The sequence below is a fragment of the Brassica napus genome, chromosome C3, assembly GCF_020379485.1.
Source record: "Brassica napus cultivar Da-Ae chromosome C3, Da-Ae, whole genome shotgun sequence".
NCBI lineage: Eukaryota > Viridiplantae > Streptophyta > Magnoliopsida > Brassicales > Brassicaceae > Brassica > Brassica napus.
In genome coordinates, this window is record NC_063446.1 from 67,830,600 (window position 1) to 68,086,164 (window position 255,565).

Here is a 255,565-nt window from a genome sequence, read left to right on the forward strand (position 1 = left end):
CTATCAGGTTCGTGACGTGTCCTTTCGGACCTACGCACTTCAGGTTCCACAGGTGTAGATTCTACGACTCTTCATAAATCTAATTGATCATCTTCCTGAGATGATGAAACCATCTCTTGTGTCTCTCTCTCGAACTTCTTCGAGTTGTACTTTACTCCCACTGTTCTTCTTAGAAAGAAATTCTCTCTCAAGAAAAACACCACTATGAGCAACAAACACTTTTTTCTCGGTGGGGTAGTAAAAGTAATAACCTTTGGTTTCGTTAGGACAACCAATGAAGTAGCATTCATCAGATTTAGGTCCAAGCTTAACAGTAAACATACGTTTGACATAAGCATTAGAACCTCAAGTTTTCAGAAAAGACAGATTTGGAACCTTTCCAGTCCACATCTCATATGGTGTATTCTCAACTGATTTTGATGGACATCTATTTAGCGTAAACGCAGACGTTTCTAGAGCGTATCTCCAAAAGGATGGTGGAAGATCTGCATGACTCATCATAGATCGAACTATATCTAATAAAGTTTGATTTCTCCTTTCGAACACACCATTCCATTGTGGTGTTCCTGGAGGAGTGAGTTGTGAAACAATTCCACATTCTCTCAGATGATCATTAAACGCTTGACTCAAATATTCTCCACCTCGATCAGATCGAAGACCTTTTATTTTTCTTGTCAAGCTGATTTTGTACTTCATTCTGAAATTCTTTGAACTTTTCAAAAGATTCAGACTTACGTTTCATTATATAAACATAACCATATCTACTGAAGTCGTTAGTAAATGTAATGAAGTACTGATAGTTTCCTCTAGCATGTATACTCATTGGTCCACATACATCACTATGTATAAGTTCCAACAAGTCTTTGGCTCTTTCACCGTGTCCAGTAAAAGGAGCCTTAGCCATTTTACCCAGAAAACAAGATTCACATTTTGCATATGATTCATAATCAATTGAGCTCAAAAGTCCATCACTATGAAGCTTTTGAATGTGTTTCTCATTTATGTGGCTCAAACGACAATGCCAAACAAAAGTCTGATTCATGTCGTTAGACTTGAATCTTTTGGTACTGATATTATAGACATGCACGCTTTGGTCTAGAATATAAAGTATATTCTCTAATGGACCGCTACCATAGAATATATCATTACGATCAAAGGAACAACACTTGTTTTTGATCGAAAAATGAAATCCTTCCAAATCCAAACAAGGAATGGAAATAATATTCCTACTTATAGCAGGTACATAGTAGCAATTCTTAAATTCTAAAACCAAGCCTAAAGGTAGTAAGGACAAGCAACTCTTGCTCCATTTCCCACACGTAGGTCTATTTGTCCTTTCTCCAAAATTCTATTGTTGCTTAGGCCATTCATATTCGTACTAATATGAGCACCACCGCCGGTATCCAGTACCCAAGAAGTAGAGACAGAAGTAGTAACATTTACTTCTATAACATAAATACCCCTAGACGATGTTTCAAAAGTCTTTTTCTATTTCAGATCTTCCAAGTAAAGTTTAAACTTAGGAGAAGGATCATGCTGGCTAGGATTCGCAATCCAGCTTGGCTTATCCTTTCCTTTAAAGTTGTACACTCTTGTTTGAGAACAATTCTGGGGTTTCGATACCATTGGAGGAAATTTTATCCATTCAATATGTCCTTCTCAAGGGCATATCGCAATAAAAGAGGATTGTGAGGAGTTAACTTTTCAGGAGTGGAAGAATATCAAATATTAATATGATGTTCATGAATTAGAGGAATCTCAACAACTAAGAGAACTCATATTATATTTAAAACATTTTCCTCAAATGAATATAATAATCCAAGATCCATATTTCGCTAAAATCCGAGTTAGCTTTTGCTCATCGCCCGAATGTCTAGCTATTTAGGTAAGCAACACTTTGCTAATCATATCCAATATAATTCTTGGTTGTCATATGACATCTTATGTCTTATCCAACCTATGTCTCTAAGCCCAAAACCGTTTTAATAGCTTAGTCAAGTGAACCAATCTTATATTCATATGGTAACCGTTACCATCTACCTCACTCATGTAATTACAGACACCTTGCTTTGGCAAGCCCATCTTACAATGAAACGAACCTTGATAGTTGACAAGATTGGGTAGACATCAAAAATACTTGAAATTAATTGAGGAACAAATTTTAAATCAATTTTATTATATATTTAAAATTTTATATCGTATATAAAATATAAATATAACTAATACATATCTAATATGTATTTAATTGAATTATAAATAATTAAATTAACTTTAATGTACTTAAAATTATTAATTATCATTTAAATAATCTTAACGTTATTATTAGAATCTAATCAAATTAGATTTCTAATTCAATAAAAGATTGAACCAAACCAATCTCATAAACCAACTAAACAATTCGTTGGTTCAATTGATCTTTACATATCTCATATGTATTTAGTTAATTTAAAACAAGGCATTGAAGCATTACAATAATACGGGTGCCTCTGGTTATATATTAGTCATGCATGTACTAGATTGGATATTCTATACATATGCATAAGGTATGAAAATGTGTGGTTTAGATGATATATATTAATTGCATATCTAGCGGATGATCATATCAGCCGTATAATATCTATATTAACATATATTTTCGACTTCCAAAAGTCAGTGATCCTTAACATATAACTCATGCCTTTGTTTTATCTAATATATAAATCAACGTATTTGTACACTAATCAAATTAGGGTTTTTATTAACATGCGAGTATATCAATTTCAAATAATCAATACCACTAGAATCATGTATCTCTATACCAGGTTATAGATTTAACGAGATCTAATTTCAGTATTCAACAAGTAGGCTCTGATACCACTGTTGGAATTCATACCGGTTTATAACAATTTATAAATCAATCTATGGATTCAGCTGCCTAGAATCTCATGAAAATACTGAAATAAATCTAGATTTAAGGTTTCGAATATACCTGGTTATTCGCAGCGGTAAGATGAATGAAACAAACCGAGGTTATTTAGCACTCCAAACGTCGTGCCTCTACCGGTATCCACACGCACACAAACTGGACCAAGACGGGATGCTAGTACCGTTGAGATCAAATCTCAAAACTTGACGAACACTTCGCCTTTATGATTAGGTTTCGGCTAGAAGTAAAAAACCCGCCACATATCATAACATACTTTCGTATATATACATATGTGAAGCACGTACCTAATGCAATTAGGTTTGCTTATGGGCTTAGCCCATTATTAACTTTGTCCAATAATAATGACCATCATTATATAATTCAAAGTAATGTTAACCTCTTTTATAAACTCACATCACGTATGTGAATATATATATACATATATTATACCATATATAATAATTAGTATAAAACCTAATACATAAATGATTCAGTTTGCTTAGGTGTGTGACCCTGTAGGATCATATAATATTAGTAATGAATTCTCAATTCATAGATTATAATCGGTTTCTAGCAAACCATTATAACCACCTAATATTATACTTTTGTCGAACCTCGACGTTACAACTTTATTAAGAGTAAGTACAAATGATTTTAGGACATTCCCAACACACACTCATTTGCAAAACTTGAGTCCTAAACAGTGGATGGAAAGGAAATTTAGCTCAGTTTTAGGTTCATAACATGGTCCATTTCTCAATAACCACATCAAAGCAGTCTAGCATGTCAGCTTGCGCCACTTTTATTTTCTGAAAATATCATCAAATGTAAAGACCCAATGGACTTTTGCTTTAACCAGCGAATAGAAAGCAGCAGAAAATATTAATGAAGTTATCAGTTAATAATATAAACTATGATATTAGCGTTCAGTGTTTGTTTTCTAGAATCAGAAGAAAGAAACGAAAGCATAGTCTAACTTTGGTTACATCCATGCCTACGGAAATACTCAAAAACGAAATTTATAAGCAAATCAATACTAAGTGGACAAGGACAACATAAATGATGTTTTATTGAAGAGAATCTCGAAATGATGTTTTATTAATTAAAAAAAATGGTAATAATTTCGTTATCCATGAAAGTGTGTAACTAAGAAGATGACAAATTGTGAAACAATCTAGAATCCAAAATTACATTCACACATTTGTAAGAGTGTTTAATTACAAATTTGCGACTTCACTTTCATAAGTGATTTTGTGGCGTAGGTAATCTTATCCGGAACAGACATCAAAAGAGTGTTAGGCTCGCTTTCCAAAATGAAATCAAAATCCCCAAATATCAGACTTCTTATTTAAAAAAAAAAATAGACTTGAAAATACAAGTCCACGTGGCTGCTTTTAGAATGTGATTGGTTAATTTTGGAGCAACCCAGAGTAATTAAATTGGAGTAAATAGGTGGAAAGTTGCTTGAGTAACAAATATAAAATAAAATAAAAATCAACAATTTGTTTTCTAGTTCAAAAACAGGGAAGGAAAAAAGTGACATATATAACTCTTGCTAAACAGTGACAAGAGTAAATGAGATAAAAGTCACTTCCAAACTGATCGGTAGAATATAGGTTAAACAGAGAGGAAAAAAAAATTATTGCCACCACATGTTATTTCATTTAGAATTTATTAATTTATATATTTTTATATGTAGAGAGGGTAGAGATAAATCGTGGACCATCCATTAACAAGTTACAGTCAGCTTCATCGTTGCCTCTCTCTCTCTCTCTCTCTCTCTCTCTCCCCAATGGCTGTCGCGGTTCAGTTCTGCCGATTATGCATCCGCCCGGATACTTTCGCCCCCGGATCCGGATCCCTACGCCGCCGGAAACCTTCATCACTCCGTTGCTCGTCTGGAAACGACGACGCTCCTTCGCCATCGGTGGTGATGGACTCCGACTTCGACGCCAAGGCGTTCCGCAAGAACTTGACGAGAAGCGATAACTACAATCGCAAAGGGTTTGGGCACAAGGAGGAGACTCTCAAGCTCATGAATCGCGAGTACACCAGTAAGTTCCCGCTCAATTTGCTTGGGTTTTGTTGGATGCTCTGTTTTTTGAAAGTTCCACTCTTTGCTCTGTTTTTGGGTAACCTTTGCTTTACCGAAATCGAAAGTTTTGTTTTTTTCAATTGAAAAAAGGATTGTTCTTTCGTTCCTCTCGTGATGAAGACCATAGATAATGTTGGGTTTGAGTCAAGAATTGAATTTGGTAGACCTAACAAAGTATAAGAAGTTGCATCTTGTTATTGTATATGACACTCTCAGGTGATGTGTTGGAGACGCTGAAAGCAAATGGGTATACGTATTCTTGGGGAGATGTTACCGTGAAGCTAGCTAAAGCTTATGGCTTTTGCTGGGGTGTTGAGCGTGCTGTTCAGATTGCTTATGAAGCAAGAAGGCAGTTTCCTGAGGAGAAGCTTTGGATTACTAACGAGATCATTCATAACCCTACCGTCAATAAGGTGATACTGCTTTGTGTGTGTCAGTTCAAGTTGCAATATAACATTAGTTACTTGCGTATCTACTCTTGATGGGTCTTCTTAAAGTGTGAACCTTTTGATGGTTTTTCTTATGGGCAGAGGTTAGAAGAAATGGATGTTCAGATTATTCCCGTTGAGGATTCGAAGAAGCAGTTTGATGTAGTGGATAAAGATGATGTGGTTATCCTTCCTGCTTTTGGAGCTGGTGTTGATGAGATGTATGTTCTCAATGATAAGAAGGTTCAAATCGTCGACACCACTTGTCCCTGGGTGACAAAGGTACATTTCTTCTTGTCGGCAACATATTAATCTCAAACTTCATGTTTCATTTTGACATCTGTGGCTCTGAAGGTGTGGAACATGGTTGAGAAGCACAAGAAGGGGGAATACACATCGATCATTCACGGTAAGTATAATCATGAGGAGACCATTGCAACTGCCTCTTTTGCAGGGAAGTACATCATTGTAAAGAACATGAAAGAGGTACAAACTTTTATACTGTTAAAAAAATTCTGTATATGCGTAGACTTTTGCTGATATGTACCTTATTATTACTGAGCACAGGCGAATTACGTTTGCGATTACATTCTTGGTGGTGAACTCGATGGATCTAGCTCCACAAAAGAGGAATTCATGGAGGTAACAGAGAGCATCCTTCCACTTTTTTTCTGCTTCTTGATTGATGTACTTTTGTACTGATGTTTAACCTTTGGTGGCGTTTGTAGAAATTCAAGTATGCTGTTTCAAAGGGTTTTGACCCTGACAATGACCTTATCAAAGTGGGTATTGCAAACCAAACTACGATGCTCAAGGGAGAAACAGAGGAGATTGGTTAGTCTACTACACTGCTTTATATCCTTGCAGACTTATATCTCATGCCTAATAAAAAACACGCAGGAAAATTAATTGAGAGGACAATGATGCGCAAGTATGGAGTGGAAAACGTAAATGGACATTTCATCAGCTTCAACACCATATGCGACGCTACTCAAGTACATCTCCCAACAATCTTTAGAGTTAGTTCCTCAAGGAAGTGTTTATTCATCAATACATTCCTCTTTTCAGGAGAGGCAAGATGCAATCTATGAGCTAGTGGAAGAGAAGATTGACCTCATGCTAGTGGTAGGTGGGTGGAACTCAAGCAACACTTCTCACCTTCAGGAGATCTCAGAGGTCCGTGGAATCCCATCTTACTGGATCGACAGTGAACAACGGATAGGACCTGGGAACAAAATAGCCTATAAGCTCCATGTAAGTCAAGTGCCATAAAAGTCCACTCATTCTTTCTTGAATAGCTTTCAAAGATCTTTCTTTGTTTACATTGACAGTACGGAGAGCTGGTGGAGAAGGAGAACTTTCTTCCAAAAGGGCCAATAACCATCGGTGTGACATCAGGTGCATCAACTCCAGATAAGGTAAAAATATGTATATATTCATTTTCAGTTGGTTTTGTTCCTTTTGTTTCAGCACGACATGCGTGAAATGTTGTTGTGAATTTTGTAGGTCGTGGAAGATGTTTTGGTGAAGGTGTTTGATATTAAACGTGAAGAGTTGTTGCAGCTGGCTTGATCTGCTTGTTGTATTGCAAACAGTTACTTCATGTCAAGACTCAAAAGTGTGTGTGCTAAAGTAAAATGTAGTTTATATGATGATGTCAAAACATTTAAATTTTAAAATAAATTGGAAGAAAGAGAGAAAAATATATAATTTTTATTACGGATGAAAACAGACTAATATGGAACTCAATCAGCTGTAAAATAAGTGATTCACTACTGTCTCTGTAGCCTAGTTCATAACCGTCAAGAAAACTCCGGAAGAAGAGAATGTATAAAAACCATTTTCTTTTGGTATCTCTACCAGAAGATCTTTCCTGTTATCATCAAACCCAAGCAAGTAAAATTTCTCAAGTTGACATGTGTTTGTCTTGTTCACGATGTAACTTTCCATTTGTTTTCCTGGATCTACCATAATAAGAAAACAGTGTGGCTGTTTCTCTTGAGACAGGTTGGTTATGTGTTCTCTTTAAGTCTGCTGAAATTCTTTTGTAACTCAACTAGAGGTAATGCCGTAAAGTGTAGTTTTGCCAGTTTTAAGCAACAGATCTTGTGTGGGTTTGTTGGGCTGGTCTATGATATTGGTTTGGGAATTGTCGAGAGTTAAGACCTATCTCCTTAATCAAATCTATCATATCGTGTAGTTCTCTGGTGAATTGAAATCATATCACAGTTCCTTAAACTAACTCTCCTAAGGCCTTAGTAATCAGATTCCACAACTTTCTTTCTTATTGTACATACAAACTCTATTGTGAAACATGTTCTTCTCATAACAAGAAATGGGTTACCTAACCTCCATGTATACATCTAAGATTTTATATGGTTTTTATCAACTTAGAAAGATCTCCGGAATACACTTCTATTAGAATGGAGCACAACAACACGATCATTAATAGCTTCAATCTTAATTAACAAAGGACTACACATGGGGTTTCTAAAAGATAACTTACAACTATTGATGCAAGTATCCATCAGCCTCTAGACCTAATTGATTGCTCTTAACTTTGAGCATTAATGTTTTACCATTCCATTATTATTACGACATATGAGTCTTGTGACATCCATATAACATGTACACTACAACCATGGATAGACTCATGAAGCTTAACAAAAACTTAGTTGTTGATGTCCTTATAATCTGGCTAATTATATGGAAAATTACATGGCTATGACTTAAGACGTAGTTTGAGGGAGATATATGCGAGCTTAAAATGGGTTTGTTTATCTTCTCATGTAGTAATACTTTCACGTCTCTAGCTCTAGATTCTATTGGTTTGAAGTGAAATGTTATTATTTAAGTATTTTATATACAAAATTTTGATCTCGACTACTACTTGATCTAATTATATGGATGTCGACCAAAAAAAAAAAAAATATATATATATATACAAAACCTAGTCGTAGTATAGCTAATTTCTGTATAGATTTGAACGTTTTCAAGATTTGAAGAAAAGATCAGAACATATGTGTAACTAATTTGAGCTTCTTCTGAACATATGAATACAAATCATGAAGACTGAGTTCGCATTTTTCATTTCGAAAAATTGAGGTGTTATTGGTTTATATATTTGATTGATTTAGAAATCCATATAGTATTTATAAATTCAAGTAAAATATGCAAATCCGGAGGTTTTCCCTCGGATTTGAGTCTTTGTATTTTTAACTAAAAAATCCAAACAAATTCATTCAAATCCATTATTAATCAAATATATTAGTAAATCCGTACGATTGAATAACAGTTGATTTGATATAGAATTTATGAATCATTAATCTAATAACACATGATTTTAATACAGATTTGAAAATCATAGAACCAATAACACTAGATTTAGTTTGGATTTTCTAATCTATTAAAATACAACAACCAATAACTCCTACTTAGTACAAACCGATGATAAATTGTTAATAATATTTTCTATAATTAACAATTTATAGGACGTATCCACCACCGGATAAGCTTCGGAGAAGCAGCAAACTCCACCTCCCCACCTCCATAGCATCATCAATGAATTTCATTTCTCTCTAGTTTTAGTTCTTTCAAAAGAGAAAAATGAGCGAGAATGAGAGTTTGTTAAGGGAGGGAGAGTTTATTTAGTAGCAGCTTCCAAATCCCAAAGTTACATCCAGAAGTTAAAATGAATCAAACTGATCGAAGAGTTGTGGAGTTCTGGAGCACTACAAGAAAACAGGGGGATTCTGCCGAAATCGTCAGAAATTCGTCGGAATAGACCGATTCCGACGAATTTCTGACGAACCTGTCCGTCGGTATCGTTTTGTCGGAAAAAAAAAATTCGTCGGAATTTCGTCAGAACTTCCGACGACTTTCTGACGAATACCGAGAAACGTCATTCGGACGAACTTCCGACGATATTACGATGCGGACACACGAGACCAGAGTTCATCGGAAAAAACTATTTACCGACGGAGAACGTTCCTCGGACAATTCCGACGTAGTGGATTCCTCGGTGTATTCCGACGGACATTGGTCGTCGGAATTTACCGACGGACATTAGTCGTCGGAATATACCGACGGATATTTGTTCGTCGGTATATTCCGACGGAAATTGGCTCGTCGGTAAATTCCGACGGATATTGGTCCGTCGGTATATTCCGACGACCAATGTCCGTCGGAATATACCAATTTTAAAAACGAATTAATTTTGTATTTTTATATATGTTTTTATATTAAAAATTAATTAATAAATTAAAAAAATCAGAAATTTAAAACTAATAATATTATATAATTTAAATTCATACAAACCAAAATAGAAAAAAAACATTCAGAAAGTTTAAATTCATACAAACAGAAATAGAATAAAAAACATTCAGAAAGTTTTAAGAACCCGAAAAAAACTAAGATGAACTCGAAGACATCAAACGATCTAGCTTCTGCATTATCTCGGTGTTGAACTGCTTCTGGGATGCCAACTCAGCAAGGATAGTGGCATTCTCCGAACGGATAGTGGCATTCCCAGAAAGGATAGTGATGTTCTGCTCCTCCAATGCCCCAATCCGTTCATCTTTGTCATGTAGCTCCTCGAGAATCATGGGATCGGCATACGGAGCTTGCGAAGAAGATGTCGGATACGAAGAAGCACGGCGGGCCAACCCAACTAAACGGCCTCTTTTCCTTTTAGGAACCGCCTACAAAAATATTTAAAGTTAGTAAATAGGGACAAGTTAGTAATCGACATTATAAAAAAAATATATTAATAAAAAAAATTACCTTTTCAACCATCTCATTTATTTGCAATAGAGACAAGTTGGTTGAAGCTCCCGTAGAATCGCCGTCATCAGAGAGAGGCTGAGATTGAGATACTATTTCAGCTTCCACCAAATCAACGACACCTTTGATCATGGGGTCCTGAATTTAACCCATCGTCTTGTTTGTGTGAGCCACCTTAATGAATTGGAGACGATCAACGGGATTACCGTCATTTGCTTCGATCTAAAAAAACCGCCATTATTAGCCAAGGAATATATAAAATATTTATTTAAAAAATATAAAGATAAATAATAATAAAAAACTTACAAGTTCATCCTCCTTAGTAGACATAGAGCAAGCGCCGAGGTTGTGCACATACATACCTTTCCCGCCACGATCGCTCTTCCGGTTCTTGGAGTTCCTAGAAGACGTCTCTGCAGTTTCTTCTTTCTCCCAATGAGCTATCAACTGCTCCCACACCGTCCCGTTGATGAACCGTGACCTCTTGTTCTTCTGCCAAACTGTCTTCCACGCGTTTATCTGCTTCGTATAAGAGTCCATGGCCTTTTCGTTGAATTTCTTACGGACTGTTTCTATAAGATCGGAGTGCCAGTTGAACTCTTGCTACAAAACAAACAAAATTTAATAAGTAAATATATTTAAAAAATGTAAAAACTTTTAAAAAATGAAGAGTTACTATACCGCAAACTGACGAAACCACAACTCTCGTTCGTCGGAAGGGATCACACTCCACTTTGGATATCCAAAACGGAGCATGGAGTACATCATCTGGTTGATGCTCCGGCTAATGCCATTTTTCGACTTGGTGAACCTTTAAAAAAAATACAAGCTAACAAGTTAATTAAAGGAAAAAAACATAATGGTACAAATAAAAAAAATACTAACCAAGTGCTATGGCCTCGTCGTGGGTTGGGTTGGAGAACCGTGAGATGCTCTCGACCTGGTTGTTGAACCAATAGATGAACTGGCATGACCCCCGGATCCTGTTGAGCAGCAGCGCGAGGGGCAGCGGGAGCTTGAGCGGGAATATATGCGGGAACCGAGTCATGAGACGATCCCGATGCACGGGAACTGCTCACCGAACTACGTCGAAGACGGGCTGCGGGGCGGGGTTCATCCTCGGCCCTAAAAAAAAAATTAATACATCAAAAATATTTTCATCTCATTTCTATTTTTAATGTTTTCATTTATATATTTACAAAAGGTTTTATAAACGTTTTAAAAAAAACTATTAAACCTTTTATTATATATGTATACACAATTATAAAATGTTTTATAAATGAAGAAAAATGTTGTTAAATATTTATAAATTTTTTTAAAGAACGTTTTATTATACATAGTTTAGTGGAAACTTATAAAAAATTATAAAAAATTTTAAAATTTTTATTATACATGATTTATATATATATATATATGTATACAAAATTATAAAAAATTTATAAATATAGAAAAATGTTGTTAAATATTTATAAAAAATTTTAAAAACGTTTTATTATATATATTTCATTACTGGAAACTTGAAAAACGTTTTTAAAAATCAAAAAAACGTTTTAAAAAATCAAAAAACGTTTTTAAAAATCAAAAAACGTTTTTGAAAATCAAAAAATGTTCCAAAAAAAAACTAAAACAACAATCCTAACTTATATATCCTAAACTATCAATCAAACAACCTAAAATCCGAGATCTAACTTCCAAAACCCTAAACAATTGAGATTAAAGAAGGTTTGAGATGATTCTTACATGATTTAGGGTTTGGGGAAGAGATATGAGGGTGAGAAGAGGATTCGCCGGTGAAGAGAGGTGGATAATGGCCGGAATCGCCGGTGTAGAGGGAGGAATCGCCGTGAGAGAGAGGATTTTAGAGAGAGAGAGGCGGAAATAACGAAGAAGGAAGAAGAAGGGTTATTATATCTGAAGATTCCGACGGACACGGGTTCGTCGGTATTCCGTCGGTATAATTAAAATATACCAAATGCCGATTCGCGAAAATTTTCAAGCGGTTTGGTTCTCCCGGGCAAATTGAATTTCCTACGGAATGTGTCCGTCAGTATATTCCGACGAAATTCCGACGACTTAGTGTTTAGGGTGTTCATTTCAAGTTTCTAAATGCAAAATCCAAATCTTTGATAATATATATAGTATTTGCATAAAGATTTAACAATAAAAATGTTTTATAACACGATTTTACACACCAACATTTTTTGTAGTGTAAGCTTATATGAATATGATTGTATAAGTATATGAATGTTAAGATGAGATATTGTGAAAACAATGATATGCATACATAAATATTTTAATGAGTTGTTATATTTGAATGGTTGTGATCTAATACTATACTAAACACTTATTATGTGTTATTTTCATAGTTTTGGCATCTAAATTTATAGATTTTTATGATTGAAATTTTTTAGAAACACATGTCGTCGGTAATTCGTCGGTATATTCCGACGAATTACCGACGACCTTTCCAAATTTCAATGAAACCCAATGTCGTCGCTATGTCGTCGGTATATTGCGAGGGATTTCCGACGGACCAATAAAAAAAAAAAAAAAACTAATCAGAATCTTCATCAAACTCCCCAACCTCGGCTTCTGACTCCGAATGTACAACAGCATCATGTCCAACCGCACTGACTCGAATGTTTTCATGTCCACCTACATCTGGCGTCTTTTCTGCATCAAAATACCTAAACTGCTTCAACAAATCTTTCCCACTAACTTCCTCAGGTGGACCATCAAACACCTGCTTGTTCTTCGTAAACGAAGTCTTACTCCTGCAGTATGGATGATCAGGTGGTAGAAATCGTCTGTGACAGTCAAACCAACACGTTTTCCTTCCGTTCTTTAGTTGGAAAGCATCTGTGTCATCTTGACAATATGGACATGATAGCCTCCCATGTGTTGTCCATCCAGATAACATACTATATGCTGGAAAGTCACTTATTGTCCACATAAGTACTGCCCGCATCTGAAAGTTTTCTTTGCACGAAACATCGTATGTCTCAAAACCATGCGCCCATAGTTGTTGCAACTCATATATCAGTGGTTGAAGAAACACATCTAGTGATCTTTTAGGATGATCTGGTCCGGGGACGAGAATTGAGAGAAACAAAAACTCTCGTCGCATGTACAAGCTCGGCCGTAAGTTGTACGGTGTCACAATAACTGGCCATAGAGAATACTGTCTTCCATGCTTTCCAAATGGGCTGAAACCATCAGTAGATACTCCAAGATAAACATTTCTTCTCTCTTCCACAAATTCTGGATATGTTGACTGGAAATGTTTCCAAGCCTTCGCATCTGAAGGATGTCTAATCTCACCATTTATGGAATGCTCTGCATGCCATCTCATTGCTTTTGCTGTGCGCTCACACTGATACAACCTCTTCAATCTTTCCGTCAAAGGCAAATACCACATTCTTTTGAATGGGATCGGAACTCTTCCCCTCGTCTCCTGATAACGAGGTTTCCCACAAAATTTGCATACATTCCGTGTCTCATCCGCTCTCCAGTAGATCATGCAGTTGTCAATACATACATCTATCACTTCATACGGTAGTTGAAGACCGGCAACAAGTTTCTGAACCTCGTAGTATGAACCCGGTGCAAGGTTATCCTCAGGTAGAATACCTTTGACAAAATCAGTAATCGCATCCATACATTCTTTACCCAAATTATAGTCTGTCTTAATACCCATTAATCTAGTTGCAGATGATAAGACTGAATGACCATCTCTACAATTTTGATACAAAGGTTTTTTTCCTGCATCCAACATGTCAAAAAATCTCCTAGATTCGGGATTTGGTTCTTCCCCTCTATAATGATCATGTACCATCTGCTCAGTACCTACACCATAATCTATATCCGTTCTAGATTTTTCTAACCTAATATCAGGCTGAAGTTCACTAACAGGTTGAGGTTCGCTAGTACTACCATATTCATAACCAGTTTCCCCATGAAGGTACCAAACTTTATAATTACGTGAAAACCCTTTCATATACAAATGAGTCCAAACATCAAATTCTTTTATAACCTTATTATTATTGCAAGTAGAGCAAGGACATCTTAACATACCACTTTTTGCATCCGGTTGCTGTTGAACAAGCCTCATGAATTCTCCAATCCCTTGAACGTATTCTTCCGTAAGCAAATTGGTGTTCGGATCCAAATGAGGTTTATCCATCCACAAACGATAATAAACTTCTGAAGACATGATTTTCACGGAATTGTTATGACTAAAGAGAATGAAGAGAGAATGAAGTGTGAATGAGTTGAATGAGGAGGGGTTGTATTTATAGGAAATTGCTTACGGCCCTCCGACGACTTTCCGACGAAATTCCGACGGATGTAAAGCAGTCCGTCGGAATTCCGTCGGTATTGTCCAATCTCAAACGGCTATATAACGGTCATATATATTTGTCGGCAACGGTCACATGGTTCGTCGGAAAATTCCGACGGAATTCCGACGACTGTACTGTCAATCGGAATGTCGTCGGAAATTCGTCGGAATATACCGACAAACTTCCGACGACTACAACGGTTACATTTTTTATCGGAATGTCGTCGAAAAGTCGTCAAAAAATTCCGGTGACCCTTGTTTCGTCGGAATTCCGTCGGAAATGGCCGACGGAATTTCGACGACTTCAAATTTTTGGATTTCGTCGGAAATTGGTCGGTAATCCGTCACAAACGTCCGACGACATTGATGTCCGTCGGAACCTCCGTCGGAATTCGGCTTGTTTTCTTGTAGTGGAGGGGTTTCGATCGCACGTACAGCGATCCGCGGTGAGAGTTAATTTTACAAAATCCGCCGCCTATGCGGAGTATGCAGCAAGAGGCACAATTGCAGGAACAGCTGAGGGAGAAGCAACGGCTGGATGGTGAAGAAGAGGAGATGTTGATGGATAAGGATAAGGAGCCTACAGCAATGTCGCAGCCTCGTACCAGTAAAAGTCAGGGAAGAGAAAGAATCGGGTTGTTTCGGGCGGGTCTGAAGTATCCGTCGGCTCATCTAAATCTTCTGGGTTGGGTCGGATCTAGGTTCAGAACGATGGGTCAAACTTGGATCGGTTCTTTGAGCACACCACTCCTGTTGTCCCTGCCCGGTTTCTTCCTCTGGTAAGAAGAAGATTTCAAAACTTTTATGGCAGTAGAAGGTTAGAAATGTAGTTTATTGCTGATTCGAACCAGATAGATCATCGTGTTTTGTATTCCTCGGAGTCAGAATGGTTGGGCTGACCCGTTAGTAAAGGATACAAGGGCCAAATGCTATACTTTCTCACATATAGATCAGACCCGGACAGATGGAGATGCTCCTCGGAGAATCGGCTCGTCTGTTCTCCACTTGATCTAGCTTAGATGGGTAGACGACAAAAAAAAAGAAAAGAGATCATCGTGTTTTGTTTAACTTTAGTTGAAACTTAATATATTTCTGCCCTGAAATAGTTTCATTTGCTTTTAAACCCCTTTTATATTGTTGATCTAATGAAGTTCATAAGAGATTTGATTGAAAAAGACTCGAGTTTTATCATGTGATTTAGTGTAGATGGGAACTTGAGCATTGCTAATTGCTCCTAGTTTTGGTAAAATCGGTGAAACTCCACTTGGAAACACCTATTTGGATCCAAAGGAGACTAGAGCCTTGATTGGTAAAAGTGATAATAAAACAGTAGAAATATGTTATAAAAACAGTATGATACAAAAATTGTATGCTCTCATTTATATATTTAATAAGTTGATTGATAGAACAGTAAATGATTCATATATTAAATTATCATAAAAATTAATATACAAAATAATATTTATATATTATAAATATAAATATATCTATATTGTTTATAAATAAATAAATTATATATAATTCTGTGTTTTTGTTATTAAAAATAATGAATCATATATAATTATATAAATTTAATTATATTTTAAATGTAAAATATTATTATTTTAAAAAGTTTAATATATTTTAATTGCAAATTTTATTTTTAAAAATATAAATTTATTTGTGGATATAAACATAATTTTTGATATTATTAAATAAAATAATTATATTTATTTAAAAATATATATATATATCTCTTTCTTATTAAAGAAGGAACATTCATAGAAATAAACCTTGGTCTCATGTGTTTATTACATGAATATCATTTCCTATGTGTCATCACCTCATGCACTCTCACTAACTTTTTAAAAAAAATCTTTGTGAACTAGAATAATTACAACCAAATGCCATTGGTCATATACATTATACTATATGATTATAATCCGATTTGAAAAAAAGATGGGAATTTATGACATGCAGAATATTAACTCTTTTGTAAAAGGCAACAAAATAAGTTCGACATCTATCAAATCATTTTATGAACATTTTTGTTTACGTTAATTATAATGCAACATTTTATGAACATTTTTAAACTAATATCAAATCGTATTATAATGCAACGTTTTATGAACCTTTTTGAAACCGAGTCAACATTTTATGAACATTTTTATGCAACATTTTATGAACATTTTTAAACTAATATCAAATTTCTTTATAATGCAACTAAAGAAACGGGAATAATTTTATGAACAATTTTATGCTTATTTTAGGAACACGTATTATAATCGAACGTTTTATGAACATTTTTGTCAACGTTAATTATAATGCAATATTAACTCTTTTGTAAAAGGCAACATTTTTGTCAACGTTGAAAAAAAAAATTATACGTTACGGATATCAGATATATTTTGGTTATTTGGTCAAAATAAAAAGGAAACACAATTGAATTTCAATATACTCGATGCAAACTTGATATTCCAAATTATAACCTACGCTTAATTGGTCAAAATATTAAGGAAACACAATAATATTGTTAACGTATAAAAGGAAACAAAATTTAAAGAATCGAAATACTTACCTTAATCGATAGGGGAATATTTCTGATATATTTTTGGCTTGACCATCGCGGATCTTATAATACCTATTTCACGAAAACGCATCACGCAATAAAAAAATTAGGTAAGTGGTATATACGGTATTAAAGGAGGAGCATTAATATTGTTTTCTTCGATTAAATTTGGCGTAAAGAGTAAAAACCTAGGCTCTGTGTTGATATAAATAGTAGAGCTGTTCGTATCCATCTCCTCACCATTGCCTCCTTCTCTAAACTCCTTTAGCAACCGATACAAGCAAACACAAAAAAAACTAATGGCAGGTTTTAACTCTGTTGCCGACTTGAAACCCTTTAAGACCATGTGGAGAGTGAAAGTGAGCATTGTGAGGCTGTGGAAGCAATACTCTGCTGCTGGAGGACTGACCATTGAAATGGTTCTCATTGATTCTAATGTAAGTTTGAATCAATCTTATTTGAATCAAATAATTATATTTAGTTATTCTTTGACGAATATGAAATTATGTCTTTCATGCTACGTTTTTTTATATGTATAGGGAGATAAGATCCATGCGAGTGTGAAGAAAGAATTGGTTAACAAGTTCGACCACCAGCTTGAGCAGGGGAAAACTCTGACTTTCACTAATTTCTCTCTGAATCATTCGGTTGGCTCATACCGGACGACAAACCATCTTTACAAGATCAGTTTGTTGGCCACAACGCATGTGAGAAGTTGTGAGGCTTTGCCTGTAGGTTTAAATGGATTTACACCCGTGAACTTCCAGGAAGTTCTTGATGGTAGTCTCAACCCCGACTTTCTAATTGGTGAGTCCAGTTCAATAATATTCTCTGTTGTCAACATTCGTAACTTTAACTTAGTGTCTAGGTGTGAATCATTAAAATATGTGTTCCTTATTATTATTGAAAACGATATGTGATACAGATGTAATCGGACATGTTGTGGAAGTTAGCCATGTTGAGATGATTTCCGTGAACGGAAAAGAAACCCAGAAGATTTCACTTGAGCTATGTGATCTTGCGTACGGCACCCTTATTTTTATAAATTCGTGTTCATGTTTAAATTTATTTTTATAAATTATTTTCAACAAATATTATATAACATCAATCTTAAAATATATGTCGTCGTAGGGATGTCCGTCTTCCGATGGTCTTGTGGGGAAACTTTGTTTCTGATGTCACGAACGCTATACAGTTACGTGGTGAGGGTCGTGTGATCTTGGTCTTGAGATTCGGCAAGATTAAGGTTTGGAAAGGTAAATTAAATGTTGTCTACAGACAGGTTAACACTACCCTACGATTCACATGATTAATTTTATTTGTAATTGTACAAGAGAAGCTTATTTGAAATTTTCTTTTGTAGAGGATCGTTCCGTTTCAAACGCTTACAATGTCTCTGATGTCCAGCTCAATCCCAACATGGCGAAGGTCGAAGCATTTAGGGCAATGTAAGTTTTTCTTGACGTGGTTGTAATATGGTTTTACAATATGGGAAATCCGCCGATTAAGGTTTGGAATTGCTTGTATTTGATGTAACTTATTATTCTAGGTTACCAGCTGATGAACTTCAATTGGCTATTGTTGAATCAAAGCCATTAACGGTGGCTTCTGGTGTCTCTGTGAAAGATGATTTTTTCATTCATACTCCAAGGAAAACCATCGCTGAGATGATTGAATGTTGTCAGGTACTATTAATAAGGAACACGAATGTAATTTAATTAGCACATGTTATAATTTGAAAGGATTTTAAATTATACTTTCACATTTCTGTAGGTGGAGAAGTGTATTGTTATGTGCACCATTTCGGCCATTGAAACAGACATGGTTTTTTCATAACATAATTGTTTTAACTAGCAATCTATATAACTTATAAATAATATCTTGTTTTAATTAGCAATTGCGCGTTGGCATTCTCTTGTTTTAATTAGTAATCTATATAACTTATAAATTTGAAGTTTCGGCCATTAACTATCTACTATCATGTTTTCGCAGGGTATAGCATCAAGATCTCAATCCATACAATCCCCAAACAGCAGATAAGAGAGCTGATGAGAACGAATTTCAGTTTAAACATCTTTACATATTCTGTAAAGAAACCAAGTCTACAAATGAAACAATGTCTACAGAAAGACTGCTCAACATGCGAAACATCATTTTGCTAATTTAAAATTTCTTAAAGCAAAGACACGATTTTCTGGAAATTCCTATTCATTACTTGGAAAGTTCTACCATTTTATTTGGAACCGACCTTGAATATTCTTTAAAACCAGTATATCTTATAGCTAGCTTTAAAACCGGTATATCTTATATTGATCGTCAACCACAGAGAATGGATTTATTTACTACTTGATTTAAGTTAACAGATTTATTAGAAACCTTTTGTATCGAGTGTAAAACTATAGCCAGTCTATTAGGAAGAAAATGAATGTTCTTAATAGGTCACCGAAGACGAGTTATGGTTAATATGATTTCGTTTCATATCATATCATTGATTCGTATAATATATTTTAATGAATAGTATTAATGTCACTAGGATTCACAGTTACTGCTATTTCCTATTACCACTTTTGGTTAGAAGTATTGAATATATCGATTTATTGCCCTTATCTGTTAAGGAAAATATCTTTCAAATGTGTATAAATACGCTTTCTATATTTACAATATTTATTTACCATATATTACCGATCATTTACGTGGTGATTTTAACAATCACGATATACAATTTATGGAAATAAAATGTATCAATCCCGCGTGATGCACGTCTCAATTAATACCTACACCTATTCATTGTATTTCCTTATTGTATAGTAATTCTTAACAATATATATACTACACTTTCTTATTCATGACATCGTTTGTGTTAAACGTTATCTCATTTTCTTAAATTTCTATTGCCATGGGTACTCATAGATTAGTTTCAGAGCTGAGTCTTGACAAACCTTTGCTTCCAGTTCGTGTTAAGGTCATCTGCAAGGGGCCGACTGTTGCCGGATCAGGGTTCCAAAAAACCGTTCTGATTATTGGAGACGAGAAGGTAAGCTGTGGTCATTTTCATCTCATTACAGTTATATTTTACGTTTCGTTTAGAAAGATACTAATACATTTCAACGTGTTTCACATAGGGAAATACAATTCAAGCCACTTTGGTTAGAGATTTGGAGGCTTCAGCTGATATGCCATTGGAGGAAGGTCACTTGATAAAGGATAAGTTTAATCCTTAAGTGTTGTAGTACTTAAGATGTCAATCCAATCTCTAGTGATTCTAAGCACTAAGAATGCAAGCCATTTATCTCAATCTAAGTGCAATCAAATGATGTTTGTTTGTAACAAGTAATAGTGCGAAATAACTTGAGTTTTAATTCAAATATAACAAAGAAGAACCAATGGGTATTTAGGCAATTGATTTCAAGGTGATAGTTCTAAATCAAGGCGTCTAACTTCAAATAATCTTAACTTTCTATAGGTCTAGATTTCATTCAATTTAGATTAATCCACTCCCGTGGTAGAAACCCTTATGCAATTATGAACTAAACATCAACTTCCGTTCGTTTTGTTCACTCAAACATACATTAAGTTCTAGTCTACTAACCATCTAGCAATCCTAACAACAATTCCTTGGTTATTCAAGCTAGAGCTTTACTAGGTTCATTCAAGCATTATGCAAACACTTTCGATGCCCTACAAACACTTAGAATCTAGATTAAAATGGCCAAAATTAATCTAGCATTAAGAATACTTAGTAAGCATAGAAATCTAAGCATTTAACCATTAGAACATCTTAACTCTTCCCTAATCACCCATTAATCTACCTAACCCATTGATCCTAAGGGTGATTACTCACTAATCATCTTGTTTACACTTAATCCCATGATGGATAGAAGCATAACCAAGATGATATGATATATGAAAACAAGAAACAGAAATTAGATGAAGAGAATGGCTAAAGGAAAACAAGACTTTATAACATAAATTTCAAGAACACTCCAAGAACAAATGTTTTCTCTCAAACTCTCAAAATACAAAATATGAAACTATAAAACTTTCACTCTCTACTCTTTGTTGTATTGTACTCTGTGTATTGTGTCTTCCTCCTTCCCCTTGCAGTCTCTTTTATAGCCTAAGTAAAGGAGGATGACAACACATCCATCATGTGAAAGCATAAAGCATAAAACACACTCATAAAAGTTATTCTCCACTTTCTTCCATTATAGAACACCTTTTGCCCCTTCATATGGCCAAAGTAGTCTTGCCTCTTCAGAAAAGGTAGAGAAAGTTAGGCCAAAAGAGCCACCAAACTCATGATAGACAACCCATCCCCCATGTTGCAAGCTTTAAAGAGATAAAACTCACTCATTAAAGTTTTCTCCACTTTCTCCATGTTGCACACACCTTTAGAATACCAAAAATTTGAAGAATAATAAATAGTAATGAGTTTTACAGGTTTTAAGTGAATAAAAATGAGTCTAAAGGCTTAAAATTCGAAGGCTATTGTTGATGTTGCTAGGGTGGCCGCTAGGAATGTCATACTGATATGTGTGTAGTATTTTGATCATAAATCCCTCAATACAGCTCCAAACGACTTGAAACCACCTCCATTGTAAAGCTAACTCAATTTACCATGTCTTGCCAAAAGACAAGTTTCAAAAGATATCTTTAAGACCTTCATACATGCTTGTCTTTCACACGTTCGGTTCAAGACTCCTCGAAAGCTCCTTTTGTGCTCTAATCACCTCCAAAACTCCAAACAATTCATCCAACACCTACAAGATGCAAATGTACATGCAATAGATTCTAAATGCAAATAAATGTAAGGTTAATGCATGAATATATATGAAATTACAAAGCTAAAACTATGCAAAATCACAACACATCATCACTCCTATGAAATTAAAGATTTCGAGCTATCCCATGTCATAGCAGAGCGTGTTCGATTGACAAGGAACCGATACAATATTAACCTCACTAACTCCTCTGTCATTTTGAAGATCGATCCTATAAAACATTCCAGCTTTTATTGTTTTCGAAACTGGGATGATCTCTACCGCGGCTTACATCATCCTAAGTTTCCTATTGGTATGTTTTCTCTTCTATATAATTAAATGAAAATTTAGAGCAGCGAAATAATCGATGAATGTGTTCATATTGATAATAGGCAGTATCTAAATATGTGTAAATCTTTTTGCCTATCCATTAGATATTTATGGTCAAGTGATAGGAGTAGGATTTCTTGAAGAATATATGATGGAACCTACGAACGGAAATAATGGTATCATCGACCACAAAATCCATTTTTTTGTACTACACATCCTGTAAGTATTCAATATCTGTAAAAAGAAAGATATACATTTGTATAGTATCACATGGTTTGAACCCTTCTTTTTTTGTTTTACAGTAACGTCGTCATTAAGTGTGTCGCTTATGGTGCACTTGCTCATGTTTTCAATGATTTATGGAATTCTATAGATGCAGACATAGTATTATGTGTTTTACAGTGTTGGCAAATTAATTGGAGACAAGATAATCTATTGTATTTATTGTATATACAATAGATTAATAGGAGCTGATATTATATGTATATTTTGCTAATATTTTTCATATTTCATAATAAGGCCGACTTAAGAGGGTTACTAACATTGATGGGATTTCCAAAATTGTCTTTGACCCCATTGGTGTTCCAGAAATTGATGCTTTAAGACTGAGGTAATACATGCATTCACATATTTTATTAAATAATATTTTTAAATTCTCTAGATGATCTCTTTGCTATTGCTCATAATAGGATTGCAAATGAAGACTTCTGAAGGCATTATTGACAGCAGTTATTTTGTCTCTATTTTTAATTTTCTTTTGTTTTTTATACATGGTTCCTTTTATATTTTATTAGACTATTGCTTATGTTTCATTTAATATTGTATTTATAATTTACCCGCGTGCAAACAAATATACAATTTAATTTTAATGGCCATTGTATATAAATTTATATTGACATACTAAAATTCCTAGCTATAATCCGTACTTTCTTACATATATTTTTCTTACTATGCCTTTAACTTTTATTATGTCTACATATTAAAAGTTATAATACTTTAATAATCTCCTCGCTCCGCGCAGGACGCGTATCACCTAGTATATTTTACATGCAAATGCTTTACCAAATATTTCATTTGAAAGCATTGAACGAAGAACATTTACGGAATATTAGCACCTTCTAAATGTTCTTCTAAATGCTTTTCTAAAAATTGTTGATCGGAGCAGAATGCTCATGCTAATAATACCTTACTGAGTCAAGGCTTAGGTTGTAAGGGAGATAAGGTTGAGCAAGCGAGGCAGAGAGAGCTTTGTTGAGTTTGCGTAGGAAACTTGTCTTTAAAATCTCCTCAGGGAGTCTTGTGTGGGGAGTTATGGATGAAATGAGTGAACTCCGTATGGGAGAAAGTTGTATTGATAGGTCCCTTGCCAAGAGATTTCAATGTTGATCACAAGTAACAAGAACACAAGTAGTTTTGGGTAGATAAGTCTACCTCTTTTTGTCTTTTTCATTTCTTTAAATAGGAAAGTACATGAAGCAAATAATAAGAGGTGGAGTCATTGACTCCTATAATGCAGGAAACATGGGAAAGGTGGAGAACGTTACGTAAGAAGCGTTCCACTTATTAACAACTTGAAATAACAAAAGAAAAGATATATCTTTAAGATTTAAAGATATTTGCTGTTTGGCTTACGTGGCCTTGACGATTTCCTTGGCGCCACTTCAACGTCATCTTCTTCTTCTTGTATCCTATCAACACTCCCATTCTCAGAAAGAACCTTGTCCTCAAGGTTCATGTGAAACGTAGGAAAGCTGGTAGTAATTTGGTGCGTATCCTCCCAAGTAGCTTCGGTAGCAGGCAAGTCAACCCACTGGACTAGTATCTCCGTGAGTTCTTTCCCAAATTTCTGGACGGTGCGTTGTTGCAGAACTTTGGCTGGAGTGAGGCGCAAGGTACCTGATTCCTTCATTGGTGGTAGTTGAACCGAAACAGGTTCTTCATCACCCACACGTTTCTTCAATAAGGAGACATGGAAGACAGGATGAATTCGTGCAGTTGCGGGGAGAGCGAGGCGGTAAGCAACATTTCCAATGCGAGCCTCAACTTTGAAAGGACCAAAATAGCGGTGTGATAGTTTCTGTGAAGAACGGCGGAGGACAGTCTTCTGGAGGTACGGTTGGAGGCGTAAGAAAACCCAGTCACCTATCTTGTATTCAACATCACGGCGGTGTGTGTCAGCGAGCTGTTTCATTCTGTTATTTGAAGCTTCAAAGTGTTGTTTGAGCTCGTCTAACAACTCGTCTCGTCGCTGTAATTATTCATCAATCTCACCAACAAGAGTAGAACCAAGTTCATACCTCGGTATAGCTGGGGGAGGGCGACCATAGAGAGCCTGGAATGGGGTTTTGCCGGTGCTTGAGTGGAAGGTTGTGTTGTACCAGTATTCGGCCCATGGAAGGAATGAACTCCAGTGCGTTGGGCGTTGTTGGACAAAGCAACGAAGGTACTGCTCGATGCAGCGATTCACTACCTCTGTCTGACCGTCGGTTTGAGGATGATATGCAGTGGACATTTTAAGCGTTGTACCGGATAGGCGCCATAGTTCCTTCCAGAAGTGGCTGAGAAAGACTGGATCGCGGTCGCCGAGTATAGTACGAGGCAGTCCGTGTAGTTTGACGATGTTTGCGACAAACCGTGAAGCAACTATGGAAGCAGTGTAGGGGTGGGATAATGGTATGAGATGAGCTGACTTACTAAGCCTGTCGACGACCACCATGATTGACGTGAAAGAACCAGAACGAGGCAAACCGTCGACAAAGTCCATTGATATGTCTTCCCAAAGCTGTTCAGGAACCGGAAGAGGTTGAAGAAGACCGGCAGACGACATCGTTTGTGACTTCGCGCGTTGACAAGTATCGCAGTGAGAAATGTACTCCACAACTGTCTTGTGCATAGAAGGCCAATAGAAGTGATGAGAAAGCCGTTTAAACGTACGCAAGAAACCAGAATGACCACCCAATGTCGTATCGTGATGCTCATATAGAAGTTGCTTGATAAGAGGAGAGCCTGGTGGAACTACCACTCTGTTGTTGTAGCAGAGGAGCCCATCCTTCCAAGAGTAAGGAAGACCTGGTTTCCCCTTTGCGGCGGCTCCTATACGGAGGAGGTAAAGATCTGATGACGCGAGAGCTCGGAGATCGTCCCAAAAGGAGGTATGTGGGATTAAGGATTGGGCTATCGGGGACTCGAGACAAGGCATCAGCTGCAGAGTTTGTTTTGCCAGGCTTGTAAACAATGTCGTAATCATACCCGACGAGCTTCGACATCCATTTTTGTTGTTCTGGCATCAGTATCCGTTGCTCCAACATGTAGCGTAGGCTCCTCTGGTCTGTTTGGATTGTGAATTTGCGCCCTAGTAGGTAAGGTCTCCATGTACGGATTGCCACAATGATCGCCAACATCTCTCTCGCATAAGTTGACCACGCTTTTTTTGTAACGCCCAATGACCGACTCATAAAGGCAATTGGTTGCCCATTGTGAGAGAGAACGGCACCGATTCCATCCCCTGAGGCATCAGTTTCAATCACAAAAGGCATGGAGAAGTTTGGGAGAGCCAATGTTGGGGTAGATGTCATTGCTTCCTTCAGCTTATTGAAGGCTGTATCTGCTTCAGAGCTCCACGTGAACTTACCCTTGCGAAGGAGATTGGTGAGTGGTCTTGCAATCAGCCCATAATCGCGTACAAATTTGCGGTAGTACCCAGTAAGGCCAAGAAAGCCTCGGAGCTCAGTAACGGATGTGGGGACCGGCCAATCAGTCATCGCCTGCACCTTAGATTGGTCCACCGTTACACCGGTGTTGGAGATAATATGGCCAAGGTACTCGAGCTCTCTTTTCCCAAATTCACATTTCTTAAATTTGACGGAAAGCTGGTGATGTTGGATTAAGCTCAATACCTCTCTAACGTGCTGTAAGTGTGCCTCCCACGTTGGACTGTAGACAAGAATGTCGTCGAAAAAAACAAGCACGAACTTGCGCATGTATGGCCTGAAAATGTCGTTCATTAGCGATTGGAATGTCGATGGTGCGTTGCAAAGACCGAAGGGCATGACCAGATACTCGAAATGACCGTGGTGTGTTCGGAAGGCAGTTTTGTGAATGTCTGTCGAGCGCATTCGAACCTGATGAAACCCGGCGGTGAGATCGAGTTTGGTGAAGTAAGCTTAACCGTGTAACTCATTGACCATATCCTCCACTGTACGAATTGGGAATCGATCCTTGATGGTTGCTGAATTGAGTGCTCTGTAATCAGTACAGAACCGCCAAGAGCCATCCTTCTTCTTGACAAGGAGTACAGGGGAAGATAACGGGCTCGAATTGGTACGGATTATACCGGCCTTGAGCATGTCAGTGACTTGCCGCTCGATCTCGTCTTTCTGAAAATAGGCGTATCGGTACGGTCGCACGTTGATAGGATCAGTACCTTCTTTGAGTGTAATGGTGTGTTCGATGTCTCGGGGTGGAGGAAGTCCGTCGGGAGACTCGAAAATCCCGTTGAATTCCTCGAGTATCACGCGGAAGTCATCGTTGAGTTCTTTCAGTTCCGGTGATATCGCCGTCGAACACAACACAAAAAGAAGATGACCTTGTCGGGCTTCTTTCCCTATTTCCTCTCGTGATGTGGGCTGGATTTTGTTTTGGTGAAGCCCATTCAGAATATGTGTTTCTCCTTCTCAGTCTAGCTGAAGTGTTTGGGCCTTCCAATCTGTTAGTATGGGCCCAAGACTTTGGAGCCATTGGATTCCCATTACCAAATCAAGGCCCACCAAGGGAAGGGCATAAAGTGTAATACGGAAACAAGCACTTCCGATCTTTATTCCGACGTCGTCGAACCTACTGCTGCAGCTGAGTGGTGTGCCGTTGGCGACACGGACATTGAACGGTTTTGTCAGCGTCTCCTGCAACTGTAAGTCGGATGCGACTTTCTCACTGATGAAATTGTGTGTAGAGCCGCTATCAACGAGGGCATGGAGGTTGCGGTTACTGATTATAGCCAAGAGGTGCATTGTCATCGGAGAATCTCACCCAGTGAGGGCATGGAGAGTAATCTCCGGTGTAGAGTCGTCCTCTTCTGTGTCTGCTTCGTCGGGTTCCGTATCATCGATTCCTTCCATGATGAAGAGTTGGGGATTAGCGCACTTATGGCCCGGAGAGTACTTCTCGTCGCAGCTAAACAGAGGCCCAAACTGCGCTTTCGTCTCATCTCCTCCCAGCTGAGTTTGCGAGGTGTTTGCTCTGGCCGCGGTGGAACTGGCGTTATCGTGTTTGTTCTTGGAGTCGATGGAGAGAAGGATTGACTCCTAGAGGTGAAGCGTTTCTGTTTCTGTAATTGATCATCCTTCATGCGAGCTAAATTGACAACCTCTTGCAGAGTCTTTGGTTGGAACATACGGACATCATCAGCGATGGAGTGATGAAGACCTCCGAGAAATGTTCCGACGAGTGCTTCCTCCGACCAATTGGAGACTTTGTTCCTGAGTCTGTCGAAGGCACGTTGGTACTCTCGGAACGTCCCTGTTTGACGGATCTTTGATAGCTCCTCATGGAAGTTTGTGATACGAGTCGGACCAAACCTCGTCCACAATTCCCCCTCGAACGTCTCCCATGAGATAAGCGTCTGGTCCACGCCGAGTGCTCGTACAGTCGCCTGCCAGCACTCGTTGGCTTCCTTCGTGAGGTGATAGGAGGCAAAGCTTACTCGTTGGTTGCCGGTGATCTCGTGGTAGGCGAAATATTGAGTAGCCTTGGTAAGCCATTCAGTCGGATCTCCGTCGCTGAATCTGGGAAGCTCGAGCTTGACATGCCGACGGTTGCTATGAGTAGCCACAAAAGGGTTGACGTCTTCGGTGCGGGTGGTTTGAGGTGGTGTTGTAGCGCGTCGCGGTGGGACTTGAGACGTGCTGGATTCGGTTTCGCGATTGCTTAGGACAAGCCCTCGCATTTCCTTGAGTGACTCAGCCATTGTTCGTTGGAAGGAATCCTCCAAACCCCGAATCCTGTCATTGATGCCTGTTGTGAGTTTGAGTAGTTCATCTTGAACCATTCCCATACTTTATTCGAGATCGTCGAGACGTTCTCTGTTGTTGGCCATGGTCTCGTTCCGTAGATTTTGAGACACAAGCCGGGTTTTTTGTGAGTTTTTGGTGGTACGAGGTGGAATGATGTTTGACTGGGTGGATCGAAAGAAAGAAGAAGAGAAAACGTAAGCTCTGATACCACTGATAGGTCCCTTACCAAGAGATATCAATGTTGATCACAAGTAACAAGAACACAAGTAGTTTTGGGTAGATAAGTCTACCTCTTTTTGTCTTTTTCATTTCTTTAAATAGGAAAGTACATGAAGCAAATAATAAGAGGTGGAGTCATTGACTCCTATAATGCAGGAAACATGGGAAAGGTGGAGAACGTTACGTAAGAAGCGTTCCACTTATTAACAACTTGAAATAACAAAAGAAAAGATATATCTTTAAGATTTAAAGATATTTGCTGTTTGGCTTACGTGGCCTTGACGATTTCCTTGGCGCCACTTCAACGTCATCTTCTTCTTCTTCTTGTATCCTATCATGTATCATCAAGTCTCTTTTAGGAGTAGATTATAAAATTGAATCTTATCACTAAATTAAAGGCCCTGATTTTCAGATCTAATGTGTACTTATGATCTTCGTTTTAGTGTGTTAACCCACTCTGAGATAAGCAAATATTAGAGGCCTTGAAGAAACATTACGTACTAATAGTCCAAATGTGAAAAGTCTTGTCTCCCATTGTTTTCAATCATCAAATAATATATAGAGCAACAGTCATCATAAACAGTTTGAGTTATTAAACATAACTTTAGAAAGAATCTGTACTATTCTTTACAGAGTCTTCAAACATTTCATAGCACGAAGCTGAGTTGCTAGTGTGGTTTCAGGTGCTGCTACTAACATTGTTGGGATGCTTGATGATCCTCTGCAGAACCACAGTCCTTGCCCTTCTTATATCTCTGCTACACAAATCAGCTTGAACCCCCAATTCCTCTACATTCTTCTTAAACACCTCAAGCTTCTTCTTTATCTCATCAATCCCAAGCTTGACTGCTTCATGTTCCACTGCGAATGCAGCACACGTCACCATCCCCCTGATGTCAATCTCCAACTGTTCGATCAAAACCCGGATGTTATCCAAGTCCTTAACCGCCACATATGTCCCTGCCTGCATCGAACTGATCACCTCTCTTTGTCCTTTAAGTGCATTCTCATAGTTCTTCCACAGCGAATCGATCCATTTCCCCATTGAGCCCACCGGCACGGCTGTAGCTGCAGCAAGAGCGGCAGCCACGGGAGGAGCTGCCATGGCTGCAGCCACAACAGAGCAGATGAGTACAGTGGCGAATGTAGCCACGAAGATGATGTTGCAGAGTTTTCTCCATGTGTGGATGCACTTGAGTTTCTTGTCAAGCTTGTTCTTGCGAAGCTGTAGCTTCTCAAGCATCAGCATCTGGTGTTTGTACACAGACTGGAACATCTTGAAGAAGTCTTTGCTGAAAGGTGATTCTGCGTCTTTGAAATTCTTCAGCTCGTCAAGTGTCTTCTCGTATCCATTACAACCTGTGAATCAACACAACCAACGAAATAATAATGAATATTAAAGTCATAAGTTAACTCTGAGACAGGATGATATCTTTACTACTTATTAGGCCTTCAGTTTTATTCGGTTAATTTGGTTCTGGTTAGTTTAGGTTCGTCAAAAATCTCAAGCAGAAAAACGAAAATAACTTCATTCTTGAATATTTCTGTTCTTACAAAATATATCGAATTTAATTGGTTTATTGGTTTGGTTTGGTTTTTGTTTAATTTTCTTAAAACTTGGAAAATCGGTTAAATTTGGTTAGATTTGTTTTTCCGGTTTTGTTTTGTTTGTTTTGGTTGGTTCGGGTTTTTATTGTTAGTTCGGTCTGGAATTTGATTATTTTTTGTTGCAATACCAAAATTAATCATATTCCGAAGTGATTGTTTTTATTTTTTTAAAGTTTGATGAACTGAACTCATAACTGGCTCTTAACCAAAAATTCCGTTTCGGTTCAGATATAAATCTGAAGGCTATTACTAATCGTTATACTAGCACTTAATAAATAATAATCTTAAAGGGTGAACTTAGTATTACCTTCAACGAGGCTCTCATCTTCAAACTGCTGAAGAGCAACAAGGATCAAAAGCTGACTATCACGAGCTTTTCTCAACCCTTTCTCCAAAGCAGCGCAGAAATCAAGTGTCTTCAAGCTATTCTCAAAGTAATCTTCAACGAGCTCAAAAATTTCTTGATTCTTCCATATATCTTTCTTACAGTCCAATATCACTTTCACCACTTCTTGATTCATCTCTAGCAAGCACTCGGTCACTTCTTTGAGGGAATCAAACGAGAGCGCTCGAACCTCAACACCCGTAGCTAGCGTGCTTATCACGTGACTTGTCCGTGCCTGTAAACATGTGTCGAAAGATTGCAGCTCCGTGTCTGCTTTACATGCAGCCTCGTATGATCTCAGCTCCGTTGTGTAGTGCATGTTTGTCGTTGTGGTCTTAGACGATGTCTCTTGTGACTTTTTGCTTGTTTGGTTTCCCATTTTCCTCTTAGGAATAATCTGAAAATATGAATAATGCTGTTCTTTAACACAGAAATGCTTATAAAGATTGAAGAATTATAGACTAAAATAAAAGAGAGTAAGAATGAGAATCGTTAAGGAAATGGAATATAGCTTGCACGCATGATGATGATGAGAATTAGGGCATTGTGTAACGCGGCAAGCAAACGTTTTAGCCGACTTTTTGCACACACAAATCTTATAAACTCATTTATATATATGCTACTTTTTTGTTTTATGTGCGTGTTCAATTTACTACGTATTCTAGTTAATCGAAACAAAACATAAGTGTTAAAAAAAAAACAAAAATGAAAAAAAAAAACATCATTCGTTTGCGTTTGAATGTAATGTTATGACCTACGCAATTTCTATATCTACCACGTGTAAATCATGGCTTGTGTATTACCAGACGTTGATTGTCATAATGTCATCTACAAAAGCATACCAAACAAATAATGTAGTAGTTTGTTCAAATTAGTTAAATGTACTATATATAGTCCCTTTTTACTTCGTTTCTGGACTATGATCAAAAGAATACTAGAATATCATGACGATGGCATAGTTAAAAATGAAGAATATTAAGCCAAACACAAGATAAAAAAAAACACTTGTATGAAGAAACTATCAGCTTCTATATACACTATAACCTTATACGGTGTTTTTTGAATCACGAAAATCTACTGCTTTTTGTATAAAAATGACCTTAGTTTCCATTCATATTTATAATTATCACTTCTTTGTGTTTAGTTATGTTGCATTTGGTAGATAAATTTCTTGATAACTGTACATGATAAATGATAGGCTGATATATTATCCGGAAAACCTTAAGATCGAGAAAACATGCATAACACACAAAAATTGGATGATATATCAGCCTATCATTTATCATGTACACTAATTGCATGTAGTTTAGAATTCAACAGTACTGGCCGTGAGATTTAAGGTACATAAAACATTTACGGTATAAAAGTTGGATGATATATATATACTATTTTTGGTAAAAATGATATATATATATATGTATAGTTTGAGAGCCGAATTATTCATGTATATAAAGCACTAAAAATTTGGGAGATCAAACCAGATGTTTCATTTGGATGTCTCAAGACCGATCTCGAAAACCGGGTTATAAATTTTCACAAAACAAAATTATATACAACTAGGTGTTTTCCTGCACCATGTGCAGTAAGAAATTTTTTAAATCTAATGTATATTTAAAAATAAATTTATTAAATATTATATATTTTACTATTCTCTTACTAATATTTAATATAGATTTGATATATATTAAATCAATTTGCATAAAACTAATAAAAATTGTATAATTATCAAAATTTTAGCCTAAACAATATTTATAAAATTTGTAGATATATAAGAAACTAATGATTTTACGGTTAGATATTTAATTTTTCAAAAAATTCCAGAAATTTTTGAAAGCTTTAATAATACAAATTGTATAATTATACAAAAATAATAACATTTCGAAATTTGAAATGTTATATATGAATATATTTATTTTATAGATGATATATGAGCTATTACCATATTTAAAAAAAGTTTACCAAAAAGAAATATCAATATTAAATGTAATATATGAATTATTACCATATTCTAATAAGTTTGCCAAAAATATAAATCAACAATAAATGAAATTATCCATATCATATTTTTTCGTAAGCCATGTCATCAATTTCAGTAGCCATGTCATATTTTTTTTGTGAAATTAATTGTAGAGAGGACATGTGGCAAAATCACTTAGCAAATATAATCTAGAGGATATTATGATGGACGAGAGCAATCGAGTAAGTTTCCCCAACGAGCTTCCACTTTTTAACATATAAGATTATGATTGGCTTTGCTTGAACGAAGTACAAAAATGATATGAACTGATGATGTAATGATTCAAAGAGATATTAACACATGAACTAAACATTACCTTAATTAATCAGTGGTGTTGAGCAGAAATGAAACTTAATTTGGAGCCTCTCGCTTCTATCTCTTTCGGCCCAAAGCTTCTGAAAATCATCAAAGTTGTTTTCTCACCAGCTCCCCCTTTTATACTTGACGAGCTCTCTAGCATTACCAGCTTGGAGAACAAACCCCTGTTCGGTTTAAAGACACCCCTAGTGGCGGCAGCGGCCAACAATTACCCTATAAAAGAAGAAAATTCAGAGTTTTAAAGACGCCGCCAGTCGCAAGCTGATAATCGGGAGGAAGGAAACCGGAGTTGCCGCTGTCGCTGATATTTTCAGCGTTCTCCTTACTGACTTTTATTTGCCGCAGCGTCGAAATAAACAAAACGGATTTGTCTTAACTGTGCTGTGCTCGCCCTAACCGTAGTGATAATTCAGAGCCGCAACCGCTTGCCGCCGCGTTGGTAAAACGAACAGGGGTCAAGTCATTAGAGCACCGCCATTAGTGAACCCCATGAAAGAGGTTCACAAAGTATTTTTTTATTATATTTTTTTCTGTTTGATTTTTGTTTTAAAAAAAAAAAAAAATTAATCGGACCAATCGCGGACCGCCACGTGCTGTGGGGCCCGCGCTACAGTGGTGAACCCGGTTCACTGGAAAGAGGTGGAGAGAGACAAATTCATAACTATTTATTATTTTAATATTTTTTTTTTGGAATCTGTGTAAACCTTTCATAAGTTTACTAATGGGGGTGATCTAAAACAGCTCGCTCTCTCTCTCGAACATTTACCGAAACACCCTTTACTTTTGTATCATTAGTTCTGAGTTTATTTAACTGAAACGTTCACTAACTTTCTTTTATCATATTATGCATTGTGAAATGTGGATACGAAAAGAACTGTGTAGATATTTTTTTTTTGTTAAAAGAAATGTATGACTTAACTAAGATCAATGTGAAAGTTAACCTTTCTTATAACATTTTGTGATTACACTTCTAATAATCATAAATTACGTCGGTAATACCCCACATAAAAAAAATCATTATTACGTAAAAGTTACAAAATACCAGAAAAAACCTGAGGGTATTGTTGTTATGATACTAGATGATCTCTTGCTAGATTCTCTGTAAGATAGTCCGAGGAAAAGTAGCCACCAATACGCTACGTCACGTGCTCTTGTAACGCGTTGCCTTGCTTCCACAAGTCACGTGATTATTTTCCATGTTTATACTTTATACTGAAAGAGTAAAAATCTAACTTGGGTCGGTGCATTTTCCAAAACAGATTGCTATTTCTTCGTTATTTGTATTTGTTTGATCATAAATTAATGTTTTTTTATTTAATCGGAGTATTTCGATTGAATCCTACGTACCAACTAATCATCCAAATAAATAATATTGGCCACCAATCCGGATTCAGATTTTTTAATAAAACTTAAAACATAGTTTCATCTTCGTCTAACTATATAACAACTTAGCTTCGACCAAAAATGAAATCCAAAACGGACAGGTTTACAATCATAAGTTCATATATATATTTGTGCAAATACTAATTAAGCGCTTGTTTTCGATTTTTTTTGTATTTGTTTAACATGCAAGAGTGAGATATTACCCAAAAAGGTTTATAGGCCTCTGGAAACGTTAGGCTTTTTACATTCCTAACGATTTTTTTTTTTAAATAGATGGTATAAATCAATTTGTAATCATGGAATACCCAATCCATCGTTGACTTGAGGCACAAGAAAAAAAGAAAAAAAGGAAAAAAGGGAAAATAAACAGAATCTAACAACGAAACAATGTATAAGTTTAACGTAAAGAAATCATGTAGTGAAGTGGATTTAGGGTTTAGTGTGTGCAGAAGAGCTAGGAATAGAGGAGATAGAGAACTTCATGTTGTGGTTGCAGCCGTTGTGGTCTTCACTAGCGAAGTAGTAGGTCTCAGGAGTCTTGCGGAGAAGCAACTTAAACCCTAATGATTGAAAGAATGTGAGGATAAAGAGATGTAGATGAAGAACATTGAAGAACAGAGAGAGAGAGAGAAAGTAGATCTGAGAGAAACTCTATTCCCTTGAAATTCAAATTGTGGATCTGGGTACAAGTATTTAAAAACAAGTGACCTCAGTACACAATATAATAAAATATATTCTTCTCTCTTCTTCTTCTCTTCAATAAACTCGAGCTTATAAAACCTTTATAAAGCCTTATAAAACCTTATAAAAGCTTTATAAAACCTTATAAGTCTGGCAGCTTAATTCTCAAGTCTGGCAGCTTAATTCTCAAGTCTGGCAGCTTAATTCTCAAGTCTGACAGCTTAATTCTCAAGTCTAGCTGCTTAATTCTGCTTCATGTCAACACTCCCCCTCAAGCTTGACCATGTGGAACAAGTCAAGCTTGGAAGCCATGAAGTATTCCCTCATTAAAACCTCAACTAGGTAAAACCCTTTGGGAGAAAACCCAAGTCAAGGAAAAAGAGTAGAACACTTCATGAAGGAGAGATCATTGACATGATAGGTCTGTGAGTCCTAATTTTGGATGAATGAACTCACATACCTTAGTGCTTGCTGCCTTGGTGAAGATATCAGCTAGTTGATCTTCACTCCTTGTGTAGCACGGCAATATGATCTTCTGCTCCACGGCTTGTCTCACTTTGTGGCAATCTACCTCTATATGTTTGGTCCTTTCATGGAAGACTGAGTTGCTAGCAATGTGTATAGCAGCCTGGTTATCACAATGCATCGTGATTGGCGTTGTAACTTCAATTCCCAAGTCCTTAAGAAGTCCCTTGATCCAAATCAACTCGCTTGTGAGCTTCCTCATAGCTCTATATTCTGCCTCAGCACTTGAACAAGACACCACCTTCTGCTTCTTGCTCTTCCATGTTACCAAATTGCCTCCAATGAAGGTACAGTATCCAGTAGTTGATCTTCTATCAACTCGATCTCCTGCCCAATCCGCATCACAGTACCCAACAATCTCAGTGTTTCTATTGCATCCCATCCATACTCCTTGGCCTGGTGCCTCTCTTAGGTACCTGAGAATCCTCTCAACCATGTTCCAGTGGTGTACCTTGGGAGCTTGCATGTGTTGGCTTACTTGGTTTACTGTAAAGCATACATCTGGTCGGGTAATGGTAAGATAAATGAGTTTTCCCACCATTCTCCTATAGTGATTTACATCTTCATATGACTTGTTTTCAATCTCCCCCTCACGCATCACTTTGTATCCTTCCTCTAGAGGTGTTTTGGCAGCTCTTCCACCAAGATCTCCAGCCTCATTTAGTAAGTCAAGGGTGTATTTCCTTTGAGATAGAAACAACCCTTCCTTAGACCTACACATCTCGATCCCTAGGAAGTATTTGAGCTCTCCCAAGTCCTTGATATCAAATGAAGCCTTAAGGAACGCTTTGGTCGAGATGATCCCTTCTTTGTCACTGCCTGTGATGATAATGTCATCAACATAGATGAGAATGACAATGATTCCTTGCTGGCTAGTGAGGGTGAATAGGGTATGATCAGCTTCAGACTTGACAAAACCTCTTCCATTGAGTGTGGTGCTTAGTTTGTGGTACCACGCTCTTGGTGATTGTTTCAAACCATAGATGGCTTTCTTCAGCCTCAATACATTTCCTGGTTTGGTAAGGTGTTCCATACCAGGTGGTGGTCTCATGTAGACCTCATCTTCTAACTCCCCTTGTAGAAAAGCATTCTTGACATCCATTTGCCACAGATCCCATTCTAAGTTCACAGCCAATGAGAGTACAATCCGTATCGTGTGAAGCTTAGCTACTGGTGCAAAGGTGTCAAGGTAATCTTCACCATAGACTTGAGTGTAGCCTCTTGCAACAAGTCTGGTTTTTTTTCTTTCTGGTTGCCCATTAGCCAAGTACTTGATAGTGAATAGTAACATGCTTGTGACAGCCTTCTTACCTTTGGGGAGCTCACTATCAAACCAAGTTCCAATTCGGATCATGGCACTGACCTCATCATCTACTGAGTCTCTCCATTCGTTTATCTCCATTGCCTCCTCATAGGTCCTCGGAATATACTCTTGATCTATATTGGTGATGAAGGCTTGATGATCTCTTGGATAGTAAGCAAGGGAGCAAGTTGCTTGAGTGGGATGGGCTACTGCTTGACTGTTGAAATACTTCCAATTTGATGGACGCTTTCTCACCCTTGTGCTTCTCCTAAGCGGCTGGACCTCTCTAACAATCTCAGCTTCAACTTCATTTTGTTGATTTGATTCCTCTTGTTGTTGGCTTTCATCCTGATCATGAACCTCTTGCTCTTGATCAGTAGTCTGCGGATCCTCTTGACCCATGTATGGTTCCTCTTGACCAGTAGACGAATCCTCTTGATTCCCCCCTTCAGGATTAGGATGAGAAGCCTCTTCAGCTGCATCCATACCATTGGCTTGTTCTAAACTATTTGCTGAACTAGTAGTTCTTTCATTTGGTGTCATGATGATACCTAGGCTCTCCATGATAATTCGTAGGTTGTTTGCCCTATCTGAGGCCCCTTGAGATAGATCCTTGAGATTGTCCCAACTCTTCTCCTCATAATAGCCTCTAGATTCCACAAACTTGACCTCTCTGGATACTAAGACTCTTCTTGTCTCTGGAGAGTAGCATTTGTAACCTTTTTGAGTGGTAGAATACCCAATGAACACTGCCTTTGTGCTTCTGGCCTCAAGTTTGTTCCTATGATCACCTGTTTGCAATACATAGCACAAGCACCCAAATACCCGTAAATGGTCAATTGATGGTTTTCTGTTGTTCAATACCTCATAAGGTGTGGCATCATCAAGGACTCTTGTTGGAGTTCGGTTGATGAGATAGCATGCTGTCATGACTGCATCACTCCAGAACCTCTTAGGCATGTTGGTGTAGAACATCATGGACCTGGCCACTTCCATCAGATGTCGGTTTTTCCTCTCAGCTACACCATTTTGTTGTGGAGTGTAAGGACAGCTGGTTTGATGGATTATTCCATGCTTCGCCAAGTGGGATTTGAAAGCTGTGCTTGTATATTCCCCTCCATTATCAGACCTGAATACTTTGATCTTAACATTGAACTGATTAGTTATGTAGCTCTGGAAGTTTATAAATGCATCTAGTACTCTATCTTTAGATGGTATCATAGTCAGCCATGTATATTTAGATTTCTGGTCTATGAAGGTGACAAAATATCTATGATTTTCCCTAGAAGTGCATGGTGCAGTCCAGACATCAGAGTGTATTAGATCAAAGCATTTTTCATAGATAGTAGATGACTTGGGAAACACAGTCTTGCAATGTTTGCCAAGAATACATGCTTCACATCCATCATTTTTGAAATAAACATTAGGCAATAACAGGTTCAGTGCTCTAGAATGGGGATGGCCTAACCTAGCATGCCACAATACATCATTTTCTAAGACAGGGATTGAACTAAAAGCATAAGGTAAACATGATCTAGTCGTGGTATCTTCAAGCAGGTACAAGTCCCCTTTAGTAACACCCTTTCCGATCATCTTAAGAGTCTCAATATCCTGAAATACGACACCATTAGGACTAAAAATAACCTTGCAGTTAAGATCAGTGGCAACCTTCTTGACAGATAATAGATTAGATGCAAAAGATGGCATATAAAATGCTTTAGTATCTTTCTCAAATAGTTTCAAGTTTCCTACACCTTTTATTGGTATGCTGTCACCATTTGCAATCATAACATTGCCTAAGGCAGGCTTAACATTACTGATTAACCTAGCATCACTAATCATGTGGTGAGAAGCTCCAGAATCAATAACTACTGGCTTATAGCTATCAGATGCATTCAAGGTTGTAACAAGAGCATTGGACAGTTTATAAGAGGCATTCAAAGATAAACCAAGTGTGTTACCAGAGTTCTCCTTGAGGGCTTTGATGAGAGCATCAAGGTCAGACCTCTTGATTGTCTCATCTTGGGTAGTCCTCATGATAGAACAGCCACTGAATCCCAAGGTCTTCCCTTCTCCAGCCGCAACCGAGTTCATGGGACGAGGAGTAGATGGCTCGCCAATTTCACCAGAGAAATTCCCCCTTGCATCAGAGTAAGGTGTCCTGAACTTCTGAGGCTTGAGGTGTGGGTGAAGGATCCAACATTTGTCTTTGCCGTGACCTTTTTTCTTGCAATGGTCACACACCCACACTTTCTTGTCTTCAGGCTTGTAATACCCCTTGTTAGCTATGCCCTCATGTTTGTGCTCATTTCCTTCAGCCTTGTTAGCTATGATAAGGTCTCCTTTGCCACCTAAGAGTCCCACTGAGCCTTGCCCCTTTTGAATCTGAGCACAAAGCTCCTCAAGTGATGGAAGCTTCTCACTTCTTAGAATGTGTTTGATTAGATCACTATAACCCGGGTTGAGAGTGAACAACAAAGCAAAGACCTTGTCTTGCTCCTTTCTCTCATTAAGTACATCCGGATCAAGACTGGCCGGTCTTAGCATCTCTAACTCGGCCCACAACGATCTGAACTTCCCAAAATGCTTGGAAAATTCAGTGTCCTCTTGACTGAGAGTGTTGATAGCCCTCTTGACTTCAAACACCCTACTGATGTTAGATATATTTCCATATACCTTCTGGAGAGTATCCCACAGCTCCTTGGAAGTTTCACAGTAGGAGTAAGCTTCCAAGATAGAGGTTTCAAGACTATTCTGAATGATGGAAAGGACCATGAGATCCTTCTGACTTGTCTTTCCACCTCCTTCAGCCGCAGCAACAACTTCTTTACCATCCTCTCCCAGGATGGTCTTCTTGGTGTCTTTGCCGTCAACAACATACTCCCAAAGACCTCTGCCTCCAAGAGCGGTTTTGACAAGTCTAGACCACAGTAAGTAGTTGGTTCCCTTGAGGGTAACCGGAATAGACACAGATTTAAAGACATCCGTGTATGAGTTTTCCATTTTTTTTTTCTGGGAATGAAGAACAACTCAAGAACAGGATGAACTTTACCAAAAATAGAAATGAAAAATCAGAGATTTGTGGAAGTAAAGAGAACAGAGTAGAGAAGAATGAATCTCAGAAGCTTACTTGCTCTGATACCATGAAAGAATGTGAGGATAAAGAGATGTAGATGAAGAACATTGAAGAACAAAGAGAGAGAGAGAGAGAAAGTAGATCTGAGAGAAACTCTATTCCCTTGAAATTCAAATTGTGGATCTGGGTACAAGTATTTAAAGACAAGTGACCTCAGTACACAATATAATAAAATATATTCTTCTCTCTTCTTCTTCTCTTCAATAAACTCGAGCTTATAAAACCTTTATAAAGCCTTATAAAACCTTATAAAAGCTTTATAAAACCTTATAAGTCTGGCAGCTTAATTCTCAAGTTTGGCAGCTTAATTCTCAAGTCTAGCTGCTTAATTCTGCTTCATGTCAACAATGATGAGCCTCCTCTTGCGACTAGCTTCTTGCCTCTGCTCACATCGCATCTCTCATAGCTCTCCAAGTCCGGGAGCAAGTAGACATCGTTCTCGTTGTTGTGCTTCTTAGTCTTGGATTGACTTTTATCGTTGTACTTGAAAGAAAGGACATCGTTGGTGTGGAAGTGTGCATGCTTTGAAGCCCATTCTTGGTAATCGAATCCGTTCTTCCACACACTAACCTCAATCTTTCTTCTAGGCGATACTTGAGCCGTGTGGTTGTTGTGTGACGAGCCAATAATACTACCGCTTGTGTGGTTTGAGCCCGAGCTCATGTGATTGTTGTGTGTAGAGCCAGTGCCGCTCGAGTGGTTTTTATGTATAGAGCCAGTGCCGCTTGAGTGGTTTGAGCCAGCACTACAAGAAAACAGCGATATTCTGACGGACATTCCGACGGAAAATGAAATCCTCAGAATATCCCGAGGAATTTCCGAGGAAATTCCGACGAAACACAAAATTTGGTTTCCTCGGAATTTCTTCGGAATATACCGAAGGAATTCCGAGGAAATATCAATCCGTTGGAATATTCCGAAGAAATTCCGAGGAAATATATTTTCACGGAAAAAACCGATGAATTCCGAGGAAATATTATAGCCGTTGGAGAGCCGTTTGGGGATTTTACAAAATTCCGAGGAAATTCCGACGAACTAGCCGTTGGCGTCGGAATTCCGTCGGAATTTCCTCGGTCTGTCGGCAGGATTTAACCTATAAATACAAGCACTCCTCTTCCTCTTCATGCACTCCATATCTTCATCCTCCCTCTTACTCTATTTACACACGAATTTGATTCATAAAAAATATGTCTTCTTCAAATTATTTTCGTTCTTGGATCGATCGACCTCATTTGGATCCGAACACGAGATTGCTTACGGAAGAATACCAACGAGGTATAACCGAATTCATGGGGTTAGTTCACCGACAACCGGAAGCAAAAACAGGTAAGTTAAGATGTCCTTGCTCTAATTGTAAAAATAGAAAGGTTATTAAAGAGTGGGATGTTTGGACTCATCTATATTTGAGTGGGTTTACACGAAGTTACAAAATTTGGTATCATCATGGGGAAACTGATTATGAACATGGTAGTACTAGCGAACCTCAACCAACGGTTAGATTAGAAGAACCAATTAGAACGGATGTAGATTATGGTGTAGGTACTGAGCAGATGGTAAATGATCATTTTAGAGGGGAAGATTTACCCAATGCACAAGCTAGGAGATTTTATGATATGTTGGATGCTGGAAAGCAACCATTGTACGAAGGTTGCAGAGATGGTCATTCAGCTTTATCATCTGCTACAAGATTGATGGACATTAAAACAGATTATAGTTTGGCTGAAGACTGTGTGGATGCGATTGCTGATTTTGTAAAAGGTATTCTACCCGAGGATAATGTAGCTCCTGGTTCATACTACGAGGTTCAGAAACTCGTAGCTGGTCTTGGTTTATCGTATCAAGTAATAGATGTATGCAGCGACAACTGCATGATTTATTGGAGGGCGGATGAACAGCGGGTTACATGCAAATTTTGTGGGAAGTCTCGTTATAAAGATATGAGTGGAAGAGTTCCAGTGCCATATAAAAGGATGTGGTATTTACCTTTGACGGAAATGTTGCAGAGGTTGTATATGTCTGAACGCACAGTGCAACCAATGAGATGGCATGCGGAGCACTCAACAGATGGTGAGATCAGACATCCTTCAGATGCAAAAGCGTGGAAGCATTTCCAATCAAAGTATCCCGACTTTGCGTATGAGAGAAGAAATGTCTACCTTGGATTATGTACTGATGGTTTCAGTCCATTTGGCAAGAGTGGAAGACAGTATTCTCTATGGCCCGTCATTCTTACACCATACAACCTACCCCCAAACTTGTGCTTGCGACGAGAGTTTTTGTTTCTCTCGATTCTCGTTCCCGGACCAGAGCATCCTAAGAGATCACTTGATGTGTTTCTTCAGCCACTAATATATGAGTTGCAACAACTATGGGCTCAAGGTGCGGAAACATACGATGTTTCGTGTAAAGAAAACTTTCAAATGCGGGCAGTACTAATGTGGATAATAAGTGATTTTCCAGCATATGGTATGTTGTCTGGATGGACAACGCATGGAAGGCTATCATGTCCATATTGTTAAGATAACACTGATGCTTTCCAACTAAAACACGGAAGGAAAACGTGTTGGTTTGACTGTCACAGGAGATTCCTACCACCTGATCATCCATATCGTAGGAGTAGGAATTTGTTTACGAAGAACAAGAGGGTGTTTGACAGTCCACCTCCGGAAATTTGTGGGAAAGATTTGAAGATACAACTAAGAGATTTTGGTGCAGAAAGGACGCCAGACGTCGGTGGACATGAGCGTTTTCCGGTAGATGCTGTTGGAGAACTACATAACTGGCACAAAAAAAGTATTTTCTGGGATCTGCCATACTGGGAGGATCATCTGCTAAGGCATAATTTAGATGTCAAGCATATTGAGAAGAACTTTTTTGACAATCTCATGAACACGATCCTTAATGTTCAAGGTAAAACAAAGGATAATTTGAAGTCAAGACTGGATTTAGTCGATATATGCGCTCGTTCAGAACTTCATGTTGATGAGAATGGTAGGGCTCCTTTTCCCATATACCGACTTGATGCAGAGGGAAAAGATGCGTTCTTTGATTGGATTTCAAATGATGTGGAATTTCCAGACGGTTACGCATCAAATTTGCGTAATTGTATCGACAGAAAGGAAGGAAGTTTACAGGCTTGAAAAGCCACGATTGCCATGTAATGATGCAGCTCCTCCTTCCGTTTGCCTTCAAGGAACTATTACCATGAAATGTTCATGAAGCAATTGCAGGGATAAGTGGTTTCTTCCGCGATTTATGCACGAGATCAGTGACTCTTGAAGGTATTGAAAATTTGAAGACTAACATAGCCGTGATTCAGTGCAACCTTGAGAAGATATTTCCTCCTTCATTTTTTGATGTTATGGAGCATCTTGTTATTCACCTGGCAAGAGAATTGGAAAATGGTGGTCCTATGCAGTATAGATGGATTTATCTGTATGAGCGGTATATGTTCTATTTGAAGAAGATGGTGAAAAATTTAAGTAGGGTGGAAGGTTCTATAGTCGCACAGATGATCAATGAAGAAACTTCAAACTTTGCCGAGTACTACTTTCCAGCAGAAGTTCAGACCAAAAACAGAAGACCTGCTCGGCATGATGATAGAGGCGAACGGGCAACATATCCTGTTACGGTTCCAGACATTTTCACAGACGTTGGGCGACTTAGCGGAAAACCAAAGGACCGTCGACTTACTGAGCAGGAGAGTAGTCATTTGCAAACATATTTGCTCACCAACTGCGAAGATGTTCTTCAATATGAGAGGTAAATAAATTAGCTTACAAATTTTTATTTTAACAAGTTGAAATTTAAATCTTAATTAATTACATTATTGTCATCATATGTACAGGATTTTCATGGCAGAAAAGCGGTTCGAATATAGATACGCCACAGAGGACGAACTAGAAGAAATGAAGCAGAGAGAATTTGCTAGATGGATGTTTATTTATGTGAGTGCTTTAAACAAATTAAAATATCATTTATCACATATTTATACTAATTCTTATTTATTGATATAACATATATATGTGCTATTAATAGGTGTCTGCTGGTTTGGCCAGAGGTGAAACATTTGACGATTGGATACGCGAGATGGTCGTTGGACCAAACTTTGTTGTGAAGTCATATCCGAGATTTTGTACTCGAGGATATGCATTCACAACTCAGAAGAGGAGACGTTCGAGTACGACTTATGATGCTGGCGTTTGTTCTGCATCAGGAGATGATGTATACTACGGACACATACATGAGATTTTGGAAATCAAGTATTTGGGCATGGTTGGATTGCGATGTACTGTTTTCTATTGTGATTGGCACGACAACACTCCAGATCGAGGTGTGAGAACAGATGCATTTGGTGTTACATCAGTAAATTCGAGGCGAAAGCTGCAATATTATGATCCTTTCATTCTTGCTTCTCAGGCCGATCAGGTAATTAAATGTTAATTATTCAGAATGATTCATCATCTTGTGTATTAATTTATAATTTTTCTAAAGGTTACAGGTTTGTTATATCAAGTACCCCGGGTAATGAACAGAGATGATCCATGGGTTACTGTTACAAGACTCAACCCGAGAGGCCGAGTTCAGGGAAGTTCTGAGCTGGAAGACCCACTACAACCAAGCACATCCGACAACTTAAGTGCGGCAGAAGATTTAGCTGGAGTTGGCCTTGTAATCGATTTAACCGACTTCGGAGAGGAAGTCGTCGTTCACGTAGAGGATGAACCAGTGATTGGAGAGTTTCACCAAGATCCAGATTCAGATTCATCTAGTGATGATGACTCGGAAACAGAATACCATTGATTTTTTTTTTTTTTTAAGAAATACCGAGGAAATTCCGAGGAACACTTGATATAACCTCTTTCCTCGGATATTAGTTATTTGGTTTATCTAGCAAGGCAAAGCTGAATACGAATTAAAAACTACTTAAAACACAACCAAATAAAACGAAGAAACCATGTAAAAGATATAGGAACTCATAATTAAGAAAAAAAATAAAATAAAAAACTAAGTACAAAACTAAGTTCAAAATTAACCGAAAAAAAAACATAGCTCCTACTCCTCGTCTCCTGCTCCAGATGTTCCTGCATCTTTGGGTCTCTTAGACCTCTTTCTTACCCTGTGTGTACCACTCGAACCTGAACCAGAGGTGGATGGAGAGTTGTCCCGATGAACTACATCATCCTTTTGGCAACGACACGGCCTGATACGTGAAATGGCAGCCCAGATCTTGTGTAGCATGTCGTTGTTTGTCTTTATGCTCTGATCTCTCCAATGTTGTTGCTGGCGCGAAGTGGCGTTCGGTGGAAGCTCTTGCAGCTTGCACTGGCTGGAGTCTGATGGGAGTAGCTGATAGGGTTGTGAATCATCTGGAATGGCTTGTGCAGCCTCATCTTCTCCTTATTCATCATCCACGGCCTTGCCTTTGGTCTCATATTTTGGCGTGAAGAAGGATGGCTTGTCTACTAGTGCGGTAGCAGGGGGTAGGAACTCAACTGCAGCCTCTGAAAGTAGAGCAGTCAGGCCGATCTGAGGCAGGTGGCAGTAGAGTGTTTTCTTCGCTCGGTCCTGGAACACGTAGACGTAAGGACCATCCCGATGGATCCTCGAGTGAGGACCAGCTATGAACTCCTTACTTACTAGATTTTTGACATCCAGGTAGTTCCAAGCAATGTTGTTCGATCTGTCCAGTGCTACCTGATGGTTCTCGCAGTCTACACCCACATGTGTAAGGATCCGAGTAATCACTGCACCAAATCCACATGCACTGCTCTTAGATTTGGTTACTTTCCCCTTGTATCCTGCTAAGTTTGCGGCCAGCACCGCTCCCATGTTGAAGGCAGTAGCAGGTGGGAATGTAGAGTTTCCAAATGCCGGTAGCAAATGTCTCACACCTTGGTACAGGAGGCACAACTCCCATTGCGTGACTGATGCGGCTGTGGTTGTCCCGTATAGCAATGAGCCAATGAGGCGTGTGGCATATCTCAGTACTGGGCTCCGGATAAGTGACTCCTTTGCCTGAGAAGATCTATAAACCCATGTGCCAATCGTTTCCCAGAAGTTCAACAGCTCTGAAGTCCAATAAAGACCAGATGTCCTCTCCCCTACACTCAATCCAAATAGTCCGCAGAGGTCTGTGAAAGATACCTCAAAGTATACTTTCTGAACTACGAATGCCAGAAAACCTTCCTGATGGCTATCATCGGGATGGCTGACGTATGCGGATGCTAGGAACTGGCGTACCAACTCCGGATAAGTGGGTTCGTTGAGGTTGCATAGTTGGCCTAGGCCCATGTTCTGGAACAGCCCTTTAATGTCTGATTTGATTCCCAATATTGTCATCGTCTCAGGACATGTTAGTTGTGTAGCCGGAACGGCTACCTTCTTCATGTTGTTGTAGTGGGTAGTATCAGACTTATCCCACTTCTTTGGCCTTTGCTTCTCTCGCTGAGACGAACCCTCTTCTTGTGTGTTCTTCTTTGCTGATGTTTTCGGGCGCTTCATTCTCTACAAAATAGAATCTTTGAAACAAGTGAGTATGAAGTATATGTTTTGATAAAAAACAATCGAGTTGTGATAAAAAAAACCAAATTGAAAAAAATTCTCAATCCCTAAATCATCTCAAATCCTGTTCCAAACTCGCTGATCACAGACAATTGTGTTCTATTCCATGTTTAAACATCTGTTTAAAAATTGCTCAAGAACACGATTTGAGAATGTGGAGATTTGCGGAGTATACATGTCTTAGGGTGAAAACGAGTGTAGGAATCAGGTAGAGCTCGAAAAATCAAGGGGAATAGAGCCCAAAATTGTTCAAATCGGATGATTATAGAGAGAGAAAAAAGGGGGGGGGGTCGAATTATAGGGGAAATCGGAGGGGATGAGAGTTCTGAGGTTTAGATCCAAAAAGTTCGGGTTTTGCCTTATAATTCTGTTTGCACACGCATCGATCGATGCGTTTTTTACAAAAACGCATCGATTGATCGGTTTATAAAAAACGTAAGAGATTTTCCGAGGATATTCCGAGGAACGCTTGAGATTTTGTTCGATCGATCGATGGTATAATCTAATCGATCGATCACATTCTTACGGCTTTCGTCCATCTGGTGATCGATCGATCTGTTTTTCAACACAAACGCATCGATCGATCCGTTTATAAAAAACGTACAAGATTTTCTGAGGATATTCCGAGGAACGTTTGAGATTTTGATCGATCGATCGATGGTATAATCTAATCGATCGATCACATTCTTACGGCTTTCGTCCATCTGGTGATCGATCGATTTGTTTTTCAACACAAACGCATCGATCGATCCGTTTATAAAAAAACGTACAAGATTTTCTGAGAATATTCCGAGGAACGTTTGAGATTTTGTTCGATCGATCGATGGTATAATCTAATCGATCGATCACATTCTTACGGCTTTCATCCATCTGGTGATCGATCGATGCGTTTTTTAACAAAAACGCATCGATCGATCCGTTTATAAAAAACGTACAAGATTGAAACCCCAAACACTAGTTACAAGATTGAAACCCCAAACACTAGTTCCTCGGAATTTCCTCGGAATATTCCGACGGAATTACGAGGAAGAAAAGGGTTTCCTCGGAATTCCCTCGGAATAGTCCGAGGAAATAGGGGTTTTAAACCGAAAACAACGTTTTGCGGTTTGAATAACACCTATATAACCCTTATTAAGTGTCTTACGTTAATTATGAAGTCTAAAATTTGTTCCTTACCCCTTAATTAACACTTTTCCGATTGTATGAACGAAATCCCACAACATAAGAGAAACACTTATACGTTTTAATGAACGGTATAGGGAATACTTTCAATTAGTTTTGAAATTTTTTATTTCATGGTTTATGCTAATCTATACAAAGAATCCTCAATGATATACATTACAATTGTATAAGAAATGAAATACGGCAAAAAAAATTGATGTTTTGAAACCCCAAACACTAGTTCCTCGGTATTTCCTCGGAATATTCCGAGAAAATTCCGACGGATATTTTACTATCCGTCGGAATGTCCTCGGAATATTTTCATTTTACCGGACAAATATTTCACGAAAATTAAAATTAGAATTCCGACGGAATTCCGACGGATAATATCCGTCGGACCCTAGGTTTTATAACCACGAGCCACTTCTTCTTCCCCATTTCTTTCTTCTTCCTCTGCGCGACTCCTCTCTTTTTTCTCCGGCGATTTCCCCCTGAAATCCGACGATATCTCCGGCGATCTCCCCCTTTTCTTACACAAATCATGTAAGGACCCTATCTCACTCTCTTAGGTTCTATTTGTTAGGTTTTTGTGTAGTTTTGATAGATTTTTGTTAGGGTGATTGGTTAGATTGGTTAGGACTGTGATTTTTGGTTGTATAATAGGTTTAGAATTGTGATTTGGTTGAATAATTTGTTTTGTTGAATTGATTTATAATTTTTTTATAATTTTTTTATTTTTTTGTATTTATAAAATTGATTTTTGTATATAAAATCGATTTTTGTATTTTACAAAACAATTTTTTCAATATAAATTCGATTTTTTGGATTTTACAAAATCTTTTTTGTATATAAATTCGATTTTTGGATTTTACAAAACATTTTTTAATATCTATAAAACTTTTTTTGTGATTAAAAACTATTATTTGGGATTTAAAAATATTTTTAATATATATATATATATATTATTAAAACTATTTTTTGTAATTATTAAACTATTTTTTATTTATTAAAACTAATTTTTTTATTAGAACTATTTTTATATATTTATTAAATATTTTTAATATCTATAAATATTTTTTTTGATTAAATTATTTGAGAGTTTTTTAAAAATAAAAATAATTTATATATTTCTGTATTTATTAAATATATTTTTTTAATTTACAGGTCTTATGATGATCAAATCCGGCCTCGACAGCGTCGTGGTCGTGGTGGTACGGGGAGCCAGTCTCGGGATTCCAGTCATTTCCAGGATTCCCCTTCGCCCCACAGCTCCAACCATACATCTCCCTCTGCTGCACCCGCTCCTGCTCCTCTCGCTCCCGCTGCTGCATCCGCTCCTCCTCCTCCGGGTCCTCCGGGAGTGTTGAGTGTTGCGGAGTTGGTTCAACAGTCCGGTCGTGACCATCTTCCGTATCTCACTCCGTATCCACATGGACGGGGTCAAACATGGTAATTAAACATTTTTTTCTTTAAATTTGGATTCATTATTAACCGTTTCTTCTTTTTATTAAGTTCAACCGATCCGGGAACAGGATCAGCGCATGGATCAACCGTATGATGTACTCGGCCCTCGACAAGGGACATCCGACTTTCACTCACTTCCCTACCGACAAGCAGGTTCTGTGGTTTCGTCAGTTTGCGGTAAGTATTCTAATTTTTTACTTATATTTTTAATCTTTAATATAAATTTTCTACTAATTGTGTTTTTTTTTCAGCAAGAGTTCAACTGGAATTCTGATGAGACGCTCTTTATCTATCACCACTTCATCCATAAAGTTATGGACAACTATGGGAAGCAGATCCACGAGTTGAAGAAAAGGTGGGAAATCAATAAGGTTCGATTTAATTTATTAAACAATTTTTTAATTTATTAAACTATTTTTAAATTTAATAAACTATTTTTTTTTTTATTAAAAGGTCCCAAAGTCGATGAACGACACGGTCTGGAAGGAGTTGTGTGCGCATTGGGATAAGGAAGAGACGAAAGAAACTTCTTCCACCAACTCCACCAACCGCAGGAGCGACCGTAAAGGGAAGGGCATCTACAAGCATAACTTGGGTGCTCAATCTATTGCCACTCTGGGAGATCGCATGGTAAGTTCAACCGTTTTTTCTTCAATTATTTGAGTTTCAGAATTTTAATTTATTGTGCATTTCTTCTAATTTTTAATGTTTCTTTAATTTATGTTTTTTTTCAAGGCGGAAGAAAATGATGGCGAGCCGGTTGATTATCTCGCCTTAATGAGGAGGGCGTATACCAACAAGAAGACCTGCCAGATTGATGACGGTCTTGTGAGGGACGTGGTCGACCTGGTCCAAACTCAGGTGGTAGACGAAGTGTCTCAGCTTCAAACCGAGGATGACGCTTCGACGGCTTCGACCAACTTGTCCCGGTTTCGAATCAACGAAATCGTTGAATCCGTAAGTTCTTTTTTTTTTAAAGTTCAATTCATTTATTTCTTGGTTTATATTTGTAAATTTGGCTATTTTCTATTCAGTCGGTTCCAAAGAAGAAATGACGTTTGGTCGGTTTGGGTCGTCGCACCCGGTCGGTTCCTCCTTCTTCTGCACCACCGCCCTTTGTTGATCCAGAAGTACTTACGGCTCAGTTGAAGGACAAGGATGATCGCATATCTTTGTTGGAGACCCAGATGGCGGCTCAACAGGCGGGCTATGAGGCACAGAGGAGGCTGAACCAGCAAATGATGGAGATGATGTAGAGGATGTACCCGAACGAGGTGTTCCCGGACATGCCATACCCATAGTTTTTTTTTTTCCAAAAACTCGGAATGTTTTATTTTTATTTCTGAAACTTTGAATATTAATTAATATGATTTCAATTTTAATTTTAATTTTATATTTTCGAATTTTAATTTCAAAATTTTTATTTTTTTTTTAAAATTAATATTTTTTACATTCCGAGGAAATTAATTATATTTTTTACTCGATCGATCGATGCGTTTTTGGACATATACCCATCGATCGATCCGTTTATATAAAAACGTTCGGAATATACCGAGGGACATCTTCCTCGGAATATACCGAGGGAGATGTTCCTCGGAATATACCGAGGGACATGTTCCTCGGAATATTCCGAGGAAAGGTGTCCCTCGGTATATTCCGAACGTGTTTTTATAAACGGGTCGATCGATGAGTATAAGTCCAAAAACGCATCGATCGATGAATATCCCGACGAAGATCTCCCTCGGTATATTCCGAGGAGATTTCCGACAAACTAGTGCTCCTCGAAATTTCCTCGGAAATGTGTTTCCTCAGAATTCCGTCGGAAATATCCGAGGGATTTCCGAGGAAAGAAGAAATTCCGAGGAATTATTTCCGATGACTTGTTTCGTCGGTATGTCGTCGGAATAACGTTATTCCGACGAAATTCCGATGATTTTTTCCCTCAGTATCCACGTTGTTTTCTTGTAGTGCAGAGCTGCTTCCCTAACCCCAGTTTGTGTCTGTTCCGTTCGAGCTCCATCCCCAACCCCAGCTTGAACCACCACCTGTGTTCGAGTTTGAACTTCCTGAACCTGAGCCAGAGTTATTGTCGGAGCCCCAACCCCATCCCCAGCTCGAACCGGATTGTCCAGAACCCCAGCTCCAGCTCCATGCATGAGCAGTCCCGGAAAAGAAGTAGGCAGTGATCACGAGCACTAAGAGTAGCTTGCGTGCCTTAGAGAGACCCATAGCTTCTTCTTCTTTGATTAAAAATAGATTTGATTTCTTCTCGATTGCTGTGTTTCTTTCTCGTTGTTTGCTTTTGTAAGCTATAGATAGTTAAGAGGTTCTCTATTTATAGAGACTATGATGAGCCCTAGCTACTGAGAGTCGGTTCCCAAGAGAAGAAAGGAAATATAAAATTTGATTATCTTTTCTCCAAAATTAATCATGAAAAGGATTTTCGTTTTTCCTTTTTATTATCTTCATAGCAGATGTGAATCTTGAAAATCGAATGACGAAAATATTTCCTTTTTGTTTTTGACAGTATAACGTGAAAGACAAAAAGTGAATAAGATGAAGAACAGATGCATCAAAAGAGTTTCTTCAAGTCCTAAGACAAACTAAAGCACATATTTTAACTGCAATGGGAGGAGGCAAATGACACACATATAACCCAAGAAAAGATATCCCCTATAGGCTTTAAACTACTACTTGGTTGCATAAAACTTCTTAAACTCTACTTATACTAACATATAAATATATATATATATATATATATTCTGATCTTTCATAAGCTCACCAAAACATAGGTCAGTGATTGTGTCTTTCTCTCAGGTAAATTCATTCAGAGAAAGTGAGGACCGATAAGCTTTGCAATCTCCAAGAACCCGACACGGTCTTTGCCTTCAAATATCTTCTTCAGCTTCTCATCGCAGATTATAACCTTCTTGTTTTGTGGATCCTGGAGAACAAGATTCACTCATGTAAGTCAAGGAACACTTGATAATCTAATAAACATGATACAAGCAAACTTTCTCAAGGAGTGAGCTAAATAAAGCAAAGCCCAGCTTCTTCGGCGAGTCTACATTTTTTTTTTTCAACGAAACAGAGCTAAAAGAATCAATAGTCAGGGCAAAGGAATAATAATCCAAGATGCATACACTACAATTCAAGCTCTGATAATCCGATGAAGTCCTTCAAGTTTATCATTACAACATGGAGGAAACAGGGACACATAAGATAAAGAGCCTAAGTCATAAGATATAGTATTTATTACTTGAAGGTCGTGTTCCTTGATGTAGCACCGACTCGCCCACTACGTCCTTCATCTCGGGGGACACTGGACGAGGCTTCTTGATGCCACGTGGCTCCCTGGTTTTGATGGTTGCCGGCTCCGAGGCCGCGGTCTCGGAGGTTACGGTTACGGCTCGCACCATGCGCAGGTTATCCGGATGTCGGGGAAACAACGAGAGAGACGGTGAGGTGCGGAACGGGATCGTTTTGGCGCAGAGAACGGTAGAGAAGATCCCAGAAGAAAGAGCCATTGATTTGTCGCCGTCGTTGTGGATTTGGAAGACGAGAGGGTTTTTGCTTTATTCCTTCTTCCTTTTTTTCTCTCAAGTAAACTATTTGTTTTTTCTTACAACATTCTTGTACTTTAGTCCTGACAGGTCCATGCTATCTGCTTCTTAACTGGAAACAGTGTCGAATAATCTCACACCGTGGACTCGTCCTTGAACTCTAAACCCAATGAGAAGTTTATTGTTTCTTTTTGTACTAGGATAAATTAATATAAAAATTATTTAAAAAATATCGTATAAAAAATAAAATTTATATTATTGTCGAAGTAATATTTTTGGCCCTTAAACAACTTTTTAAAATCTTTTTTGTTAATTACATAATTTGTTTACTAAATGAACTGATCTCATTTTTAAAAATATTTTAAGTCAAAAAAATTATTTATCGCATAAAAACGTAACGTTTAGGCCAAAGAATCTCATACCTACTATTTGGTTACAATGAAACTATGTCAACTCGGTTTTATATCATGATTTAGAAATTTAAAAGTTAATTATAGTTATGAGAAGTTTACGTTTACGTGTTAATTCTATCTATCTTCGATATTTTTTTGTCATTTTGATTATTTCTCGACATAAATATTGATTTTTGAGTTTATTCTCATTTCTTTCTTTTATTTTGACCTGAGATTTAGAAAATGTTTAAGATTCAAAATTATTAAAGAGATACATACTTAGCTTAAGATTTGTGCCTTGTGCAGAATAAATATTTTGTATTTATTACTTATTAGATATTTTTCTGCATATTTTGAAATAATAAAATAATAGTTATATATTAAATAACAAAGAAATCAGTTACTATTATGTAATAAATTGGCTTGCTCATATAAATCAAATGACGCTATTGTTTATTCGCAATCATTTTAGGATAAATAAATCAAAATAATCAATCTTGTATATCGTATATGAGATATAATTAAATTTAAACGATATGAAGTATATATATATTAACATAAACACCTATTAAAATAAAATTATTTATTTATACGATTTTATTATCATTGTATCTTATTATAGAAAAAAATTTAAATATTGATCACAAAAATTTATGTGAGACTTTTAACAGTTTTAGTAATTTATACTCGTTTTGAAAAATTCAAAACACAACATATACAAAAAAATCTAAATTTTTAATATATGATTAATGTAATTGTGCAATTTATTTTAATAATAAAGAATTAAAAAAAATGATTGAAAGTATACGGATTATTAGCAAATCTTCATTAATTACTATATATATCATAATCACATTACGTAATTTCCTAAGCTTTATTTAAGGAAATAATATATAATAAATTTCAGTTTGATAAATGAATGGTCTATAATGGACAATATATAATATAACATTCCCTAACAATTTAATTTTGGACTAATAAAATTCTCAATTGATTTTCAAGACGCCACGTAAAAAAATTGACATTCTAATTACATGACAACTCAATATGACACTTTTTTAATTAGTACAAACTGCATGTTCTAAACTTTTTAAATGTTTTTCTATTAATATATAGAGGATGTTAAACCATTGATCATTAATTTTTAACATAATAATTTTAACAGGTTTAGTAATTTTTTCGTTTTTTTTAATTCAAAATATAACATATACGAAAAAATCTATATTTTAATTTTATAGCTAATTTGATAGTTTAATTTATTTTAATAACATAAAATTAAACAAAAACGATGGATGAAATATAAATTGTTATCAAGTATTTATTATTTAGAATCATTAATTGTCATCTCTGTTCTAAAAATCGGCCGCCTAACCGCCTAGGCGCTACGCGTCACTTTTTCGCCCCCATTTATGTCAAATCGGTTTAAAAAATCAGATATCCGATTTCTTCGGCCTAGACCACCTAAGTGACCGCCTAGCCGCCTAAATGACCGCCTAGCCACCTAAATGACCGCCTAGCCGCCTAGGCGGCCGCCTAATCTATTTTTTATTTTTTTTATTTTTTTTATTTTTTTATTTTTTTTTTTAATTTTTAATAATATTTTTATTTGTTTATTTGATCTAAAATTTTATAAATATCATTTATATTCATAATTTTGATAAAAATTACACTATATTAAGTTTATATATTCTATTTGTGTGTTTTATACAATATTAAACATGAAAATGTATTAATGTTATACACAATTAAAGATTAACATGTTTTATAACATAGTAAACCATCTAAAAATTCTGTCCCGCATAATTTCTGATTAATCCCCGATTTTCTCTTTAGGCGCTAGGCCCAACCCAACCGCCCGACTAGCGCCTAGCGCGTTCCCGAACAGGGATTGTCATATATATATATTAGTCATATTTGATAATTTCGTAGCTTTTGTTTAAGGATAAAAAAAGAATATATTAATTGTACACTTTAATTAATTTTATGATTAGTTTAATGAAGAGTATAATATATACTTAATAGGACCAACATATTTTTTAAAGATTCTGAAATACATTCTGGTGATAACACAATTCATTCTAGTGATAACACGCGTGGGTACACTTAAATGTTGTAATGTTTATCATTTAATATATAAGGGATGCTGCAAAAAAAAAAAATTGGTTTATTCTGGTTCAATCTGATCGATTTTAATATAAGTTCAATGCGGTTTTAACTCATGTGGGAACCTTCTCCAACAGACATCCACTTTCTTATCAAAGGTTTATACAAAGTTCTAAACCAGCGCTTTCTTTGTGTTTCAGGTACAAGGCTTAAAGAGAAACTATAACAAAGACAAAGAGAAGAATACTAAAGGTGGAGACTCGAACTCCCACTTGCTATAGAGATTATCTTTTTCTCTTTTGTTGTTCTCTTGCTCTATCCACTCTTCGAAGGCTCCGTAGCTCTTGTGCCATTACGGCCCCCTGTCGTGAACCGCAATTAGGTTAGGTCCTTTGGATGTCTTGTGCCTTCTTTTATACGCAAGTAATATTGCTGACTTGGATTAGTTAATGGCCTGCATCACATTGTGATCTATTCTAGATTTGGGTAGAGATCAAATGACTGTGGCCCATAACTTACACGACACATCAAAGATCTGATCTAAAATTCGTAACCACCTAATGAGCCAATGGATAAACAGCAACATGTTTTCCCATGATGATATCACACGACATCGACAAGAAGAGGAGAGACATAGTGACTAAAACACATCGCTTGATTCGAAAACAAGTTGACGACAATGATTTCAACCTAGACTAAGGACAGAAAGAAAACAAAAAATACAGAACAAAATCAGCGGCCGTAGCCACCGCTGAAGAGAAAGTTGTAAAGACCAGAAAAAACTTGTTTTTGATCGCCTTTGTTTAGAGAGAGAGAGGGAGGTTTCTTTGCTTAATCGCTCTCAAAACTTTTTTTTTATTTGTTAAATTTTTCCATTTTAAAAAAAAAAACATCTTTTGCTTTTTTTCTCTAGTCATATTTCCTTTTTTCTAAACTCTTATTTCTCTATAAATATTAAACAATCGATATGTTGGTGATAATTTAAAAGAGTAACACAACAAAGAAACAAATTAAAAGAGATTTGCATGATTTGGTGATAATTTTATGGCCGGGAGAATCTCAACGATATAGACTGTAAATTATGACTCGAAGTCGACTCCCAAATTTTATGTGGCGTAGTAGGAGTGTCATTAAAATCTGACAGCACAAAAAAAAACTACCTTCATCAGCCACAATCAAATTCGAGATCCTGCCTTATTTTCTTAAGGCTTGAGAAGAAATTTGCAGCGGTTATGGTTATGCCTCTAATGCCTTGTCTAAGACAGTCATAGACAGCTGGATTAAAGTGTTCATCCTTCCTAAAATCTGCAAAGACGCCATTGAACTGGCCAAAATACGTCATGGTTTCTTGGTTAAAACTCAAGCTGAAGAGAATTAAACATGTCCATATTTGTGTCATGCATGCTTGGATACCATGAATGGATTGTCTTTTCGAAAAGAACTAAGATTACTAAAACTCTCTATCAATGTAAACGGCATGATCTTTAAGCAAAACATCAGATTTGTCATTTTCTGAATGCCTTATAATAGAATAGCTACTCATATCTCTTTAGATGAAGGAGCATGGCGATAAGGTTTATAATAGAATACTTAATCAAAAGTTTAATGAATCAAAATGAACATTGGTTTGACTGGTGATGAAGTTTATAATGGAATACTTTTAAATGGATAAAAATGAACAAGATGTTATACTTAGGTTTTGACTGGCACATATATTATTAAGAAATGAAAACATGAATATGCCACTGTTATAATATTTTAAATATTTTTCTTTTTACTATTAATGTGAGTTTGAAAAAAATATAAAGCAAAAAAATCAAATTCTTAATAACGGCATATTTATAATAATTTCAATTCATTTAAGGTATCAATGTAATAAACATTGTGAAAACTAAAGTAAGTATGACACATATGAATAATATTATAGAAATATCCTTAAACAACTTATCGTCGATTTTGTCCTATTTTTGCAAAAATTATATTCATAAATTTTGGAGCTATGGGTAGAAATTACCTGAATTTTCCATTTCAACTTTTTTAAGAAACAACATTTTCATGTTCTCTTCTTTAAAGTCTTGACTAATTATTAAAACTTGTAGTAATAAGAAGGCCAAACCGTTGACTACTAGATCGCGAGTCTCTATGCGTGGTCGATTAAGACCATAATTATCGCAAAGGGTCTTTAAGTTTCTTTTTTTGTTTTTTTTCTAGAAAATAAAATATAAAAAAATAAATAAATCGTGTGCCGCCACGTGTTGGTTGGGCCCGTAAACAGTGCCAAAACCCTCCAATTATCAATTCTTATTTGGTGATTTTAAGGAGTGATTTTTAAATTTTTGTGCAATCCACACGTCAGTGGGATCCATTTTCGTCAAAAAAACTTCCCTAAAAACTTTGGGATGTTCATGTTCTAAGGTTTGGTCACTGCTATTTCATTCAAACAAGACCTTTAAACGTTGTCTATGTCTCCACTTGAATATAAACAAAACATTATCTTATGCACCCCCACCAATATATAAACTAAATATTAAAATCTTTAAAATATATGAACTAATCAAAAGAGCGTGGTGGTTATTGGTGGTAAATTTAATAAAAATATTTAGAAAATTTGAAGATTCCTTTATTATTGGTTTATAGATCCAAAAATCTTATTAAAATCATTTCTTAATGGTTTTTATTGACCATTATCTAAAAACAAGGCAAGATAAAATACCAAAACAATCATTATTAAAAATCAAAAATAAATCTTACTTTAATATCAAGTAATTTTATTAGAATCCTTTGTTACTCTCATATGGATTTCTAAATTCCATACAAAAACTTTTGTTGTTTAGAGTTTTTTTACTTTTCATTGATTTTGTATATCAAACATAATCTTTTGTTATTGAGACGTAAATTGTTTTTAGTTTTATGCATAACATTCAATTTTAGAAATACCATGTATGTCTATTTATACTATTTATACCTTTTTTGAGATCCACTTAATTTGCTTTAGATGTTACAGACTTTTTCACTGCCATTTAGTTATAACATAACAATTTATATTTAATGTATATTTGTGAGTCTCAGTTTTAGGAAGTAATTAATGTACGTGATGAGAGAAGTTTTCATTCTTTGGGGTGTTAAACAGAACGCAACATAAGGTACTTGATATTTTCATCATGACACGACCATCATAAATCAAGGAACCACACATCATTGTTCTACTTCTCTTCAAAGTAAGCCATAAGGAGCATCTCTTCTGTTTCCTCCATCCTGCAAAGTGTGCCTATCTTGTCGTAGTTGGACACTCGTACTAGTAGTGTCCCATAACTGGTGACATTTATAACATCCCACAGTCGCCTTGCTGTAACCTTGGCGACCTCTTCCTCTGCCTCGTCCTCCTCTGAAAGTGGTTCTTTCTCGTCCTCGTCCACCTTGTCATCCATATTGTTGTTGCATCTACCCCACCAATCATATTCAATTAGACACGCTGATCCAGAACATTCTCCTTGCAAGGAAGAACTTCAAGCCATTCAAGAACCTTATGCAAGCTAAGTGTGGTATTGGGAGAGTTATATATGTAAATATATCTGTCAAGATACGTGGGAGGAAAGAACTTTGTATATATAAATGTTTGTGACCCAAATAAATATACACAAAGGTTTCCACATTATTTCATGGTATCAGAGCTTAAAAATCCTCTCTGACCTAGTTAACTAATAAAAAGAGCGACAGTTGCTGCCGCCTTTTACTGCCACAGCTGCTGAGTAAAGCAGCCGTCGCATATACTATACTCTACTTCGTTGACGCCACGATCTTGCCATGTCTCAAGGAATCGTGGCCGCTGGAACAGCTGCTGCTGCACCATCTTCGTACACCCTCAACGCATCCTACAACCCTGGAGCTTTGATCTCGGTCGTGCCGAAGGAGGACAACTATCCGGAATGGGCCACTGAACTGAGGAACTCTCTTCAAGCGAAGCAGAAACTTGCGTTCATTGATGGAACCATTCTAAAACTACAAGCTGAACTTGAGTTGAGTTTGGAGGCTTTCTTCTAGTTAAACAAGGGTCATAATGTTTACAACACTAGTGAAATAATGAGATGGATGTCATTCTTCAAGGCCGATCTAAGAGATTTAGAAAGTAATTTCTTTTTTGAACGCCAAAGAGCCATCTAACAGATCTAAAAGTGCTTTCTTTTTGTGTGCAGATCCTATCAAAGATCAGATACTTTCAAGGCATAATGATGAGCAGCAACTGAATGTTACAGGACAACTTATTCTCAATGGCCCAAATGACTACTTTCAATCTGGTCAAGTTAGTTACAAAACTGTTGAGAGTTTGAAGCAAAGCTGATTCAATTCCAGAGAAAGAAACGATTTCTCCCATTGCAAACTCACAAAAAAGGGCTGATGCAGAACACACAAAAAAAAAGAGAAGAAATCTGGTACATGCCCTCCCCTTGGAACCTAACCTTAGACACGCCACAACCAATCACTAGATTCTGCTGATGAGTTGTCATCTGATCTTAAAGTTGATAGGGGATCGATCTTAAGTTCGTTCCTTGTTACTACCAAGAACGTGGTCAGACTCTTCTTTGCTCCTTGAGTACAATAAGCTTATGGTACTACACCTCCATGGAATAGAAAGGCAAGAAAAAAAGAAAATGACAAGTTGGTTGAGCTGGGAGGAATTGCGGAGCTGAAACCATTTGTAGAGCAGATTTCTAGACATCTTTTTCAAGCTGGATTCGAGTGGCTCATCTCAATCTATTCAGCTAGTAAAGCATATCTTATGTGGACGAGTTTGCGGCCATGTAATCATGTACTCTCAGGACATGGCGTTAAAGAAGATTGATTGCTCAGAGTATGAAGCCGTTGGAGGTTCTGTCAGAAGACTTACATGCTCGCTGTGTTATGGTCTTACATGAAGAAGAAGGAAAACCAACGTGGATCCACAAGAAGTCAAGGACAAGGTTGGTTTGTGTAACTAGAACAAGAGTAACTAGTTAGTTTGGTTAAAAGTTAAGTTGTTAAGATAGAGTTGTTGATGTCTAAGATAATTGATAAATAAGAGTCCTTAACATATATAGGACCATATATGATGGAGATGGTAAGACAGAAACGTGTTTCTCAAACATGGTGGTGCTTCTTGTCCATAGCCAGTATGCATATACCTTTGGCATAATAGTTTCTCACTGCGTTGTATTTCTTGTGCCAGTTATGGTAAGAGACAGGTTGATTAGTTCAGTTGATTGGTTATGTATGTATAGATGTTGGGACAGATGGCTATGTGGTATAATAACAACCTAATTACTCAACACGAATTCCTTCTTTTGGTTATTATCTTAGAATATGATTTGATTGCAATGTTGTTGGTAGGTTGGGTTCAGTGAGCTGGGAGGGAAATGAGATTTCAGCATAACATACTATATCAATCAGATTGAACCTTGTTGTGAAAACAAGCCTGTCCATGTAATTTGTAGAGAAATTCTCATGTATAATATATATGTACAATTATTTTCAACATTTTTTTATTATTTTATCAACAATTATGTAAATTTTTACATCAATAATTTTACTATGAAGATTACATATACTCGCACATAAATCGATGGTCTATTGGCACCATATCCAATATGAGCAGCGTGATTTTGACCAGGAGGACGGGCGTAAGCCGCTCGAATACGCTCTGCATTGAAAGCTAGCCATCGAGGGCGGCCACGACATCGGACTTCGATCATCCCTCGAAGTTCGGGGGACATCGGAGCGCTTCCAAAATCTAAACGAAAAAGAAAACTCTCTTCAAAGAGCAAAAAGAAATAACAAACTACTAAATAATGTAAAAGCAAAACGCACCTATTTCGTCAGACCATTCCCGGGGAATTCAGTCAAAATCGAACTCACCGACCGACGCCGCATCCACCTTAAATACGAAAAAGTTTTCCCTCCATCGATCGTCTCAGCTAGGAATACCATCGACGATAGTACGACCAGGATGAGGAGAGAGAAGCATCGTACCCGGAAAGCCTTGATTTTTCTTGATAATACACAACTGCTTCAACTCCTCTAAATCAAATTTGAGACCCTCCTCTCTAGCACAAATCCACAAAGTCAAATAATGACGAAAGAAATTAGGGCACATCTAGGTAAAAGCCATTCCCAACTTGCCGAGTGCCTCGAGAATAAAGAGAGGAAGAGGAAATGATAAGCCGCTGTCTTTGAAATGTGACATATAAGCTCTGCAGTACCCATGTCTCATGCTCTCCGGGGTCTCGCCGCTAGCAGGAAGCGAAATGCTGACACCATAATCGACCCCCCAGAGCTCGTAGATCTCATTGATGTCTTTGCCTTTAAGAATCATTGGAAGATGGGGACCGAATTTTTCGTTTGCCATGTGGAATTTAGAAGGAGAACAACAAAAGAACGAGCGAAGTAAGAGAAAGCGCCGAAGCAGTGGTTGTCGTAGTGAAGAAGACGATCCGCTTTGAACATAAAATATATGTAAAACAAACGGTTAAAAATTCTTGGCCAACCACGAATCACCGATCCCAGCCGCATGATTCGAAAAGTGGCCGACAAGTCTACTCAGATCGATATGCGTGGCATCCCACTCCCCGATACTCGCAACGACGTCGGAGTAGTAACCGACTCTTCACCCTTTCAGATTCCTAACGTCACTAAAACGGCTGGGGGACAAATGTTGGACCCAAAATCGGTCCATTCGAGCTTAGCAACGGGATGAGAAAGGCCAAACAGAGGGTAGGCCCAGAAACAAAGAAAATGACATCAAACAGAATGAGGGTGGGAACCTATCATGCGGCCCATTACTGAGATAAGGCCCAACTCATAAAGAACACCTCTAACAGGCCGATATCGACGTCCGAAGATCGCGGAGAGGTTGAGAAGAATCTGAGTTTAACCGACTATAAGAAGAGGAGATCGATAAGGAAAGAGAACACGGCAAAACCCCTAGAGAGAGCTTAACCCACACATCGACCTCATTTTGACCTCGCTTTAAATTCTTTCTCTTACTGATCTCTTTTGTAGTATTGGATCTTGTTTCACTTATTGTATTGAGTCTTATCCATCAATAAAATCCATTTTTGCCTACCGGAATCTGATTACATCGTTGTGTTCTAAAATTATTGTTGCCCACATCATATTTTCTTCCCCAGATTTAACTCTAAATCACTACAAAATACTTAGTGTAGATTTTAGAATCTAACCTTACTTCTTATTTAGATTTAATTAATTATATTGTCTTATATATAACATAATGTAATGATTAAACTTGTGAATATCGTGTGTTTATAATGAAACATGTTTATCTTCAAGAAATTGTGGAATCAATTCAGAATTTACATTGACTGATTTTTTTCCCCATCAATTGCTTTGCGGCAATTAGGATTTAAAAAAATTGGATCCATAAACTTACTTTTATATAAGGTAAGTCAATTGATTATATAATCGGTATATGATGATCGTCTTTACCTAGTTTGAGCTGCGTTGATTTGTTATATTGTGTGTTAAGGCAAGTTTTAATATAAATTGGAGCGCTAGTTTTTTGATATTTATTCGTAAATATTTTCTATAATTACTCCGATGTGATTTCATCGGTGTAGCCATGAACCCGCATCATTTCGTATACAAATAGGTAGCCTTGAACACATTTCCTGTCACAATCTTCTTCCCAAACCATCTTTACAAAACCGTTATTTTCTTTGACAAAAAAAATGAAAAACAAAACCGTTATTTTCAGTTTTTTTTATATAAATTTTATTCTATTGCATATGTTTGATATGTTTCTTATATGTGATTTTTTTTAGTTTTTTTTATTTGTTTGCTTATAAGTTGTTCCTTTCATATAGACTTTATTATATTGCGTATGTTTCGTTTTATCTTATTTTCATAATTTATATTATGAAAGCAATAATTCTATTGCCTATGTTTCGTTTTATCTTTAATTCATAACTATTTTTGTATAAGTTTTTGATTACTCTTATAGATTAATTTCCGCGAACTATATTTCAATTACACAAAACCAATAACACACGTTTAAAAAATTGAAACTTACCTTATATAGACATACAATTTCGTTAAATATTTCATTATATAACATTTAACATGCGCGGGTTATCACCTAGTTATTATATTAACAACTAATAAAATTATGAGTTAGTGACACATCACATATTTGTTGTGACCTAGTTATGCACAATTTGCTGCTTTGCCCTTGGCTGACTTGGATTTTGAACACGTCGTTGTAGTCTTGGACGTGCCATAGTCTTCTTGGTCCTTTCTATTATAATTCTTCAACTTTTCACCCACTATGTACAGTTTTGTTGTGATAATATTCATATACAAAGTACGATTAGTTCATTTTTGTTGTGATAATGTCCATACACGAAGCACGATTAGTAAGGGGTTTTGGACAGGTCAACCTACCAAAAACAATGCATCTCTAAGCCGTTCCAAACAAACACAAAGCAAATCTTTCACGTGCCATAAAGTAAACTTACGTCACAGCCACCAATATATACTTTCAAGTCTTCCCCACAAGTTAACACCTAGTATCTGTAAAGCTTGAGTACTAAATGAAATTATTTTACTATATAATACTAGTATTACTTTTTGTATTTGTATGTGTAAGCTGACGCAGACTAACAACTTGCCCTGAAATTTAAACTGGAAGTTTATGCATTCAAATTTGAAGTCTACAACTATTTTTCAATTAGTGAAAGTGAAACTCTCTCTAATTCGTACCTCCTTTCTAGTGTGATCTTTTACTATTTGGGTTAGAACAAGGACATTCGCTTACAATATCATTAATATATTATTAAATTTTCATTTCTGAGAATTTTATGTGACGTTTACGATATATTGTTTTCAAGTGTTGAAAATGTTTTTGGAATGGGCTGCTTTTGCAACTTACAACGAAGAAACACAATTGATCAAGAAAAACTTTTAGATTTCACATCCTCGGACTCGAAATTCAAAGACATACAATATTGTACGTGGTGCTCATAATCAACCATCCCATTTTACTTTTATAGATACCGAGTCCAATCTTAATTGAATTTGTGTATGTTGATGACAATTCAAAAAATTAGTAAGTTATAGTGTTTAGCATTTCCCATCTCTCCTCCTCATGTAAACATTGTTTTATATGTGTGCCAACATTCCTGCTCCATAGTTACTAGTAGAACATTAGAAGTAATTTGAGTTAACTTTTTTCTATCGAATAAGCTGAAATCCTATGGAAGGTTAAGATCTGGATAAATAACTGGCTCTGCCAAACATGATCTCTCACTTGAATCACCTCCTAATGAGCAAGCAGTTTTGTTGCCTTTTTCTTTGCTTAAATGTTTAAAGTATTGAAAAGGATACAGTAATTAAAATTGCAGCAATGATCTGCCATGTCCCCACCACGTTAAGGCCTCAAGATCTAACTTTTCAGTGCCAAAATCTTCGATGCTTTAAGATATGTGTAATAAATGAATATTTTTTTGACTTTTACTCGAAGTTGCCAAATTTTATTCGTAAAGGCTAGGGGCTGGAAAAAAAAACCGAATCCAATCCGATAAAAGTGAATCCGAATCGATCCGAACCCGGCGTAAATACAGAATGGATCTTGTTTTGTGGTATTTTGGGTTATGGGTATTATCCGAACCAAACACGAATCTAAATAGATATCCGATAGAATCCGAAACATTCAAAACCTCTAAAATATCTTGTACCAAACATGAACTCAATTCCTAATATGTATCCAAAATACACTAAGAAATATTGAACATCTAAAATACTTATCTATTACATGAAGGTTGGTGATTCTATTACACGAAGGTTGGTGGTTCTATTACATGAAGGTTGATGGTTGAAGATGGCCGTTGAATCTTGAAGTATTTAGATTTAGATTTTGTTTTCGTTAAACAATGTTTCTCAAAACTCGGTTTTTGTTTTATACTTTTATTTATTTGGTTTTCTTTTTATCAGTAAATATGTTTATTTTTTGTTTGATTTTGAATGATTACGGTTGATGTTTTTTATTTTTGAATCGATTTTACTTAAGTTTTGGTTACAAAATAGGTACAAATCATGTATTTTAAAACTGAAGAACCGGTTTTACTCATGTTTTGGTTATAAAATAGGTAAAAATCAGGTATTTTTAAACCGAAAAACCGATTGAGATCCGAACCCAAAAGTATATTGGGTTGTACCAGTTCTTTGAAGATTTACTAACCCCGACCCGAACCCGATAGAACCCGGACCGGTCTCGAACCGAACTTTCATATAATCCGAATGTGGCTGATTTTGATAAACCCGAAAAACCAAAATCCGATTAGATAAAACCAAAACCCGATTGGGACCCCGAATGCCCAGGCCTAGCATCTATAGTCTGGTATTTCTTTTACCCACGCACGAGACCAGCATTATTTGTTGTTTATAATTTTACTATTTATCTTCTTTTTTTTGGTAAATTTCTTTTTTACTATTTATCTTAGTTTAACTAAAACCATATTTAACTTATTACTTTTAATATTATAAAAAATACATTCTAACACAAAAAATGTCTCCCAAGTTTTCTATTCTTTTTTTTCTTTGTATTTATAGGAAAAATAGCACTCATCTATATTTATAAAAATAATTAAAAATACAATTTTAAAAACATACACCCGGTAAACAATTAAACATCACTTTTTCTATATTTTTAATAAAGAAACCCATTATAAATAGTCTTATGTTTTCTAATTTTCTAAAATCCTATGGTTTTCATAATATCTATTTATTTTACATATTAAAAGTTGTTAGATTTTTTTCAAAAAAAGGTAAACTTTAACCATAAAAACTGAAAAAAAAACTGAAGAAATAATTGCATTTTATTTTTTTAATAATATTTATAAAAAATAGCTTTTAATCATGCCTGCTTTTGGCTTAATCATACAATGGTCGTAACTGGATTTACTATTATTGGAATAGAATGCTTAGAATGACAATTTCACCATTTCCATAAAAAATTTTACCATTTAACATGAATGTAATGGAATGCTCATTCCATCAATTTCAAAAAACTCTAACCAAAATACAAAACAAAACATTCCAAAACTTTGATAAAAAATAAATGAAATGAATCTATTCTATTTTTCTACTGCATTTCATTCATCTTATTTCATTCATCTCTATTCCATGTATTCCAAAAACAATTATGTGTAGAATGTAGTAAATGTTCACATAAGGCCAGCATTAACGGGACGCTTAGACAAGTGCTAACAGGTGGGGTCCATAGAAAAAGAGGAAGCACCGACGCCAAAGACGCTAGATCAAGCGCCGTGTTTTTTCAGTGCTTGTACTGTTTCACGGGCCCCACTGACACATGGCGGTCCGTGATTGGTTCGTTTTTAATTTTAAAAAAAAAAATCAGACAAAAAAAAAACTTTAAAAAAAAAAAAAAATTTAAGCACCCCCAAGGCCCCCAAGCGTTAGTGGTGCTCTAAGTCCCTAAAAGATTCAGGTTAAACCTTTCTCTAATCTGTCTAATGGTCGGAGAAAAAGCTGTTGTTGTTGCATGCCTCCGCTCAGTCGCTTATAAAGCGCGTGAGAATCCATCGCCTTGTCCTACACTATTATCACATCACACCAACCCCTTAAACCGACTATAAAAACCCTCAGCATCGCCACCATAAGTAACCCTTTAGATCTCTCACAAAGTGCTCTCTCTCTACTTCGCACATCACTCAACAAAGCGGTTAGCAATGTCAGCCGCCGCCGCATCCTCCACGATCTCCGTCGCCGCCGCCAACCCCCTCAAGACCTTATCCCTCTCCTCCAGATCCCCTCTCCCATCCGCCATCTCCCTCCCATCTCGCAGCCTTAACACCCCTCGCCGCCGCCTCATCCTCGTATCCTGCACCGCCGGAGACGGATCCTCCAAACCAACGATCCTCGTCGCGGAGAAGCTCGGCGAGGCCGGCGTGAAGCTCTTGGAGGGTTTCGCGAACGTCGACTGCTCTTACAACATGACCCCCGAGGAGCTCAACACCAAGATCTCCCTCTGCGATGCGTTGATCGTTCGCAGTGGAACAAAAGTTGGTCGGGAGGTTTTCGAGTCTTCTCGTGGACGTCTCAAGGTTGTTGGACGCGCTGGTGTTGGGATTGACAACGTGGATCTGAGCGCAGCGACTGAGTTTGGGTGTCTTGTCGTTAACGCGCCCACGGCGAATACGATCGCCGCCGCTGAGCATGGGATCGCACTTTTAGCCTCCATGGCTAGGAACGTCGCTCAGGCCGATGCGTCTGTTAAGGATGGTCAGTAAAGTTTCATACTTTGAATACGTTTGAACATAAAGTTTCATACTTTGAATACGTTTGAACATAAAGTTTCATACTTTGAATACGTTTGAACTTAAAAAGTCTTGTATTTTACTAAATCTTAGTTGATGAAAGTTGGAGTCTTGATGGTTTCTTGTATGTGTAATCTTGGTTTTAATGTCTCTTCTGTAATGCAGGAGAGTGGAAGAGGAACAAGTATGTGGGTGTTTCACTCGTCGGCAAGACCCTCGCAGTGATGGGATTCGGGAAAGTTGGTACCGAAGTTGCTCGTCGTGCCAAAGGTCTCGGCATGCGTGTCATTGCTCATGATCCTTACGCACCTGCAGACCGTGCACACGCCATTGGTGTTGAGCTGGTGAGCTTCGACGAAGCCTTGGCCACTGCGGATTTCATTTCGCTCCACATGCCTCTTACACCTGCAACGAACAAGATACTCAACGACGAGACGTTCGCCAAGATGAAGAAGGGGGTTCGTATCGTTAACGTTGCTCGTGGAGGTGTGATAGACGAAGACGCGTTGGTGAGGGCTCTTGATGCTGGGATTGTTTCTCAGGCTGCGCTTGATGTTTTCACTAAAGAGCCGCCGGCTAAAGACAGCCCTCTGGTGCAGCACGAGAATGTCACTGTGACACCTCATCTTGGAGCCAGCACGATGGAGGCTCAGGAAGGAGTTGCTATTGAAATTGCTGAAGCTGTTGTTGGAGCTTTGAACGGAGAGCTCGCTGCTACTGCTGTCAATGCACCTATGGTCTCTGCTGAGGTTCTGACTGAGCTGAAACCATATGTGATACTAGCCGAGAAGCTAGGGAGACTAGCGGTGCAGCTCGTGGCTGGAGGAAGCGGCGTGAAGAACGTGAAAGTCTCGTACACGTCAGCACGAGCCACTGACGATCTCGACACAAGACTGCTCCGAGCCATGATCACCAAGGGAATCATCGAGCCGATCTCTGACGTATACGTCAACTTGGTCAACGCCGACTTCACAGCCAAGCAGAGAGGTCTCAGGCTCTCGGAGGAGCGTGTGCTCTTAGACGGCTCACCAGAGAACCCGTTGGAGACCATAACAGTTCAGCTAGGCAACGTGGAGTCCAAGTTCGCGAGTTCGTTGTCTGAATCAGGAGAGGTGAAAGTGGAAGGAAGGGTGAAAGACGGGATCCCGCATTTGACAAAGGTTGGATCTTTTGAAGTGGATGTGACTCTCGAAGGTAGTATCATACTGTGCAGGCAGGTTGATCAGCCGGGTATGATTGGGACGGTGGGGAGCATCCTTGGAGAGTCTAATGTCAATGTGAACTTCATGAGCGTTGGAAGGATTGCGCCGAGGAAGCAAGCCATCATGGCGATTGGTGTGGATGATCCGCCAAGCAAGGAGACTCTTAAGAAGATTGGAGAGATCCCAGCGATTGAGGAGTTTGTTTTCCTCAAGCTCTGAGTTTGCTGTGTTGTTGTTGATTCTTGTACCTTGAATCTTGAATGTGAGGGAGGATTTGATGATGAAGTGTTTTACGTTTGTTGGGTTTAGGCAATAAAGTCTGTCTTTGGATTTTCTGACAGTTTAGGTAATGTTGAGAGTAGTAATCTCTGTGATGTTTTCAACTCTTTTTTCTGCATTGTTTGAGTGCTTCTTTCTTCTCTGAATCATGTTCTCTGCTTGAAAGCTCTATTGTGAAACTTGAATTCGGCCCTAGTTGTAATATCAACAAAAGATTTAGGCAGAAGCTCATTTTATAATGACAATTAAAATCTGGTCAATTAGTTACATGGGCTATCCAACTCAACATCTAATAAGATATTGAAAATTGGATTTGAACAGCTGCTAAGTCAAAGGTTAAACTAAACAATTAGTTAAATAGAGTATGGAACTCTATCAACAAACTACAATAATGAATATAATGTGTTGGAAAATAAGTAAACAAAGAGGCAGAAAGAAGAAGAAACACGATTATATCAAACAATGCATAACATCAAAGTAGTCAGTTTTATCACTCACAAGTTTTTCTCCAACTCCAACAAAGTTATTAGAGGTGGCTCACAAACAATGTTTACAAGAAACATAACAAGTAACAACAGCCAATGTTTTTGTAGCACAACAACTCAGAATCACTTAGCGAGCACGTTTTGAGCATGGTTCTCCTGCTGCTGCTGCGGCTGCTGGTAATTGAGAGTCCTCCTGAAGAGCATGATGTGTGGCTCTGGACGATGAATGGCGTAATGGACCCATCCACGGCTCTGCTGCACTCCTATCGCACGCCACTCATTCTACAAAAAACCCCACAATACACAAGAATGTATACAGCATCTTCACCACTAGGTAGCAGCACCAAGTAACAAGTATAGAATCTTAAACATCCCAAACACTGTTCTACATCTAAATAAACCTAACAAGAGTCGTCGAATCTCTGAGTTCTTGATATCAAAAACACACACAAAAAAGCATCTACTAGCGAGAACACTCTTCGTATTTGTAAATCCAGAGTATACGATTCCACAGATAACTTCAATTCGCAATCCCTAAACGGAGAGAGTTATCGAGCTTTCGATTCGATGATCCACAAATCGGATTATTAGATCACAATCAGGAACGCGAATAATAAAACTTACTTCGGAGAGAAGACGATTCTTCGGGAGAAGCTTAGCGGTGTCAGGAGGAAGCACGACGTGCCTGTACGTACGCACACAACAACAGATCAAGGCTCTTGTGGAAATTTTCGAAACGAAATTGAAGGAAGGAAGAAGCAGAGGCGGAGGTACGTTGTGGGTTGGGGGGGCAATTGCCTACCATGAAAATATTAAAATTAGTTTAGTTTTATAACAAATTGAAGTTATGCCCATGTTGTTATATTATTTCTTTGCCCCCTATACTCTAAATAATTACCATAACTAAAAATATTCTAATTCATATAAATATAAAACAAAAGTCCAGTTTGTTTTTATATCTACAATCTCATATTTTAGTTAATTGGGCTTTATTTAGTTTAGCAGATCTAATCCATTTTAAATAAAAACAGTTTTTATTAAATAAATAGAAAATATGGATATTTGTTTTAGGAAAATCAACTAGGTCTACGTCTTCTCAACTTCTTCTGTCGTCTTCTTCCCCTGCAATTTTTTTTCACCGGCTAGAATCACTCACGAAATTTTCTGTCCATGTAAGTTTTTTTTCTATTTATTTAATTAGTTTATATGATTATATCTATTTTAAATGTTTGTTTGATTCTCTTTTTATTGCTTTCTATCCCAAAATTGTCTGATGATATGCTTTGAGGTTGTGACTTGTGATGTTAATGTAGAATAATTTTAGACTCATCCAATATTATTATATATGATTTTGATTTTAACGTGAAAAACTGATTAGCTAAATATGATGAATTGTGTTTAGTTTAGTAACATGTTAAAAGTCTTAATGTAATTGACTTTATAATAATATACTATTTCTACTGATTTGCAGATAAATGGAGCGATATTATAACAAAACGAGTGCTTCAGATTCTAAAAGAAATTTGGATAAATTGGATAACTCTGATGATTTGGATTCTTTGCCATGGGATCCAGCTGAAAGAAAAAAGATATCGCAGTATCTTCCGAATCAAAAAGACGAAGTAAGGCGGAAATATTTAACTAGAGGTCCTTGTCAGCCCTATGGTCATGTTTTTCAAAAGAAGAAGTTTGGAACAACAATGAGGCGGTTTAATCCAGCTTGGTTTGAGAAGTATGGTAATTGGCTAGAGTACAGCGTCTCCAAAGATAAAGCATTCTGTTTGTGTTGCTATTTGTTCAGAGATGACATACCAAAACAAGGTGGAAATTATGCTTTTGTGACTGAAGGTTTTCTTGTTGGAAAAAACCCGAGGCTTTATCTGAGCATGTAGGTGGAATTAATAGCTTTCATAATATTGCTGTTAAGAGATGTGATGATTTGATGAATCAAGGTCAGTCAATTGTGCATGCTTTTTATAAGCAAGGCGATGTGGTGAAAAATGAATATCGCATCCGGTTAAATGCTTCAGTTGATGCTTCTAGGTACTTGTTACGACAAGGATTACCTTTCCGCGGTCATGATGAAGGAAAAGATTCTGCTAATAAAGGAAACTTTGTAGAGCTTTTGAAGTATACCGGAGAACAAAATGACGCTGTAAGTAAGGTTATTTTGGAGAACGCTCCAAAAAATAATCAGATGGTTTCTCAAGTGATTCAGAAAGATATTGTACATTGTTTTGCTCAAGAAGTACTGAAATCTATCATGGAAGAAATCGATCATGGAGTGTTCGGTTTGATGGTCGATGAGTCTGCAGATGTTTCTAACAAAGAGCAAATGGCTGTTGTCTTTCGGTTTGTTGATAAAAGTGGATTAGTTAAAGAGAGATTTGTGGGAGTTACTCATGTAAAAGAAACGTCTTCTTTATCTCTGAAATCTGCAGTTGATGACTTGTTTGCAAAACATGGGTTGAGCCTAAAACAGTTGAGAGGACAAGGTTATGATGGAGCAAGCAATATGAAGGGACAGTTTAATGGGCTGAGAGCATTGGTTGCTAGAGAAAATAGTTCAGCCTATTATGTACATTGTTTTGCTCATCAACTTCAGCTAGTTGTGGTGGCAGTTGCGAAAAAGAGCTTTGAAGTTAGTAATTTTTTTGACATGGTTTCGACTTTGCTGAATGTGGTTGTGGCTTCTTGCAAGAGGAAAGATACACTTCTTGATATGAATCGGAAGAGGGTGGAGGAAGGGATTGACAGTGGTGACATTAACACTGGAACGGGACAAAATCAAGAGATTTCTCTTCCAAGGCCTGGAAATACTCGTTGGGGTTCTCATTATAAAACTTTGCTGCGTCTGGTTGAGTTGTTTCCTTCAGTCATTGAAATCCTTGAAAGTGTTCAAGATGAAGGCGCTGATGACTCAAAAAGATGTCAAGCATATGGTCTTCTCAAGTATTTTCACACATTCGATTGTGTGTTCTATTTGCAGTTGATGCTGTTTATTTTGGGAGTAACTGAGAATCTGTCAATGGCTTTGCAAATGAAGAATCAAGATATTTCAAATGCCATGTCACTTGTAGATTCAACTAAACGGGAGTTGCAAAAATTTCGAGAAGATGGATGGGATTTGCTAATCGGTAAAGTTTCATCATTCTGCGAAAAGAATAAAGCTACTATGCTTGTGATGGATGAAGAATTTGTGGATTTAAGGAGGCCAAGGAAAAAAACTGGTGTAACCAATCTGCATCATTACAAGGTTAATTGTTTCTACGCTGTTATGGATTTGCAACTTCAAGAGCTTAATGATCGATTTACTGAGGTAAACACTGATTTGCTTATTTGCATGGCTTCTTTAAGTCCTGCCAATTCCTTCCGTGAGTTTGATAAGTCTAAGCTTTTGAGATTGGTTAAGTTCTATCCTGATGATTTTAGTTTTGGAGAGTGTCTATCTATGGAACACCATCTTGGAATCTACATTGATAATATAAAAAACGATGAACGGTTTAAGAATTTGAAGAATCTTGGAGATCTTTCTCGTCTGATGGTGGAAACAAAAAAGCACCTTGTACATCCTTTAGTTTATAGGCTCTTGAAGTTGGTTTTAACATTGCCTGTTGCTACTGCAAGTGTTGAAAGATGCTTTTCTGCAATGAAATTAGTGAAGACAGCTACACGCAACCGAATTGGAGACGAGTTTCTAAGTGATTGTTTAGTATGTTATATTGAAAAGGAGTTGTTTGAATCTGTTACAAACGAAACAGTGGTGAAGCGATTTCAATCCATGAGAGAGCGTAGGATCCATTTGTAATGATTTGTACGGTTTTATGACAATGGTTTTTATATTTTATCTAGTAGTTTTTATTTATGCCCCTGATACATATAGTTTCTAGATCCGCCACTGGGAAGAAGGAAAGCTACCTGTACTCGAAAGTGTCGTCGAAGTATTTGTCAGAGTACTGGATCTGACCCATCTCTTCTCTAGCAATTGAAACGGAGATGATATGATTCAGATAGATCGATCGTTTTTGGAGTGGGAAGAACCCTAAAGTGACGAGGAGTGTATTAAATGGAAGTTAAAAGTGATTGGGGGGGGGGGGGGGGGCATCAATGTAATTAACTGGAAATCTAGGGGTTTTAATTTTTAGCCAACGGTTTTTATATTATTATTGTTTTTGGCCTTTTTGAATTTTGAAAATTTTCAGAAGGAAGAATCACGAACCCAACCAAACCACGTTCTGCGAAGGCTGAGATGAAAAATAAAATGTTTTAAACCGGAAAGGTTAAACCGAATTGTATTGAAATTGGGAGATTCGGTTTGCTTCTGATCAAACCGATCACGAATAAAAATTTATATTTTTGTTTACTAAAAGCATCTTTATCCGGGGATACTAGAGGGTTTTTTAGCGTGTGGATCCCGCGTAGGACCCACTTTTTTTTTTAAGAAATCGGTTACAAAAACTATTAAATAGTAATCGGTTCTTAAAGGTTTTTTACACTGTTCGCGGACCCCACTAACACGTGGCGGCTCACGATTGGTTCGTTTTTTTTTTCTCTAAATTCGAAAAAAAAAAAAAAAAAAATTAACAAACCCTATTTGGGGTTTCAGGGATAATGATGCTCTAACTACCCAATAAATGAAACATGCTGTATTGATATGGATAGAGGCATTTTTGTGTTTTATTTCTACTTTTATTGTTGCAACCATAACCAGCAGCAAACCGCATAAGCACTAAGTAGAGACAGCGTAACGTAGCAAGACCATGCAACCGAATTCAAACCATATACATGTATCTCTCATCTGCATTATGCTCTGACAACATTCTCATACAACAAACCGGCCCAATATTGCTTTCTGTAACAAGAGCATTCCTCAAGCTCTTTTTATTGAATAAATAAATCACATCGCAGAAATCAATTATTTAAGCATACAAGAGCAGGTTTTTCCAGGACATATAATAAAAGAGATGGTCTTGGGAGTGTACAAGCACGTTTTGTTTGGTGTGAACAACAAATCCACATGACTAAAAATGAAACACAGTCTTTGTGTTTTGGTTACTTCCCATTATACAGAAAGAAAACATGGAAAGACACCCATCAAACTTGCAAGAAGCTAGCGTACTTGGCACCAAGGAGAAGCCTCTGAATGCACAAGAGAGCGTTCTTGGTCACCTCAGCGTTCTCATGAGCCATCAGTTTCATCACTCGCTCTTTCGCCTTGAGGTCTGTTACGATCACTCTCCCCGCTGCATGGTACTGTATGAACTGCGAGAGATCATAGCACGCCACCGCCAAGGATCTTGGATCACTTGACGTATCCAAGATTGTGAGGAGGACCCTCAGTATCTGCATCCACATGTTTTAACCAAATAGTTAAGCCGCTTTGAGCCCTACAAGTGGTGGTGGTGATTGAGAAGAAAGTAATACCTGGAGGTCATTTTCTTCAAAGCTAGTGACATTCTCACGCCAGAAGTTGGCCTCTTTGTGCATTGGGTTCCAGTCAAGATGGCCAAGAAGAACCTCTTGCTTATATTTGTCAAAGGAACTCAGCTTCCTGATCTTGTCTTTTAGATCTTCCTCTAGTTGGTTCAGTGCGTCCAGCAAATCCTTCCAAAATTCAGAAATTAAACAGGTTTAACCATGGCAATGCTTGCAACAAAGGCATATACTATATAATACACATCCGGTGTTGTAGGAATCACTGACCTCGTCACTCCATGCTTGTGTTTTCAGACTGTGGATGATATGTGGGAGTCCAAGATCAACCATCTAGGCACCAAATGTATCTTTTGGAAGCAAGTTCATGAATGTCAATATGACTACCCTCACAACCTATAAGACAAAGGACCGTCAGAGAAACATAACAAGTCTGCAAATTAATGATCCAAAACAGATAAAAGAAATTAAAAAGCTTGGTACTGCAGACAGAGATTCCGATTGATCAACAAAAGAGAACATAGCTCACCTTTTCCTTAGTCGAGCTCTTGACCACTTCCGTGAGCCTTAGCATTGTCCTAGATGTTGCCAAGTACTCTATCGTGGGTTCATAATAGGACATAAGCCAAATGCAGAGACATGTTTCGTAGAGTAGCTGTTGGTCAAGAGCGTACAAATCACACGAATTAGTTACTGAGACATTATGACAAAATGAACTGATGCAAAACTATATATTATCTAATGGGTTACTACTTTAGAACTAGAGAGCAATATAAATCCACAGCTTCAGTTGTAAATTTGAAAATCATAACGAGTTTCATCCTGAGTGTATGTCTAATCATAGCCCTTCTACCGAAGACTTTGCATCATATGGAAACGGCAATACATCTCTACATCTTTAGTGGGCACTTTTCACTGAATACTACTTACACCATATGTATAGTTACCTGGATAGACTGCTGAGTGGATGCTGGGGAGATCAAAGGGACAAGTAACTTCACCCCATCTGCCTGAACAAATAACGATCTCACAACAGGTTCCTTAAGCAGTGTGGACAAGCAGCTGATTGCAACTGGAGCTCCACGAGTAGGATGAGAAGGCTGCCTCAGCTGCATTTCAAAATGAAGGATTGTGAAACCTACGTTGGACGCTTTTCAAGAATCACTAACTTTTAACAACAATGCAGAGCAAGCATTAACTATTAAAAATAAAGAAGAAAAGGAGAAAAGGAACCTGAGCACAAAGCCACTCCACCAATCCACTGAGTAAATCATCAATTGTAGTAATATGTTTCTTAGAACCCGAAGCTTCTCCATTTGCAATAACACTAGCTTTTGGCCTATAACTATACCTTACCAGAAGAACAAGACCCGCCAAGTCAAAGATAATGAATGTTAGAGACATGCTTAGTAAAGTATATAATAAGCAGTATTGAACTCTACAATACCTTATTATCCAGGCAAGGATCTTGCGGCTTTTTTTCTTGAATGAACCAATTGCCCTTCGACAGCAACCTGAAAGAGGGCATATCTTTTAGATTTTGCACTCTTTTGAAAATAGACAGCTAAAATCAAGCAAAGATGTAACTGAAAGCAGTTATCCCCAATGGAGTGTTGCATTTATTCCCTTTTTTAGGAAGATTGTAGTTGAAATAATAAACTGACTCATCATGACTAAAATCAGGATCTCAGACTAAACAAGCAAGGGCCAAGTGACTAAACAGACAAAGCAACGGAATCTCTTGCTAGAACCACTACACCATAAGTGCAGGACTAAGAAATCAGGTCACATTAAACATAAACACAGACATATTAATTAATCTATCTGAGAAATAGCTGTTTTCTGTAACTAGGTAAGGTCGAGTTTCGTCTGACACCATAGATATAAACAGTAGAATGAATACAAGGAAAACTAGAAAGGACATCTGACACGTTATGATGTCAAGTAAGAGAATGAGAAACATCCAACAAGTCCTAGACCTTTCCGAAGCAGAAGCAACATATTCAATAGCATGGGAAAGAATACTTGCCGAGACCAAATTTCAGTCATAAATAAAACTATTTGCATAGGGATCTAACCTCAAGAAAGGCTCGTAAGTATCCTCATGTGCCAAAGATTGATCATGGAATAACCGAGCTCGTGCTGGGTTTGCTGGCAAACAGGTTTATGCATTAGTACTACTACTCAGTATCCAAAATTATGAAAAGGTGAATGCAAATATCTCCATGTTGTATTTATTAACCTGAGAGCATTTCATAAATCAAAGCCAAAACATATTCCACGGTTTCTTCTTTAAATATATCACGTAAGATGGTAACGAACAGCTGAACATAAGCTCGACCATCCGGCAACAATAAAGACATATGATATGATGCGGAGGGTTTATGTGAGGAAGAGGAACAGGGGAGAAGAGGAGAAGGAAGGGAAAGAGGAAGAAGTAGAGCGAGCAGTTGAGTAAGTCGTTTGAGTCTGGTTTGTACTTGGACCTTGAATATATAAGAGGACCCAAGGAGAATAATAGAGTCAGTTAGTTGGTTGGCCTTGGGCTGGATCTAGAGAGTTTGTAATTGGCTTAGACTCCATTATGAGGAGCTAAGAGAGGGTGGTTGGGCGGATATTATTCAATATACTTCTCAGTTCTAACAAATTGGTGCGGTGAGCGTGGATCGAACACGCGACCTTCAGATATGAACGGGGGTATTGATATGATGCGGAGGGTTTATGTGAGGAAGAGGAACAGGGGAGAAGAGGAGAAGGAAGGGAAAGAGGAAGAAGTAGAGCGAGCAGTTGAGTAAGTCGTTTGAGTCTGGTTTGTACTTGGGCCTTGAATATATAAGAGGACCCAAGGAGAATAATAGAGTCAGTTAGTTGGTTGGCCTTGGGCTGGATCTAGAGAGTTTGTAATTGGCTTAGACTCCATTATGAGGAGCTAAGAGAGGGTGGTTGGGCGGATATTATTCAATATACTTCTCAGTTCTAACAAATTGGTGACGGTGAGCGCTCTGGAGAACGGAACTTCGCGAGATCGGGGATGAAGAACACGAGACAAACCAGCGAGAATCAATCGGATCATCCGGTGACGATGGAGTCACTCGCGATGACGTTACGCGATCATACGTCGTCGCAGGTTGATACGAATCGGCGATTCGCTGAGTCGTTTCATGAGTTAGAGAAGAATGCGAAGGCGATGGAATCGCGAATCGAAGAGACGCTGGAGGCGAAGATCGAAGCATGTTACCAGAAGATGTGCGCTCGATTGGAGAAGAAACTTTCAAAATCGATTGATGTTTCCGATGAATCGCCCCCACCGTATCGTCATCCTAACTATCAGGTACATAATTCCACCGTGGAACCTGGCCGTAGTAGTAGGAATGAGGATGCGAATGATCGAACCACTGTAGTTGGTAGTCGCGAGCGAATGTTGAAACGTGTGGAATTGCCTGTGTTTGATGGTGTGGATGCGTATGCTTGGTTTGCACTAGCTGAACGTTTTTTCAGGATTGGCGGTTACGATGACAGAGCTAAGCTGGAGGTAGTTTCAGTGAGTTTAGCAGGTGACGTTCTGAGCTGGTTCAATAGTGAAATGAATCGAAGAGGTTTTCGAAGTTGGATTGAGTTTAAACAGAAGCTGGTGTCGCGGTTTAGTAAAGAGAAGTTCAGAGATCCCAGTCAGCCGTTCTTTGCAGTCAAGCAGACGGGAACGGCAGCTCAGTATATCCACGCCTTTGAAGATCTTTCTACACAAGTAACTGGTTTGACAGATACACAACTGGAGGGAATTTTTATGAATGGCCTGAAACCGGAGATGAGGGAAGTAGTTAATATGTGCAAACCAGTGGATTTGGATGAGATGATTTCGTCAACGTATCAAATGGAGGACAGTGTGCTGTATAAAGTAGTTTGTCGAGAGAGACAAGCGGAGAAGAAAGACACTTTCAAGACAGCGTCGACAAAATCATACGCGTCTTCCAAGAGCAGTTCAGGGTGGACTTTTAAACCTCAACAACCGAAACAGAACGAGACTGGAGGGCAGAAACAGCAGCTACGTTTGACTGAAGCTCAGATAGCTGAAAAGAAGCGTTTGGGGCTCTGTTTTACGTGTGATGACAAGTGGTCAAGGCAACATGTGTGTCCCAATCGAGCTCTTCAGGTTTTGACGGTTATAAATGGCATTGAAATGGAGATTTTGGATCAGTCATTGATTGAAGTTGAGGAAGAGGTTGAAGACACGGAAGCATCAATGATGGAACTATCCTTGAATTCTTTTTTGGGATTGTCTTCTTCCCGCACTACCAAGCTGCGTGGGATTATGAAGGCAACTTCGTTGGTGGTGATGATTGACAGTGGAGCCACTCATAATTTCATATCACCAGCTGCAGCAAAGATGAATAAACTCATTATCACACAAAATCCAAACTTGAGTGTGCTATTGGGAACAGGAATCTCGGTCAATGGCTCGGGAATTTGTAAAAACGTGGAACTCAGGTTACCGTCTATGAAGTTCCAAGCTGATTTCATTGTACTGGAGTTGGGAAACGCTGATGTCATACTGGGCGTCCAGTGGCTGCGAACTTTGGGCAAATGTTTGGTGGATTGGGAACGCAATGAATGGTCTTTCACTTACCACGGAGTGCCAGTAACCTTAGTCGGTGATCCAACACTACACGAACAACGGGTTTCCATCAAAACGTTTGCAGTAAATGTTTCAGAGAGCAAAACAGTTCCAGAGATAGAATTGAAAGCAGTGGATGGATCCAAAGTTTCCGAGGACGAGTTACCGCTGATGATTGCTCAGAAATTACAAGAATATGAGGAGGTATTTCAGAAACCAGTGGGTTTACCTCCGGTCAGGGGTAGAGAACATGCGATTGTGCTGCAGGACAATTCGAAACCTGTAAGCGTGAGGCCTTATAGGTATCCTCATGCACATAAGGAGGTCATGGAGAAGATGGTTAAAGAGATGATGGAGGAAGGGTTGATTCGGCCAAGTCAGAGTCCCTTCTCAAGTCCTGTCTTATTGGTAAAAAAGAAGGATAATTCACACAGATTTTGTGTGGATTATAGAGCTTTGAATAGAGCGACGGTTCCAGACAAATATCCAATTCCGATGATTGACCAATTGTTGGATGAATTGCATGGAGCTACGGTTTTTTCGAAGCTGGATCTTAGAGCCGGGTATCATCAGATAAGGATGCAGGAGCAAGATGTCGCAAAGACTGCTTTCCGGACACATGATGGTCACTTTGAATTTCTAGTAATGCCTTTCGGGCTTACTAATGCCCCGGCCACGTTCCAAGCGCTGATGAATTATATATTCAGAAGTTTCTTGAGGAAGTTTGTGCTAGTGTTTTTTGATGATATTCTCATCTATAGTACAAGCATGGAGGAGCATGTGAAGCATTTGAGTTTGGTCTTGGATGTGTTTGTGGAGCAAAAACTTTTTGCTAACAGAAAGAAGTGTGCATTTGCTCAAGGAAGAGTCGAGTATTTGGGACATGTGATTACACGTGATGGTGTCTCAACAGACAATCAGAAGATAGCAGCAGTGCAGCAGTGGCCCTCCCCAACAACAGTGAAAGCGTTGAGAGGATTTTTGGGATTAACGGGCTACTATAGGAAGTTTGTGCAATACTATGGTTCTATTGCGAGACCGCTCACAGAATTACTGAAGAAGGAGCAATTTATGTGGTCTGAGTTAACACAGAATGCGTTTGCTAAGTTGAAACACGCAATGATAACAGCTCCGGTGTTAGCATTACCAGATTTTTCACAGATGTTCGTTGTGGAATCAGACGCGTCTGGTTTTGGTCTTGGGGCAGTATTGATGCAGAACCAGCACCCTATTGCTTACTTCAGTAAAGGATTGACGGCTAAGGAGCAACAGAAACCGATATATGAAAGAGAGCTAATGGCTATTGTGCTGGCAATTCAGAAATGGCGCCATTATCTCTTGGGTAGAAGGTTTGTTGTCAGAACGGATCAACAGAGCCTTAAGTATCTCCTTGAGCAGCGGGAGATAACCTTGGATTATCAGCGTTGGTTAACGAGGATCTTGGGGTATGAGTTTGATATTGAGTATAAGGTTGGAAGTGAAAATAAAGTGGAGATGGTCTTTCTAGAATTGAGTATTCAGGGATTGAGCGAGTGCAGATCGACTTGATGGCTTTAACAGTTCCGTCGTCTTTACAGCTGCAAGAATTGTACAGAGAAGTGGAGGAAAATAGAGAGATTCAGGAGACGATACGAAAAGTGTTGGATAAGGAGGCAGTGAAGAATGGCTTTACAGTGGTCAATGGTCGTCTGTTCTATAAGAACGCCATGGTCATCCCTGCAGACTCGTCACAGATATCTCTCATTCTTCAAGAATGCCATGACAGTCTGATGGGAGGGCATGCGGGTGTTTTACGAACTCTGCAGCGGGTTCGAGCTCTCTTCTATTGGTCAAAGATGAGAAAAAGAATACAGGAGTATGTGGCAGCATGTACAGTGTGTCAGACACACAAGACTTCTACTCTATCTCCTGCGGGCTTGCTGCAACCAATCAACATTCCAGTTCGTATATGGGAGGATGTTGCGATGGATTTTATCGAAGGATTGCCAACATCACAAGGAGTGAACGTCATTCTGGTGGTAGTGGATCGCCTCAGTAAATATGGCCATTTCATAGCTCTGAAACATCTTTTTACCGCGGTTGACGTCGCTGACAAGTTTACAAAAGAAATTATTCGTTTGCATGGGTTTCCAAAATCAATCATCTCGGATCGTGACAGGATTTTCCTTAGCAAGTTCTGGAAGGAGTGCTTTCGTTTATCAGGCACACGATTGCGTTTTAGCACTGCGTTTCACCCCCAATCCGATGGCCAAACGGAGGTGTTAAACAGATGCTTGGAGACTTACTTACGCTGTTTTGCCTCCACTCACCCTAAGACTTGGTCAAAGTTTCTCTTATGGGCAGAACTATGGTATAATACAGCGTATCATACGGCCTTGAAGTGTACTCCGTTCAAACTCGTGTACGGCAGAGACCCTCCACAGTTGGTGGCGCATGAGGCTGGGTCGACATTGAACTTTGAGGTTGAGGCTGCGTTTCAGGAGCGAGATCGTATGTTAGAGACTATTAAAGATAATCTCGTGAGAGCACAGGAATTGATGAAGAACAATGCGGATAAGCATCGACGTGATTTGGAGTTCGAAGTTGGCTCAATGGTTTTTCTGAAGCTGAGACCTTATCGTCAACATTCAGTGAGTAGGAGATTGTTTCAGAAACTGGCAGCAAGGTATTATGGGCCGTTCGAAGTTGTAGCACGAGTGGGCAAGGTGGCTTATAAATTGAAGTTGCCAGAGTCTTCACGCATTCACCCGGTTTTTCATGTGTCACAGCTTAAACCGGTGATTGGTGAAGCTACGGTTGTTACAGAGCTTCCATCGGTGTTGGATGGAAATGATGAAGTGCGTATTGAACCAGAAGAGATTTTGGATACTCGTTATGATGAGGAGGGATATTTGGAAGTGTTGGTCAGGTGGAGTCATCTTCCTACGCATGAGACATCTTGGTTGCGCGCTAGAGAAGTTAAACATCAGTTTCCTTCGTTTTCACTTGAGGACAAGCTGAAACTCGTGAACGGGGGTATTGATATGATGCGGAGGGTTTATGTGAGGAAGAGGAACAGGGGAGAAGAGGAGAAGGAAGGGAAAGAGGAAGAAGTAGAGCGAGCAGTTGAGTAAGTCGTTTGAGTCTGGTTTGTACTTGGGCCTTGAATATACAAGAGGACCCAAGGAGAATAATAGAGTCAGTTAGTTGGTTGGCCTTGGGCTGGATCTAGAGAGTTTGTAATTGGCTTAGACTCCATTATGAGGAGCTAAGAGAGGGTGGTTGGGCGGATATTATTCAATATACTTCTCAGTTCTAACAACATAACATATCACTTCACAATGACAAGGTAAGGTAAATGCTTGCATGGTCGTTATACAACTTCAACCACTTCTAACACAGAGAAACTGACACAAGTTTCTGTAAATGTGTGTGTGAGAGAGAGAGAGAGAAAACAGTTGTTGTAGAAGATTTACTTCATCCAGCAACTGTGCCCTTGCACTCTCAGTTTTTTTATCGTAGCGCCTTAGGAGCTGGAGATCTGTAGCTGAAATCAGCTTAGTTGTCATGTAAGTCTCCCATGGAATGTCCCTTTGCAATACCTGCAAAGGTAAAATAACAACAGAGAGTTGTTAATAATAGATTACCAAGGGAAATCGGTAAAATAAAATTTCCATCCAAAATTTAACAGTTGATCCATTTTTAGAAAGGAACAAGAACAAATAAGTTTTAGCTAACGTAATTTCAAACACTGTAAACTCACTGAAAAAAAAACACATGATCAACATATCTAAGCATTTTAAACGACATGATCCTTGTAAAAAAACTTGTCATTATTCACATTTTATCTTTCGTTGCTAAACATATTCAGACCAAAACAGAGTTAAACAACAACATCATATCACCAACCTGCTCCGTAGACAGTTCCGCCTGATCCATAGAGCTGGTTCGAATCCCTACATAATCTAAATCATGGCACGATGATTACGAGTTTCGAAACAGACCTTGATTCAAATCAACTAAAATGCCTAACGAAACACGATCTACAAGCATTCGTGAAATGTCAAGAATAAGAGAAGCTAAAACAGATCAAGTAGCAAACGCGATTCCAAGTCTCTTTCGAAAATCGATTGAATCAGATGATGATTGATGATGAGAAGAAAGCAAACAGAGGAGGAGCGACATTGACCTGAAGATCGCAAACGAGTTGATCGCGACCGGGAACGAAGAAGACAAAGTAGTGAAGGATCTCTATTCTGTGACGATAAGGAGGACATATAGATAGATAGAGAGCTTCTCCGAAACTCGAATCTGAATCGTGGAAGAAGTTAAAGAGTAGTCGCGGGCAATCAAAACAAAGATCAGACGCTGACAGTTTTATAAGTAAACTACAATACTACCCCTGTCTTTGCGCATTTCCGGCTGTTGATTTAAAACCAAGGTTAGTAATCCGGTATAGACACCGCTTAGCTTTAGACCATCTCCAACCCACCTCTATTTCTATCTCTATATTTTCCTCTACAATAGATAAACTCTATTATAGAGGTGAAAATGCTCCAATGTACACTCTATAATAGAGTTCCTCTATTTATAAGGAAAAATATAGAGATATGTTTTTTTCACCTCTAAATATAGAGATAAAAAGTTAATTTCCTCTATATTTTCCTCTAAAATAGAGAAACTATATTATAGAGGCATCTATTGGAACATTTTTACTTCTATAATAGAGATTTCTATTTTAGAGGAAATTATAGAGTTGTACATTGGAGATGCTCTTAGACGATTTTTATCTGGTTATATAACCAAAACGATTTTTTAAAAGAAAAATTATTTTAAATTGGTTTAAATTGTTATAAGCTGATCTAAATCAATATATAATTCGACTATACGCTAATCCATTATAGAGCATGTGCCCACCAATTTCTTTAACATTGTTTATAATAAAGTTAATGGCATAAATGATTTGATCATTTTGGTAAATCTAATTAACATCTTCATGATACAACTAACTGGAGACGCACCACTCAAGCAGATTAAACATACACAGAACAGACATATCATTCCATCAATAAAGCAGCTTCGGAAAGATGTTGTTTTGAGGAAGAGAAATGATCATTAACTCTTTAAGTCCAGATAGATCCTTGAAGCAGTTTTGAGTAGATTTATAATGCACTAGGGGAATGTCCGCGGAATATTGTTTTATTATTGCTAAGAGCAAGATTTTTTGGATAATGTAATTTTGTTGTCGTTTTTATTTGTTAAGAGCATTACTTGGTATTTTTAGTGTGTTTTGTAATAGTAGGTGATATATTAATATATTTTGTGTTTGTTTTTTTTTAATAATTTGTTTTTGTTTGTATAGTACTTGTTAGTAGTGAAGTGAGCCTCTAACATAAAAGAATATTGAATTTCAATAACTTTGTATCTACGCATTTGTTGATTATAAGATTAACGGTTTCAGCGTCAAAATTATATTTTATTTTATTTTTTTGAAAATTATAACTATGTTTTTTGCCCCCTCCCCATATTTTGACCTTGAGCTGTCACCGTCTATGTATTTCGTTATCTTTCTGGTGTGCGATAGTTCTCACCATCACCGGAAAAAGATTCACCTCTTTCTCTTGTTCTTCCTTGCCTTCATCACATGTGAGATTATATGATATTTGTTGTAGATCAGGTTTATGAGTTTTCAGTTGTTCGGTTGATTCTCACGGCATTGTAGGCTGTTCCAGTCAATATTGACAGGTCATCTTCTTCCTTAGATTTCAGCTGATGTTTGGAACTGCGTCTCTTTGGTTGGGCCAGAGTTTAGTCGTCTTTGATGTTGTATTCATCGTTGTTGGCTTACCGTCAATAGTGTCTCTGTTCGTCTTGGTTTTCAAGATCTATTTTTTGGTGTTCTGATTTATATGTTCTCTTTTATATCTCGAGGACGGCTCAATAGTTTGCTGATTTCATTTCGTCTCCCTTTCCCTCTCTATTCTCGCATCTCTTTGCAGCTTTCATCGCATCTCTGGTGGCTCTCCCTTTCACCATGTTTGCCACTTCAGGTTTGGATAATGTTTTCGTTCGTGTATGCTATGTGGGCTTCGAAGGTTATTTATGGTCTCAAGTTTAGTCTCTGATTTCTCAGTGGTTGTCTTTCATCCTCCCTCTCTCAAGTTGTTTCTTTTCTATATTTCTCTTGGTATAGGTGTGCGGAGTTAGTCTCTTGGAGCTTTGGTCCCTTCTATCCAGAGCTTTGTGGTCTTGCACTTGCATGGCCGTCTTGTATGTTCTTATTTAGTTTGTGAGGTGTTTCTTACCTTTTAGCTACTGGTTGTGATTCCAGTGCTTTAGTCATATATCATCCTGCTTCTTTGTGGCTTTGGCCTTTCGATTATTATTCTTTCTTTGTTCCGCTTTCTTGGTTATTTGCGTTGATGCTCTAGTTTCTTATTCTTAGTTTGATTATCTTATGATATTAATAGTGAAATAAATATATAATTTGTAAATGAAATAATAAAAATTAGTAAATAATAAAATGGTGAAAGTTTATGCTATTTTGAATTGTGAATAAATTAAATATTTAAAATATATTTATATTCTTTTATTTATTTCTTAAATTTTAGGGACCAATAAATATGAGAAAGATTAGATATTACATAATTAGAAATTGATGGAGCAAATTGCAATAATTTAAATGAAGAAGGATTTAAAAAAAAAACATGAGGACACATGTCAATAAACCCCCCTTCCACATGTCATAAGAAGGGAAAAAATCAACTTTATATATATAGATAGATTTGCTCTTAGGCTCGGCCGGTTTTTGTCCTTGATGACGATATAATGTTTTATAGAACTATAATATATCTTTTATTTTGTATATGATATAACAAATCTTTTCTGTATACTTGAAATGGAATATTTGTGTCGTTATTAGATACCTGATTGTACTTAAAAAAAATTCCAGAAGCATTAGATTAACCCTAAGGATCTGTTTAACTAGACAATCTTTAATCAATCTAGTAGAGAAATTGTTCAAAATCATAAAGGTATGTTGTTTCTGTTGAGAAGACACACCTTCTTATAAACCAAGTGTGTCCATTCTTTAAACCATGTTTTTTGGAAAGTACTTTGGGCCGTTTGGCTAATGAACTTAGTGCCATTGCCTAGTGGGCTTGGCAAAGACTGCAGAGTGGGGTCGATTGTCTTGTAAATTAGAATCAGGTAACATGGGACCGGTTTTAGTGAATGCCACCTATTTTCCACACATCCAAACTTTTTTGTATATATATATAATGTGAGAAAAGGTGAAAAGTAAATAGTATAGAGAGAAGATAAGAGGTGTGATGGCCTGATGGGTCGATCTTAAAAGTGGTAGGGCGAGAGAGAAGATACTTCCAAAATCTTTGTCTGAGAACAAGACATCCTTTTGAAGTGATGACTGATGAGACGTCCAAACCCCATTTCATTAATTATTTCAACGAATTCAACACAATTTTATTACCACGTTGTAAATCCTAAAATAGATATTACTGGAGAACAAGCAGTTGCTCTTTTTTTTTTGTCATCTGGTAAATTAAATATTAAATCAAACATCATATAGCGACATTACCTACCCTTCCAAAGGCAAGAACCAGCGAGGTAACATGTACCACCCGCAACCAAAAGATGGAAACAACACAAACCCCTAAAAATAACAAAGACAATAAAGAAAAAAGACGTCGAGAGACAGGAAAGTAAAACAGAACTTCAAGAGCTCCACCTTGCGCTCAAAGACGAGCATACCGAAATAGAACTCATCCACAATTAACACAAGTTGAAAGGAGCAGCGAGATAGACTAGACGCACACGAACATCACCAAACATATAAACTGAATCGAGAGAGGTTAGAATCCTTAACCGTCGCTGTAAACACCCTTCAATCCGAACTAAGACTCGTCATTGGACCTTGAGTGTGCTCTCCCCGCGCCTCATACGCACCATCACCCCACGGCGAAGCCTATAAAAGCTTCCCGGAAACGTCTTATTCATACAGCCGGTAACTGGATAATAACCACTCCAAATCCATGACAATGAAGCAATCGCTTCGATATACATCTATCTCCTTCTGATCCTCTCAAAACTAAGGTTGAGCTCGCAAAAAGCTCTGGCCATCAAAAACAACAACCACCGGGGTTGACTCTAATGAGCAGAGGCAGCACTCCCAAACCCAAGCAAGAAGCTGAGCCACATTCGCAGCTAAGCCTCACGCCCCCCTCCACAGTGGCCACTACTGCTTGTCCCAACGAAGAAACAGAGGGTAAAACCTATTTCCAAACATCCCGCTCCGACATCAAAACACCCGGATACAAGATCTACGAAGAGGAACCACTTGAGAAACCCTAAAAACCGCTCCACCTAAATCAAGCCCAACACATGCCGCGCCATGACTCCAACACCAGCAAGCTCGCGTTCTGGCCGGCGACTCCACGCAAGCAGAGACATAGCCGAACAGAACCTCCGGAGGTAGAACCAAAAGCAAAGCGCACAGGAATGGATAGATCTCGGTAGAGCAAAGAGCAGAGAAGACTAAAGGAGGAAGAAGAAAGCTCCGACGTCGAGAACGCGCTCACACGCGCCGGACGACGTCGGACCCAAGGTTAGAGCTTCGTTTGCGGCCGAGAGAGAAAAAGGCGAGGATGATGTGAAATTTTTTTGAACACTTGCTTACCTTTATTTATTTATTTATTTATTTATTTATTTTTGTATTGTTTTGTCAACTCTTTGAACTTTTTTTTTTTTTGAACAACTCAACTCTTTGAACATATCTCAAATTTACCATTGCAATTAATTTCTTACCCACATCTTGGTAGAAACAATTAATGACCCTCCCAATACTCATTCATATTGACTCAGTTATTCTGTGAAGTTTGTCTAACTACATTCAAGTTTTGTCTCGCTATTGTTTCTATTTTCGTAGATGCAAGCTTTGATTAAACCCTGCAAACACGTTGTGTTTGATTCTAGTTGGACCAGTCAGATTGAATCTAACATCTAACATTTCACTGTCCAAAAGCGTATACTCTATTTCAAACGATACCTCTTTTGTCATAAATAGATACCATTTTAAGGACTACAATCAATTATTTTAATCGAGAGGTTACATACTCAATTTATTTAGTTTTTCTTTAAATAATACATACATACATAGCCGAAATTGACCTGCTAATCATAAAGCATAGGAGCATAAGTCTCTTATCTCTTGAACACAGCATAATATGTATCTAATTCCTCAACATCAATCAATACATTTGCTTACTATAATATATTTATCTTATCTCTTGAACACAACATAATGTGTATTTAATAGTAAATGTATCAAATGTCAAAGGGTTATATATCACCCCATTTTATACAATGCTTATAATATCATATATATGCTTTGGTTACTGTAGAATAGAAAAAACGAAAGGTAAAATTCAATAAATATTTTCAAGGACACGAGTAGTGATGTTAGGTGGATAAGAAGTTGAAATCTTACACTTATGAAGTAAAAAAAGGAAAGGAAGGTCTGACTTTATTGAATATGTTAGTATAGTTTTGCTCATTCTTCCTCTGTCAAAATCTCGACATTTACTTGGCCAAGTAATTCGTACGTATGTTCCAACCGCCGATTACATAATATACATTATACCTACATGTCTTTTTTTTTAATCAAACCTACGTGTCTTTTTATGTACTTATGAACCAACAAAAGAAAGTAAAATTCCAGAATATAAAATAAAATAAAAGATTTTGTGTCACAGTGAATCGTTTGTTCATAAATTTGGACAACATGGATACATATCTCGTGAATTTCGTCGTTCTTCTCAGAAATCGTTGTACCATATGATGATGACCTTTACTCCAATACGATACGACAACATGAAATTCAAAATACCAATATAACGTTTCATTCCCATATTTTTCATGGAATGAGCCTAACCGCTCCCAATTTTTTGTATTCATTAACAAATACTGGTTCAAACATAAATAATTCAGTTATTTAAAGATTTATTCTTTTATTTATGTCCATTTGTTAATCATATTTATTGACACGAAAATATAGATGGTTTAGAAATTGCTTTAGTTTGTGAATTACACATATATATTCTAGCAAAATTTAGAAAATGCTATAGGGGAATATTAGCTCACAACTGAACCTAATATATAAAAATTTTGTTAAAGTGAATATAACATTAGAACAAACTGAATTTACATTTCAAGAGTAATATAGAGCTTCGTTGATGATTGATATGATGCCAGATGACTTTAACTCAATCTATACGTTTATTCCTATATGCAAACGAATTTTCTTGTCATATCATCTCCTATTTCGTAATATCAAAGGAAAAATAATTTACTTATAACTTCAGTACATGAATTAGTGATTACTTTTTATTTGATAAACAAATTTTATATCCCGGTCAAATAGCGTCCGGTAGTTTTAATTCACACAGGCTATTCTATCTTATGGTAAGTAGTGGACATTTGTATCACACTTATTTCATACATATTGTACGTATATCACTATTTTGTATGCATGGGAGAGTATGTGAAAGATATATATCACGTTGACTACAAGTAGTTGACATTTGAAATATTATATACTCAAACAAAAACAGCACTACAGTAAATTTGAGTATTAATAGCATCAAATTATAGCGTTTATGACAATTCTGCTATTGTATGCCAACACTTGATTTTTTAATAGCGTTTATCTGTTTAAAACGCAATATTTGTTATCGCGGGAAAACAAAAAAAATTAGGCGCATTAATTTTCTAAGTGAGGCTCCAACACTTAGAAAAAATAAATATTTTGCCACCAAAACAGTTTTCAGATTCACCGAAATGGCTTTGTATTGTTTCTCGTTTCAAAAAAAAAAAGGCTTTGTATGGTTTCTCAGAATCATAAACTGAAGTCTCTTTCTCCAATCTCTCTCGCGAAATCATCGTCTCTTCATCTCCATCTCTCCTCCGTCGTGTTTATCGGTCATTATTTTCATGGCTTCCACCGGACAAACCTCCAATCTTCGTCGTTCACTTTCTCTTTTTAAGTTTGTCTTGATTTGGGGTTTTTAGGTTTGGGTTTCGATTTGCCTTGACTATCTGTTTCTAGGTCCACACATGTCTCGCCGAACTTTATACCGTCGAATCCTCCTCCCCCTCGCCGCCGTCACTCCTCACTTCCTCGCCTCAACGTCAGATATGCCGTCACCTCCGTTGGTTACAGAGAAGCAGCAGTTCCTGGAGCTTTCGACTTCACCAATTCATCCTCTCGGGGGCAATCGAGTTTTGACGAGTTTTGTCCGATTTGGTGAAGGCTTGGAGTTTGGGGAAAGTAGATTTCTGAGAAGCAGTGTTGGGAGTGGTCGTGAACTTGTAACACAAAAACAAGAAGAAAGAAGGATCCGTAATTCATCGAGAACATCTCATGTTTGTAAGTTTCAGATGACACATAATTCTCCAAGAACAGCTTGCTAGTTTCTAAGTCTGGCCGGAAGACAATGATCATGGTTTGTTCTCTCATCTTCCATATCTCAATTTGATAATTTAATACTTTTCCAAGTCTTAGAAACACCAAAGTCTCTGTCTTTGCTCTGTTCTTGGCTAAAGTTTATCTTTTTGCCCCGTTTTTGGCTAAAGTTGGCTTTTCCATGTGCTTGTTTCACCTCTATGCTCTATATAATTTGAAGTCTTTGAGAAGCAAAGGTATGCCTTCTCCTTTACTCAGAAATTTGATGGTTTCTCCATGCTTTAAACTGTGCCTTAATATCTTCTATTATTACAGAGATGTAGATTTCAACTTAAAAGTCCTTACTTGTGTGTTCTAAAAGATGTGTGTGTGTGTGTGTGTCCAGGGAGAAGAGGAGGATGTAAACGTCGATTTGACTGAACATATGAAAGCCAGTGACGTTGAAATTCCATCTGAATCTATAACCTCAAAACTTTCTAAACGTTCTTTAAGTATTATATGCCTGGGAAACTTTATATTTTGTTTTGTGACAAAGTTTAGAATGGGTACATAATTGTCTCTTTAAATATATATATTAAATCTTCGTTTATGGATATGGATTGATTAAGCTCAATGAGAAATAAGGTTTTTAAATATCAAAAGGAAAACAACTATTACAAAGCCAAGGAACAGTAAATAAAGTAATGCAAAATTGAATATTTCGTAGACTGATGAATCATCCAGACATTTAGGGCAGTGGCACCAATTGATAGAGTTCCATTATTAGACTTTATATATAATTAATGGTTTAAACCCCTAAACATAAATTTAGAATTACAATATTTTCATGATATAATTTCAATCAAAAACTTAAATGTAATCATTTTAAAATCTAATCTCAAATTTAAATTCTAAACCTCAAACACTAGATCTTTAATCTACACCCTAAACTCTAAACCCCAAACTTAAACTCTACATACAATACAATGTCATAAATCTAATTTTTTCAAACCTATAATAAAAAAATTAAACTTAATTTTAGAAAGCATGTCTAAAAACATATTTAGCACATGTTTAAAAACATATGTTGTATAGCACATGTTTAAAAAATTTACAAAACATGTCTAAAAACATATTTTGCACATACTTTTAAACTTCAATAATTTAAAACATGAGTCTTTTATATACTAAGATGAATAAGACACCTAAAACATTTAAAACATATTAAAAACATATCTAACTATATAGGGTTTATAACTTTTAAATATAAAACTATAAATCTAATACCCTAAACAACATATTCTTGACACCAAACCCTATATCATAAACAATAACCTTTCATTTTAAACTTGTAATCTTAAAATTTTAATTATAAATCATAAAATCAAAATATAAATTAACTATATAGGTTATAACTTTAAAATACAAAACTATAAATCTAATACCCTAAACAACATACTCTTAACACCAAACCCTATATCATCATCTCTAAACTTTATAGTTTATCCAAATATCAATCACAAATTTTAATTTTTAAAAGTATAAATTTAAATCTAAAAAATTTGAATTGTGAATTATAAATTTAGATGTTCTCTCAAAATAAGTTTTATTTACGAAAATATATCATAAATATTTTATATATTACAATACAAAATAGAATTTAAACAATCGTGTTAAAAAAGAATAGGAAATAATGTATAAAAATTTGATTGGTCAACATAAGTAGCCTATCACATGCAAGGGCGAGGATCATGCGTTATGTAATCACGACCATTGATTAAATTTTTTAAAGGGTCAAGATTCATTCTGCTTCTTCCTCTCTCTCTCGTCTCTTTTTTTTCAGATTCTTCATCCGATTTTGGAAGAGTTACAGACTCACAAATCTCATCTTCATCCCTCTCGTATCTCCAATTTTTTGAAGTCATCGTCACTACCAAACCTCTTCCATCGCCTCTGTCTCTCAATATTCTTTTCCACTCAACACTACAGATCCATGTCTATCATCGTCACAACCACCATCACCATAACCTTCAACGCCCCCATCTCTATCTCCTCGTTCTCTGCCTCCGTCAGTGAAGCTGTCTCAGCCACAATCACCAAAACCTCAGCCGCTGTCACCATCATCTTCATCTCCACCTCCTCGTTCTCTACTCCGTCATCGAACTCTGTCTCAACCACTCTTTTTATCTATCCTCTTATCAAAGCTTCTTCTTTTCCAGGTGCATATTGATGGTCTTAGTTAACAACAACCGTATCTCAGTTTTGTTATATGTTCCTTTTTTGCTTTGAGATTTTTGAATGATTAGTCTTGTTTGACAAGATTGTAACTTGATTAAATGAGGATTTGACTTCATGGACAGGGAAGAGGAAGTGGAATTGATAATGGGGCTGGTGGTTGTTCTTGTTCCCGTAGTGCACAACATTGATAGGTATGTCTGATGCAGTTCATATTCAATAGCCATTGTTCTCTATCTCTCTGTTTTGAATTTGATTTTTGATTTGTTTGTTCTTGTTACAGGAAGGTGCCGGATATGAAGAAGCTGTGATGGTGGAGATGGAGCAGAGCAAGAAGAAGAAGAAGAGAAAGAGGGAGAAGGAGAGAAGACAGAGACGTAAGGAAGACGATGAAGATGGAGGAGGAGGTGCGACAAAACAAGACGATGGAAAAAAGGAAGCGGTGTAGATTAGGTTCACTTTTGGTTGGTTTATTAGGTTTGGTTTAGATAGATTTAGTTTAATAAATCAGGTTTGTGTGTAAACCAATGTTCATAAATAAACCGATATTAATTGTAAACCATTATTTGTGTACATTGATGTTAATACATAAATAAAATTTAATTTTTAGTTATGAATTAATTTTCGATTTAATTTTGAATTATTTAATTATGAATTATGTTTTGGGTAATTATTTAAGGTGTAGTTTTTTTTTAATTTGGTATCACGTTATTATAAATATTAACAATTGCATATAAACTAATGCTATCGTTGTATAGTTAACTATAGCATAAGAAAAAAACCGCTATTAAAAGTGTCAGACCTATTATAACGGACGCTATCAGAGCGGCTAAAGAAGCGCTATTATACCAAACTCATAGCATTTTTCGTCTTTTATTACTACCCATATTTTCTGTAGCGCATCTTTTGTAGTTCCAATCGACGAAGTCATGCAAAAAAAAAAAACGACAAAATGTTTTGTATGTTTCCTGATGTTTCTTTGCGAAAGCGTGAGAATAGATTTGGCTTCATACATGTGATCGTGATTCGTGACCACTATTAAATTATATGGATACACAAATATCACATTGGATACCAGTTGAAACATTGGTTTGAATATGTTTATATCAGCATTTCAGCGAAAATATCATCGAACCTTTTCTATTGATAAAGAAATTTAAGTATATTCAATCCTCGTTAATTTATAGCTAGCTAGATACATTTTCTTAAATCTGGACCTCTTCACATTAAAACTAGAATAGGCAGCTGTATATCGTCATTGATTGAAAATGATACAAAAAGCTTAAACTTCTACTATGCATTTATACGTACGGATACGTTACGCAACTTGTATATCGTTATTATTGATAATAAATAGGCGTATAATATGCGTGCATGTGTCAAGTGTGGAGACTTAATGTTTAAAAAAAAAAAACAAGTGTGGAGACTTTTTTTTTTTTGTAACACAAACAAGTGTGGAGACTTGTTCAGAAAAAAAAAACAAGCGTGGAGACAAAAGCATACAATAATGTGAATCACGAAATAGAACAAGGGTCTGGGACCTCTGGTTTGTCTGAAGGAAAGGGGGCCATGGCGACAGGTTCTGCAATCTCAGCTCACATACCTAATTTTCATTTTTATTTTTATTTGGTCCTACTTCATTTATACCCTTTTCATTTTCTTGTGTTTTCATAATTTTTTCATTTACCCTTGTATTTTTCATTTTTCATTTTTCATTTTGCTATTTATTGCTATAATTGCTCAATTAATGATTAATCATTAGCACTGATTTGATCCAGGAATTTCTCAAGCCTTACATTTTGAAAATATATGTTGTAGATGGTTCTTAGACCTCTATTTCACTAGTTAAACGTCTACGCACTTACTAGAACATTTCCAAAAAGATTCTCAATTTTAGAGTTTGCAAAACTCAATATTTGAAGTTTCAAAGTGTTTTTTTTCAAAAACAAAACTTCAAATTTAACTTCAAAATTATTTGTAATTTACACTATGGTCATTATATTTATCATAATTAATATAAATTCATAGAACTTTTATAAATAACTAGCACATATATACAAATATTATAATAATATTAAGTTATAAAATCTTACACTAAAATATACAATTATAAATATAAATACATAATTAAATATTAAACTACAAAAAAGACCATATTATTACATAAAATTATTTCCGTAATACTCCATCTTCGGTTACACAAATTCATTTGGAAAATATTTTAGAAGTTCTGGATCAAATTTACTAGTCTATTAGTGTTGTTGTAATATTTAAATTTGTGTAATAATTATGTATTCGTGTATCATTTTTGAAAAAAGTTATTAAGTTTATTTTGTAATATTCTTGTTGTCTAATTTTAGATTTTAAGATATTATAAATCTTATTTGAATTTTTTTATTTAATTTTATGTGTAAAATTCAAATTTATAAAAATAAATTTGAAATATTTAAGATATACAAAAATTTTAAAGATTAAAACGATGAATGAGAAAATACTTAAGAATCATAAATGTGATGTATAATTAATTATAAGGACCAAAATGCAAATAAAGTTTTACTACTCAAAACTTTAAATTTGAAGTTTTAAAGTTCCTTTTTGGAGAGCAAAAAATTTTATATTTGAAGTTATAGAATTTCTTTTGGAGATGCCCTTATAGTATTGCAAAAATAAAACTAGTTTTTTTTTTTATTTATACATGGTATCCTGGTCTCACAGAATTGGTCCAGACTAGTTACGTGTTACCACGCGTCGGTCTCCTATCCCTGGTGTTGCCAAAATGTTAATTCTCCGGTGGTTGGGATTCGAACCCGAATGGCTTCACCGTATTAGGTTTTTACTCTCAAGTTAATCACTATGGTTAAAATAAAACTAGTTTATGATACATAGTACTATCTTTGATTTAATTTAATCAAATCGTCAAAAAGAGAATAGTTATATTCAAGTCATTCCTAATGACTTTTTGTAACATATCTCAAAATGACGTGTGTTCGTTACATGTGCAAACGTCGAAAGTATTTATATGGCTAACACGTATATGTGCCAAATACAACACATTCGCTTAGTGAATAGTGTGTCTCTTTTTTGTTGCGTTTTGTATATATACTACAACATGAAATTGTATTTGTTGCGTTTTATTATATACTACAACATGAAATTCTATTTAGGATATGATTGGTAAATATTGGAAGAATTGGGAGTAAAATAAATGAAGGAAATGAGAGTAAAGTTAGTAGAGTAATTGAGAGAAAAAGATGGTATAGACAAAATAAAAAAAACAATAAAATTAAAGTCAGTAGTGTAGTTCCATTGAGAAAAAGAAGAGGTATACTTACCTTTATTCAAACAGTACTTAGCGTTCAAAAATATAGGAGCACCACCATCGGTGAAGTTCTAAAAATCAGTATACAAACCGCTAAATAAAAATATTATAACATAATAAAAAAATTTGATTAAAATTAATTTTGTTGGTAAATGATAAACCACTGATATCATGACATATAGTAACACAAATTTTAGAACCAGTCCTAAAATTACTATGTATATAGCCTCTCTTAACTTTCTCTTTCCTTCTGTTATTATTTTAATATTTAATTTTTTTAAAATCTTTATGTAAAATCAATCGATGGACGTGCTCTTAAAAACTGTTTTCACCTGACTGACAAATTATTAGCTGGACTGGGAGTAAAAAACTTTTTCACCAAAACATTATCGCCATTACTGCTATACAATCATACCCTTAATGGCTAGTGCCTATTGACTATTGTTTAGACGACCTACCTAGCTAGCGCAACATGAAATTCTATTTAGATCCCCAACATTTACTTACCAATATATGGAGCAAGCCAGGTATACTTAGGCCTGAGACTTTTATCCGAGACCCGGATTCGATCTGAGATTCGATCTAGATCCGATCCGAAAATCCGGATATCCGGAGAGGCCGAATCCGGATCCGGATAGTAAAATTCTGGATCCACCAAAACCGGATCCGGATCCGAATATCTTGATTTTTTAGTCCGGATATCCGGATCCTTAAGTTTTATTAATAACTATTTCAAAAATAGTAATATCTATATATAAAAACTAATTTTATTTAATATACTTTCATTTTTATAATAGTATATGTAAATTTTGTAATTTTATACATAGAAATAATTCAAAACATTATATATTTTTTCCTTTAAATTATTGTTAATATTTTATATATATTAATAATATTTTTTTATTTATTTTAAGGATCCAAATCCGGATCCGGATATCCGCCGGATATTACAATTTTTAGAAGGATATCTGACACTCGGATATCCGAAAACTCCGGATCCGGATAAGGATAGTAAAATTATTGATCCACCGGATAAGGATCCGGATTCAGATACCTTAAAATTGGATACCCGATCCGTCCAAGGCCTAGCTATACATACCATTACGCACAAGCCATTAATCAAGTTGTCCACGGACAGAGAGTAACACTATGCAAATAGTGCAGCATGGCCATGGGATGTTAAAATTATGCACTTAGTTTATGTGAATCGAACCTACCAGCAATGAATCAACTATTAGACAGAAAAATCATTTCCAACAATTTATTTATCTTATGTTTATCTAAATACTTAGGGTCCGACTGGTGACCATCCGGGAAACAAGAGGAACGAATAAAAAAGGAATGTACGAGAATAAAATACCAGGAATGAAAAGGAATGGTTATTCCTTATCAAATTTGACAAGGAATAATTTTGTTCTTTAATTCTCTACAAAAAAGGGAATGAAAGGGAATGAGAGGAAATTATTATTCCTTGTGAATGGTAATTTTTTTTAGGAACGTTAGAGAATGCATGATTCCTCGTCGTTCCCTGGTCACCATTCATACCCTTAGTTAATCAGAGACTTTTTGAAAAACAAAAGGTGTTAATCATACGCAGTTCTATAACAACTTTGTTATTGGGTCAAAAAAAGGGAGAGATATTTGGTCACCAATATCAGCATACAACCACATTCTCGTTCCCATTGGATTACAATAAAAGAAAAAGAAGATTGGAAGCAAAAAGGAAGAGACAAGGGTCAAAAGAAGAAATATATATAAGATTTAAAGTTCACAAAGCTATTAGAGAATGATCATATTATTCTGGAATCATTGTTGTGTGGGCACACATTGTCGGGTCCCACACATTGACCTCCTTGCTCTTTCTACATGTTGGGGGAAAGCTGTTTTCATTGCCCAACATTTTCTTTTACCGCTACAATAATATACTTTTTCACAATAATAAACTTTAGTTATTACTCATTCCTTTTTTCCTCTAGTTTTCCACACATAAATTATTATAAATATATCATTTAACGATTAAAAACTTTCAATAAGTAAAAATCATTAAAATTGTTATTTTTTAAAATTTATCATTATTAATTAAATAGAATGAAGAGAATGCATGATTCAGTCGAAAAGAAGAATATAAGTATAAACAGCATAAAAAGATATTCGATCTTCTCTTTTGCTAGTTTTATTTTTCTACACAAAAAATAATAATTTATGGATCATTATATGGTTCACGAGATGCGTATGGTACCATGATATTGATAACATATCTTAAAGAGGAGAAGACCAATAGAAGAGACAAAAAGACAGAAACACACATTCTCCACAACAATTTAATTACTTACATTTTTGTATGGTAAAAGAATAACCACAAAGATTTTTTTTGTCTCTTCCCAATTTGAAAAACTCCCGCTTTCGACAGACCTACATGATACATCATTTTTAGCCTTTAATTAATTTTGTAGCTACATGGCGTGCTCCACATTCAAAAATTACAAGCCTTTACTATTGTTGTTATGCATGTAGTTGATTTTAGTTTTACACCATGCAAAGTAATAATAGACCATCTGAACTATTAATCATTTGAAGACCAATGTCTATTCCGTATTTGAAAGAATTATGTTAGCTTTTTCTTGTTGTATTTGCAAGCTTGATGTTTTAGATTTTATCTAATATATTTTACTTTAAAATTTAAATTTAAATATAAAATATGAGTGGCTAAATTTTATTAACAAAAAAAGTAACGGAAAAGTAAGTATTTTTAATATGTGTGAACAATCTAAGAGCATGTTTATTGCTAAAACCTTTAAATGGTGCTTAAGTGGTTCTTAATGAATTTTTAACTATTAAAATTAAGCTAAGCAACTTTGTTAAAAAACACTTAATTATAGTGGTTTATTGGTAGTTGCATAATTATGGTTCTTAACAATAAAAAAATATTAAATTTATTTATAAACATAATTTTTTTTAAAGATAAATTTATTTATTAAATAAAAAAAAGTCAAACATAACATTTTAAAATACAAAGTCAACCTTGAAAGACTAGAGAAATAACAGATAGGAATCTGTTGGAATTGAAAAGGAAGGAAAGAGTTTTAAAGAAGGAAGAGAGACTAGAGAAATAAACGATAACATTCAACACTCAAAACAACTAACAACAACCAGATTCGAGTTGACATGTATCTAACTTAAATTAATTACCATTTCACAACAATAATCAATGACAAAGCAAGTCATTTATCATCGACAAATCAATTCATTATCAAACCCTAAGCAAGTCATTTAACTCTCTTCCTCAACCATAACCAATCCTTTATTCATTTCAACACATCAAAGAGACAATCACTTCAATGCCAACACGGGTTCAATGCCAACAGAGCCAAAACATTTACGTACCTAACTCAACCCTAAAGCTTTCATTGACTTTAAAAGAAGTAAAACATTTACATGTTTATTACACGGGTTCAATGCTCTAGCTTATGCACTCCTCTGCTTTGACGATCCTTCCTCGTTTGCCTCTTGATCCACGCAGCTCAATAGAGACACAAACAGAAGCAAATAACAAATGAGAAACAAATAAAACACAGAGCTTTTTAAAATGACAATCAAGGCAAACGAGACCACAGTCCTAAAAACGTTCACTCTATATCATAAACGACCAACAAATGAAACACAAAGCTCTTTAAAAAACGTTGAATCCATTTCGAAAACAAACACAAGAGACAGAGACATATCTTTATGAATTTGAAGATATATGTTTTACCTTTTTTGCGGTTGTAGTCATCTTCTTTAACGAACCTTCATGTCTGTTGATAATTTCATCTTAAGAAACACAAATAGAGACAAACACAAATTAATCACTAGTAACTGAGACAACAAACAAATCAAATAACAAAGAAGGATTCAAACATAAAAAGAATAATACAAACGTTTACCTTTCGATTTGATTTCCTCGCAGACAACCGAGGAGATCCACCGAGAGAGAGAACAGAGGCGGAGTCTTCATCGTCGGTGAAGATCACGAGACAGAGGCTGAGTCTTCATCGACGGGGGAAGATCACGACAGAAACGGGGAGTCATCGAGGGAGAGAAAGAGAGAAGCGGAGTCCTCGAGGTTTCACCACAACGAGGCGGAGTCGTCGAGGGAGAGAATCGCGAAACGTGGAGCCGCCGAGGGAGAGAAAGAGAGAAGCGTATTCGTCAACTTTAACTAAGAACGACGCGGATTCCTCGAAGATTCAATCGACAAACGCGGAGTCGCAGAGGGAGAGAAAGAGACAATCGGAGTCGTCGAGGGAGAGAGGAAACCGAGTCGTCGAGGGAGAAAGAGAAAGATGCGTACAATGACACATGTCCCATAACATGCGCTGCTTGTGGAGCTTAATTAAGCATCGCCTCCTCGCTTAATACACTATTTTCTTGTTTTTTTAATCCGAAAAACATTAAACACCCCCTCTAAGCACTTGCGATAAATGTGCTCTAAAACATCATTCTTTTAAATATGTAAAAATACATTTAAGGCTTCCCATTTTATTAACGATAATTTTAACTAGATTAACGAATAAAATTTCAGTACTGTTATTTATCTATATGATGTATTGTTTTTTCTTCCATGGACTATATAAACTGCTTATTGATATAAATTAGTAAATCTGGTCAGTAAAATAATAACATATTAAGAATAAACTAGACATTGATCCACACAACCGCACGGGTGTTTACTTTCATTTTTATATACGTAAAAAAAATTCTACATCGGTAATGATAAATATTCTTAGCATTAACCATATTTTCAAACGTTTATGGTTTTTTTGAACAAAATAATGTTATAGTCAACATGTATGGTCTTCTTCTTCCTTTACTTCTTCTACCATTTTTGCAAATAATTTGATAATTTTTAAAGTCATATATTTGTTTGTTCTTACTCCATAAAACTTTGTAGTATATATTTTAAATTATTTTTCACAAACAAAAATGTATATCACAAAATAAAATTTCACCTTCTATTCATAAATTTAGATTGATAAGTAAACTATGCTAGTTATAACAAAAAGTAAAATTAAAATTTTAAGAAAACATTATGATATCAATTTCAATTATTCATACTAAAACAGTATAGGGTTGGGTCATTAATCTTTCTAATTCCAAAATTTTAGCACCCCATAAAATAAATTTAATTTTTTTGGAATTATAATTTCTATTAAAACAAATTTGTTAAAAAAATTATCCCGCGTTGTTATTGTTTATTCTTAGAGTTTGACATGTGACCGTCTAAATAGAAATACAACAAATTAAAATTTTGGAATTATAATTTCCATATTTTTGTACTAAATGGTATAATATATATTTGTTAATTAAAATGTATTAACTAATTGTTAGTATAAAATTTTAAAATATAACAATTTTATTTATTACTTTGAATAATTATATTTGTGTTATTGTAATCGTTTATTATATCACAGTGTTTCATAAATTATTGGTATAATGTTTTTATATATATAAGTCCAATTATAGACTATTTTATATTTTATTTATATATTATATAAATTGATTATGATATGTAGTTTTTACTTTATTATTTATTACTAATAAATATCAGAAAAAATTAATAATTTAATACAAAATATATTAGAAAATTTATTGGAAAATCTATTTTGGTTAAAATTCGATTAAAAATCTATAATTTAAATTAGGAAAAGACAAACATACTTAAATATATGTTCAATAAACATTTTTATGGCATGTCATTGTAAATAAGTGGTAAAACTAATGGTTAATCTAATTTTGTACTCTTCTTTTAGTAGATTAGATTCTATATCATAAGTTGAAGAGATGTAATATATAAAGTGGAATCTAGCTCCACGAAGAATAAAAGGCGGCTATTGCAAAACATTCAGACCGACTTAGGATTTGATCATTTGTTTACTGTTGAGCCACTTGGACTCAGCGGAGGTTTAGCTTTATTTTTTATGGATGAATTTCAAGTTAATGTTTTATTTTCAAATAATCGTATGATTGACATTGAGGCAGTCATTGATGGAATAAAAGTCTATATGACGTTTGTTTATGGAGACCCTGTATTAGAAAGAAGAGATCAAGTTTGGGAACGTCTTACGCGTTTCTCAACAACAAGAAATGGACCTTGGTTCATGATAGGAGATTTTAATGAAATAACATGTCATGATGAGAAAGCAGGAGGAAGACAACGTCCTGCTAGTTCTTTTCTGCCTTTTAAGCAGATGCTTAATGATTGTGGTATGCTAGAATTTCCTTTCACAGGTGATATGCTTTCTTGGGTGGGGAAGAGGGCAGGAGGATCAACAGTCCGATGTCGTTTAGACAGAGCTGTAGGAAATGTAGACTGGCATGAGAAGTTTCCCCACTCGGCTGTAAAGTACATGAGGCTATGGGGATCGGATCATCGTCCGATTCTTGCAGATATACTCATAAAGCCAACGAGAAGATCCAAAAAGTTTAAGTTTGACAAAAGATGGTTGGATAATGAAGAGCTAAGGCAAGTTATCCTTGAGGGATGGAAATCTCCTGATCTTCCTCCCAATGTGTCTATCATGGAACATATCTCCAGCTGCAGGAGAGCCTTGTGTGAATGGCGAAGGCAAAATAATGTCAATTCGGCAAAATTAGTGGAGGAGCTTAAAGAAAAGGTAGAAGGATTGTATGCAGATGATAATGCCACAACTGAGGAAATTGCAGCAGCCCTAAAAGAACTCTCATATGCCCTTAAAGCAGAAGAGATGTTCTGGAAGCAGAAGAGTCGGGTGTTTTGGTTGAGAGAAGGAGATAGAAATACAAAATTTTTCCATGCCTTGACAAAGCAAAGAAGAGCAAGGAATAAGATCACACAGCTCCTAGATGAGAATGGAAATATTGTTGAGGATGAAGAAGGACTAGTAGCCATTGCTACTAGTTATTTTAGGCAAAATTTTGAATCGTCGAATCCAGAGAAAATTGAGGAGGCGTTAGCTCAAGTTCCAACAACGATCACTGGTGATATGAATGCCAACCTTACAGCCCCGGTCTCTGAATGGGAAGTCAAATTAGCGCTTTTTGCCATGCATCCAGAGAAGGCCCCAGGACCAGATGGGATGACTGCGCTTTTTTACCAGAAATTCTGGGATATAGTAAAAGAGGATTTAACTCTTATGGTTAATAAATTCCTGTTTGAGGGGGTAATGGCGAGTGGACTGAATGATACAAATATATGTCTTATCCCGAAGGTAACAAAGCCAAATGCAATGGCTCAGTTTAGGCCCATTAGTCTGTGCAATGTTAGCTACAAGATAATCTCTAAGGTCTTATGCCAGAGGTTAAAAAAAGTACTACCAGGCTTGATATCGGAAACCCAGTCAGCCTTTGTTGCTGGGAGACAGATTTCAGATAATGTTATGATCGCTCAGGAAATGTTCCATGCATTGCGAACAAAGCCTAGTGGGCGGAATAAAAGGATGGCCATCAAGACAGACATGAGCAAAGCATATGATAGGATGGAGTGGTCCTTTATTGAAGCTGTCCTGCGTAAGATGGGATTCTCATGGACTTGGATCAGCTGGGTCATGCGATGCATTACATCGGTGAAATATAAAGTTCTCATGAATGGAGAGCCAAGAGGGAATATTACTCCAGGTAGAGGATTACGCCAAGGAGATCTTTTGTCTCCTTTCATTTTTATTCTATGCACGGAAGCACTCGCTAGCCTTCTTAATCATGCAGAGATACAAGGGAAGATAACAGGGATGCGTGTTACACGCACGTGTCCGTCGGTATCCCACCTTTTCTTTGCTGATGATAGTCTTTTCTTCTGTAAGGCGGAGCCCCGTGAATGTGAAGAAGTAATGAAAGTAGTCAGAAGATATGGCAAAGCATCTGGTCAATGTATCAACTTTGATAAATCGTCCTTACTCTTCGGTAAGCGGATTAATGCAACCACTAGACAAGAGATCAAAGATGCACTTGGGATACATAATGAAGGTGGAATGGGAACATACTTGGGCATCCCCGAAGACATAAGCGGATCTAAATGCAAACTTTTTGCATTCCTGAAAGATAAGCTGATGCATAGAGTGAATGGATGGACAGGTAGATGGCTCTCAAAAGGTGGAAAGGAAGTGTTGATTAAATCCATCCTGCTTGCTCTCCCGACATACGTCATGTCGACTTTCCTGCTCCCATTGGAGATATGCGAAAATTTAGCCAATGCCATCGCCCAATTCTGGTGGAGCTCGAACCCACCAAAGAGAGGTATACACTGGGCAAAATGGGAAAAAGTGTGTCTACCAAGAGAGGAGGGTGGAATTGGCTTCCGAATGATTCATGAGTTCAATCTGGCGCTTCTGGCTAAACAACTATGGAGACTAGTACAGTTCCCTGATTCTCTTGTCGCTCGAGTTTTACGGGGAAGATATTATAGATTGAGTTCTCCCTTGAGAGCAAACGCTGTGACCAGCCCATCCTATGTGTGGACTAGCATTTATGCTGCAAGAAAATTGCTATTACTGGGCATTAGACAGAAGATTCATTCAGGCTATGAAGTTAAGGTATGGGAGGATCCATGGATCCCATCGACCCCCGCGAGGCCAGCTGTCCCCATAGCGCCTGTGATGCATCCTAATATGAGAGTAAGCGATCTTATTTATCAGGGAGTAAAGGAATGGGATGTGGGACTACTGGAGAATTATGTTCATCCTGAGGATATACCATTCATAAGGAGCTTGGCAATAAGTTCAACTCATCGTCGTGATACCTTCTGCTGGGACTTTACAAGAAATGGCCAATACACGGTCAAATCTGGATATTGGGTGGCTCAGAATTTATTAAAGGTAGCGGAGGAAAAGGATGTTTTAGAGCCAAGTATTACAAAGCTCCAAGCCTTTGCGTGGAAATTGAAGGCTCCTACGAAGATATGTCATCTTATATGGCAGTTGTTAATTGGTCATGTGGCAGTAACGAGGAACTTAGTTAGACGTAATATGAGGTGCGATAATTATTGCCCAAGATGTGGAGAAGTGGAGGAGACCGTTACACATGCAATTTTTGAATGCCCACCAGCTCTTCAAGTGTGGTCTCTATCATCTACTCCGACAGGCCCAAATATTTTTCCGCTTTCGAGCGTCTACGCAAATATGGATTATCTATTCTGGAGGAAGAATAGTATCATTGGGCCAGAGCAAGATAGGGATCCATATCCCTGGATAATATGGTACATTTGGAAAGCTAGGAATGAAAAGCTCTTCAGGGGAATAGATAGAGATCCATTGGATCTAGTTAGACATGCAGAGAGTGAATGTCACGCTTGGTTTGATGCTAATGAAGTGGTACAACTTGTGGCACACGATAATATAAATGAGGAACCCCAAGTCGTACGCTTGGGAAATATTTGCTTGTTAGATAGATCTTGGACATCTTCTGCTAACTTTAGTGGAAGCGGATGGGCATGGATGGATAGTTCAGGGAACACTCAACTTATGGGAACAAGGAACCTTCCCCGACGCGAATCAGCCTTACACTCGGAAGTAGAAGCACTGCGGTGGGCGATGGAGAATATGCTACAATATTCGAACTGCCAAAGCTTTGAGACAGACTGTAAGGAACTAATTGCAATGGTAAAAGACCCTCAGGCGTGGCCAAGTTTTTCGACATAATTGGAAAGGATAGGGACGCTACAGATATGCTTCCCAGCATTCAAAATCTCTCACGTTCCACGGACGCACAATCGGACTGCTGATTTTTTGGCTAAGACTGCTAGATCTTTTCATAGGGAGTTACATTTTGTTGGTTGTTCTATTCCGGTTTGGTTACCCAGACCACCTCAAATTTGAGTAATAGAATGGCAACGTCAAAAAAAAAAAAAAAAAAAAGGAGCTAGATAGAATAATCCATTTTATTATGAGTTAAAATCGTATCGAAGCATAATCTGTAATCAATCCAATGTAAAATTGATCTCGCCAATCTTTACTAAAATTAATAGTAAAAGAACTATCAGTTCGATTATGTGTATTAGGACAAAGTCCTACAACGAAAATTGGAATGAATCTGAAATAATACACAAATGAAATCAATCAATTCACTTATACTAATTCGTTTTGAATTGTAAGATTATCTAACTTAATAAAACAGTTGTTCAAAAAAAAAAAATCAAATAAAACAAAGAGAGACAATATACACAATTTTAAAATTAGAGTCTTGTTTTGTTAACGAGTTAAAATGTGCTTAATTAGATAATTGTCAATTGTTACATCTTTTTTTTAACAGCATTGTTTGCACCTTTCATAATTTAGTATATATATAGTTGAATTATGAAAAGTATATTTTGTTTTATTCAATAGTAAACGTAAACGTATCATAAGATTACATGATGAACGACGAGTTGATATGTTTTTATGACGTTTGGTTGAGCGTTAAGAGACGGCATACCAAAGCAATTGGTTTTCTTTTCCCTAAATAATGAAACGAATTGAGGGAAAAGAAAGATGAATCCTTGAGCAGAAAAAAAAAGAAAGATAGTTGACAAAAAAAAAAAAAAAAAAAATAAATCAAGAAAGGAGAAAATTCATGTCACACGTGAAAAAAGTAGAGATTTAATATACTCTTTTTTTTTGTGGGGAAAAATAATGTTCAAAGAGCAAATAAAAGTGGAAAATAAAAAGTGAAAAAGAAATTTAGAAGATATTACCACCTAAAGCTTGGCGACAATTGTTAAAAGTAAATCAAAATATAATTCGATTGATACAAATGTATTGTCACATGTAAGCTTTTTCGTGATACAAAAGGGAATTATCAAAACTATAACAATGTAATTTTATAACAAAACAAAATCTATTTATTGATTCCGAAGTAAAAACAAAAAGTTTCCTCAATCGTCATTTATTGGGTTCGTACAAATTTTGCTTATCAACATTGTTGAATGCGCAGAATAGTAACGGTGAAAGCTCTATCAGCGACGTGGCTGTATCCCAGGTGCTCAGAGTGGAAGCAGGTTGCTTTTAGTTCTGGTGTTACTTCTGCGCCAGGTTTTATTGGGGCGTGTAATGCAGTTCCTCCTTGATCAAAGTGTATAAACTGTATATATAAATATATCTAAACCCTAAGAAATCTCCTTTATAATTTTATTAATGATTTATGGCAACAAACTCTAGTCAGATGAGGGTATTTATGACGGACTCAATGCAAAATCTGAGTTATTCATCGGTTAATGAAATTTAATTAACTAAAGTGAATCAAATGTTGTATAGGAGAGAAATAACATTTTTAATTTATTTTACTGTAAAACTTTAAAATTTATAAAACACATTACTAAGGCCCATAAAATTGCAAAAGCCTGAAGTTATTTCTATTCTCTTCACTGCATCCCATGCAGTCAAATGTCATGAATACCCTCCACATACACGCTGACGCTGTGTCAACTCATGGCACGGTGAGGGCATTCACGACATTTCGTATATGCAGCGAGGAGCTTAATACAAGATTGTTCTCAAGTTTTAAAAGACTGTAATAATATTTAAACGGTAAGAACAGGCGACAAGCTCCGATCACGGAGAGGCTACGATTGCCCATGGCAGATGCAAAATCGGTTTCTCCTTCTTCGTCTTCTTCACCGGAGGTTCTTGCTCCGGCGACGATGGTGGAGTGTACGAACTCGTTAAGCACGAATCATTTGAGCTTTCGTCGCCATTGAAAGATTTTGAATCGATCACGCAGCTTGGGGAGATCAACGATGGCGAATCGCGACTCTTGCGTTTCCGGGAAGTTTGGGTTTCGATCTGCAAACCGATACGATCCTGGAGGATGAGATTGTAGCAAGGTTCAACCTTTTCCTGTTGAATGCACAGAAACTGTTTGTGAAAATGCCTCGGTGAAAGAGAGTTTTACTAGTGGAGTGATTTGAATTTAGAAGCTAACCTTGGTTATGTTAAGGACGTTGAGGAGCTTGGTTTGGTGTGAAAGAGGGTCAAAGGGCTCAACTTGGTATATGACTCGCATCATGGTGGCTGCTGCAACAACTGATGGGCGGTAGCCGACAAATCTTGAATCTGACAAGAACAAAACAAGAATGTAAAGATAACTGAGATTTCAGTAAAATGGGGTTTTCTGTGTCGTTTACTAACCGGAGATTACAGTGAGGAGGAGACGGTGGCATCTGTTGAGGAAATCCCAGTGAGCATTGTCCTTAAGCCCCAGTCTCCTGATGATGTGGTCTAGAAACGAGATTGGAGTGATGAGATGCATCTTCCATTGGAGAGTAGACAGAATCAGCAACTCCATTCTCTGTATGGTTTTTGCCTCAAACACATACTTTGTCTCCTCCACCTACAAACACCCCAAAAAACAGAGTGATTGAGAACAGAGGGAGATACAAGTAAACTTTAAGGTAAATGATCTAAAGTATTATCATTTACTTGAAAGTCTAGAAGAAGAGGGACATGGGTTTCTTCGACTTTTACAGCTAGAGAGAGGCAAGCAACAGACACGAGCTGAAGCATCCATGGTTTGTCTCTCTGTAAGCTGTAGCTACAGATGAACTTGTCGAGATAAGTTATGGCTAAGACAGCTGCCAAAGTAGAGAACCCATAATGAGAGTTGACTCTCAGAATCCAACCCACGGCTTCTTTTCGATCAGTTGCGAGATAAACATCATCGAGACAGCTGAGTCCTTGTTCTTCTTGTTTGGTGAAGAGAGTGACCAGATCTTCGTCTTCCCAGTACAAATCTTGCTCCAGAAGAACGAACGGAGAAGTAGTAGAAGAAGAAGAAGAATAGGAAGAGTTCTCTTCAACTACTTCTTCATCGTCCCATTTCTCTTCTTCGCAGTAGAGAGCATCAAGAAGAAACGAAGTGCTATGCTCTTCTCTACTTTCTTCCTCCTTTGGAATCGCCATTGTTCAAAGTAGACTCAAGAATGAGAAGAAAGATCTCTTCCCTTCTGTAGTGTTGATTTTTCTCTTTGGTTATTGGGCTGGCTCAGGGCATTAGGATAAGATGATAGAGTGAAAATCCCTCGGAGAGAGACTCATATTCCTCTCTATGGAAACGTGCAGAGATTAGCTGTAGGGGGAGCTACAAAAGAGAGACTAGAGAGAGAGACTCGAGGAGAAAAGCTGGAAGTGGGAAGGAGAGTGAAAAGAAGAAGACTGATTTATGAGAGAAGGGCGATATAGTTTTTCACATTTGTCTTTTTATTTATTTATTTTTGTGATATTAAATGTGTCGTTTCTTTATCTATTTTTCTTTTTCCTTTGTCTTTTTTTTTTGTATTTTATGTGTAATTTCTTTTTAGGTTTCCCGCTTTACCCACTTGTATTCATTGTAGAGATCGAGAAACCAAAACGCAGTAAAAATCTCTGGGATAAATTACCTAAATTTTACAATTATAGATATTGACCACATAGACAGAATACAAACCACGCAACACAATACAAAACAAAACAAAAGAAGAGGTTAAGGTAATAATTAAATTATTTAGCAAGAAAATCTGCGAGCTCGCTTAATAATATGAAAAATATTCAAAACTTCTCAATGAGTTTACCATAGCAAAATAACGAGCATCTCCAACCAATACCTTATTTTAAGGGGAGTAAAACTTCAAAATGAAGATTTGAAAGCTGGTTAATCCGACCATAAATCCTCAAAAATATCCTTAAAAGTTTATTTTTTTTGCATTATGATCTTTGATATTAACAAAAATTACTAATATTAGGTCAACAACAACATCACGGAGAAGATACAAAAAAGAAAGAATCCTCAAAACTTCAAAATGAAGATCATCTCCGTGAGCATCTCCAACCAATACCTTATTTTAAGGGGAGTAAAACTTCAAAATGAAGATTTGAAAGCTGGTTAATCCGACCATGAATCCTCAAAAATTCACTTAAAAGTTTATTTTTTTTGCATTATGATCTTTGATATTAACAAAAATTACTAATATTAGGTCAACAACAACATCACGGAGAAGATACAAAGAAAGAAAGAATTAAAAAAAATCAAACTCTAGAAAGTACAAATAGCATCACTAGGATCATCTAAACGCCGGGGCTTCAGTACGGAGGAGGTGGGTATTGTCCTGGATAGGGACCTTGAAAACAAGAAAATATACCAACCACCAATGACAATTGTTAGAGATCTTCCATGAAAATGATACAAGAAACACATCCAATTTCACATAATCACATAAATATTAGTATATGCATATTGAAAACGTAAAAAGCATACAGAACTTTCTCCTTCAGTTCAGACCGTTAAACATTAGTCTAAAGTTCCTAAAAGTTTAAGAGTTAGTATACAGAAACATGGAGCCCCAAATTGTTAACATTTAAAATCTTCTAAATTGTGTATAACCCCTAAAATCTCAAGACCAGCCATGTTAATGCTTACAGTTGAAAAGATAAAAGCTGTGGTTTAATTTGGAAAATGAACATACTATGACAGGAAGCATCTAAACGCAAAAGCAAGAACGTTTGTATATACCTTGTGGATAATATGGTGATTGTTGAGGAGGGTAAGTTGAGGATGGAGGAGGAGGAGGGTAAGCTGAAGGACCAGGAGGATAAGCCGAAGGAGCGGGAGGGTAAGCGGAGGCTGAGGGAGGAGGATAAGCAGATGGCTGATGAGGATAAGCTGAAGCTGGTGGGTAAGCTGATTGTGGCTGAGAGTATTGTACTTGTGGGTACAGAGATGGTCCAGAGTATGGTGCTGAGTAGTGGGGTACTTGAGGGGCATATGGTGGTGCTAATTGTGCAGAACCATAATTTTGTTTCTGCATTCAAGGAACGAAGTGTATGTTTTAGCCGTCTATTCTTTGTCAATAAACGATCGAACCTGTAACTTAACGTTGCTAATTGAGCATTTATGTTACCTTTGCGGCTGCATAATGCAGTATGAGTCTTACTTCTCCCGCATATCTGCAAGACATAAATGTGATGCATTTTCAGAAGATTTATAATCAGTTAACTAATCTATTTATGAGTATATGCTTCTTATGTGTAGAAACAGGACTACGAGTGTTTTCACATTGATTATACCAGTAAGGAAAGTTAATAATAACTCAAAATTAACAAAGAAGTGCAATAACAGCTTGTATTACAATTAACACCAAAGATGACAGGAAACTACACATAACCTCTCTTACAAGTGAGCAAGACCATGCTTCCATGTCAACAAAATAAATGACAAGAGCTAAACGTTTCACTTAAATAGAAAGCATAGGGCCGACGAGTATTGCGAGGCACACACAAAACCACATGAAAAGTTTTATTAATAATTGGCAAGTCCAACACCGAGATCATACAGGACAAACATGCACCATGCAAGTATTGATTACAAAACATGATATAATAGTCAATGCAAAAAGAACCAAAAACTAGTGAAATCAATGTTGTTACCTCCCATTTTTACTCTGCAGAGTCCAGGTACAGTCGTCGTATCCTTCAGAAAGAGCCTTCTGCAATTTAATCCTAATAACAACAAACAAACATACATACAGAAGACAAAGGACTCAGTTCCAAATCCAAATTCTAATCAGGAAAATTTGAAAGCACACACACATGAAAAAAGAACATACGTAGCATTCCCAATCAAGTCATCAGTGGAGAGTGTATTGCTATTCCAAACAGCTACCTTAAGATCCCTAAGACCTTCAAGCATAGTGAACATAAATTTCTCTTGGAACACTGCGTTCTTTCCACCATCTGAAAAAAAAAATAAAGAACATAAATTTCTCTAGTAAGCTTTTCAAACCCTTTTAAGAATAAAAGAAGGGCTAATAGTTAACCTGTGCAGGTTCTGGTACGGTGCCTTGTGCTGCTATACTCGAGTACAACGTATGGATCTTGCCTCGAAAACCATTCCGTATCTTTCAGTTTCTGGCATCCAACAACTGAAACCAAGCAAATCACATAAGCAACCCTCAGTGAACATTGAGTTAGAGAATCATGAAAAAAAAAGGAACAGAAAATCGAGGAACAGAGGGGTACGAACCAGTGACCTCGAGAACCTGGCCTTGAATACCCGCCATCATCGACATGAACTGGATGGAAGAAACTAGATTTGCTTAAGAAATACAGAGAGATTAGCGTTTGAACGAAGAACAAGAGATTGAAAAAAATGTAAGGATGAAGCTTAACCTACAGATGGTCCGTCTTTAAATATACAAATAATCAAACTTCGGATTTCCCAGAAGTTGCGGCAGTTACTTTTTGACTTTACATGGCTTGAGCCTTGAGGCCTTGAGGTATACGCGTTTCCTAAATGCTATTTCCTCTTTCTTACTCCCTCGGTTAACTGTTGTTTTAGAGAATTTTTCCTGTTACAAAATAAGAGTTGTTTTCGATTTTCAAAGCAAAATTTATTGATTTTATGCAAAAAAAATAATTTTTTATTGGTTAAAATATGGTTAGGTGTATAGGTAATAGTGTTTTTTATAGGAGATGTACAAAATTAATTGTTTCATTAATCCGTGTGTCAAAACCTAAAACGACACTTATAATGAAACAGAGGGAATAGTATTGAATAATTTATTTACATTTTAATGTTATTTCCTCTTATTAGACTTCTATTTTAGGAAAGATTTCCATTTATCTATTATTTTAACAATGTATTATTTATTTATATTGAACCTATTTGATAACATCATTTACAGAAGAGTTAATTACTAAGGTTTTATTATTTGAAATATACTTATTCAAATGTTTGAGTTATCTAAGATTAGGATTCCAACAAAAGAGACGACGATATTTAGCGAGTATAATAAGATAAGACCGACCTAAGAAAATAGACATCCCAATCCATTACTCAAAATGGATTTACATCAATTCGAGTTTTAATTGGCAACAAGATAATAAATGCAGTCTTTGTAGACCAAGCAATCATGAAGATGATAGATATACTATTTCAAAGGTTTAATTAACAGATAATCGTACAACTTTTTTTGGGTTAATCTAGAAACTAACCTATAAAACTATTGTATCGTGGAACAAGTCATCCAAACATATTTATATTTACAAAGAAGCCGCCAGGTGGAAATAGCACTTCTTTGTTGAAATGGTTTTATTCAACGAATCTTCGTTTCTCACGTTGAATTGGCACTTCTTTCTTGAAATGGGTTTATTACAAGCATTTCAAAGATTTGCTACATTTAGACAATAAAAAAGACAAAGTTCTACCAAGACAAAGTGAACAATCCTTTTTTTTTTCTTCTTTTCTAGCTAACTGTATAAATATTCAAAGTCGCAGTATAATCATCAAAACATGTTCTGTACTGATACAACATAAGATAAAAGCTGAGAATTTGCCTGTTGGAATCATCAATTTTTTTTATTCAGGATGTTTTTAGTAGAATTTACGAACGTATGTATCCTCATGGATAGTAAGTTCGTTTCCATGTTTAAGGTTACAAAAAAGAAGCTAAACGTAGATAGTAACTAACCATTGTGGAAGCCATTTAAGTCTAGCGGTTCGCGGGTTCATTAATGCTTATAGTTATTACACCAGGAAGTATGAGCTTTATATATATACTAGATATTGACCCGCCCTCTAGATACAAGGGGGCGGGTATATGCTTTTGTTAAAAAGTTTTTACTTAACAAAATTAAATATGTTTTTGTGTTTGTGTGATAAATTTTTTTACATCTTATAATGATATTTTTGTATGATATAAATTTAATAGAATGAAAATATAATTTTTGTATGTTTTTAAAATAAATCAAATTTCATAAGTATGTATTTGTATTCTATATAGTATGTTATGTTTTTTTTTTGACATCTATATTATGTTTTTTGTAGTTTCAAATATGATTACAGTTTTAATTTTAAAATTTTTTATTTCAAAAATTTAGTAGGTGTTTTATTAAAAGATATAGCAAATTTTTAAAATTGTTTGATAATAATGTAGATTATTAATATATAACTAAGTTAACATTTACAAAATAATTTTCATTGTCATTGTAATATAATTGTGTTTAAAATTGAGGCCCATGACCCAAATTAGTAAAGATATTCAGACCACAAATAGATAAGATAAAAAAAAAAACCAGTCTAGCAAGATTGAGCTAGAAAATATTGTGTCTCTCTCCCTCTTTCTATTACAACTCTGTGAAGTTCTTGTCTCAGCTAATCGATCTGTTAAATATATGCCCAGATCAGCTCAGGTACATGTTTAATCAGTTGTTTTAAAGTTAGATTATATATATTTTGTCGCATGCAATCTTATTTTGAGTTTGAATCTGATAATTTTATTTTGACGGGAAAGTCAGATATGACAAACCTATGTTTCTTCCGATGACAGATCTTAGTCAAATTTGTCTCCCAAAAAAAACTCAAATTTGATTGTTTGGATTGAAAGTTAGTTTTTTCGAGCTAATATATAGGTTTTGAATTGGTTTGATGCTTATGCGGTTTTGTTTTAATGTGTAGTTTGGAAGATGCCTAGGTATGATGATCGCTACGGGAACACTCGTCTTTACGTTGGACACGTATCATCCAGAACTCGTACCAGAGACCTTGAACGCCTTTTCAACAGATATGGAAGGTAACTGAGTTTCTTCTCGTTCTACCAAACTGATTATGTTGATATCTGTAGTGTCTTTTTCTTTGAACGCATAAACTGATTATGTTGATATCTGTAGTGTCTTTTTCTTTGTACACCTCTCTTCTCTTCTTCTAATCCCCATTTCTTTTTTTTCCAGAGCACAACTAATCTCTCTTGGTTTCTCACTTACTTACTCTGAATTTTTGAATTAGCTTAGATCCCTAAAGTCGATATCTTTGGATCAGTTTCCAAATGGATAATCATTCTTTGCCGCTGTTAAATCTAGCAACACCGGACTTGCGTTTTCATCTTTGGCAGCTGGAGGAGGAGGCAAACCTGATGCTGCGTTGGTCATGGATTGGTCTGTTGAAGAGCATTATGTATTAGAGAACGGCCTTGCAAAGTAGGTATCTTCTTTCTTATGTTCTTCTTCAACGTTGAGCAAGGCAGCATCACTATCAGGAACAACTCCGATTGCAATCCAGTCAAGTAACATAAAGTAAGCTTCTCCAGTACCATCTTTCACCCATACATGAATCCTGAACCTGTATCACATATTTAAAATTAGCAACTTATGAACTTACAATATACAAAACAAAAAGCATCAAACAAATGTATTACTTTGGCAAAACTTGAGTGACTTTATCATCGCACTTTTCACAAAACCACAGATGAGTTGTTATCTCATTTCCCTTCACCATTTGAACTTTTGTTGAAATCTTGAAGACCCTTTTCTGGCAAACTTTGCATCCAAAATAGTACCATCCCCAATTTTTGTCAATTGCATAAATTGTGGCAATGATTCTGCATTGCTCAATCTACAGGATCAAAAGTAAATGGTTGTCTTTTAAGCATTCATATTGTTAGAATTAACTTTGCATCAAAGAAACTAAGCTTGGTTAGTTTAACTCTATTTCTCATTCATACTGATAACCATACGGCCACTGATCCAACTATTACCTGAGTTGATTGAAGTAGCTCTGCAATGTCTCTGATTGGGTATTGCATCCATTTATCGCGTCTAATCTCCCTTTCAAGCTTGTCTTGTTGAGATTCAACCAACGTCATAGCATTGGATGCCACATCCCTATTAATGTCATCCCAAGTTATTTCAATAAACAGAACAATAGCTTCTCATTTGATGAAAACTCTAAATACCTTTTCAAAAAGGCCTCAGTCTCCATTATTGGTGGGTTGAAATAGATTTGAGAAGCATCATATGAGTTTGAAATTTGAATCTCATCTGATATTAATAACCAAACAAACAATTTTGACACATTAATAACAAAACTAAACAAATATAGTCTACAAATATATCTCAGTATGATATGATAAGTGAAAATAGAGGATTACCTCTATAGGTCCCGACTTTCACAAAACGTAAGAGACAGATAACAGTATCTCCACCAGCTGCATTGCAATTAGCTTCAATGCTTTCAGCAAACTTCCCCCATAGACATCAAGTAATCCTACGGCCACTGTCAATATAAAAATGTCAAGTTAGTTATATTAAAAATGATATAAGGAAAAAACAATAGGGATGACTTACTCAAGGTCTGTTAAACTGAACTCTATTTTCTTTCTTTCTTTACCCGAGCACAGAACTGTTTGAAGATGTTCCAAATCCACCACTTCTCAAATAACATCTGAAAGTTAAAAATTCAATTAAAAAAAATGAATCTATCAAATTTTGTCAACTTAAAATATCAATAATTACCAATTAAGATGTTTTCATCTTCTACTCCCTGTTGAATAGTTTGGAAATCAACCAAACTGAGAAACATGCTGTCGTTTTGCAGGTTAAACGGAGTGATATCAGTGCCATAGATGAAATTGATCTTGTATTGATGATTGGTTGGTCTGTAGGTCACACCGGGGTTATTGATGGAGAAATTTTCAATGCTTCTCCATGATCCAACATGTACTTTCTTGGCAAACTTTTCAAAGTATGTCTTCTTACATGAGGCAAGAATTTTTGTTCCCTTCAAAATAACAAAGAGCAGCGAGTTAGATAGTAGATTTGGATATATCTATTAGTTAAAAATGAAGAGAAAACAATAGATTAATGGATAGCTAAGTTATGAGTCTTACATGTACATCAGACAAAATGATCTCCAATGTTTCTCCTGAAAGTTTGGTGTAATGCTTCCAGGTATGGAGCACCTTAACTTCAACACGCCATTCGGACTTGTATGGTAGGATGGCAGCCAAAGGCGTGAGTTCCATGCTTAAAGGTAACTGCTGAATTAGATTAAGTTTGTAAACTCAGATTTTAGAAAGCGTGTTAAGAGTAGATGGTAGGAACAATATTTATAAAAGAGGGATGGCGATGGAAATGATTAGGGAGAAGGATAAAATATTGTTTTTTAGTTAAAAAAATTGTTGCAAAATATGAAGGCATATTTTACGGGATTAAAGAGTTAGATATCAAAATTTTCGAAATTCAGTTTAGATATATTGTTGTTCGCATCAAGTTTTAATTTTAGTATTTTTTAATTAAACAATAACTTTATTCTAAATGGTGGCTCCTGGTGGTTACAATCCTCATTGTGTAGTGGTTACATTTAAATTTCGTTTAAAAAATAAAGGCCCAACTGATTATTAAGCAAAAGGAAGGCGCAGCAGATTATTAAGGGAGAATACGTGATATAAATGAAGGGTGGTTACTGGTTACATCGCTTTATTATAAATTGATGCAGTTATACAAAAACGTAAAAAATTTAAGTTGGACCCAATTAATATCAATCGGTCATACAGGAGTTTTAATAGAATAAATATATATATATATATATATATATATATATATATATATATATATATATATATTAACCGTGAGTTTCCGGACGCCTAAAGCGCATTACAAAAATGATGCCCTTTAATAAAAAAAAATTTATTTACATTTTTCTAAACTAAACAAAAACCAAAATTATTCTTTGTAAGATGCTGAAATTTCGTTAAAAACCTAATAGATTGATCTATTATATTGATAAAATAGTAATTTTAAAAGTGTTTCTTTATTTTACAAGTTACCAGAGTCCAGAGAATATCTTTGGTTCATACCACACCAATTTGTTTCTTATCTAGTAAATTTCATAGGCTTTAAAAAACAATAATTTCATATCTGTTCGTAGGTTTACAAAATACAGACAAAATAATTGGGTGTAAACGACACTGATTAGAAAGGGAAACTAGATTTTTGTTTTGTTTTTAAGTTGATTTGTTTTATTTATTTAACTATCATTGAAACATACAACGTACACTAAAACTTTCACTAAATGAATCAGATTCTTTCATTTATAGTAAGAAAAAAAAAAGAAAAAAAAAAGAGTAAAACTAGAGATCCTAACCTGCGTCCTCGAAATATAAGAAAAATTTCAAACCACCCGACCAAAGATAATTGACTAGTATTATTTGGCGCCCCTAACTATTATACATATTTTGGCGCCTAAAGCCGTAGTTTATGGGCTTTAGTTCAGGGCCGGCCCTCTATATTAACAAAAAAATTACAGGAAATTTTGGTGTAAGGAGATCGTAAAGCATAGATACAGGCAGATGTGAATTCTCATATACATGTAGAATTGTCGAATGTAAAATCGTATATAAAATATTTCTCATTGTAATAACATAATTATCCAGACGTTAAAAAGTATAATAACCATCAATTTTGAGAAATTCCATAGGATAGACCTAAAAAAATTTTTTGTCACAAATATAGGCATTAAAAATAAAAATAACAAAAATAGACTTAAACGTTTTATCAAAAGAAGTAAATATACACTTATACCCATATAGTTAATTAATCTAGACATTAGGGTTTAGAGTTAAAAGATGTGGTTTAGGGTTTAAGGTTTAGGGTTTAGAGTTGGGGAGAGAGGTTTAGGGGATAGGATTTCAAATTAAAAAAAAAAATTAAAATTAAAATTTTCAAAATAAAAAATGCTATTTTGGTCATTTTAGTTTTTGAGATTTTATTTTTGTCACAAAAACTTTAAAAAATCTATTCGAGAGAATTACTCATTTTGAAATCAATAGATATTTTTATATATATATTATATATATATATATATCATTTTCATATATCTATGTTTGAACACTTAAAAGAGATGCATAAAGAGAAATACCAAGCTCTTCCTACATTACCAGTGTTTCCCACTGCCTGTAAAGGCAACAACATGTGATGGATGTAGAGCCGCGTATCGTTGTCCCAAATGTAGGATTCCTCTTCTTTGTTTTTTTTGGTATAATTCAGAGTGTCTGGCGGGCCGAAAGCCAACCGATTAATCTATGAGGACATGTCTACCAATGCTAAACAAATACAATTGCTTGCATTGAAAAATTAGATACCAGTTTTGACTGTTTGTAGTATTCAGGACAAACGGTTGATTTGAGACGATAATTTTCTTCTTTGTGGGTTCTTGCAATTCCTGTTTGTAGTATTCGTCGGGCATGAGGTTTAATTTTGCAGTAATGTCAAGGAAACAAACCAAAAGATTGATGAAACTAAAGGCCTGAACCAATGGAATCGTACCGGATCGTTGAACGTTAAATAAGTTTTACATTTCATTAAGAAAATCGTACCGGACATAATTGTCAATCGGAGAAAGATTACTAAACCGTATGGTTTCGGTTTTGGCCCAGGAAGGTTAAAGCTAATCAAGGAAAAGCCCAGGAAGCTGAATTTATTAAATCTCGGGCCAGATGTGTACTTAAAATTGCGGTGAGTTACAGGTAGAATCACATTCACATGGGCTTAGAGATTATATATGTTTCTTCTGGAAGAAAACTTCTAGAAGAAAACTGACGAATGCCATGACGATAGTTTAACTTTAAAACCCCAAGCTTTATCCCATTTCGTCAAATATATTTTGACAGAAAAGTCTTTGTATTGATTGTTTCGTACAACTATTCTGAAAATTCAATAGAGTCAAAGTCAAGATTATAACTTAATGGCCCTAAAAAGATGGTGTTTCCACATATTAATTAGTATTTTTATATACATATTCATATCTCTCGATCCTACCTTGAACATCCAAAGTTCAAACAAAAATTAATAGAAACGTTTCTCCTCGTCTCTGCAAAATCCACATCTTGTTTTCTCCGCAGACAAACATGGGCGAAGCCTCAAAGCTCCATATCTTCCTCTTCCCTTACATGGCTCATGGCCACATGATACCAACTCTTGACATGGCCAAGCTCTTCTCCACCAAAGGAGCCAAATCCACTATTCTAACCACACCTCTCAACGCCAAGATCCTCGAGAAACCCATCAAATCATTCAACGAGGACAACCCTGGACTCGAAGACATCACCATCCACATCCTCCATTTCCCTTGCACAGAGCTAGGGTTGCCCCAAGGATGCGAGAACACCGATTTCTTCTTCTCTAATCCTGACCTTAACACAGGTGACTTGAACCGCAAGTTTCTACTTTCAATGGAATATTTCAAAGAGCAGTTAGAGCAGCTCCTTCAGACAGTGAGACCAGACTGTCTTGTCGCCAATATGTTCCTCCCTTGGGCAACTAAACTCGCTGAGAAGTTTGGTGTACCAAGACTTGTGTTCCACGGCACAGGCTACTTCTCTTTATGTGCTTCTCATTGCTTAAGGCTCCACAAGCCTTACAAGCAAGTATCTTCAAGTTCTGATCCTTTTGTGATCCCTGAACTCCCTGGAGAGATTGTGATTACAGAGGAACAGATCATAGAGAAAGAAGAAGAGTCTGTGATGGGGAAGTTTATGAAGGAACTGAGAGACTCAGAGAGAAGCAGCTTTGGTGTGTTGGTGAACAGCTTCCACGAGCTTGAACCTGCTTACTCCGATTTTTACAAGAGTTCTGTGGCCCAAAGGGCATGGAGTATCGGTCCGCTTTCTCTAGGGAACAGAGAGTTCAAGGAGAAAGCAGAGAGGGGCAAAAAGGATAGCATCGATGAGCATGAATGTTTGAAATGGCTTGATTCCAAGAGACGTGAATCAGTGATTTACTTGTCATTTGGAACCATGTTGAGCTTCAACAACGAGCAGCTCGTTGAGATTGCAGCTGGCTTGGATATGTCAGGACATGATTTTATATGGGTGGTTAACAAAAGTGGCAGCCAAGGTACTCATCAAACATATCTTTCTAGCCATTATTTGCAACATTGCCTTCTGTTTTATTTTAAGTAAAAAAAATGATTTGGGATTCTACTATAAAGATGCTTTATAGGGGACTAAATGCCGCCTATACCGTTTCTTAGAACACTGTTTTTATGTCTTGTGTTGTGAATAGGTGATAAGGAAGAGTGGTTACCTGAGGGGTTCGAAGAGAAGATAAAAGGAAGAGGATTGATAATCCGTGGCTGGGCGCCACAAGTTGTAATACTAGACCATCAAGCAGTTGGAGGATTTTTGACACATTGCGGATGGAACTCGCTTCTAGAAGGTGTAGCATCAGGGCTACCAATGGTGACATGGCCCATTGGAGCAGAGCAGTTCTACAACGAGAAGTTGGTAACACAAGTGTTGAAAACAGGAGTGAGTGTAGGAGTAAAGAAGATGATGAAACCTGATGGAGATTTCATTACCAAAGGGAAAGTGGAGAAAGCTGTAAGGGAAGTGATGGCTGGAGAAGAGATGAGGAAACGGGCTAAGCAGTTAGCGGATATGGCGAAAGATGCGGTGAGAGAAGGTGGATCTTCAGATATTGAAGTGAACAGGTTGATGGAAGAGCTTAAGTTGGTTAGGTTGCAAAAAGAAGAGGAAAAAAGAAGTTGATCTTTTTTTCTAAGTTAAAGAACCAATGTTATTGACAAACAATAACGATGTTGTTGGTTTGAGTTACTTTCTCGAATCAGAACGACTTAATATGTTGTTCTACTGTACTGTACTCTACCGATGTCACATGTTTTACTTAGTTTGAAAGTACTCTCGACTCTTATGTTATGTGAAAAATAATATTAGTATCTGTGCAGTAAAATTTAGAATGAATGACCTGGTTTGTAATATTCAGGGCCGATCTTATGCATAGCGATTGATAAAACATTCTGTAATGACCCACCACTCCCACCATCTCCACTTCTTTCTCCAACCCCACCACTTCCACCTTCTTCTCCACCATCTCCACCTTCTTTCCCACCATCTCCATCTTCTTTAAAGCTTGAGAAAGAGAGAGAGAGAAAGAGAGAGAGGGAGAAAGAGAGAGAAGAAGGAGAAGAAGGGAGAAAGCTCACCTGAGCTCGCCACCGGAGCAACCGTACGCCGTGACCACGTTCAGCTTGCCACCACCGATAAACACCCTAGGTAATCGCCGGAAACCGCATTCCTTATGCTCAGTTTCGTTTCCGTTTAGTAAATCGCACATAACTTTCTCACCGTGATGAATCTCGTGAATCCAAGACCACCATCGTGTTCCTCTCGACGAGACGAATCCGTAGCCACCGAAAACGCCTCAATCGGAGCCCGGACGAAGCCGCACGCGCCTCCAGAAGTTTCGCCACTGCGCGCGCGTGAGGTACACGCGCCGCCGCCGGACCACCGTCCTCCGCCGCAGCTCCGCTGCCGGACCACCGTCCTCCGCCGCAGCTCCGCCGTCGCCGCCGGCCATATTTCCGGTAAGCCGCCGCCGGAGCTCCGCCGTCGCCGCCGGTGACCGACACCGGTGACTCGCCGGCGACTCGCCAACTCGGCCGAGTCGACCCGGTGAGTCAACTCGGTGACTCGGTCAAACCGGTGGTTTGACTGGTTTGACTGGTTTAAATTGATTTCAATTCGGTTAGGTTAAACCGGTCGGTTAAAATCAATTGGAAATCGGTTAGGAAAAACCGGATTAATTAATTAATTAATTAATTAAATAATTAATCTTTGACCAGCGGGTTGACTTTTCCGTAAATACCCGTTTTAAACCGTTCAAAAAGCGTTCCGACTCGAAATTTCGATCTGATTTCAGATTTGGAGTCCATTTGAGCATCTAGAGGTCATATATACCACTTCTCTTCATTGCTAAGGTGAGGGCTATTCCGTTAAATCCCGAGCTAGTTTAGTACTACCATTATGGAAAGTTTAGTTTCGAAACATGATCCGTCTTTGTGAATCGAGTCTATTTGAGAGTCTTGCTTGTTCATTATTGATATTGATTGTTAACTGGAATTAGGATAATAGAGGATTCAACGATTGTGTGAAATGATTGATGCTAAGAACTGCTATATATATGTATATACATAGTTATGAGTAGGGACTATGTGATGAGGGCGTGAGTTCAGAGATGTCTGAGCTTCGACGCTACGGTGTGATATGGGCGTGAGTTCAGAGACGTTTGAGCTTCGACGCTACTGTTTGGGGCGTGGTGCAGAGACGTTTGCATTCGACGCTACGATGGGCGGGGGTACAGAGACAGACTGTACTAGCGACGCTTCGAGTATATGTATATATCCGTATGAGGAGATGCGTGGTGCAGAGAGTAGCTATGTACTATAAGCGCATGAGTTGTAACGGCTAGTCCTCTAGCCGAATATTGATTATTATGTGTGGTGTAATAGGCACCGTGTTTGTTTCATGCTAGAGCTAGGCCTACATTTTAGTAGTGCTATGAACTCAGTCTGTGGTTTGCGGTTTAGCATCCCATACCTCGCTGGGCAACTCCCCTGTTGCTCACCCCTCCTTCTTTCCCCCTTTCAGGTGAGACCGACGAGCAGGAGTGATTATCGGACCGGTGCTATTAGGCTTTTGGGCTTCTATCGCTTTTACCGCTTTTATCTTTATCGGGTCTTTAGGCCTTTGGACTTTTATCGTTTATGTTATTCCTATTTCAGACTTTCGGTTTATGTCGTATTTTATATTTCGGATGTTATCGTTATCGGGCCTTTTGGCGTTATGCTATCGTATTGACTTTTATATTATGGTGGAAATTATTATTATTATTTGAGTTGTATTATTATTTTATTTCCGCTTTTATCAATTTATTATATTTCGAAAGTGGTGGGTGCCACAATTTGGTATCAGAGCTATTTATTTATCGTAACATTTTATTATGTAAATCGGGGTGTCACAATTTGGTATCAGAGCTATTTATTTATCGTAACATTTTATTATGTAAATCGGGGTGTCACAATTTGGTATCAGAGCTATTTATTTATCGTAACATTTTATTATGTAAATCGGGGTGTCACACATTCGTTTTGTCCCCCAAAATTTAAGTAGTCTATCTATACTATTATTTGCGAAGTGATTTTTCGCAACGGAACTGTCACGATAAAAGTTAGAGCAGTTAAAATCAATGATATCCTTAATAAATTTTTATATATAATTAAAAACGAATTTAAATTAATCATATATATTAGTTTTAAAATAAGATAATTCTTATATATTGTGTTGTTATCTTAAAATAATTATTTCTATTATAAAAGTTAAAATAAGATATAAAATAATTTTATCTATATCTATACTATTATTTGCAAATTTATTATATAATTTAAAACGATTTTATATTAATAATTAATATTAATACTTTTATAAATCATATAATTCTTATGAATTTATATTAATAATTACTTTTTAAATAAAATAGTTCTTATATATTGTGTTGTTATCTTAAAATAATTGTTTCTATTATAAAAATTAAAAAAATTAAGATACAGAATTTATAATTAAATATTAATCAAACAAAAATATTTGTATAAAAATATTTTCTAAAATATTTCTGATATGTTAGTGTTTTAAATTTTTTAATATAATAATAAACATATATATTTTAATGATAATTTTTGTCATATAAATAATTTAATAGATTTAAACTTTTGTCATATAAATAATAAATTTTTGGATGGTTTTGAATTAATAAAACATAAATTAATAAATATTCGTAAGAAAATTATGCTCGCATATTCGTAAGAAAATTATGCCCGCATATGCGGGCAACACACCTAGTTAATACTCCCTCCGTTTCATTTTACTTGTCGTTCTAGAATTCAACACACAGATTAATAAACATTTAAGTTTATCTATTTACTAGATAAAGACATCATTACCAATACAGCTAAAGCAGATTTTAACTAATAAAAAAATAGATTAGAATAAAAAGTCAATAAATTTTGCTTTGAAATCATAAAACGATACTAATTTTGAAGCGAAAATTTTGCTCTAAAACGACGTCTAATTCGACACGGAGGGAGTATGTATAGATCATTCAACTTTATAGGTAAAGAAACGTGAAACTAAGTTCTTGAGCCATCAAAACACAAACCCCTTCATCAGTTCCGTCTTCTAATATTGTTAGCTCGGTTAAAGCGAAGAACGTGAACCATAAGGATTCCACTAACATTTGGCACACTCCAACATCACTTCCTAACTAGTTACAAAATTTTACTCGATTAGCATCACACTATCTCCAGATATAATTCTTCAAAGTCTGCAGTTTTTATGTAGGGCTTCTAGAAATGTATAAAGGCTTCTTTCTTTTCTTGCATGCAATAAGTGACTTCAATAAAGTCTATTTATTATCAATAATATAAGGCTAGTATTCTTTTTTTCTTTCTCCGGTCTCCATAAGGCGAATGGCAAGTTGTGTTCTTACAAGTCTTCTTTATTGGTGGACAGTCTCAAACCACGTGCTACGAACTTATCAACTTAGCTTTCTCTGATATAAAGTCTAAAGACCCAATGCTTCAAGAAAAGTATTCTGGAATCATTACAGCATCAGCAGTGTACCAAAATATTAGAATCTTTCAAACAAAATAATATTAAAAAATAAAAAAGTACGAGAGAGGATGTTAAAAAAGTGAGGATCGATGGGTGGCAAGAAACGTTAAACACTCCTCAGAAACCTCCATATGCCATTTGGCACTCTTTAACTGGATTAAATTTTTAATTGCACTAAAATTTAATTAGATAAAAGAAGTGATCTAAAACGCGGTAGGCGTTCATTATATAGCGCCTAACCGTAGACGCCTAAACGAAGTATATACGGATATATACTTTTACACGAAATATAAGTATACAATTAATATATATACATTATTTTTGAAAAAACTGAACATAAATATATTTTAAATCCACTTTTATGTATAACTATATAGTTTAACATATATAAATAGTTTTAAATTATAAAAATTAAAGCTATTTTAAATATATAAATATGATAAATTAAAAATGATTTTGAAACAATTATACTAATATCTACAATCATATAAATACATAAAATAAGTAAAAGTAATATAAATAATAACATTAGTAAAATAAAATAATAATATTAACATTTTATATTTTCTGAATATTAATGCTTAAAATCCGCCTAGGCATCCGCGTAGACCACATAATGTTCGCCTAAACGCTATTATTCGCCCGAATTATATAAATCCGCATAAAACACTGTATAATATAAAAACAGTACGGTTGGCTACCGTATAGCGTTTAAACGCCGCCTAGGCGCCTAGACCGTATTTTTAAATACTGGATAAAAATTAATACTAGAATACTAATATATTAATTGCAAGAGTATCCACTCACTAATCATGCTCTTAGATTAAACTTCTTCATGTTATGATGATTAAGACGCTAGGCGGGAAGATAATTGTAAATGATTAGTCAGATGGGATTGATTAGGCGATTTCAATGTATACTAGTCAAATTAAGCACTAATATAAGTGTCATCTTGAGAGTTTACAAGTTATTTATTTTTGGTACAGCCGACAAAGAAAAACAAAGTTGGTCCATAAATCTTGAAAACTGATCCTAGATTCTGACAAGTGTGGCAAGTTGACAGAGGAGAAGTACCAATGAAACCAAAACAAGTTACGTATGCATATACGTCAGAATCCGTACCCAAAATGATCTCACAAGAATCCAAACTAACGTGTGGATGGTGGATTTTATACATTATATATTTAGAAATACTGTAATGATAAAATATTATATGCATCAAGCAAAGACTCCCACAATCATTCAATACGTCAAGAAATTTTACTTTTTCTACGAGGTTCAGAATCTTTTACTTCTCTGAACTTATTTCTCAAAATTCTCATAGTAAATCTCATTTTCTTTGCAACCAAAGCAAGAGAAACATGAGTAGTAGTAATCCACAACACAAGCTCCATGTTATGTTCTTCCCTTTCATGGCTTATGGCCACATGATACCAACTCTTGACATGGCTAAGCTTCTCTCCAGCAGAGGAGCCAAGTCCACTATTATCACCACACCTCTCAACTCCAGGATCCTCCAGAAACCGATCGACGTATTCAAGAACCTGAATCCCAATCTTGATATCGATATCGAGATCTTCGATTTCCCTTGCGTGGAGCTAGGGCTACCAGAAGGATGCGAGAACGTCGATTTCTTCACCTCAAACACCAATGTTGACGGTAACTACATGGCCCTAAAATTCTTAATGTCCACAAGTGTTTTCAAGGATCAGCTCGAGGTTCTCCTCAAGAAGACAAGACCAAACTGTCTTATCGCCGACATGTTCTTCCCATGGGCTACTGAAGCTGCTGAGAAGTCTCATGTGCCAAGACTTGTGTTTCACGGCACTGGCTACTTCTCTTTATGCGCTGGTTACTGCATTAAAATGCATAAACCACAGAACAAAGTAGCTTCGAGTTGTGAGCCCTTTGTGATTCCAGAGCTCCCTGGTGACATAGTGATAACTCAAGAACAGATCATAGACGGAGACAACGAGTCCGAGATGGGGAAGTTCATGATTGATGTGAGAGAATCAGAGCTGAAGAGCTCAGGTGTTGTTGTGAACAGCTTCTACGAGCTTGAACCTGATCACGCAGACTTTTACAAGAGATTTGTAGCTAAGAGAGCGTGGCATATCGGTCCGCTCTCTGTTATAAACAGAGGATTTGAAGAGAAGGCTGAGAGAGGAAAGAAAGCTAGCATTGATGAAGCTGAATGCCTCAAATGGCTTGACTCCAAGGAACAAGATTCAGTCATATACATTTCATTTGGGAGCGTGGCTTGCTTCAAGAACAAGCAGCTGAGAGAGATCGCTCTAGGGTTAGAAGCGTCTGGCACAAATTTTATTTGGGTTGTGAGGGAAAACACAGATGACAAAGAAGAATGGTTGCAAGAAGGGGTTGAAGAGAGGCTCAAAGAAAGAGGAATGATAATAAGAGGATGGGCACCACAAGTACTGATACTTGAGCACCAAGCAACAGGAGGGTTTGTGACTCACTGTGGCTGGAACTCGCTTCTTGAAGGTGTGGCTGCAGGGCTACCTATGGTGACGTGGCCTATTGGAGCAGAGCAATTCTACAACGAGAAGTTGGTTACGCAAGTTCTCAGAACTGGAGTGAACGTGGGAGCCACAAAGCATGTGAAAGCTATGGAAGATGATATCATTAGTAGAGAGAAAGTAGAGAAGGCGGTGAGAGAGGTCTTGGTTGGGGTAGAGGCGGAGGAGAGGCGTAAACGGGCGAAGAAGCTGGCGGAGATGGCTAAAGCTGCGGTGGAAGAAGGAGGGTCTTCTTTTAACGATCTAAACAACTTCATAAAAGAGTTCAGCTCATGATGGTTCTTCGTATAGAGTTTTGGTTACAACTCTTATATTGGGAATAAGACAAAACCTAATGTAATATTCAATGATATAGGTTAATCAATCTTTCATTTTCACTGGAGCGAGCTAGTATGAATTTGTATCTAGAAGCGGCAGTCAATAATTTTCCCAACTGTTTGATTCTAAGAGGCGCCAAAAATTCTGGTACATGTTTAAATCACGTCTTAATTACATTTGTCAAAGATTCACCAACGTTAAGACTCGAGAGATTTCATAAAAAAAAAACAAGAGTTAAAGACAGATGTGCGTTTTGAGAAAGTGGTGACACATGATCTTGTCTTGTTACATACATGCACATGCATGCGTAAGATTTGACTTTTCTTTGTTGGTATGGAACCGAAAGAGCAGTTAAACTTTATGATATAGATATACAAATAATACTCTCTAAATAGCATCAACATTAATTATTACATATTGATAACCTATTAGAATATTTTTTTTATTAAGATATAAACTCATATTGACTGTTTTAACAAAAGTGACGGCATAATTTCAAGTTATACATTATACTAGTCAATTAATTAAAAAAATTACTCAAAATATCAACATAAATGTAGATTTTGAATTGATTTTCACTGAGACTTGATCTAAACTAGTGGAGCGTGCCGGATGATGGTCAAACGAAACTAATTAAGAAACAATTAGTTTGAGTTATTTCACATTAATCGGTATAAAATATATAAATTAAAAAAAAATTTGGTTCCACGATACCTTGAAAACAGATACTAGATTCCAAAAAACCCAAAATTAGTGACGTATGCAAAGACGTCAGGTTCATTAAACCAAAACGTTTCTTGTATGTTATATAAATACAGAGATGCATAACCAACTCTTCTACAAGCTTCAGAATCTTTCATCTCTCTCAAATTTCTCAAAAACATCATTTTCTTTTCAGTCAAAGTCAAACATCGCTAGTAACTCTCATAAAAAGTCAAACATGGCTAGTAACTCTCGTAAGCTCCATGTTATGTTCTTCCCTATCATGGCTCATGGTCACATGATACCAACTCTAGACATGGCTAAGCTATTCTCCAGCAGAGGAGCCAAGTCCACTATTCTAACCACACCTCTCAACGCCAAGATCCTCCAGAAACCCATCGACATATTCAAGAACCTCAATCCGAGCCTCCAAATCGAGATCCAGATTTTGGATTTTCCTTGCGTCCAGCTCGGGTTACCAGAAGGATGCGAAAACGCTGACTTCTTCACCTTAACCAACAACAGTGATGATAGACGCGCCATGATCTCCAAATTCTTTTTGGCGACCAGGTTTTTCAAAGACCAGCTTGAGAAGCTCCTCGAGACCAGGAGACCAGACTGTCTTATCGCCGACATGTTCTTCCCGTGGGCTACTGAAGCTGCTGAGAAGTTCCATGTGCCAAGACTTGTGTTCCACGGCACTGGCTACTTCTCTTTATGCGCTAGTTATTGCATCAGAGTGCATAACCCACAGAAGAGAGTAGCTACAAGTAGCGAGCCATTTGTGATCCCTGATCTCCCTGGGAACATTGTGATAACTCGAGGACAGATCTTAGACCGTGGTGAAGACACCGAGATGGGGAAGTTTATGACCGAGGTTTTAGAATCAGTAGCGAAGAGCTCAGGTGTTGTTGTGAACAGCTTCTACGAGCTTGAACCTGACTATGCTGATTTTTACAAGAGTAGTGTAGCAAAGAGAGCGTGGCATATTGGTCCGCTCTCGGTTCACAACAGAGGATTTGAGGAGAAGGCTGAGAGAGGAAAGAAAGCAAGCATTGATGAAGCTGAATGCCTCAAGTGGCTTGACTCCAAGAAACCAGATTCAGTCGTTTACATTTCATTTGGGAGCGTGGCTAACATCAAGAACGAGCAGTTGATTGAGATAGCTGCAGGGTTAGAAGCATCTGGCACAAGTTTCATCTGGGTTGTGAGGAAAAATGGTGAAAACACAGGTACTGATGATAAATAAAACTCATGTATTGATTGCTTGTTCATGATAGGTTATATACTAAAGTGTTGAAAGTTGTATTAACAGGTGACAAAGAAGAGTGGTTACCAGAAGGGTTTGAAGAGAGGGTCAAAGGGAGAGGAATGATAATTCGAGGATGGGCTCCACAGGTTCTGATACTTGACCACCAAGCAACCGGTGTGTTCGTGACCCATTGCGGCTGGAACTCGCTTCTTGAAGGAGTGGCTGCAGGGCTTCCGATGGTGACGTGGCCGGTTGGAGCTGAGCAGTTCTACAACGAGATATTGGTAACGCAAGTGCTCAGAACTGGAGTGAGCGTGGGAAGTAACAAGCATGCGATTATGGGAGATTTCATTAGCAGAGAGAATGTGGAGAAAGCTGTGAAGGAGGTACTGGCTGGGGAAGAAGCTGAGGAGATGCGTAGCCGGGCAAAGAAGCTTGCCGAGATGGCTAAAGCGGCCGTGGAGGAAGGAGGGTCTTCTTTTAACGACATAAGCAACTTCATGGAAGAGTTTAGCTCGTGATTTTGAGTTGTATACTCCTGAAATCTAAGCAAATCATCAATTCTGAGTCAGTGTGTGCGAAAATCATATGAAGTTGTGTCTAGAAACTTTCTGTAAGTTCTTTAAGGTTCGGTCTTTTCGTGAGTTGTTGATGAAACCACTATGATGTAAGAAGCTCAATCACATGCTGACACATGTCTGACAGAACTTCAATACGTTTTGGTCTTTGTTATGGTAATAAGAGTACACTTGTGCTACAATAAATTTTATATATCAGAGACCAATTGTCATTCTATAATAAAGAGGATGATACCTGTCTGCGTCTTCAACGAGAGGAGAAGGTAACATCAGCTCTCTAACAACATCAGCTGAAGAAGCCACTGATTCTACTTCAGTTATCACTACCAATAATCCCCACAAGAACAACTACCATCCCTAAAATGGTGGAACCTATTTGTATCCCTCACAATGATCTCCCTCTCAACCACCTTTGAAACCAACTTAATTGCTGAGTGGCAATCTCCACAAACCCGTATGTTCTTCTTTATGTGTATGGTTGAACCAGGAGGGGTGTTTAAAAGCGCAAACGCCAACGCAATTTTCTCGCTGTGATACTGTAAATTCACTTCCCTCTCCTGTTGATCCACATGGACAACTACATGGCTGGTGTCTGGCACATATCCCAAATCCTTGATCTTCGCATAAATCTCCTCCCACTTGCGACTAATCTCCTCCCTCTGCGGATGACGTTCATCATTCGCTACAAACATGTGGATTGCGTTCTCAATCTCTACCCAGCTGCACGCAGGTTCTTTCTTAATTCCATTTTCCTTCATCTTCTTTCTCACTCTTGCAGCATCGTTCCATCTGCCACCTGAGGCGTAGATGTTGTATAGTATTACATGGGGACCAGGGTCATCAGGGTCGAGTTCAAACACATGCTCGGCTGCATAGGCTCCCAATTCCACATTCTTATGCATCCTACAAGCGTTAAGCAGGGCTTTCCAGATGGCTGCAGTGGGTTCTATTGGCATCTCTCTGATAAATCTAAGTGCCCTGTCAAGATCACCAGAACGCCCAAGAAGATCAACAATTGTAACATAGTGCCAAGCCTTGGGTACTATCCCATCTCTCTTCATCAGTTCAAAGTAATGCCAACCTTCATCTAAAAGACCAGAATGGCTACAAGCTGTAAGCACAGAGAGAAAAGATATCTCATTGGGAGTAATCCCATCCCTTCTCATTTCTTCAAACAAGCAAACCGCTTCTCTTCCAAATCCATGTTGAGCATAAGCAGTGAGGAGCGAGTTCCAAGACACAACATCCCTCTTAGCCAATCTATCAAATATTTTTCTCGCGTCATGGATGCTTCCTGACTTCGCATACATGTCAATAAGAGTGTTTCCTGCGAAAGCCACAAGCTTTTCACCTGATTTAATCATATAAGCATGCACCCATTTCCCTTGCTCCAAGAACCCTGTACTGGAACAAGCGCCAAAGATGCTGGAGTAGGAGAAATGGGAAGGTCTGAAACCCTCTCTAAGCATTCGTTGAAAAAGCTCAAGAGCCTTCTCTGTACCACACCTCCTCGCATGGCCAGCGATCAGAACATTCCAAGAAACATCATTCCTACTCTCAAGCGCATCGAATACCAGCTGCGCATCATCCATAAGACCATAGCGAGTGTACATGTCAAGAAGAGAGCTACCAACGTGAACATTCAAATAAAACCCGCACTTGAGACAGAACCCGTGAAGTTGCTGACCACAGCATCCTCGAGGCTCAGCTGCTGCAGCTTTAACAACGCTGGACAACGTGAACTCATTAGGAATAAACCCATCGCTAAGCATCTGAATAAACAAGACGAGCGCATCAATGGGTCGACCATGCTGTGAGTAACCAGAAATCAAAGTGGTCCACGTGACAAAGTCTCTTTGAAGCATTTTGTCGAACACCTTGCGAGCCTCTTCCAAGCTTCCGCATTTAGCATACATGTTGAGGAGAGTGTTGTTCATAACAACCTCACATCGGAACAGAGACTTGGCAACATGGGCGTGCACGATCTTTCCCTGATCAACTCGCTTGGAGACTGTACATTCCTTGAGCAGCATGTTGTAGAGACGTCTCAAAGCGGTAATACCATTGCCCTCGAGGAGATCAAAGACACGAACGCCATTTCTACTCCTGTGGAGATTATCATTGGATGGGAGCCCTAAAGGCTCGATTATGGAATCATACAATGGTGCCGGAATAGAACCTAGACCCCGATAAATTTTCAAAGAAAGGAGACGAGACGTGACACTCACGGAAGTTGAGAGCATTACTGATGTAATTAAAAGAACAAACTTGTTTGGAGATTTAGATACTTATTTTGTTGTGTTTGGTCTTTGTTACTATGTACAGTATATAATGAGTTGTTTTGTCTTTCTATTGGTTTAGTTTAGGCTTCGATAACGGAAAAACTGAATTGTACCAGAAAACGAGGTTTGGTTTAGGTTTGTATGTGTTTCAAAAAAAAAAAAAAAGGTTTAGGTTTGTTTCCTGTAAATTACCCGAACCGATCCTATATTTTAAAATTAAAAATCCAAAATCAAACCGAAATCGAATGAGTATCTAAATTTCTATAATATAGTTTATAAACTTATAAGTATTAACTATAATTAGTTTTAAATAATCAAATATTTTTTTTAAATTATTTATTAATCGAATTATCTGAAAAAAAACTATCCGGATACATTTTGTCTGAAATATTTAAAGTATCTACTTTTTTATTTGAAAACATGAAAGGATGATATTTAATCCCAAAAACCAATTTTTTGACTTCTTAACTCTAAATTAACCAAAACGCTGAAACCAAAATTTGCTCGGATATTAGTAAGTTCCCAATTTTGATACATGAACCGAAAACCAAACCAAATTTGCTAAGTTCCCAATAAGTAAATATACAATATAAGAAATAGAAATATTACATTAAACATCTATCAAAAAAATCATTTGATATAAAAACAAGAAAATTAGAATAATTAATTTTACTTATTGTTTATTTTGATACAATATAAAAAAAATATACAATAAGTAAATATATAATTGAGAAAGGAAAATAATAAATTAAACATCTATATGAAAATATATAGTAAAATAGATAATATGTAAATATATAATATAAGAAATATAAATATTTCATTAAATATTTAACGTAATATTAGAATAAGTAAATATACAATATAAAAAATAGTAAATATACAATATAAGAAAAAATTAAATATAAAATATAAGAAATATAAATTTTACATTAAACATCTATACAGAAAATCATTTGATATAAAAGCAAAAAAATTAGAATAAATAAATATACAATATAAGAAAAAATAAACAATAAATAAATATACAATGAATTAAAAAAATCTAAATTAAACATCTATCTGAAAAATATTTAGTAAAATAAATAATAAGTAAATATACAATATAAGAAATTGAAATATTAAATTAAACATCTATCATAATATTACCATTTGATATAAAAGCAAGAAAAATATAATAAATAAATATACAATATAAGAAAAAATAAATAATGAGTAAATATACAATACAAGAAATGAAAAACTACATTAAACATATATATGCAAATGTATAGTTTTATGGTTTTTTAAAGGAAATATGTGTAAACATACAATATGTGTAATTAGATACGTTTCGATATATGCTATTTCTTGTACCATTATTTTATATTTCCAAAAAATGGTTAAACACCAATACCACTTAGGTTAAGCACACGAACAACAATAAAATTCAAACATCGCAAAAAATGCTCACATCAACATTACAATACAATAATTTTAACCCAAAAATATGAAAACTTTCTATTACTCATACCATAAATTCAAAGCACTCATGTATCCACACAAACATACAATTCAGAATACAACATCCAAAAAATAGTTATATAGTTAACATTTGAAAATCAATATAGCTCTGCTCGTAGAGCGGGTTAACTCTTAGTCTACTATCAAAAGATATCCGAACTTCAAATATTATCAACTGAATTTGAAATGAGCTCGGATCCAAAATAAATCTTACAAAATAAAAATATATGAGTTCATGCATATATAGAATCAAATATTAAAAAAAGAAAAGAAAATATCTTGCAGTAAAATTGTTGTCAAGATATAATTAAGACGATGGAAGAAGGATAATACCATTATCAAAATTAGCAAATTTTAAAGAATTAAAAAGAATTATGTTAAAAAAGAGAGAAATAAATAATAAAGTAAAATAACAAAAAAAAATCAGGAATCCATGAAAATAGGTCAGTAGTTAACACATTATGAGGAAACTGTCGTTACAAAAACTCCGAAGCTAACGTCAAAATCTCACTTTTCTCTTCATCATCAGTCTCCATTGATCTTAAAACACGATTGATGTAACTATGGATGTGTTCTTCGAGGTTCAAAGAGGCCCAACGTTCTGCATCGAACTAGGGTACTGGGACACAGTGCTAGAGATCAAACAAAAGATCGAAAAGTATCAATGTATCCCTGTCGCCAAACAAACCCTTCTCTTCCAAGGCAAGGTTCTTCAAGACGATCACGACATCGAACAATGTGCCATCCTCAACAACTCTCATCTACAGATTATCAGCTCGTCTCTAGGCACCGACCAACACCGCAACAATCAAGTGCTAAAACCCGAGCAATCTCCACCGTCAAACTCAACAGAACCGATCCTTAACGGTCAAGATTTGCCTGTGATGATGGCTAAGACCAACAACAACAACAACAATAACAACCCTAAGAAGCTGAGAGTGATGGTGCTGCCGAAAAACGGGACAATGAAGATTCCTGTGGAGGTGAACGCGAGTGATAACGTGGGAGAGCTGAGGAAGGAGCTGGTTAAGGTTCAACAGAGGTTTCAGATAAGTCTGCCTCAAGAAGGTTATTTCTTTATATATAAACAGAATGTTATGGAGGATGACCGGTCGTTCCGGTGGCACCGTGTTGATCATGGTGATACTATTGAGATTTTCAACGGAAGTGTTTCCGGTGGCTCTTAATCTAGCTTTTTCTTCAAGTTAATTTCTTGTTTATCTTCCATAATTGTCATCTGTTTCCACAGCTTTCTGCAAGTATGTGCTTAGGAAGATCTTAAGACATTACTAATAAGAAAACATTTGATCTGGAAAAAAGAGGAGCTTGTTGTTATTGAGTTACTTCTTCTCCAAAGAGGCAATCACACTTCAGTTTGAGCTCTATATACTCTTCAAAATAGTTTTGAATCGGATTATATAAAATTTATTGATAATATTTTACATAAATAATTAAGAGGTATAAGACGATAAGTTTTTTTTAATCAAATGTAAAATATTGGTTGAACAGAAAGGCAAAAGCGTGTTTTTTTAAATAGTAATTGATATATTAAAATCAGCCCGTAAAGACGGGAATTTAGATCCGGTTACAAGCAGGTTTTGAACAAAATTTCCAAAATCAATCTAACAAAAAAAAAAACCTTGTTCATGTCAAGGGAATTCAATTCCAGAGATATTGGGATACTTTTTGTATCCACAAGCTGAGTGATGCGTGTAGTACAAGAAACAAATAAATGCTGAACCTATTGAGGTTATTTTTCAGAGCCAAGAAGCAAGAAAGAGTCTCCATGCATGTTCTTCATCTCCTCGTTTGATGCACAAAAACTTCTATCCGTCACAACTTTTTCATGCATGTTCTTCATCTCCTCATTTGATCAAGGAAGAGTCTCTTCTCTGTTTCATCTTCTATATTTCCTTTTGAGCCACGATTCAAGAACGATGGACCTTTTGAAGTTGCTGATGAACATCGATGCACTCAGGTAAGGATAAATCTGTCGATTACATTTTCTTTGCTTTGTTACCGTGATGTAATTTGTAAGGAAAGATAAAATTGATGGGTTTTAACTCGTTACTGTCCATTTAGTGCTGAGGGAAAGATAAATTGATGGGTCTAACTCTTTACTGTCTATTACATGCTCTTTAGGGAAAGAAGAACAAGATCTTTGGTCTTTTTGTCTCTCATAAAGCGGCTACACATAAAGCAATCATGTTAGTTGTTCCGTCTCATTTGTCTCTTAACAAACAGCTTCACATAGAAAATATTTTGGGTGGTTTAGTTATATAATATTTTGGGTGGTTTAGTTGTTCTAAAAGATAGACTTTTTGGTATTTTCACACATATTAAGAAAACACATTAAATTACCATAATAAATGTATTGTTTTCTGTAATTTTTAATTTTCAATTTTCAATAACTTTTAACCAATAATAATTCAATAAATTCAATTAATTTTCTTGAAGTTTACAATTTTTTCATAAAAAACACAAAAATACATTTTTTTGAAGCAATTTTTTTTTTAAAAAAAGTCTATCATTAAAAAACGGAGGGAGTATTACTCTTCTCTTGTCATATGGATCAGTGTACCACGTGGGTCCTAATGGATGGAAGGAACTGTCAGGAGATGATGTTGATGAGCATTGAAAATAAGCTCCACAACATGGAGATTGTTTTTAATGTGTAAGCTAATTTTGTTATGTTTCTGGTTATTGTTTGTATGTTTTTGTGTAAGCTTGTCTTGTTCTATCTGAGGTTAAGCTTTTGCCTTGCTTTGATGTTATTTATAGTTGTTGAGTAAGCTTGCCTTGCTTTGATGTTGTTCACGCTTTTGTTGTTTGAATTCATGACCATGTTGAAGCTGTTTTCTTCCTGCAGGTACCTAAAGATGAGCAGTATTACAAGTCACTGAGCCTTCTAAAAACAAGGTACGTAGGTCTCTGCTATAGAACACATCTCTTCTAATTAGACAAAAAAATTTGGTGCAAAAATATGCATTGTTTTCATGTTGGTGTTTGGTATGCAATTATACTTTTCCTAATCCTAAAATACTAGGATTAGACCCGCGCCTTGCGCGGGGTGAGATTTTTTAAAAATTTTAAAAAATTAGATTATAAGATGAATAAAACTGATATGTGGTGAGGTTTTTATTAAGAGATATAGGGTTTTTATTTTTTCGTTATATAAGTATTTATAGATATTGGAGGATTAAATTGTATTTACGATCAATAATGATCTTTCTATAAATATTTTTGTTTATTACCGAGTATGTGATATATTTTTAGTAAGACAAATAAAATACCATACCATTTTTTTTGGTAGCTAATCTTATTAAAAGATTTATATTTGATTATTTTAAAGACTTTAACACAACTTAATAGAACTTGGAATTAAAAAAAATATTTTTCACAACATTTATGTAAATTATATTGTCGTAACATATATAACATAATAGATTAGTTGAATAAATATAATGGGCCATAATAATAAACAAATAAATTGAAAGGCCCGATTATATTTGTTCCTTAATTATGATTGTCCAATATTTGAGGGCAAAAGCAAGTCATTGTCTTAACACAAATTGCAGATATATTGTTTCCCAATTATTTTTAATTTTTCCCATATTTGCCGTTCCCGAATCGACTGTTTCGTTTATCACCGTCTCAGAACATTTCAAACCGATCTTCTGATTTCTCTCTCTGTGCAATACGTATTCACGTTCCAAACCTAATCAATAATACCAATCGAAGGTTACTGGTCTTCCACAGAGTAAACAATCGATTCAGAAAAAGAGAAGCTATAAGGTTAGTCAATTTGATAATATTTTGAGATCTGTAAAATCAATTCTCAATTGCAAGGAGTTTCATTTGTTTCGTTATTTATTTTTCAATCGGGTCTCGAATATAGGTTGAAATCTGACATAGCTTTCACAGAAAACCTAATTCCATCGTTTACCTATTTGATTTCAACAAAGCTAAATTCTATTTAGGAGTATCTATTTGAATTCAAATGCTTGATAAAAATGTTAAAATTTAATGATTGTTTGCTTGATTGAAATAAAATTTTTATGATTAGTATTAAAAATTCTTTGCTTGATATGAGTATACTTAAACAATCAAGCAAAGCCAAACTTTGTGAATTATCCTTAAATGTATTTGAGTTGACGATATATTTTAGTTTATATTGAATAAGAGTTTCACATTGCAGAGAAAGATTGAAGAGGTGGGAACCAAGGGTATTGTTTCCGACAATAGGACGTCTACTAATACGGTTAGCATCAACTTTATTGACACAATAGTGAGATAATTAATTATACAACCCAGTAAAGAACGCACTTGTGAAAAATTAACTATCATTTAGCATTGTAAAAATAGATATGAAATAAATTTATCTTATGTTATAAAAGCCAGGAACATTGTAAAGCAAAATCAAAAACTGAAAGAAAAAAACTGAAAGCGATAAAATGTAACACCATACGTCCTCCTCATTATCCCTTCGAATGCTTGTTGCAAGACATCAATAAGCATTTGGTGGAATCCTGATAAAAAAGGACAATTTTTTTTAACAAACAGTAGAGATCTTTAATGATATGAACAAAATCGTGTTTTGTAAATATATTAATGCTCTTACAGCTGACGAAAAGCTATAATCTCCGGAATATTGAGTTCGAATTCAATCCTCGAACATCCTTCAATGTTCGTGATGAATGTCAATCGACCTAATGAAATATAAAAAAATATTTTGGTAAACACGTATAATTTAAGAACCAATTTTACAGCGTATAAATTAAGTATAAATTTTACAGGTTTAAAACAAAATTTATACCTTGGAGCCTTTCGATTTGCCAAAAACTCAAGACACACAAAACAACATTTGCTCTTGTATAATTCCAGTAAGCATCAATCTCAACAGCGTTCCTTCCATATGCAACACAGTTTAGATGTTTATACCTGTAATGTTAAGAGTCATATCATCTTAGGAAAATAGTAAATGTATTGTGTCATAAACAACGGATTAAAGTAACACTTGAACTCACCCAGGATTGACCAAGCTAAAACGCATTTTCGGTATCATTGGCCCTCCAGGGGCTCCAAAATGTTCTAGATCACCAACACTCACCATAGCTCCGTAGACGTCTATTGAATAGAGTAAAGATAAGTGATATAGGATAACACAATGTAAAACATAAATATACATATGAAAGTGTCAAAGAAATATTATTAACATAAGGAAATTTGACGTTTAAACTTTTAAAAACAACATACCTACAGAGTACATAGGATGGGCAAGGCCTCTCAATATGGTTTTAAATTCTTTAAAACCATAATAGTTGCAATCAGTTCTTGCTGGGACGTTATTAATAATAGTATTCTCACCAGTAAAAACATGGAAGCGATTTGTAGTAACCCTAAACCGGCGGAAATTATACATTAGTTTGAAACCATGGATCTCATACCATTCTCCTTCAAACATGATGCATTCATTTCTGATCATTATTTCATCGACAATAGTTCCTAGAACCGTGTTACCCTGTATACAAACATAAAATTAACACTTAGAAAAACGACCACAAAAATTATACAATATAAACGGTAATAATATCAATCATACTTTTTCATCACCCATGAGCATTTGAGTTTCCCCACGGATTATTGCAGAAGCATCCTTCCATTTACTGATTACCTTCACTCTGACTACAGGATTTTTGAGAGGGAGCTCAAATTCAGAGAAAAACATGATAGAGCTCATGAGGAATTTGTAAGTTGAAAGAGTTTGATCTTTTTGCTTTTTACTCCGAGTTATTAACATATATATAGGATACCAACTATAGGGCATCGTAATATTAGACTTAACATATTCTATTTTCCGAAATTTATTGCATTCAGTATGCGGAGGGAAGAGTATATACTTTTCGCTTGCGAAGCAAGTTGAGATCGTCTGGTATATATGGAACAATAAAATTTCTGTCCAAATTAAACAATAAATCTTGAATATATTGTAACACATTAGATTAAGTTTACTTATTTAGACACGTTAGATTAAGTAAACTTATTTAGATACATGGGTGGCTATAACAGTAATATAAATCTATACGTATGGTATTTTTGATACAGAATGCCTAAAACGGATATTGCAATAAAAGAATTTTTGATTCTATACTATGTTGGAGGAAGGTATATAAATATAAGTTTATGTAGTCATTCTTTTTCGTTTTAGTAAACCAAATAGGGGATATTAGTATAGTCCACCTTATAGAGCCCATATTAAGAACCCACTAACTTACTTCACAATTCGGTTACCGGTTAGAGAAGCTACAATATAATTTAGGTTACACCATTCTCTACAAACAGACATTAAACCAACAGTTAGTTAAATATCGAATATATAGATGAGTTACCGAAACTGTATTGTTATGTGAATAGCTGGCGTCCTGCGCCCAAAAATTAGAACTGGAAAATAAACTAAACTGGAAATTGCAAAAGTAGACACTGTTGCATAAGTCAGTGATTTATTTGGGTTCAACTAACTTTTGTACATCCAAATATTTATGGTTTGTTTAGCACACGAAATGATAATTTGTTAAAAAATTGTTTCGGTTTACAAAACCAACTAAGATATATTAAGACTTTCATCGAATATAATTTCTTTTTTTCCAACCCCTGCTAAACATTAAAAAAAATTATTCTATTATGACAGGCTTCAATAAAGAAGCAGGAAGTTTTGATATAAAGTCAAGCGAAGGAGCAACTTCACACCTTGAGTTCACCATGCATCCAACGTACATGAAAATTATTAGGTGAGTTTCTCATAATGTCAATAGAATTAATCCATGTAGATTGCTGTTCAAGTATAGAAAATGAAAAGTAATTTCGTCGTTTCTTTTTCGAATAGCTTCGCCAGGTTGCTGGATAACTTTAGAATGATAAACTCGCACACTTCCTTAGTCACTGCCGTAATATTGGTTCTTCCCTATTGAAAATACATTAAACCAATCCTATATTATTGCCACGATAAGAACAGTTATATTTATACACAAATTATACAAAAACTTACATATGCTTCTCGTAGTAGTTCCAATCTTCAGAAAACACCAAAGAACAATACCATATTTTCTGCATATTATAGATCACCACATTGATAAGTTTTATATTTATTCAATCCGAAAGAGTATTAGGAAAATAACTAATCGGTACCTGGATTCTTGAAGGTATTGTAACTTCACGTTTCCTTGTCGAAAAGGTTTTGAAAAACCTCCTTGTACACAACATTCATCGTCGACCGTTGATGATTTCCATCTTTGTCGGTAATAAGAATCTTTAACCCCCTCCTCGACTTGACCCGAGAAACAGCAACATACAATTGTCCATGAGAGAAGACTGGTTTAGGAAGATACAACCCAACATTGCATAATGTTTGCCCTTGGCTCTTGTTAATTGTCATTGCAAATGCGACTTTAAGAGGAAACTGCCTCCGCCTCATTTTAAATGGAAGGCTTTCATCTGAAGGTTCAATCAGAAGACGATGTAAGAAGACCTTCTCTCCAACTCTAGTGCCAGTGATGAATTTAGCTGCGATTATATGGATTCCAAGTTGTGTTATCTGGAGCCTAGTGCCGTTACATAAACCTTCTGTAGGATCTATGTTCCTTAAAATCATAACCGGTGTACCAATTCTAAGTCTTAGAGCATGATTAGGCAGTCCGGAAACTTTAATGCTATTCAAAAATTCAGGGGAGAAGACAGAATCATCTTTCGAATTCAAATCGGAGGGATCAATGCTGTCTGAGCTTAAGTAAATTCTTTCCTCACCTAAGAAAAAACGAAAAATATGAATAACATGACAAATTAGATAACATTAAACTAACATGGGAAAATATCTTTTAAACGATCAAGCATATAGTCGTTAATTACTTCTACATCTGCGTTGGTGGGACATAAGATAGCTCGCTCTTGGAAGAAAACTGGATCTTTCGAGTCTTCGAACGTGTTCCCATAAACTTCAGAAACAATAGCTGCAATTGGTTCTTTGCATTCCTTTATCAACAAATCTTTTGGAATTTCTATCATTGTTTCCCCAGTATTTGGTTCATTGATCTTCCCATTTCCTAAATCCAATATCCATTTCGAGAAGGTCTTTATCTCTTCAGCCTGCTGCAGATCAGTTTCAGCCATTAACCTCATGTTTTTGGTTAGTTCCAATACCTTACAATGCTTCCATAAATAGGAAGAATTAAGAGTAGCCAAAACAATGTCGGGTCTAGATCCTCTCGGAATTACGGGTAGAATCTGTCGAAAATCGCCTCCGAAAACCACTACTTTACCACCGAATGGTGTTCCCTCCGGACTCTTCATAATATCAGCCATTGTTTTATCAAGAGCTTCGAAGCAATGCTTACTCATCATAGGTGCTTCATCCCATATAATCAGAGATGCTCTAGCTATCAGTTCTGCCTGATTACTACCTGGTTGTATCTTGCAAGTCGAGAACTCATCGGGATTGATCGGTATGCCAAATCTTGAATGCGCAGTTCTTCCACCAGGCAGTAATAGTGATGCTATAGCACTTGATGCGACATTCAGAACAATTTTGCCTCGTGATCGAATAGCAGCTGATAAGATATTCCACAAAAAAGTTTTTCCTGTCCCTCCAAAGCCGTAGACAAAAAAAACACCGCCTTGTCTGTTAAGCACAGCACCAATTATCTGATCATAGATTGTCCTTTGCTCATCTGTCAATTTCACAATCCATTCATCATGCTGTGAACGCAATTCAGCTTTCGGATAGTTAAGCTCTTCTTGTATCAGAAGATTTTCCGTGAATGATTGTGAGCTCTCGGCTGGTTTTGGCATTGTATCCCAATTATTCAGCGAACTGTTTTTGGTACGTAGTATGTTTTCGATCAAAACTAACGTACAGTTTAAGATCTCTTCCTCACTCAAAATGAGCCCTACAACATACATAAACACTCAAATGTTATAAAGAACGCTGCAATTACAGTAGTCTTATACGTGTTAAAACGGATTGATCAATACCAGGATAGTTTCTTCGCTTTCTTTCATTGTAAAGAACATCTTCAGATAACAAATCTTTCGTTGCTTCCCATACCAATCTTGGCGATGATAAACTACCAGATAATAACATTTTGACGAAAAAATTTCGAACATAACTGGATGATGCCCAGAAACTAATCTCTTTAAGACCTTCAATATACTCTTTGTCATCGTCCAACAATCCACGGGCATAACATGCATCTTCATAACTGGGTTGAACAATGCCATCAACAGTCTTAATATCAGCATAACACTTTGGCCCTCTTACCTTATTGAGTAAAACCCTCAAAAAGTATAGTTCCCCGGAAGAAGGAGATACAGGCGCCAACCTCCCTATAGCAAATCCTTTTTTCCGTGGATTCCATGCTTTTACTTTCGCGTCATAGACAAATTTTGTTGGTAGTTCAGCATATGTCAGTTCTCTTGCTTCAGGGTATCTAATACAACAGTCAAACCAAGCCAAAAACATTGTTTTTGTAGCCAGCGCCCGATCGATTACACTTTTAACCGAATCCCCTTCTTTGTAAATAAGTGGTTGCTCACCTTCTAGATGGAATGTAATTTTCTCAACAGGTGTAGATCGATAATGCGTTGGAAAGGCTAAGATTCTCCACGCAGACTCGCAAGTTGATATGTATCTACAATGAAACCAATTATCAAGTTAGAAACTGACAATTATCTATATAAGTTAAACGACACAATAAACATTACAATCACAACGAAATACCTCGCATCGAAATAGTTCTTGATTTCATCAACTGCTGGCTCCTCGGTAACATCTCCAACGACGGTATCACGTAACTCAGTTTGTGGTCCGTTACACTCGGTCTGTGCTTGGGAACTATTTCTCTGTGTAACAGTTCCTGTAATACGGTCTTGTCCTTTATTAATGTACTTGAATAAGTACTTAATAGATCTAGACTGATTGCACCACTCGACATTGATGTGTGCATTGTAGGCAAGTAAGAGCTTTTTGTTGTAGGGGACCACAAATCTGTTATCACACTCCACGCCTTTCTTCTCTATAAAAGCACCGTTATCCCTTCTACGATATACTGGATAACCTTGGGCATCAACAGTTGTTTTTTCCACATTTTTTCTTGGAAAGAATTTGCTGCATTTCCCATCTTGCATACATGGTGAACCACTGTTCACAGAACCGCATGGCCCATGAATCATTAAATCTTTCACAACTTCGTATAACCTTGGTTCAGTTGCTTTATCAGGAATCTCGGCTGATATCATCCTATCAATATCATCTGCTTGTGGTAGCTTGTGCTGTGAATCCATAAATACCAATATATGAGCATGGGGAAGACCTCGTTTCTGAAATTCAACAGTATAAATTGCTGCAGACAAAAAAATACAGATGTGTAAACCATATGCTTTATCCCTTCACATAATAGCTTAACAACCCACAATTATATGAGTAAAGATTTTGAAATTTTAAAATACTACCTGACACTGTTTTCCCAAGCCAATGCTTCTTAGTTAGATCATCCATTAAACTATCCAGCTTAACTTTGAATAGTCTATAACACAGCTCAGGTCTATCCTCAGATCGAAGATTGTATTGATCAAAATACCTTTTCAACTCTGCCCATTTAGGATTACATGTAAAAGTAATGAATAGATCCGGAAATCCATGGTATTTGCAGATAGTCATTGCATCTAGATACATTTGATGCATATAGCGAGGCCCTCCTGTGAAAGACGATGGTATAATTATTCGATTTCCTTCAATAGACACACTCGAATTTCCTTGATTTGCAGCCTCAACAAACTTACTAAACTTCAAAGTTCTAAGGTTTGACTGATTTTTCCTTATAAACCGAAGACGATGGGATTCGATCATTGTATATGCATCAACCAGAAATTGCTGAAGAAGACGTCTTGAAAGATGAAGAACCTGAGACCCAACTTTTCGAACCTGAATAAGATAGGCAAAGTACTCCCTCATACTGATATTAGGCTTCTTGTTTTTGAAGGGTCCTGTGAAACCATGTTTAATACCTAAACGAAAACCATCTTCACCATACGGGAAAATAAGTGGATACTGTAGGGGCAAATAGCATGGATGCAACTCACTAATCCTTTTAAGCTTCCCCGAAGTTTTTTGTAAGATGATATCACGCTTGTCCATATTTTCTTGAAAATTGCCAACAACTAATGCGGCAACTTCAGAAGAAGTGGGCAGGTTGTAAACTCTTCCATCTTGAAAACGGGTGTGGATTAGGACCAAAGAAACGTCTCGAGTTTCTTCTTCATCATTAAATCTATCCATACTATTGCGAAAAGACTTGACGTGCACATTACATTCCCTTAACATTTCCATTATAGATTCAACCAAATCTGGACGGATTTTTGCTTTCCCAGAGTTCCCACTGCAAATAATAACCATAGATAATTTAGAGAAAATATATGTGAACATGCTGTGGTCAAAGAACCAATAAAATAAGTCTAATTCATGACTACCTTAGAGCAGATAAACGGTTCTCAACCTCATTTTGTGTATCATGAATATACAACTGCGAAAACTTGGCTTTCTCGTTTCGATTTGGCTTCATACTACCAATTAAGTGATAATTCTCCCCATGAAGCTTGAAAATCTTAGGACCTCGCCCTGAGTTAATAGAGTTATCAATCTTCCCCCCGAGTGATGTAAAAGAAAACATCATATTGATTGGTCTTATATTATCCCGATAGTGCTTGCTGATAGCATCATCACTTGTAAGAAGCTTCTTAAGCAAGGCCGGTGGTTCCTTTAATACAGGGATCTTAACCTTTCCTCTCATACAGCACATTGTGAAAATAGGAGTTTTGGTTTTTCTCCCCTTACTAATTCGCTCATTGTACCAAAACAGAGCTCTACAGATAGGACATTCGTGTGTCAGATCTCCATCATCTTTGTAAGCTAAAATACAAAACGAATACATAAATAACATAGTTTGACACGCACTAAGGTGTTGTATTTGTTGTCAAAAAATATAAGTAAAGTTATAACATTACCTTCTTCTTGATGTGGCAAAGGAAGTGATTTCTCCAAAGCACTGAAATTTGCCGTTGTGTTGTTTTTTTTATTGTTCCCACCAAAATGCTTTGTAATGGATTCTACAACCTTATTAATGTTTGCTTGACGCTGGATCTTCTGCAAAATAGTAGCGTCTTCACATGTGTCCGAGTCAGTTTCTTCGTCATGTTCTTCATTACTTGAACAGTCCCATAATTCATCCAATGAATCTGTTAAAATTTCAATATAGTCAGGGTAATATCTATCAGTCGCAGTAATAGAGGTTTTAAAGGTTTGACTGTAGTAACAAATAATAATATATCAAGTGAACTTATTAACCAATTTTCAAACCCATACCATCTGAATCAGATACATCGGATATAATATAAGATCGCCCCTCTGCTTCATGCAGGTCTTGTTCTGTAGATTGTGAGGGTTGAACCTGAGTTATAACTGATCCAGGATCCGGTGTAAATTGTAAGGGTTTAGACGATGCATAGCTGGATACACCAAGAAAAATCCCTTTTTGTTTTGCTTTCCGAGAAGATAGTCTTACGCCTGTTGCGGTTCATATTTGACCAGATCATAAAATAGCCAACACGTATATATAACGTCTTAATGGACATTTTGAAGCAATACTAAAATTTACATACCTTCTTCTTCGGGCCCCAGTAATAAACACTGATTCTCTGTCATGGTCTCCTTTGTTTGGCTTCTACTTGGTATTATTGGCGCTTGAACATTGGGTAGATTTTGGCATGTTTGAGAACTGTGAAGAGGACCATTTAAATCTCTCAAAGATGTTACAACAGAACCTGTTCATAGTGATACAATCAAACATTAGAAACAAACATTATTGCTTTAGCATAATTTTATTTACCTGATGAGACATTACTTTGCCACCCCCTCCTCCATCTGAAAACTGTTTGACTGTCTTCCATGTGTATTCTTTTCTGTCCCATAACTTCCAATGTCTCCCCTCGTCGAGTATCCCCGCGCACGCACCCCAAATTAACATTAGTTATGTCAGCAAACACATTTTGCGGGTTCGTCTTACGCTTCTTAGTAACGGGTAAAGGTAAATTTTCCCGTTGAGTAGCATCTGCAAATGTGCAGAAATTGAATACCGTTAAATGTAGTTTATTTAAATAAATGCTTCTGGTTTGAGGTTAAAACACATTCCTGGTTTTATCCTCTTTGAACGTTTGTTTGCAGAACATGACCGTCCCAATAACTCGACCGAACTCTGACCAGTATTCTTCTGTCCGTAGTACAAACTATCGTTTTCTGTACATCGTTCATCAGTATTAGGTGCAGAGGATGTCCTTTTAGAGTAATTGTCCACATCTACATCGATATCAATAGAAAGGGTGATTTATTAAAAACGGTATATATAAACAAAAATCTTTGACACTAAAGAGAAAGAATCCTAAAAATATTACCCACAATAATATACATATAAACTCAAAAACTGAATAGAAATTACTGTTTGTTGTATCAATCCCGTCAGAGGCGATAGTTAGACTATTTTCCTCTGTTGCAACAATTGGATGGTTCGCTGAAACGGGATTTTGCCTTTTGGTTGAAATGATTTCACGCCTGTGTGCTCTAGCAGCTCGGTCCAAAGTTTCTGGACGATGTGGTAGTGGGTCCGTCTTCTTATCTGAGACAATCAACCATTAATCATAAAAGATTCCTCAATAAGAAACTGCATACATTGTGATGGACATTTTTATAGATAGTTGAACAACCAAGCGAAAAAGATCAATGGCAGACGATATGGTAGAATACATACGTAATTGTCCTCTTTTTTCGGATAGTCTAAGTCGTCTCTGTGCTCTTGCCAGTTTTTGAATATGTGGATTATAGAAAACATATTCGCTGCCAATTCGAACTCCTCTTTTGCTTGATACTTTAGAACTCTGAATCTCATCATCTATTGCAGAAGAAATTTGTGCTGCAAGTTGAAATTATAAATATTCCATATATCTTTATAAAAATCCGACTCAAACAACATAGATATGGATGACATACTTTGACTGATTAGCTCTGACACTCGACCATTACATACACCTTCTGGAGTTCTGCCCTTGCGTTTTTTCCTCTCCATCGCTATAGAAAACGGGGTTAGGTTTGGTTAATGTTCGGCTCTAGTGTTTTACTTCTCCATTGATGTGTACCATTAAGTTAGCCTATGTGTTATTGACTTACCTTAACTTATTATGTCTATTTACTGAGATTATATATTTATACCAATGGTACAATATAGTATGTACAAATCTTTACAAAATAAAAAATATTTAAGTTTTTCGAACTCATTTTAAACTTATAAATCTTTCGTGTAGAAAACATTTATAACGTAAGGTTGAGTTAACAAATAATTTGTATCATATTGCCTTCGTTTCTTATCTTATTTTTATGCAGGACTAATCCTCTTAGTGAAGGGAAACCGTATTTATGTTGAGTTGGACTCTTATCTACAATTGACTGAATCTCCTAAATCCGTTCATTGGAAGCACAACTTGTAAGTTTTCTAAAATTACGGAACAATAGATTCAGGTATGGAACTGACAATGGTAGATAGGACTAAAAACCGGAGAGCATATGAAGCGTTGTTTAGTGATTATGGAACAATAAAGAAAAATTTCTTGTTTACAGATACTAATATATAATCAGAACTTAACACAGCAAAAAAAAAATCAATTTTATGCAACCATATTGAAACAAAAGAGGCTTTCCATTAATTATAAAACACCAACATAAGTATCGAATATGAAAAACACAACATAAATATTAAAAAAAACTAACATAAAACTTATAAGTTGCGAAAAGTTAGTTAAAGAAAAGCAGAAGCCTCTATCTTATAAGAAATCAAACCCACTTCAGCCACTTTTAGCAAACTTCTCCTTCTTAATCATCATGGAACCGGTACTCCTCGTAACAGAATTCTGGTCATTGATTTCTTCCAATTCAATATCGACTGCCCTAACACGTTTAGCAGGAGTCAGATCGAAAGACTCAGACTGCTCAGAAGCTGAACCTTGATTAGCAAGAGAGGCCTGCCGATATTAACCAAATGTAAATTAAAAAAAAACCATGATATGTGTTACAGCAAATCTATTACGGATCTATTACGGATCGCCATCAATAAGGATGGCCACAAACCTCTGGTGCATCGGATTGAGTATCCATATCATGAAATACACCTTCGCTTCCCTGATAATTTCGTTTAGAATAGGTGAGAAATATTTAGAAATATGCAATTAGATTTATGTAAGTATCAAAAATAAAACTCCACGTACATCTTGAGAGTTGCTTTCTTCAAAATCTTTGATCAAATCTTTGTTAGTGATCACCTTCAAAACCTTGTAGGTATCATGTTTGTAGACAAAGTTCTCCCTCTCGATTTGAATTTTGAATAAGCACGTTTTGCCAATGATGGTGTTAAGAACCGGAGGCAACACATTGGTTTCCTCAATCTACATTCAGATAAAGAAGAAAGTACTTTATATTTAAGTTAACAGAGATGTAAGGCGTGGGTCTTAAACGTTTAAATATTGATCTATAGGATCTGAATCACTACCTCGACTTTTTCTGACGGACCAGCAATCTGCGAGCATGGCTTGTTGACCAGTTGCACAGCAAGACTATCGAACACCATTAGCTTTGTGTTGCTTGTGTTATCAAGCACCACTAAATGCAATTTATACTTATAAGATTTGTTATTACAATTAGTTACAGGATGTTGATATTCATATTACACATAAAAACAAAACTGAAATTATAAAAAGTACCTTGGAACTGTGACAGGATTGTAAGCCTTACACTTTACACAATAATATGTGTGCTTCAGATCATCATCGTCACTGACCGCATAAACGGTCGAGACTTTTTTAGAACAGACTTTGCAGCTCAGATAAAACCACCCCATATCAGAATCAATACCAGCGATGGTGCACATCAGAATACACTTTTCAACCTATTTCGACACAATATAGGAACTATAATGAGAAAAAAAAAATTAAATATATATATATATATATAAGTTGTAAAATGAGTTTACACAATAAACATCTAAAATTGATACCATTATTTTGACAACTAACCTGTTTTGTTTCCTTCATTTGAGCAATGGTTTTTCTTGGTGTATGGGTAAAGAAATCATCTTTATCCGAAACAATTTTCGCAATAGCCGCGTACTTAGACTCCACGATGGCTAAAGGAAGGGCATCTTTCGATGAGTGGGAGCATCGTTTATATATATATGTCGTGTCTAGGTTTAGGAGCCCTAGTAATTACCATCACAGTGTCAAAGGAAACTACATATTTTATTTTCCTTATCTCATATATCACATTAACATCGATGAAACCTTGGTGTCGAAGCAAACGTGATGGCCACTCCATCTTTAAAGGGTACGTAAAGTTAAAAATTATTTTTTCCTTTATCTGGTTTTATAGCATTAATGATTGCAAATTTCGTTCCTAAACTAAGTCTCAAATAAACAGACTTAGTTTGACGGTGTAACAATTATATAACAATTATATAACATTTTGAGTGTAAGGAGTATATCAGTAATGACGATAGGGAATATGTAACAATTGTATTTGACGGTGTAACAATTATATAACATTTTGCTAGGATGTTTAATTTTAGACTAAGCTCAACATATTGAGCTCTATTTAACTGCCACGTAAGACAATTAAGAACACAAAAAACTGACACGTAGGAAGGGGCTATTTTTAATTATTACAAACTTGAGGTTCTAACTTTTTAAATGATTCACAATTAATATATAGGGGATACTTTTCCTAATCCTAAAGTCAAGGCAAAGAAAAGATTATCTTCCATTTAAGGGTTGCGTGTAAACAACGCCCAATACACGTCACCTTTCATACGTGTCAAACGATTATTGGCTATTGCTTCACCGCCATAGCTTTCTCGCGACCGAGGCTTCCTCATCCCGTTGTATAAATCAAGCCCTAAAGACCTATTCTCCTCCACAAATCGAAAAGCAATCTTCTCAGTTTTCATCGCTAGCGAATTTACTTTACGATCAAGGTTAGATTCTTGTTCCTTCTTCTCTCGATTAGCTCTTTTGCTTTATCGTAATTTATGATTCTCTGTTCTTCAGAACTTGATAGATCTCTTGTTGATTTTGATGATTATGGTTCGTGTTCTTCGAGGTTATAGCACTCTCCGGTAGTAATTTTGATTATTATGGTTGGTTGTGTTTGATTCATCCAGATCTGCGATTGATTTCTTCATTGCGTGTTTGTATATTGAAACGATTAGTTAATTTACGCAATTGCTCTGAGTTATTATTGATGTTAGCTTTGTGAATTACAGATGCAGATCTTCGTTAAGACTCTCACCGGAAAGACCATCACCCTCGAGGTGGAGAGCTCGGACACCATCGACAACGTCAAAGCCAAGATCCAGGATAAGGAAGGCATCCCCCCCGATCAGCAGAGGTTGATCTTCGCCGGAAAGCAGTTGGAGGATGGACGTACTCTCGCTGACTACAACATCCAGAAGGAGTCTACTCTCCACTTGGTGTTGCGTCTACGTGGAGGCATGCAGATCTTTGTCAAGACACTGACGGGAAAGACGATCACTCTAGAGGTCGAGAGTTCCGACACTATTGACAATGTGAAAACCAAGATCCAAGACAAGGAAGGGATCCCTCCGGACCAGCAGCGTCTCATCTTTGCCGGCAAGCAGCTTGAGGATGGTCGCACCCTTGCCGACTACAACATCCAGAAGGAGTCTACTCTCCACTTAGTGTTGCGTCTGCGTGGAGGTATGCAGATCTTTGTCAAGACCTTAACCGGAAAGACCATCACACTGGAGGTGGAGAGTTCGGACACCATTGATAACGTCAAGGCCAAGATCCAAGACAAGGAAGGGATCCCTCCGGACCAGCAGCGTCTCATCTTCGCTGGAAAGCAGCTTGAGGATGGTCGCACCCTTGCCGACTACAACATTCAGAAGGAGTCTACTCTCCACTTGGTGTTGCGTCTCCGTGGTGGCTTTTAAGTCTCTTGTCCTGTGTCTTATTATCAAGAAACAGCAATGTCTGCGTTTTTAGTTCCGTTTTCTTAAAAGATTAATCATGGTTTGTGTGTTTTGAGGCGTTATGAAGCGTCTCCTAAATAATTGATGAACTCTGTTTCCCCTTTTCGTTATAAGACTACTAGAACTTCTCTATGTTGGAATATATCGAGGTTGGTTGCTCTCGTGCTATGTGCTTTGTTGTTTGTATTTGTTATACCTTGAATATGTGATGTAGTAGATGCAGTGGAACTTGTTCACTGTTTTGGTTAGTTGTTGCTTCTGAAATATTACGGGTGATGGGGGTTAGTAGCTTGATGCTGTTGGGCTGGGTGAAGTTTTAGGGCTAATCACGCTCTGTAATTCAAGGAAAGGAAACCAAGAGTGATATAAAATATTTAAAAATGTTATATATAAATAAAATTTTTTATTTTTATATTTTAGTTTTATTAGTTTAAAAAATAAAACCGTAATTGTTTTTAGTTTGATTTAACTTTTGATAAAAATAATTATTTAACTTTTGATAAAAATAATTGAAATTTATAAAGTTATTTTTTTATATTATTAATTATTTAATTACCATTTTTAAATAGGTTTTTTTGCAGAATTGACCTATAATTAAAGTCAAACACAAAACTAACTTCCTTTTTTTTTTAAATTGGTTTTGCCATATTCACCTCACAAGTTCATATAATTTACGAAAATGCCATCAATTTTTTTTTTCTTTTTTTTTTCGAAAATGACATATTTACTCTCACCCTCATCACCTTCAAGTAATTACAAGATTGTCATTGTCATCAATACCACAACCACCATGAACAACCAATTTGAAGCTCTTAATGCTCCTAAAATCGATTTACCCTTCTTTTTTTTCCATTCTTGTGAACTAAAAACAACATATCTCTCACTTTCTCTCCACAATGAGCTAAAAAAACTCAAGATTTTGATTCTAAATTTTTTATGGTTCATAGAGTCATAGAAGCTAACGATTCTGGGTGGGTTACTTTCGTTTGTGATTCTGTGTGCTTGGAGAAGCCTTATGTATGCTAAGGAACTTATCTCACCAATTTAAGGTATGACATCGAGTTTTTTTCCAGATCTGTTCGTCAGACGACTTACTTGGGAAGTCGTCTGGCTGTAGACAACTTACCTGGAAGTCGTCTGGTCAACGCAGAGGTTATTTTTGCAATTGACTTTGAAATCTGTAACCTGAGACGACTAAAAGTTAAGTCGTCTGTTTTTGTTTGGTTTCAAAAAAATTTCCAAAGAACTTAGACGACTTACATTTCAGTCGTCATAGGTTAGTTTTGCATTTGACTGGATAATTTCAGAAGTTTGACTTCCCCAGACGACTTACATTTCAGTCGTCTGGCGAAAATTAAAATAATAATTTTTTTAAAAAGTAGACGACTTACACTTAAGTCGTCATAGGTTAGTTTTGCAATTGAAAAAAAAAACTTCAAAATTTAATTATACACAGACGACTTATAATTCAGTCGTCCACGAGACGACTTACTTGTAAGTCGTCCAAGATTTTTTTCCGAGATTCTGGTCAAACCTCGTAAATCCTGGACGACTTACATTTCAGTCGTCTCGTGGACGACTGAATTATAAGTCGTCTGTATATAATTAAATCTTGAAGTTTTTTTTTTCAATTGCAAAACTAACCTATGACGACATAACTGTAAGTCGTCTACTTTTAAAAAAATATTATTATTTTAATTTTCACTAGACGACTGAAATGTAAGTCGTCCAGAAAAGTCAAACTTCTGAAATAATCCAGTCAAATGCAAAACTAACCTATGACGACTGAAATATAAGTCGTCTAGCTTTTTTGGAGTTTTTTTTTTAGCCAAACAATAGTAGACGACTTATTTTTCAGTCGTTCGAAATAACAGATTTCAAAATCAATTGCAAAAATAACCTCTGCGTTGACCAGACGACGTATAGTTTAGTCGTCTGGACAACTTAGATTGAAGTCGTCCGCGTTTTCTCCGCTAGTTTTTAAGTCTTCTACGTTAGTTTTTGAATAACTTGTATTTTTAAGAGTGATAAGTAACTTCAAGATATGTAAAACTCATATTTACAAAATATGTTCTCTCCCTTAGTTTTACTAAATTTGACTAAGTTTTTCAACGCAAACTTATAATAAAATATTATATGCTTTGACTAGTTACTATTGTTTGTTTCCATCTCTTAAGTATTATTGTTATAGACAATAATGATGACTATTGTTATGAGTTGGAAGAAGGGTTAAAATGCTTCTTAAAATGTTGTATCAATATAAAGCTGCCAACATTCTTGTTTATTAAGATGAGAAAAAGGCCATTGGAGTTTATTATTGTATATGAGAGATCCAAAGATAAGAAAAAGGCTACTGAAGTCTATTATTTCATTGATTTGTAAATGTGTAAACACATTGTTAGCACATTTAATACATCTTGGAAAACATTATTATTGATTTTACAAAAAATTCACAACTAAAAGAGTAGACATGTAATTCACAAAACAGACCACAAACAAAACTATTATAGATCATTCCTCTACAAAGACAAGCTTGGATTCCACTTGAGTAGACAAGACCGCACGACTTTTAAGAAGTCCAGACGACTTCTAAGAAGTCCAGACGACTTTGTCAGAAAACTTTTAGGAAGTTCAGACGACTTCCAGACGACTTTACAGGAAGTCCAGACGACTTTACAGGAAGTCCAGACGACTTTACAGGAAGTCCAGACGACTTTGTCAGAAGACTTCCAAGAAGTCCAGACGACTTCCAGACGACTTCCAGACGACAAACAGGTAAGTCGTCCCAGAAGTCTTCCAGATCTGAAAAACCTGCATATTAAATCCAGATCTGAAAAACATGCATATCCAAAAACGTTCAAATGGCTTAAAAACAGAAAAAATGAGTGAAAGATTAGATAAATCTACCTTTACAGAACACACAAAAATACATATCTAAAAATAATAGATCTACCTTTAAATTAGTAGAAGATGAGTACCATCTAATTAAAAACCTGCAAAAAAGATAGATTAGTAAGAAAGACATGAGACAAAACTGGAAAATTCATATAAAGTTTGGTGTTTTCAAGTCAAAGAGATTAGAGTGGGTTTGGAGAGTTTTAGTTTGGGAAAAAAGTAAGAACTTTATACAACAAGAAGTTACCAAATGAAGAAAAATCAAACATAAGAACTTACCAAAACACTCAGATCTATTATGAAAGGGAGACTTCGTCAGAAGACTTCCATGAAGTCCAGACGACTTCCTGGAAGTCCAGACGACTTCCTGGAAGTCCAGACGACTTCCTGGAAGTCCAGACGACTTCCTGGAAGTCCAGACGACTTTGTCAGAAGATTTCCAAGAAGTCCAGACGACTTCCAGACGACTTCCAGACGACTAACAGGTAAGTCGTCCAAGAAGTCTTCCAGATCTGAAAAACCTGCATATCAAATCCAGATCTGAAAAACCTGCATATCCAAAAACATTCAAATGACTTAAAAATAGAGAAAATGAGTGGAAGATTAGATAAATCTACATTTATAGAACACACAAAAATACATATCTAAAATTAATAGATTTACCTTTAAATTAGTGGAAGATGAGTACCATTTGATTAAAAACCTGCAAAAGAGATAGATTAGTAAGAAATACATGAGACAAAACTGAAAAATTCATATAAAGTTTGGTGTTTTCAAGTCAAAGAGATTAGAGAGAGGTTTGAGAGTTTTAGAATGATGAACATTACATTTTTGTTGCAGCCATTTGAGAGGAGGAGAGATAATGTGTAAATTTTTCTTTATATAGGGAGACAAAAAATCCAATTAGGTTAAATATTTTTGACTCAGACGACTTCCTGGACGACTTACATTTCAGTCGTCTGGTGAAGAAATTAAAACAGACGACTTACATGTAAGTCGTCCAGAAGAGTTTAATATTTTTAGCGGGAAATTAAATATTTTTAGTGGAAAACTAAAATAGAAGACTTTCCAGACGACTTACAAGTAAGTCGTCTGGTTTAAATTATTTAAGCGGGAAAATAATTTTTTTTAAAAATTTTAAGCGGGAATATTTGGACGACTTACATGTAAGTCGTCTGTTTTAATTTCTTCACCAGACGACTGAAATGTAAGTCGTCCGAGTAAAATGATCCGGTTAGGTTAAAACGTACATTGGTAAAATTAAAGGTTCGGTACGATGTGAACGACTGAAATATACGTCGTCCGAGTAAATTATTCAACAGACGACTGAAATATAAGTCGTCCACACCCTAAACATAACCCCTAAACTTAATTATCTAATTAAAGACTTCATAAAATCAAATCAAACTTGAAAAATGTTTACTATACACATAAATAAACACATATAGGTGAAAACTAATTTTTGAAAAAAACATTTTAGTTTTCCAAAATCTAACCCTAACAATACATACAATACTACAACATATGTTTGCCAAACTCCTAAACCAAAGTATTTCATGATTCACTACTTCCACTCATCTATCTTCAAAACAATCAATTTTATCATATCTTAATTTATATCACTTAAAACTGTTTATAATTACTTGATTTTTATTTTTAACGCATCAAAATATTTTTTTACAAGATTTATAAATTATTTTTAAAATAAATCGGTACCAGACGACTTACACTTCAGTCGTCCAGACGATTTCCAACATCTCAGACGACTCAGACGATTTACTAGGGCTATATTCGTAAAAATGACTTCTGTTTTTTTGTTTGGTCACAAGGGGCTGAGCTGTAATTTCATTAGGCTTTTAGGTTAATTTTGCATTTGATTCATGTTTGGGTATAGGTTTGGGGTTAAAATCAAGTTGTGCGTTAGTTTTGGCAAAAACCCCTTTTAAATATGTCTATTTGTAAATATATAAATTATTTTTATTTAATGTATAAGTATTCGTTATACCGAAGTCGGGTTAGAGATTATATCGTGATCGTTTGGCAAAGCGTACAAAAATAAACATTACACAGGATGCATTGACATTCTAGTACACTAGGAGTTTTCTTGCGCCATGCGCAGATATAAAATATTTAAAATGTTATATATAAATAAAATTTTCTATTTCTATTTTTATATTTTAGTTTTATTAGCTTAAAAAATAAAACCATAATGTAATTGTTTTTAGTTTGATTTATTCAAGTTTACTTTGAGCTTTTAATTTTGCATTATTTAACTTTTGATAAAAATAATTGAAATTTATATAGTTACTTTATTATATTATTATTTATTTAATTACTATTTTTTAAATATGTCTTTGTAAATATATAAATTATTTCTAATAATATATACATTAAATAAAAATAACTTATATACATTGATAAAATATATTTTAAACTACACTTATTTTAATAATAAAAATATGATTCATATATTGATGTAAAATTTTAATATTCGTAATTATTATTTATATATAAAAACTTATTATTTTAATTGATATAAAAAAGTTATTAGGTATCATAAAATCTTACCAAAATAAATATTTACTGAGAAAAAATATTTTTGATATAAAATTTATTAGTTATTACTATATTATGAAACTTTTCCAAATATATAAATCCGGATTTAGAAAATCATCATTATTATATTTAAGAAATCTTACCAAAAACATAAATCTAAATATAGTAAATTTTACATGTCACAATTAGATTTATGCAATGTCATATTTTTTTTAAGCCATGTCATCATTTTTTGTGAAAATTAATGTAGTGATGACACATATACAAATCACTTCTCGAAAATAGTTTAGGAATCACTTCTCGAAAATAGTTTAGGGGACGAGAGATGTCAGTTAAGTAGCAATGTGCAGTGCTGACCATTTAAGTGGAATGTAACTCTCGGCGTATATTTCAAAACATATTGTGTCAGGTCTTCGTCTCTCCTTGATTCCAAACACAACAGAGTGCTTGTTTGCTCTGTTACAAAAGTAAACAACAAGGCTGTTTTATATCGCTGGATATTTTCAGTAAGAAAGAAAATATCAAAGGATTCTGTGAGGTTTTAACTTCTACAAATCAATACAGTTCTGAGATTTCTTTTTTGGTCAACTACATACATTTTTTTTTGTCAACTACATACATGAGATCTCTTAATACGGACTATAAAAATGTTCTCTAGCTGAACAGTTATGTGATCCCAGATGGATGGTCGGTTGTGCATATAGTAGACCACAGAGGACAAAGATTGCAAAGACTCGGTGTAATTAAGAAATCGAATATGTTTTCATTAAAGCCACAGACCTAAGCATGCCTTCTTGAATTTGATATGATCCATCTTCACCCGGACATAACCCAATTCTCTACCAGCTCCAGGGTTGATTGTCAGATGGTCAAAGTCATTGCAATGTCAGTTAAAGACCAAGCTTCAAATCTAGAAAAGGAGTTTGAAGAAAAAGAGATTTAAGAAAACTACAAATTCTATATTCTTCAGATCAGGAAAGTTCACTGCCACAACAGCCATAGCAACTTGTCTCCGCGTCTCAGAGCTTTTTATCTTTCCTATCTAACATTCCTCTTTCTCCTGTTTGTGCAGTTTGAAGCAAATCATCTGTTGTTAACTGCATTAGAGATCACAGAGAATATATTATATATATGTCAGTCTTTTCCTTGCTAATATCGAACTTCTTAACTTATTATAAGCCTAAGCTGCTTCCTCTCGAGCAAATGTCTAACCGCTTAATCCACTTCACACACCATATTACCAGATGCTACACGGTCCTATTTTTGAAAACCAAACCATCCTAAAACCAAGAGTATCTTTAACTGGACTGGGACGTATTTCGACTATGTAAGTCTCGTTGTTAAGTGCATTAGAGTCACAGATTTTTCAGCCTAGTATCAAACTGGTTAATGGTGTGAGACCGTTTTTGTTGGGAGAATGGGTTTTATAACCACGTTTTTGCTATTTGGAAATAATAAAAATGTAATATTACAATTTCTTATATTGTATATTTTCTTATTTTAATAATCAAGTTTATTTTTTTAATTTTTTTTTTTGTAAACCAAATGTAAAAAATGTAATATTATGATTATTATTATTTTTTTATCTTGTGTATTTTCTTATTCTAATTTTCAAGTTTATTTATTTAATTTTTTTTGTATACGAAATAGTAATATTACATTATGAACAGTTTTATAAAAAAAATTACATTATGGAAGATGGCTTGAAGCGTAAGAAATAGATTATGGAAGATGGCTTTATGAGCCAATATTTTCGAGTAGATTTGTTTAACTTTTTAATATAAAATAGTAATATTACATTATGGACAGTTATAAAAGATGTGTTAAAAAAAGATAGTTATAAAAGAAAATGCCACTTGGCTTCTTTTCAAAGCTTGTTTTGTATCTGATGTGATCACTCCATGGAATCTCAAATAGTCCATTTTATTAATATAGATTGTGGTGTTTGATCTTTGTTATTACATAATGAGTTGTTTTGTCTTCCTATTGGTTTAGTTTAGGCTTCGACACATTTATCATGAACACTACAAGAAAACAGCGGTATTCTGACGGACAATCCGACGGAAAATGAAATCCTCGGAATATCCCGAGGAATTTCCGAGGATATTCCAAGGAAACACAAAATTCGGTTTCCTCGGAATATACCGATGGAATTCCGAGGAAATATCAATCCGTCGGAATATTCTTATGGAATACCGAGAAAAAATGTATTCCTCGAAAAAAACCGATGAATTCCGAGGATATATTATAGCCGTTAGAGAGCCGTTGGAGAGCCGTTGGGGTATTTTTAAAATTCGGAGAAAATTCCGACGAACTAGCCTTTGGCATCGGAATTCCGTCGGAATTTCCTCGGTCTGTCGGCAGGATTTCAACTATAAATACAAGCACCCCTCTTCCTCTTCATTCACTCCATATCTTCATCCTCCCTCTTACTCTCTTTACACACGAATTTGATTCATAAAAAACATGTCTTCTTCAAATTATTTTCGTTCTTGGATCGATCGACCTCCTTTGGATCCGAACACGAGATTGCTTACGGAAGAATACCAACGAGGTATAACCGAATTCATGGGGTTAGTTCCCCGACAACCGGAAGCAAAAACAGGTATGTTAAGATGTCCTTGCTCTAATTGTAAAAATAGAAAGGTTATTAAAGAGTACTGGGATGTTTGGACTCATCTATATTTGAGTGGGTTTACACGAAGTTACAAAATTTGGTATCATCATGGGAAAACTGATTATGAACATGGTAGTACTAGCGAACCTCAGCCAGCGGTTAGATTAGAAGAATCAATTAGAACGGATGTAGATTATGGTGTAGGTATTGAGCAGATGGTAAATGATCATTTTAGAGGGAAAGATTTACCCAATGCAGAAGCTAGGAGATTTTATGATATGTTGGATGCTGGAAAGCAACCATTGTACGAAGGTTGCAGAGATGGTCATTCAGCTTTATCATCTGCTACAAGATTGATGGGCATTAAAACAGATTATAATTTGGCTGACGACTGTGTGGATGCGATTGCTGATTTTGTAAAAGGTATTCTACCCGAGGATAATGTAGCTCCTGGTTCATACTACGAGGTTCAGAAACTCGTAGCTGGTCTTGGTTTATCATATCAGGTAATAGATGTATGCAGCGACAACTGCATGATTTATTGGAGGGCGGATGAACAGCGGGTTACATGCAAATTTTGTGGGAAACCTCGTTATAAAGATACGAGTGGAAGAGTTCCAGTGCCTTATAAAAGGATGTGGTATTTTCCTTTGACGGAAAGGTTTCAGAGGTTGTATCTGTCTGAACGCACAACACAACCAATGAGATGGCATGCGGAGCACTCAACAGATGGTGAGATCAGACATCCTTCAGATGCAAAAGCGTGGAAGCATTTCCAATCAAAGTATCCCGACTTTGCGTATGAGAGAAGAAATGTCTACCTTGGATTATATACTGATGGTTTCAGCCCGTTTGGCAAGAGTGGAAGACAATATTCTCTATGGCCAGTCATTCTTACACCATACAACCTACCCCCAAACTTGTGCTTGCGACGAGAGTTTTTGTTTCTCTCGATTCTCGTTCCCGGACCAGAGCATCCTAAGAGATCACTTGATGTGTTTCTTCAGCCACTAATATATGAGTTGCAACAACTATGGGCTCAAGGTGTTGAAACATACGATGTTTCGTGTAAAAAAAATTTTCAAATGCGGGCAGTATTAATGTGGACAATAAGTGATTTTCCAGCATATGGTATGTTATCTGGATGGACAACGCATGGAAGGCTATCATGTCCATATTGTCAAGATAACACTGATGCTTTCCAACTAAAACACGGAAGGAAAACATGTTGGTTTGACTGTCACAGGAGATTCCTACCACCTGATCATCCATATCGTAGGAGTAGGAATTTGTTTACGAAGAACAAGAGGGTGTTTGACAGTCCACCTCCGGAAATTTGTGGGAAAGATTTGAAGACACAACTAAGAGATATTGGTGCAGAAAAGACGCCAGACGTCGGTGGACATGAGCGTTTTCCGGTAGATGCTGTTGGAGACCTACATAACTGGCACAAAAAAGTATTTTCTGGGATCTGTCATACTGGGAGGATCATCTGCTAAGGCATAATTTAGATGTCATGCATATTGAGAAGAACTTTTTTGACAATCTCATGAACACGATCCTTAATGTTCAAGGTAAAACAAAGGATAATTTGAAGTCAAGACTGGATTTAGTCGATATATGTGCTCGTTCAGAACTTCATGTTGATGAGAATGGTAGGGCTCCTTTTCCCATATACCGACTTGATGCAGAGGGAAAATATGCGTTCTTTGATTGGATTTCAAACGATATGGAATTTCCAGACGTTTACGCATCTAATTTGCGTAACTATATCGACAGAAAGGAAGGAAAGTTTACTGGCTTGAAAAGCCAGGATTGCCATGTAATGATGCAGCGCCTCCTTCCGTTTGCCTTCAAGGAACTATTACCACGAAATGTTCATGAAGCAATTGCAGGGATAAGTGGTTTCTTCCGCGATTTATGCACGAGATCAGTGACTCTTGAAGGTATTGAAAATTTGAAGACTAACATAGCCGTGATTCAGTGCAACCTTGAGAAGATATTTCCTCCCTCATTTTTTGATGTTATGGAGCATCTTGTTATTCACCTGGCAAGAGAATTGGAACTTGGTGGTCCTGTGCAGTATAGATGGATGTATCTGTATGAGCGGTATATGTTCCATTTGAAGAAGATGGTGAAAAATTTAAGTAGGGTGGAAGGTTCTATAGTCGCACAGATGATCAATGAAGAAACTTCAAACTTTGCCGAGTACTACTTTCCAGCAGAAGTTCAGACCAAAAACAGAAGACCTGCTAGGCATGATGATAGAGGCGAACGGGCAACATATCATGTTACGGTTCCAGACATTTTCACAGACGTTGGACGACTTAGCGGAACACCAAAGGACCGTCGACTTACTGAGCAGGAGCGCAGTAATTTGCAAACATATTTGCTCACCAACTGCGAAGATGTTCTTCAATATGAGAGGTAGATAAATTAGCTTACAAATTTTTATTTTAACAAGTTAAAATTTAAATCTTAATTAATTACATTATTGTCATCATATGTACAGGATTTTTATGGCAGAAAAGCGGTTCGAATATAGATACGCTACAGAGGACGAACTAGAAGAAATGAAGCAGAGAGAATTTGCTGGATGGATGTTTACTTATGTGAGTGCTTTAAACAAATTAAAATATCATTTATCACATATTTATACTAATTCACATTTATTGATATAACATATATATGTGCTATTAATAGGTGTCTGCTGGTTTGGCCAGAGGTGAAATATTTGACGATTGGATACGCGAGATGGTCGTTGGACCAAACTTTGTTGTGAAGTCATATCCGAGATTTTGTACTTGAGGATATGCATTCACAACTCAGAAGAAGAGACGTTCGAGTACGACTTATGATGCTGGCGTTTGTTCTGCATCAGGAGATGATGTATACTACAGACACATACATGAGATTTTGGAAATCAAGTATTTGGGCATGGTTGGATTGCGCTGTACTGTTTTCTATTGTGATTGGCACGACAACACTCTAGATCGAGGTGTGAGAACAAATGCATTTGGTGTTACATCTGTAACTTCGAGGCGAAAGCTGCAATTTTATGATCCTTTCATTCTTGCTTCTCAGGCCGATCAGGTAATTAAATATTAATTATTCAGAATGATTCATCATCATGTGTATTAATTTATAATTTTACTAATAATTTTTTAAATGTTACAGGTTTGTTATATCAAGTACCCCCGGGTAAGGAACAGAGATGATCCATGGTTACTGTTACAAGACTCAACCCGAGAGGCCGAGTTCAGGGAAGTTCTGAGGTGGAAGAGCCACTACAACCAAGCACATCCGGCAACTTAAGTGCAGCAGAAGATTTAGCTGGAGTTGACCTTGTAGTCGATTTAACCGACTTCGGAGAGGAAGCCGTCGTTCACGTAGAGGATGAACCAGTGATTGGAGAGTTTCACCAAGATCCAGATTCAGATTCATCTGGTGATGATGACTCGGAAACAGACTAGCATCAACATTTTTTTTTTTAATAGAAATACCGAGGAAATTCCGAGGGAAGATAGGTTTTCCTCGGAATTTCCTCGGAATAGACCTTGTCGATTTAGAGATTTGATTATAGAGTCTTTTTCCTCAGAATTTCCTCGGAATATTCCTACGGAATTCAGAGGAAGATAAGGGTTTCCTCGGAATTCCCTCGGAATATTCCGAGGAAATTCCGAGGAACTAGGGGTTTTTAACCGAAAACAACGTTTTGCGGATTGAATAACACGTATATAACCTTCATTCAGTGTCTTAACCAGATTATGAAGTCAAACTTTGGTGTTTTACCCAATAACAAACACTTTTACGATTGCATGAACGAAAACCACACAACATAAGAGAAACACTTATACACTTTAATAAACGGTAAAGGGAATACTTACAATTATTTTTGAAATTTTGTTATTTCATGGTTTATGATCATCTATACAAAGAATCCTCAATGGTATGCATTACAATTGTATAAGAAATGAAATACGGCAAAAAAATCGATGTTGAAACCCCAAACCCTGTTTCTTCGGTAATTACCGAGGGTATTCCGAGGAAACATGGTTCCTCGGAATATTTTCATTTAACCGGGTAAACCAAGCCGCCAAATATTTCGCGAAAATTAAATTAATGGTTTCCGAGAAAATTCCGACGGAAATATTTAATCATTCCGAGGAAATTCCGACAGACAGTTTCCGTCGGACGCCTCATTTTATTAGGTCGAACCAGATCTTCTTCCCCATTTCTCTCTTCCTCTCCGCCGTTTCCTCCCTTCTCTCTCGACGATTTCCGGCGAATCCACCCTAATCCTCCTCAATTTCAGTCACTGATCATGTATGAACCCTATCTCACTCTCTTAGGTTAGATTTGTTAGGTTTTTAAGTAGATTTGATGATTTTGGAATGATATTTATAGATTTTTGTTAGGGTGAATGGTAGGATTGTGTAAAATCGAGTTTGATTATGGTATTCACTTGATTTAGATTTTTTTTTTTAGTTTTTATTAATTTTGTGGTTATAAAAATCTAACTGATAATTATGTATATATAATATGAAAACTTTTTTTGTATATAAAATCTATTTTTTGCATTATAAAATCATTTATATATTTATTAAACATTTTTAATATCTGTAAAACTTTTTTTGTGATTAAAAACTATTATTTGGGATTTAAAAAAAAAACAAAAAAAAAAATATATATATATAATATAAATTTCTATATTTATTAAACATTTTTAATATTATTAAAACTATTTTTTGTAATTATTAAACTATTTTTTATTTATTAAAACTATTTTTTGTAATTATTAAACTATTTTTTATTTATTAAAACTATTTTTTGTAATTATTAAACTATTTATATTTTTGTGATTAAAAACTATTTTTTAAATGTGTTTTTTTTATTTATTAAAATTATTAGAACTAATTTTTAAGTATGTTTTTTTTTTAATTTACAGGTCTAATGATGATCAGATCCGGCCTCGAAAGCGTCGTGGTACGGGGAGCCAGTCTCGGGATTCCAGCCAGATTCAGGATTCCGCTTCGCCCCACAGCTCCTACCATACGTCTCCCTCTCCATTTCCCGCTCCTGCTCCTCCCGCTCCCGCTGCTGCATCCGCTCCTGCTCCTCCGGGAGTGATGAGTGTTGCGGAGTTGGTTCGACAGCCGGGTCGTGACCATCCTCCCTATCTCACTCCGTATCCACATGGACGGGGTCAAACATGGTAATTAAACGTATATTTTTTTTCATTTAAATTTGATTCATTATTAATAATTTGATCTTTTTATTAGGTTCAACCGATCCGGGAACGAGATCAGCGCATGGATCAACCGTATGATGTACTCGGCCCTCGACAAGGGACATCCGACTTTCACTGACTTCCCTACCGACAAGCAGCCTCTGTGGTTTCGTCAGTTTGCGATAAAAATTCTACTAATTGTATTTTTTTTTCAGCAAGAATTCAACTGGAATTCCGATGATATCACCACTTCGTCCATAAAGTTATGGACAACTATGGGAAGCAGATGCACGAGTGGAAGAAGAAGTGGGAAATAAACAAAGTTGTTTTTAATTTATTAAATAATTTTTTAATTTATTAAACTATTTTTTAATTTATTTAACTATTTTTTTTTTAATTAAAAGGTCCCAAAGTCGATGAACAACACGGTCTGGAACAAGTTGTGTGTGCATTGGGATAAAGAAGAGACGAAAAAAACTTCTTCCACCAACTCCATCAACCGCATGAGCGACCGTAAAGGGAAGGGCGTCTTCAAGCATAACTTGGGTGCTCAATCTATTGCCACTCTGTGGGATCGCATGGTAAGTTCAGCTGTTTTTTCTTCAATTATTTAAGTTTTGAAATTTTATTTTTTGTGCATTTCTTCTAATTTCTAATGTTTGTTTAATTTATGTTTTTTTCAAAGTGGAAGAAAATGATGGCGAGCCGGTTGATTATCTCGCTCTAATGAAGAGGGCGTATACCAACAAGAAGACCGACCAGATTGATGATGGATTGATGGTCTTGTGAAGGAAGTGGTCACCCTAGTCCAAACTCAGGTGCAAGACGAAGTGTCTCAGCTTCAAACCGAAGATGACGATTCGACGGCTTCGACCAACTTGTCCCGGTTTCGAATCAACGAAATCGTTGAATCGGTAAGTTCTTTTTTTTTAAAGTTCAATTCATTTATTTCTTGATTTTTATTTTATCATATTTTTATATTATTTAAATTTGGCTATTTTCTATTTCAGTCGGTTCCAAAGAAGAAGGGACGTTTGGTCGGTTTGGGTCGTCGCCCCCGGTTGGTTCCTCCTTCTTCTTCACCACCGCCCTTTGTTGATCCAGAAGTACTTACGGCTCAGTTGAAAGACAAAGATGATCGCATATCTTTGTTGGAGACCCAGATGGCGGCTCAACAGGCGGGCTATGAGGAACAGAAGAGGCTGAACCAGCAAATGATGGATATGATGAAGAGGATGTACCCGAACGAGGTGTTCCCGAACGTGCAAGACCCGTAGTTTTTTTTTTTTTTTCAAAAACTCGGAATGTTTTATTTTTATTTGTACAACTTTGAATATTATCTAATATGTTTTCAATTTTAATTTTAATTTTATATTTTCGAATTTAAATTTCAAAAATTTTATTTTAAAAAAAAATAATAATTTTTTTTTGAAATTCCGAGGAAATGAACCCTCGGAAATTTCCGACGAACATTTCCTCGGAATAAGTCATCGGAATATACCGAGGGACTCCATCCTCGGAATTTTCCGAGGGTTCCGTTCCTCGGAAATTCCCGATGAAAATTCTGAGGAACATTTCGTTGGAACTTCCGAGGATTGGACCATCGGAAAGTCCATCGAAATATCCCGAGGAAGTTCTCCCTCGGTATATTCCGAGTACCTTTCTGACGAACTGGTGGTCCTCGGAGTTTTCTCGGAAATTCATTTCCTCGGAATTCCGTCGAAAATTTCCGAGGAATTTCCGAGGAAAAATGAATTTCCGAGGAAAAATGAATTTCCAAGGAGTTATTTCCGAGTACTTGTTTCGCCGGTATGTCGTCGGAAAAATGAATTTTCTTGTTGTGGAACCGAAAAACTGAATTGAACCAAAAAAACGAGGTTTGGTTTAGGTTTGTATCCTATAAATTACTGAACCGATCTTATATTTTAAGATTAAAAATCTAAAAAATCAACCGAAACCAAATGAGTATCCAAATTTCTATAATATAGTTTATAAACTTATAAATATTAACTATAATTAGTTTTAAATAATCTAATATTTTAAAAATATTATTTATAAACTGAATTATCTGAAAAAGCTATCCGCATACTTTTTGTCCGAAATATTTAAAGTATCTAATATTTTATTTGAAAACCTGAAAAAAATCTGATGTTTAATCTCAAAAACCGAATTTTTTTGACTTCTTAACTCTAGATTAACCAAAACGCCGAAACCAAAATGATCTCGGATATTAATCGGTTCTTAATTTTGATACCAGAACCGAAAACCAAAACGAATTTGCTAAGTTCCCAATCTGATCCTATATCTTTAGAACAAAAAAAAAACTGAAATAAACTGAACCGCTACCCAAGCCTAGTTCTAATGTTCAAGACATTCTGCAAGACTTTGACTAAGTGAGAGAAGAAAAAAGAAAATACAGCAAAATCATGTGATGTAAGTTCAACTTCTGTTTCCTCGTTTGTTTTTGGTGGTGGTAATAAGACTAGAGAATGGACTTTGTGCTACACAAAAATGTCTTGAATTCTGAGTTTGGGTACATACTATATATACTTGAATGGAATGAACAGATTTGCTATTTAACTATGGCAGATTTACAGGAATATCTGCTCTATAACTGCTGCTTTCTCAATCTATGCTGATTTTTCGGTTTCGCGCTTGATCTGCAGTGCAGCCCTTACAACGTTCCCCCTTGTAAGAATCCCAATCTATTGTTGAAAGCAAACAAAAACAAGAAGGGAACAAGGATCAGAACGAAGACTGAACAACAAAAGGAATAAAGAAAAGATTATGAATATGAGCTCCTCTCACCAGTTTTCCATCTGAATCCACAACGGGTAATCTTCGGAACTTAGTTTCCAGAAGCAACCTGGAGACAACAAATGGTTACAGACTTGTCTGCACGTGTTGCTTTCACATACTGAGCTTATATTCACAGAGGAGGATACCTGGCTGCATCTTCTAAATTGGTAGAACCACGGACAACCAGAGGAGAAGGGGTCATCAAGTCTCCAACAACTTGTCCATGTGTCTTACTTATCAGTTTCTGGAGTTCATTAAACGTCTGGAGAAAAGAGAAGTCGAAACATCATACAACTAACCTCATTACCAGGAGAGTTTCATGCAAGCAAATGGGGACAAGCACTAGTTCTCAGATAAATTGCAATAGAATGGGTTAAGTGTAGAATCATACTTTCCAGGTGCTGTCGACGTTAGGGAACAAGTTTGTTTCATTTTGGGAGCGGCCTATAATAGCAAAAGACACTGAGATTAAGTTGCTTCACTAAAACAAATCCCATAAAGGACCTCCTGTACAAGAAAACTATGTGCCCAGCAATACTAAAAGATCCACCTAAAGTTCACTAGTCTACTACAATTATGACTCAGTTCCTTCCTAACTGAAAAAAAATATTAAACTGTATACTATAGTTTCTTATTGAGGAAAGAAAACCAACAGAAGACTGAAAAAAGCTTTGTGTACATAAACACATTACCAGAAATGGAATCCAGTGCAAGCAAGTCGTAATCAGAAACAACACCAACCTGCAGTAGGTATTAATATAGCAGAGGAGTAAGTAAGATATCAGACAACTAAAAGCATATATATATATATGTAATCAAACAGCCAAGGCACTTGCTGTCTCTGGTTAATCAGGAGTTATATTGTTCAAGAATCCTTCAAAAAAAAAAAAAAAAAAAAGAGAGAATCATTCATACCAGTTTCCAATCATCATCAATTACAGGCAATCCAGTGACTTTCTTCTCAACCAGAAGTTCCAATGCTGTTTTAAGATATAGCCAAAGAAGACAGATTTAGAGACTTTAGGATGGTAGTTATCAGAAGGAACGGTTTTAGCATAATTACCATCATCGACCGATGTTGAGGGCTTAACAACATGCAGATGCTGTCTCCCTGTCATGAAATCCCCAACTGTGTAACCCTCGTTTCTTGCCTGAACCCCCCCCCCCCCCAACAAACAAATCTCATATCATCAAACAGACGAGTTTCAATTTTTCTGACATGAAAGGGGTAAGTACTCACCGGAAGAGAGTCATTAACGCCGGCAGGAGCTGAGAAGACGGCAGAGGCGGTGATTGTCTGTGAAACATTGGAGCGACGACGGTTGGAGAGAGGAGGAAGTGATGAAGAAGTGGGAAGAAGGGATTGATATGTAAGTAGTGGAAGTCGCGTTATGGGCATAGAATTTGAGAAAGAGACCGAACCCATGATGGCTTATCCTCCTCTGTTCCTCACGGATTCCAACGCAAAAACAAGTCTTTTTTTTTTTTTTTTTTGTGGAAGGAATATGAGAGAAACAAAGGTAATAAAAAAAAATTGCAAAAGCAGAGAGAAGAGGTGGAGAAGAAGAAGAAGTAGACAAGTTGATGATGTTTTGGTGATAGGTGGTGGGGACACAGCCACACATCATTTTTTCGTATATGTTCGGTCGGTGCGCTTGCTTGCTTACGCTTCTTCCTTTTGTGTTTTAGTTTCGAATTTCCATCCAAGAAGTAACAACCATTAATTTTGAATCCTCTTTTGATTTTATGTGTTCATGGATTGTTATGTCGTGATCGTTGAACCGAAGCCTAAACAAGTACAAAACTTAGACTAGATGTTGTTGACATGTGCTGAAAAACATGATTCATGTGTGTGTTTTTTGATCAAGCAAACATTGCATTAATCTTAAAAGGCTTACTCTCCAGAGTTGGAGTTATTAGCTACAAACAGGGCAATGGGCTGATTTTGCCAGCAGAATCAGCCCCACCATTAAAGTAGTTTCTGAGAGATGAAATCAAAAGATACAACAACATCAAACATGATGCATGTGTTAAGAAATGATATAAAGACTTGAACTAGTAGTGGCCAAATCAATCAAGAAGTAACTGGATAGAAAGTAAACTGTTTTGTTTTTTTTCTCATCAAACATGAACAATAAAGCTGCGTTAACTTAAGATCCACTTTTTCAAACAGAGAAAGGAGACTAGAAGCAACACTGGCAGTCAAAAGGGCACAGAGGCGTATTACCAGCATTGGCCTTATTGATACCAAGCTCATCTTCCGTGAACACTAGTAACCCGTCTTCAGTCCTCTTCCTCGGTCCGGTTTTTGGGTTGCTGTTGAATCCGTCAACCTCGCTCCTCTTCCTCTTTGCCACTCTTGCTTTATTCACAGGGGCCTCTTCTTTCTCATTTGTTTCCACTTCTACCTTCTTCTTCTTTCTCCCACCAAAAATATCATCAATCTCTTTCCCTATTTTACCAGTTTTTTTGGCAGGTTTGACTCCTGCTTGGGATAGCTGCTTCTTATTCTTTCCCCCACCAAAGATGTCATCAATCTCTTTCCCTAGCTTACCAGGTTTCTTTTGCTGTAACCAAGGTTTGTCTCCAGCTTGGGATAGCTTCCTCATGGAAGAACTACTACTGTTACTCTTCTTCTTCGACATTTTCTTTTGATGAATATAACAGCACAATCTCAAAGACGTCACCTTCAACACCACATTTAAACACCGAAAAAATTTTAACAATATAACGCAAAAAAATAAGCTTTTTAGAATCCTAATTTAACTTCACCAAATCAAACAAACAAACCAGATACATAACATTGTAATTTGAATCTAAACATGAATATACATACATACTTTTTGACAACCTTGACGATGCAGTGATTCGATATAGCTAAACCGATAACATCGCAATCAATTTGGATTCCCAATCTTAAACGCACCAGAATCAATTAGATTAAACATTAAACTGATTTATTTACTTTTCGATGGAGAAAACTTACATGTAGAAACGAAGAAGAAGATCGAAGAAGAAGATCGAATAAGCTGTTCTATTGGGAGGGACTCCGAGATAACAATGGCGACGCACGCACGCACCGTTCCAAAACCCTAGCTCCTCCTCCAATCACTCAAGGTTTTTAAATTTTAATGTTTTTACTTATAAACCCCTGACTTTTAATAGTTTCATCAAATAAACCACTTATCTTCTTTGTTACTTTTTTTTATTTCTTTTCGACATTTGTAGTTTTTTTGAATAAACCCCTTAAACTTTTAAGAAGACAGTTTTTTTTTATTTAGAATTCATGCGTTAATCTTCCTTTTTTCAGTTCTAATCCCTGTTCGGGAACGCGCTAGTCGGGCGGTCGGGTTGGGCCTAGCGCCTAAAGAAAAAATCGGGGATTAATCGGAAATTATGTGGGGCGAAATTTTTAGATGGTTTACTATGTTATAAAACATGTTAATCTTTAATTGTGTATAACATTAATACATTTTCATGTTTAAGATTGTATAAAACACACAAATAGAATATATAAACTTAATATAGTGTAATTTTCATCAAAATTATGAATATAAATGATATTTATAAAATTTTAGATCAAATAAATAAATAAAAATATCATTAAAAATAAAAAAAAATAAAATAAAATAAAATAAAAAATAAAAAAATAGATTAGGCGGCTAGGCAGAAAAAAATCGGATATCCGATTTTTTAAACCGATTTGAAACGGAAAAGTGACGTAACGCCTAGGCAGCCGAGTTTTAGAACAGGGGTTCTAATATGTAGAGATAATACAAATATAACTGTGGTTAAACAAGGCAAAAGCAGATAAGTTTTAACTTTTAAATTCATAAATGAAGTTTAAAACACACACACAAAAGCAACGAAACAACTGCAAGTCTCAAACTGTAATTGTATGGGAGAGAGAGAACATAATAAAAAGCAAAGACCAAACTGGAAAACACAAGCAAGTTAAGAGAGGTTCAAGGAAGCGAGCTGCTCGGCTGCACCACCAGCAGCAACGCTCCTCAGAACATCCATTGCCTCTGCAACTTTAGCCTCGAGAGCTTCTGGTGACTCCAAAAGATGGAGAACTTCCGTCTGGTCCATCTCCAAAAGCATCCCAGTCACTTTGGCTGCAGACTCTGCCTCGAGCTTCTCCACCAACGGGTACAGATTCTCACCCAGCATCTGTGTACACACACACACACCAAGAGTTAGTCAATTTCATTCTAATAAATCACAAAGGAAAGGAGTATTTTTTTAGAGATCCTCTCTCACTCACCGTCCTCTGTTGCTCTGGAGAAGCATTAGCCAGATTTGAAGCCAAAGTTCCAATGGGCAATGGCATGTTGTTGTTGCCCATGTCATATGGAGGCACATCACCACCACTAACACCACGCCCTTGGGAGTACCGGATGTTCCGACCCCTTGGATGCATCTGATCACAGCCCAGATTAAAAAAAAAATCATATGATGCATGATGATGAACTATTGTATTAAAAGAGAGACATGAGCAAAATTCCACTGCAAGTGAAGAGAGAGAACCTGGTGCTGCATCATGGGAGGTTGCTGCTGGAACTGTTGGATCCCTCCAGGGCGTCTTCCCCCAACTCCAGGACGCTGCTGATGTGGCTGAACCATAGGCATGAAGTAATTGGGTCCGTGGCCTCCACCTGGTCTCATCCCCGGAACAAGCTGCTGTTGGTATCCATATCCGGGCTGTCATTACCCAAATAAAAAGGTTAATGATCTTATTCTATATCCAAGGTACAAGATAGACAAGTAAATTAAAAAAAAAATAGATAAAATATCTTTGCAAGCGATCGAACAATGATGATTACCTGGGGAGGAATCATGGTAGGAGGGGCTTGACCATAGAACATTTGCTGTCCAATACCAGGACCCCCCGGGGGAAACATTGGCATGCGAGGGCCAGCAGATGGCGGCATTGCAACTGGCCTCGGTTGGGAAAACTGAGCCTGTTAACATCATGTACACTCTCAGCAGCAGGAGATAAAAAATGGAAACATAGATAGACAGCGTAGAAGTAGATGGTATATCACACAAGAGAAGCAAACCTGTAGTCTGACCCTTCTGTCTTCCTTCTTCTGCGCAATAGCAACATAGAGTGGCTTGCTTTCAACCATTTTACCACTCAACTGCGACATCTGCAACATCATTATTCCACTGTTAGTAACAACGAAGTGCCTTTCCTCGCACATACATTGAACAAGTGTATATATCTGACTTACAGCTTCGGTTGCTTCTTCGGGAGTTGAGAAAGCAACAAAACCCGAACCTTTGCTGATTCCACTAGGATCACGCATCACCTGTCATCATATTTAACCAAAAAAGCTTCTTATATAACGAAGCAAGAGAGTCAATTCACTGAAAGAGAGAGAGGATACCGAACCTTGCAAGACGTAACGGTACCAAAAGGAGAGAATATCTCCTTGAGTTTCTCGTCAGATATGCTAGGATCCAGATTCTTCACATACAAGTTTGAACTCTGAAACTTTTCAGCAGCTTCCTTCAAGTTCTGCTCATAACGGACCCTAAGTTCCGTTTCCCTCTCGGACTTCTTCTGGGCTCTACCAACATACCACTCCTTGTCATCAAACTTGTGACCATTGAGAGCCTCCACAGCCCTGGCAGCATCATCAGCGTTTTCAAAGTTGACAAAGCCAAAGCCCTTAGACTTCCCTTCTCCATCTTTCATCACCACAGCGCTTGTTATCTTTCCATACTCGCTAAAAGCCTTCTTCAAGTCATCGTCGGTAGTACTTTCCCCGAGATTCTTCACGTACACGTTGGTGAACTTGGTTTTGTTGGCAGACGAGTCTCTTTCTTGTCTCCTGAGGAAAGGACCCACATACACTTGCTTGTCGTTGAGTAACATGCCGTTCAGTTTCTCGATAGCTTTCTGGGCGGATTCTTCGTCGGCATATTGCACAAACCCATAGCCTTTGGACTGGCCAGAAGCATCCACAGCCACCTTGCACGACACAATGTTCCCAAAGGTTGAAAAGGTGTCATGGAGTGCCTTGTGGTCGATGGCCAGGTCCAAATTCTGCAGCATTATTATTATAACAAGGTTTAGCACCAGTAAGAAAGAGAGAGAGAGAGAGATAAAACAAACACACAACCGAAGAAAAAACAACTAATTTTAGTATAATCCCTAACAATCACATTTTCTTACAAAGGCAGACTAAAGAGTACCTTGATGAATATGTTACCAGCACCACTTCGGCGAACACTAGGATCACGGTGAGAGTACATAACTCTTATAGGTTTCCCATAGAGAGGCATGAAATTCATTTCCTGGATTGCTCTCGCAGCTGCAAGGGAGAGCACGATTTAACAAACATCAAAGGATCAACATTTACAACACAACCCAATCGAATATACAGTATTAGCCCTATCTACAAAACCTAACAACATTTATAAGTGGAAACCCTAACCCCCTTTCTAATAAAAATCGAAACTTGATTGTCTCAGAAGAAGGCTTACCATCTTGGGGATTGGCCAAGTTGACGTATCCATACCCTAGCGACTTGCGAGTGGCCAAGTCTCTGCAAACCCTAACCGAGACCACTTGACCCATCTGGCTAAACGCCTCGAAAAGCTGCGAGTCAGTCACGTTGAGATCCAGATCTCCCACGTAGAGAGACGTCGTGCCGATCTGGGCCGGAGCCGCCGCACTGGTGCCGTTCGCAGTCTGAACCTGAGCCATTCTCTCTCTTTTTTTTTTTTTGGATTTTTGAAAACTTTTTTCGATTTTTTTTTGGGGGTTTTGAATTACTCTTCCCTCCCCTCTTCGTTATTTAGACTGAAAACCAAATCGGATACGATAACGAAGGAGAAATGAAGCGGAAAGTAAAAACACACACACAGATTGAGTTTTTTTTCGTTTTACTTTTTTCTGTTTTTTTTTTTTTTCTCTTTTTGGGGATATCAGAGGAGAGGGAAGATGAAAAAGGGTAAGAGCTGCTTGCCGGCGGCGAAGCCTGCGACGGCGAGATAAGAGAAAAATAAACTGGGTAGAGAGATTGTAGGCGAGACGAATTGGTGAAGATGGAAGAGAGAGTCTTGCGGTTTTGCCTTTCTCTGCTTTTATATTACGGAAATGTTATTTTTATTTCTCGGAAGCCCTAGATTTGGACTTTGGGAAGATCTCAGCCGTTGGATTGAGTCTGAAGTAAAACCGTAATAGTTAAGGATTGGTTTTGTGGAAGTTGGTGATATAAAGGTCTTCGGTCGGAGAAAAGTCAAACAGACGCGATTGGTGTCTGAATCGGATTAGTTTCCGGTTGTATGTTTGGTATTTCGGTCCAAGAATTTTGGTTTAGATCGAGTATTTTTTTTTTTTTTTATCTTTGATCGGTTCAGATATTTGTTTGAAAAATTGAAGCGAATTGCAAATATCAAAGAGAAAAACATTACGGTTGTTTTCTTCGAGAATCCTAGATATTAAGAAGAGTAGAGAAAAAAATGAATTCCATTTTGAGAAGATTATCTTGGTTTATAAAGTTTTTAAGAGTCAGCTTATTCGGTTTTCAAGTTTGTAGGTTTTTTTAAATGCTACGGAAATAAACCAATTTATATTTTGGTATTGTTTGGTTTATTCAATTTGGTTTTAGGTGTGTGTTATATATCGAGTTTGCCCGGTCAATTTGATGAAAACCAAAAATTTGCTATGTAAAATTTAGTGAAACTCGGTTTATTTGGTTGTTATGTACCAAACCAATCAGTTCTTGTTTGCTGAACTTAACCAAAAAATTTGGTTGGGGTTTGCTTTCTGTTGCAGCTTAGTAGTGCTCAGCACAATGTAGAGTCTGGTGTTAAGGTCTTTTTTTTGGAACTTATAAAAAAAAAAAGGTCTTCTTTTGGAAAAAGTCAGAAACAACATGTGTGGCACCTTGGTATCTAGCACGTAACCAAGTTCATTAGAGCACCATTAACGCAATTGCTTAATGGGGTGCTTAGTGTTTTTTTTATTTTAAAAAAAAAGAAAAATGAAGTAATTATAGAGAATTCGGTGCTTAATTAAGCCTTTCAAGCACCGCGTTTTACTGGACACGTGTTATGCTCTCGACGATTCCGCGTCCTTTTCTCTCTCTCTCTCGAGACACAAGTCTCTTCTGATTCTCTCTCGACGACTCCGCCGAACCCCATCTCTCTCGAGGAAACCGATCTCTCCTCGACGCCTCCGTGATCAATCGACGGTGATCTCTCCCCGTCTCTCTTGCTTTCGTCGACGCCTCCGTGTCTTTTTCTCTCTCTCTCTCTCTCTCGACACAAGTCTCTTCTGATTCTCTCTCGACGACTCCGCCGAACCCCATCTCTCTCGAGGAAACCGATCTCCCCTCGACGCCTCCGTGATCAATCGACGGTGATCTCAATCGTTGATGAAAGCGGTCCGTCTCCCGGTGTCTCGCGGTGTCGATCTCCTCGAATCTGTTGGCGTCTCGCGGTCTTGATCTCCTCGAGGATGAAAAGCCTACATCTCTCTCTCGACGGCTCACCGCGACGAAGAATCACTTCAAACCTCTCTCGCGGCTGGAGCTCTCCTCTTCGAAATCAAAGAAAGGTAAAGCTATGCATGTGTTTGTTTCTTAGTTTGTTTTGTTCGTTCCAGCCTCATGGTTTGTCTTTGTTTGTTTCTCCAGATGGACGGAGCAAGAGACAAAGGTTCGTCAAACAAGACGACTACAATGAAGCGTTGATTCTCGTCTGCGATACATGTAAAACTTCAACACGATTTTATCTGTCAAATGCATTGAAAATTTGATAAAAAGCTTTGGTTATATTCGTAGCTCGTTTATAATTGAGTTGAGATGGTATGAAATTGAATGGAGATAGTATGAACTGAATCGAGTGTCACGAATGGTTCTTGTCTTAATTGTTTAAGAGTTCTATTATATGATTTTGGTTCTGGTCTGAATTGAATCGACTCTCCTGAATTTGTTTTGTTTTTGTTTGTCATGAATGGTCCTTTGTCTGTTTTTTAAAAAGCTTTGTCTCTATCTCCTGAATTGTTTTTTTTCTTGTGTGTTTGTCTGTTGAGTTGCATGGATCAAGGTGGATGAGGAAGAATCGACAAATCAGAGGATTGCATTTAGTGGAGCAATACATGTACATTTCTTTCTCATCTTTTAATCGTTCATTGAAAAGTTTATGGTTGAGTTAGGTAGTAAATATTTTGGTCAGTTGGCATTGATGTTGGTAATTAATAGAAGTGAGGTTGAATTGAGAAAATGATTGCGTGTGGTTGAGTTAGGTAGTTTTGAGTCTTGATTTGATTTCCATCTTTAAAACTCTGCCATTGTTTAAGAGTTCAAATTTAAAACTTTGGGTGTAAAAAAGAAATGAATTGACATTAATAAATTACTTGCTTTGTGGTTGATTATGGTTGTGAGCTGGTAATTAATAGCAGTTAGATATGGGTCAAGTCAAATTTGTTCAATGCGAGTGTTCAATGCGAGTGTGTTGTTTCTCTCTTCCCTCTTTAAAACTCTTTCTTTCTCTTCCAACTCCAACAGATTCCTATCTGTTGTTTCTTTTTTCCATCATTGAAACGCTTTTGTTCCAACTCCTCTTTCACTTAAGAAATGGATTTTCATCCATTTACCGAGTCTGCAAACTTTGTTGATTTACTTAACAGTCAACAAAGTGTTTCTTCAACACAAGTTCCCTTCTTAGCTACTGAAGGTATCGAAGATTTGCACTTTGCTGAAGCCAGTCGTAATAAAGAAAGAAGAACCTGGACGCCTACAGACGATATTGTTCTCATCAGCTCGTGGTTAAACACGAGTAAAGATGCAGTAATAGGGAATGAGCAAAGGTCGCTTGCATTCTGGACAAGAATTGCTGCGTACTACAATGCTAGTCCTAAGGTTGCTGGCTGTGAAAAGAGAGAGGCATCTCACTGCAAGAATCGTTGGCAGAAGATCAATGACATCGTTTGCAAGTTCTGCGGTGCATATGAAGCAGCTACCAGACAGAAAACGAGTGGGCAAAATGAGAATGATGTCCTCAAGCTAGCACACGAAATCTTCTTCACCAACCATAACAAAAAGTTCACTCTAGAGCATGCTTGGACAGAATTGCGTAATGACCAGAAGTGGTGCGCCTTGTCTACTGCTAAAAAAGATGGAAGCTCCAAGAAGAGGATGTGTGAGGATGATTCAGAGATGATGGAGCATTCTGCTACTGCTGATGGAGGAACAAAGCGTCCTCAAGGTGTTAAGGCAGCAAAGAGATGCAGCAAAGAAAGGATGTCTAAGAAGACAGTGCTTGATGGGAATGACCTGTCTAATTTTCAGACAATGTGGGGCATCAAGAAGCAAGATTTAGACATGAAAGAAAGGCTGTCCAAGATGAAGTTATTGGACAGTCTCATTGCTAAACCCGAACCTCTTGCGGCTTATGAAGAAGGTTTGAAGAAGAAACTCATTGATGAGTTAATGTCTAATTAGTGTAAGTGGTTTTTGTTGCATAAGTTATGTAGTTTATCTTGTTGCATAAGTTTTTGTTTAATATATATGTTTCTAATGTTCGGTATCTTCTTTTTGTTGTCAGGTGAATGAATGGAGCATCCTTCTGTCACGGGTTGTATTGTGCTTGTACTCTTGTCTCTTGTTTGTATGCTATAATGTTTGTGCTTCTCACGGGTTGTAATGTCATGGGTTGTATTGTGTTTGTACTCTTGTTTCTCTGCTATTGTACTTTTGTTATTTTCTATCACGGACCTAGAGTCTCGTTTGTATGCATGTGACTTGTATTATTATTTGGTTTCACGAGACTTGTGTCATCAAACATTATAAAGTATTCATGCTTCTGTCTTTCTTCAGTACCAATTCATTTTCTCTCCTCAAAGTTTCACCGAACCAAAGATCAAAGCAAGACATTCTCAAGTTCTCTCTTTAGTCTCAAGTTCTTTCTTCTAAACCAACAATAATCTTCTCTTTTTAAACATCATGTTCTCTCTTTAAACACTTCCGACAACCTCACTCTTGAATTTAAAAAAAACACCCACAACCCCTCTTGATTCTAAAACCCCAAAGTTTCATTCTTTACTCATCTTTTCTTTTCAGTTACCATATATGGCTTCTTCTTCTCAAAACACTCTAGATGATGAATTTGAGGAATGTTTTGATCAAGCCTTTGAGAGATGTTTTGATCAAACCTTTGAGAAATTAACCATTAATGGTAATCAAGAAGAACGAAGGAAAAAAAGAAAAAAACGAGCTTATATCGAAAGAAATCGTGAAGCATAATAATGTGCGTTTATGGAATGATTATTTCAGTGAGACTCCAACGTATCCTGAAAATTATTTCCGACGACGTTTTAGAATGAACAAGCCATTGTTCATGCGCATTGTTTATCGACTCTCCAACGAAGTTGATTTCTTTCGCCAAAAGCCAGATGGTCTTGGCAGGCTTGGTCTCTCAGCACTTCAAAAGTGTACAGCTGCCATTCGTCTCTTGGCATATGGTAATGCGGCTGATACGGTCGACGAATATCTCCGGCTCGGTGAAACTACATCTCAGTCATGTTTGGAGAATTTTGTGGAAGGAATAATTGATTTGTTCTGTGATGAATACCTAAGAAGACCAACACCGGCTGATCTTCAACGTCTACTTTATGTTGGAGAGCATCGTGGATTTCCCGGGATGATAGGAAGCATTGATTGTATGCATTCGATTTTTTATCAAATATGCCTTCAAATATCGCCAATATGATGGATGTTCGAACAAGAATTCGTGATACACCAATGCATCATCAACTGAAAGCTGATTTGGTTGAACATATATGGAGTAAATTTGGACATGATGACGACAACAACTGAGTTCGGATGCTTCTTTCAAATTATTCTCGTTTGTTTTACTCATCTTTATTTTTATGTTTTTTTAAAAATATATGTTTTAAATGTTTTCTTTTATTATGTTTTATTGAATAAAAAAATTTCATCTTTCATAAAAATAATGTTTCAAATTTTTTTTTAAAAAAATCCCAAAATAAGAACCTCCCATTGGAGCAAGAAAATATTCGGGGTTCTTAGCATTGATTCTTAAATCACTTTTACAACTAAAAATAATTAAAAAAACCATAAGCACCCCTAATTTAGATCTTGGGTTAATGGTGCTCTTAGAATACTAATGCTTTATATTGATGCTGTTACTGTATCATAATATCATTACACAAATTAGTCTAGTAATATACATTTACGAGAACAATATTCTTTCTACGCTTCTTGTTAGATTGGCAGATTGCACGTCTAAGTCAAGTATCACCATCTCCCTCACCATCATCCTCACTGGCACTGCTTTTTCGTTTAGCCAAAGCAGCTTCCTCAAAGTTAAGGAGTCTCCGACCAACGAGATAACGGTCATCACGGATAGAGTTATGAAGGTTTATGAACCAGACATGACATCTCTTTGCACAAGAAAAGAAGAAACTCGCAGAGAGGCAACCTATCCAAGCGAACCTGTAGACGGCGGAGTTCACAACCAGTGGACATCCGAGCATGGGGAACACTCCCTTCGCCAGGACATAAGGCACACATAATGCTGTCAGAAGTTTCATCAGGATAGGAGATACAATCTCTTTAAGCACCCATAACCCTTGAAGCCTTGAGAATCCATCTTCTTCTACTCTCTCAAACTTTGCTTTCCAACTATCATCCAGCAATATTATCTGTCCATTGTTGTCATTTTTTGTTAAAAAAAAGAGTACTGACCAATGTTGTCCAGATTTTCAAAAAGATGAAGCCAAGAGCCCAGTCTTGATACAGGAGGAAGACAGGAGTTTCATCTACTGGGACTCTCATTGGGACAATCACCAATAGCTCAAGCACAAGTCCTATCAGCACTGGAATGATAAAAATCTGTTCAACCCCCATTTTCAAACACACAGAATCAAATGAGTTTGGAGTATTTTCAAATCTCTTAAAAATAAAATAACTGAATAAAAACTACTTTACCCATATGGCTAACAGGACCGAGCTCTTGAAGACAATCCCACACCATCTCCATATTTGGTTGAGCAAGACTGAAGTCCTTTCTGACTTCAAATGCTCGGTAGCATACATGGTCCCAGATATGATAATCCAAAAGGCATATGTGCCAATGACAAAACCATATAGGTCTACAAGATTTAGGAGGATATCATGTTACAATTGTGTATTCTTCTCAAAGAATGAAGCACAAGAGAAGGATTACCATTGCACTTGATGCCATGCGTTATAGGGAGAATTGGGATGGCATTAAATAGAGCACGTCCTAGAGAAACTGGTACAACTATCAATGCCGTATTGAAGAGAAGAAGAGTAACCCATGCAGCAAGTAGAAGAAGGACTACACGGAGCACAAAGATGTACCTGCATAAAAAATTACATTCGTTTCAGGGTAAGGCCTAATGTAAATCTTTATACCAAGCATGCAGCAAACAAGCTTTAAGCTTATTTTTAAAGTAATAACTTACCCTGAATGAGATTTTTCTACATTCCCAGCGAGGACGAGGCTTCTGTTTGGGTCAACAGTTGCTGGAAGCACATCCATGGCCCTTTCAGGTCCTCTGTTCTGCCTTCCTGGTTCACCATCTCCATTATCCTGACCGACCTTGTCCTCTGGTCTTGGCAAGAGTAAGTCTGTCAAACCAAGCGCCCAACAGACGCTGGTGAACCAGCAGCGTACAAGGGACTTAACCGTGGTCCAGAGTCCGAAATGCTCGATGATAAACTGTGTGCATATTGTAAACAGGAGAATGCCGACAGGAATCTCAGTGAATGGGTCGGATACACTGTGTACATGCACAAGTTAGGAATGATTGACTCAAAATACACAAAATCTACAATTAAAAAACAAGATTGCAAGGACAACGTTTCATACGATATGTCAAGAGGGAAGACTGAAGGAGCCATCATGATCGCAAGCTTGACTGGTAAAAACACCAGCAAGACAATCAAACTCCCATACTTTGCAGCATCTAACAAAACATCCCGAGCAAGTTTGTGTACTGGTTCTTCGATCATGAACTGGAACGACTCAACATCATCATCATCTTTGGGATCATAAAGGAAAAACAAAGCTTCACGGCGAAGAACCTGCACAAAAGGTGGGAAAACAAATATTAGCTAGATATTATTAGCACAGAGAAAAACATTTTATGAGGAAAGAAAGACCACTCAATCACGGCACCTTTAGAAGAAGGTCCTCGCATATGCATATTTTCGACAAGTACAACACTCCAACAGCCCAATGAACAAGTGAGCGTGCAAGCGGGGAAACTGATAAAAACTCTACTCTGTTGGACATAGTTTCACCAAACATACTAACTGTGCAAACATCTAGCCACCACCCACACATCAAGGGGAAGACCCCAAAATAATAGGCAACCAAGGTTCCTACTTTGATTCCTACCAACAACTGCCTAAGGAGAGGTGGTATAGTTTCTATTATTGAAGCAGCAGCAACACCATAGAGTCTATCAAAGTTCAATGGCTGCTGGCCCTTGAAATATCGAATCAGCACAATGATTCCAAGGTAAAGGAAGACTGCAAACATGTTTGCAACAGTTAGAGTTGTAACATCATCATATAGCTTTGATGGTACAGCAACAAAACCTTTCAAGAGATCAGCAGCAGCAACATGATGCAATATAACCCGTCCTAGTGTGAAGGGCACAAAGATGACAACACCAACAAATATCATATTGCATGCCACAATCTGCATATAAGATTTTAAATGAGAGAACCGATGTGTAACACTGAACCAAAAGATGACAATATTCAACTTACAACAAAGACAATCATAGCCAAGCGAAACAGAGGACTCTGTATTCGAACCAGCTCGTTAAATAGAAAGTTTCTTCCCAAATGCCTAAAGAAGTTCCTCAGTGAAGCAGCTTTAAGGAGAATGAAGATGATAGTTGCAGATACTAAGAAACCAAGCAAACAATCTGTTAGGACAAGTACGGTGGACATGTGACTTAAGAACAGCCTCCGAGCTTCACCAAAACTCTGGACGAAAGCCAATCTCCATGTCCAAAACGTGATGAAAGAAACAGTGAGAAGACAGGCCAAAAGCATTAAACTCAACCGCAGTGAGGCGTGCGAAACACGGCAACGCCAAACTTTCATCGCAATGCCAACAACAAACTCCTTCAAAGGGAGCCTCGTGGGAGCCTTTTCATCATAAAGCGATGAGAATGAAAAATGATGCTTGTAAACCTGCACAAGGCTTCTTTTCAGGAACCGCAACAGCATCTATAATAAACCTATTGAGAAGAAGAAGTGAAACCTCGCATCGATGAGCTTTGGAGTAGCTAAGCCATTGAAGGAGGCAATCTTGGTGCACAAACTTGATGCTTCCCCTGCAGGCGCTTGGATATTGAAGTGGATTGTCTGCATCCCTTGGAGTTCTGCAGATTCTGCAAACGTCCTCATCATCTTCTTGTTCATCATCAATGTACCTTGCCATCGCAGTTGCTTGAGCCATGGTGATGTATGGGAGACGCCTGAACCCTCGTAGCAAAGGATAAAAAGGGAGAAGAGGTTATACTTACCTCGAAAAAATAAAAAAATCAAAAGAAATTTGTATTTTCGTACTACGACCTTGCTCGGCAAGGCAAAATTATTTGTGTCTTTTGATTTTTTGTTTTCCTCTAAATACAATATGAATCCAAAATTTTAGTTAAGAAAACTATATATTTTGGTTAAAAAATAAAAAGTAAGAATAAAATATATTATGTTGTATTGTGGAAGTTTATTTAGTTCAATTTTTTTTCAAAAAAAAGTTTATTTAGTTCGATGGTTTTATCAAAGATTGGTCGATGTTTTAACATCTTAAAATCTAGGTAATTTTATCAAATAACACTTTTTAACTTTTTGTCACAAAAATAGCATGCAAAAAAGAAAATGATCAAAATAGATTTTTTTTATTTTGAAAATTTTGATAAAATGTACTTTTTTCCTTTAATAAAACTTATTTTGGTCATTTTTCTCACTGAGTACTATTTTTGCGACAAAAACTTAAAAATGACTATTCTAAGGAAATTCTCTAAAATAAATGCTCTAGTCTTAGATAATGTAATTTATCGTTAATTATGCAGATTAGTAGAAAAATACATATCATCCCAAAGATGAGGATAAGTTTCTACCAACTTATATATTTGTGGAGGAAAAAGAAAAATGAGAGATTATGGAAGAGTATCCCAAAACAGAACTTTCCATAACCTCTCTAGATCTCAATTATGTTTTTTCATTAGTTTTATTTTCTGGTTTTAATTAATTTTAATTATCTAATCTCCTATATATTAATTAAGGATCATTTAAAATGTTATAACCTTAATTATCCTCTATATATTAATTGAGGATCAATTAAAAAGTTGTAACCTTAAGATTGTACTAATTAAAAAGAGATTCTGCTTAGGTGTCACTTAATAGGATGTCAATTTAGCTTACGTGACAATTTAAGAATCAATTAAAAAAATATTGGTCCAAATCCAATTACTAGTGAACATTATATTAATCCAAAATATAAAAAAATATATTATTTCCTTAAATAAAAGCTACAGAATCACCTAATATGATTAATATATATATATGACAATTAATAACTATGAATAATAATGATTTGATAACAATTTTTGCATTCTTCTTCATTTTTGTTTAATTTATATTATTAAAAAAAACAATCACATTAACCATATAATAAAAAATTAAATTTTTTTTATATGTTATTTGATTTTTTTAAAATGACTTTAAATTACAAAAATGACGAAACCTTATATGTTATATTTAAAAAATTTTAAAACGACTTTAAATTACAAAAATGAGGAAACCTTATATATTATATTTTTCTTATATGTTAGATTTTTTCTTATATGATATATTTTGAATTTTTTTAAACGACTTTAAATTACCAAAATGTAAGTTTTCCTTAAGTGTAAGACTAAAAGTTTTAAAATGACATGTATCAATTCGATGGTTGATCTGAAACCTTTTAAAACCATATGGAATATAAATATCAAAATAATTCAACTGTGTAAACATTACTATTCATTTTTTTCAAGAATGTGTTCGGTGGAAAAAAATAAGGTTTTTTTCATAATTTTTTTAATGTCCAATCCGATAAACCCATGATATATTAATTATAGTTTAGTTTCATATTTTTTAATAAAAATTGATTCGGTCCATGGGAAAGAAATTATATAATAATAACAAAAATTATTGTATATGTATAAATAAAATGATCAAATATATAAAAAAATTATCGATAATATATACAAATAAACTCACCATGCGCAAGACGCATGTCTTATCCTAGTGTACTAATTAAAAAGAGACTATGCTTAGGTGTCACTCAATTAGGATGTCAATTTAACTTACACTACAAGAAAACATGCCTATAACGAGGAAAAATTACGAGGAAATATATTCCTCGTAAATTTACGAGAAAATTACTACGATTTTACGACAAAACTGAATTTCGTCGTAAAGTCGTAGTAAAATTACAAGGAAAATGTTTCGTGGTAATTTACATGTAAAATTAATTTTTGTGAAAACGTATTTTAAGCATGCTTTACCAAACTGATACCCTTGGTTTAGAGATTTTGGAATAACTTGATTAGCTGCTATCAAAGTTACACCTCGTGAACGAATAGTTACTAGAGAAGAATCACTTTTGCAAGAAGAAGTGTGTATCACTGAAGTGGAAGTATCTGAACAACAAACTGATGACATCCTTCTAATTGATGTGGATAACCGTCAATATGAAGATCTTTTCGACAATATGACGGATGAAGAAAGTGAAGAAGAGTTCGATGCAAGCGATGATAATCATTGTACTGATATTGTTGAAAACTCGAATGATTCAGAATGATGTAATATATGTTTAAAATATTTTTTAAAAATATATAAATCAGTTTAAGACTTAATGCAAGTGTATATTGTTTGGTTATAATAATTATTTGTTGGCTTTTAAGGATTTAATTGGAGTTTAGGGTTTAAGAGAAAATAGGATAAATGGGAGAATGGGGGGAATGGGGTAAAAGGGATATGAGGTTATAGGTAAGAGACTTTGGGGGTTAGGGATTTGATTTTCAGGGATTCAGATATAGTCGTAGTAAATTCGTCGTAATGGAAAACACGGGCCTGGTATATTCCTTGTAATACACGTGTCCTTGTAAATTCGTTGTAATCATTTCCTTGTAAATTCGTTGTAAAGATTTCCTTGTAAATTCGCTGTAATGCTCCCTTGCAAATTCGTTGTAACTCTAAAAACGCGGGCCTGGTAGATTTGTCGTAAACATGCGTCCTTGTAAATTCGTTGTAATTATTTCTTTGTAAATTCGTTGTAATGATTTCCTTGTGAATTCGTTGTAACTTTACAAGGATTTTTTTCACGAAACATGTTACCATTATTTTTGGTGAAAACGTGTTTAAGCTGTTTTACCAAACTGATTTTGTTGTAAGCATTCTCAAGCAAGTTAACTTCATTTCATACCCTCGGTTTAGAGATTACAGAATAATTTGATTATTTGCTATCAAGTGGTTGTTTGATTATAGTACTTATAACTTGCGTTTTAAGGATTCAATTGGAGTTTAGGGTTTAAGAAAAAATATGATAAAGGGGATGATGTGGTAAAAGGGTATGGTGTAAATAGATAAGTGATTTTGGGGTTTAGGGATTTGATTTTCGGGGTTTCAGATATAGTACTAGTAAATTCGTCGTAATAGAAAACACACGGACCTGGTAGATTCCTCGTAATACATGTGTCCTTGTAAATTCGTTGTAATGCTTTCCTTGTAATTTCATTGTAAAGCTTTCCTTGTAAAGTCGTCGTAAAATTTTCCTTGTAAATTCGTCGTAAATATTCCTTGTAAATTCGTCGTAAATATTCCTTGTAAATTCGTTGTAATTCTAAAAACGCGGACCTGGTAGATTCCTCGTAACACTAAAAACGCGGGCCTGGTAGATTCCTCGTAAAATTACGACGACTTTACGAGGAATGTTGTTTTCTTATATAAACTCGACACATGAATGAGGAATGCCTCCTTCATTCATCTCAAACCACTTCTCTCATTCTCTCAAAGGTATGTTGTTTTTAATATTAATTTAGGTTTAGGTGGTTAGTTTAGGTGGTTAGTTTAGGTAATTAGTTTAGGTGATTAGTTTAGTTAATTAGATTAGGTGGTTAGTTTAGGTGGTAATTTTAGGTAACAAAACTATATTCAAATATTAGGTTGAGGCATTTAAACGACTGATTAGATATTTTTTTAAAAAAATTAAATATATTTTATTTTCTTATAATTTTATGTAATTAATTATATTAATATGTTTCTTTTTTCAAGGTGACTCCTAAAAAGATGGAACTGACGGTATGAATAAGCTTCATCAATGAAGCCACAAGGACGACTTCATCCTACTCTTCGAGACGGAACCCATAGATGAAGTACGAGATTCTCCATGAAGAAACACCTCCAACAACTACTTCGACGGCGTTCTCCCTTAGCTTTTTATTTTTTAATTTTTTTGTTTTCTATTATTAATTTGAATATTATTTTATGACATTTATATATTTTTTTAAAAAAATATTTTAATTTTAAATATTTTATTTTATAAATTATATATTTTGATTTTGAATATTTCATAATAATATAATAATATGACAATGAGATGTAAATTTCTCGTAAAGATTACGAGAATTTTACAAGTACTTCCTTGTAAAATCCTCGTAATCTTTACGGGAAATTTACTAGGAAATACTTGTAAATTCTTCGTAAATATTACAAGAACTTTACATTAAAAGACTTGTAAATTCGTCGTAAATTGTACAAGTACTTAAAGACGACTTTACAAGAAAACTATACGAGTTTTTTATGATGCAGCGTAACTACGAAACTACGATGAAATACTCTCTTTCGCTTTTACAACGAATTTATTTCGTCGTAAATGTTACATGGAAGTTACGACGAATCTTGCATTACGACGGACGTTTTACAACGAAACGCTATTCCTTGTTAATTCGTTGTAACTCTTCTATTACGACGAATTAACAAGGAATATGACCCTTGTAATAAATATGTTTTCCTGTAGTGTTACATGGTAGCTTAAGAATCAATTGAAAAAAATATTGGTCCAAATTCAATTACTAGAAAACATTATATTAACCCAAAATATAAGAAGTGTGTATTCTTTCCTTAAATAAAATATATGGAATTACCTAATATGATTAACATATATACGACAATTAATGACTATGAATAATAAAGATTTGATAACAATTTTTGAATCCTTCTTCATTTTTTTTTTAATTTTATATTATTAAAAAATTAAACAATCACATTAACCATATAATAAAAAAATTAATTTTTTTCTTATATGTTATATTTTGAAATTTGTAAAATGACTTTAAATTACAAAAATGAGAAAACCTTATATGTTATATTTTAAATTTATTAAAACGATTTTACATTACAAAAATGAGGAAACCTTATATGTTATATTTTTCTTATATGTTAGATTTTTTCTTATATGTTAGATTTTGATTTTTTTTAAACGATTTTAAATTACAAAGATGTAAGTTTTTCTTAAGCATACGACTAAAATCATTAAAATGACACGTATCAATTCGATGGTTGATCTAAAACCTTTCAAAACCATATGAAAAATAAAAGTCAAAATAATTCAACTGTGGAAACAAGACTTTTCATTTTTTCAAGAATGTGTTCGGTGGAAAAAAAAAACATTTTTGTGTCATAATTTGCCTAATTTCCAATCCGATCAACCTATGATATATTAATTATATTTTAGTTTCATAATTTTTAATAAAAACTGAGCCGGTCTATCGGAAAGAAATTATATAATAACAATAAAAAACATTTGTATATGTATAAATAAAATGATCAAATATATAAAAAAAAATTATTGATAATATATACAAATAAACTCACGCTGTACAAGGCGCAGGTCTTATCCTAACAAAGTTATAAAAACGATAATAATTCACAATTCAGATATCCATCTAAGCGATGACCATGCTCACAATTCAATGTGGTTGTCGGACCGCCTAATAATATTTTTTGTATTTTGTAATAGAATAAATCATTGCTAAAAAAATATATTTTTGACAATACTATCTGTTAAGAAGTTTTTTGTTAAGTTAAGACTATTTACCAATCTAGAATATTTAATTTTGATATATTTTTAATACTGGCTAATTATGCTATTATAAACTACGAGAAACATTACATAAACGATATTATGACCGACAATTCTACTTGCCTTATAAAGATTCACGTCTAACTAAATCATCCTAAACCGCCCTATAAGATCCATTCGTGATGGTACTATTTGCATTATGTCGAAGATCTCTAGTAGCCTTCTATCCAATATTCTGCATAATTTCTCTTCTCCGAAAATTGAAAGCAAGAATTCCTTGTGTAGAACTATTAGTGAATCCTTAGTCAAACTACTAGACTAAAGGGGATTCCATTAATTTTGATATTAGTCCAGAGATTTTTTTAACAATAATCTAAGGTTTATTTGTAGAGAAAATGATATGTTCTTGAATTTAACAACTAACATATGATCCATGACTCCATGTATTACTCAAAATCTAATCTGTACACATCGGATCTCATTCATTCTCATATGCTTGTGATTCTTGATACTTAGGCTCGAATCTGAGAATTTGAAGACCATAAATCTTAGCTATTTTTATAATTTTTTTTCATAAATAATTTAGAGGTCTATCCCCTATATATTAAAAGAGAAGCATTATAACTTTTTTTGTAGTCACGTGTCATCACCACAATCATTCATGAAAAATATGTTGGTCCATGAAAATATGTAATAAGTTTTTTATTAAACTAATTATAACTTAATTATTAATGTTCTTCATTGTTTCCTTGAATAAAAATAACAGAATTATCAAATGTGGCTAAAATATATATGACAATTAATGATTTTGAATAATAAAGATTTGATAAAAATTAGTCTACTCTCTATCATTTTTTTTTAAATTTTAACCTATTAAAATAAATTAAACAACCACATTAACTATATAGTAAAAATTTAGATTTTTTTGTATATGTTATATTTTAAAACTTTTAAAAATGACTATAAATGACTAAAATTATTAAAAAATCTCACATTGAATTTTTTTTGATCCATGGTTTACTTTTTTTGCTATAACAAGATATAAATGATTACAAAATTATATAATAAGAAGTCTCATTTAATAAATATTAATATTGTTTAAAATAAATTATCTACCATATAAAAATACATATGTATTTTAATTTCGAAATCTGCTTTGATTTTTTTTGATAAAAATTTTGAACAAATATTGACAACTTAATATTTAGTTTTAAAACTTTTCATAATTTTTTGAAAATTATAAATGACTAAAACTATTAAACATCCCACAAATCAATTTGTTATCAGTGATTCAAATTTTTTGTTATAAGAAATACAAATTATCAAAAAACAATATGAGTATAAAATATTATTTAACAGATATCAATATTAAAAATGTACTATATATTTATGCTAATATCATTAAAATTCTAATTTTATATCATATAAAATAGAAAAAGTGTTTGTTTGAATTAATATAATTTATTTATGTGTTTGCACCATTTTAATCATATACGTAATAGTTACTAAATTTTTAATTATCAATATATATATATATATTATTTAATAATATATAAAAGAACACGTAAAACTAATTTATATATAATATTTATTCTGCGGACTTAACATAGTTCCTATCTAAAAAGCTTACAAAAGTTTAGAGGCCAAGTCATCGGACTTGACCTAAATGCGGCCCAACTTGGAAATATTTATAATGCAAGTTTGGTGATTTTACTCCTGTTATTTTCTTGCAACTCGATTTACACGCCAAGTGGATCGGAGACTATATAAGCATTACTAAAATATTTGAATGTCATAACATATTTTCAGAATAAGAGATTGATCCGAAAATCTTAGGATGTCAAAAGAAGAACATTAGTTTGATTACTGAACTATGCTATGCTGACTGACTACAAATAATTCTGCCGTTGACAATATACTCCAGCATTATCTGTGGATTGGAAAAACATGTCACCAAATTAGTATTTTGTTTGCATACACAAATTACAACTGCGAAAACAAAGTTGAGAAAAAAAAATGATCAAGTTGTGGAATATATGGAATCCAAATGGAGCAGAAGCAAGTGTTACAAGCATTAAAGCATCTGTACGGCTAGTAACAGTTAACGCTTTTCAGACTTCTAGCCATGTCAATACCCTCTAAATGTGTTGGTGGGATACTTGATATTTAGTGATAATTTTTTTTTTAATTATACTGGGGTATTCTGGCCCCACGGAATTGGTCCAGACTAGTCACGTGTTGCCACGTGTCGGTTTCTTATCCCCGGCAATGCCGACATGTTAAACATGATGATCATCAGATTTTGCTATAACAAGTCATGTATGTATTCTACTTGCGTTAACTTTGGTGGCTAAAATGAGTAATGTTGTTCTCCAGGATCAACGAAACAAAAAGGTTATAATGAGCTGAAAAAGATATTTTACGGCAAAGACCGTATTGGGGGTTCTTGGAGATTACAAAGCTCATCAGTCCTCACCTTTCTGTGGATGGAATTTGGCTGAGAGAAGATCAGATTACATATTAGTAAAATTTTAGGATTTAAGGGGTTTTATGCAACGAAGTAGTAATGAAGCCTTTGGAAGATTTCATTAATTCCTTTGTATTATATTTTATACTTTGTTACTGTTAAAGTATGCTTTGTTTTCTCTTAGAACTTGGTTCTTTGAAAACTAACGGAAGTCCTACTTGAATAATAAAGCTGAACTAAAGGAACATTAGACATACAATACTGAACTGGAATTTTGAGGCACAGGGTTCTTGTGTCACTACAAGAAAACAGCGGTATTCTAACGGACATTCCGACGGAAAATGAAATCCTCAGAATATACCGAGGAATTTCCGAGGAAATTCCGAGGAAACACAAAATTGGGGTTCCTCGGAATTTCCTCGGAATATACCGACGGAATTCCGAGGAAACCTCAGTCCGTCGGAATATTCCGAGGAAATTCCGAGGAACAATGTGTTCCTCGGAAAAAACCGATGAATTTCGAGGAAATATTATAGCCGTTGGAGAGCCGTTGGGGGATTTTACAAAATTCCGAGGAAATTCCGACGAACTAGCCTTTTCCGTCGGAATTCCGTCGGAATTTCCTCGGTATGTCGGCAGGATTTAAACTATAAATACAAGCACTCCTCTTCCTCTTCTTTCACTCCATATCTTCATCCTCCCTCTTACTCTATTTACACACGAATTTGATTCATAAAAAATATGTCTTCTTCAAATTATTTTTGTTCTTGGATCGATCGACCTCATTTGGATCCGAACACGAGATTGCTTACGGAAGAATACCAACGAGGTATAACCGAATTCATGGGGTTAGTTCACCGACAACCGGAAGCAAAAACAGGTATGTTAAGATGTCCTTGCTCTAATTGTAAAAATAGAAAGGTTATTAAAGAGTGGGATGTTTGGACTCATCTATATTTGAGTGGGTTTACACGAAGTTACAAAATTTGGTATCATCATGGGGAAACTGATTATGAACATGGTAGTACTAGCGAACCTCAGCCAGCGGTTAGATTAGAAGAACCAATTAGAACGGATGTAGATTATGGTGTAGGTACTGAGCAGATGGTAAATGATCATTTTAGAGGGGAAGATTTACCCAATGCAGAAGCTAGGAGATTTTATGATATGTTGGATGCTGGAAAGCAACCATTGTACGAAGGTTGCAGAGATGGTCATTCAGCTTTATCATCTGCTACAAGATTGATGGGCATTAAAACAGATTATAATTTGGCTGAAGACTGTGTGGATGCGATTGCTGATTTTGTAAAAGGTATTCTACCCGAGGATAATGTAGCTCCTGGTTCATACTACGAGGTTCAGAAACTCGTAGCTGGTCTTGGTTTATCGTATCAGGTAATAGATGTATGCAGCGACAACTGCATGATTTATTGGAGGGCGGATGAACAGCGGGTTACATGCAAATTTTGTGGAAAGCCTCGTTATAAAGATACGAGTGGAAGAGTTCCAGTGCCATATAAAAGGATGTGGTATTTACCTTTGACGGAAAGGTTGCAGAGGTTGTATCTGTCTGAACGCACAGCGCAACCAATGAGATGGCATGCGGAGCACTCAACAGATGGTGAGATCAGACATCCTTCAGATGCAAAAGCGTGGAAGCATTTCCAATCAAAGTATCCCGACTTTGCGTATGAGAGAAGAAATGTCTACCTTGGATTATGTACTGATGGTTTCAGTCCGTTTGGCAAGAGTGGAAGACAGTATTCTCTATGGCCCGTCATTCTTACACCATACAACCTCCCCCCAAACTTGTGCTTGCGACGAGAGTTTTTGTTTCTCTCGATTCTCGTTCCCGGACCAGAGCATCCTAAGAGATCACTTGATGTGTTTCTTCAGCCACTAATATATGAGTTGCAACAACTATGGGCTCAAGGTGCTGAAACATACGATGTTTCGTGTAAAGAAAACTTTCAAATGCGGGCAGTACTAATGTGGACAATAAGTGATTTTCCAGCATATGGTATGTTGTCTGGATGGACAACGCATGGAAGGCTATCATGTCCATATTGTCAAGATAACACTGATGCTTTCCAACTAAAACACGGAAGGAAAACGTGTTGGTTTGACTGTCACAGGAGATTCCTACCACCTGATCATCCATATCGTAGGAGTAGGAATTTGTTTACGAAGAACAAGAGGGTGTTTGACAGTCCACCTCCGGAAATTTGTGGGAAAGATTTGAAGATACAACTAAGAGATTTTGGTGCAGAAAGGACGCCAGAAGTCGGTGGACATGAGCGTTTTCCGGTAGATGCTGTTGGAGAACTACATAACTGGCACAAAAAAAGTATTTTCTGGGATCTGCCATACTGGGAGGATCATCTGCTAAGGCATAATTTAGATGTCATGCATATTGAGAAGAACTTTTTTGACAATCTCATGAACACGATCCTTAATGTTCAAGGTAAAACAAAGGATAATTTGAAGTCAAGACTGGATTTAGTCGATATATGTGCTCGTTCAGAACTTCATGTTGATGAGAATGGTAGGGCTCCTTTTCCCATATACCGACTTGATGCAGCGGGAAAAGATGCGTTCTTTGATTGGATTTCAAACGATGTGGAATTTCCAGACGGTTACGCATCAAATTTGCGTAACTGTATCGACAGAAAGGAAGGAAAGTTTACTGGCTTGAAAAGCCACGATTGCCATGTAATGATGCAGCGCCTCCTTCCGTTCGCCTTCAAGGAACTATTACCACGAAATGTTCATGAAGCAATTGCAGGGATAAGTGGTTTCTTCCGCGATTTATGCACGAGATCAGTGACTCTTGAAGGTATTGAAAATTTGAAGACTAACATAGCCGTGATTCAGTGCAACCTTGAGAAGATATTTCCTCCCTCATTTTTTGATGTTATGGAGCATCTTGTTATTCACCTGGCAAGAGAATTGGAACTTGGTGGTCCTGTGCAGTATAGATGGATGTATCTGTATGAGCGGTATATGTTCCATTTGAAGAAGATGGTGAAAAATTTAAGTAGGGTGGAAGGTTCTATAGTCGCACAGATGATCAATGAAGAAACTTCAAACTTTGCCGAGTACTACTTTCCAGCAGAAGTTCAGACCAAAAACAGAAGACCTGCTCGGCATGATGATAGAGGCGAACGGGCAACATATCATGTTACGGTTCCAGACATTTTCACAGATGTTGGACGACTTAGCGGAAAACCAAAGGACCGTCGACTTACTGAGCAGGAGCGCAGTCATTTGCAAACATATTTGCTCACCAACTGCGAAGACGTTCTTCAATATGAGAGGTAAATAAATGAGCTTACAAATTTTTATTTTAACAAGTTGAAATTTAAATCTTAATTAATTACATTATTGTCATCATATACAGGATTTTCATGGCAGAAAAGCGGTTCGAGTATAGATACGCCACAGAGGACGAACTAGAAGAAATGAAGCAGAGAGAATTTAGTGGATGGATGTTTACTTATGTGAGTGCTTTAAACAAATTAAAATATATTTTATCACATATTTATACTAATTCACATTTATTGATATAATATATATATATGTGCTATTAATAGGTGTCTGCTGGTTTGGCCAGAGGTGAAACATTTGACGATTGGATACGTGAGATGGTCGTTGGACCAAACTTTGTTGTGAAGTCATATCCGAGATTTTGTACTCGAGGATATGCATTCACAACTCAGAAGAGGAGACGTTCGAGTACGACTTATGATGCTGGCGTTTGTTCTGCATCAGGAGATGATGTATACTACGGACACATACATGAGATTTTGGAAATTAAGTATTTGGGCATGGTTGGATTGCGCTGTACTGTTTTCTATTGTGATTGGCACGACAACACCCCAGATCGAGGTGTGAGAACAGATGCATTTGGTGTTACATCAGTAAATTCGAGGCGAAAGCTGCAATATTATGATCCTTTCATTCTTGCTTCTCAGGCCGATCAGGTAATTAAATGTTAATTATTCAGAATGATTCATCATCATGTGTATTAATTTATAATTTTTCTAAATGTTACAGGTTTGTTATATCAAGTACCCCCGGGTAAGGAACAGAGATGATCCATGGGTTACTGTTACAAGACTCAACCCGAGAGGCCGAGTTCAGGGAAGTTCTGAGCTGGAAGACCCACTACAACCAAGCACATCCGGCAACTTAAGTGCAGCAGAAGATTTAGCTGGAGTTGGCCTTGTAGTCGATTTAACCGACTTTGGAGAGGAAGCCGTCGTTCACGTAGAGGATGAACCAGTGATTGGAGAGTTTCACCAAGATCCAGATTCAGATTCATCTGGTGATGATGACTCGGAAACAGACTACCATTGAACTTATTTTTTTTTTTTTTAAGAAATACCGAGGAAATTCCGAGGAACACTTGATATAACCTCTTTCCTCGGATAATAGTTATTTGGTTTATCTAGCAAGGCAAAGCTGAATACGAATTAAAAACTACTCAGAACACAACCAAATAAAACGAAGAAACCATGTAAAAGAAATACGAACTCATAATTAAGAAACCCAAAAAAAAACTCAGTTCAAAATTAACAGAAAATAAGACCATAAAACGTTAGAATAGAAAAGAAAATAAAATAGCCGGTGATAGCTCCTACTCCTCGTCTCCTGCTCCAGATGTTCCTGCATCGTTGGGTCTCTTGGACCTCTTTCTTACCCTGTGTGTACCACTCGAACCCGAACCAGAGCTGGATGGAGAGTTGTCCCGATGAACTACATCATCCTTTTGGCAACGACACGGCCTGATACGTGAAATGGCAGCCCAGATCTTGTGTAGCATGTCGTTGTTTGTCTTTATGCTCTGATCTCTCCAATGTTGTTGCTGGCGCGAAGTGGCGTTCGGTGGAAGCTCTTGCAGCTTGTACTGGCTGGAGTCTGATGGGAGTAGCTGATGGGGTTGTGAATCATCTGGAATGGCTTGTGCAGCCTCATCTTCTCCTTCTTCATCAACCATGCCCTTGCCTTTGGTCTGATATTTTGGCGTGAAGAAGGATGGCTTGTCTACTAGTGCGGTAGCAGGGGGTAGGAACTCAACTGCAGAATCTGAAAGTAGAGAAGTCAGACCGATCTGAGGCAGGTGGCAGTAGAGTGTTTTCTTCGCTCGGTCCTGGAATACGTAGACGTAAGGACCATCCCTATGGATCCTCGAGTGGGGACCAACTATGAACTCCTTACTAGAGAAATGAAATCCAGGTAGTTCCAAGCAATGTTGTTCGATCTGTCCAGTGCTACCTGCTGGTTCTTGCAGTCTACACCCACATGTCTAAGGATCCGAGTAATCACTGCACCAAATCCACATGCATTGCTCTTGGAATTGGTTACTTTCCCCTTGTATCCTGCTAAGTTTGCGGCCAGCACCGCTCCCATGTTGAAGGCAGTAGCAGGTGGGAATGTAGAGTTTCCAAATGCCGGTAGCAAATGCCTCACACCTTGGTACAGGAGGCACAACTCCCATTGCGTGACTGATGCGGCTGTGGTTGTCCCGTATAGCAATGAGCCAATGAGGCGTGTGGCATATCTCAGTACTGGGCTCCGGATAAGTGACTCCTTTGCCTGAGAAGATCTATAAACCCCTGTGCCAATCGTTTCCCAGAAGTTCAACAGCTCTGAAGTCCAATAAAGACCAGATGTCCTCTCCCCTGCACTCAATCCAAATAGTCCGCAGAGGTCTGTGAAAGATACCTCATAGTATACTTTCTGCACTACGAATGCCAGAAAACCTTCCTGATGGCTATCATCGGGACGGGTGACGTATGCGGATGCTATGAACTGGCGTACCAACTCCGGATAAGTGGGTTCGTTGAGGTTGCATAGTTGGCCTAGACCCATGTTCTGGAACAGTCCTTCAATGTCTGCTTGGATTCCCAATATTGTCATCGTCTCAGGACATGCTAGTTGTGTAGCCGGAACGGCTACCTTCTTCATGTTGTTGTAGTGGGTGGTATCAGACTTATCCCACTTCTTTGGCCTTTGCTTCTCCAGCTGAGACGAACCCTCTTCTTGTGTGTTCTTCTTTGCTGACATTTTCGTGCGCTTCATTCTCTACAAAATAGAATCATTGCTCTCAACATGGTTATAATCAATTAAGAACTCAAAGCAACATGAAAATGAAAAGCGAAATCGAGTTGTGAAAAAAAAAAACCAAATTGAAAAAAATTCTCAATCCCTAAATCATCTCAAATCCTGTTCCAAACTCGTTGATCACAGACAATTGTGTTCTATTCCATGTTTAAACATCTGTTTCATGCATATTTGATCAAGGAATCAACACGGAAATAAGAAATTCACAAAACCCAAAAAATTGCTCAAGAACACGATTTCAGAATGTGGAGATTCGCGGAGTATACCTGTCTTAAGGTGAAAACGAGTGTAGGAATCAGGTAGAGCTCGAAAAATCAAGTGGAATGGAGCCCAAAATTGTTCAAATCGGATGATTATAGAGAGAGAAAGGGGGGGCGAATTATAGGGGAAATCGGAGGGGATGAGAATTCTAAGGTTTAGATCCAAAAAAGGTCGGGTTTTGCCTTATAATTCTGTTTTCCGAACACGCATCGATCGATGCGTTTTTGTTCTATAACGCATCGATCGATGCGTTTTTAAAAAAACATACAAGATTTTCCAAGGACATTCCGAGGAACAATTGAGATTCTCGATCGATCGATGGGATACTCTCATCGATCGATCACAATCTTACGGCCCGGTCCATCTTTGTAATCGATCGATTTGTTTTTATTCAGAAACGCATCGATCGATGCGTTTTTAAAAAAACATACAAGATTTTCCGAGGACATTCCGAGGAACAATTGAGATTCTCGATCGATCGATCACAATCTTACGGCCCGGTCCATCTTTGTAATCGATCGATTTGTTTTTGTTCAGAAACGCATCGATCGATGCGTTTTTAAAAAAAACATACAAGATTTTCCGAGGACATTCCGAGGAACAATTGAGATTCTCGATCGATCGATGGGATACTCTCATCGATCGATCACAATCTTACGGCCCGGTCCATCTTAGTAATCGATCGATTCGTTTTTATTCAAAAACGCATCGATCGATGCGTTTATTTAAAAAAAATTACGTTTTGAAACCCCAAACACTAGTTCCTCGGAATTTCCTCGGAATATTCCGAGGAAATTCCGAGGAAGAAGAGGGTTTCCTCGGAGTTCCCTCGGAATAATCCGAGGAAATTCCGAGGAAATAGAGTTTTTAAACTGAAAACAACGTTTTGCCGTTTGAATAACACCTATATAACCCTTATTAAGTGTCTTACGTTCATTATGAAGTCAAAAATTTGGTCCTTACCGTATAATTAACACTTTTCCGATTGTATGAACGAAATCTCGCAACATAAGACAAACACTTATACCTTTTAATGAACGGTTAAGGGAATACTTTCAATTAGTTTTGAAATTTTTTATTTCATGGTTTATGCTCATCTATACAAAGAATCCTCAATGGTATGCATTACAATTGTATAAGAAATGAAATACGGCAAAAAAAATTGATGTTTTGAAACCCCAAACACTAGTTCCTCGGTATTTCCTCGGAATATTTTCATTTTACCGGGCAAATATTTCTTCCCCATTTCTCTCTTCTTCCTCTGCGCAAATCCTCTCTTCTCTCCGGCGATTTCCCCCTGAAATCCGACGATATCTCCGGCGATCTCCCTCTTCTCTTACACAAATCATGTAAGGACCCTATCTCACTCTCTTATGTTCTATTTGTTAGGTTTTTGTGTGGTTTTGATAGATTTTTTTTAGGGTGATTGGTTAGGATTGTGATTTGGTTGTATAATAGGTTTAGAATTGTGATTTGGTTGAATGATTTGTTTTGTTGAATTGATTTAGAATTTTTTTATAATTTTTTTTTTGTATTTATAAAATCGATTTTTGTATATAAAATCGATTTTTGTATTTTACAAAACGATTTTTCTATATAAATTCGATTTTTTGGACTTTACAAAAAAAAATTTCTATATAAATTCGATTTTTTGGATTTTACAAAACATTTTAAATATCTATAAAACTTTTTTTGTGATTAAAAACTATTATTTGGGATTTAAAAATATTTTTAATATATATATATTATTAAAACTATTTTTTGTAATTATTAAACTATTTTTATTTATTACAACTATTTTTTGTTTATTAGAACTATTTTTATATATTTATTAAAAATTTTAAATATATATAAATCTTTTTTGTGATTAAATTATTTGGGATTTTTTTTTTTAAAAAAAATTAATTTATATATTTCTGTATTTATTAAATATATTTTTTAAATTTACAGGTCTCATGATGATCAGACCCGGCCTCGACAGCGTCGTGGTCGTGGTGGTACGGGGAGCCAGTCTCGGGATTCCAGCCATTTTCAGGATTCCCCTTCGCCCCACAGCTCCAACCATACATCTCCTTCTGCTGCACCCGCTCCTGCTCCTCTCGCTCCCGCTGCTGCATCCGCTCCTGTTCCTCCGGGTCCTCCGGGAGTGATGCGTGTTGCGGAGTTGGTTCAACAGCCCGGTCGTGACCATCTTCCGTATCTCACTCCGTATCCACATGGACGGGGTCAAACATGGTAATTAAACATTTTTTTTCTTTAAATTTGGATTCATTATTAACCGTTTGTTCTTTTAATAAGGTTCAACCGATCCGGGAACGGGATCAGCGCATGGATCAACCGTATGATGTACTCGGCCCTCGACAGTGGACATCCGACTTTCACTCACTTCCCAACCGACAAGCAGGTTCTGTGGTTTCGTCAGTTTGCGGTAAGTATTCTAATTTTTTACTTATATTTTTAATCTTTAATATAAATTTTCTACTAATTGTGTTTTTTTTTCAGCAAGAGTTCAACTGGAATTCCGATGAGACGCTCTTTATCTATCACCACTTCGTCCATAAAGTAATGGACAACTATGGGAAGCAGATCCACGAGTGGAAGAAGAAGTGGGAAATCAATAAGGTTCGATTTAATTTATTAAACATTTTTTAATTTATTAAACTATTTTTTAATTTATTAAACTTTTTCTTTTTTTTTATTAAAAGGTCCCAAAGTCGATGAACGACACGGTCTGGAAGGAGTTGTGTGCGCATTGGGATAAGGAAGAGACGAAAGAAACTTCTTCCACCAACTCCACCAACCGCAGGAGCGACCGTAAAGGGAAGGGCATCTACAAGCATAACTTGGGTGCTCAATCTATTGCCACTCTCGGAGATCGCATGGTAAGTTCAACCGCTTTTTCTTCAATTATTTGAGTTTCAGAATTTAAATTTATTGTGCATTTCTTCTAATTTCTAATGTTTCTTTAATTTATGTTTTTTTTCAAGGCGGAAGAAAATGATGGCGAGCCGGTTGATGATCTCGCCCTAATGAGGAGGGCGTATACCAACAAGAAGACCGGCCAGATTGATGACGGTCTTGTGAGGGACGTGGTCGACCTGGTCCAAACTCAGGTGGTAGACGAAGTGTCTCAGCTTCAAACCGAGGATGACGCTTCGACGGCTTCGACCAACTTGTCCCGGTTTCGAATCAACGAAATCGTTGAATCCGTAAGTTCTTTGTTTTTAAAAGTTCAATTCATTTATTTCTTGGTTTAAATTTCTAAATTTGGCTTTTTTCTATTCAGTCGGTTCCAAAGAAGAAGGGACGTTTGGTCGGTTTGGGTCGTCGCACCCGGTCGGTTCCCCCTTCTTCTGCACCACCGCCCTTTGTTGATCCAGAAGTACTTACGGCCCAGTTGAAGGACAAAGATGATCGTATATCTTTGTTGGAGACCCAGATGGCGGCTCAACAGGCGGGCTATGAGGCACAGAGGAGGCTGAACCAGCAAATGATGGAGATGATGCAGGGGATGTACCCGAACGAGGTGTTCCCGGACGTGCCAGACCCGTAGTTTTTTTTTTCCCACAAACTCGGAATGTTTTATTTTTATTTGTGAAACTTTGAATATTAATTAATATGATTTCAATTTTACTTTTAATTTCATATTTTCGAATTTAAATTTCAGAAATTTTATTTTTTTTTTTAAATTAATATTTTTTACATTCCGGGGAAATTAATTATATTTTTCACTAGATCGATCGATGCGTTTTTGAACAAAAAAGCATCGATCGATGCGTTTTTTAAAAAACGTTCGGGCTATACCGAGGGACAGCTCCCTCGGAAAATTCCGAGGGAGCTGTGCCTCGGTATATTCCGAGGGACCAGTTCCCTCGGAATATACCGAGGGAAAAGTTCCTCGGAATAAACCGAGGAAAAGGTCTGTCGGTATACTCCTATCGATCGATGTATATATGTCCAAACACGCATCGATCGATGAACTTCTGAGGAATTATACCGACGAAAATCTCCCTCGGTATATTCCGAGGACATTTCCGACAAACTAGTGATCCTCGGAATTTCCTCGGAAATTTATTTCTTCGGAATTCCGTCGGAAAATTCCGAGGGATTTCCGAAGAAAAAATAAATTCCGAGGAATTATTTCCGACGGCTTGTTTCGTCGGTATGTCGTCGGAATAACGATATTCCGACGAAATTCCGACGATTTTTTCCCTCAGAATCCTTGATGTTTTCTTGTAGTGTGTTAATCTAGGTTGATGTTACAAGTGTAAAAACAAAAGGAAATCCCTTTATGTTCGATTTTCCAAACAATAGAAATAACATCTTATATTTCATAAGTTTTTTTCTTGAACCACAATATTTCATAAGATTTAAAAAAAAATTTCATTATTGATTTTGTAGATATGATAAATCAAAAGTCATATTTCCTTTTTCTGTTTGGGAACCGACTGTGAGTAAGTAGGAGGGGTCATCTACTCTCTATAAAAAGAAACCTCTCATCTCTCAATAGCTCACAAAAGCAAACAACGAGAAAGAGAACAACAACAACAACAAGAAAACATCGATTTTTAATCAAAGAAAAGAAAGAAGAAGCGATATGGGTCTCTCTAAGGCACGCAATCCACTCTTAGTCCTCGTGATCACTGCTTACCTCTTTTCCGGGACTGCTCATGCATGGAGCTGGAGCTGGGGTTCTGGCCAATCCGGTTCTAACTGGGGATGGGGTTGGGGCTCTGACGATAACTCTGGCTCGGGTTCAGGTGGTGGTTCAAGCTGGGGTTGGGGATGGAGCTCGAACGGAACAGATACAAACTGGGGTTGGGGAAGCAGCTCTGGCTCAAGTGGCACCGGGTCTACACATAAAAGCTACCACAACCACACGGCCCCATCAAACCACTCGAACGGCAGTGGTAGTATTGGCTCTACACACAACAACCACACGGCTCAAGTATCGCCTAGAAGAAAGATTGAGGTTAGTGTGTGGAAGAACGGATTCGATTACCAAGAATGGGCTTCAAAGCATGCACCCTTCCACACCAACGATGTCCTTTCTTTCAAGTACAACGATAAAAGTCAATCCAAGACGAAGAAGCACAACAACAAGAACGATGTCTACTTGCTTCCAGACTTGAAGAGCTACAAGAGATGCGATGTGAGCAGAGGCAAGAAGCTAGTCGCAAGAGGAGGCTCATCATTAGGGTTTAAGTTGCTTCTCCGCAAGACTCCTGAGACCTACTACTTCGCTAGTGGAGACCACAATGGCTGCAACCACAGCATGAAGTTCTCTGTCTCCCCGATTCCTCGTTCTTCTTCACACACTAAACCCTAAATATCACTTCACTACTTTGTTTCCTTGTTAGATTCTGTTTGGTTTATATTTTTTTAATTTGTTTCTTGTGCTTCATGTCAACGATGGATTGATTTATTACAAATTTATTTGGAGATAATAATGATTTATTATAATTTTAATACACACACAAAAGAGGATCAACGTATATATATAGTTACATATCGACTAATAAAAAATCTCATCCTTTTGCGGCTTAAGCACACAAATGTTAAAAGTTTCAAACTGTTTAAATTCATCACTTGACAAAACACTAATCTTTCTAAGCTTCTTGCTGGATTGCACGTCTGAGCCTAAGTCTAGTATTAGCATCTTCCTAACGCCCTGTCAAGACACCACCATCCCCTGCATCCTCACTGCTTTGGTTTTGGTGAGCCAAAACAGCTTCCCCAAAGTTATGGAGCCTCCGACCAATGAGGTAACGGTCGTCCCGGATGGAGTTGTGAAGGTTTCTGAACCAAACATGGCATCTATTTGCACAGAAGCAGACGAGACTCACCGAGAGACAACCTATCCAAGCATATCTGTAGACGGCCGAGTTCACAACCAGTGGATATCCTAGCATCGGGAACACTCCTCTTGCCAGAACATAAGGCACACATAATGCTGTCAGAAGTTTCATCACGATTGGGAATAAAATTTCTCTAAATACCCATAACCCTTGAAGCCTTGAGAATCTATCTCCTTCTACTCTCTCAAACTTTGCTTTCCAACTATCATCCAGCAATATTATCTGTCCATTGTTGTCATTTTTAGTGACATGCTACGTTTGTCCCCCCAAAAAAGTGACATGCTACATATTCTTTATGCGATACAAAAAAAAAAAGAGTACTAACCAATGTTGACCAGATTTTCAAAACGATGAGCCCAAGAGGCCAGTCTTGATACAGGAGGAAGACAGGGCTTTCATCTACCGGGACTCTCATTGGGACAATCACCAAAAGCTCAAACACAAGTCCTATTAGTACCGGAATGACAAAAACCTGTTCAGGAAACCATTTTCTAATACACAACATCAAATGAGTTTTGTAGTATTTTAAAATTCTGAAAAGAAAAAAACAATTCACTTACCCATATGGCTAACAGCACCGAGCTCTTGAAAACAATCTCACACCATTTCCATATTTCCTTTCTTGAAGTTCTTTTTGACTTGACATGCTCGATAGTATACATGGCCCCAGATATGGTAGTCCAAAAGGCATATGTGCCAATGACGTAAGCATACAGGTCTACAGATTTAAGAGGATATCATATTAAAATTGTCTATCCCTTTACAATAAAGAAGCACTAGATCGAATGTAACACACATTACCATTGTACTTGATGATGCCATGCGTTATAGGGAGAGTTGGTATGGCATTAAATAGAGCACGTCCTACAGAAACTGGTACAACTATCAATGTCGTATTGAAGAGAAGAAGAGTAATCCATGCAGCAAGTAGAAGAAGGACTATCCGGAGCACAAAGTTGTACCTCCTGAAATATTTGGTTCATTTCAGGGTAAGGCCTAATGAAAAATTTGAAGCTTGTTTCTTAAGTAACAACTTACTCTGAATCAGATTGTCCTCTGTTCTGCCTTCCTGGTTCGCCATTTCCATTGTCCTGGCCAACGTTGTCCTCCGGTCTTGGTAAGAGGAAGTCTGTCAAACCAAGCGCCCAGCCAACACAGGTGAACCAGAAGCGTACAAGGGACTCAACAGCGGTCCAGAGTCTAAAGTGCTCGATGATAAACTGTGTGCATATGGTGAACAGGAGCATGCCAGCAGGGATCTCAGTGAATGGGTCGGATACACTGTGTAGATGCACAACTTATTAAACACACTAAATGTCAAAAAAAAAAAAAAGAAACAAGATTCAATCATGCAAGACGACATTGTGTACATACACAAAGTTAGTAAACACACAACGTCTCCAAAAAACAAGATGCATGCCAACTTTCTTACGATATGTTAAGAGGGAAGATTGAAGGTGCCATCCTGATCGCAAGTTTGACTGGCAAAAACACCAGCAAGACAATCAAACTCCCAAGCTTTGCAGAATCTAACAAAACATTTCGAGCAAGCTTGTGCACTGGTTCTTCAATAAATAACTGGAATGTGTCATCCTCATATTCGGGATCATAAAAGAAATTCAAAACTCCAGGGCGAAGAACCTGCACAAAAGTGGAAAAAAATATTAGATATTAGCAGAAAAGAAACCTTAAATGAGGAGGGACCATGGTACCTGTTGAAGAAGCTCCTCAAATATGATTATTTTCAATAAGTACAATAGTCCAACAACCCAGTGAACAAGTGAGCTCGCCAGTGGAGAAACCGATAAAAACTCTACTCTATGGGACATTGTTTTACCAAACACCTTAACCGTGCAAACATCTAACAACCACCCGCACATCAAGGGGACGACACCAAGCATTAAGACAAACACGACACCACCATAGAACTGCCTAAGGAGAGGTGGTATTGTTTCTACTATTGAAGCAACACCACCGTAGAATCTTCCAGCGGTCAGTGGCTCACCCTTGAGGTATTGAATCAAGGGAATGAGTCCAAGGTAAATGAACACAAGACAGTCTCCAAACATGTGCCCATCAGTGCAAGTTGTAGCAACGTATAGCTTTGGTGGTCCAGCTCCAGCAACAAAACATTTCAAAAGATGAGATACTAGTCCATTTTCTTGTCCCTCGTGAGTCAAATTTGAGACCGAAGCAGGGCCTCTAGCATCAGCAAAAACACACAACACATGATATAATATAAACCGTCCTAGTGTGAAGGGCACAAAGATGACAACACCAAGGAATATCATATTGCTTGCCAGAACCTGCAAAGTTATGCACATACATATAAGATTTTTTAAATGAGAAAAGGACGAAACATGATTCAACTTACAGGAAAGGCCGCATTATCATACACCGGACCATGCATTCCAAACCGCACGTAAAATTGAAAGTACATTCGCAAATGCCTAAAGTAGTCCCTCAATGTGGCAGCTCCACTGAGGATGAAGATGATAGTTGTTGATAGTAAGAAACCAAGCAAACAATCGGCTAGGACAACTACGGTGGACATGTGGCTTAAGAACAGTCTCTGAGCTTCACCAAAACTCTGAACAAAAGCCAATCTCCATGTCCAAAACGTAATGAAAGGAATAGTGAGAAACCAGACCGAAAGCACTAAACACAACCGAAGAAAGACGTGCAGAGCACGGCAACTGCAAACTTTCATCCCAATGCCAACAACAAACTCATTGAAAGGGAGTCTTGTAGGAGCGTGTTCAGCATAAAGCGGAGAGAATGAAAAACGATGCTTGCAAACCTCGCATTGATGAGCTTTGCAGTAGCTAAGCCATTGAAGGAGGCAATCTTGGTGCACAAACTTGATGCTTCCCCTGCAGGCGCATGGATATTGAAGAGGGTTGTCTGTATCCCCTGGAGTTCTGCAGATCCTGCAAACGTCCTCATCACCTTCTTCATCATCAATGTACCTCGCCGTTGCAGTTGTGTGAGCCATGGTGGAGTAAGCGGTGGGAGGAGGCCTAAACCCTTAACATTGTAAGAATAAAAAGGTAAAAAAGGGTTATACTTTTCTTTTTACCTCGAAAAATAAAAAAAGGAGTCCAGACGAGGTAGTCCAAGTGGCAGGACGGGCCTGTGGTGGCAACCACCATCCGGGTTCGATTTCCTCCTCATGCGGAAACTACCCTGCCTCTTCTGGACACCAAAGCGGTACTGGTTTCGATCCAGCCCCGGGCCCAGGGGAATGACCCGCGAAGCGGGGAACCCCTGGATTATCAAAAAAAAAAAAAAAAAAAAAAAAAAAAGGAAATTTGTATTTTCTTCTTGAACATTTACTACAACCTTGCTCGGCAAGGCGTAATTATTCTGTCTTTTGATTTTTTTTAAAATTAGTTATGATGAATCCAAAATTTTAGTTAAAAATTATATATAGTGGTTACATAAATATTATGTTGTGTTGTAGAAGTTTCTCTTAATTCAATTAATGGTTTGATTAATGATTAGCTAATGCTTTTATATCTGGAATCTGAATTTCGAATCCTAGAAAATGTGATCTCTATAATATTATTTGAGAAACCAGTTTTTTCTTTATGTATCCGCTCACGTTAATTCTTACAACGATTATTTACAGAGCTACCCTTAATGAATTAAAATATTGAATCTAAATACTATTTTTTTAGTTTCCATTTTAATTTTTTCAAATAACATATATAATAAAAAAGAAACATTTATAAACTTTAGAAACGAATTTAAAAATGAAAATATATGTGTATATATAATATGATTTCATTAAAAATGAAAGTTCACAATATAGTAATATTACGTTTAAAACATTTTTTACAAAAAAAAAAATACTTTCAATGTAATAAAAATATTTTCTTTATATCTATATTTGGAAATATTGACATTTTTAGAAATAGGAAAGTTCACAAAATAGTAATCCTCCAACGTTTTGTTTTATTTTTTTTGGAAATATTGACATTTTTAGAAATAACAAATTAAAAATATGTTTGTCGTATTCTAATTGGTTGTTTTAAATCCTATGTAGACGCTTTCAATGACTTATGTGTCCTCAACTTTTATACAAAGTTTTGCATTTTCTGAATTAATTATTATTTGGTATTTTATTTGGGAAAATTTTATGTTTACCACTTTCATAGTACCACTTTTCATCTTTACCACCACTAAAGAGATATTTTCAAAAATATCTTCTTCATTAAGTGGCAAAAGAATCTTATACTCTTATTATCTATATATATAATAAATCATTATTTAAATAAATAAAAAATATTTAAAAAAATATTTTTATTTTTTATGTTTTCGAATTATACTTTTTCAAATTCTAACTTTTTATATAAAAAAAAAATTTGATTTGTTTTTCGAATTTTTTTTTTTTTTTCAAAATTTCTTTAGTTACTGAAAACGTAGAGACTCTAGATTACATATTCAATTCATGTTGGGACACATCTACTCTCAACCTAAGTTATGGTTTAGGTCTCGTCATTAGAGAATGTAGGGGCCTCCCAGAACCTCTTAGTCATAAATATAAGAATAGTGTGATATAGAAATTGTCAATTGCTTGAGCTTTCTCTTTGTGTTGTCAAATGAAGTGACTTTTAAAAACATAACTTGCTGTAGACAGTAATTAGTAACGTTCGTGTGTAATATATCTCCATATGCACAATGGGATCGACTTACGAGTAAAGTTGTTGTTGCACGGCATGTATTCATTCATCAAAGATGTTGCTGCCACTAAACCTCAATGCATCTTCATCACTGACTCAAATTCTTCAAGCAAGAGGTTAAATAGTGCTCAATCTTAAATGACTAATGTTTTTGCGACAACATATGGTTCATTCTTCGTTTTAGGCCTAGGCATTTCGGGTATCGGTTCGGGTATTTCGGGTTTTGGGTAGTTCGGATAGAGGCTAGAGGATCCATTTAGTACTTGACCTATTTTCGGTTCGGTTCGGTTCGGTTCGGTTCGGATAGTTTCGGGTTCGGTTCGGTTCGGATAGTAAATGTAGAAACCGGAAAATATCCGGAAAAAGTTCGGTTCTCATTTAGATCCGGTTCGGGTTCGGATAGTTCGGGTAGTTCGGATAATTTGGATAAAATATCGGTTATTTAGGGTAAAATATCAAATAATTAGGATGATTTAGATAAAAAATTTGGATATTTCGGATTACTTTGGATATTTCGGATAAAACTACCTGGATAGTTTCGGATACTTTCGGGTAGTTTGGATACTTTATAATAATTTAGTTATCCTCAACTATTTTGAGATACTTTTAATAGAATTTTAAATTAAAAATATATATTTAGTGATGTTATATGTATATATAATTAATATTTTTATATATTCGGGTACCCGTTCTGTTCTCGGTTCGGTTCCGGTTCGGTTCGGTTATTTCGGATATAAAAATATAGGAACCGTTCGGGTATTTGAGGGTATTAGTCCGGTTCCGGTTTCGGGTATTTCGGTTCGGTTCTTCGGTTCCGGTTATTTTGCCCAGGTCTACTTCTTTAATCTAACATCCTGTAATATGTTTAACTACGGATTAGATATGTGAAGTATAATTCTATGGAAAAATGCGACGTATCTCTTCTTACGGTTTTGATCTTAAACTATTTTGTCTGCTCTCTTTTGACAAATGAAATCCCCCAAAATAACAAGTACATCACTAATCTTTGTTTTAGTTACGTAGCTGAAAGTCTGAAATTACCTAACTGTGTTTAGTATTTCAAAAACTGATGACCCAAGACTTCCTACTTTGTGCTTTTCTTTCTCTCACTATATAATAAATTGACAATGTTAACAAAGACTTTTCAACTTAAGTGTATGATGATCATTGATTTAGAATAACACCATTTTAGGGGGAAAGTCATTCACGTTCATGTGGACAGATGGTAAAGAGTCCAACACGTTTTGTTCTTTATAGGTTCCTCTTGTAATAACTATGGAGATAAGCTAATCCTATTAATCTGCATCACGCCATAGTAACCATTTTGTCTATTAAAATGCAAAAGTTCTTCTCTCTTTTTTTACTCTCACTTAGATCTCTTTACAAAAATTAAATGAGTGATATATTCTTTTAGATGTTGTATCATAAAGTAAAAACAAACGAAACAAGAAAGGCAGGGTACATTATTTCTTTGTTCAGAAGAAAAGCAAAAACAAAAGACAATGGAGATATTACTTAACAAAATACAAAGGGAGTGGTCCAATTTGGTGGTAGTTGGTGAAAATGCATTTGAAAGGTAGGGTACTAGAGAGAGAAGAATTGAACCACTTGGGACAAACTCATAGGGTTGGGGGTATTCCATATCAATCAACTGATCCGACGGCAGATAGTGATTCCATCACCAACCGGGAGCATGCAAATCTCAATCCTAGGGTCAGCAGCAAGAGCCTTGTTAAGCTCAAGAACAAAGTCCCTGTAGTAACGAACGTACTTCCTCATCGGTGCATCAGGAGGAGCCACGACAGAACCGTTCCACAGAGTGTTGTCGTAGCCAATCACTCCTCCAACTTTCACAAGATCAATCAAACGCTTGTGGTAGTTGATATAGTTGTCCTTGTCAGCATCAACGAAAATAAAGTCATATGTTCCATGGTTCTTCTCCTGCACCCAACCACACACAATCATAAATTATTTTCTTCCTTATATGAAAAAGGAAACAAATCTGTTTTCACAAAAAAAAAATCTCATCAAAATTATTAAAAAAAATCAACCTAAATAAGTAATTAGGACATATAGAGAGGCTTGAGCATTATGGTTTCAGATCGGTTTTTATGGGATCTTTTCGGATAGCGGAGTTTTAAATCCATTAAGATACGGTTTTGGGTTGGTTCGATTCCAAATGTTTTTGTACCTATAAAATATTGAGATAAGAATGCTTACGTCAGCAACAAGTTGATCAAGAACAGGTAGAGCAGGGCCTTCCCTGAAATCGATCTTGTGAGCAACGCCGGCTTTCTCGATGATCGGCAAACCCAATTCGTAATTCTCTCTGTTAACATCCATAGCCAGAATCTGAGGGTGAAACAGAACAAAGCGTTTTAGTTCCAGTTCCGACAGAAGAAATTAGATTTGTAATAAAAACAGAGGAAGAAAGATGTTTTACTTTGCCGTCTTCGGGGAGAGCAAGAGCGGTGGCGAGGAGAGAGTAGCCAGTGTAAACACCGATCTCCATTGTGTTCTTGGCGTTAACGAGCTTGATGAGCATGTTCAGAAACTGTCCTTCGTCTGCTGACGTGGTCATTATGTTCCAAGGGTGTTTTGCTGTCACTTCCCTGAGTTCCTTCATTGATTCTGGTTCTCTTGGATACACACTTGTCTCCAGAATATACTGCATGTGTTAAATTAATAAGATTATATAAGAATATTGAACTGAATCAAAACACATAACTTTGTAATGAAACGGACCTGGTAGAGATCGTCGCTCTGTAAGAGACTCTTGTGGCCGACTTCTTGATGTCGGAGATTCTGTGATTGCTTGTCTTCTACATTAGTACTAGATGTCTTTGTTGCCTCTGCTGTTGTCGTCGCCATCTCTCTCTCTGTATTTGTTTTCTTTTTGCTGAGATTGACGATTGTGGTTTTTGGTGATTCACACAGATGACACGCGAGGTGTATATATAATGAAGAGAGAGAAAATGAAACCGGTTCGAACCGGGTTAGTTATATCCGGTATTCATGATAAAATCCCGGTCCGGGGTTGGTGAAACTCTCCCAACACGCAATTGGTCAGTCGCTGTCTTAATTGGGTCCCAGCCAGTGTGGGACTTGGGGTGATAACGCCTCGTGCAATAAATTTTTCCTGATTATTGAAACCAAGTTAATGTAGTTTGTGCATTGTGTGGCGTGGTATGTGACAAGTGAATACGTTTATTGTATTTATGAGTCAATTAAATGTTTGCTGCCAAAGACTGGTACTAGTATTTTACGTATTTATTATGTCTGGATTTTCATGCTGAAATTGGATGATGGCTACACAAATACAATGAGAGATATTTACACTGGATAGAGGGTGAGATGTATATTAAACAATTTAAATTTAAAGTAAGTTATTTTCCGTATATAATTAAATTATAAAGAATAAAGATATGAGAATAAGGTGAGACTTGGTGAGTAGAGAAGATGAAGACCAATCCGATGGAATAAAAAGGTGGATCCAACAACTCTGCTTGGTATGTGTGGTAGGTGAACGCACTATGGTTGAAGAGGACTTCCTTAATAATCATCCTTCATTTTTCTCTTATGGACAAAAGCGAATTATTGAATATAGCACTAGCGATGGAAAAAAAATATATATCTTCTGAAATTACAATAACGAGAAATTCGAATTGGTAGGTAGACACTTGTATCTCGGTGTAAAAGAAAAAGAATGTAAACTCTTGTATCCGAGGGACACGTTGTTTTGAGTTATTTATCAATTTATCATTTTTCTAGTAGATTTTCTTAAAAATTCAAAGGACATAAAGGATTAAATGTTTTGTTAGCGAATAAGATTACACTTCGAAAAAATCATGAAATTCACTTTTTATGTTGTATTTTAATAGATAGCGCTTATACTTGCTTATGTTATATTTATTTTCAGAAGATTTGAATATTGATTTTATAATCAATAATTTTTATTAATAAATTTTTTTTTTGTTTGACGTAAAAAAGTGAAAATGGATTGGTAACATATATGATATATCTAGTCAATTGGCTAAATGTTCACTTGTGCGGCTTTCTCCACGAGAGTTCATTTCATTTAAACGTGTTTTCCCTGCATAGTAAAGTTTGTTCTACATCATGCATAACAATTTTTTTTTTTGAAAATTTAAGCAAAATTTTCAAACCCTTCAGATAATGTTTTTAATGGAACCATGATTCCCTTGGGTAGGGGTGGCGTTCAGATACCCGTTCGGATACGGATCGGGTATTTAGGACTTTGGATATTTTGGTATAAAAGTATAGAACCCGTTCGGATATTTTTATATTTCGGATCATGCTCCGGTAGTCTAAGTTCGGGTTTGGTTATTTCGGAACGGATTCGGTTATTTCGGATCGGGTTCGGATATTTAGATTATGAAGGAAAAAAATAAATTTTTTATTGTTTAAGTTTTTTGTATTTAAAATATATAATTTTAACTTAACTGGGTTTCTAATTTTTAATAGATTAAACTATTGATAGGTTTGAAGACAAAACTTTAAAAATAGAAAGACACTAATTTAATTGTTATTTTTATATTTTGGATGCAACTTTTGTTAATGTAAAAACAAGAGTTTGATATGTATTTTAAATGAATAGAAAATGATTTTATTCATAATCATATGTATATTATCCGATTTTGAGCCATGTAACATCAATATAAATATTTTGAATAAAATTAGAGAAGTAAACTAGAAATGTAGGGACAAGTATTCATATGTTCGGTTACCTTTAGATATCCATTCAGATTCGGATATTATCCGTTCGGGTTCGGATATCCAACTCTCCTAATAAAATATTCTTTCGGATCATTTGGATATTTTACTACTTCTGTTTAGATTTCGGTTCAGATTTTTCGGATCGATTTCGGATACAAGTTTGGATATCGGGTAAATTGCCCACCCCTGCCCTTGGGAGCTCACGTCTTAGGGTTGTGTAGGCATGGGCATTCAGGATCCCAATCGGATTTCGGTTTTGTCCAATCGGGTCTCGGGTTTCCGGGTTTATCAAAATCAGCCCCATTTGGGTTATACAAAAGTTCGGTTCGGGACCGGTTCGGGTTCTTTTGGGTTCGGGTCGGGGTTAGTAAATCTTCAAAGAACCGGTAAAACCCGATGTACTTTCGGGTTCGGGTCCCAATCGGTTCTTTGGTTTAAAAGTACATAATTTGTATTTACTTTGTAACCAAAACATAAGTAAAATCGGTTCTTCGGTTTTAAAATGCCTGATTTATATCTATTTTGTAACCAAAACATAAGTAAAATCGATTCAAAAATAAGAATGGAACATCAAACGCGAACATTCAAAATAAAACAAAAGGTAAACATAGTTATTGATACAAAGAAAACCAAATAAAAGAAAACATAAAACAAAAACCAAGTTCTCATGAAATGATAAACATTATTCAATGAAAACAAAACCAAAATCTAAAATCTTCAAGCTTCAACCACCAAGTTCAACCATCAACATTAATGTAATAGATAATTACTTTAGATGTTCAATAATTTCTTAGTGTATTTTGGATACATATTAGGAATTAAGATCATGTTTGATACAAGCTATTTTGGGAGATTTTGAATTTTTGGGTTCTATCGGATACCCATTTAGGTTCGGGTTCGGTTCGGATAATACTCATAACCCAAAATACCACAAAACAAGATCCAATCGGTATTTACGTCGGGTTCGGATTCATTTTTATCGGATCGGATTCGGTTTGAATTTTCGGGTTTGGTTTATTTGCCTAGTCCTAGGGTTGTTGGTGGCAGTTCAAGAAATCCGGAAGTTGGTATCATAGAATGTTACTTTGCAAGTGATTAACAGAATTTTGATAAGATAAAACAAATAACAAAAATATTTGTTTTTTGATAGATAATGTTATAAGCATTGACAAATCTAAATGGTTTTCATTAATGATATCGATCAAGTATTGCAACATATGTCAATGGATAACTTGATATAGCGTTATTAAAAAATATACCATGTTCTTTCTCTTGTATACATGTCAATAGATTGTATGTTCAGTGAAGCATATAAATTAGTGAGCCGAGAGTGATCTTTAATTGTTTGATGATCATAAAGTCATTTGTTATTTGTATATCGTCTGCCTCCTAGTTGAATCTCAGCAAAAAGTAAGATGTAATAATATAACACGCCCGGTGGTATTCGAACCCAGTCTGATTAGAAGTCAGACGCCTTATCCATCGGGCCACGGGCGCCCTTGTGATCTTATAATTCAATAATATTTAAACAGTGAATGTCCACGACCTGTCATTCTGTCAACTATCACTTAAACCATTTTTCTCCACTGGTCCGCTAAATTTTGTAGAGTAAGTGTCAGTTTCATTTATTTAACCATATTATTCGAAAGTGGAAGTTGTTTTACATTCTAAAGACACCAAATCGAGTGTCTTCTAGAGGACGGTTAGAAGCAGCAGAGAGACAAAGTCCCAAAACCTTTCTAGTATCAGATGGATCAATCACTCCATCATCCCAAAGCCTCGCTGTGGAGAAGTAAGGACTTGCCTCTCTCTCATAAGCATCCACCGTTTTCTTCTTGAACTCTTCTTCCTCTTCCTCTGTCCACTGCATATCACACAAACACACCCATGTCCATATTCCATCATCTCTCCATCCATGTTGAGAACAAAACAGAGTTCAAAAATGTTTTATTTCAGTACCTTTATTCCTTGTCTCTTCTTGGTAGCCCTTTCAATCTGACTCAAAACACCTGCAGCCTGCAAAGATGATCAGATTATAAACTCATCTCGTTTCAGTTTAAACATTTTTGGTTCGGTATGGTTTACCTGAGCGCCTCCCATGACGCCAATTCTGGCGTTTGGCCACATGAACAGAAAATCTGGACTGTATGAACGGCCACACATGGCATAGTTTCCAGCACCAAAGCTTGCACCCGTTATAATTGTTATCTTTGGTACCTAGATTAAGAGCCAAGCTTTAGTTCTAGCATTTACTAATAAAAAAAAGTAATCTCTGCACAAAATACCTTAGCACAAGATACTGCCATCACCATTTTTGCTCCAGATTTTGCAATGCCATTGGCCTCAGATCTTGAACCAACCTGTAAACAAGTAAAAGATATAGCGTAAGATAAGATGTATATAGCAATCTTACATGTTACAGCACAACAACAAAAAACACTTCAATTACCATAAAGCCTGTGATGTTCTGGAGGAAAACGAGAGGAATTTTACGTTGAGAACACAATTCAATGAAGTGTGCTCCTTTTAATGCAGATTCGTTGAACAGTATGCCATTGTTTCCAATGATTCCTACCGTCTGACCATATATTCTAGCAAAACCAGTCACAAGCGTCTGCACAAAAACAAAAAGTTCCGGTGAGAGAAGGAAGAAGAGGTAAGTCTCAGAAGCTAATAACGTTTATCTTACGGTGCCGTATTGTTTCTTGAACTCGTCAAATTCACTCCCATCAACAATCCGAGCAATGATAGACCGGACATCAAACTGCTGCTTGTGGTCTACAGGAGCAATGGACCTAAGCTCGTTTATGTCATAAAGCGGTTCTTTGTATTCAAGTTTTTCACTACCAAATGTTCCTTTCGTCTCTCGTTTTGCAGCCATGTGCAGATTCTTGACAATGTTTCTTCCAATAGCGAGTCCATGTAGCTCGTCTGCAAGACTAGAGCAACTCTTTAAGGTCTTTCAAGAAATAGCATAACTAAGACGCTTTGTAGAGGATATTTTAGTTTTTGGCTTTAATTATAAAATTATTGTGGTCAAAATTAGATATACAAAACAAAACAAAAATTACATAAATTTGTGAATTTGTACTAACATTAGTGTTACGTATTTAGACAAATTTAGATAGTTTTAAACCGATTTAGAATGGTTGTTTAAACCATTTGAGTAGTAGAAATCAGATTTTATGAAAATCGTTTCGGCTATGCCACCTAGACCGATTTTTGAACCATGCTGTAAACTCTAAAAGATGATTGATTGTTGTTTATCAATACAATACTACAGAAACATACCTTGAGCAAAATAATCCGACACACCAGACACATTACAATGAACAGAAGCACCTCCTAGATCCTCAGCTGAGACTTCCTCTCCTGTGGCAGCCTGTTCAAAGACCCTTTTCATTTTAGCTTTCATTGTAACTAACTAAAACAAGAAAAAAGAGAGTTTAGTTTTTGGATAATTAACCTTCACAAGAGGAGGTCCTGCCAAAAAGATGGTACCATTCCCTTTCACCATCACACTTTCATCAGCCATGGCAGGGATATAAGCACCACCGGCAGTGCAAGACCCCAAAACAATGGCGATCTGCGGAATCCCTTCCGACGACATCACAGACTCGTTGTAGAAAACCCTGCCGAAATTCTCCTTGTCAGGGAAAACCTCTGACTGTTTCGGAAGGTAAGCACCGCCGCTGTCAACGAGGTATATGCAAGGGAGTCTGCAGCGAGCAGCAATCTCTTGTGCCCTGAGATGTTTCTTGATAGTAATGGGATAATAAGTCCCTCCTTTCACTGTGGGGTCGTTAGCCATGAACATACAGAGATGGCCGTGGACTGGTCCTATCCCTGTGATTATGCCGCCTGATGGTAAAGGCTCCTCGTACAGCTCATGTCCTGCAAGCTTCAAGCATATGATCAAAGTCTTGTACTATTCTCACTCGAGATTGCAAAAAACAAAGAGTCAAACCTGAGAGAGCTCCAAGAAGGAAGAGGCAGGGTCAAGGAGGCGATCGATTCTTTCTCTAGGCAGAAGCTTGTTTCTACTTGTGTTCCTCTTCACAGCCTCCTCTCCACCACCAACCAACACCTTACAAAACATCCACACTTGTAAGAAAGTCATCGTCTCTGCAAACAATTAGACAGCAAAAATGATTTACCTTTTTGATGTGGGAGCGAAGGTCCGATAAGATCCCTTCCATGGCCACCGAGTTGCTGGCGAAAGCTTCCGAATTTCTCTCGACGCCGTCCGGGAGAACGCCGGCGCAGAAACCCTTTTGTAGAGTTCGTAAAGGATCGGGCTTTGGATCGTTTCCGGGTCGGATCCGCCATTGATGAATAGTAGTTAGCTCTGCATAAGCTGAAGCTGCCCTTCTCCCCAAAAGCCTTAACATTTTCGTCTTCCCACTTTGTCTCTCGAGACCGATCTCACTATATATACAAACTGTGAAAGGTTACGTGTTTGGAGTAGTTGATTTGTCTGTAATTCATATCCATAAAGAGATAAGATCAAGGAGAGCATATAAAAATTGATGAATCTTTATCTATCCAACAAAGACAAACAATACGACAGCGTTTCGTTTCAGCGTCACTAAGTGTGGATGGATGATGGAAGCTAACTTCTGATATATATGTTGACGTCGTGTCTATTTCTACAAAGGTTTACTTTTACAGACATCTTGTAAGAGTTTAAAGTTTCCAGCTTTGTTTGTGTGTATAGAAACTGAGGAAACTTTATAATAAGTGTTAGTTGATGTTCTAGGCAAAGCTGGTGCAGATGTCACTCTTGCTTATGTAGAGCTGCTGAAGCTAGAGGTTTAAGTATACTCGGTGACTAGATTGCTTGCTGATGTCTTAATCTTGAAATGTGTTGAACAAGTCTTTGATTCTAGTGGCTTTGCCTTTAAGTTCCTTTTTTTTTTTGGAATTAGACAGTACAAACAAGTCTTCTTCTGATGTTCTGCTTTCGGTTGATTTGTTAACTGGTTCTCTATCGTTGTCATGGGCTGATCTGAAATGAAATTTGTGAAGGGAGGCATGAGCAAACGCTGTACACGATATTGAATCCTATTGCAGCTGTATACCCTTCAGACACCGACGGGCCTATAAGTGACCAAATGATCAAAGACGTGGAAGTTGTTATAGAATGGAAACTTGATTACAAAGTGTAGGGCTCGCAACTGTTACCAACTTTTCCTTAGCTATACTTGTTAGCAAGCTGTTTGGACATGGTCGAACAAGAAGCGTTTCAGAAGACCGTGTGCAAGACCATCGAGGGGCTGTGAAGAAGGCATCTTGATCTAGATAGAAAATTAGAAGATGTATCCACAGTTGATCTGAAACCAAAAATCGTGTGTTCAACGTTTTGTATCAAACCATCTTAACTATAGATTACTCTGTTCTGTATCTGATTTTGTGTACCTAGTTGGAGATTACATATAATGATTATAAATTTATGTTTCCATCAACCTTTTTTTGAAACACTTTTTTTTTCGAAATACATGTTTCCATCAACCTATTCATTCTATTTAGTGTTTGTACTTACTAAAATATTGATAAATAGTATCAGATTTGAACATACTTTTAGAGTATGTACTTATTTATGTATTTATCTCATTTATCTATGTGTAACCTTAATTGTTGAAGCCAGTAAATGAAGATTGAGTTTTTTTTTACCAAGAGTTAATCAAATTCATAAGGCCAATTCTCCTAAATAGACTATTTTCAAGTTTTGATGACAAAAATAGACCACAAGGCCAGTTCTCTATTCATAAAATATATTGATTAATTTATGAAAGAAAGAAATAAATATATTTTATGGTGGTTGATTGATTGATTGCATTGGAATTATCATAAAACTATCTAGATAGTGATTAGAATTTATCATTTGATTATTTTAATTTATTTGTCTCAGATCTCATAATCTTATAAGATTAATAATTATAAATAAAATCAAAATTTACAAGTGTATAAACACGGTCTCTTTTTTGTAATAAATATCATAAGAAAAAAAGTAAACTCATCAATGGAAACTAAACTTTTTATATATATATGATAATAATAAAGTTTCCAGATTTTTATTTCCTTAAAATTCTCCATTGATAGTTTACTTTTATTTTGAAATATAAAATATCGATTATTATTTGTTCTTCACCGCCTTATGCAAATATAAAAACATATCTCACACCATCTATTCTCAAACCTCTCTCATACATCTCTCAGACCTACCTAGTACTAACGATCTTAAATTAGGGTTTTACTCTTTATCTTACATACATGTCTAGACAAAACGTCAAGCCTATGACCATGGATCAAGGATCTGACCTCATTGACGCGGCTGTTACCAAGCTCAAACGGATTCTTGAAGGAAAGCCTGAACCAGCCTCTGAGTCTCACGAATATGTTAGAAACTACACTGCAGTTTACAATATGTGCACCCAGAAACCACCTGACGATTTGTCTCAACAGCTTTATGATAAGTATGGTGGCATCTTTGAAGATTATGACAAGCATACGGTGAGTAACGACCTAATTTATTAATTAGGGGTTTTCTTATAAATAGTTTTTTTATTTGTTTTTGGTAAACTAGTCTTTTTAATTTTATTTTTGTGTGGTTAGGTGCTGCCCTCTATCATGGAGAAGCATGATGAATACATGCTAAGAGAGCTTTCTCGGATGTGGGATATTCATAAGGATATGGTTAGGTGGCTATCTCGCTTTTTCTTCTATCTTGACCGTTACTTCATTACACGGAGAAGCCTTCCAAGCCTAACTGAAGTTGGCATGACTTGTTTCCGCGACCATGTTTACAATAACGTTCACTTCAATGTCAAACAAGTTATTATAGCATTGGTAAGTACATATAGATGAAGAGTTTCTTGTTCTGTCTTATCTAACAAGGTTTGGTTTGTGTTTTTCAGATTCATAAAGAGCGAGAAGGCCAACAGATTGATAGTGCACTACTGAAGAACATATTAGATCTCTTTGTTCAGAATGGGATGGGAAGTATGGAGAGATATGAAGACGATTTTGAGATGTTCTTTCTCCAAGAAACAGCTTTTTACTATTCCCGCAGATCCTCAAGCTGGATCCTAGAGGATTCTTGCCCTGAATACATGATAAAGTCTGAGGAGGCTTTAAAGAAGGAGAAGGAGAGAGTCAATCACTACCTTCATTCAACCACCGAACCTAAACTAGTTGAGATTGTGCAAACCCATCTATTGGTTTTGGTTGCAAAACCGCTTCTAGAAAAGGAGAGCTCAGGTATCAGTGCACTGCTAAGAGATGACAAGATGGATGATCTCTCTAGGATGTACAGGCTCTACCATGCAATCCCCAAAGGTTTGGAACCTGTTGCGGAAGCCTTTAGGCTTCATGTTACTTCAGAAGGTAACGCTCTTATCAAACAAGCCGAAGACGCAGCTACTAGTGGTAGCGTGGAGGAACAGGTGCTTGTCAGAAAGATAATTGACTTGCACGATAAGTACATGGCCTATGTCACAGACTGTTTTCAGAACCACACACTCTTCCATAAGGCGTTGAAAGAAGCCTTTGAAATCTTTTGTAACAAGAAAGTGACTGGAAGCTCAAGTGCAGAGTTACTTGCAACGTTAAGTTTGCTTGATTAAGCAGGGGCGGATCTACTTATATCTAAGGTGGGGCACATGCCCCATACTTAACTTTATAAAACTAGCTTATGAACATATTTACAAAATTTTAGTTTTGATATATTATTATTTTTTTCGCGGACTCAAATATCTGAAATTATAAAATAGTATAAATACTATATCTATATAAATAAAGGAGGCTTTGCTCTCTCCTTAGCATGTCCTTCCCAGTAGGGAGAAGGGGGCTTTTTTCGCCACGTGTGTGTCATGAGGGACGAAGTACGGAATTTTGTTTTTGATGTATTATTATGTTCATGGACTCGATATTTGGTATGGGCCTTTATTCAATTCAAAAGGGGCCGTGTATAGCTAGATATTATTCGTCTAGGACAGTCCGACGTTTCAATTACGTCTTATCGCCGTTGAATACCTTCTTATTCTTCTAGAGACGTAACGGGACTAGGCTGAATCCAAAGGTCGTCTTTAACGCACTTTAAACAATTGCTCCAACTCCTCTCACAATCTATCATTGAATGCATCTTCCTTTATTTCCTTTCTCTGAATCTTCGACTATATATAAAGGTATATCCTATCCCGTAAGATTCATCTCTTCGATCCTCTCACCCGTAAGCTTTCCAATTCCACACATTGATGGTCTCTGACGAAGGTAATCTTTAGGATTATAGATTTTGGGAAGTACTTAAAACTGTGCATGCTAATTCATTTTGAGTTAGCCACAGGTATGGAAACAACTTTGTAATCCGACAAGTTACCTTCTCAATATTCAATTCCACTGAATAATTTCTTTCAGCGACAGGGTACTGATTAGTTAGCAGCAATTTTTTCTTTGCTTCAGACTTGACAAACGAATACATGGTTCTGAGATTTTTGTTTTGCAGTTTAGGTTCCTTGTCTAACAAGAACATCAACGGAAGAGGGCCAAGGAGCTACTCAATCCACAGTACTGTCCTTACTTCTGGATGAATGATTTGTGAGATTCATTCAATTACTTTTATCGATTTGACAAATCTAGGAATCATCATGATGAAATTCAAGATGTATATAGCCTTTGTTTGTTTTAAAAAACAACAAGATATTACGTTTCTATTTGCAAATACATGAAAAAACAAATCACAACTTGAAAAGTTTGTTATTTTTTGAAATATATGTAGATAAGATAACAACATATGATTGGAAACATATGCAAACTCTTGAAAAAAATTTGTTACCAGTTGGCAGAGTATATGGAACATGAGAGAGGTTTGAGGAAGTTGGGAAGAGAAGGACGTACACATACGTTGTGGCTTAGGGAAAAGAGGTTGAGGTTGTTCAAAAAAAAAAAGGGAAAAGAGGTTGCTTTGTTGACCGAATGATATTGCATATTTTCTTTAATTTTCTTTCTAATCAAAAGAACATGTGGTATATTGAAATTTATCCTTTTGTTAGGCTGGAGTCTGAAAATCAATTAGTTCTTAAAATTTGTAGTCATGACTGAAGCCAAGTTTTGTTATTCTCAGACAAGAAAAAGACTCAAGGAAGGGGAACAATTTACATTGATTTGAGGTGTTTGGGTGTTAAACTGGTCTTCTCATTAGCTTTATTCCCATAAAGAATTTTCAGACGTCGATTTTTGAAATGCAACCTAGGTATTTTGTTACTAGGTTTTGTTCATGTCACAAGTATTTGTTTGTATCAGATTCATCTCAATTCAATAGATTAGTGAGAAAATCGGAGACATAATTGAGACTTTAGAAGTAAAAAAAACATAAACCCAATTGCTTATAGCCACATACAAATTGAGAGAAAACCGAGTCTGGATTAAGAAAAAAAAAAACTGTGCCAAGTATGATAAATATTTACATCTAAAGTCTCAAACATCCATCACAAACACAAGCCTTGCTCTTCTTTCTCTCCCTTACTCTCACTCTAATTCAATAGACTGAAGCAAATTACAGACTAATAGAAACTTCACTCACTTTCAAGGAAATATTTTGTTGGCGAAAGGCCACATGTTATGATAGATTATGCAGTCACTGCCTCTATTGGCAAAAACCGGGATGTAACTGAAGAGAAGAGTGGCCATGAGCTTGCAAGACAAAAAATGGAAGCAAGAAAGGACAAGGAGACCGACACTTGGACACTGTTGAAATACTTAAGAAACGCAGTGAACGATTCAAACTTCTTATGCCCACAGAAAAAGACACCACATGACAGGAGTAAAGAAAAATTGGTGCCTCATACACTGACTTCTGCAAAAATTAACAACAAAGCAAGCCACCACGGAAAAGAGGTAAGGAGCTTCGAAGACTAGCGAGGATCCGACCACACACAAACTTCATTTTAAGAACTAGAGAGTGATCCATTTAACACTACGATAGAAGAAACTGGTGACAGATCGGAGCCGCAAACAAGATAAAACAAACCCGTGAAGGACACAAACCAATACCCGCACAAGTTCGGTTTGAGTTCACTATACGCCAGAGCCATAGAACGGAGGAGGCAAGGAACGGAGAGGATGAACGGAGCTGACGACCCCAGAGCACCATACATCTCCACACGCCAAACCAAAACCGGAGATCCTCACCCGCCGATGAGGAGTTGTACATGTATGTGACTAGCAATATGAAACTCTTAAATCTTATTCTATGGAACACGCCAAACCAAAACTGGAGATCCTCACGCGCCGATGAGAAGTTGTACATGTTTGTCACCAGTAATATGAAACTATTAATCTTATTTTATAGAAACAAAGAAAATATTGACTTTTAAGTTATAGCCACCACAAACCATACTCTTCACACGTGAAATTAAAAAAGCGTGACCTGCAAGTTAAAAGATAAAGGCCGATACGTGTGAACAAATTGGCCAAGAGCACCCCTCCCCCCTCCGGCCGACGGCCCACAAGTATTTCTTTACCCCACGCAAAATAACCAAATAAAAAATTCCGGAAGCCCACGCAACAAAAAAAATAATCAGACAGTAACCACAAAGCCTACAACCTTTTCTCATAAAACATCCACCTAAGGCTACCCTCGAAATATCACGGACTGTACAAATATATTCCACTTCCACTATTTTTCTATTTCACGTTAACGTGTGTCAACTAAATGGAGTTCCCCTTTTTTCCCCTTGATATGCATATATATAGTTGATCAATATTAGGTAAAATATATAAACTTCCCGGTCAAACTACCACCATTGCACATTCTTTAATCCAAATGATAGTTCATCAAATAAACAACAACAGTATTATCCCATAACAAGTATATAATCACAAAAAGCCAACCAAATAAAGCAAATAAACAATCACTTGCAGTTATAGATAATACTTGAACTCAAATAGTGAGATCACACGTCCGAAACAAAAAAAAATTATACATAAATACTTATATTCTAAAACAAATACAAAATATTACGCTTAACAAATACCAAACATCCCGTGCGAAGCGCGGAAACACCACTAGTACTATATATATTTTGTGGTTTCCGTGACTACAGTTACTAATACATGACTAACATCGTTATTAAAATTTTCTATGTTTAGGGCAATCCAATCCGGATCCACGGTCAGACCGGAAATCGGTGACCTGTAAATAATCCGGTTCGGATTTAACAACCATTAATTAAAAATCTGATAAAACCTAAAAACCGACATTAACCAATGATCCAACATTGGTTAACTCAGTAAAATTCATAAAATTCATAATATTTCTAAAATATTTTATTAAACTTTTCATACATTTTTTAATAAACTAAAAGATTTGTGATTCTTTAGATTCTGATAAAATTTGTACTATGTTAGTCAAAGAAAATGATAGCAGAGAAACCAAAATTTATTGATATGATATTGTAAGACTATTATTTTATTTTGTTATTGATAATCACCTATTATAAGTTTATATTTTTATCATTTTTAGATTTAAAAGTTAATTTAATAATACATTTATTCTAATTATTTATTATCTTATTTTTAGTCAAAGTTTTTATTTGGTATTAAAATAAATCAAATAATTTATTCTCATGGCAGATGAAAACGGAAATTAATTAAAATTTAAAAAATTTAAATCTATTTTGTAAATAAAACTTGATATGATCTGATATCTTTAAAAATTAATAATTTTAGGTTCATTCAGTAGTACCTCTATAAATTAATAATGTTGGGATTTTAAATTTTTATTAATTTATAGAGATATTGATTTACAAAAGTTTACTAATTTAGATTTCTCACTGAAATTTATGTTAATTTTATTATATTATTTCGTGTATTTTATATATATTGCATAGAAATTTAATGTGGTTTTAGGTATAATATTACTAAATCTCATCAAAAATATATTAAGTGTTAAGAAAATATAAAGATAATTTCATTGTGAATATAAAACAAGTAATATGATAATATGATAATATGTTCTTACTTATATAAAATATGTATACATATAAATTATTAATTTATTATTTTAATGGGACCATATATTTATATTGAATATTCTAAAAAAATATTATTTTATTATTTTATCAATTTATGTCAAATTTTGAACATGCCTAAGATGGGACCGACAAAATTTATTAATTTATAGAGATTATTAATCTATCGTGTATTAATTTATAGAGTTTCTACTATATATAAATTTGATAGACATTATTTCTGCTACGCGAGAAATAATGTCTACCAATAAGTTCATATATATTAATTTTCGACGTGGTTTTGAAAGGTTTCACGTCGACAACTGAATTGATAGATATTATTTCTTCTGCAGATTGTTTTTGCTGATTTGCTTGTTTGAAAGATGATGGTATTGTATTAGTGCTAGGCATCATTTATATAGAATTACATGTTAACCTGTTAGGTTAACGTGTTGAATAAAAGAGCATTAACTGATAGTGAAGCCACTTATTGTATTTTCCATAACTACGCAAAAGAAAATCGATTAGCGTCTTGGTGCCAAAGTTTTTGTGTAATAAATACACAATTTCTATATTTAACTGATATACAATTGCTTATCACGGCTAATATATTCGATACAATCATAACTTTGATACAATCATAAGTTGCTGACAAAAAAAAAAAAAATACAATCATAAGTTTTTAATTGGTATATAGTAGAACCTCTATAAATTAATAATGTTGGAACTTTAAAATTTTATTAATTTAGAAAATTTTCTTTTTATTTTATTTTTCTATTTTTTCTAGTTTTATTTATAAAATAAGAAAATATTTGATTATACCGTATATACATTATTTAAATTTTAGAAATTTGATTTTCATATTGTTTTATTATCTTATTTTGTGTATATTTTTAGAGAAATTCTTTACGATAGCCATTTTTAAGTTTTTGTCATAAAAAATAGCCCTTAAAGAAAAAAATGACCAAAATAAGTTTTATTAAAGGGTAAAAATGATTTTTACCCAAGGATTAACTAATCTAGACCTAGAGTTTAGAGTTAAGGGTGGAGTTTTGGGGATTGAGTTTCAAATTTTAAAAAATAAAAAATTAAAATTAAAATTTTCAAAATAAAAATGGACTATTTTCGTCATTTTCTTTTTTGAAAGCGATTTTGTGACAAAAACTTAAAAAAGCTATTTGAGATAATTGCTCATATTTTTATGTTTCATAGAATTGTTATATGGTTTCCGATATAATTTTACTAAATATTATCAAATTTTATTAAAATGTTAAGCAAAATTGAGGTATTTTTATTTTGAATATATAATCAACAATATAATGTTTAGTTTGTGTTTATTAAAAATATATAGATAGATTATTAATTTATGATTTTAATGGGACTCTATATTTACATGAGAGATTTAAAAATATTGGGGATGATTGGAAGTAGCTGTAGCTTTATATTTTTGCTTTAGAAATAAATCTGTAGATTTTTTTTTGCTATTGCTGTAGATAATTTTGCTGTAGAATATTAGCTGTAGGTTTAAGAAGATTCAAAACTTACATATAAATTTTCTAAAGCAAAAAATAAGTGCTATAGATTTATGGCTTTCCACGGCTAAAAATAAATAAAAAGGAAAGAAAAATATGTAGCTTTAAAAAAAATTTACAAAGCATGATTGACAAAAATTTGGGCTGTAGAAATAATTTAGGCTGTAGAGATCTTACAGCACTTCTAAAGCACTTGCCAATCAACCCTATTATTATTTTATTATTTTATCGATTTGTGTTATATATTATTATGATCCAAATTAGGACCGTTGAAATTTATTAATTTATAGAAATTATTAATTTATCGACTATTTATAGATGTTATGCTTTATTTAATATGGAAAATAGACGCAAGCCACTTATTGTATTTTCCTTAACTACCTCAAGAAAAATATCTGTTCAAGCCTTGACGACAAAGTATTTGCGTAATAAATACACAATGTCCATATTTATCATTTACTGATACACAGTTGCTTATCAAGGCAAATATATTCGATATATAATCATAACTTTAATAAGAACTATTCAAAAAAAAAGATCATAAGTTCTTAATTGTTTTTTTAATAAGGAAAACATAATTTACACTTTCCTAATATCCAGTTATTCAATGTGTGTATAACGGTGAAGAGAACATTAATTTGCGATTCCGGTTCGATTTTTCTTTGATTATGGCTCGGTTCAATTAAAAGATAGATTTCCTAGAGAACCAACATTAACAATACAAAACCGTACACCTTCTTCGGTTTCTCAATAAACGTAGACTGTAAAAATATGACCACTGTGTTGTAATCGGTTTCTAAATCTATACGACCATGTCTCAACAATGTATAATATTTTATACAAATTTACATGTTCAGCCACAGTCATTAATGAAAGAATTTGCTGATAATAGAGAACCCATTTGCTTACTAAGATCTTTTATTCTGTGTTTCATGTTTGAAACTTCAGCTGCGATTTGTAGTCATTCATTCCACCAATGTTAAGAATATGCATGAATATTGACCAACGAATTGACCAATGAATACAAAAGTATATGCATTATTCTACGTTAATATATAGTTATGTTAATATATTGTTATGCTTATGTGATAAGGAAAACATATCATCGTAGACGATAATTATAATGTGAGTACTATTCATATTGAATGTCCACTACATATCGTAACATAATATGCGGTATAACCGTCCAGGATTTGTATTTCGCTTATATGTTTAGGCTATACTATTTCCAAACTCATTAAAATTCTGACACGTCAGCATTAAGAGGGCTTAAACGAATGTCACATCAGCATGGTAACTTTTTAATTACTACTAACTTAAGGCTACATCTTTTTAAAAGATCCTCAATTAATATATAAAGAATTTTGTTTATAACAAAATTTTGAATAAATGAATCTAACATCTATTCTATTAAACTAGGTGTTTTCCTGCACCATGTGCAGTAAGAATTTTTTTAAATCTAACTTATATTTAAAAATAAATTTTATTAAATATTATAAATTTTACTATTTTCTTACTAATATTTAATATAGATTTGATATATATTAAATCAATTTGTATAAAACTAATAAAAATGATATAAAATTGTATAATTATCAAAAATTTAATCTAAACAATATTTATAAAATTTGTAGATATATAAGAAACTAATGATCTTACGATTAGATATTTAAATTTTAAAAAAACTGTAGAAATTTTTGAATGCTTTAGTAATACAAATTGTATAATTATACAAAAATAATAATATTTCGAAATTTGAAATGTTATATATGAATATATTTATTTTATAGATGATGTATTAGCTATTACCATATTTAAAAAAAGTTTACCAAAAGAAATATCAATATTGAATGTAATATATGAATTATTACCATATTCTAATAAGTTTGCCAAAAATATAAATCAACATTAAATGAAATAATCTATGTCATATTTTTCTGGAAGCCATGTCATCAATTTCATTAGCCATTTCATATATGTTTTGTGAAATTGATTGTAGAGAAGACATGTGACAAAATCACTTCGCAAATATAGTCTAAGGGATTAGAATCATGACCTATTGATATTTATTTAGTCCAACAATTATTTTCTCATAAAAATAACCATATACTTTCTAATTGAATCTAAATATATATTTTGTAACCATTTTTTTAACAGTTTTGACCTACTTAAAAAACCTCAAATATTTTACACGGTAACCGTTTTCCTTTGATTCCTATATTTTAGGATCCACAAAAGTGTACAAATAAATTATTGATATATGTCGATTAAAATCTGTAAAATAAATAGCAATTTTTTTTGGAAAACATCTAGACTGTTACAGACAATATATGTTATTAATCCAATGAATTAATATCCACCTTTATACTTACAATTATGAATACTAATATTTAAAATCTAAGTTTATGCTTTATATTTACTAACCCTGCTATTTTAATAAAATAGATAATATATTATTATAATATTATTTATCATTGGAAAGGTGTCCATCGGTATATTCTGAGGAAGATGTCCCTCAGTATATTCCGAACATTTTTTATAAACAGATCGATCGATGGATATATGTCCAAAAATGCATCGATCGATCGAGTAAAAAATATAATTAATTTCCTCGGAATGTAAAAAATATTAATTTTTTTTAAAAAATAAAATTTTTGAAATTTAAATTCGAAAATATAAAATTAAAATTAAAATTGAAATCATATTAATTAATATTCAAAGTTTCACAAATAAAAATAAAACATTCCGAGTTTTTGGAAAAAAAAAAAACTACGGGTCTGGCACGTCCGGGAACACCTCGTTCGGGTACATCCTCTGCATCATCTCCATCATTTGCTGGTTCAGCCTCCTCTGTGCCTCATAGCCCGCCTGTTTAGCCGTCATCTGGGTCTCCAACAAAGATATGCGATCATCCTTGTCCTTCAAGGATGCTTTAGAGGCCGGGTCTAATCATCATGAGACCTGTAAATTAAAAAAATATATTTAATAAATACAGAAATATATAAATTAATTTTTTTTAAAAAAATCCCAAATAATTTAATCACAAAAAAAGATTTATAGATATTAAAAATATTTAATAAATATATAAAAATAGTTCTAATAAACAAAAAATAGTTTTAATAAATAAAAAATAGTTTAATAATTACAAAAAATAGTTTTAATAATAAATAAAAAATAGTTTAATAATAGTTTTTAATCACGAAAAAAGTTTTATAGATATTAAAAATATTTTGTAAAATCCAAAAAATCGAATTTATATACAAAAAAGATTTTGTAAAATCCAAAAAATCGAATTTATATACAAAAAAGATTTTGTAAAATCCAAAAAATCGAATTTATATAGAAAAATCGTTTTGTAAAATACAAAAATCGATTTTATATACAAAAATCGATTTTATAAATACAAAAAAAATGAAAAAATTATAAAAAAATTCTAAATCAATTCAACAAAACAAATTATTCAACCAAATCATAATTCTAAACCTATTATACAACCAAATCACAATCATAACCAATCACCCTAACAAAAATCTATCAAAACTAAACAAAAACCTAACAAATAGAACCTAAAAGAGTGGGATAGGGTCCTTACATGATTTGTGTAAGAGAAGGGGGAGATCGCCGGAGATATCGTCGGATTTCTGGGGGAAATCGCCGGAGAGAAGAGAGGAGTCGCGCAGAGGAAGAAGAGAGAAATGGGGAAGAAGAAGGGGCTCGTGGTTATAAAACCTAGGGTCCGACGGACATTATCCGTCGGAATTCCGTCGGAATTCTAATTTCAATTTTCGCGAAATATTTGCCCGGTAAAATGAAAATATTCCGAGGAAATACCGAGGAACTAGTGTTTGGGGTTTCAAAACATCAATTTTTTTTGCCGTATTTCATTTCTTATACAATTGTAATGCATACCATTGATGATTCTTTGTATAGATGAGCATAAACCATGAAATAACAAATTTCAAAACTAATTGAAAGTATTCCCTTTACCGTTCATTAAAAGGTATAAGTGTTTCTCTTATGTTGTGGGATTTCGTTCATACAATCGGAAAAGTGTTAATTATACGGTAAGGAACAAATTTTTGACTTCATAATGAACGTAAAACACTTAATAAGGGTCATATAGGTGTTATTCAAACCGTAAAACGTTGTTTTCGGTTTAAAAACCCTATTTCCTCGGAATTTCCTCGGAATATTCAGAGGAAATACCGAGGAACTAGTGTTTGGGGTTTCAAAACATCAATTTTTTTGCCGTATTTCATTTCTTATACAATTGTAATGCATACCATTGAGGATTCTTTGTATAGATGAGCATAAACCGTGAAATAACAAATTTCAAAACTAATTGAAAGTATTCCCTTTACCGTTCATTAAAAGGTATAAGTGTTTCTCTTATGTTGTGGGATTTCGTTCATACAATCGGAAAAGTGTTAATTATACGGTAAGGAACAAATTTTTGACTTCATAATGAACGTAAGACACTTAATAAGGGTTATATAGGTATTATTCAAACCGCAAAACGTTGTTTTCGGTTTAAAAACCCTATTTCCTCGGAATTTCCTCGGATTATTCTGAGGAAATTCCGAGGAAACCCTTTTCTTCCTCGGAATTCCGTCGGAATATTCCGAGGAAATTCTGAGGAACTAGTGTTTGGGGTTTCAATACGTCAATTTTTTTTAAACGGATCGATCGATGGATATATGTACCAAAACGCATCGATCGATAGAGTATATCAGGTGTTCCTCGGAATTTCCTCGGAATATTCGGAATATTCCGAGGCTTTTCCGAGGAAACAGGGTTTGGGATAACAATGTGATCGATCGAGAACAAAATCTCGTACATTTTTTTATAAACGGATCGATCGATGTATATATATCCAAAAACGCATCGATCGATCACTAAGATGGACCAAAGCGTAACAATGTGATCGATCGTTTAGATTATCCCATCGATCGATCGAGAATCTTTAGCGTTCCTCGGAATGTCCTCGGAAAATCTTGTAAGTTTTTTTATAAACGGATCGATCGATGGATATATGTCCGAAAATGCATCGATCGATCACTAAGATGGACCAAAGCGTAACAATGTGATCGATCGATTAGATTATCCCATCGATGGATCGAACAAAGTCTCGGGAGCCTTTTTTTAAACGCATCGATCGATGCGTGTGCGGGAAACAGAATTATAAGGCAAAACCCGAACTTTTTGGATCAAAACCTCAGAACTCTCATCCCCTCCGATTAAATCCTGCCGACAGACCGAGGAAATTCCGACAGAATTCCGACGCCAACGGCTAGCTCGTCGGAATTTCCTCGGAATTTTGTAAAATCCCCCAACGGCTCTCCAACGGCTATAATATTTCTTCGGAATTCATCGGTTTTTTCCGAGGAACACATTTTTCCTCGGAATTTCCTCGGAATATTCCGACGGATTGATATTTCCTCGGAATTCCGTCGGTATAATCCGAAGAAATTCCGAGGAAACCAAATTTTGTGTTTCCTCGGAAATTCCTCGGGATATTCCGAGGATTTCATTTTCCGTCGGAATGTCCGTCAGAATACCGTTGTTTTCTTATAGTGGGTGCCTCTTCCTCCAGTGGATGACCGCAAGAAAGTAGTTGAAGATGTTGATAAAGATAGACACTATGCGATTGATGCTTCACTTGTGCGGATCATGAAGAGCAGGAAAGTGTTGCCGCATCAACAGTTAGTCTCTGAATTTGTTGAGCAGCTTATTAACCGAATGTTCAAGGTAAACTTGTAAAAACAAAAAAGTATAGTCACAAACATTGGTTTCATAATGAATGTTTCTTAATGGTTTTTGTTTTAGTTTGCAGCCGAATATCAGCTTATTAACCGAATGTTCAAGGTAAACTTTTAAAAACAAAAAAGTATAGTCACAAACATTGGTTTCATAATGAATGTTTCTTAATGGTTTTTGTTTTAATTTGCAGCCGAATATAAAGATGATCAAGAAACGTAATGAGGATTTGATCAGCAGAGATTACTTGGAGAGGGATACTGAAAATCCCAAGACTTTCAAATATGTCGCATAGTCAAGAGTTACATACCGAGAGCAAAGAAAAATGTTGATTAGTTTTCGTCTTTAATACATTCTTGTCTTTCGTTTTTCTTTTCAGAAATATTTGATAATACTTTCTTTGGGAAATCGCACATGCACTTCTGACACTTTAAATCTTCAAGTTTTGACTAATACTTTTAACTTTCGGAGTAACATCTGTATCATAAAAAATCTAGGAAAAATTTCCAAAAGAGAATTAGAAAGCATCATAGTTGTCTCTATGGTATAAATTTATTTTTTTTTCCTTTTACTCTTTTTATATGTTAAAATTAATGAAATAAATAGTTATAAGAATCAAAAAAATTATTAAAAATATAAACAATTAATAAAACACCCATTTACACAAACACATATTTTTTTTTGGTTGAAAAATATAATAAATAATGTTTTTAAATTACGTTCTACTAAAAGTAGAATTATGTTTCTACACAAAACAGATGAGTAGAAAGTGAATTCTAGAATGAACACATCCATCTACTTGTTTTAGAACGTACAAACTACTTTTTACTATAATTCTAAATATGGGGAATACGAATTCTACTATTTGTAATGATCGCTACTTTTACTCAGAAAGATGTTTCTACTTTTATTGAGTATTCTAAGTTATCAGGAATGCAAAATCTAAAACATACACGAACGTCCACTTAGTGTAGAAATTACATTCTGGAATTTTGTTATGTTCTACACAGTGTAGAAAGTGCCTTCTACGGATAAAAAAATTGTATTTTCGAAAATTAAGGAAGTTGCCGTTTTAAAAATATTCTAAAAATATTCTAATTTCCTAAAACGTGTTTTCATTGATTTGCTTCGTGAAAAATATAAAAAAAAACGATTTTGAATGTTCTTCTTCACCAATCTATGATTTCCCTATGATTTCTCTATAGTTTGTCTTGTGATTTTCACAAACTCTTGTTCTATGATGCATATCTATACAACATGTGGTGTTTGGGAGTTTGGAGCAACCACGGGATGGTTTTTTTCGGCTGATGAGAAAGGGGCTAGGCTACTGTTATTGGAATCAAGTTCTACCTTAGAAGTTTTTAAGAGAATGGTTTTGGAGGATTTTGATATGGAAGAAGATAGCTTACCCGATTTGGAGTTGAGTTATCTACCTACTGAGTTGATCAATACATCAACTTGTCCACCTGTGATCATTGCAAATGATCGACAGCTTCATAATTTTGTTGGTTTTGTTCAAAAGTGTGTTTCTACTCGATTGTGTGTAACATCTAAAGCCAAAGTTGAGAATCTGAATGAACCAGACTTTGATCTTAACAAGTCGCCAGCTGATTCAAGTACTGCTCAAGAGGAGGGAAACTCGGTTGATAGGGGGAACGAACCAGCTCCTGTGTTTGTTGAGAGGCAGTGCGAGAAAAAGAAAGAAAAGATTAGCAGAGTCGAAGTTGATGAGGATGCCTATCATGCTGATACCATGATCTCGGCCAAAGAGGACATACATAAGACGTCAAAGTTTTCTGTGCTCAATGTTCTTAAGAAGGGACAATTATTTGAGAACAAAACTTTGCTGAAGGCGACTTTCGAGATATGTGCAATGAAGCATAACTTTCACTACGTGATTATCAAAACGGATAGACAGCTTTGGTATGTTAGATGTGAGGATAATGCATGCAAATAGAAGCTAATAGTCTCTAAGGTTTACCAAGCTATTAACCCACTCAGAATTATCCATAAGACGATTAGCAATCTCAAAATCTAAAGTGGCAGGTCCAATCCGTAGACGTCTGAAACCAAATACAATGATAAAATTATAAAACAATTATACATTTTATTTAAAATGTATCAGTACATGACAGATGAATGAGAATAGAGTACTTACGTGGAGGAAGTTGACCAAGTTCAAACTTTTTCCCAATCCTCTTCACGGAAAAACACCAACGCGGCATCTGGCGGGTCTTTTTTGGTTCGATCTATTTGCTCATCATTACATTGCAGTGGAGCCATGTTCAACGGTTTTGATTTACTTGAGGTCTCAACTTTCACTTGAGACAGATCAAAACCCTCAACAAATGTAGCTTGGGATAGGTCCCGCAAGTCTTGTGTACTCAATCCAAAATCAAAATCATTAGTTTCTGTAGCAATCATTTTCCCATCCTATTCATTAAAATTTAAAACAATGCATATAAGAAGAAGCCATTTATTCATAACACAAACAAAGCATTACATTCATAGAGTTTCATACACAAACATTCAAACATATTACACTTTAGAAACCTATTACACAAAGTTTCACATTCCATATTACATAATATTACACAATCAATATGAAGTTCCAAAAGCCTAGCTCCAGCACCCTAACTCAAGCATCGTAGTTCCAAGTTCATCAAGTTCTACACTTTCTCTTAGGTAGTACCTTTTTTGTTGGAGTAGGTTGATCGCCTTTGCGCTTAGGTGGAGCTTGAGCGCCTTTGCTCTTAGGTGGAGCTTGAGCGCCTTTGCTCTTAGGTGGAGCTTGCTTGGCTTTGCTGTTTAGTGGAGCTTCTTCAGCTTCTTTCTTGCTAGGATAGCTTCCTTCACCAGTCAAATTGATTGTGTCCCTGAGCTGTGAAACATCAATCTCCATCTTCCCCATCCTCTCTGTAAACACCCTATCTATATTCGCCATTTGCATACTGAGCACATCTCCCAATGAAGTGACAGATGTGCGGATAAGACCCTCAATGAAACTCTTAGTTTCAGGACCAAAAGTCAGATACTTTTCTGCTGATCGCTTACACAGCACCTTCTTCTTTCTTGTCTCTGCTCCTTCATCAAGAAACTTTCTCTTGCCTTTTCTTGCAACCTTAACCAAAGAGGTCTTCTCGTCTGCTACAACATCCGTATGATCCACGCTCTTATCAGCTTCTGACCCTCTATCATGGCAGTCGGGTTCCTCCATTTTAGTTTCTTCAGGGTCTAAAACTGGTTAGTCTGTGCTGCTCCAATCATACTTGTTCCTCATCCTCTCCAAAAGAAGGTCCACTCGTTCATCTTTCATCTCACCCTTCCTTGTATAGTCAGCATCTAGAAACACATCACCATTACCAGTCACTGATACGACCGAGAACAAGTTATCCTGCAAACAGTTAAAACATTAAAATCCAAACAAAATATATACAACAACCATATAAAAGAAAAAAACAGAGAGAATGTTACCTTCTTAATTAAGGAGTCCTCGAGCTCAATGATGTCTTCATAAGAAACTTTTGCAACTCCTTTCCAATTGCCACACCTTGGACCTTTGAAGCTGTCTGAGACTCTTCTGCCTAATATTTCTCCAAAATCAGGAATTGCCTCCATAATCCAAATCTGGAGAGCATAGGAGAAACCCTCGAAAATGTAGCTCTCCTTCTTACCCAACTTCTTCCTAGCCTTCTCAATCAAACTCAGCAGGAAATCATACGAGTGAAGACCCCAATGGAACTTCCGAACGTTGTCAAAATCCATCACCAACTTGATGTACATATGAGGGATGGACACCTTCTCATCATTCCCCATCACCACACCCACTATTACACACAAGTAGATCAACCTCATCCTATCAAGCCGAGTACAGGTGTGAACTTCTTGTAGATGAACCTTTCTGATCGACTGCAAGGTGATCTTACCACCTGTGTGCAGTAGGTTACTCCAAAAACCCCCGTCGTTTTTCCATTTCACTACGTCACTGTTAGTTTCCCGTGTAATCTTGAGGCCTGTCACAGCATGGTACTCCTGAAGCGAAAACCGGAGAGGCATCCTCGCAAAAACAAACCACTTCTCATGCAGCTTTGAGGTAATCAGCTGCCTACATATGAAGCTATCCACTAGTTTCCCGGAGAACTTGAGATCATTTTTGGCAATAGCCATGATATGTGTGAAAACAGGTTCTCTCTTCACATCATCGTACTCTGCACACATAGCTTTCTTCAGATCTCTGATAAGTTCCATGCGGCAACTGTTGTTGATCTTCTTAACCCGAGGTTCTGAACCCTCTGCATACAATCGTTTAGGTAGCTCCAGCTCCATATCTACAAAAGATAATAAAACACATGGTTGTTAACAGCAATATCATAAACATGCAAACGTCCGAAACAAGCGTAAGAGTGAAACTAAGCCGAACACAAGATAATAATCAAAAGCAAAGCACCATTGTCTAATCAAATTTAAATTTAGAAACACAGTAGATCGATTAATCAAATAATACAAGTCAATCTCCATCTCGCAATCAAATCAGCAAATTAAGACAATTAACAGTCAAATACACACAAACTTTGTTCAGCGAAATCAGTATCGTAACACTCAAAAAGACAAACACAAACACTAACATTGTTCAACAAAATCGGTTCACATAATCAAAAAGTCAATTCAGACAAGCAAACAAATATCGATCCAAGTCAAAGTAAGAAACTTAATAATGAAACAAAGACTAAGACAAATCAAAGAAACAAACCGTTCACAAATTGAGACCAGATAGCCGGATGAGAGAGGCGGAGACGGGGAGAGAAGCCGAAAGGTGGAGAGAAATGGAGAGAAGCGACGGGAAGCAGAGAGGCGGAGAGGTGAAGAGAATCAGAGAGAAACAGAGAGAAGCGGCGAGAAGCGGAGAGGCAGAGAGGCGGATAAGCTCGATTTTGCCGTTGATTTCACCGGTTCGTCCACAAGATCGCCATCTTCAAAGTCTCGATTTTTTGGCCTTCAGAGAGAGGCGGTGAAACGAAAACGAAATTAGTTCAGAGGTGGAGGCAAACAGCGAGAAGCAGAGAGGCGGAGAAGCTTGATTTCGCCGTTGAATTCACCGGTTATTACACAGGATCGCCATTTTCAAAGTCTCGATTGTTTTTCTTGAGAGAGAGACGGAGAAACCAACAAGAAATTAGGGTTACGTGTTTTGTTCCCTTTTTGTTTTAACCTTTTTAATATATCTTTGTAACACGTTTTTTTTAAAAAAAAAAAATTACTATAGCACATGAAACAAACACGATTAAATTATGTTTAATTAGATTAATTCAAGGTTAGTTTTGGGATTTTGGAAAAGTTTATACTAAAGGGACAATTTAATGATGGATTTATACCATAGGGACAACTATGTTGTTTTCTTGTTCTCTTTTGGCAATTTTCCCAAAAATCTTCAACTTATCTTACTTGCTCATCAAGTAAAAATTTCATATGTTGTACATATATATTTTTTTTTTCATCAACTTATATAGACTCATACCGACTCTGTGAACCACACCGGGAGATCTGCATCCATGTGAACAACGAAAAACGGTTGCTTCCTGACACTACGTGCTAGGCTATCTGCCTTCGAATTTTGCGTTCTAGGTACATACACGATCTCTGATCGGAGAAATTTTTCTTTCAGGATCTTAATATCTTCCAAATAGCTTGCAAAAGCTGGCCATTCTTCTGTTCCGAAACCATCTTCAACAATTGAGAACAATCTGTTGCAAACTTAACCTGAAATTGTCGTAAATTCCTCATACATTCCATTGCCCAGAGTAACCCTCATTGTTGTACGTATAAAAACGATAAGTTGTCAGTTTTTTCCAAAAAACGATAAGTTTCCAGTTTTTTCCAAAAAACAATTATTTAATTAATAAAATATATAAAAATAAAAATAAAAAAATTCAAAAATTAAATAAAAAATCAGAAAAATCAAAAATCAAAAAATTAAATTAAAAACTCATTAAATTAAATAAAAATTCATAAATTAAATAATCCTCAGAAAATAAGTAAAATTGGAAAATAAATAAATTAAGTTATATATAAATATATAATTAAACAAAAATTAATTGAAATTAAAAAATTCACAAAAATAAAAATTCAAAATATCTTTAAAAAAACATTTCTAAAAGTTATAAGATTTTTTTTTCTTAAACTGATATCATCGTTGACAATAAAAGTTTCAAATGTATCACTATTGACGATGTTGGTTTCTTACATAATCATTAACAATGACGGTTTTTGACATCACTTTTGAAAATAACGGTTTATATGCCAATAACAACATTTTTAACAACCATCATTATCAACCCTCATTGTTAATGGTTATGTGAGAAACCATCATTGTCATTAGTGATATGTTTGAAACTGTTGTTGTTAACGATGATATGTCATTTTTTTAAAAAAAAAATCTTTTATTAAAAACAAGATATTCCAAATTTTTGAATTTTCTAATTTTTGTGAAATTTCTAAATTTTTAATTTTTAAAAATTTATATATTTTAATTTAATGTTATTTATTTTCTGATTTTATTTAATTTCTGAATTTTATTTAATTTTTTAATTTTTATTTATTTTTTGATTTTTGTTCAGTTTTCTGAATTTTTATTTAGTTTTCTCAATTTTTATTTATTTTAATCATTAAATAATTATATGGTTATAAAATAACTAACATCTCATCGTTTTTACATGTACAATAGGTCAATTTTGTTATTTGATAAATAAGTAAGATAGGCTGAAAGTTTTTTTGTGATACAAACATCACTTTGAAGGTTTAAAAGTGATCAAAAAAATTTGAAAGTTTAAAATATCAGTAAGTAACGCTTTCGGATATTTTTATGTCCCTTAATTCTTTTTAACATGTGTCTGAGATAATTATTACCACTAACACAAGTCAAAGCTATACTTTTCAAATGGTTTATGACTTTATGTTAGTTCTAAGGACATCTTCAATGAAATTCTATTTTTTTCTATATTTTAATCAATAATAAAGTAATTATATTATAGAGTAACACTATCAGAACAAAATTTACTTTATAATAGAATTACTCGATTTTTGTGTAATTTAATAAAGAAAAAATTGAGTTCTATTGGAGATGATAAAACTGAATTTCTTTTATAAATAAGACGTTTTATCTATCTTATTAAAACTCAAGTACAAACTGGGATTGTTTGGAAACTTGAATAGTAGTCTTAATGAAATGTGTTTGGAAACATGTATAATTAGAGTCATTTTAGTAATTTCTAAAACATAACCCTTTAACCATAATTTATAAGTCACGTGGCCCATTTACAAAATCTCAAACGTAAGCCCATTTTTAAAAAAATCGATACTTGCTTCCCACGTCTTTTCTTTCTGCGCACAAAATCTCACCAACCTCCTTAAAAGCCGTCTATTTAGTCCATAATTCGTTACCTAAAACGTAGAAGAAGTTGGTAACAAAAAGGATATTACAATCCAAAAAATATTCAAAATATATGCTATCACATGAATATCTCCACAAGCAATCACTCCTTATAACCTAGATTATTCACTTCCCTATATAACCTATCTTTTTCCACAACTCGCCGTAAAAAATAAACTATTATGGCTATGGTTACAAACAGCGAAATCACTATGTTGAACAATCTCAAACCATATAAGACTACTTGGAAGGTTGAAGTAAAAGTTCTTCGTTCGTGGACACAACACTCAAACTATTATGGAGAAGACACTTTCGAATTAATACTCGAAGATAAGATGATATGTTTTTCTTTTTAATCTATTTGTTTTCTATAACTTTCAGTTTCCAACGACTAAACCAACGTATGACTATTTGTTATTGTAGGGATCCGAGATATATTGTACCTGTAAGAGGATCTTCCTTGCTCGTGTTAAGAATTTGCAAGTCGGTCAATGGAGGTTCCTCGAGAATTTCTCCGTTTACCCGGCTACTAGGATGTACAGACTTTCGGGCCATAAATTCAAGATTGCCATCACGAAATGTTCCATTGTCACCAACTCCGGTCTGACTACCTGCGAGGTACATAAGTTATGTTACCATATAATATCTTTAATATATGAATGACATAGTTTGGACCTAAATGTTTGATCCGTCCTTAGGTTCCTTCGATTGATCATAACAAAGAGAGTTCATCTGAAGATCTACCAACATCTGGATCTAAACGTAAGGAAGGAGATGCTGATCTTAATGACATGAATTCTACATCCAAGAAGTTATGTGTTAAGAACATAAAAATTGAGAAGAAAAAATGAATTAATTGAGATTGTTATTTTGGTTTTGTTTCAAGTTGGTTCTGGAATTTTCAGTTTGTTTATGAATTTCCCTTTGTTTTTCATTACTTTTCCTTTAAATACTATTTTTAATCAATAAAGTTGACTTCTCCATTAATCATGACTACCAGTTAATCTACAACTATTGGGATGTAGAATTCATGTAATAGAAAATTACCTAACCAGCAACTATAACATGTAACACTCTTGCTAGGATAGTATCATAACTCCTAAACCTTCAGCTATATTCTTCCTACCCACATTCCATTTACGATGCTCATCTTAAAATATTTTTAGTAGGCAGATTGTTTAGTTCATAGTATAAACTAAACTTCACCTATATAGCACCAATGTAAGTCAATATTGTATATGTGATCGTCTTTATTGGATGTGAGTCATATAATTTAGAGTAGTTTATAAATATCAAGATATAAGTCATAACAAAATATCGTATATAACCTTTTTGAAAATATCTTGCTTTCCCACCAATGTAAGTCAATATTATCTATGTGATCATCTTTCAGAAAATATCTTGCTTAACCACCAAATCATTTTGTTACCAAAATTTATTGACCGAAAATATCTTATTCCATCTAACAGATCAAATATTACCTTTTTGTTTCATTCATTCTTTCTCTCCACGTAAACACTAAAACAAAATAAATACACATTCCCTGACAATTTATGCACAAGATATTTTTAATATATCAATGATTCTTCAGCAAGAAATCCTAAAAATACACAACCAGCTAAATATTTAGCACTAATTTGTTCCCATGTTTTGCGCAAACAAGTTTAATACTATCTAATATTGAATAAGATATATTGTCATATCTACGATTTCGTTGAAAACAGAAATGAGCAAATCTCGGTTCTGTATCTATCCTCACCATAAATTAGGCTTAAGTTAAATTTCTTCACCCATCTATATATACCTCTACTATAATATAACACCACCCATCGAAATCTCAAAGCAAACATGTGAAACGATTGAAAAATGTGTCTTATTAAGGATCTCAAACCTTTCCGAGATGAATGGCGTCTAACTCTCAAACTGCTTCATTCTTGGAAACAAAGCACCAGTTTTTCTGGTGATACTCTTGAGTGCATCCTGGTAGATCAAACTGTAAGATACGTTTCCTTTGACTCTATATATATTTATTCTCAACTAATACTGAATCATATTGTACTCTGTTTTCTTAAAAGGGAGCTAAAATCCAAGCATTATGCAAGAGATCGTAAATGTTGCGTGTTCATTGCTTTTGCAATAACAATTAACCACCAAATCATTGCTTTTGCAGTAACAATTAACAAAAGCCAAGAGAAATCACTATCTGAAGTTGGTCTCTTTCTACCAAGGCCTGTGTTTTCACATAGACAGCTATATGTGGCTGTGTCTAGGGTCACTTCTAAGAAAGGATTGAAAGTTCTGATTGTAAACAAAGATGGTAAACCTAAAAAAAAAACTATGAATGTAGTTTTCAAAGAGATTTTTAACAATCTCGAAGAGCACGAGTGATAAGGTACTATTCTGAATGATAGACTTAACAGTATACACGTTTTTTATGTGACAGAAATTAAAAGTTGATTCTGTTATTGAATGCAGGTTTCAGACTTCTGCGTAATTGGTTTTATGTGATGGTTCAAGAAGAGATTTGGCGTTGCTGTCATCCTATATCCTAGATGCTGCTAAGTTCTTCTTATGAGATCTGCATTACCTAGAGTTTTAGACAAGACATAGTCTATTTATTCTGCTATTTTCAAACACTTCAGTGTTAATTTTTTTTTCTACAATTTCTTACACAATCATTCACAATAACAAATATATTCTTCAATCAATCAACTTAAAAGCTACCAACAATCAGTGAAACCAACAGAATAACTTGTCTGATATCCTAGATGCTGCTAAGTTGCTTTCATCTAATGAAAAAGCCATGCAATAATTCATTCACCTAATAGCTAACATCAAAAGTGGAATTTACTAACCGTTTTTTGTAATGCAGAGTCTGGTCGACAAAGGTGTTGTCTAAATTTTTAATCGAGAGTCTGTTCTTTCTTACCCAAAACTCTTGAAATCATGCAAATCAAATAAACCATAAATTATTCCCAAACCTTATACAGAACACCATACACAATGAATTGACAAAGAAGGATAATACATGACACCATATTTCTTACCTCCTATGCGTACATACCATAATAACATTTGGGAACTTTATCTCTTTGTATCATTTGCGTAATGCAAATATTCATCATCTCCTCCTTTGATCTCTGCAAGGTTATTTAATTTGCAAAAATTTATTAATTTTGTAAACCTATCCTATTTAAGCAGAAGAGTATTGTTAATCTTTTTATAAGTAAATACTTACCTGACAGATCCTCAATTTTGATTCACTTGCATCATCACGCGATTCCATTCATCCTCACTTTTTCATCATCCCCTGCTTTCATTGCTGGTCGCAAGTTTAAAGCTACCAATTAGTCTCCAATCTACAACGATCTCTCATAGTTAGTATATATATATATGAAACAGACAAAAAATAAATACATCTTAGAAACCAAATCTCATAACCGAAAGGGAAATATATGTAGAGTCTAACCTTTAAATCACTCACGCATTAGAAGGTTAGCTGAGACACAGAAAATTAATGATTGAATCTTCGTTTTCCTCACAAAAATCGCTCAAGGGATTTGATCTCTGGGCTAAGGCATGACGCTGGCAAAGAGATGAACAAAAAAAATGAACAGTCTTTTCTTTGATTCACCGACAGAAAGGAAGTGAAGTCAAAAAAAAAAAATTGGTTAGGTTTGTTTGTTAATTTTTTTCCCGGACTAATCAGTTTTAACATTATAATTGGGCTTAGTCTTTAGTATTTTTTAAAATGTTTTCATCTACGGCCCAATTATGTGACTTATACATTACACCTTTCTGTTTATAACATCTTATATGTAATTCAATATATATATAAACCAACCATATAACACTCGACAATCAATATATTTTCATAACACATGAGATGAAAGATATCTAGCCAAAACACATCTTCACAATCTTTCTGACAAAAAAGTTATCTATTGTACTCAATGTACAAAAATCCTAAAAGCTTGATAATTTAGTATATTGAATGTCTAATTATTAAAATAGATTAGTTCTTTTGTTCAAGTTTTATATCCTCTCTATTATTAATCAAAGATCAAGGGTCAAAAATAAAATTTTAAGAATTCATTATGGGTCAAAAAGAAATTTCTAAAACTCGAATTCTTCCGGAATAAAAGGCTAACTTTACCTGAGCCACATGAAAATAGTCTGAAGATGAATAACATGTTGTCGGTTTCTTCTAGCAGTCCCCTTTTGTTATATCAATTGTCTGAAACACATATATTCAAATCATTAGTGAAATTGAAATAATCGCATAAAGACAACATAACTAAGCTCTGAAACATATTAAAATAAATATTTAAAGCTTAACTTTGCATTTTCCATTACAGCATCAAGATAACCCAGGCAAAATCACTCGATCATTGAATTTTTTTTCTTATCGAGATCTTGGTTTCTCGAAAAAAGAAGATTTATCTGAAAGGTAACAAAATCATGAAACTAAGTTCTGGGAAGAAAAGGAATTTTTTTTGTTGTTAGGATGAGAAAGATAAGAGGTGAATGGTTCGAGTTTACCTTTCGAAGACAAGATTAAGATTTCGATTGCATGTCTCGGAAGAGAGAGGTTAATGGCAGATCTACTAGTGGGAACGGGATATCTGTCGGAATTAAAAAAAATGATTTAGTTGAACACAAACAAAAAAACTAATCGCTTAATCTGAGTTTGGCAAACAAAAATATAGAAGTCTAACCTTTTATACATTTGCTTGACTGACTAACAAATAGAGTGAATGGAGTTGACAAACATAAAATCGTTGCTCTCAGCGTGGATCTGATTCTTTAATATTCTCCTACTTGCGATTTATTTTAATGAACATCGAAGAAGAGATAAGACAGAGATGTGGGCTGACCGACAGAAAACTTAAGAGAGCAATAAAGTAGTTACGTCTTTGGTTTGCATTTCCCAGAATAAAAATCGTTATAAATGGGGCTTTTGTTAACAATTGTTTTGGGCCATAATGTTAAGTTTTATTGGATAATTAATGATGAAATAATATAGTATAGCCCAATTTTAATAAATATGAAATTACTTGTAATTTGCGGTTGCCAATGTTATTATTTTTTTTTCTTTTGTCAACCCAATGTTATTAATTACAAAATTAACTATCATTTTAAAAAATAAACTATACTTACTTTCTGTACAAATTAATATATGAGTTTTTTATGTGGTCAAAAATATCTGCATAGATACAATATACAATACATAGATACAATTTTTAAATGGCCAAATCTTTTAAACAACCATTTTTAGTTTTTATCATAAAAAGGAATTTAAAGAAGAAAATTACCAAAATATGTTTTACTAAAAACACAAAAAACTTTTCTTCTCATCGTTTTCGATTTTTAAATAATAAATTTAAAGATCAAAATGCTTTTAAATATTTTTTAAAGCTTTCAATATTTATTTTCTACTCTTTAAAATATTAAACCTCACCCCGAAAACTCATCCCATTAACTTTAAACCCAAAGTTTAGGATTAGATAACCTTATGGATATAAGAGTAAATATACCTTTTAATAAAACTTTTTTCAATCATTTCTTCTTTTGTGGACTAGATTTGGAAGAAAATCTTACATAATGGCCATTTGAGGATATATTAATACATAGTTACATTTTAAAAAAGATATATAATTACATGACTGATCCAACACACATCTAAGAACAAAAATATATAACACAATACAATAACGAAATATATAGTCTCAACAATAAACTAAAGTAGTACAAATGAAACAAACATAATTATCGGAAAATAACACCCGCCTAGACGCGCGGATAAAAATCTAGTTTAGATTACAAATGAATAGACTAGTCTCCAATCGTATCTATTGAATTTATTATATCAACAGAAAATCAAAATAATTAGTGCGAGAGATTGAGAAATCATATTATTATGGTTGTTTTTGGGGTCAAATTATTATGTTTGTTATAATTAAAATTGTACCAGCTGTGGACAGGATCTGGTTGGCCCAACTGGCTACCCGTAAGAATAATATATTTTTGGTAAATTTTTTAAAATACGGTAATAACTCGTATATTTCATTTAATGTTAATTTATATTTTTGGAAATGATTTTAGAATATGGAAATAACTCATAAATCATCATTAAAATAAATATATTCAAATATGGTATTATAAATTTCGAAATATAATTTAATTACATATTTTAAAATTATACAATTTTATTACTAAAATTTTCAAAAATGTATACAATTTTTTTAGAAAATTATAAAAATTTAATCGTAAAATATTTATTTTCTTATATATCTACAAATTTTATAAATATTGTTTAATTTTAATTTTTGGTAATTATGCAACTTTTACAAATTTATTTAATATATTTAATTAAAATAAATAGATAGAAAAATCCATCTAAGTTTATAATTTCAAATATATACATGCATATTCTTAAATATAATTTTTAAGTTTAATTAAATTAAATTTATATTAAAATATTGATACGAAAAAAGAAAATTTACAACATTAATAAAATTTTATTTTAAAATATAATTTATATTTATCTGTTAAAAAATATTTTAAATTTTTTTACTGCACATGGTGCAGGAAAACACCTAGTGTAACTGAAAATAAAACCATTAACTATGTTTTCCGTTTTTCCTACGTTTTTATTCTTTCTATTTTTAGAGATCATATCTCCTAGTCTATATTTGCGAAGAGATTTTGCCACATGTCCTCTCTACAATCAATTTCACAAAACAAATATGACATGGCTACTGAAATTGATTACATGGCTTCCGTAAAAATATGACATGGATAATTTCATCTAATGTTGATTTATATTTTTGGCAAACTTTTTAGAATATGATAATAATTCATATATTACATTTAATATTTATATATTTTTTTTGGTAAATTTTTTTTAAATATGGTAATAGCTCATGCATCATCTATAAAATAAATATATTTATATATAACATTTCAAATTTCGAAATATTATTATTTTTGTATAATTATCCAATTTGTATTGCTAAAGCTTTCAAAAATTTCTACAATTTTTTTAAAATTCTAAATATCTAATCGTAAGATCATTAGTTTTATATATACCTAAATTTTTTATAAATATTGTTTAGGCTAAATTTTTGATAATTATACAATTTTATATCATTTTTATTAGTTTTATACAAATTGATTTAATACATATCAAATCTAAATTAAATATTAGTAAGAAAATAGTAAAATCTATAAAATTTAATAAAATTTAATTTTAAATATAAATTAGATTAAAAAATTTATCTACTGCATATGGTGCAGGAAAACACCTAATTATTTAAGTAAACGTGTTGCTTCCTTGCTGCTAGAAGGAAGACAATTCACATTTAATAATAGCAATTTCTTCCAATTACGAGAATTTATATTGCACTTTAACAAATACTCGTATATAATGTAGGATATAAAATCATTTCCAAGGTCTTGTGTCAGCGATTGAAAATCTGTCTTCCTTTACTCACATCAGAGACTCAATCGGTTTTTGTGGCAGGAAGGTTGATTTCTGATAATATTCTTATCGCCCAGGAAATGTTTCATGGATTGCGGACTAATAAAGCATGTCAGAGAAAGTATATGGCAATTAAAACAGATATGAGTAAAGTATATGATAGAGTAAAATGGGATTTTATTGAGGCTTTATTCCTGAAAAAGGGTTTTGATCTTCATTGGATTAAATTGATGATGGAATGCATTTCATCGGTTCAATATCGGGTTCTTATAAATGGTCAACCTTGTGGCCTCATTGTTCCACATAGAGGTCTACGCCAAGGAGATCCTTTATCACCTTATTTATTTATTCTCCGCACTGAGACTGTAACTGCAAACATAAAAAAGGCGGAGAGAGAGAAACAAATTACGGGAATGAAGGTAGCTAGAGCTTGCCCATCGATTTTTCATTTGCTTTTTGCGGATGATAGTCTCTTCATTTGTAAAGCTCAAAAGGAAGAGTGTCAAACCATCCTTAGGATTTTAAAGGATTATGAGGCAGTCTCAGGCCAGCTAATAAATTTTGATAAATCTTCCAGTCAATTTGGATATAAGATTGAAGAACCTGTCAGACAGGAATTAAGAGATATTTTGGGTATTCAGAATCTTGGAGGAATAGGATCATATCTTGGTCTTCCAGAAAATCTGGGGGGATCAAAGATTCAAGTTTTTAGTTTTGTTCAGGATCGTTTAAATAATAGAGTAAATGGGTGGACCTTCAAGTTTTTTACAAAAGGTGGAAAGGAAGTGATTATTAAGTCGGTGATCACGGCATTACCAAATCATTCGATGTCCTGTTATCGATTACATAAAGCAACGGTGAAAAAACTGACAAGTGCGGTATCACAATTTTGGTAGAGCCCAGGAGGAAGCACAAGAGGGATGCACTGGAAATCATGGGACAAGGTATGTGCAGATAAGGGGGAAGGTGGTTTAGGTTTTAAAGATATCACTGATTTCAACACAGCGATGCTTGGTAAACAGTTATGGCGTCTGATAGAGAAGCCAAATACTTTATTTTCTCGAGTCTTCAAAGGTCGGTATTATAGGAATGCTTCACCTTTGGAACCGATTCGCTCATATTCTCCGCCATATGGCTGGCGGAGTATTGTTTCTGCTAGATCTCTGGTTAGCAAAGGACTAATCAAAAGGGTGGGATCAGGATCTTCTACATCAGTATGGAATGACCCTTGGCTCCCAACCACTCGTCAGAGACCAGCTAATAAAAATCAACACAATCTATACCCCCATTTACAGTAGAGTCCCTCATTGACCCTACCTCGCGTACTTGGAATTTAGAGGTAATTCGGGCTTTGGTGGATCCTCAGGAAGCGAAAATTATAGAAAGTATTCCATTAAGTAGGAATCAGAGGGTGGATAGAGATGGATGGTACTTTACAAAAAATGGAAAATATACAATCAAATCAGGATATCAGGTAGAACGGATTTATCCAGACAAAGGAAGACCACCATTACTGATTCGTCCCACAGTTGATGTTTTGAAGGCTTACTGCTGGAAAATACGGTGTCCACCAAAGCTAAAACATTTTCTATGGCAATTAGTGACAGGATGCATAGCAGTTCGTAAGAATTTACAGGCAAGGGGGATTCAAGGGGATATTTGTTGTACCCGATATGGATCTCCTGAGGAATCAATAAATCATGTATTTTTTTAATGTCCTCCAGCTCTCCAGGTTTGGGCTCTTTCGAAGATACCATCAAACCCAGTCTATTTTCCAACAAGTTCCCTATTCACAAATATGCATCATCTATTCTGGAGAGTTTTCCCGCAGATAGAGGATCATCAGTTTGCATGGATTCTATGGTATATCTGGAAAGGTAGGAATAATAAAGTTTTCAGCAACTTGGATATAGATCCTATGGATACGGTTAAATTGGCGGAAACATAATCAACATTATGGGCTGAGGCACAAGTAGTAAATGACCAGAGGACGCCAACACCAAGAATAGACACGGTATTGCCGTCGATCTCAGGAAGATGGTGTTTTACGGATGGCTCGTGGAAGGAGGGTGCTAGGTTTTCAGGACAAGATTGGCTTAGTACTTTGGAAGGTTTCGATGGATTACTGGGGGCGAGGAATGTAAGGGCTAGTCTTTCGCCTCTTCATGCGTAGATGGAAACAATTTTATGGGCAATGGAATGCATGAGGAACTTACGTCAATTTCAGGTTACGTTTGCAACAGATTGTTCTCAATTGGTGAAGATGGTTTCAGAACCAGAAGAATGACCAGCCTTTGGAACATATTTGGAATATATCAAGACCCTGAAAGAGAGTTTCACCCGATCAGAGATCATCTATGTACCACGGACACAAAATTCAAAGGCCGATAGTATAGCACCCAGTGCTAGAAAACAGCTGTATTTCATCGTTCACATGGATGCATATCACCCGGTTTGGTTCACAAAATCAATATAAGTTTGATGACAAAAAAAAAAAAAAAAACAAACAAATACTCGTACACACTACGTCTTTGAATTTTTTTTTTTTAAACATTGATTTATTACTCTGTTACATGTTATATCAATTATTAAATCGACAATTTGTTAACCGATGTATTAGTAGTCTTACTAGTCTATCTAATGATTCTACATGTATTTTGCTGAAAATCTTTCATATGTTGTAAATAATTAAGTTATTATATTTGTGGGAGAGATGGAGAGTGGACGAGATGGAGAGAAAAGGAGAGTGATGTGTGTGTGAAAACGACAAGACGAGAGGAGTAAGTGTTTCAACTTTTTTTTTTTTTTTCACGTTGGTGTCTCTTAAATGAGAAGGAGAAAGCCTATTTATAGTAAAGAAGAAAACATAGAATAATAGGTTCAGTCGGTTGGTTAAACCGACTTGACTGATAAGACAAAATCAGAGATAAGCATTATCTCTTCAGATAGATAATCATATTTGATATTATCTTTTTAACACTCCCCTTTGAAGATCTATCTTGTATTACGTAGTACCTTATTAAAAAATTAATCATGGAAAATTCATTGGGACAAAAACCATGACAAAGAAAAAAGAATACACTGCCGTAATCTCCCCCTGAGAATAATGGACATAGCTTTTTTTTCACAGGTCACGCAAATGGCGCATTCCGATACCGTAGACATGTTTTCGGAATGTGGTAGTCGGAAGAGCTTTGGTGAACAAGTCAGCCGAATTTTCGCATGACTGTACATACTCGATGTTCACCTCTTTATTTTTCTCGAGCTCCCTTATGTACGAGAAAAATCTTGGAGGGATGTGCTTTGTTCTGTCGCTCTTGATATAGCCTTCTTTAAGTTGAGCGACACAAGCCGAATTGTCTTCAAATACTTTCGTCGGCTCTTTCTCATTGACTATTCCGCTTGATTCTTGTATGTGGTGACTCATTGATCGAAGCCACACACATTCTCGACATGCTTCGTGAAGCGCAATAGTTTCTGCATGATTCGAAGATGTCGCAACCAGAGTTTGTTTTTGGGACCGCCAAGAAATCGCGGTTCCACCAATCATAAATACATAGCCGGTTTGCGATCGAGCCTTATGGGGATATGATAAGTATCCTGCATATGCAAAACCAACCATACCAAACTCGGGTTTTCTAAAATACATTAACCCTAAATCAACTGTACCTTGAAGGTAAAGGAATAAGTGCTTTATTCCGTCCCAATGCCTGCGAGTCGGAGCATAACTATATCTCGCCAGTAGATTAGTAGCAAAAGCTATATCTGGTATGGTACAGTTTACAAGATATAACAGCCCACCGATAGCACTCATATAAGGTACTTCTGGACCTAATATCTTCTCGCTATCTTCACAGGGCCTAAAAGGATCACTCTCAATATTGAGAGATATACCAATCATTGGAGTACTCAAAGGAGTCGCTTTGTCCATACGAAAGCGTTTCAATAACCTTTTCGTATAGTTTGATTGATGCACAAATATTCTTTCTCGGAGATGCTCTATCTGGAGCCCAAGACAAAAATTTATCTTGCCGATATCTGGAAACTCTGCAGCAGAAGAAGCAAGAGTGTCGATTGCTCGCTCCCATTCTTCCACTGTCCTCTTGGACGCCATATTTTTGCCGATGATATTCAGCACCAATGGTAAACCACGGCATTCTCTGGCAACTTGACAAGCGACCTCAAAAATATCTGGGTGGCTTTCTAATGTTTTTTCCCCAACTTTGCCTCGGAAAAAAATCCCAAGCTTCTTCAGATCCCAAACACTTAACTTCCATTGGATCATCAACCCCCACATGGCCACATACTTCCCTAGAACTAGTGGTGAATACTACTCACTCCGTTCCTTAAAATTACATATTCTAGAGAAAAAAATTGTTTCAAAAAGATCCATATTTTATATTTTCAATGCATATTTTATTAACTAATTGCAAACTTCAAAAAATTTAATTGCACTAGTTAAATTTTTATTGGCTTAAAATTATGGAAAAAAGATAAACACAAAAAACTATGCAAATTTAATATGTTTTATTAAGATGTGTGAAAAATCTAGAATATATAACTTTAAGGAATAGAGGGAGTACTTTGCATCCATTTTCCATTGTCGGAAATGTGACTCAGATTTCTTTTATATCAAATTTAATGTTGTAATACCGTAGACATGTTTTCGGAATGTTGTAGTCGGAAGATCTTTGGTGAACAAGTCACCCGAATTTTCGCATGACTGTACATACTCGATGTTCACCTCTTTACTTTTCTCGAGCTCCCTTATGTACGAAAAAAATCTTGGAGGGATGTGCTTTGTTCTGTCGCTCTTGATATAGCCTTCTTTAAGTTGAGCGACACAAGCCGAATTGTCTTCAAATACTTTCGTCGGCTCTTTCTCATTGACTATTCCGCTTGATTCTTGTATGTGGTGACTCATTGATCGAAGCCACACACATTCTCGACATGCTTCGTGAAGCGTAATAGTTTCTGCATGATTCGAAGATGTCGCAACCAGAGTTTGTTTTTGGGACCGCCAAGAAATCGCGGTTCCACCAATCATAAATACATAGCCGGTTTGCGATCGAGCCTTATGAGGATATGATAAGTATCCTGCATCTGCAAAACCAACTATACCAAACTCGGGTTTTCTAAAATACATTAACCCTAAATCAACTGTACCTTGAAGGTAACGGAATAAGTGTTTTATTCCGTCCCAATGCCTGCGAGTAGGAGCATAACTATATCTCGCCAGTAGATTAGTAGCAAAAGCTATATCTGGTATGGTACAGTTTACAAGATATAACAGCCCACCGATAGCACTCATATAAGGTACTTCTGGACCTAATATCTTCTCGCTATCTTCACAGGGCCTAAAAGGATCACTCTCAATATTGAGAGATCTACCAATCATTGGAGCACTCAAAGGAGTCACTTTGTCCATACGAAAGCGTTTCAATAACCTTTTCGTATAGTTTGATTGATGCACAAATATTCTTTCTCGGAGATGTTCTATCTGGAGCCCAAGACAAAACTTTGTCTTGCCGATATCTTTCATTTCGAACTCCTCTTTCATATGAGTTCGAGCATCATCAACCTCCTTTTGAGTTCCAATTATGCTCAGGTCATCTACATATACAACAATAATCACAAAGCCACATGACGATTTCTTTATAAAAACGCATGGACATATCGCATTATTCACATATCCTTTTCTCAAAAGATATTCACTTAAGCGATTGTACCACATGCGTCCGGATTGCTTTAATCCGTAAAGTGATCGCTGTAACTTGACTGAACAAATCTCCCTGGATTTTTCTTTCAATCTCCCTGGATTTTTCTTTCAATGCCCCTGGCATTTTCAATCTCTCAGGGAGTTTCATATATATATCGTTATCCAACGATCCATACAAATATGCAGTCACAACGTCCATAAGATGCATTTCAAGAGTTTTAGACGCCGTTCGGCTCATCAAAAATCTAAAGTAATTGCATCCATTACCGGGTAATATGTTTCCTCAAAATCAATTCACGGTATCTGAAAAAAACCTTGGGCAACTAATCAGGCTTTATATCGTGTTACTTCATTTTTCTCATCTACTTTTCTCACGAATACCCACTTATACCCAACATGATTTATATTCCCAGGCGTTATGACTATAGGTCCAAAGACATTTCTTTTATTCAGGGAGAGTAATTCAATTTGAATGGCCTTCTTCCACTCCTCCCAATCATGTCTTTTCTGACATTCCAAAATGGACCTTGGATCGGGATCATCATTTTCATGATCGATCACTTTGGACACAGAAAAGGAGAAAATTCCATCAACATCTTTTATCTTATTTCTGATCCATAACTTTTCATCTTGGGCGTAGTTGATGGAAATCTCATACTTTTCTGTTCCCTTCTCGTCATCTGGATCATCTTTATCTATGCTTTCTTTCAGACATTTTTCAGTATCAGGTTCTTCTGGAACCTTACTTTGTTCATCCAATTTCTTTTTCTTTGGGGGATTTTTATCTTTAGAACCCGCTGACCTCCCCCTCTTTAACTGAACCCTAGGTTCATTCATTTTGTTTCCATCAGTTGATAGTTTGTTTTTTAGGAACATCAACTCTGGATGGAACATTTCAGCGGGTATACATGATCTCGTCACCCTTCTCGTATCTGTGAACGCATCTGGTAACTGGTTTGCCAAATTATGCAAATGCACAATTTTCTGAACTTCCAGCTCTCTTTGATTCGTAGGGGGATCAAGGTGTAACAACGACGGTGTACACCAAGTAATCTCTTTAGGAATTCTATTAATTCCACCCCCTAACGCTGGGAATTCATCCTCATTAAAATGGCAATCGGCAAATCGTGCCGTAAACATATCACCAGTTACTGGTTCCAGATATCTTATTATACTTAGTGACGTATAACCCACATATATTCTCAATCTCCTTTGTGGGCTCATTTTTGTTTTTGTGGCGGTGCTATCGGAACATAGACCGCACACCCAAAGACACGGAGATGGGATACATCTGGCTCTTGCCCAGATGCCAATTGTAATGGGGAGTACTTATGATATGCACTTGGTCTTAACCGAACCAGTGCAGCTGCATGCAATATAGCATGACCCCATACAGAAATTGGGAGTTTCGTTCTCAAGACTA

At 35.9% G+C, this 255,565-nt stretch overlaps 32 protein-coding genes, 4 long non-coding RNA genes and 1 pseudogene across 57 annotated transcripts; 14 read left to right on the forward strand and 23 right to left on the reverse strand.

The window, feature by feature from the left end:
- The first annotated feature begins 4,603 nt into the window (after nucleotides 1-4,603).
- LOC106434468 (4-hydroxy-3-methylbut-2-enyl diphosphate reductase, chloroplastic) lies at nucleotides 4,604-7,147 on the forward strand. The gene is made up of 10 exons (XM_013875339.3): nucleotides 4,604-4,959; nucleotides 5,217-5,413; nucleotides 5,531-5,710; nucleotides 5,783-5,914; nucleotides 5,996-6,070; nucleotides 6,157-6,262; nucleotides 6,329-6,423; nucleotides 6,497-6,682; nucleotides 6,760-6,846; nucleotides 6,935-7,147. The coding sequence occupies exons 1-10, from the start codon at nucleotides 4,698-4,700 to the stop codon at nucleotides 6,998-7,000; spliced, it is 1,386 nt and encodes a 461-aa protein (XP_013730793.2). The 5' UTR covers nucleotides 4,604-4,697; the 3' UTR covers nucleotides 7,001-7,147.
- A 10,294-nt stretch (nucleotides 7,148-17,441) lies between these two features.
- LOC106434451 (replication protein A 70 kDa DNA-binding subunit A-like) lies at nucleotides 17,442-19,137 on the forward strand. Its single transcript, XM_048749935.1, has 8 exons — nucleotides 17,442-17,534; nucleotides 17,637-17,904; nucleotides 18,023-18,119; nucleotides 18,229-18,353; nucleotides 18,461-18,545; nucleotides 18,647-18,782; nucleotides 18,871-18,921; nucleotides 19,090-19,137. Exons 1-8 carry the CDS (start codon nucleotides 17,442-17,444, stop codon nucleotides 19,135-19,137), a joined length of 903 nt encoding a protein of 300 aa, XP_048605892.1.
- A 433-nt stretch (nucleotides 19,138-19,570) lies between these two features.
- LOC125583445 lies at nucleotides 19,571-22,912 on the reverse strand. The gene is made up of 2 exons (XR_007320440.1): nucleotides 21,625-22,912; nucleotides 19,571-21,486 (listed from the first exon to the last, which is right to left on the reverse strand). It is a non-coding gene; the product is annotated as an uncharacterized LOC125583445 (long non-coding RNA).
- Nucleotides 22,913-23,793: 881 nt separating this feature from the next.
- On the reverse strand, nucleotides 23,794-24,378 carry LOC125583293. Its single transcript, XM_048749936.1, has one exon. The coding sequence runs from the start codon at nucleotides 24,376-24,378 to the stop codon at nucleotides 23,794-23,796; it is 585 nt and encodes a 194-aa protein (XP_048605893.1).
- A 4,050-nt stretch (nucleotides 24,379-28,428) lies between these two features.
- LOC106434461 (UPF0496 protein At4g34320-like) lies at nucleotides 28,429-31,585 on the reverse strand. The gene is made up of 2 exons (XM_013875333.3): nucleotides 30,330-31,585; nucleotides 28,429-29,773 (listed from the first exon to the last, which is right to left on the reverse strand). Exons 1-2 carry the CDS (start codon nucleotides 30,784-30,786, stop codon nucleotides 29,094-29,096), a joined length of 1,137 nt encoding a protein of 378 aa, XP_013730787.2. The 5' UTR covers nucleotides 30,787-31,585; the 3' UTR covers nucleotides 28,429-29,093.
- An 18,994-nt stretch (nucleotides 31,586-50,579) lies between these two features.
- On the reverse strand, nucleotides 50,580-52,623 carry LOC106358940 (annotated as a pseudogene).
- Nucleotides 52,624-66,666: 14,043 nt separating this feature from the next.
- Nucleotides 66,667-68,967, forward strand: LOC106380661 (D-3-phosphoglycerate dehydrogenase 1, chloroplastic). Its single transcript, XM_013820461.3, has 2 exons — nucleotides 66,667-67,305; nucleotides 67,506-68,967. Exons 1-2 carry the CDS (start codon nucleotides 66,753-66,755, stop codon nucleotides 68,759-68,761), a joined length of 1,809 nt encoding a protein of 602 aa, XP_013675915.2. The 5' UTR covers nucleotides 66,667-66,752; the 3' UTR covers nucleotides 68,762-68,967.
- A 289-nt stretch (nucleotides 68,968-69,256) lies between these two features.
- Nucleotides 69,257-73,392, reverse strand: LOC106380659 (cyclin-dependent kinases regulatory subunit 1). The gene is made up of 3 exons (XM_013820460.3): nucleotides 73,225-73,392; nucleotides 69,931-69,991; nucleotides 69,257-69,588 (listed from the first exon to the last, which is right to left on the reverse strand). The coding sequence occupies exons 1-3, from the start codon at nucleotides 73,275-73,277 to the stop codon at nucleotides 69,430-69,432; spliced, it is 273 nt and encodes a 90-aa protein (XP_013675914.1). The 5' UTR covers nucleotides 73,278-73,392; the 3' UTR covers nucleotides 69,257-69,429.
- A 677-nt stretch (nucleotides 73,393-74,069) lies between these two features.
- On the reverse strand, nucleotides 74,070-77,085 carry LOC106377745 (V-type proton ATPase subunit H-like). 2 transcript variants are annotated; one of them, XR_007320441.1, is made up of 9 exons: nucleotides 76,982-77,085; nucleotides 76,818-76,890; nucleotides 76,187-76,253; nucleotides 75,973-76,090; nucleotides 75,687-75,848; nucleotides 75,269-75,394; nucleotides 75,010-75,135; nucleotides 74,731-74,910; nucleotides 74,070-74,649 (listed from the first exon to the last, which is right to left on the reverse strand). XR_007320441.1 is itself a non-coding variant. In XM_048750386.1 (9 exons), exons 7-9 carry the CDS (start codon nucleotides 75,070-75,072, stop codon nucleotides 74,401-74,403), a joined length of 492 nt encoding a protein of 163 aa, XP_048606343.1. In that variant the 5' UTR covers nucleotides 75,073-75,135; nucleotides 75,269-75,394; nucleotides 75,687-75,848; nucleotides 75,973-76,084; nucleotides 76,187-76,253; nucleotides 76,818-76,890; nucleotides 76,982-77,085; the 3' UTR covers nucleotides 74,070-74,400. The 2 variants fall into 2 exon arrangements, 1 of the variants encoding a protein (XP_048606343.1); XM_048750386.1 differs by having other exon boundaries at nucleotides 75,973-76,084.
- A 5,716-nt stretch (nucleotides 77,086-82,801) lies between these two features.
- On the reverse strand, nucleotides 82,802-83,820 carry LOC111204748. Its single transcript, XR_002657325.2, has 3 exons — nucleotides 83,520-83,820; nucleotides 83,240-83,295; nucleotides 82,802-82,932 (listed from the first exon to the last, which is right to left on the reverse strand). It is a non-coding gene; the product is annotated as an uncharacterized LOC111204748 (long non-coding RNA).
- A 5,913-nt stretch (nucleotides 83,821-89,733) lies between these two features.
- LOC111204123 lies at nucleotides 89,734-93,636 on the forward strand. The gene is made up of 5 exons (XR_002656536.2): nucleotides 89,734-90,849; nucleotides 90,980-91,045; nucleotides 91,195-93,007; nucleotides 93,149-93,217; nucleotides 93,307-93,636. It is a non-coding gene; the product is annotated as an uncharacterized LOC111204123 (long non-coding RNA).
- An 8,933-nt stretch (nucleotides 93,637-102,569) lies between these two features.
- Nucleotides 102,570-105,989, forward strand: LOC111206163. The gene is made up of 2 exons (XM_022702537.1): nucleotides 102,570-103,974; nucleotides 104,179-105,989. Exons 1-2 carry the CDS (start codon nucleotides 102,570-102,572, stop codon nucleotides 105,987-105,989), a joined length of 3,216 nt encoding a protein of 1,071 aa, XP_022558258.1.
- A 1,585-nt stretch (nucleotides 105,990-107,574) lies between these two features.
- On the reverse strand, nucleotides 107,575-109,702 carry LOC106361066 (cyclin-D3-1-like). Its single transcript, XM_013800761.3, has 4 exons — nucleotides 108,744-109,702; nucleotides 108,453-108,654; nucleotides 108,247-108,377; nucleotides 107,575-108,161 (listed from the first exon to the last, which is right to left on the reverse strand). Exons 1-4 carry the CDS (start codon nucleotides 109,221-109,223, stop codon nucleotides 107,877-107,879), a joined length of 1,098 nt encoding a protein of 365 aa, XP_013656215.2. The 5' UTR covers nucleotides 109,224-109,702; the 3' UTR covers nucleotides 107,575-107,876.
- A 505-nt stretch (nucleotides 109,703-110,207) lies between these two features.
- On the reverse strand, nucleotides 110,208-112,588 carry LOC106380655 (elicitor-responsive protein 3-like). The gene is made up of 8 exons (XM_048750387.1): nucleotides 112,464-112,588; nucleotides 112,318-112,366; nucleotides 112,112-112,216; nucleotides 111,902-112,028; nucleotides 111,723-111,794; nucleotides 111,197-111,242; nucleotides 110,809-111,097; nucleotides 110,208-110,416 (listed from the first exon to the last, which is right to left on the reverse strand). Exons 2-8 carry the CDS (start codon nucleotides 112,361-112,363, stop codon nucleotides 110,379-110,381), a joined length of 723 nt encoding a protein of 240 aa, XP_048606344.1. The 5' UTR covers nucleotides 112,364-112,366; nucleotides 112,464-112,588; the 3' UTR covers nucleotides 110,208-110,378.
- A 2,283-nt stretch (nucleotides 112,589-114,871) lies between these two features.
- Nucleotides 114,872-117,410, forward strand: LOC125583446. Of its 2 annotated transcripts, none has more exons than XR_007320442.1 (3): nucleotides 114,872-115,364; nucleotides 116,665-116,811; nucleotides 117,018-117,410. It is a non-coding gene; the product is annotated as an uncharacterized LOC125583446 (long non-coding RNA). The 2 variants fall into 2 exon arrangements; XR_007320443.1 differs by having other exon boundaries at nucleotides 114,879-115,364; nucleotides 116,665-116,786.
- A 2,412-nt stretch (nucleotides 117,411-119,822) lies between these two features.
- On the forward strand, nucleotides 119,823-123,778 carry LOC106361068 (UDP-glycosyltransferase 73B1). 2 transcript variants are annotated; one of them, XM_048750388.1, is made up of 5 exons: nucleotides 119,823-120,962; nucleotides 121,131-122,140; nucleotides 122,237-122,451; nucleotides 122,787-122,844; nucleotides 123,515-123,778. In XM_048750388.1, the coding sequence occupies exons 1-2, from the start codon at nucleotides 119,975-119,977 to the stop codon at nucleotides 121,613-121,615; spliced, it is 1,473 nt and encodes a 490-aa protein (XP_048606345.1). In that variant the 5' UTR covers nucleotides 119,823-119,974; the 3' UTR covers nucleotides 121,616-122,140; nucleotides 122,237-122,451; nucleotides 122,787-122,844; nucleotides 123,515-123,778. The 2 variants fall into 2 exon arrangements, with proteins under 2 accessions (XP_048606345.1, XP_048606346.1); XM_048750389.1 differs by lacking the exon at nucleotides 122,787-122,844.
- Nucleotides 123,779-124,658: 880 nt separating this feature from the next.
- On the forward strand, nucleotides 124,659-128,447 carry LOC106361071 (UDP-glucosyl transferase 73B2). The gene has a single exon (XM_048750391.1). The coding sequence runs from the start codon at nucleotides 126,895-126,897 to the stop codon at nucleotides 128,344-128,346; it is 1,452 nt and encodes a 483-aa protein (XP_048606348.1). The 5' UTR covers nucleotides 124,659-126,894; the 3' UTR covers nucleotides 128,347-128,447.
- A 624-nt stretch (nucleotides 128,448-129,071) lies between these two features.
- LOC106361070 (UDP-glucosyl transferase 73B2-like) lies at nucleotides 129,072-131,118 on the forward strand. 3 transcript variants are annotated; one of them, XM_048750390.1, is made up of 3 exons: nucleotides 129,072-129,298; nucleotides 129,329-130,322; nucleotides 130,394-131,118. In XM_048750390.1, exons 1-3 carry the CDS (start codon nucleotides 129,209-129,211, stop codon nucleotides 130,861-130,863), a joined length of 1,554 nt encoding a protein of 517 aa, XP_048606347.1. In that variant the 5' UTR covers nucleotides 129,072-129,208; the 3' UTR covers nucleotides 130,864-131,118. The 3 variants fall into 3 exon arrangements, with proteins under 3 accessions (XP_048606347.1, XP_022555843.2, XP_013656220.2); XM_022700122.2 differs by having other exon boundaries at nucleotides 129,174-130,322; XM_013800766.2 differs by having other exon boundaries at nucleotides 129,174-130,322; nucleotides 130,406-131,118.
- LOC106361069 (pentatricopeptide repeat-containing protein At3g24000, mitochondrial-like) lies at nucleotides 130,649-133,586 on the reverse strand. Its single transcript, XM_013800764.3, has 2 exons — nucleotides 131,156-133,586; nucleotides 130,649-130,887 (listed from the first exon to the last, which is right to left on the reverse strand). Exon 1 carries the CDS (start codon nucleotides 133,161-133,163, stop codon nucleotides 131,244-131,246), a length of 1,920 nt encoding a protein of 639 aa, XP_013656218.1. The 5' UTR covers nucleotides 133,164-133,586; the 3' UTR covers nucleotides 130,649-130,887; nucleotides 131,156-131,243.
- A 916-nt stretch (nucleotides 133,587-134,502) lies between these two features.
- On the forward strand, nucleotides 134,503-137,129 carry LOC106361051 (ubiquitin domain-containing protein 7SL RNA1-like). The gene has a single exon (XM_013800748.3). It carries the CDS (start codon nucleotides 135,269-135,271, stop codon nucleotides 135,890-135,892), a length of 624 nt encoding a protein of 207 aa, XP_013656202.2. The 5' UTR covers nucleotides 134,503-135,268; the 3' UTR covers nucleotides 135,893-137,129.
- A 6-nt stretch (nucleotides 137,130-137,135) lies between these two features.
- Nucleotides 137,136-142,515, reverse strand: LOC125583448 (ATP-dependent DNA helicase PIF1-like; the record flags this gene model as incomplete). The annotated part of the gene is made up of 1 exon (XM_048750393.1): nucleotides 137,136-142,515. A coding segment is annotated over one exon (600 nt), but the record flags the coding sequence as incomplete, so codon positions are not given.
- LOC125583447 (ATP-dependent DNA helicase PIF1-like) lies at nucleotides 142,432-144,259 on the reverse strand. Its single transcript, XM_048750392.1, has one exon. The coding sequence runs from the start codon at nucleotides 143,655-143,657 to the stop codon at nucleotides 142,557-142,559; it is 1,101 nt and encodes a 366-aa protein (XP_048606349.1). The 5' UTR covers nucleotides 143,658-144,259; the 3' UTR covers nucleotides 142,432-142,556.
- On the reverse strand, nucleotides 143,689-148,867 carry LOC125583294. The gene is made up of 9 exons (XM_048749937.1): nucleotides 148,792-148,867; nucleotides 148,244-148,420; nucleotides 148,009-148,104; nucleotides 147,411-147,572; nucleotides 146,757-146,987; nucleotides 146,223-146,661; nucleotides 145,206-146,131; nucleotides 144,475-145,096; nucleotides 143,689-144,385 (listed from the first exon to the last, which is right to left on the reverse strand). Exons 1-9 carry the CDS (start codon nucleotides 148,865-148,867, stop codon nucleotides 143,689-143,691), a joined length of 3,426 nt encoding a protein of 1,141 aa, XP_048605894.1.
- Nucleotides 148,868-149,639: 772 nt separating this feature from the next.
- LOC106358953 lies at nucleotides 149,640-151,161 on the reverse strand. Its single transcript, XM_013798730.1, has 7 exons — nucleotides 151,128-151,161; nucleotides 150,864-151,045; nucleotides 150,552-150,736; nucleotides 150,341-150,431; nucleotides 150,060-150,236; nucleotides 149,923-149,973; nucleotides 149,640-149,816 (listed from the first exon to the last, which is right to left on the reverse strand). Exons 1-7 carry the CDS (start codon nucleotides 151,159-151,161, stop codon nucleotides 149,640-149,642), a joined length of 897 nt encoding a protein of 298 aa, XP_013654184.1.
- A 408-nt stretch (nucleotides 151,162-151,569) lies between these two features.
- On the forward strand, nucleotides 151,570-152,965 carry LOC106361072 (polyubiquitin 11-like). The gene is made up of 2 exons (XM_013800769.3): nucleotides 151,570-151,816; nucleotides 152,105-152,965. The coding sequence occupies exon 2, from the start codon at nucleotides 152,105-152,107 to the stop codon at nucleotides 152,792-152,794; it is 690 nt and encodes a 229-aa protein (XP_013656223.1). The 5' UTR covers nucleotides 151,570-151,816; the 3' UTR covers nucleotides 152,795-152,965.
- Nucleotides 152,966-168,614: 15,649 nt separating this feature from the next.
- On the reverse strand, nucleotides 168,615-170,535 carry LOC106361074 (CBS domain-containing protein CBSX2, chloroplastic). The gene is made up of 8 exons (XM_013800770.3): nucleotides 170,171-170,535; nucleotides 169,994-170,081; nucleotides 169,846-169,910; nucleotides 169,623-169,671; nucleotides 169,322-169,374; nucleotides 169,077-169,192; nucleotides 168,940-168,997; nucleotides 168,615-168,836 (listed from the first exon to the last, which is right to left on the reverse strand). The coding sequence occupies exons 1-8, from the start codon at nucleotides 170,354-170,356 to the stop codon at nucleotides 168,762-168,764; spliced, it is 690 nt and encodes a 229-aa protein (XP_013656224.1). The 5' UTR covers nucleotides 170,357-170,535; the 3' UTR covers nucleotides 168,615-168,761.
- Nucleotides 170,536-171,000: 465 nt separating this feature from the next.
- Nucleotides 171,001-172,079, reverse strand: BNAC03G77210D (uncharacterized protein C6G9.01c). Of its 2 annotated transcripts, XM_013800772.3 has the most exons (3): nucleotides 171,917-172,053; nucleotides 171,771-171,845; nucleotides 171,001-171,617 (listed from the first exon to the last, which is right to left on the reverse strand). In XM_013800772.3, exon 3 carries the CDS (start codon nucleotides 171,573-171,575, stop codon nucleotides 171,114-171,116), a length of 462 nt encoding a protein of 153 aa, XP_013656226.1. In that variant the 5' UTR covers nucleotides 171,576-171,617; nucleotides 171,771-171,845; nucleotides 171,917-172,053; the 3' UTR covers nucleotides 171,001-171,113. The 2 variants fall into 2 exon arrangements, with proteins under 2 accessions (XP_013656226.1, XP_013656225.1); XM_013800771.3 differs by lacking the exon at nucleotides 171,771-171,845 and having other exon boundaries at nucleotides 171,917-172,079.
- Nucleotides 172,080-172,735: 656 nt separating this feature from the next.
- On the reverse strand, nucleotides 172,736-176,125 carry LOC106361076 (polyadenylate-binding protein 2-like). Its single transcript, XM_013800773.3, has 9 exons — nucleotides 175,426-176,125; nucleotides 175,135-175,253; nucleotides 174,329-174,985; nucleotides 174,168-174,245; nucleotides 173,994-174,083; nucleotides 173,757-173,894; nucleotides 173,461-173,634; nucleotides 173,198-173,353; nucleotides 172,736-173,103 (listed from the first exon to the last, which is right to left on the reverse strand). Exons 1-9 carry the CDS (start codon nucleotides 175,646-175,648, stop codon nucleotides 172,885-172,887), a joined length of 1,854 nt encoding a protein of 617 aa, XP_013656227.2. The 5' UTR covers nucleotides 175,649-176,125; the 3' UTR covers nucleotides 172,736-172,884.
- Nucleotides 176,126-178,037: 1,912 nt separating this feature from the next.
- LOC106358956 (probable E3 ubiquitin ligase SUD1) lies at nucleotides 178,038-185,558 on the reverse strand. Its single transcript, XM_048749938.1, has 9 exons — nucleotides 184,219-185,558; nucleotides 183,735-184,148; nucleotides 183,118-183,702; nucleotides 182,809-183,023; nucleotides 182,402-182,719; nucleotides 182,140-182,297; nucleotides 181,902-182,065; nucleotides 181,659-181,805; nucleotides 178,038-181,615 (listed from the first exon to the last, which is right to left on the reverse strand). Exons 1-9 carry the CDS (start codon nucleotides 184,414-184,416, stop codon nucleotides 181,202-181,204), a joined length of 2,613 nt encoding a protein of 870 aa, XP_048605895.1. The 5' UTR covers nucleotides 184,417-185,558; the 3' UTR covers nucleotides 178,038-181,201.
- Nucleotides 178,527-179,393, forward strand: LOC106358954 (glutathione S-transferase T3-like). The gene has a single exon (XM_013798731.2). It carries the CDS (start codon nucleotides 178,527-178,529, stop codon nucleotides 179,391-179,393), a length of 867 nt encoding a protein of 288 aa, XP_013654185.2.
- Nucleotides 185,559-203,374: 17,816 nt separating the features above from the next.
- LOC106358957 lies at nucleotides 203,375-206,143 on the forward strand. The gene has a single exon (XM_048750396.1). The coding sequence runs from the start codon at nucleotides 203,535-203,537 to the stop codon at nucleotides 204,264-204,266; it is 732 nt and encodes a 243-aa protein (XP_048606353.1). The 5' UTR covers nucleotides 203,375-203,534; the 3' UTR covers nucleotides 204,267-206,143.
- On the reverse strand, nucleotides 204,601-207,086 carry LOC106358959 (probable E3 ubiquitin ligase SUD1). The gene is made up of 7 exons (XM_048749939.1): nucleotides 206,508-207,086; nucleotides 206,228-206,436; nucleotides 205,834-206,076; nucleotides 205,597-205,760; nucleotides 205,356-205,513; nucleotides 205,121-205,267; nucleotides 204,601-205,047 (listed from the first exon to the last, which is right to left on the reverse strand). Exons 1-7 carry the CDS (start codon nucleotides 207,084-207,086, stop codon nucleotides 204,601-204,603), a joined length of 1,947 nt encoding a protein of 648 aa, XP_048605896.1.
- LOC125583449 (probable E3 ubiquitin ligase SUD1) lies at nucleotides 206,393-208,423 on the reverse strand. Its single transcript, XM_048750397.1, has one exon. The coding sequence runs from the start codon at nucleotides 207,788-207,790 to the stop codon at nucleotides 207,161-207,163; it is 630 nt and encodes a 209-aa protein (XP_048606354.1). The 5' UTR covers nucleotides 207,791-208,423; the 3' UTR covers nucleotides 206,393-207,160.
- Nucleotides 208,424-210,867: 2,444 nt separating this feature from the next.
- On the reverse strand, nucleotides 210,868-212,462 carry LOC106361078 (caffeoyl-CoA O-methyltransferase 1). Its single transcript, XM_013800775.3, has 4 exons — nucleotides 212,226-212,462; nucleotides 211,924-212,148; nucleotides 211,701-211,832; nucleotides 210,868-211,421 (listed from the first exon to the last, which is right to left on the reverse strand). The coding sequence occupies exons 1-4, from the start codon at nucleotides 212,349-212,351 to the stop codon at nucleotides 211,128-211,130; spliced, it is 777 nt and encodes a 258-aa protein (XP_013656229.1). The 5' UTR covers nucleotides 212,352-212,462; the 3' UTR covers nucleotides 210,868-211,127.
- Nucleotides 212,463-215,836: 3,374 nt separating this feature from the next.
- On the reverse strand, nucleotides 215,837-218,706 carry LOC106361079 (methylcrotonoyl-CoA carboxylase beta chain, mitochondrial). Its single transcript, XM_013800776.3, has 10 exons — nucleotides 218,375-218,706; nucleotides 218,185-218,304; nucleotides 217,684-218,118; nucleotides 217,509-217,599; nucleotides 216,907-217,148; nucleotides 216,667-216,831; nucleotides 216,503-216,577; nucleotides 216,303-216,434; nucleotides 216,177-216,233; nucleotides 215,837-216,081 (listed from the first exon to the last, which is right to left on the reverse strand). Exons 1-10 carry the CDS (start codon nucleotides 218,606-218,608, stop codon nucleotides 215,878-215,880), a joined length of 1,755 nt encoding a protein of 584 aa, XP_013656230.2. The 5' UTR covers nucleotides 218,609-218,706; the 3' UTR covers nucleotides 215,837-215,877.
- A 189-nt stretch (nucleotides 218,707-218,895) lies between these two features.
- On the forward strand, nucleotides 218,896-221,896 carry LOC111198321 (cullin-1). The gene is made up of 3 exons (XM_022700124.2): nucleotides 218,896-220,730; nucleotides 220,833-221,066; nucleotides 221,135-221,896. The coding sequence occupies exons 1-3, from the start codon at nucleotides 220,491-220,493 to the stop codon at nucleotides 221,840-221,842; spliced, it is 1,182 nt and encodes a 393-aa protein (XP_022555845.2). The 5' UTR covers nucleotides 218,896-220,490; the 3' UTR covers nucleotides 221,843-221,896.
- Nucleotides 221,897-240,703: 18,807 nt separating this feature from the next.
- Nucleotides 240,704-245,905, reverse strand: LOC106411193. 16 transcript variants are annotated; one of them, XR_007320445.1, is made up of 11 exons: nucleotides 245,659-245,904; nucleotides 245,483-245,565; nucleotides 245,280-245,383; nucleotides 245,097-245,177; nucleotides 244,410-244,525; nucleotides 244,179-244,299; nucleotides 243,988-244,080; nucleotides 243,796-243,877; nucleotides 242,832-242,920; nucleotides 241,384-241,551; nucleotides 240,704-240,951 (listed from the first exon to the last, which is right to left on the reverse strand). XR_007320445.1 is itself a non-coding variant. In XM_048750398.1 (5 exons), the coding sequence occupies exons 2-5, from the start codon at nucleotides 244,224-244,226 to the stop codon at nucleotides 240,929-240,931; spliced, it is 315 nt and encodes a 104-aa protein (XP_048606355.1). In that variant the 5' UTR covers nucleotides 244,227-244,262; nucleotides 245,097-245,153; the 3' UTR covers nucleotides 240,704-240,928. The 16 variants fall into 16 exon arrangements, 1 of the variants encoding a protein (XP_048606355.1); XR_007320453.1 differs by lacking the exon at nucleotides 244,410-244,525 and having other exon boundaries at nucleotides 244,179-244,262; nucleotides 245,659-245,905; XR_007320454.1 differs by having other exon boundaries at nucleotides 244,005-244,080; nucleotides 244,179-244,262; nucleotides 245,097-245,383; nucleotides 245,659-245,905.
- Nucleotides 245,906-255,565: the final 9,660 nt, after the last annotated feature.

Bases quoted from the DNA above. Each gene is read 5' to 3' on its own strand.
- LOC111206163 (XM_022702537.1), top strand. From the start codon at position 102,570: ATGCTTAATGATTGTGGTATGCTAGAATTTCCTTTCACAGGTGATATG. The intron at 103,975-104,178 runs GTAGAGGATTAC...GTGAATGTGAAG, and splicing joins AAGAGGGAATATTACTCCAG to AAGTAATGAAAGTAGTCAGA.
- LOC106380661 (XM_013820461.3), top strand. From the start codon at position 66,753: ATGTCAGCCGCCGCCGCATCCTCCACGATCTCCGTCGCCGCCGCCAAC. The intron at 67,306-67,505 runs GTCAGTAAAGTT...TCTGTAATGCAG, and splicing joins CGATGCGTCTGTTAAGGATG to GAGAGTGGAAGAGGAACAAG.
- LOC106411193 (XM_048750398.1), bottom strand. From the start codon at position 244,226: ATGGAATCGCGTGATGATGCAAGTGAATCAAAATTGAGGATCTGTCAG. The intron at 244,081-244,178 runs GTAAGTATTTAC...ATAACCTTGCAG, and splicing joins CAAAATTGAGGATCTGTCAG to AGATCAAAGGAGGAGATGAT. The intron at 240,952-241,383 runs GTACAATATATC...TCTACGTTTTAG, and splicing joins CAAGGAAGATCCTCTTACAG to GTAACGAATTATGGACTAAA.
- BNAC03G77210D (XM_013800771.3), bottom strand. From the start codon at position 171,575: ATGTCGAAGAAGAAGAGTAACAGTAGTAGTTCTTCCATGAGGAAGCTA.
- LOC106358959 (XM_048749939.1), bottom strand. From the start codon at position 207,086: ATGATATTCCTTGGTGTTGTCATCTTTGTGCCCTTCACACTAGGACGG. The intron at 206,437-206,507 runs GTACCATGGTCC...ACTTTTGTGCAG, and splicing joins TTGAGGAGCTTCTTCAACAG to GTTCTTCGCCCTGGAGTTTT. The intron at 205,514-205,596 runs GTAATGTGTGTT...TTAAATCTGTAG, and splicing joins TGGCATCATCAAGTACAATG to ACCTGTATGCTTACGTCATT.
- LOC106380659 (XM_013820460.3), bottom strand. From the start codon at position 73,277: ATGGGTCAGATCCAGTACTCTGACAAATACTTCGACGACACTTTCGAG. The intron at 69,992-73,224 runs GTAGCTTTCCTT...GCGTACGTACAG, and splicing joins GACGACACTTTCGAGTACAG to GCACGTCGTGCTTCCTCCTG. The intron at 69,589-69,930 runs GTAAGTTTTATT...GGTTTTTTGTAG, and splicing joins AGAATCGTCTTCTCTCCGAA to AATGAGTGGCGTGCGATAGG.
- LOC125583447 (XM_048750392.1), bottom strand. From the start codon at position 143,657: ATGTATGTTGTAGGGCTCATTTTGAGTGAGGAAGAGATCTTAAACTGT.
- LOC106361078 (XM_013800775.3), bottom strand. From the start codon at position 212,351: ATGGCGACGACAACAGCAGAGGCAACAAAGACATCTAGTACTAATGTA. The intron at 212,149-212,225 runs GTCCGTTTCATT...TAACACATGCAG, and splicing joins AGAGCGACGATCTCTACCAG to TATATTCTGGAGACAAGTGT. The intron at 211,422-211,700 runs GTAAGCATTCTT...GGTTGGGTGCAG, and splicing joins TTGATCAACTTGTTGCTGAC to GAGAAGAACCATGGAACATA.
- LOC106358954 (XM_013798731.2), top strand. From the start codon at position 178,527: ATGGATTTTCATCCATTTACCGAGTCTGCAAACTTTGTTGATTTACTT.
- LOC125583294 (XM_048749937.1), bottom strand. From the start codon at position 148,867: ATGGAGAGGAAAAAACGCAAGGGCAGAACTCCAGAAGGTGTATGTAAT. The intron at 148,105-148,243 runs GTAATTTCTATT...ATATCGATGTAG, and splicing joins CGGGATTGATACAACAAACA to ATGTGGACAATTACTCTAAA. The intron at 146,662-146,756 runs GTAATGTTATAA...TTTGTATTTTAG, and splicing joins TTTGCCACATCAAGAAGAAG to CTTACAAAGATGATGGAGAT.
- LOC106358953 (XM_013798730.1), bottom strand. From the start codon at position 151,161: ATGGAGTGGCCATCACGTTTGCTTCGACACCAAG. The intron at 151,046-151,127 runs GTTTCATCGATG...GGTAATTACTAG, and splicing joins ACGTTTGCTTCGACACCAAG to GGCTCCTAAACCTAGACACG. The intron at 150,237-150,340 runs GTAGTGATTCAG...ATCTGAATGTAG, and splicing joins GTCCGTCAGAAAAAGTCGAG to ATTGAGGAAACCAATGTGTT.
- LOC106361068 (XM_048750388.1), top strand. From the start codon at position 119,975: ATGGGCGAAGCCTCAAAGCTCCATATCTTCCTCTTCCCTTACATGGCT. The intron at 120,963-121,130 runs GTACTCATCAAA...TGTTGTGAATAG, and splicing joins TAACAAAAGTGGCAGCCAAG to GTGATAAGGAAGAGTGGTTA.
- LOC106361051 (XM_013800748.3), top strand. From the start codon at position 135,269: ATGGATGTGTTCTTCGAGGTTCAAAGAGGCCCAACGTTCTGCATCGAA.
- LOC106434451 (XM_048749935.1), top strand. From the start codon at position 17,442: ATGTGGAGAGTGAAAGTGAGCATTGTGAGGCTGTGGAAGCAATACTCT. The intron at 18,120-18,228 runs GTACGGCACCCT...ATGTCGTCGTAG, and splicing joins CTTGAGCTATGTGATCTTGC to GGATGTCCGTCTTCCGATGG. The intron at 18,783-18,870 runs GTACTATTAATA...ACATTTCTGTAG, and splicing joins AGATGATTGAATGTTGTCAG to GTGGAGAAGTGTATTGTTAT.
- LOC106361074 (XM_013800770.3), bottom strand. From the start codon at position 170,356: ATGGGTTCGGTCTCTTTCTCAAATTCTATGCCCATAACGCGACTTCCA. The intron at 169,672-169,845 runs GTATGAATGATT...TACCTACTGCAG, and splicing joins TTGATGATGATTGGAAACTG to GTTGGTGTTGTTTCTGATTA. The intron at 169,193-169,321 runs GTATGATTCTAC...TCTTTTCTCCAG, and splicing joins ACGTCGACAGCACCTGGAAA to ACGTTTAATGAACTCCAGAA.
- LOC106361069 (XM_013800764.3), bottom strand. From the start codon at position 133,163: ATGCTCTCAACTTCCGTGAGTGTCACGTCTCGTCTCCTTTCTTTGAAA.
- LOC106361071 (XM_048750391.1), top strand. From the start codon at position 126,895: ATGAGTAGTAGTAATCCACAACACAAGCTCCATGTTATGTTCTTCCCT.
- LOC106434461 (XM_013875333.3), bottom strand. From the start codon at position 30,786: ATGGGAAACCAAACAAGCAAAAAGTCACAAGAGACATCGTCTAAGACC. The intron at 29,774-30,329 runs GTAATACTAAGT...GTTGATTCACAG, and splicing joins AGATGAGAGCCTCGTTGAAG to GTTGTAATGGATACGAGAAG.
- LOC125583293 (XM_048749936.1), bottom strand. From the start codon at position 24,378: ATGAAACAGCTCGCTGACACACACCGCCGTGATGTTGAATACAAGATA.
- LOC111198321 (XM_022700124.2), top strand. From the start codon at position 220,491: ATGTCTAGACAAAACGTCAAGCCTATGACCATGGATCAAGGATCTGAC. The intron at 220,731-220,832 runs GTGAGTAACGAC...TTGTGTGGTTAG, and splicing joins AAGATTATGACAAGCATACG to GTGCTGCCCTCTATCATGGA. The intron at 221,067-221,134 runs GTAAGTACATAT...TGTGTTTTTCAG, and splicing joins AACAAGTTATTATAGCATTG to ATTCATAAAGAGCGAGAAGG.
- LOC106361072 (XM_013800769.3), top strand. From the start codon at position 152,105: ATGCAGATCTTCGTTAAGACTCTCACCGGAAAGACCATCACCCTCGAG.
- LOC106361066 (XM_013800761.3), bottom strand. From the start codon at position 109,223: ATGGCGATTCCAAAGGAGGAAGAAAGTAGAGAAGAGCATAGCACTTCG. The intron at 108,655-108,743 runs GTAAATGATAAT...GGGTGTTTGTAG, and splicing joins CTCTTCTTCTAGACTTTCAA to GTGGAGGAGACAAAGTATGT. The intron at 108,378-108,452 runs GTTAGTAAACGA...TGTTCTTGTCAG, and splicing joins CCTCCTCACTGTAATCTCCG to ATTCAAGATTTGTCGGCTAC.
- LOC106361070 (XM_022700122.2), top strand. From the start codon at position 129,209: ATGCATAACCAACTCTTCTACAAGCTTCAGAATCTTTCATCTCTCTCA. The intron at 130,323-130,393 runs GTACTGATGATA...AAGTGTTGAAAG, and splicing joins GAAAAATGGTGAAAACACAG to TTGTATTAACAGGTGACAAA.
- LOC106361079 (XM_013800776.3), bottom strand. From the start codon at position 218,608: ATGTTAAGGCTTTTGGGGAGAAGGGCAGCTTCAGCTTATGCAGAGCTA. The intron at 217,600-217,683 runs GTTAATTATCCA...GTCTTTGAACAG, and splicing joins CAGGACCTCCTCTTGTGAAG to GCTGCCACAGGAGAGGAAGT. The intron at 216,234-216,302 runs GTAAACCATACC...TCATCTTTGCAG, and splicing joins GCGTCATGGGAGGCGCTCAG to GCTGCAGGTGTTTTGAGTCA.
- LOC106380655 (XM_048750387.1), bottom strand. From the start codon at position 112,363: ATGTCGATGATGGCGGGTATTCAAGGCCAGGTTCTCGAGGTCACTG. The intron at 111,795-111,901 runs GTATGTTCTTTT...TGTTGTTATTAG, and splicing joins GACTTGATTGGGAATGCTAC to GATTAAATTGCAGAAGGCTC. The intron at 111,243-111,722 runs GTAACAACATTG...TATGTCTTGCAG, and splicing joins CTGCAGAGTAAAAATGGGAG to ATATGCGGGAGAAGTAAGAC.
- LOC106377745 (XM_048750386.1), bottom strand. From the start codon at position 75,072: ATGGTTGATCTTGGACTCCCACATATCATCCACAGTCTGAAAACACAA. The intron at 74,911-75,009 runs GTCAGTGATTCC...GAATTTTGGAAG, and splicing joins CACAAGCATGGAGTGACGAG to GATTTGCTGGACGCACTGAA. The intron at 74,650-74,730 runs GTATTACTTTCT...ATGTGGATGCAG, and splicing joins TTGAAGAAAATGACCTCCAG to ATACTGAGGGTCCTCCTCAC.
- LOC106358957 (XM_048750396.1), top strand. From the start codon at position 203,535: ATGGGTCTCTCTAAGGCACGCAATCCACTCTTAGTCCTCGTGATCACT.
- LOC106358956 (XM_048749938.1), bottom strand. From the start codon at position 184,416: ATGGCTCAAGCAACTGCGATGGCAAGGTACATTGATGATGAACAAGAA. The intron at 183,703-183,734 runs GCTATGATTGTC...AAGTTGAATATT, and splicing joins AGAGTCCTCTGTTTCGCTTG to GTCATCTTTTGGTTCAGTGT. The intron at 182,066-182,139 runs GTAATCCTTCTC...TAAATCTTGTAG, and splicing joins GCATGGCATCAAGTGCAATG to ACCTATATGGTTTTGTCATT.
- LOC106434468 (XM_013875339.3), top strand. From the start codon at position 4,698: ATGGCTGTCGCGGTTCAGTTCTGCCGATTATGCATCCGCCCGGATACT. The intron at 5,414-5,530 runs GTGATACTGCTT...TCTTATGGGCAG, and splicing joins ATAACCCTACCGTCAATAAG to AGGTTAGAAGAAATGGATGT. The intron at 6,683-6,759 runs GTAAGTCAAGTG...TTACATTGACAG, and splicing joins AAATAGCCTATAAGCTCCAT to TACGGAGAGCTGGTGGAGAA.
- LOC106361076 (XM_013800773.3), bottom strand. From the start codon at position 175,648: ATGGCTCAGGTTCAGACTGCGAACGGCACCAGTGCGGCGGCTCCGGCC. The intron at 173,895-173,993 runs GTTTGCTTCTCT...TGATGTTAACAG, and splicing joins ACAGAAGGGTCAGACTACAG to GCTCAGTTTTCCCAACCGAG. The intron at 173,104-173,197 runs GTGAGTGAGAGA...GTGTGTACACAG, and splicing joins CTCCAGAGCAACAGAGGACG to ATGCTGGGTGAGAATCTGTA.
- LOC125583449 (XM_048750397.1), bottom strand. From the start codon at position 207,790: ATGGCTCACACAACTGCAACGGCGAGGTACATTGATGATGAAGAAGGT.